This window comes from Petromyzon marinus, chromosome 59 (genome assembly GCF_048934315.1).
Source record: "Petromyzon marinus isolate PM22_M1 ecotype Great Lakes invasive population chromosome 59, UKy_Petmar_22M1.pri1.0, whole genome shotgun sequence".
Taxonomy (NCBI): Eukaryota; Metazoa; Chordata; class Hyperoartia; order Petromyzontiformes; family Petromyzontidae; genus Petromyzon; species Petromyzon marinus.
This window is the reverse complement of record NC_133725.1, coordinates 2,367,012-2,655,369: the sequence shown is the minus strand read 5'-3', so window position 1 is coordinate 2,655,369 and position 288,358 is coordinate 2,367,012. Positions and strand designations below refer to the sequence as shown.

At 52.2% G+C, this 288,358-nt stretch overlaps 6 protein-coding genes and 1 long non-coding RNA gene across 13 annotated transcripts in view; 3 read left to right on the top strand and 4 right to left on the bottom strand.

Moving 5' to 3' along the window:
• Nucleotides 1–15,528, bottom strand: part of LOC142905294 (ras-specific guanine nucleotide-releasing factor RalGPS2-like) — a 65,547-nt gene extending 50,019 nt beyond the window's left edge. The window contains exons 1-6 of one of the 2 annotated variants that reach the window (XM_076053008.1): nucleotides 15,202–15,528; nucleotides 4,302–4,408; nucleotides 3,118–3,231; nucleotides 1,901–1,951; nucleotides 1,294–1,377; nucleotides 181–270 (exon numbers count right to left, since the gene is read on the bottom strand). In XM_076053008.1, the coding sequence (XP_075909123.1) occupies nucleotides 181–270; nucleotides 1,294–1,377; nucleotides 1,901–1,951; nucleotides 3,118–3,231; nucleotides 4,302–4,361 (399 nt within the window). In that variant the 5' untranslated portion in view covers nucleotides 4,362–4,408; nucleotides 15,202–15,528. The remainder of the gene's footprint in view (nucleotides 1–180; nucleotides 271–1,293; nucleotides 1,378–1,900; nucleotides 1,952–3,117; nucleotides 3,232–4,301; nucleotides 4,409–15,201) is intronic. The other variant, XM_076053009.1, reaches the window with a different exon arrangement.
• A 22,993-nt stretch (nucleotides 15,529–38,521) lies between these two features.
• Nucleotides 38,522–57,885, bottom strand: LOC116955409 (uncharacterized). Its single transcript, XM_032976474.2, has 4 exons — nucleotides 57,245–57,885; nucleotides 55,459–55,605; nucleotides 46,831–47,039; nucleotides 38,522–45,496 (listed from the first exon to the last, which is right to left on the bottom strand). The coding sequence occupies exons 2-4, from the start codon at nucleotides 55,603–55,605 to the stop codon at nucleotides 43,951–43,953; spliced, it is 1,902 nt and encodes a 633-aa protein (XP_032832365.2). The 5' UTR covers nucleotides 57,245–57,885; the 3' UTR covers nucleotides 38,522–43,950.
• Nucleotides 57,886–61,350: 3,465 nt separating this feature from the next.
• PPP1R10 (protein phosphatase 1 regulatory subunit 10) lies at nucleotides 61,351–99,935 on the top strand. Of its 2 annotated transcripts, none has more exons than XM_032976476.2 (19): nucleotides 61,351–61,795; nucleotides 78,527–78,649; nucleotides 79,607–79,693; nucleotides 81,278–81,413; nucleotides 84,172–84,223; nucleotides 84,823–84,906; nucleotides 85,694–85,993; nucleotides 86,223–86,340; nucleotides 86,499–86,602; nucleotides 87,716–88,066; nucleotides 89,081–89,281; nucleotides 89,796–89,914; nucleotides 90,728–90,849; nucleotides 90,958–91,033; nucleotides 91,673–92,140; nucleotides 93,086–93,200; nucleotides 93,636–93,749; nucleotides 94,196–94,570; nucleotides 95,306–99,935. In XM_032976476.2, the coding sequence occupies exons 2-19, from the start codon at nucleotides 78,543–78,545 to the stop codon at nucleotides 95,413–95,415; spliced, it is 3,039 nt and encodes a 1,012-aa protein (XP_032832367.2). In that variant the 5' UTR covers nucleotides 61,351–61,795; nucleotides 78,527–78,542; the 3' UTR covers nucleotides 95,416–99,935. The 2 variants fall into 2 exon arrangements, with proteins under 2 accessions (XP_032832367.2, XP_075909117.1); XM_076053002.1 differs by having other exon boundaries at nucleotides 61,351–65,294.
• A 2,882-nt stretch (nucleotides 99,936–102,817) lies between these two features.
• PRR3 (proline rich 3) lies at nucleotides 102,818–122,034 on the top strand. 2 transcript variants are annotated; one of them, XM_032976276.2, is made up of 8 exons: nucleotides 102,818–103,133; nucleotides 105,041–105,183; nucleotides 106,276–106,597; nucleotides 108,877–108,992; nucleotides 110,170–110,236; nucleotides 110,465–110,608; nucleotides 113,540–113,629; nucleotides 120,116–122,034. In XM_032976276.2, exons 1-8 carry the CDS (start codon nucleotides 102,968–102,970, stop codon nucleotides 120,223–120,225), a joined length of 1,158 nt encoding a protein of 385 aa, XP_032832167.1. In that variant the 5' UTR covers nucleotides 102,818–102,967; the 3' UTR covers nucleotides 120,226–122,034. The 2 variants fall into 2 exon arrangements, with proteins under 2 accessions (XP_032832167.1, XP_032832168.1); XM_032976277.2 differs by lacking the exon at nucleotides 113,540–113,629.
• Nucleotides 122,035–123,603: 1,569 nt separating this feature from the next.
• On the bottom strand, nucleotides 123,604–128,295 carry LOC142905825 (uncharacterized). Its single transcript, XR_012929818.1, has 3 exons — nucleotides 127,518–128,295; nucleotides 124,136–124,184; nucleotides 123,604–124,017 (listed from the first exon to the last, which is right to left on the bottom strand). It is a non-coding gene; the product is annotated as an uncharacterized LOC142905825 (long non-coding RNA).
• A 1,371-nt stretch (nucleotides 128,296–129,666) lies between these two features.
• On the top strand, nucleotides 129,667–160,478 carry LOC116955294 (uncharacterized). 3 transcript variants are annotated; one of them, XM_032976281.2, is made up of 16 exons: nucleotides 129,670–129,774; nucleotides 129,991–130,125; nucleotides 140,500–140,723; nucleotides 141,187–141,366; nucleotides 141,862–142,030; nucleotides 143,588–143,723; nucleotides 144,476–144,620; nucleotides 146,487–146,654; nucleotides 147,551–147,597; nucleotides 148,268–148,449; nucleotides 149,543–149,643; nucleotides 154,960–155,155; nucleotides 155,760–155,875; nucleotides 157,450–157,543; nucleotides 158,687–158,888; nucleotides 159,686–160,478. In XM_032976281.2, exons 1-16 carry the CDS (start codon nucleotides 129,769–129,771, stop codon nucleotides 159,856–159,858), a joined length of 2,274 nt encoding a protein of 757 aa, XP_032832172.2. In that variant the 5' UTR covers nucleotides 129,670–129,768; the 3' UTR covers nucleotides 159,859–160,478. The 3 variants fall into 3 exon arrangements, with proteins under 3 accessions (XP_032832169.2, XP_032832171.2, XP_032832172.2); XM_032976278.2 differs by having other exon boundaries at nucleotides 129,667–130,125; XM_032976280.2 differs by having other exon boundaries at nucleotides 129,668–130,125; nucleotides 158,690–158,888.
• A 1,102-nt stretch (nucleotides 160,479–161,580) lies between these two features.
• Nucleotides 161,581–282,036, bottom strand: LOC116955417 (neurogenic locus notch homolog protein 1-like). 2 transcript variants are annotated; one of them, XM_032976485.2, is made up of 39 exons: nucleotides 281,182–282,036; nucleotides 263,247–263,331; nucleotides 222,181–222,443; nucleotides 221,742–221,936; nucleotides 221,341–221,484; nucleotides 219,347–219,469; nucleotides 217,801–218,034; nucleotides 215,736–215,891; nucleotides 213,662–213,847; nucleotides 212,113–212,226; nucleotides 205,818–205,931; nucleotides 205,204–205,437; nucleotides 204,489–204,599; nucleotides 203,077–203,269; nucleotides 194,452–194,597; nucleotides 193,594–193,707; nucleotides 192,431–192,550; nucleotides 191,750–191,902; nucleotides 190,808–191,036; nucleotides 190,248–190,449; nucleotides 188,150–188,303; nucleotides 187,688–187,872; nucleotides 187,070–187,202; nucleotides 186,146–186,403; nucleotides 185,294–185,406; nucleotides 184,313–184,482; nucleotides 183,802–183,979; nucleotides 182,768–183,006; nucleotides 182,049–182,462; nucleotides 181,208–181,356; nucleotides 180,358–180,586; nucleotides 179,053–179,143; nucleotides 178,608–178,782; nucleotides 177,173–177,363; nucleotides 176,426–176,611; nucleotides 175,704–175,851; nucleotides 173,743–173,840; nucleotides 172,461–172,938; nucleotides 161,581–171,608 (listed from the first exon to the last, which is right to left on the bottom strand). In XM_032976485.2, the coding sequence occupies exons 1-39, from the start codon at nucleotides 281,240–281,242 to the stop codon at nucleotides 170,299–170,301; spliced, it is 8,076 nt and encodes a 2,691-aa protein (XP_032832376.2). In that variant the 5' UTR covers nucleotides 281,243–282,036; the 3' UTR covers nucleotides 161,581–170,298. The 2 variants fall into 2 exon arrangements, with proteins under 2 accessions (XP_032832376.2, XP_032832377.2); XM_032976486.2 differs by having other exon boundaries at nucleotides 213,662–213,844.
• Nucleotides 282,037–288,358: the final 6,322 nt, after the last annotated feature.

The window sequence follows — 288,358 nt, the reverse complement described above, 5'->3', positions numbered from 1 at the left end:
CGTAGAAAGATTGTTTCGTTAGTCAGACCATTTCCTACAAATGTCCACACGATGGTAGGCCGCTTCGTTCACCTATCATTTGTGATGGCCGGGTCGACCCTGCAAAAAGAGCTATATATAGTGGCTAAGTGGGGCCTAACCTGGTAAAATAAAAAAATATATTTTAGTTAAACGTCCCACCTTGGCGATTTTGATGAAATGGCATAAGATTTCCGCCCGGATCTTGAGAGTGCGCGCCTTCAGAATTTCCCGCACCACCCAGAAGCTCACCTGCAAAATGCGCACAGAGACAAACCCATCCCCCGGATGGTTTGAGTGTGACCGACTGTGAGGACTCACAGGAGTCTCACTTGAGTGACCTGGGTGAATGCGTGGGTGAATGAGTGGGTGATTGAGTGAATGGATGAGTGGGTGAATGAGTGGGTGGTGTGAATGAATGCTTTTAGCGTGACCAGCCTTGAGAACTCGGAGACCGGGATAGGGGTCTCATTTGCAAGAGTGACCTGGGTGAATGACTAGGTGAATGAGTGAATGAATGAGTGGGTGAATAAGTGTGTGAATGAGGGAGTGGTGTGAATGAATGTTTTTTTTGTAACCAGCCGTGAGAACTCAGAGACCAGGATAGGAGTCTCACTTGAAAGAGAGATGAATGAGTGAGTGGGTGATTGAGCGAGTGAACGGGCAAATTCATGATTGGGTGAATGAGGGAGCGGGTGAAGGAATGAGTGATCGAGTGAGTGGATGGGTAAGTGAACAGGTGAGTGGGTAGGTGCTGGAGTGAGTGAGTGGGTCAATTCACATTCCGAGTTGCTGTTATGTGTGACAAGGTGAAAACTCAAAAGGGACCAGCAATAGGGAAGTCTCATTTTGCAAGCGTCACCTGGTCCACAAAAACGACTAAAAGTTAAACAAAATAGAATAAGTGCAGCGATGCGGAATATAAAAAAGAACCAAAACAACAGAATGGCCCAGCGAGGCAGAGTATCAGTGAGCGAGTGAGCAAGAGAGTGAGTGAGCGTGGGAATGACTGAGAGTGAGCAAGCGAGGTGTTGAGTGGATAAGCGAGTGAACGTATGCGTTGATAGGCGAGCGAGCACCCGATTGAATGACATGGCGAATCGGTACGACAGTGAGCAAAGCAAGCGCGCGGGCGATCGCGCGAGAGCGAGCGAGTGAGCGATGATCGCGCGAGTGATCGAGCGAGCGACGCGTTAGGCGGCTAAAACGAGCTAAGCGCGTGAGCGGGCGAGCGACCGCGATGGAACCCCGCTGATCCGGAAGGGAAGCGCGTACGTGGTTGAATCTGCGAGTGAAGGCGACGACGTTGGGCGCGAGGCTGTGCTTCTCTTTCCTGTTCCACCCGCAGCTCGACAGCTCCTGCCGGCGTCACACACGCAACACGGTTCACAATTATAACGTAACGACGACGACAACGTTAAGAACGCAACACGGTTCACAATTATAACGTGACGATGACGATGATAACAATAACATCAAGGACGCAACACCATTAACAATGATTACGTTGCGACAATGATAACGACAAGCAAGCAGCACGAGTCACAATTATAACGTAATGACACTGATGATTATAACGTCACGCACGCAGCAGGACTGGAGACAGAAAAAACATCGCCACTCGGGGAGACAAAGGCGGCCGGGCGTGGTGCTGGCCACCCACACCCTCGTGTGCCGTGCCGATCACAGGTGCTGCTACTCGCTAACAGCACTTGCCCCAGCAGTCTGTTAAGGCTATAGGGGCTATCTGTCTTTGTTTATGCGACCACATTTTTACTCTCAGTGTCCTATCCCCAAACAAAACAGAGGCTCCCTGTACTGCACAGGCTCGCTGGCTTGTTGTTCTCCAGATCCTTATCACTGCCATTGTGAAGGAGCTTACCTCTGGTTGAATGGCTTTGAAGACCGGGCAATCCATCAGCGTTATCTGGCTCTGTGTGCACGCGCAACGAAAAACAACCAAGATTAAACCCCCACCGAAGCATTTGGAGAACCATTGTTTCAGACAGGGGGCACACAATCGTGTTGGCTGCAGGGTGGCTCAATAGGTAACTGAATCTGGCGCCTCACGGCAAGAAGGACCTGGGTTCGATTCCCGACTCGGGCGATTTTCTGCTCGGAGAGTTTGTGTGGTTCCCCCCCCCCCACCTTCCCCCCGCAGTTCCGCACGGTGTGAGCGAGTGTGCGAGTTCGTGACCCCGGCGACCCGGGATCGATTCCTGTTCACGGCCAACGCCCGTGACGATTATCCGAAGCGGTCCAGGGCCTCCCCTAGGTCGACTCGGCCTCAAATTGGTACCTGGTGCGGTGTGTTAACATCGCCTCCGGGGAGACAAAGGCGGACACGGGCGTGGTTGCCGGCCACCCACCCCCTTCGTGTGCCGTGGCGGCTTTTAAAGGTGCTGCTCGCTAACAGCGCTTGCCCCAACAGCCTGTTACAGATTCTAGTTTCTTTCGGTAAAGTCACGTAAATGGAAATATACATATAATAAAATGTCACGTTTTAATAGGAAAAAGTGAAACACTTAAAACACTCAAAGCAAAGTCTGTTACAGGCCACACGGGAGGGGATGTTTGTCTTTGTTCGCGACGGTAAAGTCACGTGGCCGCGGGGCAACGCGAAATGTTTCGGTTCCGACGCTCGCTCGGTCACTCGGAGAGAGATCACGCGGATTTTCCTGCCCATTGCTTTCGGAGGCTGTTGGAAAATAAAAATCAATTAAAATAACCGGATAAAGGGGGCGTGCTCATGTAACGGTCTCGTCGGAAGCAATCGGCGCACGCTGGTTGCTCGCTTATCGGGAAAATATCGCTTTCATTCGCCGTTCCCGCTGTTGCAGTGTACGTAACGCGCGCGTACGTGTGGTCACAAGCTAGTTCGCTTGTGGGTAACGTCTGCTGTTCGGGTCGTGCAACGGTTAACGCCGCGCCTACGGACCCGGCGACCCGAGTACGATTCCCGATCACGGCACCTCCAAAGGGCACCGGTCCTCCGCACCGACGGACCCGGTTCCCTCGGCGGGGGAACGTGGAGTTTCCACGTTGACGAGAGCGAGGTTTGCGGGCGGGTGGGTGGGGTGGGGGGGGGGGGGTCCTCACCGCGAACTCCTCGGGCGTGACCTTGAGCACGTCGAACACCACCGCGTCGTAGCTCTTAGACATCTGCGAGGCCGCCGACGGCTTCTCCGACATCGACTCCGTGCTGCTGGTCGACTGGCAGGGGGCCGGGCGGGAGACAGAGAGAGGACGATGACGATGACAGCGACAACAAAAATATATAAACGAAAGCTGAGCGTTTTTTTTATTTTGTTATCCGGTAAGGCCCCCACCACCGAGCCCATGTGGCTCGTTTTCAGAAGCGACCCTGGCCACCACAAACGCGAGCTCAACGAAGTGTGGCTTCTCCTTTGGTTCTTTCGGTAAAGTCACGTAGAATGAGAATAAAATAATAAAATAACACAATCAAATTCTCACGACGTTTCGGCCACAACGCAAGCGGCCGTCTTCAGCTCTGTCGTCCCGACAGGTCTGTTCCTTTCACCTGAAGACGGCCCGCTTGCGTTGTGGCCGAAACGTCGTGAGAATTTTATGGTGTTATTTTATAATTTTATTCTCATTCTACGTGACTTTACCGAAAGAACCAAACAAGATGAATCCTTGCAGTCACGAAAACTTCAAATCTAAATTGAAGTGTGGCTTGTCACCATCAGGTGGAAGTTCATAGCAGCCCAAATACTCTCAACGCGTGACGTCGAATTCAGAAAAAACAGAGGACCCGGAGAAAAATACACGCGACCACGGGGGAGAGAGACATCGTCAGGGTTGGGATCGAACCCACGACCTTCTGCATACCAGGCGAGGTAGTTAACATCTCCTAGCCACCGTGATGATGATGAGAGAGAGACACGCAAACTCCAAATATACAGCAGCAGGCGTCAGGATTGAGATCGAACCCACGAACCTCCTGTACACCAGGCGAGGTAGTCAACATCTCCTAGCCACCGTGATGATAATGAGAGAGAGACACACAAACTCCAAATATACAACAGGTGTCAAGGGTCCGGGATCGAACCCACGAACTCCTGCATACCAGGCGAGGTAGTTCACATCTGATCATGATGTTGACGATGATCCCTAGCAGTGAGTGTAGCTACAAAGCTACCACCACCGCTACCGTCACCACCACTACCGTCTCCACCATTACATTACCACCACCAACACCGCCACCATGGCATCACCACCAACACCATCAGATCACCACAACCACGGCCATCATCGCCCACCTCAGGTGCCTGAGCACAGGAGGACGCATTGTGGCTTCTGTTCCCGACCGCCATGTCCATAGCTCAGGGCCGGGCCTCCGGCAGTCATGGGCTCACAGCGCCGGCACCTGACGCACGCAGCAGCAGCAGCAACAACAACAACAACAATCACGGACAACAACGACAAGAACACCAACGCGCATTCGGAGATCTCGCAGAGCGGAGAGCAGTTGCCGCGACCTTTCACGTTGCTAAGGCGGTGCTGTCAAGGCGACGGCCCGCGGAAGAGGATACCACAGAGCTAGCTCCGAGTGGTGTATTGTAGTATGTATGTGTGTCGAACTTCTTTCGCACGGTACGTAGCCAAGCGTGCTGATCGGAGGTGCAGTGTGAGTCTATGGGCGGTGTGGAGTCTATGGGCAGTGTTGAGTCTATGAGCGGTGTTGAGTCTATGGGCAGTGTTGAGTCTATGGGCAGTGTTGAGTCTATGGGCAGTGATGAGTCTATGGGTAGTGTTGAGTCTATGGGCGGTGTTGAGTCTATGGGCGGTGTTGAGTCTATGGGCGGTGTTGAGTCTATGGGCGGTGTTGAGTCTATGGGCAGTGTTGAGTCTATGGGCGGTGTTGAGTCTATGGGCAGTGTTGAGTCTATGGGCAGTGTTGAGTCTATGGGCAGTGTTGAGTCTATGGGCGGTGTTGAGTCTATGGGCAGTGTTGAGTCTATGGGCAGTGTTGAGTCTATGGGCAGTGTTGAGTCTATGGGCAGTGTAGAGTCTATGGGCAGTGTTGAGTCTATGGGCAGTGTTGAGTCTATGGGCAGTGTTGAGTCTATGAGCAGTTTTGATTTAAAGCTTTCGTGACTGCAGTAATTCATATTCTTAGTTTTTTCGGTAAAGTCACGTTGAAGAGAAACAACAAAATAACAAAATATATATAAAAAAACAATAAAAAATTCTCACGACGTTTCGACCATAACTCAAACGGTCATCACGGCATATTTATTTATATATATATATATAAATAAATATGCCGTTTTCAAAATAAATTTATGCAAACCGACACACCTGATGATGACCGTTTGAGTTATGGTCGAAACGTCGTGAGAATTTTTTATTGTTTTATATATATTTTGTTATTTTGTTGTTTCTATGAGCAGTGTTGAGTCTATGGGCAGTGTTGAGTCTATGGGCAGTGTTGAGTCTATGGGTAGTGTTGAGTCTATGAGCAGTGTTGAGTCTATGGGTAGTGTTAGTCTATGGGCAGTACGTATGTATTACTGAGCTTCTTTCGCACCGTACGTAGCCAAGCGTGCCCATCGGAGGTGAGGGGGAAGGACGACAAACCAACCACAAGAAGCCGTTTGTGCGTGGTCACTGAGTGACCCCCCCCTCAAGTGACATCGCTCCTCCCGCAATACAATTCAGGGCACCGAGCCACAGGTCCGCCCCACCAAGTGTGGTCACTAAGGGACCCCCCCCTCCCGAGTGACATCGCCCCCCCCACTCCCCCCATACGTCTCAGTACGCCAAACGCGGCAACGGCATCCACCGTGCTCCGACACGGCGGCTCCGCCCTGACCACGGGGTGCTTGAATCGTCTCTCTTTTTATTCTTTCAAAAAAGCCATTTCAAAAACTCCTGCCGGAGGACAGGACGAGACAAAACACGTGCAGGCAAAAGTGTCTCGCTCGCTCGCTCTCTCTCCCCTTGCAAGATCAAGATCTGGCTCAGAGCCTTTACCCCTTTAGAGAAGCCTAAAAACTCAAGTCACAAGTTAGCGAAGGGGGACGACGGCTCTTGAGATGGTTAAATATGGGGACCCCCTCCCCCGCCCCGCCGCAACAATCCTCCGCCACAACCCCCCACCCGCCGCTTCTACAGGGAGTCCCAAGAGTCTGGAATCATCGGAAAAGCACGGCTCCGTGTTCTCGGCTCGCGCTCCCGCATTCAGCCTGTTAAATTCAACAGCGAACCCGGTGAACCGAGTTTAATTCCTCTAAGCTCACGACCCACATCAGTCGCAATGATCTGAACCGGTCCTGGGCTTCCCCGAGGTCAGTGGTTGTTCAACAGCGACCTCCCTCTGACGCCGATTTCCTACGAGTAGCATGATTTGGACTCGCTCTTCAAGTACTCAGAGACACATTTGGGCCGGCAGAAACAAAACAAAAAAACGAATTCGATATTCCCCCCACCCCCATGATTCCAGACACATGGGGCCACCCCGTGTAGTTGGCCCGGCTCCGGCCTTCTCTCCAACGGATACCCCCGGGCGCCGCGGTGCCCTCGTTTCTCCCGCGGTGCTACCGAATAAAAGGACGCGACAACCGCTGTTTGTTTGACACACACATACACAAAGGGAGTCGAGAGGGGTTGTGGGCTCAATGGGAGGCCCGGGCAGATGTCGCTGTTGGGGGGGTGGGGGGTGGGCCCCTGGGGGCGACCCGCTGCCTAAGTGGGGTGGAGAAGCAGGCGGCTGTTGGTTAAAAACGGCAGCGTCGGTCATCGGGGGCATTAACGGGACGACGAAAACACGCAGGGGGTGGGGAACGCAGCGTGTCTAGACGTGACTACGAGACACTCACTACATGTCTAGACGTGACTAGGAGACACCCACTACGTGTCTAGACGTGACTAGGAGATACTCACTACGTGCCTAGATGTGACTAGAAGACACTCACTACGTGTCTAGACGTGACTAGGAGACACCCACTACGTGTCTAGACGTGACTAGGAGATACTCACTACGTGCCTAGATGTGACTAGAAGACACTCACTACGTGTCTAGACGTGACTAGGAGACACTCACTACATGTCTAGACGTGACTAGGAGACACCCACTACGTGTCTAGATGTGACTAGGAGACACTCACTACGTGTCTAGATGTGACTAGGAGGCACTCACTACGTGTCTAGACGTGACTAGGAGGCAATCACTACATGTCTAGACGTGACTAGGAGACACCCACTACGTGTCTAGATGTGAATAGGAGACACCCACTACGTGTCTAGATGTGACTAGGAGACACTCACTACATGTCTAGACGTGACTAGGAGACACTCACTACATGTCTAGACGTGACTAGGAGACACCCACTACGTGTCTAGATGTGACTAGGAGACACTCACTACGTGTCTAGATGTGACTAGGAGACACTCACTACATGTCTAGACGTGACTAGGAGACACTCACTACATGTCTAGACGTGACTAGGAGACACTCACTACGTGTCTAGATGTGACTACGAGACACTCACTACATGTCTAGACGTGACTAGGAGACACTCACTACATGTCTAGATGTGACTAGGAGACACTCACTACGTGTCTAGACGTGACTAGGAGACACTCACTACATGTCTAGATGTGACTAGGAGACACTCACTACGTGTCTAGATGTGACTAGGAGACACCCACTACATGTCTAGATGTGACTAGGAGACACTCACTACATGTCTAGATGTGACTAGGAGACACTCATTACGTGTCTAGATGTGACTAGGAGACACTCACTACGTGTCTAGATGTGACTAGGAGACACTCACTACATGTCTAGATGTGACCAGGAGACACCCACTACGTGTCTAGATGTGACTAGGAGACACTCGCTACGTGTCTAGATGTGACTAGGAGACACTCACTACGTGTCTAGATGTGACTAGGAGACACTCACTACGTGTCTAGACGTGACTAGGAGACACTCACTACATGTCTAGATGTGACTAGGAGACACTCATTACGTGTCTAGATGTGACTAGGAGACACTCACTACGTGTCTAGATGTGACTAGGAGACACTCACTACATGTCTAGATGTGACCAGGAGACACCCACTACGTGTCTAGATGTGACTAGGAGACACTCACTACGTGTCTAGATGTGACTAGGAGACACCCACTACGTGTCTAGATGTGACTAGGAGACACTCACTACGTGTCTAGATGTGACTAGGAGACACTCACTACGTGTCTAGACGTGACTAGGAGACACTCACTACATGTCTAGATGTGACTAGGAGACACTCACTACGTGTCCAGATGTGACTAGGAGACACTCACTACATGTCTAGATGTGACTAGGAGACACCCACTACATGTCTAGATGTGACTAGGAGACACCCACTACATGTCTAGATGTGACTACGAGACACTCACTACACGTCTAGATGTGACTAGGAGACACTCACTACATGTCTAGACGTGACTAGGAGACACTCATTACATGTCTAGACGTGACTAGGAGACACTCATTACATGTCTAGACGTGACTAGGAGACACCCACACATGTCTAGATGTGACTAGGAGACACCCACTACATGTCTAGATGTGACTAGGAGACACTCACTACGTGTCTAGACGTGACTACGAGACACCCACTACGTGTCTAGATGTGACTAGGAGACACTCACTACATGTCTAGATGTGACTACGAGACACTCACTACGTGTCTAGATGTGACTAGGAGATACTCACTACGTGTCTAGATGTGACTAGGAGACACTCACTACATGTCTAGACGTGACTAGGAGACACTCACTACGTGTCTAGATGTGACTAGGAGACATTCACTACATATCTAGACATGACTAAGAGACACCTACTGCATGTCTAGACGTGACTAGGAGACACTCACACATGTCTAGATGTAACTAGGAGACACCCATTACATGTCTAGATGTGACTAGGAGACACTCACTACATGTCTAGATGTGACTAGGAGACACCCACTACATGTCTAGATGTGACTAGGAGACACTCACTACGTGTGTAGATGTGACTAGGAGACACTCACTACGTGTCTAGATGTGACTAGGAGACACCCACTACGTGTCTAGATGTGACTAGGAGACACTCACTACATGTCTAGATGTGACTAGGAGACACCCACTACATGTCTAGATGTGACTAGGAGACACTCACTACGTGTCTAGATGTGACTAGGAGACACTCACTACATGTCTAGATGTGACTAGGAGACACTCACTACATGTCTAGATGTGACTAGGAGACACTCACTACGTGTCTAGATGTGACTAGGAGACACCCACTATGTGTCTAGATGTGACTAGGAGACACTCACTACGTGTCTAGATGTGACTAGGAGACACTCACTACATGTCTAGATGTGACTAAGAGACACTCACTACATGTCTAGATGTGACTAGGAGACACCACTACGTGTCTAGATGTGACTAGGAGACACTCACTACGTGTCTAGATGTGACTAGGAGACACTCACTACATGTCTAGATGTGACTAGGAGACACTCACTACATGTCTAGATGTGACTAGGAGACACTCACTACGTGTCTAGATGTGACTAGGAGACACTCACTACATGTCTAGATGTGACCAGGAGACACCCACTACGTGTCTAGATGTGACTAGGAGACACTCACTACGTGTCTAGATGTGACTAGGAGACACTCACTACGTGTCTAGACGTGACTAGGAGACACCCACTACATGTCTAGATGTGACTAGGAGACACCCACTACGTGTCTAGATGTGACTAGGAGACACCCACTACGTGTCTAGACGTGACTAGGAGACACCCACTACATGTCTAGATGTGACTAGGAGACACCCACTACATGTCTAGACGTGACTAGGAGACACCCACTACGTGTCTAGATGTGACTAGGAGACACTCACATTGTTGAGTCAATACAATATTCACGTTGCAGTCGAACTTCCTCTTTCCCGTAATGAAGTGGTGGCGAGCGGGGACGCAAGCCTTGCGTACCCCCCCCCCCCCATCTATCATCTACCCAGCATCCACGGTGCAGCTGCGCCTACTGCTGCACCCACACACAGAGTCTACAAGAACACAAACAGCTCGTATCGCAGACATCATTTTAAGGCCGTGTGTCAATGACGGAAAAACAAACGGTCTTACGTTGTAAAAGTCGCGTTCGGACTAGATGGTGCCAGGGGTCTCTCTGAGGTTAGAATCCAAAAGGGGTTCAACTGATCTGTGCTGAAACCTGTTTCTCAAGTGTAGTGTGGTTGATGGTCTCAGCCCGGAAATCAACGACCCATACAGGAGACCCATTAGACTTGCGCAGACTATCGCAACAACCACCACCACTAAGTGGTGGTGACGTCACCACGGTGCTTGTGCCATGCCAGGTGCGCTCTGAGGCCACGTGAAGTGCCAAAGGCCCGCTGGCAGGAGGTCAAGAAACAGACCCAGATGCCATGGGTTGACCGACTTGAGATGAACCAGCTGTACCCACCTACTGTGCCAACCTGCTGTGTTTTAGCCACCCGGCACTCTGCCCGTTGTTTTGAGCGCCGTTCCTCTGCCCTCTGATGTTGCCTCCACTCCCCAGCAGCATCCTTCACGGGCCTCCTCCTCAGAGGCCTAACTTAACACCGCTGGTACCGATAATCGGCAATTCCGATCAGCTCCACATCCTTCTGTACCACATCAGCCCATCTCTTCCCTAGCGCGTGCATAGAATATACAGACCCACAGACTCACATTGCAATTCAGACTCACATGGGATCACAGGCTCGTACAAATACAAAGATTCCCCGTGTAGCCTTAACAGACGGTTGGGGCAAGTGCTGTTAGCGAGCACCTATGAAGGCCGGCACGATGCCTGATCGCCTTTGTCTCCCCAGCGGTGATGTTCACTACACACCGCATCAGACATTCATTTGAGGCGCAGGACCGGTTCAGATATTTGTCCAAAGATCTTGGCCGTGAGCGGGAATCGAACTCGGGTCGCCGGGTTCGTCGCGCAGCGTAACGCTAACCGCTACATTACCGCCCCCCAGGCTCAGACAGACCACAGACAGACTCACGTGAAGACCTGCAGACGTACATTCACTTACGCAGAGGAGGCATACAGACTTACACACAGGGACCCGACAGAGTCACAGAGACTTGTTTTCAAAAAAAATTGGGCTCTCAAGTGTAACGAGGCGATGGTCTCGCCAGCCCGGCCACCAACTACCCACAAGGAGAAGCGCATACTTCACCACGCTGGTCAGCGCGGGTTGGCCAAATCGGTGAGCGATGACGTGGGAGCACACACAAGTACGGCACGATAATTAAATTTGCCACACCGTCGTATGAAGAACACCACGGACATTTCACAGCATATGTTCATCCACATTTCGCAACGAACGTGTAAAGTGCAAATAAGGCATCTCGTGATAATGTTTTTCCACTTTCCGCCGATGATGATGTTTTTCCATCTCGCTCCTGTTAGTGCAATGGGCAACCGCTGGGCCGATGCCATCACCGCTGGACTCGTTGCCTCTCTGGTCGTTGCGCAAACCGAACCGGATTTATCTGTAATAGGAGTCTTGGAGTGTTTGCGCAAGCCAGCACGAGCCCACGACTGCCTTCAACCCTTCCTCTTTCAACTGTGACTAACCCTCTATCTTGCGCATAGATATGGCCAAGACACACCCATACAATATTCATATTCTTAGCTCTTTCGGTAAAGTCACGTTGAAGGGACACAATAAAAATAATAAAATATATATAACAATAAAAAATTCTCACGACGTTTCCACCATAACGCAAACGGTCGTCATCAGGTGTGTTTGTGTTATGGTCGAAACGTCGTGAGTATTTTTATTGTTTTATATACATTTTATTATTTTTATTGTTTCCCTTCAACGTGACTTTACCGAAAGAGCTAAGAATATGAATTACTGCAGTCACGAAAGCTTTAAATCAAAATTTACACCCATACAATGTTTACATATGGCTAAGAGACACCCACACAATCTTCATATATGGCTAAGAGACACCCAGACAATGTTTAGATATGGCTAAGAGACATCCAGACAATCTTCATATATGGCAAAGAGAGACCCCATACAATGTTTAGACATGGCTAAGAGACATTCAGACAATGTTTAGATATGGCTAAGAGACACCCAGACAATCTTCATATATGGCTAAGAGACATCCAGACAATCTTCATATATGGCAAAGAGAGATCCCATACAATGTTTAGACATGGCTCAGAGACACCCAGACAATGTTTAGATATGGCTAAGAGACACCCAGACAATCTTCATATATGGCTAAGAGACACCCAGACAATGTTTAGATATGGCTAAGAGACACGCAGACAATCTTCATATATGGCAAAGAGAGACCCCATACAATGTTTAGATATGGCTAAAAGACACCAAGACAATGTTTAGATATGGCTAAGAGACACCCAGACAATCTCCATATATGGCTAAGAGAGACCCCATACAATGTTTAGATATGGCTAAGAGACACCCAGACAATCTCCATATGTGGCTAAGAGAGACTCCATACAATGTTTAGATATGGCTGCCTTAATGCCCCTATTTCCACAAGGCAGCTAAACTCAACCCAAAGAACTGTCATTACTTTCACCCTCAAATTTTCATTCCTTCCGATCTCTCACGAACAAATAATAATAGTAACTTCGTATCCGTAAGAGGTTTATAAATGTGTCGTTAAACCCGCCACCACCCGACACACCTATATTTTGCGTGCTCTAACACAAAACACCTCTTTCACAGATATTGGCCGCGAAACGCCTCCTACGTGTAAAAGGAACTTGGTACAATTCTAGATTTAAAGCTTTCGTGACTGCTAGGATCCATACTCTTTGGTTCTATTGGGTAAAGTCACGTAGGTGAAAGTAAAATAACAAAAAATCACGACGTTTCGGCCACAACACAAGCGGCCTTCATCAGGTGAAGTCTCGTCCCTTCACCTGATGAAGGCCGCTTGTGTTGTGGCCGAAACGTCGTGATTTTTTGTTATTTTATTTTCACCTACGTGACTTTACCCAATAGAACCAAAGAGGATGAACTTGGTACATTTCGTATCCGTGCCACTCTCGTGACGAGGCCTTCATCCAGCAGCGGAGTGGCAGAAGGGCTGCGCGCAACGACATCAACATCCGCCTACCGCCCCCCCCCCGCTCCCCCTCCAGATGTTCGGCGACCAAGCAACAATTTTGCGTTCGTTTGGCTAAAACAAACGAACAAAAAAAAATGTCCCGCACGCTTCTAAATGTGTTTATTAGCCGCTGAACAACAGATTCCCAATGCCTAAAAGAGAGGAGCGGGATTCTTCAAGCTTATCTCGGAGATAAGAGGCCGAACATCAAACAGCCAGCCTCTGGCCGTCCGCCTGATAATATCCCGTTGTGATCACCGGCGCAGCGTCGGGAATCGAATTGTAAATGTTGTTGTTGTTGGGTGAGTTTCACTCTCCGACGCACAATTCGGTGCGCGGCTGTACCGGTAAACGAATTGGCCACGTTTCGATTTAAAGCTTTCGCGACTGCAGGGATTCACCTTCTTGGCTGCTTTGTGTTGTGGCCGAAACGTCGTGAGAATTTAATTTTATCACGGTCGATTTTTATTATTTAATTATTTCCCTTCCACGTGACTTCACCGAAAGAACCAAGAAGATGAATTGGCCACGCTTCGTTTATACGTGACACAAGCTTGCTCGTTGACGGTGGTGTGGGGTGGTGGCGGGTTAACGCTCCAACACACAACCGGTTAAGTGCTGAACCAGTGACGAGTACGGCCACGTTCTGTTTACGTGACAAAACCCTCAGTGATCAGGCCGTGTCGGACGGTGGTGGTGGCGGCGGCGGCTTGAACGATTTAACCCAAAAACATCGAATCGGCACAAATAGCCTCCTGATGGTTGTTACCCTCTTAACGCGTTTCACGTCGACCCTTAACCGCCAACATCCTAACACTCAGCCAAGAGTGCTGTGGGGGATAAGTGGTGCGAAATGAGATCCTATTAAGGCTGGCTTCTCCACGTGAGAGTTTGCGTTGTGGTCAATAAATTCCACGCCCGGCCGCCTTTGTCTCCCTACTGCTGACGTTGCACACACAGTACCACACCAGGTACTCGCTTAAGGCTGAGTCGACTTAGGGAAGCACCCAGGCCCGGTTCAGATATTCGCTAGTTCCGTGTACACATGTACACAGCAATAGCTGTCATTCGCCACTCATCGGCAGCGACGTCACCACAGCGCTTGTGCCAGGCTAGGTGCACATATAAAAAACACATTGAGACACACACATAGAAAACACACAAGCTGGACATACACACACGCACACATATACGCTCCTCTGCACAACACATATAGAGTGTATATACTTTACAATTCAGCACGGCGTAATTCACGTACCTATATACATATAAACGTATATTGTATTTCAAAGTGATCTGTTCAAATGAGACACTGAGGCGTTTGGTCATCTGTTTTACAGCCCTGATCAAGTGGTGGAGATTCCACATTCCCAGGGCGGGCGCGAGTCTTATCCACAGGACACAGCCACCGTTGCCTTCCCCACAAAGCGGTACCTATTTTACTGCCCCCGAAGGGATGATGGGCTGTATGTACGTTGGGACTTCTTTAGCACCGCACGTAGCTAACCGTGCTAACCAGAGGGTGCGATTAGCACCATATACACGTCCAATACTTGTGCACACACGTTCACATTAAGCATTTCAAAGCAGTATATATCATAAACATTTCACGTACATTTGAAAGATTGCGAAATACCGCAGTGTGTACATACCAATACAACCGCCTACGTTCTAACAAGTGTTTACATTAAATTAAAACAAACGTTTCAAAATACCGAGGGAAATAAATACAGCGCGTGAATATATACGTACGTGTACAGATACACGTTCGTATATAGCTACAATTATTACATATTTAACACAATTAAATATGTAATAATTGTAATGCTGTTTGTAAAATACAAACAGCATTACCGGCAAACAGAACATAACTATAGATTTAACATTCATTGCATTATTTACAAACAAAACTCATACATAACAAGCACAGCGCACGGTTTTACACGGACACGAGTATTTAACAATGTAAACATTACATAATTAAACAAGAAAACATCTTAACTCCGATGCTACCTGTAACATTCACCGCCTCTCGACTAGTTCCTTCGCCGGGCAGGGTGCCTCTTCTCCCGCGGGTTGCACTAGGCCGCAAGTCCCTTCCCAGGGACAGTTTAAAAAAACGCCGGGTAAATCGACGGCAGCCGGCGACTCGAGGTGTAACGCGGGTCGCGTCCGGGAATAGCGGAATGCTCTCCCGTGCCGTTTCAATTAAACATTCTCACTTTTAACGAAACTCCTTTTTGTTAATTACGATTCCCTCAGCCAACCGTCCAGCCCCCGCTTAAACATGGCCGTTATAGCGGCTTCACATTCCCTACAACGCATGCGCGCGGCGGCACCGCTCCGCGGCCTCCCATTGGTCGAGCCGACGGAGAGCCCGAACGGCTCGGATCAATCGCGGCGGCCCGATTGGTCGAGCGCGGGGGGACGCCCTCGGCCAACGGGAGCGTGAGACTCGACCGGCCGCCGCTTGTCCGCGCTGCGAAATACAAACGCGGGGCGCGGCCGCGGATTTTGAGCGTCGCGATGCAAAAAACAAAATCGACGGAGTGGTCGATTAATCGATACCGGCGAGAAATCGGTTCGTCGAGTCAGAAATCGATACGTGCATTGTAACGGGAATCAACACAATCGATTTTTTTGGTTTGCTATCGATTTTTCGATCCGAAATCGATTGCTGTCGTCACAATGAGTTCGTATTGCGCGGTGGTTGACCTGTACGGCGAGCCTACTGGTCCCCGGCCATGGTAATGTGGAATTTCCATCACTGGCTGAGGGTCGGCACTAGATGCCACTCTTGCTGCAAACCTTTTAAATGTGCCGATTAACTTCATCGTTAAAACACGCATTCATAAATGTCACAAATATTGGATAAAAGTAGTTTTTTTTATTTTATTTAAAAGCCTACGTCTTTTAAACTAAATGGTAGACGTATTCTTGGGGTCTTTCGGTAAAAGTCATGTAGATAGGTTCAAAGAAAATAAATAAATAAATCTGCGCCGTTTCGAGCGCAACACACAAGCAATGACGTCATTGCTTGTGTGTCGTCTTCGAAACGGCGTAGTAAGAATATGAATTCCTGCAGTCACGACAGCTTTAAGTCAAGATTTAAATGGTAGAAGTTTATCTTTACTCCCAACCCTGTCTAAACTCGCCCCCCCCCCCACGCTCCTGCGTGCTAACGATCCACCCACCGAATCATTCCCTCCGTTCCATCTCCCAGGTATGAGTACTCATACGCATTCTTCTCCTCTAGAGATTGTTACGCGCAATGCATACGGGACACTGTGGCTGTCAAGACATGTGAGGCGACGTTTCGGAGCAATGGCCCTTCATAAAACACAAGGGACACCCGACTAATCTGTTAAATAATTATAAACCCGAATTATCCCGGAATCACTACAATCTTTAGACCGGAGGAATCCGATCGGCTTGTGAAGCTTTTTATTCACAGATGTTCAGCAGACACGATCTAGTGGACGCCTTGGGATGGGTTCATCCAGCAGTGGATAAGACCGTTGTTGATGATGATGGCGGTGGTGGTGCCGATGACTTGATACGCGTTGGCTTGTGAAGATGAGATAGGCGATGAAGCTTCAAAGCACGGGTTCACATCGCTTTCTCTCTCACTCACTCACGGTTTTGGGGGCCGTCCATAAATGACGTCACGCACCGAGGGGGGGGGGGCAGACATTTTTGACGATGTGTGACGAGAGGGGGGGGGGGGACAAATGTGACGTCACATCAAAATACGCAACTTTAAATAAATATAGACAACACGTTCTACTTAATTAAATATACTTTATAATAAATGTTTTCTCCTACAACATCAGAGTGTCAGCGCCACATTAAACACGCACTACAATGACAATAGTTTAAAGCGATTTGAAGCATGTTTTATTTGGGGGGGGGGGGGGCAGAGCTTTGTGACGTCATATTTGAGAGGGGTCTGACTTTGTGACGCTGTGTGACGAGTGGGGGGGGGTCAAAAATAGTCCAAAATCGCGTGACGTCATTTATGGACGGCCCTTTGACTGCGCGTGACTCGAGTCACTTATTAACAGAACACTCACAGACGCACGGACACACACGGAAGGCATTGGTTGGTGGTGGGACGTGTGTCTGTGTGTGTGGGACAAAGATCCCCCGTATAGCCTTTCACAGACTGCAGGGGCAAGTGCTGTTAGCGAGCAGCACCTATAAAGGCCGGCACGGCACACGAGGGGGTGGGTGGCCAGCACCACGCCCGGCCGCCTTTGTCTCTCCAGTGGCGATGTTAACGCATCGCACCAGGTACTCATTTGAGGCTGAGTCGACCTAGGGGAGGCCCAGAACCCAGTCCAGATAATCGTCACTGGGTGTTGGCCGTGAGCGGGAATCGAACCCCGATTTTGTTGGACTATCGTGTGCGTGTGTGCGCGCTTTTATAGTTTGTGGGTAGCGGTAGTGTAGCGGTCAGCGCTACGCTGCGCTACGAACCTGGCAACCCGGCTTCGATTCCCGCTCACGGCCAACACCGGTGACGATTACCTGAACCGGTCCTGGGCCTCCCCTAGGTCGACTCAGCCTCAAATGAGTACCTGGTGCGGTGTGTAAACATCGCCACTGGGGAGACAAAGGCGGCCGGGTGTGATGTTGGCCACCCACCCCATCGCGTGCCTTGCCGGCATTCATAGGTGCTACTCGCTAACAGCACTTGCCCCAACAGCCTGATCAGGCTATACGGGGGATCCTTGTCTTTGGTGTGGTTTATAACAACAGTAAATATACAAGCCGCCGAGTAGGAACATGGAGAACCACGGTGGCTAGGTGATGTTAACTACCTCGCCTGGTGTACAGGAGGTCGTGGGTTTGATCTCGACCCTGACGCCTGCTGCTGTATATTTGGAGTTTGCATGACTCTCTCTCTCATCGTCATCACAGTGGCTAGGAGATGTTAACTACCACGCCTGGTGTACAGGAGGTCGTGGGTTCGATCCCGACCCTGATACCTGCTGCTGCTGTATATTTGGAGTTTGCGTGTGTCTCTCTCTCTCATCATCATCACGGTGGCTAGGAGATATTGACTACCTCGCCTGGTGTACAGGAGGTCGTGGGTTTGATCCCGACCCTGACGCCTGCTGCTGTATATTTGGAGTTTGCGGTGTCTCTCTCTCTCTCATCATCATCACGCTGGCTAGGAGATGTTAACTACCTCGTCTGGCATACAGGAGGTCGTGGGTTCGATCCCAACCCTGACGCCTGCTGCTGTATATTTGGAGTTTGCGGTGTCTCTCTCATCATCATCACGGTGGCTAGGAGATGTTACCTACCTCGCCTGGTGTACAGGAGGTCGTGGGTTCGATCCCGACCCTGATACCTGCTGTATATATTTTGAGTTTGTGTGTCTCTCTTTCCACGTGGTCGCGTGGATTGTTTTCCCTCTAGATTTAGAATCAACGTGGGTTTAGAGCAGGGGTCCCCAACCCCCTGGCCGCGGACCGGTACCGGTCCGTGGCCTGCTCAGAACCTGGCCGCACAGCAGCAGGAGGTGAGAGCGGTGAGTCCGCACGTGGCCCGCCCCCATTATTTTATTATTCACCACTTCCGGCCGCGCCTCTTTCCCGCACTGCGCAGTCTCAGTGTTGGTAAGCCCCACAAGCTCTAACCCCTAGTAGCCACAATGAGTAAGCCCACAAGCTCTAACCCCTAGTAGCCACAATGAGTAAGCCCACAAGCTCTAACCCCAAGTAGCCACAATCAGTAAGCCCACAAGCTCTAACCCCTAGTGGCCACAATGAGTAAGCCCACAAGCTCTAACCCCTAGTAGCTACAATGAGTAAGCCCACAAGCTCTGACCCCTAGTAGCCACAATGAGTAAGCCCACAAGCTAACCCCTAGTAGCCACAATGAGTAAGCCCACAAGCTCTAACCCCTAGTAGCCACAATGAGTAAGCCCACAAGCTCTAACCCCTAGTAGCCACAATGAGTAAGCCCACAAGCTCTAACCCCTAGTAGCCACAATGAGTAAGCCCACAAGCTCTAACCCCTAGTGGCCACAATGAGTAAGCCCACAAGCTCTAACCCCTAGTAGCCACAATGAGTAAGCCCACAAGCTCTAACCCCCTCGTAGCCACAATGAGTAAGCCCACAAGCTCTAACCCCTAGTGGTCACAATGAGTAAGCCCACAAGCTCTAACCCCTAGTAGCCACAATGAGTAAGCCCACAAGCTCTAACCCCTAGTAGCCACAATGAGTAAGCCCACAAGTTCTAACCTCTAGTAGCCATAACGAGTAAACCCACAAGCTCTAACCCCTAGTAACCACAATGAGTAAGCCCACAAGCTCTAACCCCTAGTAGCCACAATGAGTAAGCCCACAAGCTCTAACCCCAAGTAGCCACAATCAGTAAGCCCACAAGCTCTAACCCCTAGTGGCCACAATGAGTAAGCCCACAAGCTCTAACCCCTAGTAGCCACAATGAGTAAGCCCACAAGCTCTAACCCCTAGTAGCCACAATGAGCAAGCCCACAAGTTCTAACCTCTAGTAGCCATAATGAGTAAACCCACAAGCTCTAACCCCTAGTAGCCACAATGAGTAAGCCAACACGCTCTAACCCCTAGTAGCCACAATGAGCAAGCCCACAAGTTCTAACCTCTAGTAGCCATAATGAGTAAGCCCACAAGCTCTAACCCCTAGTAGCCGCAATGAGTAAACCCACAAGCTAACCCCTAGTAGCCACAATGAGTAAGCCCACTAGCTCTAACCCCTAGTAGCCACAATGAGTAAGCCCACAAGCTCTAACCCCTAGTAGCCACAATGAGTTAGCCCACAAGCTCTAACCCCTAGTAGCCACAATGAGTAAGCCCACAAGCTCTAACCCCTAGTAGCCACAATGAGTAAGCCCACAAGCTCTAACCCCAAGTAGCCACAATGAGTAAGCCCACAAGCTCTAACCCCTAGTAGCCACAATGAGTTAGCCCACAAGCTCTAACCCCTAGTAGCCACAATGAGTAAGCCCACAAGCTCTAACCCCAAGTAGCCACAATGAGTAAGCCCACAAGCTCTAACCCCAAGTAGCCACAATGAGTAAGCCCACAAGCTCTAACCCCAAGTAGCCACAATGAGTAAGCCCACAAGCTCTAACCCCTAGTAGCCACAATGAGTAAGCCCACAAGCTCTAACCCCTAGTAGCCACAATGAGTAAGCCAACACGCTCTAACCCCTAGTAGCCACAATGAGCAAGCCCACAAGTTCTAACCTCTAGTAGCCATAATGAGTAAGCCCACAAGCTCTAACCCCTAGTAGCCGCAATGAGTAAACCCACAAGCTAACCCCTAGTAGCCACAATGAGTAAGCCCACTAGCTCTAACCCCTAGTAGCCACAATGAGTAAGCCCACAAGCTCTAACCCCTAGTAGCCACAATGAGTTAGCCCACAAGCTCTAACCCCTAGTAGCCACAATGAGTAAGCCCACAAGCTCTAACCCCTAGTAGCCACAATGAGTAAGCCCACAAGCTCTAACCCCAAGTAGCCACAATGAGTAAGCCCACAAGCTCTAACCCCTAGTAGCCACAATGAGTTAGCCCACAAGCTCTAACCCCTAGTAGCCACAATGAGTAAGCCCACAAGCTCTAACCCCAAGTAGCCACAATGAGTAAGCCCACAAGCTCTAACCCCAAGTAGCCACAATGAGTAAGCCCACAAGCTCTAACCCCAAGTAGCCACAATGAATAAGCCCACAAGCTCTAACCCCTAGTAGCCACAATGAGTAAGCCCACAAGCTCTAACCCCTAGTAGCCACAATGAGTAAGCCCACAAGCTCTAACCCCTAGTAGCCACAATGAGTAAGCCCACAAGCTCTTACCCCTAGTAGCCACAATGAGTAAGCCCACAAGCTCTAACCCCTAGTAGCCACAATGAGTAAGCCCACAAGCTCTAACCCCTAGTAGCCACAATGAGTAAGCCCACAAGCTCTAACCCCTAGTAGCCACAATGAGTAAGCCCACAAGCTCTAACCCTAGTAGCCACAATGAGTATGCCCACAAGCTCTAACCCCCTAGTAGCCACAATGAGTAAGCCCACAAGCTCTAACCCCTAGTAGCCACAATGAGTAAGCCCACAAGCTCTAACCCCTAGTAGCCACAATGAGTTAGCCCACAAGCTCTAACCCCTAGTAGCCACAATGAGTAAGCCCACAAGCTCTAACCCCTAGTAGCCACAATGAGTATGCCCACAAGCTCTAACCCCTAGTAGCCACAATGAGTAAGCCCACAAGCTCTAACCCCTGGTAGCCACAATGAGTAAGCCCACAAGCTCTAACCCCTAGTAGCCACAATGAGTAAGCCCACAAGCTAACCCCTAGTAGCCACAATGAGTAACAAACAAACGTCGCTGGAGAGCTTCTTTGAACAGAGGAAAAGACCCAATGATGAAACTCCCACCCCCACCCCCCCGGTCCGTGAAAAAATTGTCTTCCACGAAACCGGTCCCTGGTGCCAAAAAAGGTTGGGGACTTTTGGTTTAGAGTGTTTGGTTTGCTATGAATGCCGACATGACAGCAGTGCCGGGTTATCCTCGTAGCAAAAGTAGCGATATATGTAGCTACGGGCCCCGCACTTTCAAGAGCCCCGCGCTAAACGCTTTCAAGCTATCAATTGAGGTTCAGTGATTCTGCACTTGCTCTATTACTATAGTACTATACTGCCTTCAACTTTAATGAACGACTGGGTTCCTATTCTTGGTTCTTTCGGTAAAGTCACGTAGAAGGGAAACAATAAAATAAAATATTTGTATTATTTTATTGTTTCCCTTCTACGTGACTTTATTTTTATTATTTCATTGTTTCCCTTCTATGTGACTTTACCGAAAGAGCCAAGAATATGAATCCCTGCAGTCACGAAAGCTTTAAATCAGAACAACTGGTGTTTAAGGTTAGCGATTTGTCGTATTATCTGGGTGTATAGCAAATGCAAAAAATACAATTACCTAACTATGCAAGTAAAAAAAATTGTTTTTGTGTTTTTTTTTCTAGGGCCTCGTTAGAACACATGCTACAGGCCCCGCGCTTAGCTTAATCTGGCACTGCATGACACGTGGCCGGGTGGCTTCTAAAAGAGCTCAGTAAGCTCAGTGGGCCTTACCTGGTAAAATATATATATTTTTTAAATAGTTGAGTCGTTCAGTCGTCTCCCACGTTTCATCTTGAGCCCTGGGGTTAATTTCCACGCTTGCCCCAGCCTGCCCTGCCTCTTAACACCGATACGGAGTACACCGTGTACACACACACACAATGTTCACAGTTGTTATTGTAAATACAACAACAGCTCAACGATGTGGCTTATCACGTGGACATTTATATCAGTAGACAAATACTCGAAGTGCATGTTGATTCTAAATGTGGCAAGGATGGGGGTGGGGGGGAACCGGAGGACCCGGAGAAAAAGCCACGCCACCACGAGGAGAGAGAGACACTCAAACTCCAAATATACAGCAGCAGCAGGCGTCAGAGTGGGGATCAAGCCCACGACCTCCTGTATACCAGGCGAACATCTCCTAGCCACCACGAGGAGAGATAGACACTCAAACTCCAAATATACAGCAGCAGCAGGCGTCAGAGTGGGGATCAAACCCACGACCTCCTGTACACCAAGCGAGGTAGTTAACATCTCATAGCCACCACTCATAGCCACCGTGATGATGATGAGAGAGAGGGAGACACTGCAAACTCCAAATATACAGCAGCAGCAGGCGTCAGAGTGGGGTCGAGCCCACGATCTCCTGTACACCAGGCGAGATAGTTAACATCTCCTAGCCACCGTGATGATGATGATGAGAGAGAGAGACACTCAAACTCCAAATATACAGCACCAGGCGTCAGAGTGGGGATCGAGCCCACGACCTCCTGCACACCAGGCGAGATAGTTAACATCTCCTAGCCATCGTGATGATGATGAGAGACACTCAAACTCCAAATATACAGCACCAGGCGTCAGAGTGGGGATCGAACCCACGACCTCCTGTACACCAGGCGAGGTAGTTTACATCTCCTAGCCATCATGATGATGAGAGAGAGAGACACGCAAACTCCAAATATACAGCAGGCGTCAGGGTCAGGATCGAGCCCACGCCCTCCTGTATACCAGGCGAGGCAGTTAACATCTCCTAGCCACCGTGGTGCCCCAATAATGTAGAGGCTCGCTGTAGAATTCAAGGCAATGATAATTCAGTGCTGAACTGTAACACCGCCGCACCACCAGGCATTCATTTTAGGCTAAGTCGACCCAGGGGAAGGTCTGGCATCTGGTATTGGTCGGCAGCGCGGATTGAACTCCCCACAAATAATAAAGATAAAGATCCCCCGTATAGCCTTAACACAATGTTGGGGCAAGTGCTGTTAGCGAGTAGCACCTACGAAGGCCGGCACGGCACACGAGGGGGTGGGTGGCCAGCACCACACCCGACCGCCTTTGTCTCCCCTAGTGCGCGATGTTTACACACCGCACCAGGGACTCATTTGAGGCCGAGTCGACCTAGGGGAGGCCCAGGCCCGGTTCAGATTAATCGTCACTGTGGGTGTTGGCCGCGCGCGGGAATCGAACCCGGACTCGTCGGGATTCGTAGCGCAGCGTAGCGCTAACCGCTACACCTACCGCTCCCCACAAACGATGAAAGCGCGCACACGCACAAAGATAAAGATCCCCCATATAGCCTTAACAGACTGTAGGGGCAAGTGCTGTTAGCGAGCACCTATTAAGGCCGGAACGGTACACGAGGGGGTGGGTGGCCAGCACCACGCCCGACCGCCTTTGTCTCCCTAGTGGCAATGTTTACACACCGCACCAGGTACTCATTTGAGGCTGAGTCGACCTAGTGGAGGCCCAGGGACCGGTTCAGATAATCGTCACTGTGGTGTTGGCCGTGAGCGGGAATCGAACCCGGGTCGCCAGGTTCATAGCGCAGCGCGCTAACCGCTACACTATCGTCCCTTCATCTGATGAAGGCCGCTTGTGTTGTGGCCGAAATGTCGTGAGAATATTATTGTGTTATTTTATTTTATCAATGTATTATTTTATTCTCATTCTACGTGGTGACTTTACCGAAAGAACCAAAGAAAATGAATAATTGCAGTCACGAAAGCTTTAAATCGAAACATCAGCTTGTTTGGGAGTTCTGTGAAGAGCGAGTGGGTGTGCGGGTGGCGGCGGCGGCGGCGTATCGCAAGCGAATCGCTGTGGTCAGGAACGTTTCCTGTTGCCTCTCTTTTGTTGCGCTCATGCCAACACGTCCAGCCGGGTACACATTTAAGGCTGAGTCGACCTACGTGTGTGTGGGGGGGGGGAGCACACGACAGATTATAAACCGGTAGTCCGTAACATTCACGGTTCCCAATAGTTAAACAATTTAATACTCATCTTCTTGGTTCTTTCGGTAAAGTCACGTAGGTATAAATAAAATAAAACAAATCACGACGTTTCGATCGCAACACAAGCAATCATCAGTCACGAAAGCTTCAAAGCAATGTAACAATGTTAATTTTTAAAAAAAATACCTATAGCTTTGATGAAACAGAGTAAGTTGAACGTACGTGCCACGTGCTGAATTTGGCGTTTCGACCATTTGGCTTCTAAAAAGACAATTGAGTCTGGCCGTGTCTCGCGACTCTCCCCCACCCCAGAGAGGGCTTGGGACGCAGCGTTGGACCCAACGTGAAGACGAACCACACCGCTCTAAACCACTGCCTTGCCACTGGCGTTAGTCGTGGCCGGGAAACGAACTCGGGCGGCCAAAGTTCGTGTGGTATCGTCACTCCCAATACACGGGGCACACGGACACATGCGTACAGAATAACAGAGACCCCCCGTTGTAGCCTTTGACATACCGTTGGGGCAAGTGCTGTTAGCGAGCACACAAATACGATTAATAATAGGGGTTTTCCCCCTTTTTTTCTGGCAACAAAACTGAAACCTTTTTTTTTACAAAGATTCATGTTACTGCATTAACCACAATACCTGCAGTCAAAATGCAAACAAAAAACACACTATGATAATATATGTGGCATTGTCCTTGAAACTGATTGGTCCACACCAAGGGACGGCTTTCTTTTGAGCCTCGACCCCATTGGTGCTCGACCAGATGACGCCAAAAGGCGTCACACAGCTCAAAGACAATGCACTATCAAAGTAATGAGGGCTCGGGGTGAGCATCTACATCGTTAGACCTCCTTTACCAGTACCAAATTATAATAATAGGGTTTTTCCCCTTTTATCTGGCAACAAAACTGTAACTTTTTCAGTTTCAAGGACAATGCATATATTATCATAGTATGTTTTGTGTTTGCATTTTGACTGCAGGTATTGTGGTTAGTGCAGTAACATAAATCCTTGTTAAAAGGTTTCCGTTTTTTGCCAGAAAAAAATGGAAAAACCCTTTTATTATATTTTGGTTCTGGCAAAAGAGGTCTAATGACACAAATACGATCATTTGGTTCTTTCCGTAGATAGAAAAAATTTGTAATAAAAATAAAGTAAAAATAAAGTGTGAAAAAAAACGAAAGTTTTAAGTCACACAAATACTGCACACACAGACAAAATTACACAAAACAAACTGCACGTCACAAGAGTTTGTGTGATATTGAACCAAATCTCCATATATATAAAAGGCAAAGTTGTGAATATGTGTGTCTGTTCAAAATGTTTAGCGTACTTCCCGACATGCAACTAACTTGAAATTTGCCATGTGGGTATTTTGCAGACTGTACACCATGCAAAAAATATAAAAATACACTTTTTTAAGGGGGGGAGCTCAATAATGCATCTATTTTTTGCACGGAAAGTGAGCTGTGACGTCACATCTGTCACGTGACCCTCGCACGTGGAAGCGTAACGCATTGTAGTGTAGCGGTTAGCGCGCGGCGCTACGAACCCGGCAACCCGAGTTCGATTCCCGCTCACGGCCACCACCGGTGACGATTATTTTAACCTCCCCTAGGTCTACTCAGCCTCAAACGAGTAACTGCTGTGGTGTGAACATCGCCACTGGGGAGACAAAGGCGGCCGGGTGTGGTGAATCCAAGTCCCGGGCGAAGCCGGGTAGTACAGCGAGTAATGTATAAAAAAAACACAATCTTAAGCACAAATCAAGTAATTTGTAAAGCAAATTCGATATAATTTGCAACAGTATTGAACAAAAATATATAACAATGAAGTACATAACCAATGGCTTTTAGGTACAGGGTCCTTCAAAAAAATGTTAACACTTTTCACATGGGACTATCGTTTTAAATGGGAAAAGAACGGATAATACACTCTGAAATAAAAACAAATGTTTGTTAATAGCTTCAAGAAGTCAAAGAATGTCTCTCCCACTTGTTGGCCATCGATGTTAACGCGTGCCTGGAACCTTCTCCAAGGTAGTCTCCAGAGGGCGTGGAGGATGCACATTTCTCGTGCTTGTTGTTGCGAATTCTCAGCAGTGTTCACATGTGTTGTTGAAGCACCCTGTATATGAAGCCTCCTGCATTGAGCGATTTGTAAAAAAAAAAATGCAGTTCTTTGTTAAAGTTCAGGAAAGTGCAAACGGCGATTGCCAAAGTCACGATGGACAGTCCCAGGCGGAACACCGAGCGATCCATTTATAGATACCCCAGGGACCCCTTTTCATTCAAGTGACGAAACGAACGTGGCACCCCCCCCCCCCCCCCCAAGGTTCGTCTCTCCTCGAGCCCCCCCCCATCGGCCGCGCGGCCTCCTTGGAGATCATCTTATCAGCAGACAAACCCTGGAGACAGTGGCAACAATCCAGTGGCTCATCAGCAGCAGCAGAGTCAGGCTTCGCTTGAACAGACGCTGCCAGATGTTCATATAGGCAAGGGCCAGTTTTGCCATCCAGTGGCTCATCAGCAGCAGAGTCAGGCTTTGCCTGAACAGACGCTGCCAGATGTTCATATAGGCAAGGGCCAGTTTTGCCATCCAGTGGCTCATCATCAGCAGCAGAGGCAGGCTTCGCTTGAACAGACGCTGCCAGATGTTCATATAGGCAAGGGACAAACGCTCATGTCCTCGGCTTACGCGTCGCCGAATGTCGCGAGCATCTTCAGACGGACAGGTCTACCAAAGGGAGTGTAGCTCGCGTTGGGTGGGCTGGTAGGACAAGTCTCTGCGCTGTCTATTGCTGATTTTACACCCAACAGCACGAGATTTCACTTCGTTAAAGTATTGAAAGGGGACGGACGGACGGACACATTAATCTATTGCAGGCTGGTACACTCAGTTTACAACTTCGTTCCTACCAGTATTAGTTTGATTATTACTACTGCTACACGCTTTTTTTTTATATTTAACTTACTCTGTTGTCGTTGTTGTTGTATCCTCAAATGTTGTAACTCAATTTTAACCCACTTCCCAACGTGGTATCGACTGCAAACTTAGTATACTTATGTCAAACTGATGACTATACTATAATCTATCATAAAAAATAAACATTTTAAAACATTATTTTTTGATGTTATGTTTCGGCTTTGGTCTAATTGTCCACGGTCAACACTGACGTTGGCTGTAAATGACCACGGTCCCCTTACGTTGTGGCAAGAGTCGTGAAGTTCTTCCATTACAAATACGGTACATTTAATAAAAAAGCGTGTTTTAAAAAAAATATATTACTTATTTTATTATTATTCTCTGCAGCCAGGCGGCCGGGTCGCTGGGTGGAAATCCGCAAGCGACGGACCAGCACGGTTCCCTACGTACGGCACGAAAGAAGTTCAACGCACGCACGACTCAGCCCACCCCCACCCCATCACACTTCCATCAGGGGGTCGGTAAAATACGCACCACTTCGTGGGGGACAGTGGCCCACCATGGGGGGATGTGGAATTCCAAACGCTGGCTCCGTGCTGTGAAGATTGGGCGAGGTACCAACAGCTTCAGTGCTTATTTGAACATCGCTTTGACTTATTGGGGGGGGGGGGTATCTGTAAATGGACCACGCTGTAATTTCTTAACATTAGTCACCGTCTTTAATTTACTCTCAATACAAATCTGAATTCAACGCAATAATTCGGATTTGCCTTCGAATTATACTCAAGGAACATTCAACAATGGGATGGCCAAGTGGCGTTATCAGGGATATTCAGCTGGCACGGGTGAGGGCCTGGGTTCAAATCTGCCTGTGAGTCGAGTGATTTGATGGTCTCAGCCCGAGTCACCGATGATTCACATTGAGACTCATAGACTCACATAGAGACAGAGACTCACATAGAGACCCACAGATTCACATAGAGACTCACAGATTCACATAGAGACTCATAGACTCACATAGAGACCCATAGACTCACATAGAGACAGAGACTCACGTAGAGACCCACAGATTCACATAGAGACTCACAGACTCAAATAAAGACTCACAGATTCACATAGAGACCCATAGACTCACATAGAGACAGAGACTCACGTAGAGACCCACAGATTCAAATAGAGACCCACAGATTCACATAGAGACTCACAGACTCAAATAGAGACTCACGGATTCACACAGAGACCCATAGACTCACATAGAGACACAGGCTCACATAGAGACCCACAGATTCACAAAGAGACTCGCATAGAGACAGACTCACATAGAGACCCACAGATTCACATAGGGACCCACAGACTCAAATAGAGACTCACAGATTCACATAGAGACTCACAGACTCTAATAGAGACTCACAGATTCACATAGAGACACACAGATTCACATATAGACTCATATCCTCCCATAGAGACCCATAGACTCACATAGAGACACGGACTCACACAGAGACCCGCAGATTCACATTGAGATTCGCATTGAGACACATAAACTGAGCTGTGATTAAGGCAGGTTACTCGAGTGAAGCAGAGTTGATGATCTTAGCCTGGGACACGAATGACTGTACCAACAAAATAAACACCCCATCACATTCAATTTGGTTCCGCACTTAATTTGGCTAAATTCCAGTTCGAATATTTTTTATCAAAGGATATAGATTTGACTGTCACGGGGCATCGTGCGTGTAAAAACTGACCACGAATTACAATCAATACGCATCGCGAGCGCTGTGCATCGAGAGATGTATTCAAGGCACGAACATATCGGTAAAACCTCGCCGAGTCTCAAGGACCCTTGCTCAGGAGGGTGCTGCCGCAACACTGTGGATGCGTGGCCGTGAATTCCGTGAGAAACGAGAGCTTCGCTTCGTGCAGGACGTGGAACCCCGAGACCCCCGGAGACAACCCAGCACCGTGCTGCTGTACACGAGGGGGGAGACACTCAGAGACACAGAGACAACCCAGCACCATGCTGCTGCTGTACACGAGGGGGGAGACACTCAGACACACAGAGACACAGAGACAACCCAGCACCATGCTGCTGTACACGAGGGGGAGACACTCAGACACTCAGAGACACAGAGACAACCCAGCACCGTGCTGCTGCTGTACACGAGGGGGGAGACACTCAGACACACAGAGACACAGAGACAACCCAGCACCATGCTGCTGTACACGAGGGGGAGACACTCAGACACTCAGAGACACAGAGACAACCCAGCACCGTGCTGCTGCTGCTGTACACGAGGGGGGAGACACTCAGAGACACAGAGACACAGAGACAACCCAGCACCATGCTGCTGTACACGAGGGGGAGACACTCAGACACTCAGAGACACAGAGACAACCCAGCACCGTGCTCCTGCTGCTGTACACGAAGGGGGAGACACTCAGAGACACAGAGACAACCCAGCACCATGCTGCTGCTGTACACGAGGGGGGAGACACACAGAGACACAGAGACACAGAGACAACCCAGCACCATGCTGCTGCTGTACACGAGGGGGGAGACACACAGAGACACAGAGACACAGAGACACAGAGACAACCCAGCACCATGCTGCTGCTGCTGTACACGAGGGGGGAGACACTCAGAGACACAGAGACACAGAGACAACCCAGCACCATGCTGCTGTACACGAGGGGGGAGACACTCAGAGACACAGAGACAACCCAGGACTGTGCTGCTGCTGTACACGAGGGGGGAGACACAGAGACACTCAGAGACACAGAGACACGGAGACAACCCAGCACCATGCTGCTGCTGCTGCTGTACACGAGGGGGAGACACACAGAGACACAGAGACAACCCAGCACTGTGCTGCTGTACACGAGAGGGGAGACACTCAGAGACACAGAGACACAGAGACAACCCAGCACCATGCTGCTGCTGCTGTACACGAGGGGGAGACACTCAGAGACACAGAGACACAGAGACAACCCAGCACCATGCTGCTGTACACGAGGGGGAGACACTCAGAGACACAGAGACACAGAGACACAGAGACAACCCAGCACCATGGTGCTGCTGTACACGAGGGGGAGACACTCAGAGACACAGAGACAACCGGTGGGGAGACACACAGAGACACAGAGACACAGAGACAACACAGCACTGTGCTGCTGTACACGAGGGGGGAGACACACAGAGACACAGAGACACAGAGACAACCCAGCACTGTGCTGCTGTACACGAGGGGGGAGACACACAGAGACACAGAGACACAGAGACAACCCAGCATCATGCTGCTGTACACGAGGGGGGAGACACTCAGAGACACAGAGACACAGAGACAACCCAGCACTGTGCTGCTGTACACGAGGGGGAGACACTCAGAGACACAGAGACACAGAGACAACCCAGCACCATGATGCTGCTGTACACGAGGGGGAGACACACAGAGACACAGAGACAACCCAGCATCATGCTGCTGTACACGAGGGGGGAGACACTCAGAGACACAGAGACACAGAGACAACCCAGCACCATGCTGCTGCTGCTGTACACGAGGGGGGAGACACTCAGAGACACAGAGACACAGAGACAACCCAGCACCATGCTGCTGCTGTACACGAGGGGGGAGACACTCAGAGACACAGAGACACAGAGACAACCCAGCACCATGATGCTGCTGTACACGAGGGGGAGACACACAGAGACACAGAGACACAGAGACAACCCAGCATCATGCTGCTGTACACGAGGGGGGAGACACTCAGAGACACAGAGACACAGAGACAACCCAGCACCATGCTGCTGCTGCTGTACACGAGGGGGAGACACTCAGAGACACAGAGACACAGAGACAACCCAGCACCATGCTGCTGTACACGAGGGGGAGACACTCAGAGACACAGAGACACAGAGACAACCCAGCACCATGGTGCTGCTGTACACGAGGGGGAGACACTCAGAGACACAGAGACAACCGGTGGGGAGACACACAGAGACACAGAGACAACACAGCACTGTGCTGCTGTACACGAGGGGGGAGACACACAGAGACACAGAGACACAGAGACAACCCAGCACTGTGCTGCTGTACACGAGGGGGGAGACACACAGAGACACAGAGACACAGAGACAACCCAGCATCATGCTGCTGTACACGAGGGGGGAGACACTCAGAGACACAGAGACACAGAGACAACCCAGCACTGTGCTGCTGTACACGAGGGGGAGACACTCAGAGACACAGAGACACAGAGACACAGAGACAACCCAGCACCATGATGCTGCTGTACACGAGGGGGAGACACACAGAGACACAGAGACACAGAGACAACCCAGCATCATGCTGCTGTACACGAGGGGGGAGACACTCAGAGACACAGAGACACAGAGACAACCCAGCACCATGCTGCTGCTGCTGTACACGAGGGGGGAGACACTCAGAGACACAGAGACAACCCAGCACCATGCTGCTGCTGTACACGAGGGGGGAGACACTCAGAGACACAGAGACACAGAGACAACCCAGCACCATGATGCTGCTGTACACGAGGGGGAGACACACAGAGACACAGAGACACAGAGACAACCCAGCATCATGCTGCTGTACACGAGGGGGGAGACACTCAGAGACACAGAGACACAGAGACAACCCAGCACCATGCTGCTGTACACGAGGGGGAGACACTCAGACACTCAGAGACACAGAGACAACCCAGCACCGTGCTGCTGCTGTACACGAGGGGAGACACTCAGAGACACAGAGACACAGAGACAACCCAGCACCATGCTGCTGTACACGAGGGGGGAGACACTCAGAGACACAGAGACACAGAGACAACCGGTGGGGAGACACACAGAGACACAGAGACAACCCAGCACCATGCTGCTGATGTACACGAGGGGGGAGACACACAGAGACACAGAGACACAGAGACAACCGGTGGGGGAGACACTCAGAGACACAGAGACACAGAGACAACCCAGCACTGTGCTGCTGTACACGAGGGGGAGACACTCAGAGACACAGAGACACAGAGACAACCGGTGGGGGAGACACTCAGAGACACAGAGACACAGAGACAACCCAGCACCGTGCTGCTGTACACGAGGGGGAGACACTCAGAGACACAGAGACACAGAGACAACCCAGCACCATGCTGCTGCTGTACACGAGGGGGAGACACTCAGACACACAGAGACACAGAGACAACCCAGCACCATGCTGCTGTACACGAGGGGGGAGACACTCAGAGACACAGAGACACAGAGACAACCCAGCACCATGCTGCTGTACACGAGGGGGAGACACTCAGAGACACAGAGACACAGAGACACAGAGACAACCCAGCACCATGGTGCTGCTGTACACGAGGGGGAGACACTCAGAGACACAGAGACAACCGGTGGGGAGACACACAGAGACACAGAGACACAGAGACAACACAGCACTGTGCTGCTGTACACGAGGGGGGAGACACACAGAGACACAGAGACACAGAGACAACCCAGCACTGTGCTGCTGTACACGAGGGGGGAGACACACAGAGACACAGAGACACAGAGACAACCCAGCATCATGCTGCTGTACACGAGGGGGGAGACACTCAGAGACACAGAGACACAGAGACAACCCAGCACTGTGCTGCTGTACACGAGGGGGAGACACTCAGAGACACAGAGACACAGAGACAACCGGTGGGGGAGACACTCAGAGACACAGAGACACAGAGACAACCCAGCACCGTGCTGCTGCTGTACACGAGGGGGGAGACACTCAGAGACACAGAGACAACCGGTGGGGAGACACACAGAGACACAGAGACACAGAGACAACCCAGCACCGTGCTGCTGTACACGAGGGGGGAGACACTCAGAGACACAGAGACAACCCACTAACAGCTATGAGATGACACTCATCTTTGCAGACCTATGGATTATGCAATGTTGTACTGCCTAGGCTGTGTTGTGTGCTGTCAAAAGCTACATCGATATATTTTAAAGCTCAGTGTACATGATAAACAGATCATTGCCTTCGAGGTTTGAGTCTGCCTTTGAAGTACCTGCATGCCAAGGGCGGTGTTAATTTCTTTAGTCGTGGGCTGAAATGGTTTGTTTTTTCTTTAACGTCATCGCTGGCGTTTCAGATGAATAATGCTCCGATTCGATCAGAAATTACATCATAGCTGCCACGGGGCAAGCCGACACTGATGAGCGGAGTGCCACGTGCGCATTTCGGCAGAGCCACTGCGGCTAGACTCTGATCTCGCCACTGGCTTCCAATCCTATCTCGGATCAATTACAGAACCTCGTGCCGTCTGCCAAGATCGGCCACATACTCGGTCCTGCCTGCCTCTCAGCTTCTCATCTCACTCGACTCCCCTCCACACAGTCTCCTGTCTCTCCCCTATCATCTCACTCCACTCCTCTCACTCCCCTCCACGCAGTCTCCTGCCTCTCCCCTATCATCTCACTCCACTCCTATCACCTCTCACTCCCCTCCACGCAGTCTCCTGCCTCTCCCCTATCATCTCACTCCACTCCTCTCACCTCTCACTCCCCTCCAAGCAGTCTCCTGCCTCTCCCCTATCATCTCACTCCACTCCTCTCACCTCTCACTCCCCTCCACGCAGTCTCCTGCCTCTCCCCTATCATCTCACTCCACTCCTCTCCCATCTCACTCCCCTCCAGTCTCCTGCCTCTCCCCTATCATCTCACTCCACTCCTCTCACCTCTCACTCCCCTCCACGCAGTCTCCTGCCTCTCCCCTATCATCTCACTCCACTCCTCTCCCATCTCACTCCCCTCCACACAGTCTCCTGCCTCTCCCCTATCATCTCACTCCACTCCTCTCACCTCTCACTCCCCTCCACGCAGTCCCCTGCCTCTCCCCTATCATCTCACTCCACTCCGCTCACCTCTCACTCCCCTCCACGCAGTCCCCTGCCTCTCCCCTATCATCTCACTCCACTCCTCTCACCTCTCACTCCCCTCCAAGCAGTCTCCTGCCTCTCCCCTATCATCTCACTCCACTCCTCTCCCATCTCACTCCCCTTCACACAGTCGCCTGCCTCTCCCCTATCATCTCACTCCACTCCTCTCACCTCTCACTCCCCTCCACACAGTCTCCTGCCTCTCCCCTATCATCTCACTCCACTCCTCTCCCATCTCACTCCCCTTCACGCACTCTCCTACTTATCTTTCATCTCAATCCATTCCCCTCATCTCACTCCACTCCCCTTCTCTCCCCTCTCTCATCTCACTCCACTCCCATCCATGCACTCTCTTCTCCAGCAACCAAGGCTCTCTGTGGAGGCCCCTTCGGGTTCAAACCTTCGCTCAGTGGGAGGTCGCTCCTTCTCCTCTGCTGCCTCCAGTCTGGAACTCTATTCCACCAGAAGTCGACGCTGTCGATTCCTCCCCTCCCCTCAAGTCCAGGCTCACGTCCAGGCTCAAGTCCCGCTGTTACTGTACAGCATCTTGAGATTCCAAAACAACCCAGATTGCATTTTACATTTCTGTTTCACCGTAAATTATCCGATGTTTTGAGTCGATTTAGCCTGCACAGCTGCGCCAGGCTGCATGAAAGTGTTAAATTAATTATTCACAATGGATTTTTTTGTTTGTTGGAACGGTCATTTGGTGAGCCGGGATGAGATCCATCAACTTTACTGGACGTGAAAATCCGATTTAATGACGAAAGGGGTGGAACTGTAAACGAACCCTGGCCTTTGACTGCGATGGCTCAGTTCCAATTTCATGTTCAAAGCCAAAACAACCGTCATCGTTATTACATGATATTTTTTGGTAAAAAAAACAAACGTGTTGAAAATTTCGGATAGTTACATCGATACTTACGGTGTATGTGACGCGTTCACCGGGCGCGCTGGCTGGTGATGTCGTCACCTTCCGAGCCGCACCACGACGGGGCGTGGCGTCGTCTCGCGACGTCGCAATTAATAACGCGATCACCTTGGCTCAAGTGGCACCACGGTGGCTATGAGATGTTAACCGCCTCGCCTGGTATGCAGGAGGTCGTGGGTTCAACCTCAACGCTGACGCCCGCTGCATATCTGGAGTTTGCGGTGTCTCTCTCTTTCTCATCATCACCACGGTGGCTAGAAGATGTTAACTACCTCGACTGGTCTACAGGAGGTCGTGGGTTCAACCTCAACGCTGACGCCCGCTGCATATCTGGAGTTTGCGGTGTCTCTCTCTTTCTCATCATCACCACGGTGGCTAAAAGATGTTAACTACCTCGACTGGTCTACAGGAGGTCGTGGGTTCAACCTCAAAGCTGACACCTGCTGCATATCTGGAATTTGCGGTGTCTCTCTCTTTCTCATCATCACCACGGTGGCTAAAAGATGTTAACTACCTCGACTGGTCTACAGGAGGTCGTGGGTTCAACCTCAACGCTGACGCCCGCTGCATATCTGGAGTTTGCGGTGTCTCTCTCTTTCTCATCATCACCACGGTGGCTAAAAGATGTTAACTACCTCGACTGGTCTGCAGGAGGTCGTGGGTTCAACCTCAACGCTGACGCCTGCTGCATATCTGGAGTTTGCGGTGTCTCTCTCTTTCTCATCATCACCACGGTGGCTAAAAGATGTTAACTACCTCGACTGGTCTACAGGAGGTCGTGGGTTCAACCTCAAAGCTGACACCTGCTGCATATCTGGAATTTGCGGTGTCTCTCTCTTTCTCATCATCACCACGGTGGCTAAAAGATGTTAACTACCTCGACTGGTCTACAGGAGGTCGTGGGTTCAATCCAGACCCTTGACACCTGCTGCATATCTGGAATTTGCGGTGTCTCTCTCTTTCTCATCATCACCGCGGTGGCTAGAAGATGTTAACTACCTCGACTGGTCTACAGGAGGTCGTGGGTTCAACCTCAACGCTGACGCCCGCTGCATATCTGGAGTTTGCGGTGTCTCTCTCTTTCTCATCATCACCGCGGTGGCTAGAAGATGTTAACTACCTCGACTGGTCTACAGGAGGTCGTGGGTTCAACCTCAACGCTGACGCCTGCTGCTGCATATCTGGAATTTGCGGTGTCTTGCTCCCCGTGGTCACGTGCGTTTTTCGTCGTTTTTTTTCCCTCCACATTTATAATCGACATCACACGTTTAAGAGTAATTGGCTGCTCTAAATGTCCACACGATGATGATACGCCACTTCGTTGAGCAATCATGTGTGACAGCCTGGCCACTTCTCAAAAAGAGCTATATAGCTCAGTGGGCCTTACCTAGCGAAACATAAATAGTTTCAGCCTTTGGTTCTTTCGGTAAAGTCACGTAGGTATAAAATAAAATAAAATATTCTTTGGTTCTTTCGGTAAAGTCACGTAGAATGAGAATAAAATAATAAATTGATAAAATAAAATCAATTTATTTGATCAATTTTTTATTTTTTTTATTTTATCAATTTATTATTTTATTCTCATTCTACGTGACTTTACCGAAAGAACCAAAGAAGATGAATCCTTGCAGTCACGAAAACTTCAAATCTAAATTGAATATTTACATAAAATATTTTATATAAAATTTTTATATAAAATATAGTATTTTATATAAAAAATTATGCAAAATTTCATATTTTATATCAAATATTTCATATAAATAATTTCTATTAAATAAAATATCTCCCTTATATACATTTTTTTATGTTAAATAATTTATATGAAATATTTAATTTTCCTACCCACGTGACTTTACCAAAAGAACCAAAGAGTATGGATTACTGCAGTCACGAAAGCTTCAAATCAAGAAAGAAGTAGTTTTGTTAGTTTTAGTACCGGTTAACGGTAATGCGCGGCGATAAAACGTGCGGCACAACCGGTGGTGGACGAACACCCCAATGCAGGATCCTAGATAATAACTCTTTGGCCTTAGTGTGGCTTTCCTGGACAAACACATCAATATTATTATCACAATTATTACCACACCCCCTGGGGCCCTTCGAGGCCCCGAAGCAGATTCAGTCGTCTTCTTTGTGCATGCCAGTACAAAGCACGGTTTTGGTTTTGGTTCTGCCTCGTCCCGGCAAATAAATCGGTGGACAAACCCGCACCCCACCACCGCGAAGGGTTCCCCTCAAACCGGCTCGGACACGATAATAGCGCGGTTGGCTACGTACGGCCGCGAAAGAAGTTCGGCGTACATGCGCGCGTACGAACATGGAATTAAAGAAAAGAAAACAACCACCGCCCGTAAACCGTGAGCGCTCAGCACTGGCTCGGCTCGGGAGTGATGTGCCTCACGACGACGATTAGAAAGATTTCGTTTTTCTCGAGCGACCATGGTGCGAAACGAATTTTTGTTGTTGTTTTTGTTTAGCAAGGCAACCGGGGGGGGGGGGGGGATCGGCAAAACGGCAAGGGAAACATCACGGCGGCCGGCTCCACTTCGAGCCAACGAGGCACGGCAAACTCGCTTACGGCCGAGCCGACCGAGGGGGGCGGGAGGCCCCACAGCCTCACCTCCCGAGCCGCGGCCTCGTGGCTCGACGCGGAGGCTCGCGGTTCAAATCCAGGGGCCGCTCCCCGGGGCCAGCACCGCGGTGGGCAAAACAGCCAGAATAATAATAATAGTACAGCACTCGGCGCTCGAGGTCCCCTCAATCCTTACGCAGGAGGAGGCGTTTGGGTCCAGCGAAAGCGCTCTCCGGCAAAAACGAACCGCGCAAAAACGCCGCTGCCGATCTCGTCAGCCCGCAAAATGAAACCACCGCCACGCGTCACGCCGGTTCAATCCTCGCAGCGGCAGCGGCTTTTGGCTCCGCCATCGAGCCAAAGATCGTCGCCGCAGCGCGCGGTGCTTTCAGATGCGCTTCTGCGGCCGTCTGGAATGCTCTCCCTTTCCGATATTAGGAGGCCGCTTGTAGCCGCGCACTTTTAAATCGTCGTCTGTAATTGACAAAACTCGCTTGGTTTAGATCGGCTTTGTGCGTTTCGTTTGTTGTCCTAACCCCAACGCCTCCGATGAGCGCGGAGACGGCAACGTACGGCGCGAAAGAAGTCCAACGTACGAGCGCACGCGCACACACAACTTTGGCAAAAGTGTACCCGCAAATTTATTCGATTGGAAAAACTCCACAAAGCAATCATCCCCCCCTACCGGCAGCAGACTCATACCACCCCCCTCCTCCTCCTCCCAGGCCGCTATTGCGAGTGAGACTCTCGTCCCCGATGTCTCTCTGTGGAGATCGGAGCCGGCTCGGCGGCACGAACTACGCAAACGTTGCACCCCCCGTGGACGACCGCAACGCTCGCCGCGATGGGGGCCACCTTTGGAAAAACGGGGGTGGGGGGGGTTGGCGGATCGCGCAAGGACGGGGTTAAGGTGCGGCAAAGAGGGCGACGCTCGTGCGAGGCGGTACGGCGAGCAGACCGGCTCACCGCCACGGGTGGGAGTGCTCGGTGCACAATCGGAAGGTCGCGGAATCTAATCCCGTGCACGGTCATTCGTTCGGGAGGACGATTAAACAAGGAATAAGTGCAATGAGCGACCGACGCATATCTACGACGGCCAACAATCCACGCACGCACGCTGAACCTTTTTTGCACCGTACGTGGCCATCCACGCTAATCGGAGGAGCTAAATTAACCGCCCACGTGCGACGGTAATGTTCTGTAGACGTTCACGTACGCCCGGCTCAGGTGCGACGTTGTCCAGCAAGACCCTCTCTTAACGAGCACCCCTGTTAACGACTAATCGCCGAACGACGGGACTCCGTAGAACCCCGTGTGTTCGCTTACCGACCATTCCCCCGTTAACGACCGGCTGTAGTAAGTAAAGTAAATATTAATTGATGAACCGCTTAACCAGGTTTCTTCTTAATATTATGTGTTTATAATGTTGTTCGTATCTTTACGTATTCACATCCACTGTTTAAATATCATGAAGCACGTTTTTTCGGGTGAAAAAGGGGGGTAACACCACCTTTCGATGCCATGGGAACGAATCAAGCCTTGAACGTGCATTTCCTAGACTCGCTTAACGACGTGGTTTTGTAGAATCGATTACCATCGTGAAGTAGGGTTCTGCTCTACTCCCGTAAACGGCGGTCACGATGGGGATAGACTGGCCCCCACCTCGGTAACGTGGAACTTCCACTACGGGCTAAAGGCAGACATGCTGACTGCCCATAGACTCAACACTGCCCATAGACTCAACACTGCCCATAGACTCAACACTGCCCATAGACTCAACACTGCCCATAGACTCAACACCGCCCATAGACTCAACACCGCACCTCCGATTAGCACGGTTGGCTACGTACGGTGCGAAAGAAGTTCAACATAAACATGCAGTGAGGGAAAAAAGTATTTGATCCCCTGCTGATTTTGTACGTTTGTCCACTGACAAAGAAATGATCGGTCTATAATTTTAATGGTAGGTTTTTATTTGAACAGTGAGAGACAGAATACAAACAACAAAATCCAGAAAAACGCATGTCAAAAATGTTATAAATTGATTTGCATTTTAATGAGGGAAATAAGTATTTGACCCCTCTGCAAAACATGACTTAGTACTTGGTGGCAAAACCCTTGTTGGCAATCACAGAGGTCAGACGTTTCTTGTAGTTGGCCACCAGGTTTGCACACATCTCAGGAGGGATTTTGTCCCACTCTTCTTTGCAGATCTTCTCCAAGTCACCAAGAAAATAATTGGTAACACACTACACCGTGAAGGACTGAAATCCTGCAGCGCCCGCAAGGTCCCCCTGCTCCAGAAAGCACATATACATGCCCGTCTGAAGTTTGCCAATGAACATCTGAATGTTGATAGTGTTGTGGTCAGATGAAACCAAAATGGAGCTCTTTGGCACCAACTCAACTCGCCATGTTTGGAGGAGGAGGAATACTGCCTATGACCCCAAGAACACCATCTCCACCATCAAACATGGAGGTGGAAACATTATCCTTTGGGGGTGTTTTTCTGCTAATGGGACAGGACAACGTCACCGCATCAAAGGGACGATGGACGGGGCCATACACCGTCAAATCTTGGGTGAGAACCTCCTTCCCTCAGCCAGGGCATTGAAAATGGGTCGTGGATGGGTATTCCAGCATGACAATGACCCAAAACACACGGCCACGGGAACAAAGGAGTGGCTCAAGAAGAAGCACATTAAGCTCCTGGAGTGGCCTAGCCAGTCTCCAGACCTTAATCCCATAAAACATCTGTGGAGGGAGCTGAAGGTTCGAGTTGCCAAACGTCAGCCTCGAAACCTTAATGACTTGGAGAAGGGACAAAATCCCTCCTGAGATGTGTGCAAACCTGGTGGCCAACTACAAGAAACGTCTGACCTCTGTGATTGCCAACAAGGGTTTTGCCACCAAGTACTAAGTCATGTTTTGCAGAGGGGTCAAATACTTATTTCCCTCATTAAAATGCAAATCAATTTATAACATTTTTGACATGCGTTTTTCTGGATTTTGTTGTTGTTATTCTGTTTCTCACTGTTCAAATAAACCTACCATTAAAATTATAGACTGATCATTTCTTTGTCAGTGGGCAAACGTACAAAATCAGCAGGGGATCAAATACTTTTTTCCCTCACTGTACGTACAACACGCGGCAGGTCACCGTCACCACTTTAGCCCGGTCTATTGGGTTTGCTCGATCTCCCGGTTGAATAATGAATTACCGACTGACTTGATCGCTCCATCTCATTGGTTGGACGTCCTCTCAGAATTTAAGTTTGGAGACGCGGACTGGCTTTGCTTCCCTCCCCCTCCGTCCCCCCCACCGCCCTGTAGCTTTTAGAGTTCATAGTGCACAAGCTACGAGCCCGGCTGAGTTTAACGCTCAAATTAATAATAATACGCGGCGATTAAAAATACATATTGCTTGGAATATCGGAGTAACGATCGGTAAAGCAAACATACAACTTACAGAGAAGCAGATAATATCGACACATTTTTTTTGTCGTTTTATAAATTTTGTACACGTGTGCAATAGTTTGTTTTTCAGTTGCCCGTACGTCCTTTGGCTTTGTCGGTCCCTTCCTCCCTCCTCCCTCCAGCCAGCGAAACTTTTTTTCTTTCAAATACTGCACAGCATCTGATGTGAGAGTATGATAGCGTATCGGCCGGGATGGACGGGGGGGGTGGTGAGGGGAGAGGCTGCCACTCCTCTGTCGGGAGCTGGACCGGTACTGCCTGGATCTCTGTGGTATTCAGGAGGTCAGGTGGACCGACTCTGGCTCCTGCCACCATGAGGGGTGGACAGTTCTCTACTTGGGGCAGGAGACTCCCAAACAACAGGGAGTGGCTCTTCTTCTGAACAAAAGAATGAAGGGGGCGTGGGAGCGTGGCGGTGAGGTGTGGGAAGCTGTAAGCCCCAGGCTACTTAGGGCTCACCTTCCCATCAACCAGAGGCGAGGAGTGGTGGTTACTTATGCCCCCACCGAAGACGAACATCCGTGGAGGGATGCAGGCAAAGCCGATGAGTCAGATGCCTTCTATGACCTCCTGTCACAGGTGCTGGCTAAAGTGGCTCCTCGGGATAGTTATCTTGTTGGGTGACTTCAATGCCTGAGTTGGTCACGATGCTTTCATCTGATACAGATACAATGGGGAGGCTGATCGATGCCCGGGTGCGGTCAAGGGATGGCTCCCTATTGCTCAACCATGTTACGTATGCCGACCATCTGGTAATTGCAGCTCACTCAGAGGAGGAGTTGGAGGCGCTGCTGCTGAACCTGGAGCTTGCCACTTAGAGGTGGGGCCTTACCAACAGCCCTACCAAAACTAAGCACCTGCCTGGGTATTTTGTACCATCGGACACTCCACCCCCACAACTCCCAATCGGTGATTTGGCTGTTGTGGTGAAAGTAGAGAGTTTCCCATACCTGGGCAGTGTGCTCATGACCGGCTCCGGTTTGACAACAGAGGTCTCACTCCGAATCAGTCGGGCGGCAATATCTTTTCATCGGTTGCGTAACGCTGTGTGGAAGCTACCTGGTCTGTCGCTCCGCACGAAGCTTCTGGTCTTCTCGGCCACAGTCATTCCCTCCCTTCTCTATGCTTGTGAAACGTGGACCCCCCTAATGGAACATCTTCGCCGGTTAGAAATATTTAGGCTGGCCTGCCTACGATCCATCCTGGGTTTAACCAAGCTGGATTGTGTGAGCTCACAAATCCTTGAAAGATCTGGACAAAGTCCCATCGGTGAGCTCCTCCGGCAGGCAAGGCTGCGTTGGCTGGGTCATGTAGCCCGCATGCCCAGCCACCGCATGCCGAAACAGCTTTTGTTTGGCCGGATCGAGGGGGCTAAGCGGGCGCGGCACGGGCTAGAGAAGAGATGGTGTGATGTGGTACAGGAGGACGTGGAGCTGAGTGGACTTGCCGATGACTGGTACCAGCGGTGTCAATATCGGCCTCTGTGGAGGAGGCTCGTGAAGGACGCTGCTGGGCAGTTGGAGGCAGTCGCCCTCCAACAACAACGGAGGGCGGAGGAGCGACGCTCACAACAATGAGCGGAGCGCGTTGTTGTTGTTGTTGGGGGGGGGGGGATGGCGTGATGTCAGCGGTGACGCTGCTCAACGCCGGGGGGATGTGGATGACATCACCATCGCGAACGTCCGCGCGATGACGTCACCATCGCGAACGTCCGCGCGATGGTGACATCATCGTGCGGACGTCTGAGCGAAGGCAACATCACCCTGTGCCCCACACCATCGCGATTAGGAACAGAGAGACAGGAGCAGACAAAGCAAGACATCTAGATGAGAAGGCAAGAGGAAGGTGGAGAGAGACAAGGCTCCGTAAAGGATCAAAAGTTTTGCTGGCTGGCTGGGAGCGACGGACGGTCACGTCCAAATAGGATTCGTACAATAAAAAAAAGCGACCGCGTTTCACACTCCGTACGGGCCCCGCTCCATAGGTTCCGATCTCCGTACGTACCCACACTCCGTACGTTATCGCGGTTGTTCCGCCGGGGGGCGCTCAGAGCGAGTTTTCTGCTCGCTGCCGCGTGTCAGTTTGGCATGGAGTTTGACGTTTCGCCCCACGCATGGATAAATAAAAAAGAAAGCATTAAAAAAAGTAAGTGGCGTTGCTTTGCTGTAGAACTCCCAACAGAATGCGCGGAGGGAAACGAATAACACAGCGGCACAACCTCCCAGCAATACGTCGGAGAGCCGGGCTGCACAGCCGCGAAAACCCACGCCGGCAGGAGCATCCCCACCCCGCTCCCCCCCCCCCCCGTTCCCGATGTAAGCTGCCAGGACGCGGAGCGAAACGTCGGACGTCGCGCCGAACGACACCAACGCGGCACGACGCCGATGCCCCGAGAGCCGGCGAGTCGCCCAGAGCTCCGCAAATTCGGCTTGCGGTGGGGCGGGCGGGGGTGGAGGGAGAGAAAGCTGCTCCCGGCACGCGGAAGCGAAGCCACCGAACAACGCCGCGACGTGGCCGGCGACGAACCGGGGACGCACCGGCGTCGGGAGCGCCGCACTTTCAAAGCCCGTCACGAGTTCGCGCTCCGATCCACATCGTTCTCCAGCGCAACCTCCACCCGCGCCTCCTCCACCTCCTCCCCACCGCCGCCATCGGCCCTCCCGGCCGAGCCGCCGCCGCCGCCGCCGCCATCGTCGTCGCCGCGCAGGGCCCTGCCGCCCTCGCCGCGCCCGTGGTTCTTCCGCACGTGCTGGTTGAGCGTCGCTTGGAAGGGGAAACACTTGCCGCAGAGCGTGCACGGGAAGGGCTTGTTGCCCGTGTGCGTGCGGATGTGGTACTCCAGCTGGTCCTTGCGCGTGTAGCGCTTGCCGCAGTGCCGGCAGGCGAACGGCGTGATGCCCATGTGCAGCCGCATGTGGCGGTCCAGGCTGCCCTTCTGGTTGAACGACTTGCCGCAGTAGAGGCACGTCAGCCGCGGGTTGTAGCGCATCCACCGCTCCTGGCCGGACGGCGGCGGCGTTGCCGCCGCCGCCGCCGCCGCCGCCGATGACGACGTCGCGCCGCCGCCGGCGACCGACGCGGCGCCGCAGTCGTCGCCGATGCCTCCGCCGCCGGCCGCGCTCTGCAAGTAGTCGGCGTAGGCGGCGGCCGACGGGAGAGCTCCGTCCGAATGCGGCGAGAGATCGGCCGACGCCGGGTGCTGCTGCGGGGAGGTGCTGCGTGCGCGGATGACGCCGGCGGCGGCGGCGGCGGCGGCGGCGGCCAGCGAAGCCGGGGCCAGCGAGAACGCCCGCGGCACCAAGAGCCCCCGGCGGGCGAGGTCGGCGTGCTGAATAACCCGCGGCTGGCGCCGCCTGCGCGCCGCCGGCTTCTCGTCGCGGTCGCCGGCGTCGTCGTCCTCGCCTCCTCCTTCGCCGCCGCCGCCGCCGTCACCAACCCACGCCGCCATCACCACCTCGTCCTCCTCCTCCTCCTCGTTGTGCTCCTCCTCCTCCGCCGCACTGTTGTTGTAGTTCCCCTCCTCGTCGTCGTCGTCGTCGTCGTTGTCGACGTCGTCGTCGTCGAGGTCGTTGCGGCGCATCTGCTCGTCCGGCGGCTCCGTCTTGATTTGGAGACGGACGCTCGTGGCCGACTTCCTGGGGCGGCGGCTTGGCAACAGCACCAGCTGCTGCTGCTGCTGCTGCTGGTGATGCTGCTGCTGCTGCTGCTGCTGGTGATGATGGTACCGATGGCGTTGCTGCTGCTGCTGCTGATGCTGATGGCGCGAAACCGCCGGAGGGAAAGTGACGTCCTCCGGCGACGACCCCTGCACGAACCCGTCGGTCCAGCCCAGCTCGGTCCAACTGGAAGCCTCGCTCCCTCCGCAGCTTGCGCCGCCACCGCCGGCCGCCGGCTCGTCCTCGCGATTGCCGTACGAGCCGGGGACGTGGGCCGGCGGCGTGGAGGGGAGGAGAGGCCGATCGCACGATGACGACCGCGGAGGAGGGGGAGGCGGGGGGGGAGGAGGAGCAGGAGCAGGAGCAGGAGGCGAAGGCTCGCGGAGGCCCGGAGAGTCGTGGGAGGAGTCGGTGAGGTGGGACGTGGGACTGAGCATCCCGGCCAGCAGCTGCACGCAGCTGGGGTGACGGAACACACGAACGCAAACAAAGGTAAAACAAATTTTCCCCCAATATAGCCTTAACAGAACCTGTATACCAGGCGAGGCAGTTAACATCTCCTAGCCACCGTGGCGCCCCAATAATGTAGAGGATCGCTGTAGAATTCAAGGCAATGATAATTCAGTGCTGAACTGTAACACCGCCGCACCACCAGGCATTTATTTTAGGCTAAATCGACCTAGGGGAAGGTCTGGCATCTGGTATTGGTCGGCAGCGCGGATTGAACTCCCCACAAATAATAAAGATAAAGATCCCCCGTATAGCCTTAACACAATGTTGGGGCAAGTGCTGTTAGCGAGTAGCAGCGCCTATGAAGGCCGGCACGACACACAAAGGGGTGGGTGGCCAGCAACCACGCCCGGCCCCGTGTCTCCCTAGCGGCGATGTTTACACACCACACCAGGTACTCATTTGAGGCCGAGTCGACCTAGGGGAGGCCCAGGACCGGTTCAGATAATTGTCACCGGTGTTGGCCGTGAGCAGGAATTGAACTCGGGTCCGCCGGGTTTGTAGCACAGACCACGACACTACCGCTCCCCCATACGTACACACAGGCACATAACCAGACAGTACACTTGCACAACCGCCAGTCGCCACTAAGTGGCGGTGGCGTCACCAGGGCGCCTGTGCCAGGCTACGTGCACTTTAAGGCCACTTGAAGTGTTGAAGGCTCTAGCTGCTGGCAGAAGGTAAATGGACAGACCCAGCAGGTGCCATGGGTTGACCGACTGAGATCACTGGCAGATGCACCACCTGCACCCACTCGCTGTGTTTTGGCGACCTTGCCATAAACGATAGCTCAACAAAGAGGCTTATCACGCGAAAATGTACTGCAACCAAATACTCTGAACGCGTGATGTTGATTCTAACACGTGGAGGGAAAAAATGGAGGACTTTGTGGAAAAATCCACGCGACCACGGGGCGAGAGAGAGAGTAAGCACGCAAATTCCAAATATACAGCAGGTGTCAGGGTTGGGATTGAACCCACGACCTTCTGTATACCAGACGAGGCAGTTCACATCTCCTAGCCACCATGATGATCAGAGAAACTCCAAATAAACAGCAGGCGTCAGGGTCAGGATTGAACCGACAACCTCCTGTACACCAGGCGAGGGCGTTAACATCTCCTCGCGACTGCGGCGCCCCCGCTCTCTCTCTCCCTCATTCCTCCCTCTCCTCTCTCCCACGCCCTCCCTCTCTTCCATCCCTCCCAATCGCCGTTTCTCTCCTTTACTCTCACTCCCATCTCCCATCTCACCCCCCCCCCCGCACCTTCCGCCCCCCATCTCACCGGTCGATGACGGGCTGCAGCTGGAGGAAGCTGGCCGCGGTGAGGAAGGCGAGGATCTCCCTGCGCGTCAGCACCAGCCTGCCCGTGTAGCAGAACGCCAGCAGTTGGGCGAACACCCGCGGGCTGCGAACGACGCCGACGTGCAGCGCGCTCAGCCCCTGCAGCCCGGCGTGGTCGCGGAAATAGGGGCAGCTTGCGGCCAGCACGGCCTGGGAGGGGGGGCAGGGCGGGTTTGGGGCGGCGGTGGAGAGTTGTGGGGGGTGGTGGAGGGGGATAGGGCGTTAGGGGATTGATGGGGATCGAGTCAGGGGTAGGGTTAGGAGGTAGGGGATAAGAGTTAGGGGTGTGTGAGAGCCAGGGATATGGTTAAGGTTGGGGTTAACCACACTCGGATGCATACCTGTACACCCGTACGGTGCATCCCGTATTCTTGTACAGGGAACTTGAGTGTTCAGGTCCATACGGCGTACAGCCCAAACTGGGTGGTGGTGGTCGCAACCCGCGACCACCATCCAGTTTGGGGTTAGAGTGAGGTTTAGGGGTAGAGTGAGGTTTAGGGGTAGATTGAGGTTTAGGGGTAGAGTGAGGTTTAGGGGTAGAGTGAGGTTTAGGGGTAGAGTGAGGTTTAGGGTTAGAGTAAAGTTTAGGGGTAGAGTGAGGTTTAGGGGTAGAGTGAGGTTTATGGTAGAGTGAGGTTTAGGGGTAGAGTGAGGTTTAGGGGTAGAGTGAGGTTTAGGGGTAGAGTGAGGTTTAGGGGTAGAGTGAGGTTTAGGGTTAGAGTAATGTTTAGGGGTAGAGTGAGGTTTAGGGGTAGAGTGAGGTTTAGGGGTAGAGTGAGGTTTAGGGTTAGAGTGAGGTTTAGGGGTAGAGTGAGGTTTAGGGGTAGAGTGAGGTTTAGGGTTACAGTGAGGTTTAGGGGTAGAGTGAGGTTTAGGATAGAGTGAGGTTTAGGGTTACAGTGAGGTTTATGGGTAGAGTGAGGTTTAGGGGTAGAGTAAGGTTTAGGGTTAGAGTGAGGTTTAGGGGTAGAGTGAGGTTTAGGGGTAGAGTGAGGTTTAGGGGTAGAGTGAGGTTTAGGGTTAGAGTGAGGTTTAGGGTTAGAGTGAGGTTTAGGGGTAGAGTGAGGTTTAGGGGTAGAGTGAGGTTTAGGGTTAGAGTGAGGTTTAGGGTAGAGTGAGGTTTAGGGATAGAGTGAGGTTTATGGTTAGTGTGAGGTTTAGGGTTAGAGTAAAGTTTAGGGATAGAGTGAGGTTTAGGGGTAGAGTGAGGTTTAGGGTTAGAGTGAGGTTTAGGGTAGAGTGAGGTTTAGGGTTAGAGTGATGTTTAGGGTTAAAGTGAGGTTTAGGGGTAGAGTGAGGTTTAGGGTAGAGTGAGGTTTAGGGGTAGAGTGAGGTTTAGGGATAGAGTGAGGTTTATGGTTAGTGTGAGGTTTAGGGTTAGAGTAAAGTTTAGGGATAGAGTGAGGTTTAGGGTTAGAGTGAGGTTTAGGGTTAGAGTGAGGTTTAGGGGTAGAGTGAGGTTTAGGGGTAGAGTGAGGTTTAGGGGTAGAGTGAGGTTTAGGGGTAGAGTGAGGTTTAGGGTTAGAGTAATGTTTAGAGGTAGAGTGAGGTTTAGGGGTAGAATGAGGTTTAGGGGTAGAGTGAGGTTTAGGGGTAGAGTGAGGTTTAGGGGTAGAGTGAGGTTTAGGGTTACAGTGAGGTTTAGGGGTAGAGTGATGTTTAGGGGTAGAGTTAGGTTTAGGGGTAGAGTGAGGTTTAGGGGTAGAGTGATGGTCATGGTTAAAGTGAGGTTTAGGGTTAGAGTGAGGTTTAGAGATAGAGTGAGGTTTAGGGGTAGAGTGAGGTTTAGGGGTAGAGTAATGTTTAGGGGTAGAGTAACGTTTAGGGGTAGAGTGAGGTTTAGGAGTAGAGTAATGTTTAGGGTTAGAGTGAGGTTTAGGGGTAGAGTGAGGTTTAGGGGTAGAGTGAGGTTTAGGGGTAGAGTGAGGTTTAGGGTTAGAGTGAGGTTTAGGGTTAGAGTGAGGTTTAGGGTTAGAGTGAGGTTTAGGGGTAGAGTGAGGTTTAGGGGTAGAGTGAGGTTTAGGGTTAGAGGGAGGTTTAGGGGTAGAGTGAGGTTTAGGGTTACAGTGAGGTTTAGGGGTAGAGTGAGGTTTAAGGTAGAGTGAGGTTTAGGGTTACAGTGAGGTTTAGGGGTAGAGTGAGGTTTAGGGTAGAGTGAGGTTTAGGGGTAGAGTGAGGTTTAGGGTTAGAGTGAGGTTTAGGGTTACAGTGAGGTTTAGGGGTAGAGTGAGGTTTAGGGTTAGAGTGAGGTTTAGGGTTAGAGTGAGGTTTAGGGGTAGAGTGAGGTTTAGGGGTAGAGTGAGGTTTAGGGTTAGAATGAGGTTTAGGGGTAGAGTGAGGTTTAGGGGTAGAGTGAGGTTTAGGGTTACAGTGAGGTTTAGGGGTAAAGTGAGGTTTAGGGTAGAGTGAGGTTTAGGGTTACAGTGAGGTTTAGGGGTACAGTGAGGTTTAGGGGTAGAGTGAGGTTTAGGGGTAGAGTGAGGTTTAGGGTTAGAGTGAGGTTTAGGGTTACAGTGAGGTTTAGGGTTAGAGTGAGGTTTAGGGGTAGAGTGAGGTTTAGGGTTACAGTGAGGTTTAGGGTTAGAGTGAGGTTTAGGGTTAGAGTGAGGTTTAGGGTTACAGTGAGGTTTAGGGGTAGAGTGAGGTTTAAGGTAGAGTGAGGTTTAGGGTTACAGTGAGGTTTAGGGGTAGAGTGAGGTTTAGGGTAGAGTGAGGTTTAGGGGTAGAGTGAGGTTTAGGGTTAGAGTGAGGTTTAGGGTTACAGTGAGGTTTAGGGGTAGAGTGAGGTTTAGGGTTAGAGTGAGGTTTAGGGTTAGAGTGAGGTTTAGGGGTAGAGTGAGGTTTAGGGGTAGAGTGAGGTTTAGGGTTAGAATGAGGTTTAGGGGTAGAGTGAGGTTTAGGGGTAGAGTGAGGTTTAGGGGTAGAGTGAGGTTTAGGGGAAGAGTGAGGTTTAGGGGTAGAGTGAGGTTTAGGGGTAGAGTGAGGTTTAGGGGTAGAGTGAGGTTTAGGGGTAGAGTGAGGTTTAGGGGTAGAGTGAGGTTTAGGGTTAGAGTAATGTTTAGAGGTAGAGTGAGGTTTAGGGGTAGAATGAGGTTTAGGGGTAGAGTGAGGTTTAGGGGTAGAGTGAGGTTTAGGGGTAGAGTGAGGTTTAGGGTTACAGTGAGGTTTAGGGGTAGAGTGATGTTTAGGGGTAGAGTTAGGTTTAGGGGTAGAGTGAGGTTTAGGGGTAGAGTGATGGTCATGGTTAAAGTGAGGTTTAGGGTTAGAGTGAGGTTTAGAGATAGAGTGAGGTTTAGGGGTAGAGTGAGGTTTAGGGGTAGAGTAATGTTTAGGGGTAGAGTAACGTTTAGGGGTAGAGTGAGGTTTAGGAGTAGAGTAATGTTTAGGGTTAGAGTGAGGTTTAGGGGTAGAGTGAGGTTTAGGGGTAGAGTGAGGTTTAGGGGTAGAGTGAGGTTTAGGGTTAGAGTGAGGTTTAGGGTTAGAGTGAGGTTTAGGGTTAGAGTGAGGTTTAGGGGTAGAGTGAGGTTTAGGGGTAGAGTGAGGTTTAGGGTTAGAGGGAGGTTTAGGGGTAGAGTGAGGTTTAGGGTTACAGTGAGGTTTAGGGGTAGAGTGAGGTTTAAGGTAGAGTGAGGTTTAGGGTTACAGTGAGGTTTAGGGGTAGAGTGAGGTTTAGGGTAGAGTGAGGTTTAGGGGTAGAGTGAGGTTTAGGGTTAGAGTGAGGTTTAGGGTTACAGTGAGGTTTAGGGGTAGAGTGAGGTTTAGGGTTAGAGTGAGGTTTAGGGTTAGAGTGAGGTTTAGGGGTAGAGTGAGGTTTAGGGGTAGAGTGAGGTTTAGGGTTAGAATGAGGTTTAGGGGTAGAGTGAGGTTTAGGGGTAGAGTGAGGTTTAGGGTTACAGTGAGGTTTAGGGGTAAAGTGAGGTTTAGGGTAGAGTGAGGTTTAGGGTTACAGTGAGGTTTAGGGGTACAGTGAGGTTTAGGGGTAGAGTGAGGTTTAGGGGTAGAGTGAGGTTTAGGGTTAGAGTGAGGTTTAGGGTTACAGTGAGGTTTAGGGTTAGAGTGAGGTTTAGGGGTAGAGTGAGGTTTAGGGTTACAGTGAGGTTTAGGGTTAGAGTGAGGTTTAGGGTTAGAGTGAGGTTTAGGGTTACAGTGAGGTTTAGGGGTAGAGTGAGGTTTAAGGTAGAGTGAGGTTTAGGGTTACAGTGAGGTTTAGGGGTAGAGTGAGGTTTAGGGTAGAGTGAGGTTTAGGGGTAGAGTGAGGTTTAGGGTTAGAGTGAGGTTTAGGGTTACAGTGAGGTTTAGGGGTAGAGTGAGGTTTAGGGTTAGAGTGAGGTTTAGGGTTAGAGTGAGGTTTAGGGGTAGAGTGAGGTTTAGGGGTAGAGTGAGGTTTAGGGTTAGAATGAGGTTTAGGGGTAGAGTGAGGTTTAGGGGTAGAGTGAGGTTTAGGGGTAGAGTGAGGTTTAGGGGAAGAGTGAGGTTTAGGGGTAGAGTGAGGTTTAGGGGTAGAGTGAGGTTTAGGGGTAGAGTGAGGTTTAGGGGTAGAGTGAGGTTTAGGGGTAGAGTGAGGTTTAGGGGTAGAGTGAGGTTTAGGGGTAGAGTGAGGTTTAGGGTTAGAGTGAGGTTTAGGGTTAGAGTGAGGTTTAGGGGTAGAGTGAGGCTTAGGGTTAGAGTGAGGTTTAGGGTTACAGTGAGGTTTAGGGGTAAAGTGAGGTTTAGGGTAGAGTGAGGTTTAGGGTTACAGTGAGGTTTAGGGGTACAGTGAGGTTTAGGGGTAGAGTGAGGTTTAGGGGTAGAGTGAGGTTTAGGGTTAGAGTGAGGTTTAGGGTTACAGTGAGGTTTAGGGGTAGAGTGAGGTTTAGGGGTAGAGTGAGGTTTAGGGGTAGAGTGAGGTTTAGGGGTAGAGTGAGGTTTAGGGTTAGAGTGAGGTTAAGGGTTAGAGTGAGGCTTAGGGGTAGAGTAAGGTTTAGGGGTAGAGTGAGGTTTATGGTTACAGTGAGGTTTAGAGTGAGGTTTAGGGGTAGAGTGAGGTTTAGGGGTAGAGTGAGGTTTAGGGTTACAGTGAGGTTTAGGGTTACAGTGAGGTTTAGGGTTACTTGGGTAGAGTGAGGTTTAGGGGTAGTGTGAGGTTTAGGGGTGAGTGAGGTTTAGGGTGTGGGTTAGGGGAGTGTTAGTAGTGGGTGGGTAAGTGTGAGGTTAGGGTGTGTGAGGTTAGGGGTGAGTGTGGTTTAGGGGGGAGTGGGTGGTGTGGGTTAGAGTGAAGTTTAGGGTTACAGTGAGGTTTAGGGGTAGAGTGAGGTTTAGGGTTAGAGTGAGGTTTAGGGGTAGAGTGAGGTTTAGGGGTAGAGTGAGGTTTAGGGGTAGAGTGAGGTTTAGGGTAGAGTGAGGTTTAGGGTTACAGTGAGGTTTAGGGGTAGAGTGAGGTTTAGGGTTACAGTGAGGTTTAGGGGTAGAGTGAGGTTTAGGGTTAGAGTGAGGTTTAGGGTTACAGTGAGGTTTAGGGGTAGAGTGAGGTTTATGGGTAGAGTGAGGTTTAAGGGTAGAGTGAGGTTTAGGGTTAGAGTGAGGTTTAGGGGTAGAGTGAGGTTTAGGGGTAGAGTGAGGTTTAGGATAGAGTGAGGTTTAGGGTTACAGTGAGGTTTATGGGTAGAGTGAGGTTTAGGGGTAGAGTGAGGTTTAGGGGTAGAGTGAGGTTTAGGGTTAGAGTGAGGTTTAGGGGTAGAGTGAGGTTTAGGGGTAGAGTGAGGTTTAGGGGTAGAGTGAGGTTTAGGGGTAGAGTGAGGTTTAGGGGTAGAGTGAGGTTTAGGGGTAGAGTGAGGTTTAGGGTTAGAGTGATGTTTAGGGTTACAGTGAGGTTTAGGGGTAGAGTGAGGTTTAGGGTTAGAGTGAGGTTTAGGGGTAGAATGAGGTTTAGGGGTAGAGTGAGGTTTAGGGGTAGAGTGGAGGTTTAGGGGTAGAGTGAAGTTTAGGGGTTAGAGTGAGGTTTAGGGGTAGAGTGAGGTTTAGGGGTAGAGTGAGGTTTAGGGTTAGAGTGAGGTTTAGGGTTACAGTGAGGTTTAGGGGTAGAGTGAGGTTTAGGGGTAGAGTGAGGTTTAGGGGTAGAGTGAGGTTTAGGGTTAGAGTGAGGTTTAGGGTTACAGTGAGGTTTAGGGGTAGAGTGAGGTTTAGGGGTAGAGTGAGGTTTAGGGGTAGAGTGAGGTTTAGGGGTAGAGTGTGGTTTAGGGTTAGAGTGAGGTTTAGGGTTAGAGTGATGTTTAGGGTTAGAGTGATGTTTAGGGGTAGAGTGAGGTTTAGGGGTAGAGTGAAGTTTAGGGGTTACAGTGAGGTTTAGTGGTAGAGTGAGGTTTAGGGGTAGAGTGAGGTTTAGGGTTAGAGTGAGGTTTAGGGGTAGAGTGAGGTTTAGGGGTAGAGTGAGGTTTAGGGTTACAGTGAGGTTTAGGGGTAGAGTGAGGTTTAGGGTTAGAGTGAGGTTTAGGGTTACAGTGAGGTTTAGGGGTAGAGTGAGGTTTATGGGTAGAGTGAGGTTTAAGGGTAGAGTGAGGTTTAGGGTTAGAGTGAGGTTTAGGGGTAGAGTGAGGTTTAGGGGTAGAGTGAGGTTTAGGGTTAGAGTGAGGTTTAGGGGTAGAGTGATGTTTAGGGGTAGAGTGAGGTTTAGGGTTACAGTGAGGTTTAGGGGTAGAGTGAGGTTTAGGGTTAGAGTGAGGTTTAGGGTTACAGTGAGGTTTAGGGGTAGAGTGAGGTTTATGGGTAGAGTGAGGTTTAAGGGTAGAGTGAGGTTTAGGGTTAGAGTGAGGTTTAGGGGTAGAGTGAGGTTTAGGGGTAGAGTGAGGTTTAGGATAGAGTGAGGTTTAGGGTTACAGTGAGGTTTATGGGTAGAGTGAGGTTTAGGGGTAGAGTGAGGTTTAGGGGTAGAGTGAGGTTTAGGGTTAGAGTGAGGTTTAGGGGTAGAGTGAGGTTTAGGGGTAGAGTGAGGTTTAGGGGTAGAGTGAGGTTTAGGGGTAGAGTGAGGTTTAGGGGTAGAGTGAGGTTTAGGGGTAGAGTGAGGTTTAGGGTTAGAGTGATGTTTAGGGTTACAGTGAGGTTTAGGGGTAGAGTGAGGTTTAGGGTTAGAGTGAGGTTTAGGGTAGAATGAGGTTTAGGGGTAGAGTGAGGTTTAGGGGTAGAGTGGAGGTTTAGGGGTAGAGTGAAGTTTAGGGGTTAGAGTGAGGTTTAGGGGTAGAGTGAGGTTTAGGGGTAGAGTGAGGTTTAGGGTTAGAGTGAGGTTTAGGGTTACAGTGAGGTTTAGGGGTAGAGTGAGGTTTAGGGGTAGAGTGAGGTTTAGGGGTAGAGTGAGGTTTAGGGTTAGAGTGAGGTTTAGGGTTACAGTGAGGTTTAGGGGTAGAGTGAGGTTTAGGGGTAGAGTGAGGTTTAGGGGTAGAGTGAGGTTTAGGGGTAGAGTGTGGTTTAGGGTTAGAGTGAGGTTTAGGGTTAGAGTGATGTTTAGGGTTAGAGTGATGTTTAGGGGTAGAGTGAGGTTTAGGGGTAGAGTGAAGTTTAGGGGTTACAGTGAGGTTTAGTGGTAGAGTGAGGTTTAGGGGTAGAGTGAGGTTTAGGGTTAGAGTGAGGTTTAGGGGTAGAGTGAGGTTTAGGGGTTACAGTGAGGTTTAGGGGTAGAGTGAGGTTTAGGGGTAGAGTGAGGTTTAGGGGTAGAGTGAGGTTTAGGGGTTAAAGTGAGGTTTAGGGGTAGAGTGAGGTTTAGGGGTAGAGTGAGGTTTAGGGGTAGAGTGAGGTTTAGGGTTACAGTGAGGTTTAGGGGTAGAGTGAGGTTTAGGGGTAGAGTGAGGTTTAGGGTAGAGTGAGGTTTAGGGGTAGAGTGAGGTTTAGAGGTAGAGTGAGGTTTAGGGGTAGAGTGAGATTTAGGGTTAGAGTGAGGTTTAGGGGTAGAGTGAGGTTTAGGGTTAGAGTGAGGTTTAGGGGTAGAGTGACGTTTAGGTGTAGAGTGAGGTTTAGGGGTAGAGTGAGGTTTAGGGTTAGAGTGAGGTTTAGGGGTAGAGTGAGGTTTAGGGGTAGAGTGAGGTTTAGGGTTACAGTGAGGTTTAGGGGTAGAGTGAGGTTTAGGGTTAGAGTGAGGTTTAGGGGTAGAGTGAAGTTTAGGTGTAGAGTGAGGTTTAGGGGTAGAGTGAGGTTTAGGGTTAGAGTGAGGTTTAGGGGTAGAGTGAGGTTTAGGGGTAGAGTGAGGTTTAGGGTTACAGTGAGGTTTAGGGGTAGAGTGAGGTTAAGGGGTAGAGTGAGGTTTAGGGTTAGAGTGAGGTTTAGGGTTAGAGTGAGTTTAGGATAGAGTGAGGTTTAGGGGTAGAGTGAGGTTTAGGGGTAGAGTGAGGTTTAGGATTAGAGTGAGGTTTAGGGTTCGAGTGAGGTTTAGGGTTAGAGTGAGGTTTAGGGTTCGAGTGAGGTTTAGGGTTAGAGTGAGGTTTAGGCTCAGGGACAGGTTTTGCTAGTTGTGGAGGCGGTGATGGGTCTCAGAAGCACAACGTGGCAAGACAGGCAGGAGGGGTTACGGTTAAGAGTCCGGCTCGAGGATTAATAGCCGGCTCACCTTGTGGGCGCCGAACGCGTGGCCGGCCACATGCAGCGTGATGTCACAAAGCTGCCCGTCGAGGCGCAGGCGGTTGAGCTCCGCCAGGATGGTGGGGCCGTGGCACGCGGCCATGAAGGGGATGGCCTCGCTCACGTCCGTCGTCATCTGCACCGCACGGCCACAACCACCAATGCAGTACCGTTTGTGAATGTCCTGTAATGTACGTACGTTGAACTTCTTTCGCAGTCGTACGCAGCCAACCGTGCTAATCGGAGGTGCGGGGTTGAGTCTATGGGCGGTGTGGAGTCTATGGGCGGTGTGGAGTCAATGGGCGGTGTTGAGTCTATGGGCAGTGTTTGTCTATGGGCAGTGTTGAGTCTATGGGCAGTGTTGAGTCTATGGGCAGTGTTGAGTCAATGGGCAGTGTTGAGTCTATGGGCAGTGTTGAGTCTATGGGCAGTGTTGAGTCTATGGGCAGTGTTGAGTGAATGGGCAGTGTTGAGTCTATGGGCAGTGTTGGGTCTATGGGAAGTGTTAGTCTATGGGCAGTATTGAGTCTATGGGCAGTGTTGAGTCTATGGGCAGTGTTAGTCTATGTGCAGTGTTGAGTCTATGGGCAGTGTTGAGTCTATGGTCAGTGTGTATCTATGGGCAGTGTTGAGTCTATGGGCAGTGTTGAGTCTATGGGCAGTGTTCAGTCTATGGGTAGTGTTGAGTCTATGGGCAGTGTTGAGTGAATGGGCAGTGTTGAGTCTATTGGGCAGTGTTGAGTCTATGGGCAGTGTTGAGTCTATGGGCAGTGTTGAGTCTATTGGGCAGTGTTGAGTCTATGGGCAGTGTTGAGTCAATGGGCAGTGTTGAGTCTATTGGGCAGTGTTGAGTCTATGGGCAGTGTTGAGTCAATGGGTAGTGTTGAGTCTATGGGCAGTGTTGAGTCTATGGGCAGTGTTGAGTCTATGGGCAGTGTTGAGTCTATGGGCAGTGTTGAGTCTATGGGCAGTGTTGAGTCTATGGGCAGTGTTGAGTCTATGGGCAGTGTTGAGTCTATTGGGCAGTGTTGAGTCTATGGGCAGTGTTGAGTCTATGGGCAGTGTTGAGTCTATGGGCAGTGTTGAGTCTATGGGCAGTGTTGAGTCTATGGACAGTGTTGAGTCTATGGGCAGTGTTGAGTCTATGGGCAGTGTTAGACTATGGGCAGTGTTGAGTCGCGACCAATTCCACGACCTCCTGTACACCAGGCGAGGTAGTTAACATCTGCTAGCCACACCATGATGATGAGAGAGAGAGAGACACCGCAAACTCCAAATATACATCAGGTGTCAAGGGTCTGGTTTGAACCGACGACCTCCCGTGCACCAGGAGAGGCAGTCAACATCTCCGAGATGAGAGAACGCGCGGCGGCTTAAGCGACATCGCGCCGACTGCTGAGAAAGTGAGAAGGGCGCTTGGGAAAGGGGGACCGCCGATGATGGGGTTTGAGACACGGCAACAGGAGGAGGAGAGATTCAGGAGGAGAGTTATCCAAGGCGCGTCAAATTGCTAGCGAACGGTGCCAACAACCACCACCACCATCACCGCCGCCGCTGCAGGAGGAGCGATGGGACTCGTTGGAGCGATGGACTCTCGTTCCATGTCGGCGCCGTGAAAGGTGGCAGGCGGCTTGGGTGAGAAAGGGCTCCACCACCCCTCCACCTTTAACATCCAGCGGTGGATTGAACACGGCCGCAGCTCGTGTTGTTGACACGGTGCAAGAGGGCCCAGTGAGTTCGGAGCGCGCAGCCTTTCGCCAAGTGGCGAAGCTCACCTTTAAGTCCCTGGCTCCTCGTCCTCCTTCCTGTTACCGACGCGGTTGTTTTAACACGGCAAAGTCTCGTGTATTTAAAGCATATTTTAAAGTTTAATTACGATTTAGTCAAAAACATAATTTCTCCAGCGATTCCTGTAGCGACCATCCGCGCGGAGGGAGAAACCATTGTCAACCACGGGGGTGTTTCGGATGCCATTATTTCACAATTTTTACAAATAAAACGTAACCATATTGCGTTTAGTTATATTGCGGTTTGTTCATTATTGTGGGATAAAATTTGTCGTGATTTTTTTGCTGCGCTTTGTTTTTTTGTTATGTTTTGAAGTACAAGTCAATTCGAAACAAATTTACGTCGTTCCCCCCAGTGCGTGAGTGGTACATTCTAAACAGCCCAAAAACTACGGTGAGCAATGTGGATCAAAGCAGATGGCGGTAACGCGATTTGTTATAACTGATGTTCATTTGGCACCATTGCCAAATTAATCAGAATATTTATTTATACTGCAGGAATCCGATGAGCTAAAAAGCTCTTTTCCGCAGATGTCCAGAATGGGCGGTTAAGAACGTTACAACAACGAACAGTGCAAAAGCATGATAATAGTACAAATAACAAGTCAATTTAGCATATTTTGGTGATAGAAAATGTAGCGTTTCTTACTTAACGAGTCTATCTATTATTGTTCTATAGTTAATCCAATCAGAGAGGTTATTTTATGGGTTTTTTTCTTTATCCCAGGCTATATCTCTCGTTTTCATGAACGTCACTCGCAGTGGCAGAGCACGTGGCAAATTGCTGCCCTCCAATTCTAGATTTGAAGCTTTCGTGACTGCAAGGATTCATACTCTTTGTTTTTTTCGGTAAAGTCACGTAGGTAAAAAAAACTAAATAAAATCATTGTGATTTCATTAAATCATTGTGATTTAATTTAGTACTGGTAGGAACCTCCTAGTTACACCAGCCCACAGGGAATTATTGTGTCCGTCCGTCGTGCATCCAAAAATTGGAGGGATGGGGCGGGGCTGGGTGGGGAGGGGCTGGGTGGGGAGGGTGGGGAGGTTGGGGAGGGGCTGGGTGGGGAGGGTGGGACTGGGTGGGGAGGGTGGGGCTGGGTGGGGAGGGTGGGGCTGGGTGGGGAGGGTGGGGCTGGGTGGGGAGGGTGGGGAGGGGCTGGGTGGGGAGGGTGGGGCTGAGTGGGGAGGGTGGGGAGGGGCTGGGTGGGGAGGGGCTGGGTGGGGAGGGGCTGGGTGGGGAGGGTGGGGAGGGGCTGGGTGGGGAGGGGCTGGGTGGGGAGGGTGGGGAGGGGCTGGGTGGGGAGGGGCTGGGTGGGGAGGGTGGGGCTGGGTGGGGAGGGGCTGGGTGGGGAGGGTGGGGAGGGGCTGAGTGGGCTAGGTGGGGAGGGTGGGGAGGGACTGGATGGGGTGGGGCTGGGTGGGGAGGGGCTGGGTGGGGGGTGGGATGGGCAGGGCCACCTTGTCCCTGCCCTCACAGTCGGGCAACTGAAGCAATTGGCGGGACCCCGGGGTCCCATCACTGCCCCGGGGTGGGAAAACCCGCGTAGCGACACGAGTCTTGTCGCCTTACCGACAACAAAACTAGTGGTCAATCGATTGGCCTCGTCGAGAGCTACTCGGGGACACTAAGTTTCGTAAAAAGTTGAAAAATTACATGAACACGTTAAATTAATTGCCTGGGGGGGCGGTAGGGCTCGCATTGGCAAAGAAGCTGAGGATCGACGGCTGACCGGAGGGCGGACGCCCCCCGGGGCTTGCGTTTGGCCGGTGGGGGTGGCGCCCATCGTGTTGATCGCCGCCGCCTGCTGCTGCTGCTGGCGCTTGTTGTTGGCGCGGTAGTCTTGGCCGGGCGGCGCGTTGCTGTCGGGATCACGTAGTGGGGGCGGTCTCAAGAAAAATAATAATTATTATTGACCTGATTGTTGCGGGACCCAGGGGTCCCGCCAAATGATTTATATTTGCGGAATACACACCACGTGGTGCCGCCGTTGACCCTGGCCATTGACCGAGCAATCCAACGTTTCCTACCAGCTCCCTCCGCAGGAGAATGCGTTTTAGTTTTCATTTATTTTACTGATTTTTTTACTTACGTGACTTCACCGAAAAACACCAAGGAGTATGCTGCCCTCTACTGTCGCTTGAAGGGATCTGAGTGGTAGTTCCTTGACAGCCACTTTGACACAAACCTTACTAATTGGCTCTGTCGGGTGGTGCTGGTGGTGGAGGGTTTAACGACACAGGAATGTATATTTACGCGATCGAACCACCCAAAGAACACAGCTCTAGCGTGGTTAACATTGGTCGCAAAAGCCATACTACTTACTGCTACTTACTACTCTTGACTAAAACTTACTACTACTTACTACTACTTACTAACACTTACTATTACAACTTACTTACTACCAATGACTTACAACTTACTACTGACTTACTACTACTGACTATTACAACTTACTACTACTTACTACTACAACTTACTACTACTGACTATTACAACTTATTACTACTACTACTTACTACTACTGACTTACTACTACTAACTACTACTTACTACTACTTACTGCTACTTACTACCATTTACTACTACAACTTACCACTACTGAGTATTACTACTTACTACTACTTACTACTACAACTTACTACTACAACTTACTACAACTTACTACAACTTAGTACAACTTTCTACAACCTACTACTACTTACTGCTACTTACTACTACTTACTACCACTTACTATTACAACTTACTACTCCTCACTACAACTTACTACTACTACCGACTTACTACTACAACTTATTGCTACTTACTAATACTTACTGCTACGTATTACAACTTACTACTACTGACTTACTACAACTTACTACTACTGACTATTACAACTTACTATTACTGACTACTACTGACTATTACAACTTACTACTGCTGATTTACTATTACAACTTACTACTACTGACTACTACTTACTACAACTTACTAATACTGACTACAACTTACTACTATAACTTACTACTACTTACTACTGACTTACTACCGACTTACTATTACAACTTACTACTTACTACAACTTACTACTTACTACTACAACTTACTACTACTGACCTACTACTTACTATTGCTTATTACAACTTACTACTGCTTACTACTAACTTACTGATTATGACAACTTGCTGCTACTTACTAATAACTTGCTACTACTTACTACTGCTTACTACTACTGACTTACTACTACAACTTACTACTACTGACTATTACAACTTACTACTACTGACTGCCTACTACAACTTACTACTACTTACTACTACTGACTACTACTTATTACAACTTACTACTACTACTTACTATTACTTGCTACTACTGACTACTAACTTACTACTGCTTACTACTATCTTACTACTACGTGTTAAACTTGTACAACCATTGGTAGCGGGCACAGCTTCGGAGTTGCGTCTTATAATCCGGTTGAGGAATCGATTATTACGCATCGATTACTATGTCTAGGGTCGTGGTCTTTTCGATTCCACTAAGGAGGGGAGGACCGGTGGGGAATCGATGCCATCTTATTCTTCGGTGCGTCTTATAATCCGGTTGAGGAATCGATTACTACGCCTCGATTTATAGACTTTTCGATTCCACAAGAGGGTTGTGTGGGGAGAATCTTCCAGAAGGGGAAGTTGCGTTTCATTTTATCAATTTAGGGCGGCTGTTCTACCTCTTCCAGATGACGCGCTGAAGTTTCGTTGTTTTATTCTCATGTCGGAAGAATCTTCCGGAAGCGGTAGAATTCGCCTGCCACGGACACGCACCCACGCGCGTGATCGCTTTGGCGCCCGTGGCTTCACTCGATTGGTTAGCGCGGCTACCACGTGATCACATCCCCCACGCTTTGGCGACGCGTTAAAAACAAAAAAATTACTTCGCGTTTAAAAAAAATATATCTGGCGAGGATAATTTTACTTACGCTCCCTTTTCACGCCTCTGCGCTCACATTTCCATGAGAAAAAAATATATATTACAAAAAAAAGTGTTTTTACGTTTTAGACAATGTGTTAATAATATGCTAATGAGGGCACGTGACTTCCTGGCAATATAAGGGGTAGGCGTTACGCGATCGCGTCAGTTGGAGAGCGGGCGCAGGTACGTGAGGAAGCAAGACGTCGTCTCCGCGTTTAAAGATTTTTGGTTTAAACAAAAAAATGTAACAAAGAACGCAAGTAATGTTTCGTAAAAACGTTTATTTTTTTTCCCCGCAAGTGTATTTATTTTGGGCTCCTTCTCTTCCAGGTTACGCTGTTCTGCCGCTCAGTGGACTCGAGGAACATTTAATGCCGAGAAGAAGACTCTATTGCATCGGCCATTGACCTTAAAGCGGGCCTCTCCAACAAACACCGATGAAGAAACCTAGATATTCGAACTATTTCGTTTAAAACAAATGTTTACACAGGCAGCTTCAAAAACAACCTACTTCCAACGAAAAGATTTTCTGTAACATTAACGAGCTCTTTAAAGCTTTTTGGGGTGTCCGGATCAAAAACTAATAGTAAGTGCGAAGAGCCGATTTTATTTTTGTTGAGATGAGCTCACAGCACACCGCGTTGGGGCAATAAAACGCGACGTGTGCCTGTGAGACGGGGTTAAAAAATTAGGCTGCGATTTTTTTAAGTCGAAAGATTTTGAGAGAGGAGGGAAAAAACTCGAGGCAGTTTTTTTAAAAATTTAGAACAAAATTTTTTAATCAACGCTGCGTTGAAGAAAATGGCGGCGGCCTTCGTTGGGTGGTGGCTGCAGGGGCCGCGGGAAACCCCGCAGCTCGGGCGGTGACGTCACCAAGCCTGGCTCTTGCGTCAGTGGCCTGAGTGGAGTTGGCAATTTTTGGATTATTAATGAGCTTTATTTAAATTTCGATAAATTTAAACATTTTAAAAAATTGAATCCCGTATCTAGTGATTTTGTAGAAGCGGGGGAGGGGGGGTCTCCCCACCCCCCCGCACCCCAATAATAGCCGTGGGATATTTCCAGCTTTTAAGATTTTTTTGTTAGGTGGCATTTTCTCCACAATTTGCGTGGTGGTTGGTGGCAAGTTGGACATTAAACCACCGTTTCAATTTATACGGCGCGTTAAAAGTGAACTATGGTAGCATCGTTAAGCCATTTGGTGGGGGAGAAATGTGGCAGTAAGTTGGACAGTGCTTTATTAACATAAGTTCCTTTAGCGATATGAGGGTGCCCCACAGCCCTTGCCATGGAGTTTCCAAGGCTTTCGTGCGCAGTGTTGCGTTCAATGTTTGGCTGTACTGCGTGTTTTAGATAAACGTATGCCGGGCATATGCCACCTATATTGTTTGTACTGTATTGTCATCTAGCAGTGGAGTGTTAGCTTGGCCTAAAAAAAATTAAAGATTGTACGTAACTTGGGAATTTGTAAAACCGGGGGAAGCGTTTTTTAGCTACATTTGCGCGTGGGAAGAGACTCCAACCCCCACCCAAACCGATCTTTGTCGAGGAACTTGGAAGAGTGGCGGAGGCCGTGCCTGCCACAACAGGTTCCCGTCCATGAGATGGCGAAGGTCATCCGTTGTGGCAAGCCATCGCCAAAGTAATTTTAGCGACCGGTAGGGGGTGATGGGGACGGGGGGGGGGTTTGGTGAGTTCGTAAACACGACGTGGATTGACATTGATTTGTGAAGGGAGAACGGATAATTTTACCCTCGGAAAAGGCTCACCTGGGTGAAGATTTAGAAAAGAAATTATTCTGGATGAGTCTTGGCGCAATCGGCGGTGCGTTTGGCCACGAATTCTCCCCGAGTAGTAGGCGCCGTTAGTGGTTCGCAGGCAAGCGAATCCACGTTAGGGTGACTGCGTGTGTGTGCTATTGTGTTGCGATTTCTTTAATAAATATTCTCATTTTTACGCTCAAAATGAGCGCCCTTAGGCGTACAAAGCTTTAAGCCTCTCTCTTCCCCCCCCAGAGAGATCTGCGTGTTGGAGGTAAGAGAGATTGGGTCATGAACAACAACGTTTTATATAGCCTATGACAGCGACACGACTTTGTGATTCATCTGGACCACCTAGCGGTCTCGGCAGTGTAGTTTTCGTTATGATGGGGGTGGGGGCGTCTTAAAGCTTGAGTATTGAGTTCGTGTCGACAACATTCCAGCTTCCAACAAACTCAATCCCAGGCAAGGATGGATGTTTAAGACAGTACTGTAAGAGTATAGTGGACCCAGCCGAGAGTCTTGGAACTTAACGACTTATAGTTGTCCACACTCCAGCTTATAAAGACGCCCTGTATTTCACAAGTGGTTCTCTTAAGTGGGTTTATTTTGCACAAGGCACCACATTTACAGTATAGACCCAGCTTAAGTTATAATTGCCAGTCCAGCTCGTATAGGAGTCGACCCAGTTTGTCTTAAAGTATGACCTTTCTGTGTAGATACTGGGTTTATTCATGGCCAACCCTCCAAGCTACACACTAGGCCCAACTTTAGTATTATGCTTACCGATTGAAGCTTGGGCTATGTGTCGACTCGTTTACAATGTCAAACTTTTCGGACAATGGGTTAGACCCAGGCCATTTTGTGGCATTTGGTTGTTTTTAGGAAACTTAAAATCCCTTAAGAGTATCAACCAAGTGTTAAGTATTTAACACTTGTTCTATATGCACACCGGTTTATAATACTTGGCACTCGGTGACGATATACACCGGTTCATCATCACCGACACTTAAGCCGAAAGTAGACCGGGCCTTAATAGGTCTTAAGCATGGCCTTCGGGGTCGATAGACTGGTTTATAATAGCCACTAACCCCAGTTAGACCCATTCTCGTGTTAGAGGCAGTCTCGTGTTAAGAGTTGTGTTGTAACTAGCCAAGGTGTTTACTCGCGCAATCATTTTGTCAATTGGCCAACTTTCAGACATTTCAAACCACCGTTTTGAGAAGCCAGCTTTGTGTTGTCCTCGTGGGCTTGAGTTGTGTTTTAAAGCTCCATCCTAGGATGTGTACGCCTTTGATAAGGGGACCGTGTTCCGAGTCGTAGGTCGAGACATCAAAACTATAGTTTGACCCGGGTATGGCTTCCCACTGAGCTGTATGGCTCGTTTTCAGTAGTGGCCTGGCCAAAAATGATGGCCAAGTGGCGTTATGTGGGAATGTATAGGCAGCAGCAGCGTATACGAACCGGTCTTAACCTGCGTTGGGGGACACGATTGCATGTTCACTTTCACCATACCCCGATCATATATATACGTTACTTAACATTTAATTATTGCACAGCGCTTTATAAAAGCTCCAGGAGATTCGGCGAGATGAGTCGTGTATTATAAGCTGGATGTTGAAAGTGTGTGTGTGTATTAGGGGCTTGTATTTGTTTCTGGCTTGGCATAGTAACACTGCTGCGTTGTGGTTGCATGACTATCGTTTACGTATGTACCTGTTTGTGTCATCCTGTTGTATTGTAAATGCTTGTGTTTGTATCAACAATCAGACTGTAGTTGTTTGGTATCGGTATTTTATATGACTACGGAGTTACCTGTTTTAGCTGTGTCACTCCACTGCTGGATTGATCGTGGGGCATATAAGCGCAGTCCAACAACGCAATTGCTGAAATTGCCCTCTCGCTGTACACCAACGTGTAGCCCTTAGTAAGTACAGCGGCGGTGACGTTGAATCGAACGCGCATTTTTGGGATGCGTTTACAAATGATCGATATTTAATGGGTCGGTATTATTGACTCGTGCGTTTGATACGTCTTCGACGCGCTTTTTTTTTCGTATTTTTGTTTCCGAGATTAATCTTGCCTCGACAGGATTTAGGTATGAAAAGTTGTGCGCATTGGATGGAAGACCACCAAAAGCCATGCATAACCAGGTGCTGAAGGCTGCTTCGGAAAGGGTGGAACAGCAGAGAGCCCAGAAGTGCAGCACTAGCCCGTTGTACCGTACCGCGCTATGCTCCCGCCCGCCTTCAACGACCCCCTCGGAGGCACCACACCCCCCCCGTGTCTTCTGCATCCAGCAGTGGATTGGCAAGGCTTGTTCATGTATGTTACATCATTATTGTTGTTGGTTTAAAGTGCTGTAAATTAACGTAGGTTAAATGTTTGTAGCGTAACGCTAAACGCGCAGAGTGGCGCGTTGGCGCGCGTTAAACCAAAAACACATCGACTTTAAATCACACCGCGCTTATTTAAACGTAATGTGTGTACACCACGGCGTTTTAGACGTTTGCTCAATCACCGTGTACTAAGTATACTACGGACGCATATATATCTTATTTTTTAAATTGAAATTCGGTTGGCCGTGCAGTTGACGAGTCGCTGGTATTGCCATCGGAGGCAACAATGATTGCTGTTGCCGCTCCCCGCAATGCAGCAAAGCCCACGTTGACGGGAGTGAAGTATGGTCATTTTGCCTTCCCGCCACGGTTGGGTCTCGGTGCGGGTTGGTGCCAAAGGAGCATAGAAGTGCAGTGCAATAATTTGATTTCGCTACTTCTGCCCTCTGCTGCGATCAGCAGCTGCTGGTCCCTGCGTGTTGTGGCGAGAACCCGTTCGATTTGATTGTAGGTTCTGAATGTCATTACACACGTGTGTGTGCGTGTTTACTGTGGGGAGCGGTGGTGCAGCGGTTAGCGCTACGCTGCGTTACGAACCCCGACGGCCCGAGTTCGATTCCCGCTCACGGCCACCAGCGCCGGTGACGATTATCTGAACCGGTCCCTGGGCCTCCCCCTAGGTCGACTCGGCCTCAAACGAGTACCCTGTGCGGTGTGTAAACATCGCCACTAGGGGGGGGGGGGTGGTGGGCAGGGAGACAAAGGCGGCCGGGCGTGATGCTGGTCACCCACCACCTCGTGTGCCTTCGTAGGTGCTGCTCGCTAACAGCACTTGCCCCAACAGTCTGTTAAGGCTACACGGGGGATCTTAGTCGTGCTCGCTAACAGCACTTGCCCCAACAGTCTGTTAGGGCTACACGGGGGATCTTTGTTTTTGTTGACTAGCTTTGGTCTGTGCGCTGTGGGTGAATGTGGTGGACGGGGTCATAGATTACGTTGATGGCCAAACCACGGTTACTGTTCACCAAGAGTTGTACTTCACTGCCCTCTGGCGATTGCTCAGAGAATTGATACGAAATTTGGAATGTTGCAACTTCCGGTAACCGTCCTATTGAATCGAGGTTTCATCACGTACATTATTATCGGTACGTTTATAATCGGCTCCATCTGACGATTGTAGTATAATGTAGGTTACGTTTGAATTAGAACGTGCATAATATTAAACCGGAGTACTTTACAGTACTTGGGTTTGCACGTTAATTAGAACAGCGTATTCTTAAATCATACCGTGCCAAGCCATCACGGTTTACCCCGTATTCTTGCAAAGGGACATTGAGATTTCTGGTCCATACGGCGTACAGCCGTTTCAATACGGGCAAAACACTTTTCTCCTGCAGTATCACACGCAAATATGTGTAATATTAGTATGTTTGACACGTAGCAGGGCTTTAGCGACCAGTATTATTCATATAGGGTTTTTGGGGGGGGTTGTACATAGCGTAAATATGACTGCCCATATTCTTGGTTCTTTCGGTAAAGTCACTTAAATAGAAAACAAAAAATCTAATTTTGTAAAAATTTTAAGTTTTGTAATTTTAATTTTTGTATGATATTTTATTTCAAAACTGTTTAAGATTTTTTTTGTTTTCTATTTACGTGACTTCATCGAAAGAACCAGGAATATGAATTCCTGCAGTCACGAAAGTTTTAAGTCAATTTATGAATGTGTCGTGAAACCCGCCACCACCCGCCACAGGCAATTATAGTAAGGTTTGTGTCGCGTAAACACAACGTGCCAATTCGTTACTCGTACAGCACAATCGGTGTGTAAAGTAAACATTTTTGTTAAATAGTTTCCTGGCTATCCCGACACTCACGACGGCCCTTGTTCATCCACTAGTGGATGAAGAATATCGCCGTGTCTCTCGCGGCGGGGGGGGGGGGGGCTGTTGTGACCATACTTCACCACGCGTGTCCGCGGCAAGTACGGCGCAACACTGGATTTATCGTTGTTGCCGCACCGCCGAACGTGACCCACGCCACGTTGTTGTACGAGCAGGGGGCAGCGTCTTCGGTCGTGGTCGGTTCCACTGCTGGATGAAGGAACCTCGTCCAAGGCTTCCGCCGGCCTCACCGATCGGCGCGACATTAACGAGCCCGGCCCATAGCGAGCGCTGCTTTGCCTGCACGCAAGTCCCGAGTTCATCGCCGCTTCTCCTCGGTGCACGTCCCTAGCTGTTGTTCAAGTGGTCAATGGGGGGCGCGAGCGTGGGCGGTGACTGATAACCAACGGGTGGAAATTCCACATTCACATGGCCGGGGTGAAGATAATTGGCGTACATATGCCCACCTCGGAATGGAAGACGACTCGTGGATGATGATGATGATGACGACGACGATGATGACATGGTGGGGGCGAGTCGACCGCGTAGGAGCGACCACTGTTGCCTCCCCACAAAGTGGTACCAGTTTTACCAAGCCTGACGGTTGCGATTGTGGGTTGGGTTGAAACCCAGACCGGGATTTTAATTGGTGGCCTTGGGATTCGCGCTCTTACCACAGCTAACCCGAATGGACAGGGTACAAGTACAGAGTTTACGGTGTACTACGCTGCGCATAGGATTACAGTACGACAGTTGGTGCTTATGACACCGTATGTTAATGAAACTATGCATCCAGAATGTTTAATGTACGTTGGTCCGTAAATACACGAATTGTATTATAATGTGGGATTTGGCAGAAGGAAAGGAAGCCATGTCGATGTATAGTTTCAGTCGCATTGATCGTGACCAAATGTAGGATCGTGTTTAGTGTAATACATTACCGTGTAAATTTTTAATATGTACATAAATTGGCGTTTATATAAGTTTATTCTGCGGTGTATATACCGCGTTACGTAATGTTACGTGTTCGGGCTTGAGCAGTACAATACATAATGTACTGCGTTCAATGCGCCTATGCGTGATGAGCCCCATGTGGAGTTCCGAGCGCATGCCATAGAAACGTGGACATTTTGAGAGTGCCGCATTCTGTCCAACCCCTAATTTGCGTCTTTTTCTCTCCTTAACTCGTCACTCCGCTCCAGTAAATTGTGATCGCACAGAGACTCGGGTACTGGAACGATTTATTTGATAGAACACTGTGCGCTGGGGTGGCCAGGAGATGTTGACTACCTCGCGTGGTGCACAGGAGGTCGTGGGTTCGATCCCGACCCTGCCGCCTGCTGCTATATATTTGGAGTTTGCGGTGTCTCTCATCATCATCACGGTGGCTAGGAGATGTTAACTACCTCGCCTGGTGCACAGGAGGTCGTGGGTTTGATCCCGACCCTGACGCCTGCTGCTGCTGTATATTGGGAGTTTGCGGTGTCTCTCACCACGTGGTCGCGTGAAATTTTGTCCGGGTCCTCTGGTTTGTTCCCCTCCACGTTTAGAATCAACATCACGTGTTTGCCAGCAGCTATTAATTTACACGTGATGACGATGAGCCACTTGGTTGAGTGAGCTATCATTTGTGTCCACGTCGCTTTTTATATACGTGTAAGAAAAAATTATTGCTCGGTAGGGCTCTTACCTGGTCAAATGAAACAAAAGATGTAGTTTAAAACCGAGTGGTTCATGATGACCTTTGAGGACATGAGGTCAACAACTCCTGTGAGAGGAAATTGTTTAAGTGTGTTTCGCTGCGTGGCGGTAGGAATGTGGTGTTGCATGCACAGGCCGGCGACTTGCCATTGTTTTTAAGTGAAAACTAAACGAATTGTTTGGCTTGTTTTTACCCAGGAAAAGCATCACCGAGCCGCGACTCGTTAAGTAGACTTCAGGTCACTCGTGTGCTGCATACCGTGAGAGACGTTTGAATGCGATTGTGTGATTATCCCCGGCCATGTGTATGATGATATCGGGATATATACTATTATCGTACAGTTAGGTTAATGCTACACGAATGTCAAAACACAACAAAAGTAATTTTTAGAAACGCGTCAAGTCACTGCCAGATGTAAGGGCTTCATTCAATGAAAAAGAGAATAGGTAATCGGATTCCACCAATATAAATAAATATTCCGATTCTGATATCGATATTACAGTGAATGTAGTGGGGTGAAAGTCCACGCCTTTGGACAGGCTCGGGCTGGTACTGTCATCTGCGAGTTGGCCAGTAGATGGCAGTACAGCAAACGGGTTTAACGTGCGCTGCTGTGCGTGTGGGTGGCATTTCTCCCCGAACTGATTTTTTTCTTAAAACGCGCAAATTTTGCTCAAATTAATGTTAGCAAACGGCCACAATGTGGCATTTGTGGCCGCCGCGGTGGCTAGGAGATGTTACCTCCCTCGCCCGGTGTACAGGAGGTCGTGGCTTCGAGCCCAGACCCTGACGCCTGCTGCTGTATATTTGGAGTTTGCGTGTCTCCCTCTATCCCTGTGGCCGCGTGGATTTTCTCCGGGTCCCTCCGGTCTTTCCACCCTCCACATTTTTGCCCTCTGCATTTTGCAACACGCGCTTTCAGAGTATTTGGCTGCTAGACATTTCCACGTGATGATGTCTACTTCGTTGAGCTATCATTTGTGAGAGCCAGGTCGCGTCTGAAAGAAGAGATTTACCGCACAGCTCAGCAGACCTTACCAGATAACAAAAAAAATCAAGTTTGGCAGGACCCTCCTGGAAAGCAGTGTTGAGACGTGGCGAGGGCTTTCCTGGATGAAGAAACGACATTGAAAGTTGGATAGATGTTCAATAATAACCACAACATACAGGTGAAATTGATTAGCGTGGGGGGAGGGAGGACCCACTGACTGTAGTGGGCTATTTCATGTAGGTTGTCCCTCAATGGCGGTACAGAAAGCAGGTGGGGGGTTGAGACTGCTGCATTTAAGACTACAGGTTTAAATCGCGGAATTCCGACTCGGAATCGAACTGTGGTATTGTCAGACGTTTAAAGCCGTCTCTCAATATGTAATGTTAATCGTTTAGCCCCGCTGGAAGAACACTTTAGCCACGCGAGTCTTTTAATCGCTCGGTTTGTTCGCGGTTGTGTTGTGTAGCTACGCCTACCTGTCAACCCATACGGTTTAACCATATTTTTGTCCAGGGAAATTGAGTTTTCAGGTCCATACGGCGTACAGACGTTTACATACGGGCAAAAAAACATTGTATTTGTGTTTCTTCCTTGTGGTGGGACTTTGTAAGATGAACGTTGAGATTTACAAGGGGCATGGGGTGATCAATAAGGTCTGAATTGGTGTGTAATAAGGTAGGGCACTGACAATGGGTTAACAGGTATGCTAATTTTCCCGGTACATTGTACCGCAGCTTAACCGAGTGTATGTGCGTATGTAAGTTGAACTTATTTCGCGCCGTTCGTAGCCAACCGTGCTAATCGAAGGTGCAGTGTTGAGTCTATGGGCAGTGCTGGTCTATGGGCAGTGTTGAGTATGCGATGGGCAGTGTTGAGTATGCTATGGGCAGTGTTGAGTCTATGGCCAGTGTTTAGTCTATGGGCAGTGTTGAGTCTATGGGCAGTGTTAGTCTATGGGCAGTGTTGAGTCTATGGGCAGTGTTAGTCTATGGGTAGTGTTGAGTCTATGGGCAGTGTTAGTCTATGGGTAGTGTTGAGTCTATGGGCAGTGTTAGTCTATGGGTAGTGTTAGTCTATGGGCAGTGTTAGTCTATGGGCAGTGTTAGTCTATGGCCAGTGTTAGTCTATGGGCAGTGTTAGTCTATGGGTAGTGTTAGTCTATGGGCAGTGTTAGTCTATGGGCAGTGTTAGTCTATGGGTAGTGTTAGTCTATGGGCAGTGTTGAGTCTATGGGTAGTGTTGAGTCTATGGGCAGTGTTAGTCTATGGGCAGTGTTAGTCTATGGGCAGTGTTAGTCTATGGGCAGTGTTGAGTCTATGGGCAGTGTTGAGTCTATGGGTAGTGTTGAGTCTATGGGCAGTGTTAGTCTATGGGCAGTGTTAGTCTATGGGCAGTGTTAGTCTATGGGCAGTGTTAGTCTATGGGCAGTGTTGAGTCTCTGGGTAGTGTTAGTCTATGGGCAGTGTTAGTCTATGGGCAGTGTTGAGTCTATGGGCAGTGTTGAGTCTATGGGTAGTGTTGAGTCTATGGGTAGTGTTGAGTCTATGGGCAGTGTTAGTCTATGGGCAGTGTTAGTCTATGGGCAGTGTTGAGTCTCTGGGTAGTGTTAGTCTATGGGCAGTATGTCTGTTAAACCTCTTTCGCACCGTATGTAGCCAACCGTGCCAAATCGGAGGCGCTTAACGATGCGTGTCGGTGGCTGTCTGAGGTTCGAGCCACTGATGGGAGCCGGGATTCCAATCCCGAGTTTTAGCCGCTCCAAAACTCTTCAATGAGCCTGGGCTTTGTCACCTGTGTACTGGCGGTGGTAAATTGTCACTTCTCTCATCGTGAGGACATCTGTGCAAGAGAGCTTCATCGGATTCCTCCAGTAAAAACACGGTGTTCCGATCGAGGGAGCGGCGGTGGTGTTTTTAGCGGTTAGTGCGCCGCGTCTGTGAACCCGGCCACACAAGTTGGATTCCTGCCCGCGGCCACCGCCAGCAACCGGTGATGGATATCCGATCCGCTGCTAGGGCCTTTCCCCTGGTCGACTCGGCCTCAAATGAGTTCCCGGTGCGCTCGGTGTGTCGTAAACATCGCCACTTGGTTGAGAGACGGACATCAATCTGCCGTGGTGCTGACCCCTTTGGTCTCACGAGGAGTGTAAAGGTCTGCCAAAGTTGGAACCTCAATGTGCACTCCAGTACACGGTGCGGGAGCTTAAGTGGCTTTGCGTGTGATCGGTGAATTTCTTACTGTCTTGCACCAAGCTACAGTCGCACTACAGCACGACTAGTGTGGTGTATGCGTGTGTAACACGTGGTGTTTAGTGCAGTGGTGTGAATAATGTATGGGTGAGAAATGCAGTGGTGTGTGTGTATGATACAATATGGTGTACATGGTGGCCCAGATGTCTTGTGACCCCCCCCCCCCCCCAATAATTGACCCCAAAAAAGAATATGCTTATTCGTCTCTGTTTAAAATAAACCTTAAATATTTTTAATAATAAGTTTTAGCGAATTAAATGGGGGTCACAGGGCACCTGGACCAGCCTGTGCAGTGGTGTATGATATGGTGGTGTGTCATGTATACAAGTTGGGGTAGCTGTGAATGGTACGAGTGCAGTGCTGTGTATAAATGCGTTAGTGATGTGGAGTGTATTGTGATGTATAGTGTGGTGTGTGTGTATAAGTGCATGGTTGATTTGTGTGCTCTAGCCACCGCTGTCTGCTTTCCTAATCATGGGTTAGTGGCCGACCCAATATCCAATTGATTCCTCATGGAATGGCTTGGCTAGGGCCTTCCAAACACTTTGTTTGCGTGTGTGCACGTGTGTACACGCTGTGAACCCGGCGACCGGAGTTCGATACCCGCTCACGGCCAACACCAGGTGACGGTTATCAGAACCGGTCCTTGGCCTCCCCTAGGTCGACTCGGCCTAAACACGAGTACCTGGTGCGGTGTGTAAACATCACCACCGGGGAGACAAAGGCGGTCGGGCGTGGTGCTGGCCACCCACCCCCTCGTGTGCAGTGCCGGCCGTCGGAGGTGCTCGCTTACAACACTTGCCCCGACAGTCTGTTAAGGCTATACGGGGGTGGGGGGGGTCTTTGTGTGTACACGTCTTGAGTGAATAATTGTGTATACGTGTGCGTGTCTACACGTTTTTACGAGAGCGCATATGTTTGCTTGTGTGTCTGTCTCGAGCACGAGCTTATTTTGGGAGTTGGAGGCAGTCGCCCTCCCAACAACAACTGACGGCAGAGGAGCAACGCTCACAACAACGAGCGGAGCGCCGGGCAGATAAAATGAAACAAGTTGGCACAGTAGGGTGGGGGGGGGGGTACAGCTGGTGCATCTACAGGTCATCTGTTAGCCAACCCCTTGGCGCCTGCTAGGTCTGTTCCGTGACCTGTCGGCGAGCCTTCGACACTTCACGGGGCCTTAAAGTGCACCTGGCCTGGCACAGGCACCGTGGTGAAGTCACCGACAGTGGAGAATGGCGCGGGTGTTGGTATAGGGGAGCGTCTGCTAGTGTATGTGTGCGCGTGCGTGTCTGTGTGTGTGTAGGTGCGTGTCTGTGTGTAACAAGTGGGGAGCGGCAGTGTAGCGGTTTGCGCACTGCGCTACAAACCCAGCACAGACCCGAGTTGGATTCCCGCTCACGGCCAACACCGGTGACGATTATCTGAATCGGTCCTGAGCCTCCCCCAGGTCTACTCGGCCTCAATTGAGTACCTGTTACGGTGTGTAAACATCGCCACTGGCGAGACAAAGGCGTTCGGGCGTGGTGCTGGCCACCCTTCCCCTCGTTTGCCGTGCCGGCCTTCATAGATGCTACTCGCTAACAGCACTTGCCCCAACAGTTTGTTGAAGGCTATACGGGAGGTTTTTGTGGACGTGTGTACACGTCTTGAGTGTATAACCGTGTATACATGTGTGCTTGTGTACACGTTTTTATGAAAGTGCATATGTTTGTGGGTGTGTGTGCGCGTGTGTCTGTGTGTAACGCATAGGTTACACACAAACACGCCTTGTGGTGAAGAAAATCTCGACCCGTCCCGTGACCTCCCAGCATGTCATGTAACACGTACAAATTCCCTCGGATTGCGTCTGGCGTGTGACGCAAGCGCTGTTGTAGTGACATCGCTTGTGACAGAGTTCATTGTAACATGGCGTGAAAAACACCGCTTGGGAGACAAAGGTGGCTGGACTATGTGGTGCTGCCCACTCCATCGGCCCCTTTGCGTAAATGAGTGTTGAACTTCCCCCCACGCCCGCACCCTGTACTTTATTCCATCCTTAATAGGTGCTCGCTAACGGTTCTGGGAGCCAAATGCTCGGACAAAACGTTGATAAGTGCGTGGGAGAGGTGTGTGCTAAAATCCACTTCAATCCGTACAGCTGTTGGGGGCGGAGGATCTCTCTGTGTGGGAGAGTAGTGGCACACCATGCTAGGACTTAGGCAAATCTTAGCTTGATTCTGACTAAAAGCCAACATCGGCGACGAACATCTGAACCGCTCCTGGGCCTCCTAGGTCGGCTTAGCCTTAAATAAATACCCCGAGCGTTCCATAAACGCCAGCACTGGGGGAGACAAAAGGCCGCCTGAAGCACTCCATCCACTCCCACCGCCTTGTGCCCCAACTTTAATAGGTGCTCGCTAACAGCACTTGTCCTAACAGTGTTATCTGGTCTCGCCTCTGTGGTCGTAACTAAACTTTGAAGATAACGAGTGTCAACACAATTGGTACGGACGGATGCTTCTACCTCACAACGCAGGAGTTTTGGCTGGCTCTGTGAGTAACACACGGACGAATTCAACCCAGTCCGAAGGCTTTTTTCTTTCCAGGGGGTTACTCCACTGGGGGCTATTTGGCCGTCACCAATTGCACGGTGGCTAGGGGATGTTAACTACCTCAATATACAGGAGGTCGTCGGTTCGATCCTGACCCTGACGCCTGCTGTTTGGAGTTTGAGTGTCTCTCCCTGTGGTCACGTGGATATTTCTCTGGGTCCTCCGGATTTTCTCTCCACATTTGGAAACATGCATTTAGAGTTTAACACGTAGACTGAAGCGACCAATACCCATAATAAAGGTTATTTGGGTTAGATCGTGTAAATATAGATGACAGGCAATGACTAATTTGCTGTGTTGGGTGGTGGCAGGTTTAGCGACACATTTCTATTTATGCGATCTAACCTTAAATGTGTGCATTTAGAGTATTTGGCTGCTTTAAATTTCCACATGATAAGCCACTTCGTTGAGCTATCAAATTGTGGCCAGGTCGCTTCTGAAAAAGAGCTGTGTATAGCTCAGTGGGCCTTACCTGGTAAAATAAAAAAAACAGTTTAGTTTTTACTCCACTGCACATCTACCCACAAGTGTTGTGATGCATCTGCTGTAGCAGAAGGCAGCATAGTAAGTTTTACCCACCACTGTTCAGTAGAGATTTGCGAGTTCTGTTCCTTGTTGGCATGGGTTTCTCCAGGCTCTCTGGTATCCTCCCGTACGTTAGTTACTCAAAAATGGGAATTCGGAACCGAGTGTGCGTGAGAACCCTGCAACCCAAGTTCAGTTCCCCAACACGGCTAACATCGGTGTGTGATACCTGAACCGGTCCTGGCAACCTCTACCAATCATCGCTGACCGGCGTGAAGTATGGTTAAACGATCCCCATTACCCGTACAACTTTGGGAGGTCCTCACCCGGTCGTGGATTGACAAAGGGCCGTACGTACTTGGAGGGCCAAAGCGCCAACAAAAAAAAGCCAGAAATATAAAATAATATACATTTGTGCCACCGCAAAAATTACCGGTGCACTTGCGTATTACGGCGTTTGCTTTCCACCATTTATAACACTTGAGATAGCCCCCCTCCCCTGAATTTAAAGTAAAGCCAACAAAATGTGACATTTAAAAAAATATAGTGGCTCTTGCTCCTCCCGTGGGTAATAAATCGTAGGGGTTACCCGAGTGGTGGCTGGGGCTAAGAGGAGTGGGCAGGGCCTACTCGAATACGCCACTCCCACTAGCCAGGTCTAGCGGTTGAATGGGCGTGGCTACGTAAGAGTGGGCGTGGCCGAGGGAGGAAGGAGCTCTTGACTCGGGCGTGCAGTCCCAGTTTTAGCCTCCCTGGCGTCTGGTAGCCGTAATATAGTAATACAATAATATAATCAGGCGTTTTTTTTTGTGCCACGCTTTGCCCGGCTTAATTGCCAGGTCCCTCCGGTATCTTTCCCTCCACAATTAGAAACACGTTTCAGAATAATTGGCTGCTGCTATAAATTTTCACATGACAGTAAGCCACTTCGTTGAGCTACCGTTTGCGATAGCCAGGTCGCTTCTGAAAAAGAGCTACACACCTCGGTGTGGGGGGGGGGGGCCTTACCTGGTAAATAACTAAATAGTTTGTTAAAGGAACTGCGGCTTTCGCTGGTGGCCGGGCTCACAGAGCCCTTCCTGCATGGCCCACTTTGGGTAGCGAGTGACTCCAGAAGCCTGTCCCTGATATCTGAACCCATAATTACAAAACATATACCATTACTGTCCTAGCAAAATGTTTACATTGGAACTGCTGTGGCACGGTGAATAAAATGACCACAACTCAGGACTCCCATGACTTTAAAACACGTGAAACGTTTTACCCTTATTGCATATTTATTAAAGTTGCGGGCTCTTGTGTGCGCCATTTAAAGCCGAGATCACTCCGATCAAATGTACAGATACATTAAAATACACAATCGCCCTCTATACGTTAGCGCTACCTTGCAACGCAAGTGTGGCATCGTAGGCTGGTGTTTCGGGCAAAGACCCCTTTTTTTAAGAGCCGAGAGATTTGCTTTGCAGTTGGAGGTTTACACTGGTGGCCCTGAGACAATTCCTTTGCATTTTAAGAATATTAACCCAAATTAGTTTAGAATTTGCGTTAACGCTTTTCCATTGGTGGGCACCAAATAGCAGATGAACCATTAAATATTGAACTTTAATGCGTTCTGCAATGGAAGGCGGGGGAGGGTGGGCACAATAACCCTTGTGAATGAACTGATATATAAACTATCGTGTCAGGTTGAGTTGCCGTTAGGAACTTGGCCCGAGAGAAAAACCAGCCAGCCAGATTGACCCAAGGATTGCCCGATACGTGCCGATTTACAACAACAAAAACCCAGCCCTAAAATGTTTCAGCCTTGCCAGCCTAGGCCACGATGTCCCTGCGGTTGGCATCGCAAGATGGCATCTCAGCATCATCCCGTTGCGGAGCTGAAAACGTAACGTCTTCGGGCTCGGTCACTCTGCCTAGTAGTTGTTACTTGTCGGCAACGGGGGGAGCTCCGTGTTTACACAGGACTATTAGGTTGGGAACCCAGTGAGGCCGCACCTCCGGTTTAGTGCGTTTTGGCTACGTGCGGCGTGAAAGAAGTTTCAACATTTACGTTCCATATTTTTTGGAGGAGTATGCCATTGCGAACTCAAAAAGCTATTTTAGTGCAGCCCCCCTGTGCAGAATGTGAAAGTTGAATCGCCTGTGACCGTACCGTGAGATTTCGCAGCCCTTGCCAGCCGTTCTCCCCGCGTCGTATCGGGCACGGCAGGTGTTTGACGATACTTGAGCACGTGCCAAGTCACTGCTGGGTTGGTGATGTTTGGGGGGAGGGGGCACGGGACAGATTTTAATTTGAACCCGCCGCTGTTTTGTTAGCAATGGTCGGGAATCGAACTCGAGTCGACGGGTTTGTAGTTTGTGTCCGCTAACCGCTGCTCCACCGCTCCGCGATGTTGCCTTGCGTTGAACAAACTGCAGCTGAACTCTTAGAAAGTACATCGTTCCGGCGTTACCCACAAGAGATACGTTCCGGAGATGCCTCGTGAATAGCAAATGTAGCGGGTAGTGGTATTGGCCTACGAAGACCTATATTTTTAATGAATTACCTTAAATGAATACGTAAATAAGCTATTAAATACACGCATCTTATCGCTTCATCTCCCCATCGCTTTACCATCACTTTCTCCATCGATGCAGTCGTGTAGAGTTCCTGATGCGATTCGCGGATGGCCAATATCGCGGATAGCGGTTTCGTGAACAGCGAGGCGATACTGTAAAGATTTTTTTACTGTTGGTGCAGCAGAGCACAAAAAACGATGCTATAGTAAAGTACAATTACCAAGCAATAGGAAACTGATATTACAATAATCCTTTATACCGTGCCTCCTGTGCAGTGTATCTCAGGGTGCCAAATCAAAAGAAGTCGAGATAAATAATTTGGACCAAATGTGACATCCAAAAAAATGTGGCTCATCAACGATATGTAACAGCGGGGAGAGAATAAACAACATTGGCAAATCTATAATCCAAGTTTAAGATTACTGTTGGCTTAATTTGCACGCATCACGCCCTACCTGAAAACATGCCTTTAAAAAAAAACAAGTATTAAATCGAGTAACAGCCGGCGGCGTTAATATCGCATCAGCGTCAAGTGCGCTACCGAATTGCGTTGTGAAAAACGACGTCGCGGTTTTTGGTGGCAGCGGTATTGGGTTTTGGTGGGGTTGGTGATGGCGGTGGTGTTGGGGTTAGTGGGGTTGGTGGTAGGGTTGGGGTTGGTGGCGGTGGTGTTGGTGGTGCTCTCTGACGTCGATGTCTTCCTCCTCGCGTGTCCCAGGCACAGGTCCACAGCCATGGGTCCTGGTCCCATCGACCCAAAGGAACTCCTGAAGGGCCTCGACTGCTTCCTGGGCAAGGGCGGGGACATTAAGGGCGTCGAAGATGCGGCCAGGATATACACGTGAGTAAAAAAAAAATGAGGACCCCCCCCCCCCCCCTTCCCGTAGCCGTTTTGGGGTTCGTTTGTCCAAAGGTGCCTCGGATGTAGCCCTGTGATGTCTGCTTCCCGTGGGTTCCCCCCCCCGTTCTCCAACGTGAAGGGTTCGCGGAGCTGCTCTGCGAGATTTTGCGAGTGGATTCGTGTCGTGGCGTGAGGCCCGGACACAATTTTGGATAACTAAATAACGAAAAGGCGGTGTTAACTGCCTCGCCTGTTGTACAGGAGGTCGTGGGTTCGATCACGACCCTGACACCTGCTGCTGTTTATTTGGAGTTTGCGTGTCTCTCCCCATGGTCACATCGGTTTAGCTCCGGGTCTTTTGTTTTTTCTCGCCGCATTTAGAATCAACACGCGTTTTGAGTATTTGGCTGCTATAAATTTCCACGTGATAAACGACTTCATTGAGCTATCATTTGTGGCCAGGTCGCTTCTGAAGAAGAGCTACATAGTTCAGTGGGCCTTACGTGGTAAAATAAAAAGAAGTTGATTCTATAGAAATGAGTTTTCAATTTAGATTTAAAAGTGCATAGCTCCAGTGGCTTCTTAATATCGGAAGGAAGAGCGTTCCAGACGGCCGCGGAAGCGCAGTCTGAAATGTGGCGACCGCGATGCCCGTGACCGCTGTATTCGTTAGACGGTTAGCCAAAAGCCGCTGCTGCTGCGCGGACGACCGGAGTTTGGCGTGGCGATAGTTTATGCTCCGTGACGAGGTCAAGCGAGGCGTTGTGTGGTTCTTTTGTGGCGAGCGCATTTGTGTGTGATGAGTGAAGCAGGGCAGTTACTGAGACCCACGTGGTTTCTGTGCAGCTCGGATTTTGATGTCCAGCTACCTGTGGTGACCACCTCCGTGATCTCCGTTGCTAAGTTTTGCGCGTTTGTTATTGTGTGCGTGCGTGCGTCCGTGCGTGCGTGTTTTAGTCTGATGAAAGATGCGAAAAAATTGGTGAGCAGATGCACCTACTTGAACATCATCCTGCAGACGAAAACACCGGACGTGCTATCAAGGTGAGGCTGCAAGTCCGTAGCTTGGCCACGTCCAGCAGTACCCACCAAGAGACAGAGTAGTAGCTTTTACAGCCAGGCCCAGACTGGCCCAATAGGGCAGCAGGTCCGTAGGTCAAATTGCCTGGTGAGGCCGTTACATTGCGAGGGCCAGTGTGGGGCCTGCGTAGGGAGAATGTAAATGTGATCATTGTTAGATTATTTTTTTAAAATATTTTATTACCCCTAACGTGTACGCTTCATAGCTCAAGTTGGGCATTAAGCCCCCCCCCCCCCGTATATTCGGCAGCAACCCCACGATTATCCCTCGTCATTGCCCCCATTCGTGTCATCGGGCGCATCCCGCAAATGGGCCTGAAGAGAGATCGCACGGCAAAGTCACGCTAACACGTCGTCATCACATCGCAACGTCTAGCTACGGGTACTACGCAGTTTGCCGCACAGCAACCATTTATATATATGTTACGAAACATTTTTTGCCCATACCGGGGAATTTGGGGCCGGTGTTTAACTCGTAGGCTTTCGCGATGCTGTCCAACGCACCGGTGTAGTGCTGCACTAGTAACGAATTGGCACGTTCTGTTTACGTGACAAACGTTACTAATTTGCTGTGTCGGGTGACGGCGGGTTTACCGACATTTATATTAACGCGATCTAACCCAAAAAAATGAATGATTATGCTTGGGGTGGCCGGTGTGTTTACAAATGCCCGGGTCGATCTGTAGCCCCGGTCTCTTGTCACTGCACACAGCCGGGCCCTTCCGTGTGCGTGTTCGCCACGTTTAGACGGTCACGCTCGCAGAGCTCTTCCCGCATGGCCACGCTTATGGCCCACTTTGGGTAGCGAGTGACTCCAGAAGCCTGTCCCTGATATCTGAACCTGTCCTGGGCACCCCCGCGGTTCGCTCGGCCTGATATTGCCACCTGTTGTTGTGTGCGTGAAATATCGACACTGCGCTACAAACCCGGCGAGCCGAGTTCGATACCCGCTCGCGGCCAACACCGGCAACGATTGTCTGAACCGGTTCTGGGCCTCCCCTAGGTGGACTCAGCCTCAAATGAGTACCTGGTGCGGTTTATAGCAAACATGACCTCTGGGGAGACAGGATGCCGGGCGTGGTGTTGGCCACCCATCCCCTCGTGCGCCGAGCCGGCCTTCATAGTTTTCACATGTAAGCTTTCGCGACCAATATCATCCATAAGAGGTTTTTTGCGTTGGATTGCGTAAATATATCAATGTGTCGTTAAAACCCGCCACCACCCGACACAGCCAACTAGGAAGGCTTGTCACGTAATTGGCACGTTCTGATTATGTGACAACCCTTACTTGTTGGCTGTGTCGGATGGTGGCGGGTTTTAACGACATTTATATATTTACGCGATCCCAAAAAAACCTCTTATGGACGGCCTTTGTAAGTTTTCGCTAAACGTGGGATCTTTGTCTCTGGTGCTGACCTCGCCATCCTTGCATTCGCCATACTGGCCTTCATAGGTGCTCGCCAAAACAGCACTTGCCCCAACAGTCTGTTAAGGTTATATGGGGGATCTTTATCTTCGTGTCCTTGGCCACCGCCACCACCCGCGCAGGTTCATCAACATGGGCGGCTACAAGCTGCTCAACTCTTGGCTGGGACAGGCCAAGAACTCCAACAACATTGCGCTCATGCTGCAAATCCTTGTAACGCTCAAGAGGCTGCCGCTGTCCGTTCACCACCTCAAGCAGGTAAACCTCGCTCGCTCGCTCGCTCGCTCCCCCCCCCCCAATCTCCGTGCCACCGCCGCGTTATCGCGGCAGCGCGGAGCTCTCCGAGTTGCCGTCGGCTCGTCACGTCTCTCGTCACGTCTCTCGTCACGTCTCTCGTCACGTCTCTCGTCACGTCTCTCGTCACGCCTCTCGTCACGTCTCTCGTCACGTCTCTCGTCACGTCTCTCGTCTCTCGTCACGTCTCTCGTCACGTCTCTCGTCACGTCTCTCGTCACGTCTCTCGTCGCGTCTCTCGTCACGTCTCTCGTCACGTCTCTCGTCACGTCTCTCGTCACGTCTCTCGTCACGTCTCTCGTCACGTCTCTCGTCACGTCTCTCGTCACGCCTCTCGTCACGTCTCTCGTCACGTCTCTCGTCACGTCTCTCGTCACGTCTCTCGTCTCTCGTCACGTCTCTCGTCACGTCTCTCGTCACGTCTCTCGTCACGTCTCTCGTCACGCCTCTCGTCACGTCTCTCGTCACGTCTCTCGTCACGTCTCTCGTCACGTCTCTCGTCTCTCGTCACGTCTCTCGTCACGTCTCTCGTCACGTCCCTCGTCACGTCTCTCGTCACGTCTCTCGTCACGTCTCTCGTCACGTCTCTCGTCACGTCCCTCGTCACGTCTCTCGTCACGTCTCTCGTCACGTCTCTCGTCACGTCTCTCGTCACGTCTCTCGTCACGTCTCTCGTCGCGTCTCTCGTCACGTCTCTCGTCACGTCTCTCGTCACGTCTCTCGTCACGTCTCTCGTCGCGTCTCTCGTCACGTCTCTCGTCACGTCTCTCGTCACGTCTCTCGTCACGTCTCTCGTCACGTCTCTCGTCTCTCGTCACGTCTCTCGTCACGTCTCTCGTCACGTCTCTCGTCACGTCTCTCGTCACGTCTCTCGTCACGTCTCTCGTCACGTCTCTCGTCACGTCTCTCGTCACGTCTCTCGTCACGTCTCTCGTCACGTCTCTCGTCTCTCGTCACGTCTCTCGTCACGTCTCTCGTCACGTCTCTCGTCACGTCTCTCGTCTCTCGTCACGTCTCTCGTCACGTCTCTCGTCACGTCTCTCGTCACGTCTCTCGTCTCGTCTCTCGTCACGTCTCTCGTCACGTCTCTCGTCTCTCGTCACGTCTCTCGTCACGTCTCTCGTCACGTCCCTCGTCACGTCTCTCGTCGCGTCTCTCGTCACGTCTCTCGTCACGCCGTCACGTCTCTCGTCACGTCTCTCGTCACGTCTCTCGCCACGTCTCTCGTCACGTCTCTCGTCACATCTCTCGTCACGTCTCTCGTCACGTCTCTCGTCTCTCGTCACGTCTCTCGTCACGTCTCTCGTCACGTCTCTCGTCACGTCTCTCGTCACGCCTCTCTCGTCACGTCTCTCGTCACGTCTCTCGTCACGTCTCTCGTCACGTCTCTCGTCACATCTCTCGTCACGTCTCTCGTCACGTCTCTCGTCTCTCGTCACGTCTCTCGTCACGTCTCTCGTCACGTCTCTCGTCACGTCTCTCGTCACGTCTCTCGTCACGTCTCTCGTCACGTCTCTCGTCTCTCGTCACGTCTCTCGTCACGTCTCTCGTCACGTCTCTCGTCACGTCTCTCGTCACGTCTCTCGTCTCTCGTCACGTCTCTCGTCTCTCGTCACGTCTCTCGTCACGTCTCTCGTCACGTCTCTCGTCACGTCTCTCGTCACGTCTCTCGTCACGTCTCTCGTCACGTCTCTCGTCGCGTCTCTCGTCGCGTCTCTCGTCACGTCTCTCGTCTCTCGTCACGTCTCTCGTCACGTCTCTCGTCACGTCTCTCGTCGCGTCTCTCGTCACGTCTCTCGTCACGTCTCTCGTCACGTCTCTCGTCGCGTCTCTCGTCACGTCTCTCGTCGCGTCTCTCGTCACGTCTCTCGTCACGTCTCTCGTCTCGTCTCTCGTCACGTCTCTCGTCACGTCTCTCGTCACGTCTCTCGTCACGTCTCTCGTCACGCCGTCACGTCTCTCGTCACGTCTCTCGTCACGTCTCTCGTCACGTCTCTCGTCACGTCTCTCGTCACGTCTCTCGTCACGTCTCTCGTCACGTCTCTCGTCACGTCTCTCGTCACGTCTCTCGTCACGTCTCTCGTCGCGTCTCTCGTCACGTCTCTCGTCACGTCTCTCGTCACGTCTCTCGTCACATCTCTCGTCACGTCTCACGTCTCTCGTCACGTCTCTCGTCACGTCTCTCGTCACGTCTCTCGTCACGTCTCTCGTCACGTCTCTCGTCCTCCGGTTTTTCCTGCTCGGTGCCGTTTGCGGGGCAGGAGCCGGGGAATTCTCCGTGCGGATTTCACATCAGCATCGGAATCTTTTGTTTATATCTGGAGGAATCCGATGAGCTGTGTGAAGCTCTCTTCCACAGATGGTGCAGTAGTTAATTCCGCAGATGTCCAGTAGTTCTTCCACAAATGTATGTTAATAGCTTCACAGAGTCGAATAGTTCTACAACTTGTTCACCATCATTGTCAACGCATGCATGCAGTCTTCTCCATCCGGTCTCCAGGAGTCCGGAGGCAGGCTCATTTCTCGCGGTGTTGTTGCAAATTTTTAGGAAGCGTAAACATTTTTTTTGAAGCACCCTGAAAATAATGCGACGTCGCGGTCGGCGGTGCTACGCTCCCGAGCACAAACGCGCGTCGGAAGAATCTACGTTGCGTACGTATGATGATTATTGCTTCTCGTCGTATTTTATTATTTATTTTCCCCCCCTCGCCCCCACCTGCAGAACAACACGGCCAAGATGGTGAAACAGCTGAGCAAGTTTGCGGACAGTGAAGGTGAGCAGAGTCGTGCGGGAGTCCACGCATCGGTAGGGGCCCGCAAGTGCCCCCGGGGAAGCCTCTCCCGTGGTCTTAACGAGAGGAGGGATGGTGCCCTGGCGCCCTACCTTGTCGGTGGTGCGTTATTAGGGCAGCGGGCCGGCGCCTCTGAAAGCCCGGGTTCGATTCGAGGATTAAGCCACGCGTGATTATACCCGGCTGTCCTGCCGCTCGTTATTGTGACGTTTTCTGCACCGCCGCCAATGAAGACCGCGCGAAGAAATTCGGTTTGATTTTTTTTTATTTTGGTCCAGCCCAGCTCCCTCGGGGTTTAAACAAATATTAAGGGACAGAACTCAATGAATGTGTCTGTAACTGAAGTATACGAGTGGTTAATGCGTACATGATTACTTGCAAAAGGTTTTCTGTTTGGTGTTTTGAATATCTTAACACAGCTCCAGAAAGGGTAAAAGCTATTCTTATATTTTGATACCTGGCAAGGGAGGTCCCATGATGAGAAAGCAACTCCCTGCGGAGAGCGAGCGTGTCCCCCCCTCCCCCACCAGCGCGTGCGATGGCTGCGTTGTAACACGTCGTCCGTGCGTGTGCGTTCTTAGAGCTCAGAGAGGTGGCGACGTCGCTGGTGAACGGCTGGATGACGGTCATCCGCTCGCAGAGCGCGGCCAACGCTCCCGTGCCAGGTAAGAACACGCACGGCTCGTGCCTGGGGTTGCCGTGCGGATACCGAATCTATAAACTATTTTTTACTATTTTACCAGGTAAGAACACGCGCACACGCGGAATGTAACGGGGGACAGCTGTGCGGGTTCTAAATCTATAGACTACTTTTAACAATTATTTTACCAGGTAAGGCCCTTTTGTGAATCGAAATATTTTATTTATACTAGAGGAGTCCGATGGTCTATGAAGCTCTATTTCACAGACGTCCTCTGGGTGGCGGGGTACACTGGGGGGAGGTGTACACCGGGCCAGACTTTGTGAAATCACTTGGGGTGGGGGGGACTGTCTCGGCTAAACCGGGAGATTGGCGACTTTTTGGTGGCCTTGTGTTTTGGTGTAGAAGTAAAAAAAAGTGGCACATAAAAGAAGAGCTGATGATGATAATGCAGGCAGTGATAAGAAAGGAAACTGGCACTCTTTGGACACACGTAGTAGTAGGATGGACAACAGCGGGGGAATGAAAAGTGTGGCGTTCGGAGGAAGAATGGAAGGAACCGGAAAGAGAGGAAGACTCTTTAACAGAGTCATGGCTTGACAACGACGACCATCATGAGAGATTGGTGTGTGCCAGGAAGATGTTGGCCAGCCACTTGGACGCATATTGGCACTACTAGACAGAGAGGAAAGTGGAAGCAAATGGCGCAATGTGCAGTGCACACCTGCGACTACTTGCGCCCTATCTCCACCCGTGGACCGTGATGACAGCGATGTGTTTTGGCGCTGCCGTGCGCGCTGTGCCGTGAGCAGAAAGGCCGGAGAAGAAGAGGAGGAAAGAAGACGGCGTTGCCGCGACGGTGCCAACCGGCGGCGCTGCCATTGCCGCCAGCAATGCCGTCAGCAGCGCCGGCAGCAGCGCCGGCAGCGCCGTCAGCAGTGCCGGCAGCACCACCAGCAACGCCAGCAGTAGCGGCAGTGGCGGCAGTAGCGGCAGTCCCGCGGTGGAGAAGAAGACGGCGGAGCCGCGCGCCATCGTGCAGCTGGAACGGCGAGAGAAGCCGAAATCGGCGCGCACGGTCGCACCGTCACACGCTCGCTTCCGTTCCACCGGTAACGCACGCGCGGTACACGTACGCACGCATGTACACACACACGCACGCACGTACACACACGCACGCACGTACACACACACGTACACACACACACGTACACAGAAGCACTCGCACACTTTCAGACACGCGCATCCTCAGCCCGCACCACGAGTGCGTGCGCGCGCGCTCGCACCAGACCGGCAGTGCTAACGTGGCGGACGCTGCCTCCGCGGGTTGTCGTGCTCCAGGCCTCGAGGAGGAGGCTCCACTCCCGTCCCAGATCAAGAAGACGGCGACGGTGGCCGTCGCGGAGAAGCAGCCGAGCACCACCAAGGTCCCGCCGAGCATAACGATCAAGCGGCAGAGGTGAGGGCCGGAGGGAAGGGAGCGTGGGTGGGGTGGGTGTTTGGGTGAAGGAGTGGGCGGCTGAGTGAAGGGGTTCAAGAGTTAAGTGAGTGAGTGACGTTGAATGTTTTGGGGGCTGTATTAATCTCGCCTTTACGCGCGTGTGTGTGTGTGTGTAGCCCCGTGAGCATGGGCTCGGCACCCCCAGAGAAGAAATACAAACCCCTGAACATGAACCCCAACAGCAACAAGGAGATCAAAGTGAAGATAATCCCCGCACAACGTGAGTCTCCACACCGCTGTCATGCATACGGACACACGACGGGAGATCAACTGGGGGGTCTGCAGACAAAGACACGAGGGCGCGGACGCTGAGACACAGACGGACAGATGGAGACACTAAGACACGGGCTTTGAGTTGGCTGGGTGTATATTGAACTTCTTTCGCACCATCTATGTAGCCAACCGCACTAATTGGATGTGTGGGGGGATGGACAACATACTAAAACACAAAAGCAGTTCTAAAGAAATTAGTTCTCAATCTAGATGATTTAAAATCATCATCATCATCATGCACAGCTCCGAGTGGCTTCCGAATATCGGAAGGAAGAGCGTTCCAGACGGCCGCAGAAGCGCTCCTTGACGAGATCGGCGAGGTATCGTCGCGGTCCATTTGTAGCAAGGACTTTGTGTGTGTGTAACGAGCGGCTTGGAGGTCCGAGACCATTGGCTCGCTGCACTTGAGGACCCCCCCCCCCCGGTGTCATCGCTGTGGTTGGGCGGCTGAACCCGGATTGGAACCCAGGGATCTCGGCTGTGCCGGCTCAGCCATCTGACCTCTGACCCACGTGCCCCCAACCCCGCTAACCCTATGGTCCCTTCAGCAGTCATAAAAATTATAGCAATCATTTACTGTGCAGGCTGCCAGGTTGCGTAGTGGTAACAGTTGTGCCTCGCAGCAAGAAGGGCCTGGGTTCGAATCTCACCCGAGGCATTTCTGTGTGGATCATCGTATGTTCTTCCCCCTGTTCTGTGCGGGTTTCCTCCAATTGCAAACCAAAAAAAAACTTCAACACAAATGTAAGCGGTGTTGGCCCCAAAACATCATCCCCACTGCTGAAAAATGTCCCTGCAAAATGACTTAGTTGTGATTACACAGCACCAGCAGCATCACCCACCACCCCCCCCCCCCTCGCCACTACTATTAACACTTGGCAGGACCCTCCTAAGAGTCTTGAGACTTTGAGGCTCTCCTGGGTAAACTTTTGGCTACGTACGGTAGTGCGAAAGAAGTTCAGCATGCATACATACGTACATACACGCATGCATACTAGCGCAACGATAACAACAACGACAACAACAACAAGCGTGACCGGTGACATTTGTGAATCGGCAGCCATCGAGAGCCTGGGCTTCATGGAGGCCCTGAACTCGGCTCCGGTGCTCGGCGTGAAGATCAAGAAGAAGCGGAAGAGCTCCTCGCCCACCAGCGCCAAGTCCAACCCGCTGGACGCCTGCGGCAAGTCCGACGTGCCCTCCAACCCGGCCTCGCCTACTTCGGGGGCGTCCGGCACCACCGCCGGAGCCGCCGCTGCGGGGTCGGAGGGGGAACCGGGAGCCACCGGCGGCGCCGCAGCCGCCGAGGCTAACGGCGTCGTCCCCGCGCCGGCGGCTCCGGCGGCTCCGGCTGCCGCTGCTGCGGTGGCGCCCGCGCAAGGAGAGCCGGACGGGGAGCCGATGGACTTTGGTAAGGGCGAGCGGTCGGGTCGACGGCGTTAACGCGCGAGGAGGGCGGGGGCCCTGTTCCGTCCGTCCGCCTGTCTTGTCGCGGCCGGGGGTGCGGGGAGGCGAGGGAGGCAGAGGGGGGGTCGCGATAATTCTCGTGACGGCCGCTCGTGCCTCACGGCGAGAAGGATTGTGGGTTCATTACCCGGCTGGGGCGACGCCTTCCCCGAGTTTCCTCTCCCCCCCCCACGATCATCTTCTTCTTGCGTGGGGTTCCTCCTGGACGCAATGCAACCGTCGGTATTGGCCAAACACCCTGCCAGAGCGGACAACAGAAACACTTACCTCGATTTTACCCCTTTGGGATCGCGTCGCCTCCGACTGTGTGAAACCTGGCAGGACCCTCCCGAACAAAGAGTCTTGAGACTCGGCGAGGCATTTCTGGATAGACGGTGATGATAGTAATAATAATCTCTTAATAAAAGACAATCCCCATTCGAGAGTGCAGCGGTTAGCCTATCTATATTTGAGACGTTCCTCGGTTGTTGCTGACAAAACGTGATAAATAACGGCAATAATAACACCGGCAATAAAATGTTGGAGACTGTAGTGTGTGTATGTTGAAATGCCTTGGAATCGTACGTAGCCAACCGCGCTAATCGCAGGTGTGCGGGGGGGGGGGGGTGGACAACAAACTAAACACAGAAAGCAGTTCTAAAGAAATGAGTTTGTCAATCTAGACGATGATGATTTAAAAGTGCATAGCTCCCAGTCGATTCCTAATATCGGAAGGGAAGAGCGTTCCAGACGGCCGCAGAAGCGCATCTGAAAGCGCGCGACGCGGTGATCACCGTCTTTGTTCGATGGTTATCCAAACGCCGCCCGCTGCTGCCGCGGGGATGGTCCGGAGATCGGCGAGGTCACTGTGCCGTCCATTTGTGGCGAGCGCATTGTTGAGCGTTTTCGAAAAAATATAATTCGGTCACGCGATAATTGTTTTCCCTCTCCCTCCTCCTCCTCTTCTCCACCGCCGCAGAGCCGCAGCTCGAAGGCACGGAGCCGGCGCCGGAGGCTCCGGCGGCCGATCCGGCGGTGGCGGCGGCGGCTGCGGCGGCGGCGGCGGCGGCGGCGCCCGTCGACCGGACGAAAAAGGGCAAGAAGCGCAAGACGGTGTGGTGGCCCGAAGACGCGAGGCTGCGGGACGTCTTCTACTTTGAGCTGGACGAGATGGAGAGAGGTACAACGCGGGCACACGCACGCACACGCACACACACGCACACGCACGCACGCACGCGCACACACACGCACACACACGCACGCGCACGCGCACACACACACACGCACACATACACACGCACACACACGCACGCACACGCACACACACACACGCACGCGCACGCACGCGCACACGCACACAGATTCCCCCCCCCCCCCCAACAGTGTAGACTGTTGGGGGCAACGTTGACGATGCCAGCGATGGCGAGGACGACTGTTTATTACGCAGACGTCTGGCGACTGAGACGATGGTTCTTCCACCAACCACGATGGCAGTGATGAAGATGTCGATTACGACAACGTTGACACCGATGACGTGGATGTTGTTGACTGATGATGGTGACGACGACGATGGCGGTGACGACGACGGTGATGATTACGGCGACAGTGATGACGGTGACAATGACGAGGATGAGGACGATGACGACGACGATAACCCCCCGCGCGTTGCGTGTCGGCCCCGTGGTGGCTTGCAGTGAACGTGAACAAGGTGAAGGACTTTGGGGAGGCGGCCAAGCGGGAGATGATGATGGACAGGAGAGCATTTGAGACGTCGCGAAAACTCAGCCACGACTCCATGGAGGAGAAGACTCTGGTGAGCAATGGGGAAGGGCACGCGGGAGTCACATGCACGCGCAATGGCACGCACCTCTGATTAGCACGGTTGGCTACGTACGGTGCGAAAGAAGTTCAACGTACATACGGTCTGCCCATAGACTCAACACTGCCCATAGAATCAACACTGCCCATAGACTCAACACTGCCCATAGAATCAACACTGCCCATAGAATCAACACTGCCCATAGACTCAACACTGCCCATAGAATCAACACTGCCCATAGACTCAACACTGCCCATAGAATCAACACTGCCCATAGAATCAACACTGCCCATAGACTCAACACTGCCCATAGAATCAACACTGCCCATAGAATCAACACTGCCCATAGACTCAACAATACCCATAGACTCAACACTACCCATAGATTTTGATTTAAAGCTTTCATGACTGCAGGGATTCATATTGTTGGTTCTTATTATTTTATTGTTTCCCTTCTACGTGACTTTACTGAGAGAACCAAGAATATACTGTCCATAGACTTAACACTGCCCATAGACTCAACACTACCCATAGACTCAACACTGCCCATAGACTCAACACTGCCCATAGACTCAACACTGCCCATAGACTCAACACTGCCCATAGACTCAACACTGCCCATAGACTCAACACTGCCCATAGACTCAACACTGCCCATAGACTCAACACTGCCCATAGACTCAACACTGCCCATAGACTCAACACTGCCCATAGACTGGGTTAGTGGTTGAGCGTGGTTGTTGGCGGTTGTTGTTGTTGTTGGCTGTTGTTGGTGGTTATTGACGAGCGTGGACGCTGTGGTCACAGTGGGTGCGTCCGCGTCTGCTGGACGTGGTCTTGCCGGAGTTTGGCACGGGCAGCCTGGAGAAGCGTGTCCAGCAGGAGCGCGAGATGAGCGTCCTGCAAGAGCTCTTCCTCACCAAGGACAGGTGAGTTTACCTCGCCACCCTCGCCACCCTCGCCACCACCACCACGACCACCCTGGAACTTTGACTCAAAGGACCGGTGTATTAATCGTCGTGTGTGCGTGTGTACAGCGTGCCGGACAACCCTCACGAGCCGGACCCCGAGCCGTACGAAGGCCGACAGCCCAAGCTCATCCCTCTGGAGGACGTGAGTGCAGTGACGAGCGGCGTTGCCCGGCGCCCGACAGAGACCGCTCGACGATAACGACGGGCCCTCCGGGGGAGACATGATGCCAAACTGGACGGAGGAGACGGTGCAAACGTAACATTGTGACCACCGTGCGCCCCTTACTGGACATCGGTGGAAAATAGCTTAGTGGCCTCATCGCATTCTTCCTCCAGTCTAGATTAGGATTCTGATTCTGGATACAGACGACACCAAAAAAAAAACCTATAATTGACACGTGACTTGTGACCCCTCCCCCCTCCCCCTTATACTGCACACGGAATCTTGACAAGTCACTCCCCCCACTCTTTCTCGGCCCCCCCCCCCCCCCCCCACATGTGGTGGCCTTTAGTGCGGTCCCTGACGTGCGGCACCCCCGATCAAATTCAAATACACCCCCCCCCCCCCCCCCCCGTCATCATCATCATCATGGTGCTGCTGTCAAACCCCCAATGGCTTCAAATGGCGCGGGCGGTCGTCACACTGATGATGATGATGATGTCTTCGCAGCGAAAGTGCTCCCCCCCCACCCCCACACCCCCCCCCCCCCCCCCCATCTGAAAATGAGTGAAGAACGCTGCCATAGATGCTCCTTCCATCCCCTCCCCCCTTCCTCCGAAGGCATCGGCGCTTGAGAGCTCCACCACGCCCGACGGGCAGCTTCCCGCCAGCGCCACTCCCGCGCTGCTGCAGCAGCAGCAGCAGCAGCATCCGGCGATCGCCGCGCAGCTTCCGCTCGACGGCTCCGTCTCCAGCCTGCCCCCCATCCTCGCCAACCTCATGGGCCTGGACGGCGGCATCGTCGCCCTCGGAGGGGGGTCTCCCGGCGGTCTCGGCGTCGGGGGGGCGCCCCCCAAACTGCCGCCCGTCCTCGCCAACCTGGTCAGCGGCATGGCGGCGAAGGCGGGGGGTCCGGCGGGGCCGGCCATGTTGCCGCCCCCCATGGCGCCGCCGCCGCCCCCGATGGTGCCGCCCCCACCGATGATGCCGCCCGGGATGGCGATGCCGCCGCCCATGGGGGTGCCGCCGCCGGGGATGTCGGCCGACGTGGCGCTGAAGGGCGTGCAGGAGCTGCTGTCGTCTCTCATGGTGAGCGGGGCGGGGGGGGCGAGGGGGCGAGGGGGGGGTGGGGGCGAGGGGGGGGTGGGGGCGAGGGGGGGGTATGCCCGCGGGCGTGCGCGAGCACACGGGTAGACGCGGAGATGAAACGAGGAAACCGGTGAGGAGAGAAGCCCTCTTAACAACGGTGATTGGTTCCACGAAACCGGTCGTTAAGCGATTTGGTCGTTAAGCGAGTATAGGAGAAGTGCATGTTGAAGGCCTAATTTGTTCCGATGGCATCGAAAGTTACCCACTTTTTCACCCAGTAAAACTGTACTTTATCATATTTAAACAATGGATATTAACATATAAAGATATTACTAACATAAACACAATGTAACAAAAACACTGTTAATAAATGCTTTAAAATTGACTATACCTACAATAGCCCGCCGTTAACAGAGGGAATGATCAGTAAGCGACCACACTGGGCTGTACAGAGGCCCGTTGTTTAGCCGTTAATAGGGGTGCTCGTTAAGAATATATCTACTGGATGCGAAGCTTTTTTTCACACGCTCCCTATATGGGAAAACTCCATAGGAGTGCAGTTTGGGAACGTGAAGCAAAACTTTGTGTTTTACCAGGAAAGGCCTCGCTGAGCAATGTAGCTCTTTTTCAGAAGCAACCTGCCCACAAATAATAGCTCAGCGAAGTGGCTTATCATCATCATCATCATCACCACGTGGAAATGTATAGCAGCCAAATACTCTTAAACACGTGACGTTGATTCTAAATGTGGGAGGGGAAAAACCGGAACACCCGGGGAAAAATCCACGCGGCCGCGTGTGGGTCAAACCCACAACCTCGTTTATATACCGGTCGAGGGAGTCAACATCTCCTAGCCACCGCGGCGCCACCTGGAGTGGCGGCGCTCGCGACGCGCGCCGATTACCGACGGGTGACGCCGCGGGACGCCGTTCCGTCTCCTCGCAGGGGAACCAGCAGCAGCACCAGCAGCTGTCCGAGGAGCTCCTGAAGCAGCCCGAGTTCACCGAGAAAATCAAGCAAATGCTGGCACCGCTGCAGAACCAGCTGCCGCCACCCCCCGGTGAGCATCGTCTCCCGAGTCGCCACTGCCTCCTCCCCCCACCCCCACCCCGCCCGCGTTCACGACGATACCGTCTCTCCCGCTAAATTACTTAAAATGATTTTGTATTTTACCACGTAAAGGGCCCCACTGAGCTACGTAGCTCTTTTTCACTGGATATCACAAATAAACTTGATTGCTTTAGGACTGCTTTTTGTGTTTTAATTTGTGTTGTCCTTCCCACGCACCTCCGATTAGCGCGGTTGGCCACGTACGGTGCGAAAGAATTTCAATATACGTACATGCAAATGAAGGTTCAACGAAGTGGCTTATCACGTGGGCATTTATGGCAGCAAAATACTCTAAACACACGTTGATATATTTTCTACGGAAGCACACCACTGCTCGATCCTGCAGATTCTCACCTGTCTTACCCACGATGCTGTGCGTGTGCAGGCCCGGTGCCGATGCAGGGCGGCCCTCCCATGATGCACCACAACGGGATGCAGTTCCCCATGGGGATGGCCAACGGGATGGGATTCCAGCCCGGAGTGCGACCGCCATTCCCAGGTGAGTGAGAACATCATCATCATCATCATCATCGCCACCATCACCATCATCTTGTTATCTTATCTCATATAATATTTATAGAGCGCCTTCACTCGCACCTCCGATTAACACAATTGTCTACGTACGGTATGAAAGAAATGCAACATACATACTGCCCATACACTCAACACTGCCCATACACTCAACACTGCCCATAGACTCAACACTGCCCATACACTCAACACTGCCCATACACTCAACACTGCCCATAGACTCAACACTGCCTGCCCATAGACTCAACACTGCCTGCCCATAGACTCAGCACCGCACCTCCGATTAGCACGATTCGCCACGTACAGAAGTTCAACATACGTACGTACATATTCAAGGCCATTAATGACTCGCGTTTAATACTCCCACTGTCCTTTGCACTCCTCCTCCCCTCTCTCTCTGCCTCTCTTCCGCAGTGGGGGTCCCTCCGCCAGGCACACACATGATGGGCCCCCCACCTCCCATCAACATCCCCCCTCCGCCAACCCAGACGCAGCAGCAGCAACAGCAGCAGCAGCAACAACAGCAGCAGCAGCAGCAACAGCAGCAGCATAACAACAACAGCGGCGGTGGTGGCGGAAACGGTGGAGGGGGCAATGAGGAGTACTGGGATTCTGGGAATGAGGGGATGAGAGGCGGCGGTGGCCGTCCGCCCTTCATGCAGTCTGGGGGCGGCGGCGGGGGGAGGATGGGACGGGGAGGATCGGGGGGAGGGGGCGGAGGAGGGCGGTCGGGAGGAGGTGGCGGGTACAGGACGGGTCGCGGTGGACGTGGGCACAACAACGGTGGAGGTGAGCGGCGGATCGGCACGCGGCTGGGCCGATGGGGGGTAAAAAAATATAATACGTACGGTGGAGGCCTTTCTTAACGACGGCGATTGCTTCCACGAAACCCGTCGTTAAGCGATTTGGTCGTTGAGCAAAATATGAATACATAACGATACTAACAACAATGCATTTTATTAAAAGAAACGTGGTTAATCAACGCATTAATGAATATTTACTGTACCCACAAACAGCCCGTCGTTCACAGGGGAATGTTTGGTCAGCGAACACATTGGGCTCTATGGAGGCCCGTCGTTAAGCGATTAGTCGTAAACAGGGGTGGTCATTAAAAGGGATTCTACTCTATACATTCAGTGGACAGCATACCGGAGTGTAATGTATGGACTGTAGATGCAAATTGGCCCATTATAACCGTGTTCTGAGTAATTTAGATGCCAATCACATGTTTGTAATTGGCATTTAAAGACGCATCACATCTTCCAAGTCGGGGCTACCGCACCTCCGATGAGCGCGGTTGGCTGCGTACGGTGCGAAAGAAGCTCGACACGCATAACGCTATTATGGAACAACGTCGGTCGCCAAAGCCTACTGGTACCACGTGGTAGACAAACTGCCGCTCCTACCAACTGTGTACGGCACGACCCCCAGCCGGCACGCGCGCCGCCGTCGGACTCGTCCTAATCTGGCACGCACTTCCGCCTCGCCCCTCTCTCTTCTTTGCTCCCCCGCCCACCCCCGCAGACATGTCCAAGAGGCCGATGTGCAGGCACTTCATGATGAAGGGCGGCTGCCGCTACGAGAACATGTGCGGGTTTTACCATCCGGGCGTCAACGGACCTCCGCTGCCCTGACCGATGCGAAACCATCCCGGGGTGCCCTACTCGTACTCAACCCCCCCCCGCCCGCGACCCCCCCACGCGCCAACGTAACTGTGGGGGAAGGGGAGGGGGTGGCGATGGATCTCACTTTGAAGTCAAAAACTATTAAAAAAAAAAAACCTCCCAGCATCATCACTGGGTTGGTGAAAGTGGGGTGGTGGGGGGGGAATTTTGACAGCGATCGACCTCGACAGAACGGAGAGACGCGCGCACGTGCGACCGGATGTCCCGGCACGGCTGAGAGGGTGGCCGCTCCACGTGCATCCGCCCGTCGCCTCGCGCGGTTGCAAAGACAAGAATCCGTCGTCGTAACCGCGCGGCCCCTGCCACGGTTGTTCGAGAGGGGATCGCCACGCGCAAGCGGCAGACGCACGCTCTCCGCGAAGAGATGCTGCTCACCCCCGTGACCAATGGTAGAGCCGACCAAGGGTTGTTGCACTCGACCGCGCCGCGTCCGACGACGCGTTTCGCTTGGAGAGAGCGCCGACGTGTCTTGCGTGCGACACGCGCCAGGACACGCCGCCCGAGCGGGGACAGGATTCCTGTCCTGCAGCGGGTTTGGGGGGAGTCGACGCCGCGGCCGGCTTGAGGCCGGGAACGGTCTTTTGCGAAAACTGAAAGGAGGAGATTGGATTCCCGCGCGAACGAACACGGCAGCAAAACGAACTCCACGTTCATTCATTTTCAGCGTGAGATACGCCGAGCGGGGTTGGCAAAAACGGCGTTTGGACGATGGTCTCGTTGCCCACTTTGTTTTGTAAGATAAAAAATGTCACCGTTTTTGTTTGAAGACTTAGAGCACGTGGTAATTATTCTTATTTTCTGAGAATTTTCGTTTTTCTGGGGGTGTGGCGGTGGCAGTTGTGGGAGTTGAACAACGTGCAACAGTTACTTTCGTCCACATTTTCAGTGCGAGTTGGGCGTCACGGTAGTTTGCCGCGAGCGGATTTGTGTTTTATTTAAATGTATTATATATTATTTTTTTACTTGTATAAACAGTGTATCACTTAAACGGTATGCCAGGCGTACCATCCCAGTCGTGCCACGAGGACACGAAACCGTTACTTTGATACGACGCCGAAATATCAAGATGATAAGAACAGGATATGTCCACTGTGTCTCAAAAGATTTACGTTTTTTCAGGAGGGCCTTGCCACATTGGGATGTTTGGCCATAGATCCCATGAGTTAAGAGTTTGGGCTTCTCGTTGGGGGGGGGAGGGGGAAGGCACCGGATAAAACCCAACACTGCGTTTGTATAAGAGGGGGATGACGCGCTGAGAGGTACGCACGGATACGTTCACGAACCCCCACTTGATGTATTGCAATCTGGCCGCCTCACAGCACCCCCCCCCCCCCCCTCACTCAAGTGAGCGGGGATCAGTAGTTGTGTCGGAGGGATTTGTATTTGTTTAACCAGACGGGAACTCAGGAGAAACCAGCTGGTGCTAGGTGGTTACAAGCGGGGTGAGAATTCAAGAGGACTGGCGACTTGGAGCTGGGCCGATGAATCGTGTACGAAGTCACTTTCGTGAGACTCCTGTGCAGGACAGAGAGAGGGTTTTGTAATCGGTTCGCCACCGATGATCCCATTTTGTAGGAGAGCGAGAGAGGGAGGTGATGATGTCATGAGCAGGCAAGGATGCGATGTCATCACGGCGGGTTTTCTCCGGGCACTCCGGCTTTCCTTTCACCTGTAGAAGTGCGTGTCGAGGTTTTAGCCCTCCGGGTGTGATTCCGGATTGTGCCGCGTCGTTCACACGCGGCCCCCCCGGGAGCTTACGTGCCCGGGAGCAGAGATATTTGGATGTTGTGCCGAACAATTAATACGCAGGCGGCACGACTCGCAAAAAAACGCGTCCATGGGTTTACACGGCAACGGAGCTGTCTGAAAAAGAGGCTTTGAAATCGTTTGAGGATATTGCGAGGGTAAAAAAAAACAACCAACAACTGTGAAACGTGCTGCCAGCGTTGTCGCGGCCAGGGTTCGTCGTTGACGGCGTTGTGCGTCGTGAAAGCCGCGAGACGCGCGGCGATTTTTTTGTACTTTTCTAATATGGTGAAACCACGGAAAGCGTCTCTTTAGTTGTTGGCATCCGCCCGAAATACGCCGTGGTTCTTGTCTCCGACGGTTAACGGCTGACGGTGGGGGGGGGGGGAAGGCATTTCGCTCTCCGCCGCACGTAACCAGCCTCGAGTCCGTCTTTTGGATGCCGTCGGCTCGCCAACGGATCCTCACCCGTTAATTAAAAGGAGAAGAAATGATCGATTGTAGCAAGCAACAAAAAATGTGTACGTGCGCAGGTCAAACCGAATGACACCGTATTCTCTGGATTTCGACGGCCGTTTCTTTTACACCCCCCCCCCCCTTTATTTAAAAAAGAGAACTGGGTGGGGGGGGGGGATGTGTGCATCCAATATCTTATGTGACTGTAGTTGTATCTTCATCGGTAGAACTTTGTTGGGTGGTGCCTTCAGGGAGGCTCTTATAATGCAGAGAATACGGCGATGCATTCCACGAGAAGATATTTAAGAGTTCACTACATGAATACAGGGGCGAGGGGGTGGTGAAGCCTAGACATCGGTAGCAGCCGATTGGACAGTTGAATTGTAACCACGCGGCCGTATGAGTGGACTGCGTTTTGATTTCATCTTTATTCGGACATCATCGGCGTCGTAAACATGGCAAGGTTGTTGGTAGAACTGGTATCACATGACAGCTGCCCCCCTCCCCCCTACAAACTGATGATCTCTAACGAAGGTAAAGCCCACGTTGGCACGAGCTGAGATTCCAATTGGCCTCGTTGCTCGAAATGAACACTGTCGATTTGTCTAAAGATTTGAGAACTTGGTTGTACGGATAAAATGTAAAATATGTCCTTAGACTTTATCCAACTGTAGACCAGCACAAATATTGACAGGACAATTGTTTACACAGGATATAAATATGATGCTGTATATTATATTTTTTTGTACAAATGGACTTAAGGTGCGGTGTGTGGTGATATTCGTGCAAGTAGATTCGGAAATCCAGGAACAGCCGTTGTGGTTGCAGAGAATTTAGTCACTGATGATTCCAAGTAAAGATGAACCCAGCAGTTATCCAGTTTTTTTCGTGGCACAGATTATTGGGGCTCGTCGCCTGTTCATCCTGTGCAGTTGACAATGCTGTACCTGGTTCCTGTGGTGAAACATCAACGTACACACCGTTATGACTCACGGAGCACACAATAGTTTCTACGCTTGCTCATACCACTGCTGGGCAGAAGGGCCCCCACCTGCCCGAGCTCCCGAGACCATCCTCTGGAAGAGGATATTTTGGCCTCCTCTTCTACGCCGGCAAGAAGTTTTGTAAACGGTGGGATTACCCCATGCCTTGCCCCACCGCACGCTACCTGCCAATCAATTGAATGGCGTGGCCACGCACGCTTCCGTGTCGACCAAGGCAGTGAGATTTAAGAAACTTTCCAAGGTGTGCAATGGTTCCGTTGGTGGCATTCGACTCGGTTGGTCACGTTACATGCGCGCATGAGAATCGGTCGCGCGCATTTAACGTGACGTTTGTAATTGCTACGTGGCATCAAATGGAGTCGATTCAACCTTTTCGAAGTAATGTACAATTTCAACAAAAGACACTTGTCAGGATCAATTGTTACACAACCCGTTTTGTCTTCCCGGAATAGAGGTATTTAAATCGGACTTGGTGGCGTATTGACAACACGTGAGTGAAACAAACATATGGGGGTTTCCCCGCCTTGTGATGCGGTGTATGCACCTGTAAATTTGGGAATTCAACTTTTTCACAGAATATGCCAACGGAGCTTCCACAGACTTCCCAGTGTCGGTGGCAATAAGTGCCGCAAATTAGCGGCACTGAACCTTTCTGCTGCTATTCGGTGTCGCCCACGGCTTTGGGCCACGGTGACATCTTGATCCAAGTTCAAACTTTCAAGGGCCTTGTTCTCTCTTATTCATGGCTCGGCCTCGAAACGCGCTCGGTCACTTCCAAAGACGCACGTGGGGCTCAGCCGTGGCCTGGCTCAGGCTTGGCTCAGGTCTGGCTCGTGCAAATCCAGGAGCCGGCTCAAGTTGAGCGTCGCTTTCAGCCGGCTTGTTCGCCACGCCGAAGCCGAGCCAGAGAATGAGGGGGGGGGGGAGGCCCGAGTGTTATTTCAAAACGACATTGCCAAATTAGCTGCAAATCGTGTAAAATATTATTGAATGTTGGTAAGTCTAAAAAGTATAAAGGGGGGGGGGGGGGGGGGGTGGTGGTGGAATTTTGCCTTTGTAAAAATGCAACGGGCCGTGAAATTCTTTGGGCACTGACTTTTGTGACTGAGGGTGAAAGATGTTTTCATTGTCGTTTTATTGTAAGATATCGCTATTACTACTGCTACAGTGCTACCATGTGAATGTTTCATACCGGTATGACAAGCTTTACCAAGCGAGAGAGAGTTTGTGTAAAATAAAAATAAAAATTTCTACAAGACCGTTTCCTTCCACGTGGCGCAAGTACCATCATTATTACGCTCTCATCCAGGGGATCACACAAGTCTCCGTGACTCTTCCGGGAGGGCCTTGGCTTTGTGAACCCAAAAGAGTAAATTGGGGCAGTGTCATTTTTCTAGGTTTGGACCATGACGCCAGCATGCAATGGCCTACGGTCGCTGTTCACTAAGTGAAGCAGACGGTGCGTCACGATTAATAACATTTATTTGTACTGCAGGAGGAATCAAACGAGCTACAAAGCTCTTCTTCCACACGGGGTCAGAACGTTGCAACAAGCACAGTACAAAAACACCACGGGAGTGCAAAGTATAGCTAAGTTTAAGCCAATCGCTAACAAAAATAAAACGTTTTGTTCCACCAGGTAAAGGCCACCGAGCTACATAGCTTATTTTTTCTGAAGCGAACAAATGATGGCTCAACGAAGTGGTTTATCGCGTGTGAAATTTATAGCAACCAAATACTCTTAAACGCGTGCCGTTGGTTCTAAATGTAGGAGGGAAAAAAATCGGAGAACCGGGAGAAAAATCCACGCGACCACGTGGAGAGATACGCGCAAACTCCAAATATACAACAGGCATCAAGTGTCGGGATCGAAACCACGACCTCCTGCATACCAGGCGAGGGAGTTAACGTCTTCCCCGCAGCTCTCCACGTCTCTGCTGCAGATCTGAATCGACCTGGCCATCACAAATTATATCTCAACGAAGTGGCTCACATCATCACCGTGTGGGAATGTCTCACAGCAGCAGCAGCAGCACCCGACAAATAAATCTACACGCGCGTTGAATGCGCATCACGGTGGCGGGTTTTCGATGATTTGGACAACTTTACAGTGAGGGGACAAGCACGAGTGTTGTTGCACATTTGTAACGGCGATACTTTTATCTCCATATATATAAAAAAGGCAAAGTTGTGATTGTGTGTCTGTTAAAAATGTTTAGCGTGCTTCCCGACATGCAACAAACTTGAAATTTGCCATGTGGGTACTTTCCAGACTGTACACCATGCAAAAAAATAAACTTTTTTTTGGGGGGTGGGGGGGTGGAAGGTGAGCTCAATAATGCATTTATTTTTTGCACGGAAAGTGAGCTGTGACGTTACATCTGTCATGTGACCCTCGCACGTGGAAGCGTAACGCATTGTAGTGTAGCGGTTAGCGCTACGAACCCGAGTTCGATTCCCGCTCACGGCCACCACCGGTGACGATTATTTCAACCGCTCCTGGGCCTCCCCTAGGTCGACTCGGCCTCAAACGAGTAACTGCTGTTGTGGTGTGTGAAGATCGCCACTGGGGGAGAAAAAAAGGCGGCCGGGCGTGGTGGATCCAAGTCCCGGGCGAAGCCGGGTAGTTACAAGCTCGTTAAATATATATAAACAAAGAAAAATACACTTCTGGGTGGCACTCCGTATCTCTTCGAACAACACCGACCCAAGAGTCACCCACGCCACAAAAACCACCACAAACAATCCCCCCCCTTACTGCTCACCCAGAGCTATAAACGCTCTGACATGTGTGGCATTGCCCTTGTCCTGTTCGCCCCTTGGCGTTTCATCTCTGGCCTGACACCTTTGGTGAGACTGGGCAGTGAAGAATGTTGCTGTCTCTGGTGTTGGTCAATCGGTTTCAAAAACAATCCGTATATTATCGGAGGCATGTGTGTTTGCGTTGTTCACAACAAGTACGTGTGGTTCAATCTTGATTTCAAGCTTTCGTGACTGCAGGAATTCATACTCATTGGTTCTTTCGGTAAAGTCACGTCCAAAATCACGACGTTTCGATGGCAACACGAGAAATCTTCAGCATTTTCTTGCCGTGGTTGTTCCACCTGATGAAGATTGCTCGTGTTGCGATCAAAACGTCGTGATTTGTTTGATTTTATTTCTACCCACGTGACTTTACCGAAAGAACCAAATAGTTAATGCGGACTTAATTCCTTTGAAAATGTTTCTGTTTGGTGTTTGAACATCTTAACACCCTCTTGTTTTATTGCCAGTAAGGGTAAACACCTATTCTTATTTTTAAATACACCACTGTTGGATGGGAGTTGAACCAAAGTGGTTTATTCCACTATCGAAATTCCAACTTAACATTAAATTTAACAATGCGCCTCCCATGCAATATCGGAAGTGACGTTGCGCGGCGTCCTTCAGCCATTCACGTAATTAAGCAAAAAACATTTAGAATTGTATACACACAATTATATTAAATTCAATGTAATTAATATCTTTGAGTCATACACTTTTGTAAACGTATCAATAATTGTAAAATATACAGGTACGTATAAAATGCAAACACTAGCCGGAAATGACGTTAGGTAAGTAGCCCATTATTTTAACGAAAACATAAATTTTTAAAAAATATATGTAAAGGAATACATTAACTTATGATAATAACACGAAAATCGTAGTCCGTGCAATTATACAGCAATATAACGAAAATATTCGTACATTTACAAAAAATAAAATAACGCACAGTGACGTCACGACAGTCGCCGTCCAAGCGTGCCATTAACACGTTTGTACAAAATTATTATCGCTTTAAATTAAGACACAATCTTTAGCGATAAACTGTTTCAAAGTAAATACAACTATTTGTCGCTAGGTAAAACCTATATTTATATATAAAAAAAAATGGCATAAACCTAGCGGAAACGGCGCGCGTGAGGGCAGTCGCCAACCGGCAATTCCATTTACACCGTAACATATACATTTTTTTTACTATCGCGGAAGCTTCGAATTAAGGTACAAATCGAGGCGTGCAATAACACCTCTGTGTGTATTTTAAACAAATAATCAACATTAATCGCTGTTATAATTTTAAAATCGATTGAATAACGGAAGTGACGTCGGCACCCCATCGTTCTCCCGCCATTTTGTCGCCCCCCCCTTCCTCTCCCCCGTTCACTCTTCAGCGGCGCGGCCCGCGAAGCCTTCAACCCCCTCCTCACGCAACAACAACAACCAAAAACGATTAAAAACAAACACAACAACAACAAACAACCAGCCGACGCCGAACGATGTTCGCGTACGTCCGCTTCGTGGAAGACAAGGACTGTCAGATCGTGGCCGCCTCCAGCATCGTAGGTTTCGCGCCCTGCTCCGAGGAGGACTTCGATGCTACGCGCGTGTACGCCGTGGACTCGCATGGCGTGAAGCAGCAGGTCAACATCGTCGCGATGGCCGGTGAGGGATGAGGAGATGCGACGTGGCGGCGGTGGCGGCGGCCCAGAGGTAGACACGGGTCTCGCCGTCGTCACCGAGACGTTACTCGAGTTGTGGTGTTCAGCAACTGTGAGGCCTGAGGTTGTTGACTTGCACCTCGCCTGGCACGCGGGAGGGCCGTGGGTTCGAGCCCAGACTCTAACGGTAACGTTGCTAAACCAGCGTGGTGAATGTGAGGTATGGTTGTGTAAGCACGGTGAGGCCTGAGGTTGTTGACTTGCACCTCGCCTGGCACGCGGCAGGGCCATGGGTTCGAGCCCTGCCTCGTCGTTAACGTTACAAAACCAGCGTGGTGAATGTGAAGTTTGGTTGTAAACATGGTTTGGGCCTAGGTTGGTAACTACCTCGCCTGGTGTACAGGAGTTCGTGGGTTCGATCCCGACCCTGATGCCTGCTGCTGTATATTTGGAGTTTGCGGTGTCTCATCATCATCACGGTGGCTATGAGATGTTAACTACCTCGCCTGGTGTACAGGAGGTCGTGGGTTCCGATCCCGACCCTGACGACTGCTGCTGTGTATTTGGAGTTTGCGTGTCTCTCTCACTCATCATCATCACGGTGGCTAGGAGATGTTAACTACCTCGCCTGGTGTGCAGGAGGTCGTGGGTTCGATCCTGACCCTGACGACTGCTGCTGTATATTTGGAGTTTGCGTGTCTCTCTCTCATCATCATCACGGTGGCTATGAGATATTAACTACCTCGCCTGGTGTACAGGAGTTCGTGGGTTCGATCCCGACCCTGACGCCTGCTGCTGTATATTTGGAGTTTGCGTGTCTCTCATCATCATCACGGTGGCTAGGAGATGTTAACTACCTCGCCTGGTGTGCAGGAGTTTGTGGGTTCGATCCTGACCCTGACGCCTGCTGCTGTATATTTTCTCTCTCTCCCCGTGGTCGCGTGGATTTTTCTCCGGGTGGTCCGGTTTTCTCCCCCCCCCACACACACATTTATAATCAACGTCTAAAGAGCTACATAGTTCAGTGAGGCTTTACCTAGTAGAATATAAATAAATTAGTTTATAGTTTTAAGCATCCGCCTTCCACCGCCCCTCCCCCATAAGTCATGGCGTCACGCACATCATTACAGTTACATGTGCAGTGGAGTAACACGCGCATACAGAGAGAGAGTACGGAGGGAAGCGGAGACACAGGGAAACGTAGAGAGACAGACGGCGAGTGAGACAGAGAGAGACAGGGAGAGATAACCAGAGTGAGACGTAGAGAGACGGAGGGAGACAGGGGAGGAAGCGGAGCGAGCGAGACGGGCAGAGCGCGGCGAGCGAGCCGTGGCAATCGGAGGAACTGTGGAGTTATCGACGGAATGCGGAGAGTTGTAAGTAAAGTGGTGTCGGAGAAAAGAACAAAGTTGTCCGAGTGAAGTCGACCACTACACATGTGTGTTACAGTATTAGCTATCGATAACGTTGTCAGTGTCGTGAGCAATATCACTGACCAGAGTGGTGGAGTATGGTCAGTGGTACCCGTTGTCGTTGTGGTCACTGTGTGAGCTGGATGCACATTTGCCGTTATGCCCGGTGAGATTAATGATTATTTTAGTTTCCAAAGTGTATGGATGACATACACGTGTCTGATGACATATACGTGTATGTCATGAAAACGGAACCGGAAGGAAAAACCGATGACGTACACGTACTTCAAGCCGGTGACGTATGCGTACTTAATCGTTTTTTCTTCACGTACGTCATCGGAAAGGGTTAGGTTCCTCGCCACTCGCTCACCGTTTCCCTCTCGTAGACACGGAACGAGACGCAGCTGGATGAGACAAGTTAATTAAGTTCCTTGCCACACACCCACCCTCTCACCACCAGCACCTCTCACCGCTCCCCCGACCTCGTGTTTTGTCACAGAGAGCGAGACGCAGCTGGAGGAGGTGGTGAAGCGGATGCAGATCCCAGGGATCCTGGACGGGAGCCCGACCCCCGCCTCGGCCGAAGAGCTCGGCTCCCTGGAGGACGATGAGGACAGCGACGAGATCCTCCTCCAGACGCACGTGAGCCCGGGTTCAATACCCGCCGCTGCCTCTCTCACTCTCTAGGGTCCCGCAATGGCCACGTTAAACACTGAGCTGACGGGATTCCTCCAGCGGAAATAAAGATTTGGATTCTGTTTGACTCTCTATCTCAAGGGATTTCTAATTATGCCTAGATCGCTCCACTAAAGCTGTACTCCTCTCTATCTCAGTCTTACTGATGAGAGCGTCATGATGGCCGTGTTAAACACTGAGGTGGGAGTTTTGCCGTTGGATGGAGCCCAACACTGCCTCGGTTCTCCGTCTCAAGGGATTCATAATGGCCCCTAGAGCGTTCATGGTAAATGTTTTTGAGTCAGAGCGCGTAAATATAAACGTGTAGTTAACCCGCTAACCCGCCACCACCCGACACAGCCAATTAGTAAGGTTTGTCATGTGAACAAAACGTGTCAATTAGCTACTAATTCGGCACACTGGTGTGATGGTAAACCCAAACAATTTACAATTGAGTACGACGTTGGTGGATAGTCATAGTCGCGCTTGATGAATTTCCTTCGGGCGATTTCAGATGCGCTTCTGCGGCCGTCTGGAATGCTCTTCCGATAATAGGAAGCCGCTGGAGCTATGCACTTTAAAATAATCGAGAATGAAAACTAATTTCCTTGGAACTGCTTTCTGTATTGAGTTTGTTGTCCTTCCCCCGCCACCTCCGATTAGCACGGTTGGCTACGTATGGTGCGAAAAAGTTCTACATACATACTACGATATACTACACTGCTATATACTACGCTACTGTACAGTACTTTATACACTATACACCACACACTATACACTACTGCACTATGCTAAATTGAAAGCTACTTTCTTTAAAACTGCTTTTTGTGTTTAGTTTGTTGTCCTTCCCCTGCCACCTCTGATCAGCACGGTTGGCGACGTGCGGTGCGAAAGAAGCTCAACGTAGTACACACATACGTGCATTGTCATCGGCGGCGACTAAAGTGTGGAAGAACTGCCCGTCGAATATATTTCTCTCGCAGCCGAATTTATTTAACGGTACTCACACCGGTCGCGGCTCCCTGGTGGACACGCGCGTGTGTGCACGCGCGCGCGCAGAGAGAAGGCAAGCGCAAGCGTCACGAGGAAGGCGCGGAGCGAGGCGTCGGCGAGAAGGTCCGCAAGAGCCGCAGCGACAAGCGCCTGCAGCTGCTCTACCCCGTCGGCATGGAGACGACGGCCGCGAGCGACGACGCAGACGAGGACGTCGGCGGCACGGTGCCGCAGCTGCTGTACAGGGAGTCGGTGCAGAACTACCGGAACACCAAGGTGTCGCTGCAGAAGTCCCTTCTGGAGCTCGAAATGCTCAAGAAGGAAAACGAGGAGCTGCGCCGCATGAACAAGAACCTGCAGGAGGCGCTGGTGCGCAAGATCTTTACAGGTACGCCTGCTCGCGTGGCGTGCCGGCCCCGCCGCGGGCGAGCGGCACAAGCGCCCGAGCGACGTCTCCGGCACATGAGTGGCGGGCGGCGGTTGTTGTCGTGTCCACGTGTGGAGAGTCGGTCGACCAATGGCACCTGGGTCTGTTCTGTGACCTCCTGCCAGCGGGCCTTCGATACTTGACGTGGCCTCAAAGTGCGCCTAGCGTGGCACAAGCGCCGTGGTGACGTCACCTTTACCTAGCAGGGAACGGCAGTTGTCACGGTAATTTAGCGTGGTTAGTGCACTGCGCTATGAATCCGGCGACCCGAATTCGATTCCCGCTCACGGCCAATATCAGTGACGAATATATGATCCGGTCCTGGGTCTCCCCCGATGTCGACTGAGCCTTAAATGAGGAGCTGGTGCGGTTTTTAAGTGGCACTCTGGAGGCAAAAGCTGCCGGGCGTGCTGCTGGCAACCCCCACCTCCTCGCGTGCCATGCTGGCATTCATAGGTGCAACTCGCTAGCAGCACTTGCCCCAACAGTCTGTCACAGGCTATACGGGGGATACTCTTTGGTTCTATTGGGTAAAGTCACGTAGGTAAAAAATAAAATAACAAAAATCACGCCGTTTCGGCCACAACACAAGCGGCCTTCATCAGGTGAAGGGACGAGACTGTCTGGAGGACAGCGCTGGAGTGAAAAAAGCCATGCTCAGATCACGACCTTTAAGCTGTGTGAGAAGAAACAAAGCGCCTTGACAAAGGAATTAGCATATAATTTAGCATTGGAATGGCTGAGTCTTTATCACCGCGTATATCAGCTGCATAAAGCCGTGTGGATGGTATCTTGCCTGTCACGCCATGCAAAGCCTCCGGGTCTCCTCTTATCACAATTATGCTCTGTCTCCTCTCAAAGGCCAGCAGGGGGTGGTGTGGTTAAAAGCACGTCAGGCTGCCTTCGTGTCTCCCCCAGTGCTGTTGTCTACATACTGCACCAACGTACTCGTTTAAGGGAAGAGGTGACCTAGGGAGACATCCTGAACTGTTTCAGATACTCGCCACGGACGTTGGCCACGAGCTGTCACCGAGCCTGTCTCCCCGTGGTCGCGTGGATTTTTCTCCAGATTCTCCGGTTGTTCCCCCTCCACGTTTAGAATCGATGTCCCGCGTTGAGAGTATTTGGGGGTCTCTGACCAAAATACCTGGCACACGCTACCAGCTCATGCTCGGGATCCATCCCTGAGTCTTCGAGTCAGTTCCGCAACAGACTCAAAACCGTGTTGTTTCAGTAGTGCCTACTTCAACATTCGTGATGGACTCGTAAGAGTGTGCAAAATCAAATGTCCTTACTCGCTTACGTTGAGCTGTCATTCGTGATGGCCCGGTCGCTTCCGAAAAAGGAGCTGCATAGCTAAGCCGGAGCCTTACCTGGTAAAATACAAAACAAGTTTCAGTTTAAATTTCGATTTAAAGCTTTCGTCACAGCAAGGAATCATCTTCTTGGTGATTTCGGTAAAGTCACCACGTAGAATGGGAATAAAATTAAAAAAAACAAGACGAAAAAATTCTTATTTTATTATTTTATTCCCATTCTACGTGACTTTACCGAAATAACCAAGAAGAAGTTTTCTTCTAGATTTAAAGCTTTCATGACTGCTAGGATCCATACTCTTTGGTTCTATTGGGTAAAGTCACGTAGGTGAAAATAAAATAACAAAAAATCACGACGTTTCGGCCACAACACAAGCGGCCTTCATCAGGTGAAGGGACGAGCCTGCCTGGAGGACAGCGCTGGAGTGGAAGAAGCCACGCTTAGGTCACGACCTTTAAGCTGTGTGAGAAGATAAAGAAGACCAAGCGCCTTGACAAAGGAATTAGCATATAATTTAGCATTGAAATGGCTCATTGAAATAGCTAAGTTAAAGTATACACATCCCCAAAGGTGCCCCTTGACAAAGGAATTAGCATCGAATTTAGCATTGAAATAGCTGAGTGATTAGCTAGTAACTGGTCACAGAAATAGCTATGTTAAAGTTAGAGTATATACATTCTTCCACTCCAGCGCTGTCCACTTCAGCGCTGTCCTCCAGACAGGCTCGTCCCTTCACCTGATGAAGGCCGCTTGTGTTGTGGCCGAAACGTCGTGATTTTTTGTTATTTTATTTTCACCTACGTGACTTTACCCAATAGAACCAAAGAGTAAGAAGTTTTCTGTTTAGTTGCAGCTCGGCGCCCCAAACCACAGGTAGCAAAGTAATGCGGTGGAATTGCGGCCTCTCTTGCCGCCGTGTGCAGCCCCAGGAATTGACTCGACGCGAGTTTACGGCGACAAGGGGAGCTCCGCCAACGCCTCCTCGTCAGGAAACGGTGCCGACGAGGCTGCTCTGCAGGCTGCGGACAACGGCCAGCAGGTGGGCGGCGCCATGCTTGAGAACATTCCCGCAAGCGCCCGCGACCTCCTGTACACCTCGGTTTAACACGTAGCAAGGCTTTCGCGAACCAATATCGTACGTAATGCAGGGTTTTTTTTTTTTTTTACGGGTTGGATCGCGTAAATATATAAATCTGCCGTTAAACCTGCCACAACCCAACAGCCAGTCGGTAAGGTTTGTCACGTAAGCGGAACATGCCGATTAGTTACGAGCACCGCACACCGGTGTGTTGGAGAGCAAAGCTACAGCATGTAACGAATTGGCATGTTCTGTTGACGTGACAAACCTTGCTGATTGGCTGTGTCGGGTGGTGGCGGGTTTAGCGACACATTTATATATTTACGCGATCTAACTCAAAAACCTGTATCCTGTATGCCTCGCCGGGTATACAGGAGGTCGTGGGTTTGATCCCGACGCCTTACGCTGGTTCATTTGAAGTTTTAGTGCCTATCTCTCTCTCTCTCCCCCTGGTCGTATGGATTTTTCTCCGGATCCTCCGCTTTTTCCCTCCACATTTAGAATCAACGTCACGCGTTCAGAGTATTTGGCTGCTGCTATACATTTGTACGTGATAAGCCGCTTTTTTGAGCTGTCCTTTGTTGCCAGCTTGCTTCTGAAAAACAGCCGTATCGCTCAGTGGGCCTTAACTGGTTAAAAACAAAAAAAATAAGCTAAATAGTTATATTGATGCGAGGTGTGCTCGTGACTCGATCTCAGTTCACTGGTATCGTATGGCAGTGTGTAAAAAATATCAGCTCTCGTAAATACTTTCAAAGCTAGCATTGAAATCTATGTTTGTCTCTAAATCTGTATGTGTGTGTGTGTAGCAGTAGTATAGCGGTTAGTGCGCTGCACGACAAACCCAGCGACCCGGGTTCAAATTCCGCTCGCGGCCAACACCAGTGACGATTATCTGAACCGGTCCTGGGCCTTTCCTATGTCGACCCAGCCTCAAATGAGTACCTGGTGCGGTGTGTAGTAAACATCGCCACTCGGGAGACAAAGGCGGCCTGGCGTGGTGTTGGCCACCCACCCCCTCGTGTGCCACAGTGCCGGCTTTGATAGGTGCTCGCTAACAGCACTTGCTATACAGGGATGGTTTTTTGTCTTGTGTGTGTGTTAATCTTTGTGTGCGTGCGTGCATTTATATGAGCAGTTGTCTGAAGAAACGATGAAGCAGTGCAGCGCCGTTCTAAGCAAACAGAACTCGCAGCAGTCAACAGGTATACGCCGTTTGTTGGCCTGTGGAAATATATATTTTTGGTACATTGATACGTCAGATTGTCTGGGGCGATTATGCCTGTAATCCAACACTGGAGCAGGAGGAGTTTTGCTGGATCGCAAATGTTTAGCGCGAGGATAAATATAAATGTTAAGTGGCGATGGTGATGATAATTGCGAACAATAATCGCAAGCAACCCCTGGGCGACGGCCTTGTCGCGTTGTCACAGGAACGAGCGGTATGCAGGGGAGCGGGAATCCCATGATGCAAAACGACATGCAGTTCCTCATGGGCATGAACAACGCCATGCAGATCCTCATGGCAATGAACAACGGAATGCCCTTCCCGCCTGGCACTCAGCCCGCTTTTCCAGGTGAGAGCCCCCTCCCGCCCCCCCCCCTCACGCCCCCCCCCCTCGCGCCTTGCCCCCAAGGCAGGCAAACCAACGGCCCGTGGGCCCAGAGAGGGCCCGCGATTTCACTTGGCATGGGCCTCGTTTTCACAAAACGTTTGATTTCACACGGCCCACATTTCCCTTTGCTCCACGTCGTCAGTTGGCACGGCCCCGCGGCTTTAATACCGAACGATTCGACTGCCAAACGACGCCTGTCGCTTGGAAAGGAAACTCAAAATGTCGTTCGGGGGAAAATTGTTCCACGCACCTCTCTTACGGTATGGCCGTGCCGTGTGCGAGTTCTTCTGCGAGCAGGGATTTAATCTTCTTTTGTTTCGTCCACGCCGCAGTGAAGGCCAGTGTGGGAACCCCTTCCACTGTCCTCCGGTCTTTTAATTGGTCTCGTCGCTTCCGATAGCTCCAGACGTCGTTTGACAGGAGCGCCATTCGACGCATGTTGCGGAGGTTCACATTCACATCTGATGGGCCGCCCTAGTTATTATTGCAGACGAATTAACCCTTATCTCGTTCCGAGATGTCTGCAAGTTGCAGGGCGGGGGTCCCGTTCGACGCCGAATGTCGTAACGTTCAAGTGGTTCGCCGTTTGTTTTGGGGAGGCGTTGCAGTGGTATTTTTAAAGATGCCGTTACTCACCGCAGAGAACCGTAGCGACACAACCACCGCACCCTACTATAGCAGGCACGAAAACTGTGCCGCACGCGCCCTCCACACGTGTCCTTGTGGCAGCCGCGGCACTACGTCTACCGATAAAGAAAGGGTTAATTAACCGTGCAACAAGCCCCGTCTGGTTCAGGGTGGACGTTAAAACATCCCGTGACGTTTGTGTGCTGGCGACATGGTCCAAATGTGTACATGTCACCGTACTCAATGGGCCTTAACGCAACATCGCCCTCCCTACTTGGTACACGAATGCCAACTTGTAGGCCAGGTGCTGAGTCACCTTGCACGGCACAGAGACAGCTGCCACGGGGCGGGGGGGTCCCTAGGCTAGACCACAGATCAGTCATGGCCACCCCCACCTGGCAAACCTAATGCCTGTTTGGATGCGAGCACTGGGACAATTTGCCAATGAGGGTGTCCTTTCAAATAATTAAACTTTACATTTTACCAGGTAATGCCCACTGAGCTATGTAGCTCTTTTTACACGCTTTTATTTAACTCACTCTGTCTGTTGTGTCCTCAACTCTGTCTGTTGTCGTATCCTCAACTCGGTGAAGGCCGCACTGCAAACTTGGTATACACATGTTATGCTGATGACAATACTATATTCTATCATTAAAATATATTTTTAAACAATCTTTTTTTATATCTTATGTTTCGACTTGGGTCTAATTGTCCACGCTCAACTCAACGTTGGCTGTAAATCACCACGGTCCCCTTACGTTATGGCAAGCTTCGGGGCCACTTCCTGGAGTCGTGGAGTTCTGCAATTACTAGTACGGTACATTTCATTAATGAGTGGTTTTTAAAAAAAGTATTTTAAAATATTATTCAGAAGGAACCTGGCTATCAAAAAATAATAGCTCAGCAAAGTGGCTTATCACGTGGAAATTTATAGCAGGAGCCAAATACTCTGAACATGTGACGTTGATCCTAAATGTGGATGGAAAAAGCGGAGGACCCGGAGAAAAATCCACGCGACCATGGGGAGAACACGCAAACTCCACATACACAGGCGTCAGGATCAGGATCGAACCCACAACCTCCTGTATACCAGGCAAGGTAGTTAACATCTAGAGATGAGATGAAAGTTGCTCTATATATATAAAAAACATCATTATTATCTCGAATTTGAGATGATTACCCGTAACCTTTGAGTGTCTGAAATAGAACTACCAAATATATAATTTAATTCTCCTGCCCGGTTTGTGTGTGTGTACCTGTGTAGAGAGCGTGTGTGCTTGTTCATGTACTGTACACATGTTATGCATGTACGCGCTACCTGTGTATGGATGTGGGGAGCGGTGGGGCTGTGATTGGCGGCACTCCACTAATCTCCCGTTAGGCTTTGAGTTCGATTGCCAGCCACGGCTAACATCAGTGGCAGATGTCTGAAACCTCTGCATGTATGTTATATACATTAATTCTTGTTTTTGGATTTGGGAGTGGACGGTGCAGTGATTTGAATTTAATTCGTGAGTGCGGCAGCTACCATCGGTGGCACGCGATGTCTCGGAACCTTGTCCTCTTCGTGGTCTCCTTTAGGGTCGACAGAATTTAAACGAGGACCTGGTGCAATGTGTAGACGTCTGCGCCGGGGAGACAGGTGGCTAGGCGTGGTGTTGGCCCCACCGTTCCGTGCTCCTGGTCACACCGTTCTGTGCTCGTCAGAATCTGAATGAGAAACTTTATATTGGAGGGGGAATCCGATCAGCTACGCAGCTTCTTATTTCCACAGAGGTCCAGTAAGGGGCACGGGGTCACAAAGGTTACGACAACAAACAATGCAAAAGTATAGGAGAGGTAAGCACATCATACAGGGAGATTTTTGTTTTCATGCGTGTGCATGTATGTGTGTATGGATGTGTAGGGTGAGTGGAGCGTTTGTGTAGCTGTTAGCGCGCTGCACTACGAATCCGGCCACCCGAGTTCGATTCCCGCTCACGCCCAACACCGGTGACGATTATTTGAACCGGTCCTGGGCCTCCCCCCTAGGTCGAATCGGCCTCAAATGAGTACCTGGTGCGTTGTGTAAACGTCGCCACTGGGGTGACAAAGGTGGCCGGGTGTGGTGCTGGCCACTGACCTCCTCGTGCGCCGTGCCGGCCTTCACAGGTGCTGCCCGCTTAACAGCACTTGCCTGAACAGTGTGTAACGGTTACATGGGGGATCTTTGCCTTTGTCTTGTGACGTGTTTCTCTCCCCCGTATACGCCCACTCCACCCCAAGGTGCAACTGGCGGTTGCCCCACCATGGCCATCGGGGGGCGGGGAGTGGGCAGTTTTCGCGGGGAGCGCGGGCGAGGAGGCTACGTCATAGGTGAGTCGAATATCGGGTCGATCCGAACATTCGGCCAAATTTCCTGTTGCGACGAGCAGAATACATTGGGTTGAAAAACTGTTCGGTCGGAGCAGAGTAGTGCGAGGGGAAGTGGCGGGGGTGGGTGGGGTGACTCGGAGGTCAGACCTCTGGGCTGGCAGCTGCTGTGATACTGGTGCTATCAGATGTCACCGCGGTGGCTAGGAGATGTTAACTACCTCGCCTGGTGTACAGGAGGTTCGTGGGTTCGATCCCCACCCTGACGCCTGCTGCTGTATATTTGGAGTTTGCGAGTCTGCCTCTCCCCCGTGGTGGCGTGGATTTTTCTCTGGCTCCTACGGTTTTTCCCCTCCACATTTATAATCGACGTGCGTTTCGAGCATTTTGTTGCAATAAATTTCCACGATGATGATGAGCCACATCCGTTGGGCTATGCTTTGTGACCAGGTCGCTTCCGAAAAAAAGCTATATAGCTCAGGGGCTGGGGGGAGGCTTAACTGTTAAAATAAAGTTTAATTTTTTTTATCTGAGCGTACCATCGATGTGAACGTGTCCGGATGGGTGAGTGCACCGAGTGAGGGAAGGAAGTGGATTAATGTGGTTATCGAGAAACAGAGAAGAGGTGGCTGGATGTATGTGTGTGGCTGTGTATGATCTGTGATCTTTGTGATGGCTTGCGGGGTGTGGTGGTGGGGCAGTTTAGCGCGCGCCACGCCACGAATCCGGCGACCCGAGTTCGATTACCGCCCACAGCGATTATCTGAGCCGGTCCCTGGGCCTCCTCTAGATCTACTCAGCCTCAAATGAGAAGGCGGCTGGGCATATTGCTGGCCCACCCGCCCCCCTCCTGTACCGTGCTGGCCTTCTCATAGCGGCTCGCTAACAGCACTTGTCCTAACAGTCTGTCAAGGCTACACTGGGTGGTCTTCGTCTTGTGGCTGTGTTTGTATGATGACTTGTGTATGGGTATTCGTGTGTGTATGTTGGTACGTGTACGTGATTGTACACCTGCGCGTGTGTTGTTTATCCTGGCATGTTGTACTGGTGTCAATAGGTGCTTCGCGAACAGCACTTTCCCCAACGGACTTTTAAACGCCACACGTCTTGTGTGTACTGTGGGGTAACGGTGGAGTTAGTGTTAGCACCTCCGTTTAGCACGGTGGGCTACGTACGGTGTGAAAGACGTTCAACACGCAACGATGTTGTATGTGTGTTGAACTTCTTTCGCACTGAACTGCGAACCTTTGCTCAATACCCAGCCAAGGCCTACGCCAGTGGCGAATGGTTTCAGAACTGGTTCTGCGCGCCCCTGTAGATCGACTCGGCTTTAAATGACCACCTGGCACAGTGTAAATTGATTCTTAAATCTGTTTACACCCCCCCCCCAACCCATGACGATTCGTCAAATTTCCGTGTGGTGAATCGATCGCTCATTGCCTCAACAAAAAACACCTTCATATACAAAGACAAAGATGCCCCGTATAGCCTGAACAGACTTGTTGGGGCAAGTGCTGCTAGCGAGCACCTATGAAGGCCGCCATGGTGGCCAACACCACGCCCGGCCGCCTTTGTCTCCCTAGGTTAACACGTAGGCTTTCGCGACCAATATCCATAATAGAGGTTTTTGGGTTGGATCGCGAAAATAATAAAGAGTGCCGTGTTCACCACAAGTGTACGTGGTGAATGGAGACAGGATTCCTTGCAAAAGGTTACAGTTGGTGTTTTAACATCTTAACACAAACTGTTTTATTGCCAGAAAGGGTCAAACCAATGATTCTGTTTTGATACTGGCAAGGAATGTCCCATGGTGGAGTTTTCCTGCAGTCTGCCAGCAGGGTGACAATGCTCCGATATATGGTTTTGACGAGTGAGGCAGAGCTTTTTGGAGGGTTGAGTCATACTCTTTGGTTGTATTCGGTAAAGTCACGTAGGTAAAAAAATAAAATAAAACAATAAAAAATAAAATCACGACGTTTCGGCCACAACACAAGTGGCCTTCATCAGGTGAAGGGACCGCACTGTCCAGAAGACAGCGTTGGAGTGAAATCAGCTTAAAGGACGCGACCTGGGCTTGGCTGATTTCACTCCAACGCTGTCTTCTGGACAGTCCGGTCCCTTCACCTGATGAAGGCCACTTGTGTTGTGGCCGAAACGTCGTGATTTTATTTTTATTGTTTTTTTTTACCTACGTGACTTTACCGAATAGAACCAAAGAGTATTGATCCTTGCAGTCACGAAAGCTTCAAATCTAGAAAGGGTTGAGTCAATTTTCGGGTCAAATCAATGAAAGGTTGGAATCAGGTAAGGCCACAGTACTGAGCTATATACAGTAAAACCTTGGATTGCGAGCATAATTCGTTCCAGAAACGTGCTTGTAATCCAAAGCACTCGTATATCAAAGCGAATTTCCCCATTAGAAATAATGGAAACTCATGATTCGTTCCACAACCCAAAAATGTTCATGTAAAAATGATTAATAAAAAATACCTTTTTATATTTTTATTATTTAGATTTAATATAAAGTAATCAAATTTATTAATTACATTTAACCGTGGCTGGTGTGAGGGAGACGAGAGAGAGGAGAGGAGAGGAGGCCATTGTTGCAGTGCAGTTACAGTACTAAAGAACAGTCACTGCACTCGGACACAAAATCAAAAAATGCTTTACGCACACACACGTGGTCACAACACTATAGTACTGTAGTAAACAGTATACACGTGGTCACTATACTGTAGTAAACAGTATACACGTGCTTACAACACTATACTGTAGTAAACAGTAAATATGTGGTCACAACACTATTGTACTAAACAGTATACACGTGGTCACAACACTATAGTACTGTAGCAAACAGTATACACGTGGTCACAACACTATAGTACTGTAGTAAACAGTATACACGTGGTCACAGCACTATATATTTTATTATTTTATTGTTTCCCTTCAACGTGACTTTACCCAAAGAGCTAAGAATAAGTATACACGTGGTCACAACACTATAGTAAAACAGTATACACGTGATTAAATTCTACTCACCTGGTATCAACAATCAAGGGTATTTCCCTGTCCCCAGACGACCTGCTTGTCAGTTTTGATGTAGTTTCCTTATTCACCAAGGTTCCTGTACCTGACACCATTGCCATCATTGAAGACTTGGTTCATCCAGGACTAAACACTGAGGTACCCCCCCTGGTGAGACACTGTTTAACCAATACATACTTCACTTGGAATGGAACTTTCTACAAACAAACTGAGGGCACCCCAATGGGCTCCCCCCTTTCTCCAGTTATAGCTAACATTTTCATGGAGAAATTTGAGACTGACGCCATCCAGACTGCCACACTGCGCCCAACCTTATGGAAGAGGTACGTGGATGACACTTTTGTCATCTGGCCACATGGCCGGCCTGCTCTAGACCAATTCTTCGACCACATCAATTCCATACACCCAGCCATCAGATTTACCATGGAAGTCGAAATAGATGGCAAGATACCTTTTTTGGATGTCCTAATTAAAAAGAGACCTGATGGTTCAATGAGCCACTCTGTCTACAGGAAAGCTACCCATACGGATGCTTATCTGAAACCGGATTCCCACCACCATCCATCACAGAAGAATTCTCTCATCAAGACTCTGTATCATAGAGCCCAATGCATATCCGACCAGGAACACATAAGCAGTGAACTCAAACACGTACACCAAGCTCTTAGGGCTAATGGTTACTCCGACTATACAATCCGCAAAGCTATCACTAAAACCATGAAGAAGAACCCTCTTGAGGAGCCTTTCAAAACCATCACTTTACCCTACATTGCGGGGATCACAAAAAAGATCTCCAAAATCTTGAATAAACACAAGATCCAGGTCCGTTTCAACACATTACATAAAATCCGTGATCTGGTTCCGTCTGTAAAAGATGTGATTCCGGACATACAATACCCTGGTGTCTACAAACTAAGTTGCCTCTGTGGTAGTAGTTACATTGGAGAAACCAAACGCCATGTCTCGGACCGCATTCGTGAACACAAAGCAGACCTTAAACACGGTAGGACCAACACCTTGGCCGTGGCAGATCATTGTTCTAATTCAGTAGGCTCACATGCCATTGACTTTTCCAAGACAGAGGTTCTTTGTAAGCCATCTGGCTTCCATGAGAGATTCGTTCATGAGGCTATCCACATATACAAGCACAGAGACAATTTCAACCGAGAAGATGGATTCTATCTAAGCAATCATTGGAAAGATTTGATAAACCATTTCAGGTCTTAATTGATTGTTCACGCTTACAGTGGCTTTCAGACAGCATACATTATAAAAAATTTCGTCTCCCCCCTCCTCTTTTCAGAATATAGATGGACTAGTCCTAAATAAACTGCCAAATCGTTGCGCGTGGCGCTAACGTTTTTTATAAATAAATAAATGCGCTGTTTAAAAATAAATTTATGCAAACCAACACACCTGAAGACGACCGTTTTAGTTATGGTCGAAACGTCGTGAGAATTTTTTTTATTGATTTATATATATTTTATTATTTTGTTGTTTCCCTTCAACGTGACTTTACCGAAAAAACTAAGAATAAGTATACACGTGGTCACAACACTATAGAACTATAGTAATAAGGGATACGCTCGCACGGATGTTGACTGTTTGAGTGAGGCACGCCGACTGAGACCGAGCATGGGAGACGATTACCCACAATCCAGCAGCGAGAGAGAGAGAGAAGAACCATCGGCTCAGTTGTGATCACGTGACGCTCTGCAGACAAAGCGTATACTGTATGTACTGCTCGTATTGCAAGACATCGCTCGTTTACCAAATTAATATTTATTTTAAATTTCTGCTCATCTTGCAAAACACTCGCAGACCAAATTACTTGCAATCCAGGGTTTTACTGTAGTCGCTTTTTTCAGATTAGCTCGTTTTCAGAAGCCATCTGGCCATCACAAATGATAACTCAACGAAGTGTGGTTCATCATCGCGTGGAAATTTATAGCAGCAGCCAAATAATAGATAAACACGTGATGTCGATTCTAAATGTGGATGGGAAAAAGCGGAGGACCCAGGAAAAAAATCCACGTGACCACGGGGAAGGAGAGAGAGATGCAAACTCCAAATATATAACAGGCGTCAGGGTCTGAATCGGACCCATGATCTCCTGTACACCAGGCGAGGTAGTTAACATCTCCTAGCCACTGTGGCGTTCGGGTCTGGGATTGAATCCACGACCTCCTGTATACCAAGCGAGGTAGTCAACATCTAGCCACTGCGGCATTAAGGTCCGGGATTGAATCCACGACCTGTATACCATATGCTTAGCTCTTTCGGTAAAATCACGTTGAAGGGAAACAATAAAATAATAAAATATATATAAAACAATAAAAATTCTCACGAAGTTTCGACCGTAACGCAAACGGTCATCATGTATACCAGGCGAGGTAGTCAACATCTAGCCACTGCGCCAACACCCCCCTGGTACCCGTATAAGCCACGCATCACGAATCACAGGGCTGGGTCATGCCACAATGGCATCACTGAGCTCCCGCACATCACCTGTCCTGTGGTACATGTGTGGCACATGTGTGGCACATGTGTGGCACCCCCACACACACACACACGCGCGTGAGCGAAGGTAATGTTTTTTTGTTTTACTTTGTCATCGAACTAGCAAGCCCCCCGCTCGTTCTTTGGACGTCGTGACCCTCCACCCCCCTACTCACCGTGCCAGCCGACAGCGGACGTTTGCGTTCCCCCCTTCCCTCCCCTTCGTAAACCCACCGTCAACGTGTGGTTGCGTGTGTCGTGCGTTGGGAGGGGGTCTTGCTACGGTAAGGTGGCCAGGCCATCACTGCGTGGGCCTTGGCCGCGAGTCTTGGAACGAATGCCGGGCGGCGGTGGCCGTGGTCCCCGCCTGCAAATCCGGCGCTGCGGAGGCGAGCGTTGCCTTGGAAACTGATTGGGCCTACACCAGAGGACGACCTGCGTGGCCCTGTTAGACCAGAGAACGCCAAAAGGCGAACGGTGCAAAGACAATGCAAGTATTATAATACATAAAAGTTCGGGTCGAGCAGTTATATTGCCATCATCATTTTGGACACTGGCAAAAAGGTCCCATGGATTCGAGAGTAATTTGCGAGGAATTTGTTTAAATTTAGACCACAATGCCAAAGGCAAACACGCGTGTTAGAGTATTAATCGAAAACGCGTACATTATCGGAGCGTGTTTGCAATGTTTTGCCACAAGTATGTGTGGTTAATGCAGACTTGATACCTTCCAATAGGTATCTATCTGGTGTTTGAACATCTTTAAAACCTGGGAAAACGGTCAAGCCTATCATATATATTTTTGGTGTGTATTTAGTCACTTGGCTACGTACGGTGCGAAAGAATTTCAACGTCCAAGGCGCGCGTGCTGTGCCTCCCCTCTGCCCTTTGTTTTGATCGCTGCGTGCGTTCTCTCTCCGTCTCTCTCTCGCTCTCGCCCCGCAGACATGTCCAAGAAGCCCATCTGCAGGCATTTTGCCCAGAAGGGCGGCTGCCGCTACGGAAACACGTGCGCCTTCTACCACCCCGGCATGAATGGACCCCCCCTGCCCTGAAGATGATGAAGATGAAGAGAGTGGTGGGGGGGGGTGGAGCGGGTGGTGGCGGCAGATATTCCATCGGTCCGTCTGTCCGTGTATTCCTCTGGTTACTGTCTCATTCAGTGAGGAGCGGCGTCTAACGATACTATGATAATAATTTTTTTTAAAATCTCTTAATCAGGGACCACACCCGATTAAGTCGATCACGCAGCTGTAGTTGCGTGAAACTAAATTTTGTTCATGCGGATGTACCCCCAACTGCTGTTGCGTGGCGGTTGTGCAACCGGTGGACGCAAAAACGTTGATCTTCTCGGTGACGGTCCATCACTTGCACAAATTTGCGGACGCGTAAGGGGCCGGCTGTCGCAATCCTGACGTGGCGGGCAGGGGCGGGTAGAGGGGGGGGGGGTTTAGGACGAACCACGGTCCAACGGGACGCGGCGTCCGCGTTGGGGGGGGGGGGGGGCAGCCGCTCGCTCGCTCGATCGGGATTCGGACAGTGGTTGGACGCAACGGTTGAGAGAGAGAGCGATCCAGCTGATCGCATCGTGGGGGTGGTAGAGCCATCCCCTTCAGTCGCTCTCAAGCCCACTTGCCCACTAACTCGCCCGCCCACTCGCAAAACCTTGACTCTCTCCGGATTGCCCCGCCCGTTTTCGTCCCAGCCCGCGCGACGCCCGCCGCTCCGATGATTGTAGAAGCGACGGTGACGAGTTAACGATTCGTAGTTTGTTTTTTTTATTTTGTGTGGGAAAGCCCCCCGCACACACCCCGCCTCCCCCTCCCTCCCCGGCGATTCCTCGTTCAGCTTGGCAGATGTGTCCGCGAAAGAGCGCCGAGCGTCTCGAAGCGGGGAAAATGTTTTCTCCGCAGAGAAACATCCCAGCCCGGTGAAGTTTGGCGCCATGCGACCGAAATATCGTCACGGTGAAGTTTGGCGAGATTCGACCGCCCGGCGTTTCCGCGAAAAGCGTTTTCCGCTCGCGCCGACGAGGACGCGCCGACGAGGACGCGCCGCGTGAACCGCCCCGCCCGCCCTCCAAGCGAGCACTTGCCGCCCGTACGTTCGCTCTCGGGTCGCGTTGTGCCGAAGGTGCAGTGGAGCTCGCGACCCGCGCCCCTCCGCCCCCGCACACCTCGTCGACGTAACGTCGGCGATCCGCGCGTTCGCCGATTGCCGGGGAAGCGTGCTGAACGTTCGGCTCCAGCTGCGCTGACGTTTCGGCTCTTTAAGTTGACTTGGGTTGAAGTGACGTGCCGGTTCACTTCCACGGAGGTGTTTGGAACACGCTTTCGTTTTGTGGGTCTCTGCGGGTCGCGACCAAGCTCGCCGCTGGGCTCCTGTCAAGAAGAGCTTCAGCAGCTCACAGGGTCCGTTGAAGCCGCTGGTTGTAACTTTTAACCTTTACCCACGAGCTCCCCCCTTTTTTTGTCAATCCTCTGCTGGATGACAGTCTCTCTCCACACCTATCACCACGCTTGTCGCCTCCCCTCTCTCTCTGGACCGGATATCCTGCCACCCACAGCTTCTCGGCACGCACTCTTTGACACTTCGTTAGTGCCTGGTGTGGTGCCAGATCCATCCAAGCACTGACGAGGCTCAACCCCTTCGCTTAAGCCTCCTGAGATGCGATGAGAACCCGAGGGGCGGGCGGGGGTGGGGGGGTGCATTCGCCTGGGTGATTATGTGCGTAGGCATCGTCACTGATATGCCTGCGAGATGGTGTGGAGTTGAAGTCGGCGTCCCGGCGAAATGGAGCTTCGTGCCTCTCCCGTCGGCTTGGTTTTCGGTCTGAATAAAAATGTTCTCATTTTAATAACGGATCCGTTTGTGTAAGAGAATGACTTTGTCGACGTTTCTGGCGTCTTGTCGCTGGGTTTATTTGGATGGGAGGTTTGAGAAAATAAAAAAAAATACCAACTGATCGAATTGATTGGGAGCAAAAAAAAATTGTGTACTTCCACGAAAAGAAAATCTACGATGGTAGTAAAATAAAAAATGTACAGCCTTTGTGGCAATCTACTGCTGGATGAGTGTGTCCCCCCCCCCACCCATCACCGTGCAGGGTGGCGGTGATGATCACACTTCACCGGTCAGTGTGGGTGGGTGTCAGTGTGAAGCGTATGTGCGACTTGACGCAGTACAGCAAACCGGATTTTTTTCGTTGCACTGCCCTTTTTGCTCGTAAATAAAAAAAAATATATAAGTGAAACCTTCGGGATACAATGAAGGATTTTTGTTATCGTAACGACTACTTTGTCGCTGGTGCCTAGTGGATTTGCGTCGTATGATGTCTTGCGTATGGCCGATGTAGCCGCAGAGCTAACAATTTGCAATTTCACATTCAGGTGGGTCAAGCCAGCAGACAGCCGCGTCAGGAGTAGTGGAGTGTATAATATAATTATCGTTGTGATGTCTCTTTGTGCATTTCTATGGGTCTCTATTCTGGATATCTACGAGTCTCTGTGCGTCTCTGAGTCTGTGGATCTCTATGGGGTCTCCGAGTCTCTGCGTCTCTTAGTCTAGATCTTTGGCTATCTATGAGTCTCATCTCTCTATGGGGTCTCCGAGTCTCTTAGTCTAGATCTTTGGCTATCTACGAGTCTCATCTCTATGGAGTCTCAAAGTCTCTGCGTCTCTTAGTCTAGATCTTTGGCAGTCTATGAGTCTCATCTCTCTATGGGGTCTCCGAGTCTCTTAGTCTAGATCTTTGGCTATCTAGGAGTCTCATATCTCTACGGGGTCTCCCGAGTCTCTGTGCGTCTCTATTAGTCTGGATCTCTGGGTATCTTCGAGTCTCCGTGTGTACGACTGCTGATATAGATGCAGAGCCAACAATTTACAATGTCACATTCATGTGGGTCAAGCCAGACAACCACGTCAAGGAGCCAGCGGAGTCGTATCATCATCACTGCCGTGATGTCTCCTTATTTGTGGATCGGCGGGCACTGCGTCGTCACACGTTGTACTCCGCTCTCTGTTCTTGATTACCACAGTCGCCCACCACGAACTACTACTACCGGAGAGTTTTATTTATGTTCAGTTTGTCCATCGGGTATCATCCGCCGCAACTTCCGCTGCCATGGTTTGCACAGTGGATGATGTCGGCGTTCAGGTGGACTCTTGAGCATCCTCGTGAAATATGAAACCCCCGGGGGGAGCTTCTGCTTTGGGTTATTCTCGGACGGCGAGGGATGACCGGTTTATTGATGAAGGCTGCTGCTGCTGGTGATGATGATGATGATGAAGCACATCTTCATTTGAAACCCCACCGGGGCCACTAACGGACATCTACGAAAGTGAATAACTTAAGTGACATCCCATTCAGCAGTTCTACACTCTTTTTTATTTAATACAAACACCGCGCGGAGGTTCAAGTTGTGGCTGTGTAGTTCTGTCTGCTGCGTTATCGGGTCGTGCCGTTCAGCACGATGTCCGACGTTTCGCCACGCATGCTGGGGACATGCCGCAGCCACGCGCAAGCTACAGCACGCCCGGAGAATACGCAAACGCAACAAGCGCGCCCTCTACAACTTTTTTTATTTAACCAAAAAATCTTGTACAGGCAACGACGCTTACGATGGTGATGGTGGCGGCGATGGTGGCGGAAGTTGCCCACCTCCCCCCACTGCGGAGAATGAGTCCGCGAGCCGAACTCGACGAGTCGATGAACTCGTGGACTCATTCTGCGGGGTGGACAGGGGCGGTGTGAGCGGTGGAGAAACTCAGCCGTCCGCCCCCCCCTCCCATTGTTTCTATTGCCGTGACGGGAGATGGAATCCAACCGGCGACCTCGAGGTGGTCGTCTGTGGAAGTAAAAAAAAGCTTCATAGCTCATCGGATTCCTCCGAGATGGTGACTGTGTACCAATTTAGCTGTTGTCATCTTACGCAGCTCCATGTATGTATCTCTGCTACCTTGTACCTCGTCTGTTCACGAGTCCTTGTCCTCTGTTTACGTTGGTGTGTTCAACCTGGAAGATGAACACAAGATTTAGCAGTCTTTTGAAGTACGTGGTGAACCAGGTTAGTGTGTAACTGTGCTGTTGGCCGACTGGGTTGCATCGCATTAAGTTTCTAAGGTTTGCCGAGTTCGCGTCTCCCATCTTCTTGCTGTATTTGCCTCCGTGCAGTTTGCCGTTCTCATTGTGCTCTGTGTGTGATGTCTCTCTGTGTGTGATGTCTCTCTCTGTGTGTGATGTCTCTCTGTGTGTTATGTCTCTCTGTGTGTGTGATGTCTCTGTGTGTGTGTGATGTCCCTCTGTGTGTGGTGTCTCTCTGTGTGTGATGTCTCTCTCTGTGTGTGATGGCCCTCTGTGTGTGATGTCTCTGTGTGTGTGATGTCTCTCTGTGTGTGATGTCTCTCTGTGTGGTGTGATGTCCCTCTGTGTGTGATGTCTCTCTGTGTGTGTGGTGTCCCTCTGTGTGTGATGTCCCTCTGTGTGTGATGTCTCTCTCTGTGTGTGATGTCTCTCTCTGTGTGTGATGTCTCTCTCTGTCTGATGTCTCTCTGTGTGTGATGTCTCTCTGTGTGATGTCTCTCTGTGTGTGATGTCTCTCTGTGTGTGATGTCTCTCTGTGTGTGATGTCTCTCTGTGTGTGATGTCTCTCTGTGTGTGATGTCTCTCTGTGTGTGATGTCTCTCTGTGTGTGATATCCCTCTGTGTGTGATGTCCCTCTGTGTGTGATGTCCCTCTGTGTGTGGTGTCCCTCTGTGTGTGATGTCCCTCTGTGTGTAATGTCTCTCTGTGTGTGATGTCTCTCTGTGTGATGTCCCTCTCTGTGTGATGTCCCTCTCTGTGTGATGTCCCTCTCTGTGTGAGGTCCCTCTCTGTGTGATGTCCCTCTCTGTGTGATGTCCCTCTCTGTGCGATGTCCCTCTGTGTGCGATGTCTCTCTGTGTGTGCGATGTCTCTCTGTGTATGCGATGTCTCTCTGTGTGTGATGTCTCTCTGTGTGTGATGTGTCTCTGTGTGTGTGATGTCCCTCTGTGTGTGATGTGATGTCTCTCTGTGTGTGATGTGTCTCTGTGTGTGTGATGTCTCTCTGTGTGTGTGATGACTCTGTGTGTGATGACTCTGTGTGTGATGACTCTGTGTGTGATGACTCTGTGTGTGATGTCTCTGTGTGTGTGATGTCTCTGTGTGTGTGATGTCCCTCTGTGTGTGATGTCTCTCTCTGTGTGTGACGTCTCTCTGTGTGTGACGTCTCTCTGTGTGTGACGTCTCTCTGTGTGTGATGTCCCTCTGTGTGTGATGTCCCTCTGTGTGTGATGTCTCTCTGTGTGTGATGTCTCTCTGTGTGTGATGTCTCTCTGTGTGTGGTGTCCCTCTGTGTGTGTGGTGTCCCTCTATGTGTGATGTCTCTCTGTGTGTGATGTCTCTCTGTGTGTGATGTCTCTCTGTGTGTGATGTCTCTCTGTGTGTGATGTCTCTCTGTGTGTGATGTCCCTCTGTGTGTGATGTCCCTCTGTGTGTGATGTCCCTCTGTGTGTGATGTCCCTCTGTGTGTGATGTCCCTCTGTGTGTGATGTCTCTCTGTGTGTGATGTCCCTCTGTGTGTGGTGTCCCTCTGTGTGTGATGTCCCTCTGTGTGTGATGTCCCTCTGTGTGTGATGTCTCTCTGTGTGTGATGTCTCTCTGTGTGATGTCCCTCTCTGTGTGATGTCCCTCTCTGTGTGAGGTCCCTCTCTGTGTGATGTCCCTCTCTGTGCGATGTGCCTCTCTGTGCGATGTGCCTCTCTGTGCGATGTCCCTCTGTGTGCGATGTCTCTCTGTGTGTGCGATGTCTCTCTGTGTGTGCGATGTCTCTCTGTGTGTGATGTCTCTCTGTGTGTGATGTGTCTCTGTGTGTGTGATGTCCCTCTGTGTGTGATGTCTGTGTGTGATGTGATGTCTCTCTGTGTGTGATGTGTCTCTCTGTGTGTGATGTGTCTCTGTGTGTGATGTCTCTCTGTGTGTGATGTCTCTCTGTGTGTGATGACTCTGTGTGTGATGACTCTGTGTGTGATGACTCTGTGTGTGATGACTCTGTGTGTGATGACTCTGTGTGTGATGACTCTGTGTGTGATGTCTCTCTGTGTGTGATGTCTCTGTGTGTGTGATGTCCCTCTGTGTGTGATGTCTATCTCTGTGTGTGATGTCTCTCTGTGTGTGACGTCTCTCTGTGTGTGACGTCTCTGTGTGTGTGACGTCTCTGTGTGTGATGTCCCTCTGTGTGTGATGTCCCTCTGTGTGTGATGTCTCTCTGTGTGTGATGTCTCTCTGTGTGTGATGTCTCTCTGTGTGTGGTGTCCCTCTGTGTGTGTGGTGTCCCTCTATGTGTGATGTCTCTGTGTGTGTGATGTCTCTCTGTGTGTGATGTCCCTCTGTGTGTGATGTCCCTCTGTGTGTGATGTCTCTCTGTGTGTGATGTCTCTCTGTGTGTGATGTCTCTCTGTGTGTGATGTCTCTCTGTGTGTGATGTCTCTCTGCGTGTGTGTGATGTCTCTGTGTGTGTGTGATGTCTCTGTGTGTGTGTGATGTCTCTGTGTGTGTGATGTCCCTCTGTGTGTGATGTCTCTCTGTGTGTGATGTCCCTCTGTGTGTGATGTCCCTCTGTGTGTGATGTCTCTCTGTGTGTGTGATGTCTCTGTGTGTGATGTCTCTGTGTGTGTGATGACTCTCTGTGTGTGATGTCTCTCGGTGTGTGATGTCCCTCTGTGTGTGATGTCCCTCTGTGTGTGTGATGTCTCTCTGTGTGTGTGATGTCTCTCTGTGTGATGTCCTTCTGTGTGTGATGTCTCTCTGTGTGTGATGTCTCTCTCTCTGTGTGTGATGTCTCTGTGTGTGTGATGTCTCTGTGTGTGATGTCTCTGTGTGTGTGATGTCTCTCTGTGTGTGATGTCTCTCTGTGTGTGATGTCTCTCTGTGTGTGATGTCTCTCTGTGTGTGATGTCTCTCTCTGTGTGTGTGTGATGTCTCTCTCTGTGTGTGTGTGATGTCTCTCTCTGTGTGTGATGTCTGTGTGTGATGTCTCTCTGTGTGTGATGTCTCTGTGTGTGTGTGATGACTCTCTCTGTGTGATGTCTCTCTGTGTGTGTGATGTCTCTCTGTGTGTGATGTCTCTCTGTGTGTGATGTCTGTCTCTCTCTGTGTGTGTGATGTCTCTGTGTGTGATGTCTCTCTGTGTGTGATGTCCCTCTGTGTGTGATGTCTCTCTCTCTGTGTGATGTCTCTCTGTGTGTGATGTCTCTGTGTGTGTGATGTCTCTGTGTGTGTGATGTCCCTCTGTGTGTTCCCTCGCTCTGTGGTTTGCGATATTTTCACCTGAGGACGAGCGCTTGTGTTGCGTTTGAAACGTCGTGAGTTATTTTATTGTATTTCTACATACTTGACTTTACCGAAAAAACCAATGAGTATAGTAATTCCTGCAGTCACGAAAGCTTCGATCCTAGAACATATACATATTTGTCACACAAAACAAAATAATTCCCCATTTAAACTGTTGACAGACCCAAGTTGCAGTTAATGATTTGCAATATTTCGTTTCCTCCACGTATGTCCTTTATTGACGAGTCTTTGTCTTTTCACGTAACAGACACGCAACAACTAACGAAGGATCTATGCAGCGTATGGACTGTACGCCGAACTTCTAATATTGCCTTTCGTCGCCTAACGCGCTTATCGGAGGTGCAGGTGAGTCCACGTGCATGGACTCAACAGCGCACCTCCGATTAGCACGGTTGGCTACGTACGGAGAGAAATAAGTTCACCACACACGCACACACGCTACGTACGTCCAAGCATCTAAAAAAACTCCACGCTGAGCTGCTAAGACGTGAGCGGAGCGGGCGCATTCCGGCAGCTGATTAAAAACCCCGCTCAACCACAACTTGCCTGGCACAGGTGAACAATAAACCGGTCCCTTGATTGGCCTAGCGAGATGAAATCGACGTCTCACTCGAAACTCCTGGACGCAATCGATCACAATCATCGCCGTCGAACTAAATTGGCAAGCACGGTTTAATATAAGCTGCGTACCAATTGGCTCTTACGATCAAAATCGCCTTGTCACGTGCTGTGTGACGTGGATATCGTTAAGTGGTGTCACGGGAGGTTGATTGTAAGCGTGCGCGTGTCTGTATGTTGAGTGGTGGGGAGCGGTGGTGCAGCGGTTAGCGCTACGAACCCGGCGGTCCGAGTTCAATTCCCGCTCACGGCCAACACCACCAGCGACGATTATCTGAACCGGTCCTGGGCCTCCCCTAGGTTGACCTCACCTCAAATGAGTACCTGGTGCTGCGTGTAGTAAACAACGCCACCGGGGAGACAAAGGCGGCCGGGCGTGGTTGCTGGCCACCCACTCCCTCGTGTGCCACAGTGCTGGTAGCATTCATAGGTGCTGCTCGCTAACAGCACTTGCCCCAACATCCTTTTAGAAAGTTATACGGGGAATCTTTGTCGTTGTGTCTCGCTCACATGCCGACAAAAGTGACGATCACGAGAACCGGTACCGGGCCTCGCATAGGTCGACTCAGCCCCACATGAGCACCTGGTGCGATGTGTAAAACATTGCCACTGGGGAGACAAAGGCGGCCGGGCGTTCAGAAGCGACCCTGACCATCACAAATGACATCTCAACCAAAGTGGGCTCATCGTCATCATCGTCGTCATCATCATAGTCATAATCGTCATATTCATCGTCATCATCATCGTCGTGTGGAAATGTACAGCAGCCGCCAAATACTCTCAACGCGTGTTTCTAAACGTCGAGGGAAGCTGGAGAAAAATCCACGTGACCACGGGGAGATAGAGAGAGAGACACCGCAAACTCCAAATATACAGCAGATCGAAGCCACGACCTCCTGCACACCAGGCGAGGTAGTTAACATCTCCTAGCCACCGTGATGATGAGAGAGAGACACGCAAACTCCAAATATACAGCAGCAGGCGTCAGGGTTGGGATCGAACCCACGACCTCCTGTACACCAGGCGAGGTAGTCAACATCTCCTAGCCACCGTGATGATGATGAGAGAGAGACACCACAAACTCCAAATATACAGCAGCAGCAGGCGTCAGGGTTGGGATCGAACCCACGACCTCCTGCACACCAGGCGAGGTGGTTAACATCTCCTAGCCACCGTGATGATGATGAGAGAGAGAGAGACACCGCAAACTCCAAATACACAGCAGCAGGCGTCAGGGTTGGGATCGAACTCACGACTTCCTGTACACTAGGCGAGGTAGTTAACATCTCCTAGCCACCGTGGCGCGCCTTGCTGACAGCACTTGCCCCCAACATTCTGTCAAAAGGCTACACGGGGGAGCTTTGTCTTGCCCGTCTGAAACATTGCGGGTCTTGATATAAATTAATGAGTGGGTAGGGGGGGGGGCGCGCTAATTATTTAATTGGTTAATCAGGGGTCTGGGGGAGGGGCGGGTGGTTTGGGAACATTTATTTATTAATTTAAAATGCGTGGCTCGCTGGCCCATCCGCGTGTTGGGCCCGTCCACCGAAGGAGCCGACGTCTAGCCGACACGCGCGCACACAGCATCAAGTTGTACACGTGATCAACTATGTGTGTGTGTAGTACGCGCGTTGTTGATAACGCGCACTACACGAAAGGCGTTTGATTTCCAACAGAATATCAACTTTTCTCGGGTTTTTTTTGCAAAAACGTTTTTTTCAAAATCAAGATTGCAACCTTAAACATTTTACACGATTCTATTCGGAGCCAACCTCTTTCCCCCCCCCCGCCTCCAACGACGAGCAGAATGATGATCCCCGGTGCTCTACAGGCGCTGCTGCTGCTGCTGCTCTGCTTCGGAGTGCCGTCGGCAATGGGCAACGTGCAGCTGATTGGAGGGACCGTGAGGATCGATGTGGTTACATTACCAGCAGCACCACCGTTACATCAGCAGCAACGACATCAGGTGAGGGCGGCGACTCGGATCCGTGCTGCTGCGCCAGGCCCCACGATTTTTTTTGGGGGGTGGGGGGGGGCGGGTGTGGGGATTTGGAGACAAAGGCGGCCGGGCACGGTGGTGCCCCCCCCCTCACCCACCTCGTGTGCCGTGCCGGCCTTCATAGGTGCAGCTCGCTAACAGCACTTGCCCCAACAGTCTGTTACAGGCTACACGGGGATCTTTGTCTTTGTGTGCTAGCTAACAGCACTTGCCCCAACAGTCTGTTGCAGGCTACACGGGGATCTTTATCTGTGTGTGCTAGCTAACAGCACTTGCCCCAACAGTCTTACAGGCTACACGTGGGGTCTTTATCTGTGTGTACTAGCTAACAGCACTTACCCCAACAGTCTGTTACAGGCTACACGGGGGATCTTTGTCTTTGTGTGCTAGCTAACAGCACTTGCCCCAACAGTCTATTACAGGCTACACGTGGGATCTTTATCTGTGTGTGCTAGCTAACAGCACTTGCCCCAGCAGTCTGTTACAGGCTCCACGTAGGATCTTTATCTGTATCTAGCTAACAACACTTGCCCCAACAGTCTATTACAGACTACACGTGGGATCTTTATCTGTGTGTGCTAGCTAACAGCACTTGCCCCAACAGTCTGTTACAGGCTACACGGGATCTTTGTCTTTGTGTGCTAGCTAACAGCACTTGTCCCAACAGTCTGTTACAGGCTACACGTGGGATCTTTATCTGTGCGTGCTAGCTAACAGCACTTGCCCCAACAGTCTTACAGGCTACACCGGGGATCTTTATCTGTGTGCTAGCTAACAGCACTTGCCCCAACAGTCTTACAGGCTACACGTGGGATCTTTGTCTTTGTGTGCTAGCTAACAGCACTTGCCCCAACAGTCTGTTACAGGCTACACGTGAGATCTTTAGCTGTGTGTGCTAGCTAACAGCACTTGCCACAACAGTCTGTTACAGGCTACACGTGGGATCTTTATCTGTGTGTGCTAGCTAACAGCACTTGCCCCAACAGTCTGTTACAGGCTACACGGGATCTTTGTCTGTGTGCTAGCTAACAGCACTTGCCCCAACAGTCTATTACAGACTACACGGGATCTTTATCTGTGTGCTAGCTAACAGCACTTGCCCCAACAGTTTTACAGGCTACACGTGGGATCTTTATCTGTGTGTGCTAGCTAGCAGCACTTGCCCCAACAGTCTGTTACAGGCTACACGGGGGATCTTTATCTGTGTGCTGGCTAACAGCACTTGCCCCAACAGTCTTACAGGCTACACGTGGGATCTTTGTCTTTGTGTGCTAGCTAACAGCACTTGCCCCAACAGTCTTTATCTGTGTGTGCTAGCTAACAGCACTTGCCCCAACAGTCTGTTACAGGCTACACGTGAGATCTTTAGCCGTGTGTGCTAGCTAACAGCACTTGCCCCAACAGTCTGTTACAGGCTACACATGGGATCTTTATCTGTGTGTGCTAGCTAACAGCACTTGCCCCAACAGTCTGTTGCAGGCTACACGGGGATCTTTATCTGTGTGTGCTAGCTAACAGCACTTGCCCCAACAGTCTTACAGGCTACACGTGGGGTCTTTATCTGTGTGTACTAGCTAACAGCACTTACCCCAACAGTCTGTTACAGGCTACACGGGGGATCTTTGTCTTTGTGTGCTAGCTAACAGCACTTGCCCCAACAGTCTATTACAGGCTACACGTGGGATCTTTATCTGTGTGTGCTAGCTAACAGCACTTGCCCCAACAGTGTTACAGGCTACACGGGGGATCTTTGTCTTTGTGTGCTAGCTAACAGCACTTGCCCCAACAGTCTATCACAGGCTACACGGGAGATCTTTATCTGTGTGTGCTAGTTAACAGCACTTGCCCCAGCAGTCTGTTACAGGCTCCACGTAGGATCTTTATCTGTATCTAGCTAACAACACTTGCCCCAACAGTCTATTACAGACTACACGTGGGATCTTTATCTGTGTGTGCTAGCTAACAGCACTTGCCCCAACAGTCTGTTACAGGCTACACGGGATCTTTGTCTTTGTGTGCTAGCTAACAGCACTTGTCCTAACAGTTTGTTACAGGCTACACGTGGGATCTTTATCTGTGCGTGCTAGCTAACAGCACTTGCCCCAACAGTCTTACAGGCTACACCGGGGATCTTTATCTGTGTGCTAGCTAACAGCACTTGCCCCAACAGTCTTACAGGCTACACGTGGGATCTTTGTCTTTGTGTGCTAGCTAACAGCACTTGCCCCAACAGTCTGTTACAGGCTACACGTGAGATCTTTAGCTGTGTGTGCTAGCTAACAGCACTTGCCACAACAGTCTGTTACAGGCTACACGTGGGATCTTTATCTGTGTGTGCTAGCTAACAGCACTTGCCCCAACAGTCTGTTACAGGCTACACGGGATCTTTGTCTGTGTGCTAGCTAACAGCACTTGCCCCAACAGTCTATTACAGACTACACGGGATCTTTATCTGTGTGCTAGCTAACAGCACTTGCCCCAACAGTTTTACAGGCTACACGTGGGATCTTTATCTGTGTGTGCTAGCTAGCAGCACTTGCCCCAACAGTCTGTTACAGGCTACACGGGGGATCTTTATCTGTGTGCTGGCTAACAGCACTTGCCCCAACAGTCTTACAGGCTACACGTGGGATCTTTGTCTTTGTGTGCTAGCTAACAGCACTTGCCCCAACAGTCTTTATCTGTGTGTGCTAGCTAACAGCACTTGCCCCAACAGTCTGTTACAGGCTACACGTGAGATCTTTAGCCGTGTGTGCTAGCTAACAGCACTTGCCCCAACAGTCTGTTACAGGCTACACATGGGATCTTTATCTGTGTGTGCTAGCTAACAGCACTTGCCCCAACAGTCTGTTGCAGGCTACACGGGGATCTTTATCTGTGTGTGCTAGCTAACAGCACTTGCCCCAACAGTCTTACAGGCTACACGTGGGGTCTTTATCTGTGTGTACTAGCTAACAGCACTTACCCCAACAGTCTGTTACAGGCTACACGGGGGATCTTTGTCTTTGTGTGCTAGCTAACAGCACTTGCCCCAACAGTCTATTACAGGCTACACGTGTGGGATCTTTATCTGTGTGTGCTAGCTAACAGCACTTGCCCCAACAGTGTTACAGGCTACACGGGGGATCTTTGTCTTTGTGTGCTAGCTAACAGCACTTGCCCCAACAGTCTATCACAGGCTACACGGGAGATCTTTATCTGTGTGTGCTAGTTAACAGCACTTGCCCCAGCAGTCTGTTACAGGCTCCACGTAGGATCTTTATCTGTATCTAGCTAACAACACTTGCCCCAACAGTCTATTACAGACTACACGTGGGATCTTTATCTGTGTGTGCTAGCTAACAGCACTTGCCCCAACAGTCTGTTACAGGCTACACGGGATCTTTGTCTTTGTGTGCTAGCTAACAGCACTTGTCCCAACAGTTTGTTACAGGCTACACGTGGGATCTTTATCTGTGCGTGCTAGCTAACAGCACTTGCCCCAACAGTCTTACAGGCTACACCGGGGATCTTTATCTGTGTGCTAGCTAACAGCACTTGCCCCAACAGTCTTACAGGCTACACGTGGGATCTTTGTCTTTGTGTGCTAGCTAACAGCACTTGCCCCAACAGTCTGTTACAGGCTACACGTGAGATCTTTAGCTGTGTGTGCTAGATAACAGCACTTGCCACAACAGTCTGTTACAGGCTACACGTGGGATCTTTATCTGTGTGTGCTAGCTAACAGCACTTGCCCCAACAGTCTGTTACAGGCTACACGGGATCTTTGTCTGTGTGCTAGCTAACAGCACTTGCCCCAACAGTCTATTACAGACTACACGGGATCTTTATCTGTGTGCTAGCTAACAGCACTTGCCCCAACAGTTTTACAGGCTACACGTGGGATCTTTATCTGTGTGTGCTAGCTAGCAGCACTTGCGCCAACAGTCTGTTACAGGCTACACGTGAGATCTTTAGCCGTGTGTGCTAGCTAACAGCACTTGCCCCAACAGTCTTTATCTGTGTGTGCTAGCTAACAGCACTTGCCCCAACAGTCTGTTACAGGCTACACGTGAGATCTTTAGCCGTGTGTGCTAGCTAACAGCACTTGCCCCAACAGTCTGTTACAGGCTACACATGGGATCTCTATCTGTGTGTGCTAGCTAACAGCACTTGCCCCAACAGTCTGTTACAGGCTACACGGGGATCTTTGTCTTTGTGTGCTAGCTAACAGCACTTGCCCCAACAGTCTGTTGCAGGCTACATGGGGATCTTTATCTGTGTGTGCTAGCTAACAGCACTTGCCCCAACAGTCTTACAGGCTACACGTGGGGTCTTTATCTGTGTGTACTAGCTAACAGCACTTACCCCAACAGTCTGCTACAGGCTACACGTGGGATCTTTGTCTTTGTGTGCTAGCTAACAGCACTTGCCCCAACAGTCTGTTACAGGCTACACGTGAGATCTTTAGCTGTGTGTGCTAGCTAACAGCACTTGCCACAACAGTCTGTTACAGGCTACACGTGGGATCTTTATCTGTGTGTGCTAGCTAACAGCACTTGCCCCAACAGTCTGTTACAGGCTACACGGGATCTTTGTCTGTGTGCTAGCTAACAGCACTTGCCCCAACAGTCTATTACAGACTACACGGGATCTTTATCTGTGTGCTAGCTAACAGCACTTGCCCCAACAGTTTTACAGGCTACACGTGGGATCTTTATCTGTGTGTGCTAGCTAGCAGCACTTGCCCCAACAGTCTGTTACAGGCTACACGGGGGATCTTTATCTGTGTGCTGGCTAACAGCACTTGCCCCAACAGTCTTACAGGCTACACGTGGGATCTTTGTCTTTGTGTGCTAGCTAACAGCACTTGCCCCAACAGTCTTTATCTGTGTGTGCTAGCTAACAGCACTTGCCCCAACAGTCTGTTACAGGCTACACGTGAGATCTTTAGCCGTGTGTGCTAGCTAACAGCACTTGCCCCAACAGTCTGTTACAGGCTACACATGGGATCTTTATCTGTGTGTGCTAGCTAACAGCACTTGCCCCAACAGTCTGTTGCAGGCTACACGGGGATCTTTATCTGTGTGTGCTAGCTAACAGCACTTGCCCCAACAGTCTTACAGGCTACACGTGGGGTCTTTATCTGTGTGTACTAGCTAACAGCACTTACCCCAACAGTCTGTTACAGGCTACACGGGGGATCTTTGTCTTTGTGTGCTAGCTAACAGCACTTGCCCCAACAGTCTATTACAGGCTACACGTGGGATCTTTATCTGTGTGTGCTAGCTAACAGCACTTGCCCCAACAGTGTTACAGGCTACACGGGGGATCTTTGTCTTTGTGTGCTAGCTAACAGCACTTGCCCCAACAGTCTATCACAGGCTACACGGGAGATCTTTATCTGTGTGTGCTAGTTAACAGCACTTGCCCCAGCAGTCTGTTACAGGCTCCACGTAGGATCTTTATCTGTATCTAGCTAACAACACTTGCCCCAACAGTCTATTACAGACTACACGTGGGATCTTTATCTGTGTGTGCTAGCTAACAGCACTTGCCCCAACAGTCTGTTACAGGCTACACGGGATCTTTGTCTTTGTGTGCTAGCTAACAGCACTTGTCCCAACAGTTTGTTACAGGCTACACGTGGGATCTTTATCTGTGCGTGCTAGCTAACAGCACTTGCCCCAACAGTCTTACAGGCTACACGTGGGATCTTTGTCTTTGTGTGCTAGCTAACAGCACTTGCCCCAACAGTCTGTTACAGGCTACACGTGGGATCTTTATCTGTGTGTGCTAGCTAGCAGCACTTGCGCCAACAGTCTGTTACAGGCTACACGTGAGATCTTTAGCCGTGTGTGCTAGCTAACAGCACTTGCCCCAACAGTCTTTATCTGTGTGTGCTAGCTAACAGCACTTGCCCCAACAGTCTGTTACAGGCTACACATGGGATCTCTATCTGTGTGTGCTAGCTAACAGCACTTGCCCCAACAGTCTGTTACAGGCTACACGGGGATCTTTGTCTTTGTGTGCTAGCTAACAGCACTTGCCCCAACAGTCTGTTGCAGGCTACATGGGGATCTTTATCTGTGTGTGCTAGCTAACAGCACTTGCCCCAACAGTCTTACAGGCTACACGTGGGGTCTTTATCTGTATCTAGCTAACAACACTTGCCCCAACAGTCTATTACAGACTACACGTGGGATCTTTATCTGTGTGTGCTAGCTAACAGCACTTGCCCCAACAGTCTGTTACAGGCTACACGGGATCTTTGTCTTTGTGTGCTAGCTAACAGCACTTGTCCCAACAGTCTGTTACAGGCTACACGTGGGATCTTTATCTGTGCGTGCCAGCTAACAGCACTTGCCCCAACAGTCTTACAGGCTACACCGGGGATCTTTATCTGTGTGCTAGCTAACAGCACTTGCCCCAACAGTCTTACAGGCTACATGTGGGATCTTTGTCTTTGTGTGCTAGCTAACAGCACTTGCCCCAACAGTCTGTTACAGGCTACACGTGAGATCTTTAGCTGTGTGTGCTAGCTAACAGCACTTGCCACAACAGTCTGTTACAGGCTACACGTGGGATCTTTATCTGTGTGTGCTAGCTAACAGCACTTGCCCCAACAGTCTGTTACAGGCTACACGGGATCTTTGTCTGTGTGCTAGCTAACAGCACTTGCCCCAACAGTCTATTACAGACTACACGGGATCTTTATCTGTGTGCTAGCTAACAGCACTTGCCCCAACAGTCTTACAGGCTACACGTGGGGTCTTTATCTGTGTGTACTAGCTAACAGCACTTACCCCAACAGTCTGTTACAGGCTACACGGGGGATCTTTGTCTTTGTGTGCTAGCTAACAGCACTTGCCCCAACAGTCTGTTACAGGCTACACGTGAGATCTTTATCTGTGTGTGCTAGCTAACAGCACTTGCCCCAACAGTCTGTTACAGGCTACACGGGATCTTTGTCTGTGTGCTAGCTAACAGCACTTGCCCCAACAGTCTATTACAGACTACACGGGATCTTTATCTGTGTGCTAGCTAACAGCACTTGCCCCAACAGTTTTACAGGCTACACGTGGGATCTTTATCTGTGTGTGCTAGCTAACAGCACTTGCCCCAACAGTCTTTATCTGTGTGTGCTAGCTAACAGCACTTGCCCCAACAGTCTGTTACAGGCTACACGTGAGATCTTTAGCCGTGTGTGCTAGCTAACAGCACTTGCCCCAACAGTCTGTTACAGGCTACACGTGGGATCTTTATCTGTGTGTGCTAGCTAACAGTACTTGCCCCAGCAGTCTGTTACAGGCTACACGGGGGATCTTTGTGTGTGCTAGCTAGCAGCACTTGCCCCAACCCTCTGTTACAAGCTACACGGGGGATCTGTGTGTGCTAGCTAGCAGCATTTGCCCCAACAGTCTATTACAGACTACACGGGATCTTTATCTGTGTGTGCTAGCTACAGCACTTGCCCCAACAGTCTGTTACAGGCTACACGGGATCTTTATTTTTGTGTGCTAGCTAACAGCACTTGTCCCAACAGTCTGTTACAGGCTACACGTGGGATCTTTATCTGTGCGTGCTAGCTAACAGCACTTGCCCCAACAGTCTGTTACAGGCTACACGGGATCTTTATCTTTGTGTGCTAGCTAACAGCACTTGTCCCAACAGTCTGTTACAGGCTACACGTGGGATCTTTATCTGTGCGTGCTAGCTAACAGCACTTGCCCCAACAGTCTGTTACAGGCTACACGGGATCTTTATCTTTGTGTGCTAGCTAACAGCACTTGTCCCAACAGTCTATTACAGACTACACGGGATCTTTATCTGTGTGTGCTAGCTACAGCACTTGCCCCAACAGTCTGTTACAGGCTACACGGGATCTTTATTTTTGTGTGCTAGCTAACAGCACTTGTCCCAACAGTCTGTTACAGGCTACACGTGGGATCTTTATCTGTGCGTGCTAGCTAACAGCACTTGCCCCAACAGTCTGTTACAGGCTACACGGGATCTTTATCTTTGTGTGCTAGCTAACAGCACTTGTCCCAACAGTCTGTTACAGGCTACACGTGGGATCTTTATCTGTGCGTGCTAGCTAACAGCACTTGCCCCAACAGTCTTACAGGCTACACCGGGGATCTTTATCTGTGTGCTAGCTAACAGCACTTGCCCCAACAGTCTTACAGGCTACACGTGGGATCTTTGTCTTTGTGTGCTAGCTAACAGCACTTGCCCCAACAGTCTGTTACAGGCTACACGTGAGATCTTTATCTGTGTGTGCTAGCTAACAGCACTTGCCCCAACAGTCTGTTACAGGCTACACGGGATCTTTGTCTGTGTGCTAGCTAACAGCACTTGCCCCAACAGTCTATTACAGACTACACGGGATCTTTATCTGTGTGCTAGCTAACAGCACTTGCCCCAACAGTTTTACAGGCTACACGTGGGATCTTTATCTGTGTGTGCTAGCTAACAGCACTTGCCCCAACAGTCTTTATCTGTGTGTGCTAGCTAACAGCACTTGCCCCAACAGTCTATTACAGACTACACGGGATCTTTATCTGTGTGCTAGCTAACAGCACTTGCCCCAACAGTCTTTATCTGTGTGTGCTAGCTAACAGCACTTGCCCCAACAGTCTATTACAGACAACACGGGATCTTTATCTGTGTGCTAGCTAACAGCACTTGCCCCAACAGTTTTACAGGCTACACGTGAGATCTTTAGCCGTGTGTGCTAGCTAACAGCACTTGCCCCAACAGTCTGTTACAGGCTACACGTGGGATCTTTATCTGTGTGTGCTAGCTAACAGTACTTGCCCCAGCAGTCTGTTACAGGCTACACGGGGGATCTTTGTGTGTGCTAGCTAGCAGCACTTGCCCCAACCCTCTGTTACAAGCTACACGGGGGATCTGTGTGTGCTAGCTAGCAGCATTTGCCCCAACAGTCTATTACAGACTACACGGGATCTTTATCTGTGTGTGCTAGCTACAGCACTTGCCCCAACAGTCTGTTACAGGCCACACGTGGGATCTTTATCTGTGTGTGCTAACTCACAGCACTTGCCCCAACAGTCTATTACAGGCTACAAGTGGGATCTTTATCTTTGTGTACTAGCCATCAGCACTTGCCCCAACAGTCTGTTACAGGCTACACGTGGGATCTTTATCTGTGTGTGCTAACTCACAGCACTTGCCCCAACAGTTTGTTACCAGCTTCACGGGGGACCTTTGTTTGATTTGTTGCGGCAGCTTCAGTTCATTTCAGTTAATTTATTTTAGTATAGCCCTGTGAGCCATTCGGCTCTTGAATCGGGTGCAACCGCCACAAACGAAAACGTGAACAAGAAATAAAAACATAATATAATAAAATTCTCAGAGTTACGTGGAAGTTTTTAAAATCGAAATTGAACCGCCTCTACCGGGAGGGATTTCACATAACTTTGAGAATTTTATTATATTACCATTATTATTTCCCTTCTACGTGACTTTACCGAAAGAACCAATAATATGAATCCCTGCAGTCACGAAAGCTTTAAATCGACAAATGAATAAGAAACCTCTTCAAGTTGACTACGCCCAACAGAGCGAGCCGGCTCGTGGTCGGAATGTTTGTTTTTGCGACGTTTCAACTTCGAGGTCTTTCAACACGGAAGCCCACCGGCGTGGCTGTGTAAGCCACTCGCCACCGCCACGACCACCACCCCCGCCACTCGCCCGCTATAGGGGAGTGTGGAGTTGCCACCGGTGGCTCTTGCAGGGAGCTGTGCACGACGCGAGGTGACGAGCAGCCCGTGCCGCGGTGCTCGCCTGAGCGGGGACATCGCACCGCGTTTGTGACCCGTGGATTTTGTGCTCCGGTGTTTCTAGTTTTACGACGCCAAGGTGGTTTTTTTTTAAATTATTGGGACACCGTGGGGGTGTTTTAACAATAAAAATTGGCACGCCACGTGTTGTGCTTTAAAAAAATTGAAATTCCACGTGGTTTTGTTTCTTATTTGGACACCACGTGTTTTGTTTGTTCTTTCTTATTTTGCCCAGACTCTGATTGTGGACAAAGCGATTGGCGGTGATTTTGTATTTGTGTTGTGACCAGTCGGAAGCACGACCTGCCCGAGCCGACTGTCGCTCCAGATAATTTATTTAACATTGATTCACCTTCGTAATGTTTTTTTTCATTTCTCCATACGGCTAAGGGCTCACTTTGTTGTTGCACCGATTTCTATTGGCCCATGTCGCCGTGGGTTATTTAGTTTTGTCATTTTTGGTGACCCTGGCCTCGCCCACCCGCTCTCTCGTGTGCCAACAAGACTCATCCTGGTCATCTTGTGCACTTGATTGCTCCCCCCTCTCCCCCCAAAGCTGCGCGTGGTATCCACGCTGGTGCTGGATGGCGCCGCTCCGTGCGCCCTCTTGGCCTCCTCCCCGTGGCTCTGCTGGCTCGGCTGCACCGCATCCTGGAACCAGTCGTACCACTGCGCCATCGAGGGGGGCGGAGGGAGCCACCACGCGACCGGGGGCGGCTGGCACCTGGCCCGGGCCACCTTCGAGGTGGACGTGGCCACGAGCGGCTGGGCCGCTCTGTGGTGAGGCGCCGCTCGGGACCCTGGTGGGGAAGGGGGTTCACCACCCCGGCGCGCGTGTGTGTGTACGTGTGTACGTGTGTACCGGGGGAGCGGTAGTGTAGCGGGTTGGCGCTACGCTGCGCTACGAAACCCCGAGTTGGATTCGCGGACAACGCCGGTGATGATTTATCTGAACCGGTCGTAGACCTCCCCTAGGTCGACTCGGCCTCAAATGAGTAGCCGGGTGCGGTGTGTAAACCTCACCACTGGGGAGACAAAGGCTGCCGGGCGTGGTGTTGGCCACCCACCCCCTGGTGTGCCGTTCTGGCCTTCATAGGTGCTTGCCTAACAGCACTTGCCCCTACAGTCTGTTGAGGCTGTACGGGGGGGGGGGGGGGATCTTTGTCTTTGTGCGCATGTTGAACTTCTTTCGCACGTGACCACCCCCCCCCCACCCCCCCCCCTCTTTGTCGACCGATTTTAGGAACCTTGGATGCTGCTGGGCGGAGGATGTGCTAATGCTGCAGGCCAACGGGACGCTGTCGTACGCGACGGCTGGCGACGCCGTGAGCTGGATGAACGCGGCCTTCGTGAGCCTGGACGTGCGCGGGGACACGGGAAGGCCCAACGCCTCTCCCCGCGCCGCCGTCATCCCGCTCGTTCGGTCAGTCTCCGTCTTTACGGGAAAAAAAAAATCGTCATCATCCACCTCGTCGTCGGCGTCGCCGCACCTCATCCGCGCATCTAAGCCAACGTGTTTTATTTTAAATATTACCGGGGCAAGGCGCACCCACGGAGGTGCGCCTTGCCCTTGTTGGGAAGAGTCCTGGCCCACGCTTAATGATAGCTCGACAATGGTGGCTTGTCACCAGCGCGTGGAAATGTATCGCGATGGTGATGCGCCGTCGATTCTAAAACGTGGGCAGGGGAATGTCCGGGGGACCCCCGAGAGAAAAATCGACGCGACCACAGAGAGGGACGCAGCAGGCGTCGGGGCCAGGATCGATCCCACGACCTCCTGTATATCGGGCGAGGTAGTTAACAACTCCCTACCACTCCTCCTCTCTTCCCCGCAGCTCTCTCCACTCCAGATTTTCTCACCTCTACCGCTCTCTCACCCCTCCACCCTCTCTGTCTGTCGCCTCTCCCCACCGTGCAGGCTGAACAACCGCTGCAACGCGACGCTGCGCGTGCGGGTCGTGGACCCCGACAGGGACCGCGTGCGCTGCGCCTTCGGGGACCCCTTTGGTGTCCCCCACGGAGGAGTCCCCCATGGGGTCCCCCACGGGGTCACGGAGGGGTCCATCGAGAATGCCGTCATGGACTCTGTACGCACGACTCCGCTTCTCCGCTGGCGTTTTTATATTTTTTACCCCTTTTATTTTTTTGGGGGTCTTGTGAAGAATGTTATTTGCTCTTTGTTTACCTTTTTTTGGGGCCTTTTTTTTAGACATTTTTCTTTGGCCCTGTACACGGAAACCCCGGGGGCAAATTTTTGTATTTCGAAGTCGCGATGCGTCTTTGGTGTCGCGAGCTCGTGTGCACGTTCAACTTTTTCGGCACCGTACGTCGCTTGAGCATGCTCATCGGAGGTGGCGCACAAAAAAATCCCGTTCCAAAGGAATGAGTTTGTCACTCCCTTTAATGACGAGTTTTTAAAAGTGCATCGAAGCTCCCCCCCCCCCCCCAGTGGCTTTGCTAACATCGGGTGGGAGAAGCGTTCCAGACGGCCGCAGAAGCGCGCCTGAAAGCTCCGGAGCGGTGCGGCGATCGCCGTTTTCGTTTGATGCTTGCGCCAAAAGCCGCCGCCGCTGCTGCTGTTGCTGCTGCGAGGATGACCGGCGCTCACGTGGTGCTGGTGGTGGTGGTTTTGTGTCGGTGCCTTTTTGCTGCCTGCTGTGACGCGAGGATCTGGGTGGCGTGGTGCGGGTGGGGGGGGAAACGTGACCGTCGACGAAAAGACACGGCACGAAAACCGAAAAAGACACGCGGGGAGAGACACGCGGGGAGAGACACGCGGGGAGAGACACGCGGGGAGAGACACGCGGGGAGAGACACGCGGGGAGAGACACGCGGGGAGAGACACGCGGGGAGAGACACGCGGGGAGAGACACGCGGGGAGAGACACGCGGGGAGAGACACGCGGGGAGAGACACGCGGGGAGAGACACGCGGGGAGAGACACGCGGGGAGAGACACGCGGGGAGAGACACGCGGGGAGAGACACGCGGGGAGAGACACGCGGGGAGAGACACGCGGGGAGAGACACGCGGGGAGAGACACGCGGGGAGAGACACGCGGGGAGAGACACGCGGGGAGAGACACGCGGGGAGAGACACGCGGGGAGAGACACGCGGGGAGAGACACGCGGGGAGAGACACGCGGGGAGAGACACGCGGGGAGAGACACGCGGGGAGAGACACGCGGGGAGAGACACGCGGGGAGAGACACGCGGGGAGAGACACGCGGGGAGAGACACGCGGGGAGAGACACGCGGGGAGAGACACGCGGGGAGAGACACGCGGGGAGAGACACGCGGGGAGAGACACGCGGGGAGAGACACGCGGGGAGAGACACTCGGGGAGAGACACTCGGGGAGAGACACTCGGGGAGAGACACTCGGGGAGAGACACTCGGGGAGAGACACTCGGGGAGAGACACTCGGGGAGAGACACTCGGGGAGAGACACTCGGGGAGAGACACTCGGGGAGAGACACGCGGGGAGAGACACGCGGGGAGAGACACGCGTGCAGCGTGGCTCGCGCGGGAACTTCCGCCGAGTGGGACCGGAGGGGTAGGGGCGGGGGGGAGAGATCTTTGTCCGGCGTTTTGCCTCTCGGCACGTGCTCGCTCCCCAAGTCCGTCTCCCCCCCGCGCTGCCGTCAGGACGCGTGCGAGATCCGGGTCGGCCGCCCGGTGCTGTACCCCACGGGGCGGTTCGCCGTCGTGATGACCGTCTCGGACTTCTCGTCGCCGGGGGGAGCCCCTTTGTCGCTGGTGCCGCTGCAGTTCCTGCTGGAATGTGAGGGCCCACTCGGGCTGGGACGCTGGGGGGGGGGGACGCTGGGGGGGGGGGGCCTGGGACGCTGGGGGGGGGGCTGTATTTAGGATCAATCTGGTTTCAGGGTTTAGTGGGTTTGGGATTCCGGGTTGAAAGCCAGGACTCAATTTCAGGTGCCTCCCCACCCCATATTTAGGTGGGTTTTTTTTTTCAGAAGCGACTTGGTCACATGACAGCTCAACGAAGTGGCTTATCGTCACGTGGATATTCATAGCAGCAGCCAAATACTCTAAACGTGGAGGGGATAAAGCCGAAGGGCCCGGGAGAGAAATCCACGAGCCCCACAGGGAGGACACCCAAACCCACGACCTCCTGTATACCAGGCGAGGTGGCTGACATCTCGTTACGAACCCGACCACCCGACTTTCGATTCCCGCTCGGGGTCGACGCCACTGACGCTTAATCTGAACCGGTCCTGGGCCTCGCCCTAGGTGGACTCAGCCTCAAATGAGTACCGGGCGTGGTGCCGGCCATCCCCCCACCCCCCTCGTGTGCCGTGCCGGCCTTCACAGGTGCTGCCCGCTTAACGGCGCTTGCCCCCCTACGGCCTGTTACAGGCTGCACGTGGCTGTCGTCGTCCTTGGTCATTAAACCTTTAGCCTGGGCCACACTGGGCGCCGACCGCGAGGCGCAAGTAGACTGCCGCGCACAACGCCTACAGCAACAACCTCCTGCGCAGGGTGCCATTCCCGGTCCCCTTGTTGCGTTCCCAGTCGTGGAGTCGCCCCTGCCCTGCTCGTCGCAGCCGACGTTCGTCCCGGACTCCCCGCCCCACGGCGCCGAGCTCTCCGCCACCATCGCCCGCGCGTTCACGATGTCCGTCCATCTCTCGGTGTCGGCGGGGTCACCCAGACGCAGGTGAGGCTGACCCCCCCCCATCCCCCCCCCCCGCCGCCCCCTCCCTTAATTCACCGGGGGTCGTAAGGTCAAGGTCGCGCCCTACGATCGGCGAGAATAATTGTTGAACTCGAAGCGAAATTTGCTTTTTCTACTGCTGCGCTTGGACCGTTTTAGAAGGGCACCACCGCCACCGCCAGTTGCAGCTGCCCCTGTGCGGGAGAAGGCGACTGCAGCTCGCACTGCAACAAGCGGGCAGCAGTCTCCTAGGTGGGGGGGGGGGGATGATGTTTTGCGATATGAAACTTTTATATAAACTCTTTATTTTGATAATTGGTTTTTTACCCTTTTATCTGGCAACAAAACTGACACCTTTTTACAAGGAGTCATGTTTACATTGACCACAATACCAGCGGTCGGAACGCAAACAAAAAACAACAACTCTGATAATGTATGTGGCACTGTCCTTGAAATTGATTAGTCCACACCCGAGACAGCTTTCTTTAGAGTCTCGTCTCACATGGTGTTGTACCAGAAGACGCCAAAAGGCGCACAACTCAAAGACAATGCACCATCAGAGTATGAGAGCTCGGGGTAAGCATTTACACCATTGGAAACCTCATTTGCCAGTAACAAAATGGGTATTGTGGTCAATGTAAACATGACTCCTTGTAAAAAAGGTGCCAGTTTTGTTGCCAGATAAAAGGGTAAAAAACCAATTATCATATTTTGTTACTGGCAAATGAGGTTTCCAATGGTCTCTTTATTTTATTTATCTTGATTTGAAGCTTTTGTGACTGCAGGAATTCCCATACTCTTTGGTTCTTTCAAGTAAAGTCACGTGGGTCGAAAAAATAATCTATCCCGACGTTTCGATCGCCACACAAGCAATCGTCCTCAGGTGGGATAGAGAAACGGGCTGCCGAAACAAGTCCTCGTGTCTATATAGAGCCGAGAGGGGGGGGAGTCAGATTGGGCCTCGTCGCCTTTCTTCAGAAAGGCGACGAGGCCCAATCTGACCTGGCCGCAAGTGATGGCCCAAATGAGAAAGTGGCTCATCACGTGGACATTTATTTGCAGTGTCCAGATACTCTAAACGCGCGACGTCGACTCTCTAAATGCGGCTGGGGGAAAAAATTCACGCGACCGTGCGGAAGAGGGGCGACGTGGCAGGCTGCAACAATACCGGCGTCGGGATGGGGATCGAACCCACGACATCTCCTGGCCACCGTGGCGCCCGTCTGTAATCCCAGGGCGGAGTAAATTTGCGGTGCGACGCTTCACAAACGTGGCACGTTTGCCACCGGGAGCCCCCCCGCCGCCCCCCCCCCCGCCCCGCCCCTTTCGAACGACCGTCGCAGTACATCTGCGACGCGGAACGGCGCGCGTAGAAATTTTGTGCCGACCGCCGCGATAATCGCCGGGGTGGCCTGCGGGGTTCGAACCGCTGCACCAAGAGGTGGGCGAATGCTCGAGCGCCGGGGGCCGCATCGCCGTCGCGACGGCGACGGCGATGAAAGCGTTGACGACGACAACGGCGGTGAATGCTGACGGCTGCGGACGGCGACGAGGGTAATGACGACGAGGGTAATGACGACGAGGGTAATGACGACGAGGGTAATGACGACGAGGGTAATGACGACGAGGGTAATGACGACGAGGGTAATGACGACGAGGGTAATGACGACGAGGGTAATGACGACGAGGGTAATGACGACGAGGGTAATGACGACGAGGGTAATGACGACGAGGGTAATGACGACGAGGGTAATGACGACGAGGGTAATGACGACGAGGGTAATGACGACGAGGGTAATGACGACGAGGGTAATGACGACGAGGGTAATGACGACGAGGGTAATGACGACGAGGGTGGCCATGTTCCAGCGTGCACGTGGCCCTGCTCGCCGCGCTCACGCTGGACGGCGTGCGGACGTCCGCCCCCGCGAGCGACCCCTCGCGCCCGGGGGTCTTCCTCGCCACCGTCACGTGGACCCCGCGACCCCGTGACCTGGGATCCAACTGGCTGTGCCTCTACGCCGAGGACTCCGAGGGGTGAGAGCGGCGGTCCTCCAGATCGTTGCCCTGAGCCCCCCCTCCCCACTCACCCCCCTCCCCACTCACCCCCATGCGATGCGCCATCGGCTTCACGGGGCTCGAAAGTGGCGATGTTAACTACCTCGCCTGGTGTACAGGAGGTCATGGGTTCAATCCCGACCCTGACGCTTGCTGTATATTTGGAGTTTGCGTGTCTCTCTCTCTCATCATCACGGTGGCTATGAGATGTTAACTACCTCGCCTGTTGTACAGTAGGTCATGGGTTCAATCCGGATAATGACACCTGCTTCTGTATATGTGGAGTTTGCGTGTGTCTCATCATCATCACGGTAGCTAGGAGATGTTAACTACCTCGCCTGGTGTACAGGAGGTCGTGGGTTCGATCCCGACCCTGACGCTTGTTGTATATTTGGAGTTTGCGTGTGTCTCTCTCTCATCATCACGGTGGCTAGGAGATGTTAACTACCTCGCCTGGTGTACAGGAGGTCGTGGGTTCAATCCCGATAATGACACCTGCTGCTTCTGTATATTTGGAGTTTGCGTGTCTCTCTCTCTCTCCGTGGTCACGTGGATTTTTCCCCGGGTCCTCTGGTTTTTCTCTCCACATTTTATAATCAACATCACGCATTTTTTAAGGTATTTTTGCGACTGATGTACGTTTCCATGCGGCGGTGGTGGTGGTGGTGATGATGATGACGATGAGCCCACTGAGTTGAGCTATCATTCGTTGCCAAGTCTCTTCTGAACACGAGCTACATAGCACAGTGGGGGCCCTTGATCTGGTAACATTTAAAAAGTGTTTTTTAGTTAAGACCTGCGCCGACCCAGGCCGCCTCTGCGTTTGACGTTGTTGTTGTTGGTGTTGTTGTTGTGTTGTTGGTGGTGGTGGGCAGGCGACAGTCCGAGGTGCGCTGCGTTGACGTGGTCGTGAAGGCGGCAGGTGAGAGAGCTCCGCTCCACGTGCCCATCGAGGCTACAATCTATCGACCCAGAGCTATAAACGCTCTGATGCGTGAGGCCATTGCCCTTGTGCTGTTCGCCTTGCGGAGTCGTTCTCTGGTCTGACACTGGTGGTGAGGCTGGGCCATGAAGAGAAGGCCGCCGTCTCTGGCGTAGGCCAAATCAGTCTCAAAGACGATGCATCACGTACATTAGTATCGGAGCCATGTTTGTGTCTGCATGTTCACCACAATTACCGCTGTGTGTGTGTGTGGTGAATGCAGAAACTCGATTCCTTACAAAACGTTTATATTTGGTGTTTGAACATCTTAACACCCCCCCACCCCCCCCCCCCCCGTTGTATTGCACAAAGGGTAAAAACCTATTCTTATTTTTTCATATCAATCTCTCTTTTTCCCCACTGCCACACGCGAGCCGTGCCAGCCTGTGTGTGTGCGTGTTCTATGCAAGTCTACTGGGCCTCCAAATGAGTTACCCGGTTTGCGGTGCGCGGCCGAAACATCGCCACCGGGTGCGACGCGGGCGGGCGGAGGGGTGGCGCTGGCCACCCAAGCCCCCTCGTGTGCCACCGTGGCGACCTTTCGTGACGGGCTGTTCCAGGCTACACGGGGGGTGGCGGGTGGTGATCTTCGTCTCTCTGGCGTGCTCAGGTGACCTGGACGTGGTGTGCGCCGGGGAGCGGATGTCGGTGACGATGCGCCGCGAGGCCCTGCAGGGCTACGGCGCTGTGGACCTGGCGCTGGCCCAGTCGGGCCCGGGCTGCGCCCTCCACGAAGAGGGCCGCTTCGTCACCTTCGACATCGGCCTCCTGTCCTGCGGCACGGCCTTCGAGGTCCGAGCGGCGATGTTTGTTTGCGCTGGAGGAATCCGATGAGCTGCGGCGAAGCTCTCTTCGCAGGCGGTCCCGAGTTTTGCCGCGGGCGGTGGTGGCGCCGTGCGATTTTTTTTTTTTTTCTTCCTTCCGCAATCGATTTTTTTTTTAGTTTTTTGTTCTTCACGGATTTGGAAGATCCTTCGCGTCGAGCCGCGTAATGATCCGGCACGATTTGTGTCGTCAAGTCGGCGGCCCTCCACCGCCCGACCCACTGCCAAATAAATTGAGGCGTGGGAGGGGGGGGGGGCCGTGCTGGGCCTGGGGTGCTGTGAGAAGAGAGGCAGTGGCTTGGGGGGGGGGGGGGGAGCGTCCAGCAGTGGATGGACCATGGCTGAAGGTGATTGATCGTCGCACGCGTAACTCTAATGGAGGAGAGGGGACGAGAGTGTGTGTGTGTGTGTGCTTGCTGTGACAGCACTTGCTCCTACAGTCTGTTAAGGCTACACGGGGGATCTTTGATTGTAGTGGTTAGCGCTACGCTGCGCTTCTAATCCGGTGGCCCGAATTGGATTCCCGCTCGCAGCCAACACCGTTGACGATTATCTGAACCGGTCATAGACCTCCCCTAGGTCGACTCGGCCTCAAATGAGTACCTGGTGCGGCGTGTAGTAAACATCGCTACTCGGGAGACAAAGGCGGCCGGGCGTGGTGCTGGCCACCCACCCCGTCGTGTACCGTTCCGGCCTTCATAGGTGATGCTCGCTAACAGCACTTGTCCCTACAGTCTGTTAAGGCTACACGGGTGGTCTTCGTCTTGTGGCTGTGTGTGTGTGTGTGATGACTTGTGTGATGGGTATTCGGGTGCGTAGGGGATCCCCTCCCCGGTGTATTGCGTGATTGCACGCCTGTGTGTGTGTGTGTTTATCTAAGCGTATTATACTGGTGATCGCTAACAACACTTTTCCCAGCGGATTTTTATTTTTTATTTTAACGAAAACGTCGAAGTCCTTTTTGCCCAACCGCCACTTGGCGCGCGGTTTCTGTAGTCCTGGGTGGAGGGTTGACGCCGGCGGCTCTGTTCTGTGCGCGCTGTGCGACTCTCCCGCCGCAGGAGGACTCGAAGCGGTTCATCTTCACCCAGCGCTTGCGACTCCAACGGACCTCGGACTCGGTGATCACCTACCAGATACGCAAAGTCGACATCGTCTTCCAGTGAGTGCAATCTAAAATAAATCATAAATACAAACACCGTTTCCCGTCCCCTCCTCTACCTCTGCTCTCGCCCTGACCCCGATTTTTTTTTTTTTTGCCAGCATCAAAAAATTAATGAAAACGAAAAATAAGAATGGGTATTTTTTTACCCTTTCTGACAATAAAGCAGCAGTTGTGTTTTAAGATGCTCAAACACCAAATATGAACGTTTTAGCAAGGAATCAAGTTTCTGCATCAACCACAACACCGTGCTTGTGGTGAACACGCAAACACAAACGTGGCACTGATACTAACGTGTGTGTGATGCGTCGTCTTTGAGACTGATTGGCCTACAGCAGCGGGCTTCTTCATGGCCCAGTCTCAACACCAGTGTCAGACCAGAGAACAACGCCATAAGGCGAACAGGACAAGGGCAATGCCACACACGTGTCAGAGCGTTTACAGCCCGCGGTGAGCAGCAGCTACATCATGGTATACATTTTTTTCCAGTATCAAAGCATGGAAATTAAGAATAGGTTTTTGCCATTTCCGGCAATAAATAGATGCCCAATTGCAAGGCGTCACGTCTGCATTGACCACACGTGCTTTGCGGCAAGACATGCAAACAAATATGCTGTGATCGGGGGCGGAGCCAGGATTTTGACTTTGGGGGGGGGGGCTGACTTCAATATTCTGAGATCTCAGTGTTTGTTTTCCAATTGGCACCACAAATGTATAAAACAAATTTTATTGGATTTGAACGCGGAGTTTATTAATCGGTCGGAGCCGCTGATGTGGCTGATAAGTTCGAGAAGTTCGAAAGGCTGCCGCTCAAGCAGCCTGCAGGGCAGCAGCACAAGATGGCAGCCTGCAGGGCAGCAGCACAAGGTAGCAGCCTGCAGGGCAGCTGCAGGGCAGCAGCACAAGGTGGCAGCCTGCAGGGCAGCACAAGGTGGCAGCACAAGGTGGCAGCCTGCAGGGCAGCAGCACGAGCTGGCAGCCTGCAGGGCAGCACAAGGTGGCAGCCTGCAGGGCAGCAGCACGAGGTGGCAGCCTGCAGAGCAGCACAAGGTGGCAGCCTGCAGGGCAGCACACAAGGTGGCAGCCTGCAGGGCAGCACACAAGGTGGCAGCCTGCAGGGCAGCACACAAGGTGGCAGCCTGCAGGGCAGCACACAAGGTGGCAGCCTGCAGGGCAGCACACAAGGTGGCAGCCTGCAGGGCAGCACACAAGGTGGCAGCCTGCAGGGCAGCACACAAGGTGGCAGCCTGCAGGGCAGCACACAAGGTGGCAGCCTGCAGGGCAGCAACACAAGGTGGCAGCCTGCAGGGCAGCAGCACGAGGTGGCAGCCTGCAGAGCAGCACAAGGTGGCAGCCTGCAGGGCAGCACACAAGGTGGCAGCCTGCAGGGCAGCACACAAGGTGGCAGCCTGCAGGGCAGCACACAAGGTGGCAGCCTGCAGGGCAGCACACAAGGTGGCAGCCTGCAGGGCAGCACACAAGGTGGCAGCCTGCAGGGCAGCACACAAGGTGGCAGCCTGCAGGGCAGCACACAAGGTGGCAGCCTGCAGGGCAGCACACAAGGTGGCAGCCTGCAGGGCAGCACACAAGGTGGCAGCCTGCAGGGCAGCACACAAGGTGGCAGCCTGCAGGGCAGCACACAAGGTGGCAGCCTGCAGGGCAGCACACAAGGTGGCAGCCTGCAGGGCAGCACACAAGGTGGCAGCCTGCAGGGCAGCACACAAGGTGGCAGCCTGCAGGGCAGCACACAAGGTGGCAGCCTGCAGGGCAGCACACAAGGTGGCAGCCTGCAGGGCAGCACACAAGGTGGCAGCCTGCAGGGCAGCACACAAGGTGGCAGCCTGCAGGGCAGCACACAAGGTGGCAGCCTGCAGGGCAGCACACAAGGTGGCAGCCTGCAGGGCAGCACACAAGGTGGCAGCCTGCAGGGCAGCACACAAGGTGGCAGCCTGCAGGGCAGCACACAAGGTGGCAGCCTGCAGGGCAGCACACAAGGTGGCAGCCTGCAGGGCAGCACACAAGGTGGCAGCCTGCAGGGCAGCACACAAGGTGGCAGCCTGCAGGGCAGCACACAAGGTGGCAGCCTGCAGGGCAGCACACAAGGTGGCAGCCTGCAGGGCAGCACACAAGGTGGCAGCCTGCAGGGCAGCACACAAGGTGGCAGCCTGCAGGGCAGCACACAAGGTGGCAGCCTGCAGGGCAGCACACAAGGTGGCAGCCTGCAGGGCAGCACACAAGGTGGCAGCCTGCAGGGCAGCACACAAGGTGGCAGCCTGCAGGGCAGCACACAAGGTGGCAGCCTGCAGGGCAGCACACAAGGTGGCAGCCTGCAGGGCAGCACACAAGGTGGCAGCCTGCAGGGCAGCACACAAGGTGGCAGCCTGCAGGGCAGCACACAAGGTGGCAGCCTGCAGGGCAGCACACAAGGTGGCAGCCTGCAGGGCAGCACACAAGGTGGCAGCCTGCAGGGCAGCACACAAGGTGGCAGCCTGCAGGGCAGCACACAAGGTGGCAGCCTGCAGGGCAGCACACAAGGTGGCAGCCTGCAGGGCAGCACACAAGGTGGCAGCCTGCAGGGCAGCACACAAGGTGGCAGCCTGCAGGGCAGCACACAAGGTGGCAGCCTGCAGGGCAGCACACAAGGTGGCAGCCTGCAGGGCAGCACACAAGGTGGCAGCCTGCAGGGCAGCACACAAGGTGGCAGCCTGCAGGGCAGCACACAAGGTGGCAGCCTGCAGGGCAGCACACAAGGTGGCAGCCTGCAGGGCAGCACACAAGGTGGCAGCCTGCAGGGCAGCACACAAGGTGGCAGCCTGCAGGGCAGCACACAAGGTGGCAGCCTGCAGGGCAGCACACAAGGTGGCAGCCTGCAGGGCAGCACACAAGGTGGCAGCCTGCAGGGCAGCACACAAGGTGGCAGCCTGCAGGGCAGCACACAAGGTGGCAGCCTGCAGGGCAGCACACAAGGTGGCAGCCTGCAGGGCAGCACACAAGGTGGCAAGCCTGCAGCATTTTGCAACAGCCGGATATCCGGTTATCCCGATTACCGCCCCTGTCCTGATCATACATGTGTAAGGGATGAGGGGAAGGATTCCCACCAAGAGGAGGGGGGGGGGAGCAGATGAGGAGATGTAAGAGAGAGAGGACTGGCAGGAAAAACGAGGAGAGAGAGAGAGAAGGGCTGGGGACGAGTGGACTGGGGGAAGCGGTTAAAGACGAACCTTCCCTGCAACCTTGTGCCGGCTCTCCCTTTACACGTGCATTGGGGGGGCGTCCATAAATGACGTCACGCGATTTTGGACGATTTTTGGTCCCCCCTCAAATATGACGTCACAAAGATCTGCCCCCCCCAATTTTTTTTATAAAACATGCTTCTAATCGCTTTAAACTATTATCATTGTAGCGCATATTTAATGTGGCGCTGCACTCTGATGTTGTAGGAGTGTTGTTATAACAATTCTATATTTGTTTAAAGTTGCGCATTTTGATGTGACGTCACGTTTCTCAAACCCCACCCCCCCTCTCGTCACACATCGTCACAAATGTCTGACACCCCCCCCCCCACCCCCCCCATTGAAGCGCTATCGTCCCGATAGTTCTGTTCCTTTACCTGAAGAAGGCTACTTGTGTTGTGGCTGAAACGTCGTGAGAATTTTAATGTCTTTGTTTTATTTTCTTATTTTACATGACTTTACCGAAAGAACCAAGAAGACTTTATTACATCAACTCAACACATAACGTAACCTACACTCGGGTGTTGAATGCCCATCTAACCACGCTACGGCAGAACTAGACACGGTCCCACTATCCCGGTCCAGACCACGAGCTGGGTCCCGGACCACGAGCTGGGTCCTGGACCACGTGGCTCGAGGCTTCTTCAACCCGACGTGAATATTCACTCGCCAACAGTCAAGAGCCCCGAGACCCTCACGGGGTCCCTGTTATATCGGCCTGGGGCTGGCTCCGCCCCTCGCCCCGTTCACCTTCTAGATCTCTCGAGCTCTTTCCCGAAGGTTCCCGAGAGCTCCTTTGTACCAAGTGACCACCCAGCGGCCCCCGTCCACCGGTGGCCCCCCTCCTAATATAATCCGGTCACGTGTCGGCAGGTCAACCAGCGTATCGTGCCCCAACATAACCCTGGCTGGCCGACGCTTCCTCTCGCTCCCTCGCCGGGAGCCCGCACTGCACAACGTACGTGGTGCCTCTGCGCTAACCAGCGCTCGCCCAAGCCCCGCTAGGGCTGGTGGTACTACGCCCAGCAACCGGGCTGCACGTAATGACAACACGTTATTTGCCGTGGCCTCGCAAGTCCTACACTATTATTGTTTGATAATTTTGGGTGTCGCGTTGGCGAGCTGTTAACTACCTTGCCTGGTATGCAGGGGGTCGTGGGTTCAATCCTGACTCCAACGCCTGCTGTATATTTTGGAGTTTGCGTGGCTCTCGCTCCCTGTGGCCGAGTGGATTTTTCTCCCGGATCCTCCGGTTTTTCTCCCCCACATTTTTAGAATCGACGTCACGCGTTCAGAGTTTTCCCGCTGCTGTACATTTTCCCCGCGATGATAAAGCCGCTATTCGACAGCCAGGTCGCTTCTGACAAAAGAGCTACGTAGCTCGGTGGGGTAAAATATGAAAAAATAGTAAAGTAGAATTAGCGATGGAAGGGCGGTACGGCAAATGTGAACTCCGTCTCTTCTGTCTGCATGTGGCGGAGTTTTGTTTCCGTTCGTCCGGGTGCTCCGCTTCCACGTTCGTCTAGAGTCGACTCTCGATTATCTGCGCGCGGTTTATCTGATTTTTTTTTTGCTGAGATTTTGACGTACGCTAATAACTCGTGGATTTGGTATAAAAAAAATAGTTAAACGGTAGTAAAAAAAAAAAGTTGGTTTAACACGGACGTTTTCGTGACCCAATATCCATAATACTGTATCGGTTTTTTTTGCGCATTGGATTGTGACAATATAAATGCGTCGTTAAACCCGCCACCACCCGACCCAGCCAATCGGTAAGGTTTGTCACGTAAACAGAACGTTCCCAATTCGTCGCCTGGTACAGCACACCGGTTGTGTGGTGGAGAGCCGGGCCACAACACTTACAATCTGAGTGTACGACGTTTCGCCAGGAATTACAACCGACATCAGCAGGCGGACAGCGGCCAGATTTGTGGAGAAGTCCTCCACCCCCTTTTTAGTTCCTTAAAAAAAAATCGAGCTTTTTATTTTGGGGAGGGGGGGGGAAGTTGCCTCTGCTGTGTAATCTCCCGCGCGCCGTCTTGCCTCCTACTCCACCACCACCACCACCACCCACCAACCCCAGGTGCATCTTGAAGCGGGTGATGCTGCTGACGAGCAAGCGTCTGCGGCCCGGCGTGGAGCTCCTCTCGCTGAGCCACGCGGAGCGAGGGGAGCTGCACGCCGCCATGCGCTTCTACGACGCTGCCGACTTCTCGCGGGCGTACCGTGACGACGACTACCCCCTGCGCCCCTCCAACTTCCAGCGCCTCTACTTCGAGGTGCCCACGCCAACCCGGGCAGCAGGGCAGGGGGAGGGGGTGTGGGTAGGGGGGGGGGGCGTGGGTAGGGGGGGAGGGGGTGTGGGTAGGCGGGGAGGGGGTGTGGGTAGGCGGGGGGAGGGAGCTCGTGGTAGTGGTTTGGGCAGCACGAAAGCCTAGTTTGTACCCCCCCCCCCCCCACATACCTCCAAAGTAGCCTGGTTGGCTATGTACGGACGATGCAAAAGAGGTTCCATAGACCCAACATGGCCCATAGACTCGGCACTGCCCCATAGACTCGGCACTGCCCCATAGACTCGGCACTGCCCCATAGACTCGGCACTGCCCCATAGACTCGGCACTGCCCCATAGACTCGGCACTGCCCCATAGACTCGGCACTGCCCCATAGACTCGGCACTGCACCATAGACTCGGCATTGCATCATAGACTCGGCACCAGTCGCAATGTTTTTTTCTTATTGAAACTTTTCCCCGTTACCAAACGCACGCTGGGGGGAGGGGGGGGGCGGTGGAATCTGTGCCCGTGGTTGTTTTTTTTAGTCTTCCTCGTTTTTTCCATGCAGTGTTGGTTATGGCTTCCCCCCCCCCCCACCCCTAATTTCAGTGCTCGTTGGAAGGAACCAACTCCTCACTGGGCCTGGTGATCGTCACTCAGTACTGCTACGCCACGCCGTCCAGAGAGCCCGCCGACCCCGTGCGGTACTCGCTCGTCTCTCGCAGGCGAGGGAGCGTAGCGGAGCGCAGTACAACGGACACGCCCGGCGCTTAGGACTATTGGGGTCTTGGCCCCCTTTTTTTTTTTTAGCCCGTCGCTTGCTTGCGTTTTGCTGATTTTTCGACGGAGGATTTGATGGTTCAATCGCAGGAATTGTTACAGATGGCACTCGGCGCAGAAGCTTTGTTTTTAATGAGAGGCTGTCATTGTTGATGGTCGGGCGGGGGGCATTGTTGCGCGATCTTTTGTTTGCGGGAGCGTGGTTTTTGAAAGAGACGGTCTCCTCTGCATGCGTGCGGTGGTGGTGGTGGTGGTAGTGGTGGGGGGAATGTTGTCTATAGAATTGATCATCAATTATCAGGCTTCCAACATGATCCGGGCTGATCCGGCAAGGGCTGTAAACCAGTCCAGTGATCGTCAAACTCGATCGCGTTGTTAACACAAGAGCGTAGTCACCATGTACATCGCCCCACGTTGGGGAGTCTTAGAGATTTGGAGTGGTGAGGTACGGTAAACACAGTAACTTTTCAGTTTTATTTGTCTTTTATATGTTTATTAATAACAATTTCACACGGTAAACAAATTTAAAACGCTAATCCATAAATGTTGTGCAACAACGCCTAAAAACCATAAATGTTGTGCAAAAAATAATCTATTTTAAATAACAATTAGTGATTTATTCGGCGTTTTTTTTTAAAATCGGCGTCTCCTTCCCCCCCCAAACCCCCCTCCCCCCGAAGCTGCCGGATAATCGATGATCTTCTGTGTGTACAGATTTCGGGAGTGGTGGCATAGCGGTTAGCGCACTGTGCTTGCGGGACCCGATGACCCGGGATGGATTCCCACTTTTGCGGTCAACATCCAGCGACGATTAACTGAACTGTGCTTGGGCCTCTCCAAGGTCGACTCGGCATCAAAATGAGTACCTGCTGCGGTGTGTAGTAAACGTCGCTAGGTGGGGAGACAAAGGCGGCCGGGCGTGGGTGCTGGCCACCCACCACCCCCTCGTGTGCCGTGCCGGCCTTCATAGGTGCTGCTCGCTCACAGCACTTGCCCCTACAGTCTAAGGCTAGAAGTAAAACAAATTAAATAACGGAATGCGACGTTTCGATTGCAACACAGGCAATCATCATCAGGCAGAACTAAATTTGCGGGCGAGACAAAACACAGACACGGAGACGCACAAGCAGAGAGAGACAACGCGGAGACAGTGGTGTGTGTCTCTCTCTCTGTGCGTTTCTGTGTTGTCTCTCTCTGCTTGTGTCTGTCTGTCTGTGTGTCTATGTTGTGTGTCTATGTTGTGTGTCTCTGTGTTTGTGTGTCTATGTTGTGCGTCTCTTTCTGTGTGTGTCTATGTTGTGCGTCTTTCTGTGTGTGTGTGTCTGTGTTTTGTCTCTCTCTCAAATGTAGTTCTACCTGATGACGAATGCTTGTGTTGCAATCGAAACGTCGTATTCGATTATTTAATTTATTTTCTTTCTTCGTGACTTTCCCGAAAGAACCAAAGACTAATTCCTGCAGTCACGAAAGCTTTAAGTCTAAGGCTACACGGGGGGACCCTTTGTCTGTGTGTGTACAGGTGCATTGCGGAGAAGTGGGTGATGAACCACACGACGCAGTCGTGGGCCAACCGGTTCAGCTTCCTTGCCTTCGCCTTCCTTGACCACCCCAACGTGAGTGACCTGTGGGGGAGTTCCCACGCACACACACGTGGCCCACACACACACGTGGCCCACACACACACACGTGGCCCACACACACGTGGTCCACACACACACACATACACCCACGTGGCCCACACACACACACACACACGTGGCCCACACACATACACACACACACATACACACACACACACGTGGCCCACACATACACACACGCGGCCCACACACACATACACACACACACGCGACCTACACCATACGGCCCACACACACACGTGGCCCACACACACACACACACATACGTGGCACACACACACATACGTGGCCCACACACACACACGTGGCCCACACACACACATACATACACACACACGTGGCCCACACACACACGTGGCCCACACACACAAACACACACGTGGCACACACACGCACACACACGTGGCCCACACACACACACGCACACACACGTGGCCCACACACACACACGCACACACACGTGGCCCACACACACACACATACGTGGCCCACACACATACACACACACACACACACGTGGCCCACACACATACACACACACACACACGTGGCCCACACACACACACACACGTGGCCCACACACACACACACACGTGGCCCACACACACACACACGTGGCCCACACACACACACACACGTGGCCCACACACACACACACACGTGGCCCACACACACACACACACGTGGCCCACACACACACACACACGTGGCCCACACACACACGTGGCCCACACACACACGTGGCCCACACACACACACACGTGGCCCACACACACACACACGTGGCCCACACACACACACACGTGGCCCACACACACACACACGTGGCCCACACACACACACACACGTGGCCCACACATGCACACACACATGCGACCTACACCATACGGCCCACACACACACGCACGCACCTCTCCGCGCTTCTGTGCAATTTTCAGCATCGGTCCTCGTCGATGGCCGCGATTCCAAACGCACGGGGGGATGGGGTGGGGGGGGGAGGCTGCTCAACGCACACGGCTGGCGGGGATGGCGGGCGACGCGTAGACTTGACTGGCTGTGTCGTCGTCGTCGTAGTCGTAGTTGTTGTTGTTGTTGTTGTTTGTTCTCCCGCGCCAGCAGGAGGTTTACCTGCACTGCGGCGTGCTGGCGTGCCGCCGGGACTCCCTGGAGCCGGACTGCCTCGTGCGCTGCCCTCCGCCCGCGCCGGGGGCGGCCGGCGGCAGGGGGGAGCGGGGGTCGGAGGGCAGCGGCTTCGTGGTGCTCACGGGGGGCCCCATCGTCTTGCCGGGGGGGGGCGGCGGTGGGCGCGGCGTTTCGTGTACGTGCCCCCCCCCCCCCCCCCCCGTGTGTGGCCTGGAACAGACCGCAGCGGCGAGCGCTGTTGGCGATTAGCGGTGCCTACGAGAGGGGGGGGGCAGGTGGCCTTCGCCAAGGCCCCCCCCCCGGCCGCCTTTGTCTCCCAGGTGGTGACGTTGTACATTTTGAGGCCGAGTTGACCTAGGGGAGGCCCCAGGACCGGTTGAGGTATCCGTCACCGGTGCTGGCCGTGAGCGGGAACTCCGGGTCGCCGCGTTCGCTGCGCTGACCGCTGTGCCACCGCTCCGCCCACGGACGCGTGGGACGCGTGGAAGAGTAGGCCAAAATAACCCGTGGGTTGAGGGGCCCCCCCCATCCACCAGCAGTGACGCGAGCAAGCGATTTGCAGGGCCTGCGCCTTTCCCTCGTTGTTGTTGTTGACAAAAACGAACCGCGACACGTTTGTCAATAACACTGCATGATCCTTAAGTAATAAATAAATATAAAACGGGTGACATGTCGAACCAGGGTCCTTAATCATAGCACCTGAAAAGGAGCATGGCCCGTAACGTCCCCCCCCCCATCCTATTTGTTTGTCAACGTTAATTGTGCTTGGGTGCTGAATGCGATTTAATCACCGACCTACGGTTGAACGGAAGTTGTACATCAACAGTGCACCATGGGCCCCAACACCCATCACGGGCTCGGCACTGCACCTCCGATGAGCACGGCCGGCCACGTACGGTGCGAAAAAAAGTTGAACGCGCACCAACCAACAATCCGTGTCGTCGTCCCCCCTCCCCCGCCCTCCTCCTACAGCCACGACGAGTCGCCATCACCACACCACCTCCATGGCGCTGGCCACGTCGGCACTGGTGACCACCCTGCTGCTGCTGCTCCTGGTGGTGGCACGGAACGTCAGGAAGTCCCGCGGCGGCGCCACCCGCCAACCCCCCCGGGCGTGGAGTCCAACCGCAGGCGCGCGGGTGTGATGGACGTGGTTGGTGGTGGTGGTCGTGGCGCTTGACGCGCTTGGCCCCTACGCAGCAAGAACCACACCTGGGTTCGATTCGCCACTCTTTGGCCGTGGCGGGGGGGAGTCTGTGGAATTCTCTTGCCCCGTGTTCAGCGTGGGGTGTCTTCCCTTGGGGGTCTTTCCTCCCGGATTCCTCCCGTGTAAGATGGTAAGTGCTTATCGGCCAATAAACCCCTCCTGCCTCCCCCCCCCCCCCCCCCCCCCCCCAAATGTTGCGGTGGGGGGGGGAAAAATCGCACTGCAAATGAATTAATTTGGGGATTGCAGCTGCAGTAGCAGCATCGCTCCTCGTGGACACTTGGCTGGGCACTCCCTGGGGAAGTCTCGTGGTTAAATAAACTTGCTGGCGACACTAATGAGAGGGACAGGTGGTGTTGCTGGATGCCCGTGATGGGCCACTCACCTGTGATGTCGTCTGTCGTTTAATTCCGAGTTTATTTTTTCATGTAACTGGACGTCTGTGGAAAAAGGGGCTTCGTAGCTCATCGGATTCCTCCAGTGGAAACAAAAATTAAGATTTTGATATTGATTTGTCTTTGTGCTGGAATTAAGATTAAATAAAGTTTTGAGTTGGAATTTGCGGTTTTTGGTGACGTTGCTTGTGCGAAATTACGACGGCGCGGGGTTTCCCCAAGCATTGTGTTACTAAGTCTACGCCGCTTGTTCACCCGCTAAAGCCTTGCCGAGCCTCAAGGCTCGTTGTTCTGAGGGTCCTCCTGGCAAGCGTGCGTGAGTGTGTGACGCCAAATCGAGTAATTGAAAGATCACCGTCGTCGTTTCTTGCAGCACCTGGGGGATTAGGTTGGCCAACACCTGGCCGTTGCTGCTTTGTGTTGTTTGTTTTAAACCCTTGGGAGAATTGGAGAACCTGGAGAAAAACTCAAACAGAACAGGGGGGGGGGGGAGGGATGGACAGAAATGTAGAGAAGCTCCACAGAGAAAGAAACCAGAGTCGGGGTTGTGGGGGGGTGGAATCTAACCCAGGCCTCTTTGTCGCTGGTGAGGCTGCGCCGCTGCCCGGCTTGGCTTTTGCGCGCGAGAGGACGCGGCACCGAAGATTTGGAGCGGTCAAGTCGGCTTGCGTGCAGGGGGTTACTCGGGTGGGAGTTGTCGCGCCGTCGATCATGGCGTAGGGTGAACTGGGGGACACGAACTCCGATCGTCATCCTTCGCAGCAGCAGCGGCTTTTGGCTCGGCCATCGAACAAAGGCGGTGGTCGCGGCATCATCGCGCAGCGCTCCTGCGCCCGTCTGGAATGCTTCTTCCTCCCGATATTAGGACGCTACTGGAGCTGTGACGCTTTTAAAATCTTCATCCTAGATTGACAAACTCTCTTATTTTTAGAACTGCGTTTTGTGTTTTAGTTTATCTTCTCCCCGGCACCGCTGATTAGCACGGTTGGCTACGTACGGTGCAAAAAGAAGTTCAACTTGCGTACAGATAAAATGGGTAACACTTTGAAGCGGTAAAGTGGGTTTCCCATGGATAGTCTTTCCCCTGCCATAATAATGTGGCATTTTCACCAACACTGGCTTTGGCGCTGTGAACAGTAACGGAGCCCCCCCAATGCTGCTCATGGGGAGGAACTCGCTTCACCTTTTGACTACTCAGGAGGGCCTGTGTGATCCAGCAGTGGATGTTGGTGGGGTGAGGATGATAGACGGCGTGGGGGAGAGGCTCGTGTTAACTGATCACTTTATTAATAAAGCAAGCTCGTTGTACAGGAGGCAAGTTGCAAGCGTACACAGTCTAAGTGTTAGAAAACGATAACAAAACTAGCTCTAAATCTCAAACATCGTGGTAACAAAACAACAAACCCACCAAGGCAACTGGCATTAATTTTTTGCATTTTTTTCTCAAAAATAAAACTGGAAATTATTTGAAAAGTACATCGTAAAAAAATGCTTATTTTTTAACGTTTTTATATGCTTTGTATTATATATACACACTTTAAAAAAACATTTTATGCTTGGAGCTGATTTTGTTTTTAATGCAGCACGGATTGTGGTTTAATTGACCCGTCCCCCTTGTACAATTATTGCGAGCCCAAGGCAAATTCTTCAATTTAAAAAAGAACTTGTGCCTAACGTTGGTGTCTTTGCCCATCCAACCCCACACGATTACAGCGTGGGTGCCTACAAACCTCTCGTGCCCATAGATTAACACTGCTCATAAAGAGCACGACCCATACTCAACACTGCCCATACTGAACGCTGCCCATATTTCATTTGGTTCTTTTGGTAAAGCCACGTAGATTAAAAAAAGACGCTTGTCGCGGTTGAAACGTCGTGGTTTTTATTTGTATTCACTATTATTGTTCTACGTAACTTTACCGAAATAACCAAAAGAATAGGAATTCCTGCAGTCACGAAAGTTAAGTCAACTACCCAAATACTCACTGCCCCATAGACTCGCTACCCATAAACTCACTGCCCCACTCAACATTACCCAGACTCACTGCCCCACTCAACATTACCCATAGACTCACTGCCCCAGACTCTCACTGCACCTCCAATGTCACACAGTTAGCTACCTACGGTGGGTGCGAAATAAGTTCGACACACACGCGCATAAAAAAGCTCTGGCGAAATTGGTCCCCACCCCCCCCAACCACCATAGGAATGTGGAATTTCCATCGCTTTAAATCGCAGCTGCCAATGGAAATGAGTTGCAACGCTCCTTGCTCGCCGTTAACCCCCAGGACCTTTAAAGTCCCAAGTTGCACGCGATTGGTCCAAACTTATCACATGGCCAAAGCTGCTTTGGATCGGCCTACCCTGATGTAATTTAATTTGGGTGTAGCAGACCAGATTAACACTTCACTCTGCTGTCCTCTTTGCCGCCAGGGTATTTAAATGTTCAATGCAGGCTACCGGCGTTGCTGGTAAAATCCAAATTATTTACCCAGGAAGCCTTTGTTTTGCAGCGAGGGTGTGTTCTACGTTGATGTGTGCCCGTGAATTCTATGATTATTGGTAGTTTTGCTTCGTGTGGGAGACAACTCAGCACCGTGCTATTGCTGCTGTACACAAGAGGGGGGGGGGGGTGACACTCGGTGGTCCAGAGACCCCAGAGACAACCCAGCAACGCTCTGCTGTTCTACACGAGGGGGGTGACACTCAGCACGGCCACTTCTCTGGCCCACCACCTCGCTGCAGCCCTGTGCCCACAACGCCTGGCAAGCCCTGGGTTGGTGCGGCGAGCACCCCCATCTGAGAACTTGGCCAGGCCCCACCCTCTGAGTCCGCTTCAGCTCGACATCCAATGAGGATCAGGCACACTCGGTTATTTGGTTGCAGGTCAAAACCTATTGCTGGCAGTGGCTGTTAATCGAGCCATTTAAAAAAAAAACCCCCATCACCTCCACGGCATTAAAAGCAAACGAACAATCCCCAACGACGATTACAGCGGGTTGGCACACGGTCGATAAACATCATCGTAAGGCAAAATCGGATGTCTTGCGCCAATGGCACAAATCATTATAATCGTGTACCAATTCAGTTTGCGAGTTTTGCAATGTAGCGGAGGATGGTTTCGTGTGGTTGTTCCGCGTATGTATTTAAAAAAAAAGAAACCGTATTAACACCAACGCCACACTTGTTACAGAAGACACGAGCGAACGCCTTTTGTTTTGAGCGAACCATCACGATAACCAAGTCCATGAGCCGGAGGAGTGAGAAAAAAAACCCGGCATACACCGACCTAAGAGGGCAGAGCGTGCTTAGGTCGCACCCATGTACTTACAAAGCCAACAGGAACGTATTCCGTGATGAGAACCCCCTCCCCCCCCCCCACTCTCTCCCAAACTTGTATCGCAACAATGCACTGATATTGGCCACGAAATGAATTGGAACCAGGAGGAAGAGCGACACCACCACAACAACAACATACCTCCTCAACCCCTTAGACTCATTTGGTCACTCTGTGCCCCTAATAAATCTCAACGTTCATCCTACAAAGTCCCATCACAAGGGAGAAACACACACAGACGCATCGTTTTTTGCCCGTATTGAAAGCGGCTGTACGCCCTATGGAACTGAGAACTCAATTTCCCTGCACAAGACGACGGGGTTAAACCGGGTGGGTTGACGGCTGTGCCACCACCTCAGCTGGTTATCTACGCGAAGTGGGATTTTGTGGTCTGGCGTCGTGGACGAATCGAATCGAGGTGATAACAAGAGCCCCCCCCCCCCCCCGGTATTGTTTGCGAGCACCAACAAACGACGAGAGGGTGCACACCTTCGAAATAAAGGTTTTGTTTTTTTGGGGGGGGGGGGGGGGGTTTAGGTCGCGTAAGTGTGAATGTTGTAACCCTCCGCCAATTAGCAAGGTCTGTCGCGTAAGCAAAGCGTGCCAATTGGTTTACTACTTCAGCCCTCCGGTTGCGTTGGGAGAGTAAATCCACAACGTTGACAATGTGAGTAGCACGACGTTTGTCCACGTTTTTTCCAGCCCAGCATCATCGGGCTGGATGTTAATTACCAGCGGACCGCTAATGCTGGATGTAGTCACGTGACAAACCGGTACTGGCTGTGTTCGGGCGCCGGCGGGTTAAGACGCAATGCACACTCGGCGCGATCCGACCCAAAACACAACCTTGCTTCGAATGCCATCGGTCGCGAAAGCCTGCGGCGTGCCGACCGTACACTTTGCGAGATGTTCACATTTGAAATAAAAAAAATAATGGTCCCGGGGTAGGGGTGGGTGGTGGACCGCCAACCCAGGGGGTCATGGAATTCCAAACCCCGTGCAGGTTTTGACTTGAAGCAATAAGGCCGCATGATGACACTCCCACTCTCCCCCGAACGAACGACTGAAATGAACGGTGTCGCAGGCAAATGTTAAGCATTTGCATATTTTAGAATGGTGTGGCCAGAAGTTAATGCTGTATATATTAAACAGTTAAAGTTCATGACGTTCGTTCAATCGTTTCTCAGTTCGCTTGTCCTGGCGAGGGTCAAGTTAACCATTGCAAGTGTTATGCGGAATAGACGTGGCACCACACGAACCCTCGCATTAAATCAATAACACCGGGAGCCTGAATTATTTTTTTATAATTGGCGACGTTTCGGGCGGTTGTCCTTCGTCAGGGCACACAGAGAGGCCACAGAGCCAGTGTTTTATTTTTTTACCTACGTGACTTTACCGAATAGAACCAAAGAGTATGGATCCTTGCAGTCACGAAAGCTTCAAATCTAGAATCAGTGGAGAAGAGTTTGAGAGACGGCGCTTTGTGCCATGAGAAATTAAATTGGTCCCCCATCCCATGTGGCGGAAAGTGACGTCCTCCGACTCTTAGCCACTCCACCTCTGCGTGCGCTGTGAAGAGCAACAACAGCGCCTATTATATTTATTTTGTTATTTTATTTTCCAGGCCGCCGTTGATTGATGCGATTTTCTTTTTGTTAATTGTGCTTTTGCACCACCTGCCAAAGCAGCAGCACCGCCAATATAATTTGTTCCGTGTGGGCGCGCGCACACACACACACAGAGTGACCCAACTGCAATGTCACCAAACATTCGGGTTCACCGTCAAGCCTGGCATTGCCACGTTGCAGTGACAACCGCGTTGGGACTCTGCCATCGAAGTGTCCCAACAAACGACGAACCGTTTCGGGGCCCCCGGCCGCGAGCCAACGTCGAGCAGACCTCTCCGCACTTAGCGGCCCATTTGCCGAGGACAAACTTTCAAGTTCCGTGTTACGCATCTCCAAGTGTGCGACGATGACCGGCAACTTAAAAATGTCAAATAATAACAAAATTAATGATGATAACACGGAAGGGCGTCGCGCAAACGGCGTGGAGTGCCCCTTCCAACTCGCCTCGGCAATCACTTCTAGATTTCAAAGGCAAATCCTGTGAGATACGTGAGTTCATCATTAGGCGTACGCACGTGGTAACATGATCCCCCCCCTCCCAACCTCACGTCATTGTAAATAATGTCTTTAAACGTATTGTACACTCTAGCCGACCGTACTATCGTAAATATTAATCACATTTTGTCGCTACAAAGCTCGACTGCTAGACGAACCGACGGTATAAAAAAAACCCACACACACGCGGTATAAATTATTTATAAAAAACGAGGGCAGTGAACTAAAATCTACGACGCGGAACTTAAGGTGTTGTGTATTGTGTGTGTGGTATAACGTGAAACGAAAACAGCGTAATATAAACCTTAATACCAAGTCGGTTAAAACAAAAAGAACCCATCACTTTTTTAAATAGATTATAAATAATATAATTGAAGAGTGCCTGGTGAGCGTGATTTATATAAAAAAAAGCATTTTTTTTTATTAAACGAAAAAACTAAAATCCGGAATGAAGAAATTAAAAAACTAAAATTCCGGCTCTTGCCGATGTGAAAGACGGACGTAAAAAAATAAACCCGATCGGATAACCGCCCTCCCCCTGACGTCGGGGGGGGGGGGGGTTGACGGTGTCGATTCCTTGAGCCATGGACAAGGTACAACGCTCGAGACTTCGCCTCTGGTTTGTGTCTAGCGACGTGCTAAGTGGAACTGTTGTCTTTTAAGGCCGCACTGAGCGGCGTTAAAAGGAGTCACAATTGTTAACCGCGCTAATTGCTTGCGCTCAGGGGCAGCAGCAGCAACGTCACTGGATGACTTGTCCACTTTCCTAAATGTGTTCGTACATCCAACCGGGTTACACAGCCGCTTAGACAGGGACTCCTCCACCTACGAACATTCGACTCGTGAACTTTCGGAGACACGAACAAACCCGGTCCGTATGTCCAGTTGCCCCGTTTGGACCGAGGGTCGTAACTTCAACCGCCGTGCAATAGATGGCGGTGGTGGCATCTGCAGAACGTGAAGAACCAGTGGCATCTACATCTGCAGAACGTGAAGAACCAGTGGCATCTACATTTGCAGCACGTGAAGAACCAGTGGCATCTACATCTGCAGTACGTGAAGAACCAGTGGCATCTCCATTTCCAGAACGTGAAGAACCAGTGGCATCTCCATTTCCAGAACGTTAAGAACCAGTGGCATCTACATCTGCAGAACGTGAAGAACCAGTGGCATCTCCATTTCCAGAACGTGAAGAACTAGTGGCATCTACATCTGCAGAACATGAAGAACCAGTGGCATCTACATCTGCAGAACGTGAAGAACCAGTGGCATCTACATCTGCAGAACGTGAAGAACCAGTGGCATGTACATCTGCAGAACGTGAAGCACCAGTGACATCTACAGGAGATTTTACAACGTTTAGAGCCATCACTCCTGTGTTTAGTGTACATACCATACAACACGTTTGGAATCGACGAGAGTAAAGTTGGACTTATGAACAAATCGACTTAAGAACAGACCTCTGGAACCTAACACGTTCGTAAGTCGAGGTAGTCCCCGTCCCTCAAATCCCCAGCGAGGCGGATATGCAACATTGTACTGCGTCGCATTGAAAGAGATTAGATGTATAAACTTAATTCATTTAAAGATATGAGATGGGGAAAAGGTGTGCGTGGAGGTGTATACAGCGGGGTACATGGTAGCTTGTCTATAGGGCTCAGCCCAGCCACGCTTACTTTGAGTTATAAAAATAGATTTTTTTTTAAGCCTTGATTTTTCAATTATTTTTTTAAACCAAGGTAATTTATTAAATTCCAGTTAGCCTTTATGAGATTACGTTGCCCGTGTGAGCGTTTTAGAGTATGGGAGAAGCCCTCTGAACGAGAATCCCTGTGAACGAGAATCCCTGTGAATGACTAATCGTTTAACGACAGGCCTCCAGGGATCTGTGTGTTCGCTTACCAAACGTTTCTTTTAATATCATGCGTTTATAATGCTGTTAGTGTCTTTATGCATTATTATCCATCGTTTAAATGTTATAAAGTACGTTTTTTTTGGGTGTAAAAGGGGGTTGGGGGTAAACTTTCGATGCCATCCAAACGAATCGAGCCTTGAACGTGCATTTCCTAGACTCGCTTAACGAGCAATTCGCTTCACGGACGCTTTCGTGGAACCAATTGCCGTGGTTAAGAGGGCTTCTAAAGTACAACAAAACGCTCAAAATCCGTTCCCCAGTGACATCGCGCGGCCTCAAAGGAACAACGCTAACAGACGACGTTTCCGGCAATGGCTCTTCTTCAGTGATGAGCCTTTAAGAAACACCTGGTGCCTGAAACGTCGCCTACTCTTCAGTATACTTTATCTTGAAGGCGTTGGTATTGACGAATGCGAGTTGTTGTTGTTGTTTGTTTGTTTGGCGCTCCCCACTGCCAAGGCAGCTGCGTTAAAATGCCGTCGGCACAAACGATGCGTTGTTGGACCGTTCTACACGTCACGGCATCTATGCCTCCCCCTTAACCGGCTGACCACTCGGAGGTCAGCACTGAGAAACGAGGCAAAAGCGTGGTCAAATACCCCTTGAAAGAAAGAAATTAAACAAAAAGTGTGAAGTTTTCAATCGGGTCACTTTTTAGCAAATCTGCTTTCACCCCCCAAAAATCTTCGAAACAGTACAAAGATATCTCACGTCCGTGCATCGCATCATTCCTTTACTCTGTCAAGACGCTTGCACCCGATGTTGGAAAACGCACACGTACACCGTCCATGTTTTCGTGAGTTCATATAAGGAGGCATTAAGAGATTACACTGCACGTACTGCATACATTGGATAGCTAAGACGTCGGTAATTAGCGGTGCACGCGCGTATACTTAAAACAGGTTCGATTCCGTGGTCTGGGCCGGGCAGTTGAATGAACGGTGCCTAGTTTCTTAAATCCCCCACCCGCCAATGGCCACTGCCTCTGTCCACCCGGCTGTGTGCATGGGTTCACTGTGCCACGGTGGCTAGGAGATGTTAACTACCTCGCCTGGTGTACAGGAGGTCGTGGGTTCGATCCCGACCCTGACGACGCCTGCTGCTGTAATTTGGAGTTTGCGGTGTCTCTCTTTCTCATCAACATCACGGTGACCAGGAGATGTTAACTACCTCGCCTGGTGTACAGCGCAGGTCTCTCTCTCTCTCTCCCCGTAGTCGCGTCGATTTTTTTTTCTCCGGCTCCTTCGGTTTTCCCCCCCTCCACATTCAGAATCAACGTCGCGCGCGTTGAGAGTATTTGGCCGCTGCTACGATGACGATGACGGGCCACGATGGTTGAGCTACCCATTTGCGATGGCCAGGGTGGCTTCTCTGAAAAACAGCTACGGAGAGCTCAGTGGGGCCTTCTTTAGCTGGTAAAAATAAAAAAAATACATGTTTAAAGAATCGTTAAGATTTGGCAGGTCAACCGGGATGGTGTACGGGTAACCCCACCCCCCCCCCCCCCCCCCCCCCACAGAGGCAACCAAAACTCCCTCGATTCCCCCTTTAGAACTCCCTCATAACTGGCGGTGCTTTCCCCGCCAGCAGCGGCTCGAGGGCAAAGCACTTGCAGACCTGCGCCTTTGCCAATCTAATTCCTCAGCGCAGGGGGGCGACCACCAGCCGTGGACCAAACTGCCGCAAGGCAACATCGGGCTTAAGACCACAGCGGTGGGGCGCGCGTTAAGGACGGGCGTGCGTCAACGCGTTCGTTCGTTCGTTCGTTCGTACGTACGCGCGACACCCAGCCGCGGGTTATGGAACCATCTTGTTATTTAGCGCGCGTGCGGACCGAGAACGCCTCCGGAGGCCCCTTCATCCAGCAGTGGAGTGACCACGGTCGACCGACGTTGGTCGGGGGGGGGGGGGTAGGGGTGCCGTGACGGAGGTCCAGATGTCAGCCGACGTTTGCCGTGACGGACGGGGGGGGGGGGTAGGAGAAGTTGACGACCGCCCATCGGCAAGGAGTTGCGTTGCGGTTGGGGTCAAAGCGCGAGGAACTCTCCCGCCGCTTGCGAACCCATGTTGCGTCGCGTAGGTGATCACACGTTGCACGTGTTTGTTTAAAAAAAACAAAACAATGTCCTTTTATTCAGCCGGGGAGGAGAGCCTCGCAGAGTCTCAAAGGGGCCGCAAATTCCGCTGTGGAGGCGGGCGGGTGCGGCTTCGTGCGCGTAGGCAACCGTAGAGAGGCCCAAAATTATATTCGAGCACGCAGCCGAAATAATAATCCACCGCCTGTGTTCCGTAATGGCCATCTGTTTTGTTTAGGTGAAGACGATAAGATGGCCGCCATCAGGGAGGAAACCCACCGCACAGATGCGTGCGTGGAGAAAATAAAAAAAACCCCAACCTACTTTCCGTACTGCCCACAGCCTGTTAGAGCAGAGCACTTCCCCCCGGCTAGCAGCAAGTCATGATGGCAGGTGGCCCTTCCCACCACCCCTGTCACCATCCCAGCCGGGCCCAACAACCCCCCCCCCACTTCCACACAACAACAACAACAACCTACTTCCCGTACCGCCCCCTCCACCTACAGGTGCCGGGCGTCGGGGCCTTTGCCCCGCTAGGTCATGATGGCGGCGGCCGCCCCCCCGACCATGCCCATCGGCTCGGTGGGCGGGCTCTGGATCCCCTCCGACCAATCGGACGCCGAGCGGGGTGAAGAACTCGACCACGCCTCCGGCGAGTCCGGCGACGGCGTGAGGTAGGCGAGATCGGCGAAGCCGAGCGCCGACGCCAAGCCGCCTCCTCCTCCTCCGCCGCCGCCGCCCGCGTTGCCGCCGCCGCCGCCGCCGGTCGCGCCGGAGCCACCTCCGATGCCAGCGTCGTGCGGAGATCCCCCGTAGCTGTGCTGCGACGGCGGAGTCGGGTACTTGTCCACCATCGAGCCGCCGCCACCGCCGCCGCCGCCGCCGGTGCCAACGCCGGCCGCCCCCGGCACCGCCGACAGGACCGCGTCGGGCCCCATATGCGGTTGCATGAGGCTGGGCTCCGTCTTGCAGAAGTTACCACCGGCGCCGACGTTGCCGCCGTTGCCGCCGCTGGTGCTCAGGCTGCTGTGCTGGCGCTGCAGCACCTGCAGGTGGTGCTGCTGCGCCACCATCTGCTGCTGCAGCTGCTGTTGCTGCTGCTGCATCGACTGCAGCTGCCGCTGGTGCATGTGCATCTGGTGCTGCAGCTGAATCTGGTGCTGCTGCTGCACCACCGGCTGGAGGTGCTGCTGCTGCTGTTGCTGTTGCTGCTGCTGTTGCAGCTGCTGCTGCTGTTGCTGCTGCTGCTGTTGCTGCTGCTGCTGCAGGCCAACCTGCTGGCAAGGCATCATGGCGATGCCGGTGCCGGGAATAGAACGCATGCGCTGCAGGCTCGGAGCGGATCGCGCAGCCATACCAGGAATGACCGTCGCCTGTGCGAACATGTGCTGCTGCTGCTGCTGCTGCTGCAGGTGGTGATGCTGCAGGTGCTGCTGCTGCTGCTGCATGGCGATCGACGGCACGGTGCTCAGCCAGTCGCCGCCACCCACGCCCGCCATGCCGTCGTACCCAGCGCCGGCGCCCTGAAGCAGCAGCTGCTGCTGCTGCTGCTGCTGCTGGTGCTGCAGGTGGAGGTGGTGGCCGAGCGGCGGGTGGGAGAGACGCGGGCCGTCGTAGAGCGACGCGCCGGATCCGGCGTCCGCCAGGAGGACGGCGCCGGCGCCGTGCAGCTGCTGCTGCTGCTGCTGCTGCGGCGAGGAGTGCAGCAGGGCGGGCGGCGTGAGCAGCGGGGGCGACATGTTGTCCGACGAGTAGGAGGCGGCGGGAGACTCCAGCGACTCGACGGGAGGGCTCAGCACGCCGTCCAGAGAGACCAGCGGGCGGGATTTGCCGTCCGGTTTCCCTGCCGGGCGGAGAGGGGCCGGGAAGGGGCGGGGTGGGGGGGGGGGCGGTGAGTGGAGGTGGAGTGGAGTGTTGTGGATGTGGCTCTGAGATGGGACCGACCCCTTTTTTGTGCCCAGTGTCAGAGAATGAAAATATAATAATAGGTGATTTACCATTTTTGGCAATGAAACAGCCGTTGAGATGTTCAAATGCCAAATAGAAACCTTTTATGAAGGAATCAAGTTTCTGCATTAACCCACACACACAATACTTGTGTTGAACATGCAAACACAAACATGGCTCTGATACTAATATGTGGTGCATCGTCTTTGGAACTGATTGACATCAGCAGCCTTCTTCGAGGCCTAGCCTCAGGACCAGTGTCAGACCAGAGCACAACACTGTCACCATCACCACCACCACCACCACAACCGCCATCACTACCACACCTACCACTACAACTGGTCACCATAGACAACAACCGTCATTCCCCACTAAGGGGCGGTTGGACGTCACCACGGCGCTTGTGCCGGGCTATGCGCACTTTGAGGCCACGTGAATTGTCGAATGCCCGCTGGCAGGTCACGAGACAGACCCAGGCGCCATAGGTTGATCGACTGAGACGACCGGCCGATGCGCCACCTGTGCTCCCCCCAATGTGCCAACTTGCTGTGTTTTAGCCGCCCCGGCGACACTGCTCGTTGTTGTGAGCACTGTCCCTCTGCTCCACCACCAAAACCACCACCACCACCACCACGATCACTAAACCCCACCACCACCATCACCACGACCACCAATCACCACCCGCCGTCACGATCGCTAAACCCCGCCACCACCACCACCACCGCCATCACCACCACCGCCGTTATACCTTTCAGCTTCTTGCCCTTGCCATCCTTGCCGCTGGGCGTCCCCCCCTTGCTGCTGCTCGGCCTCCGCGCCTTCTTCCCCTGTGGCGTCTGCTGCTGCTGCTGCTGCTGCATCTGCTGCTGCTTCATGGGCAGGAAGCCGAGGCCCATTCCCATGGCCATGCCCATGCCCCCCCCGCCCCCGCCGCACATCTGCGCCGCCGACGACGGCGAGCCGAGCGGGCCCTGGCCGGGACCGACCATGAGGCCCGGGCTGCGCATGTGGGCTGCCGCGGCGGCCGCGGCCGCGGCGGCCGCGGCCGCCGCGCCGGTGAAGTCGTCGAGCAGACGGACGATGTCGTGGTGGTGCCGCTCCTGGGCGATGTCGCGAGGCAGCCGGTCCAGGTGGTCGGTGATCTCGCGGTTGGCGTGGTGCTCCAGCAGGAGGCGCGCCGCCTCGAAGCTGCCCTCCCGCGCCGCCAGGAAGAGGGGCGTCTCCTCCTGCGGAGCGGTCGCCGAGATGTCAACTACCTCGCCTGGTATACAGGAGGTCGTGGGTTCGATCCCGACCCTGATGACGCCTGCTGCTGCTGTATATTTGGAGTTTGCGTGTCTCTCTCTCTCATCATCATCACGGTGGCTAGGAGATGTTAACTACCTCGCCTGGTATACAGGAGGTCGTGGGTTCGATCCCGACCCTGACACCTGCTGCTGTATATTTGGAGTTTGCGTGTCTCTCTCTCTCATCATCATTACGGTGGCTATGAGATGTTAACTACCTCGCCTGGTATACAGGAGGCCGTGGGTTCTTTCCCGACCCTGACACCTGCTGCTGCTGTATATTTGGAGTTTACGTGTCTCTCTCTCTCATCATCATCATGGTGGCTACGAGATGTTGACTACCTCGCCTGGTCTACAGGAGGTCGTGGGTTCTTTACCGACCCTGACGCCTGCTGCTGTATATTTGGAGTTTGCGTCTCTCTCTCTCTCATCATCATCACGGTGGCTACGAGATGTTGACTACCTCGCCTGGTCTACAGGAGGTCGTGGGTTCTTTCCCGACCCTGACGCCTGCTGCTGTATATTTGGAGTTTGCGTGTCTCTCTCTCTCTCTGCCCGTGGTCACGTGGATTTTTCTCCGGCTCCTCCGGTTTTTCACCTCCACATTTAGAATCAACGTCACGCATTCAGAGCGTCTGGCTGCTGGTATACATTTCCACGCGACGATGAGCCACTTTGTTGAGCTATCATTTGTGAGAGCCGGGGGGGGGGGGTGGGGGGGGGGGTGGTGGTGAGGTGACTCACCTTGCAGTCCTGCATGTCCTTGTTGGCGCCGTTCTTGAGTAGGATGAGCGTCGCTTCCACGTTGTTGACGGCGGCGGCCCAGTGCAGCGCCGACTTGCCTGCCGGCTCGCACGGTGGGGTGAGACACAAACACAAAGATATCCCCCCGTGTAGCCTTCACACACCGCTGGGGCAAGCGCCGCTAGCGAGCGGCATATGAAGGCCGGCACGGCGCACGAGGGGTTGGTGGGTGGCCAGCGCCGTGCCCGGTCGCCTTTGTCTCCCCAGTGGCGATGTTTTTACGCACCGCACCAGGTACTCATTTTAGGCTGGGTTGACCTAGGGGAGGCCCAGGACCGGTTCGGATAATCGCTGTCATTTGTGTTGGTCGTGAGCGAGAATCGAACTCGGGTCACCGAGGCCGTAGCACAGCGCGCTAACCGCTACACTACCGCTCCACCGCACGCACACACGCTCCACCACACGCACGCACACACACTCCACCACACGCACAAAGACACACGTGCACACACACGCTTCACCACAAGCACGCACATACACTCCACCACACACACAAAGACACGCACACGTGCACACATACACGCTTCACCACACGCACGCACACACACTCCACCACACGCACAAAGACACACGCGCGCACACACACACACGCTTCACCACACGCACAAAGACACACGTGCACACACACACGCTTCACCACACGCACGCACACACGCTCCACCACACGCACAAAGACACACGTGCACACACACGCTTCACCACACGCACGCACACATGCTCCACCACACACACAAAGACACACGCACACGTGCACACACACACACGCTTCACCACACGCACAAAGACACACGCACACGTGCACACACACACGCTCCACCACATGCACAAAGACACACGTGCACACACACGCTTCACCACAAGCACGCACACACACTCCACCACACGCACAAAGACACACGCACACGTGCACACACACACGCTCCACCACATGCACAAAGACACACGTGCACACACACGCTTCACCACAAGCACGCACATACACTCCACCACACACACAAAGACACACGCACACGTGCACACATACACGCTTCACCACACGCACGCACACACACTCCACCACACGCACAAAGACACACGCGCACACACACACACACGCTTCACCACACGCACAAAGACACACGTGCACACACACACGCTTCACCACACGCACGCACACACGCTCCACCACACGCACAAAGACACACGTGCACACACACGCTTCACCACACGCACGCACACACGCTCCACCACACACACAAAGACACACGCACACGTGCACACACACACGCTTCACCACAAGCACGCACACACACTCCACCACACGCACAAAGACACACGCGCGCACACACACACACGCTTCACCACACGCACGCACACACGCGCACACACACACACGCTTGACCACATGCACACATGCACACAGACATACAGCGAGCGACACCGCAAGACGATTGAGCGGGAGGGCGATCGATGGATCGAACGTACGTAAGTACACACCCTACGTAACCCGTCGGTGTGTACGTAGGTACGTGTGTGTATGTTGAACTCGGGACTTAAAGGTCTCGGTAATGGTGAGCAAGGAGTATGGCACTGATAGTGTATCCGATAGTGAATCTGATGGTGTATCTGATAGTGTATCTGATAGTGTATCTGATAGTGAATCTGATGGTGTATCTGATAGTGAATCTGATGGTGTATCTGATAGTGAATCTGATGGTGTATCTGATAATGTATCTGATAGTGTATCTGATAGTGTATCTGATAGTGAATCTGATGGTGTATCTGATAGTGTATCTGATAGTGAATCTGATAGTGTATCTGATAGTGAATCTGATGGTGTATCTGATAGTGTATCTGATAGTGTATCGGACACTGGAAAGGAGGTCCCACAGGAGTCAGAATGTCCGAGCGTGCGTTTGTACCGTGGTCATCAACGGCGTTGACGTCGGCGTGGCTGTTCACGAGCTCCTCCACCATGCCCTCGACGGCTAGACGCGCCGCCAACACCATGGCGGTCGTGCCGTCCTGCATGCGCGCGTCCAGGTCCGTCGCCCGGTTCCGGATCAGGATCTACCATGGGCGGGACGGAGGGGGTCACGGGGAAGGTCACGGGGGTGAGGTTGGAGCGCGTGATGCAGTGCAAGTCGTGTGACGCGGGGGAGGAGGACATTCTGGGGATGAAGCTGAGCTACATAGCTCTTTTTCGGAAGCGACCTCGCCATCACAAATTATAGCTCTACGAAGTGGCTTATCATCATCATCATCATCGTACAGCAGCCAATTACTTGAAACGCGTGATCTCGAGTAGCAGGCGACCTCCTGTACACCAGGCGAGGCAGTTAACATTTCCTAGCCACCGTGATGATGATGAGAGAGAGACACGCAAACTCCAAATATATAGCAGCAGGCGTCAGGTGGAGATCGAACCCACGACCTCCTGCACACCAGGCGAGGTAGTTAACATCTCCTAGCCACCGTGATGATGATGATGATGAGAGAGAGAGAGACACGCAAACTCCAAATATACAGCAGCAGGCGTCAGGGTCAGGATCGAACCCACGACCTCCTCCACACCCGGCGAGGTAGTTAACATCTCCTAGCCACCGCAGCCCACGGCAGGGTCTCGAACCCTTGCGCAGCTCACCTGGAACACGCCCTGCGCGTCGGCCGCGACGGCGGCGTGGAGCGGCGTGCGCCCCATGTTGTCCGGGATGTTGGCGTCGGCGCCGGCGTCGAGGAGACGCTTGGCGGCGTCGGCGCGGGCATAGCGAGCGGCCAGGTGCAGCGCCGTCTCGCCCGTGCGGTCCGTCTGGGCCTGCAGCGACGCGCCCTGTGCAGGAGGAAGGCGGCGAGGAGGTGAGGAGGAGCGAGGAGGAGCGAGGAGGGAGAGAAAAGGAGGAGAGAGGAGTTCGGGGAAAGAGAGAGAGGGGACAGCAGGGGAGGAGAGGATCGTGGAGCGAGAAGGGGAAACATTGGGAGGAAGACGTGGGAGAGGCTCCGAGTGGAGGAACGTGGAGTGGGGCGGAGTGGTTCAGGGTCCTGGTTTTGTTCTTGGCCGGTGGGTCTCTGTGACTACGCGTCTCTGGTGCGCTGGGTGACAGACTTGCGCCACGAGAAGGTGCCACGTGCTCACCAAAAACAAATTGACCTGTCTTAGTCTGACCGGGCTGAGACCATCAACTCGCTGCACTACAGAACCCCCACCACCACCACCACCGGTGTAATCCTCGTGGTTGGGGACTAAAACCCGGACTGGAATCCAGGATCTCGACGGGCGCCAGCGCCGCCTTCTCTCTCACCATCCGAGCTACCTCCAAGGGTCCCCCCCCCCCCACCTCGACGGGGCGAGCGATCCGATTGGTTGACCCCGACCGATTGAGCCGCTGCTTACCTGGAAGATGAGGTCGGTGATGACGCTGGCTGATGCGCCGCCCTCTTCCACCGGTTCGTCGTAGCGCTGCTGCTGCTGTTGCTGCTGCTGCTGCTGTTGCAGGAGCAGCAGGGACTGCTCGTCCTCGTCCGGGGCGCCAGAATCCAGGCCCCCGCCCCTGAATGACGCCAGCATTAGCGGCGTGAATCCGTCTGTTGCAGAGCGTGGGGGGGGGGGAAGAGGTGGGCGTGGTTAGGGACGTGACGTCAAGGTTGCCATTCGTCATGAGGGTTTTTGGGTGAGGTCGTTAACCCGCCACCACTCGACAATAGCCCATCAGTGAGGTTTGTACGGAAATTGTGGACTAACTCTCCAACACACCTGTGGGGCTGAAGGAGCAACTGTATGGCACGCTTTGTGTACGTGACAAATCTCACTGGTCGGCCGTGCCGGGTGGTGGCGGGTTAAATGACACATTCATACTTACCGGGATCTAACCCAAAAACCTTTATTATGAATAATATTGGTTGCGAAAGCCCCCGCGCGCGCGCGTCAAACGAAAGTTGCAATTTATTAAAATAAAATTATCGTCGTCGTGATCATGGACATAACTGCAACCACCGCTACAGCCAGCGCTACCAAAGACAAAGATCCCCCGCATAGTCTTTAACACTGTTGGGGCAAGTGCTGTTAGCGAGTAGCACCTACGAAGGCTGGCAAGGCAAACGAGGTGGGTGGGTGGCCAGCACCACGCCCGGCCGTCTTTGTCTCCCTAGTGGTGATGTTTACCACACACCGCACCAGGTACTCATTTGAGGCCGAGTCGACCTAGGGGAGGCCCAGGATTGGTTCAGATAATCGTCCCTGGGTTTGTAGCGGAGCCAGCACGACCGACCAACCAACCACCGTTAGCAACACCACCATCACCACAGCAGCAGCATTGTTACCACCGTACGTAGCCTAACGAATTGCACGGTTGGCTACGTACGGTGCGAAAGAAGCTCGCATTATATTCTTAGTTTTTTCGGTAAAGTCACGTTGAAGAGAAACAACAAACTAACAATATATATATAAAACAATAAAAAATTCTCACGACGTTTCGACCATAACTCAAACGGTCATCATCATCACACCTGATGATGACCGTTTGAGTCATTATCATCACACCTGATGATGACCGTTTGAGTTATGGTCGAAACGTCGTGAAAATTTTTTATTGTTTTATATATATTTTGTTATTTTGTTGTTTCTCTTCAACGTGACTTTACCGAAAAAACTAAGAATATGAATTACTGCAGTCACGAAAGCTTTAAATCAAAATTTAAGCTCGCATTAGTTTTCACCGCCACCCTCCATTACCACTCTCCATTACCACCCTCCATCATTACCCACCACCCACCACCACCCACCACCAGTCACGTGCCCCCCCGGTGCCCCCCGGCCAGTCCCCGCGTACCGGGCCCGCGCACGTTCACGTCCATGCAGTCCGAGTCGAGGTCGCCCTGCGGCGTGAGCGCAAGCGCGGGCGGCATGCGGATGTCGGCCGCCTCCAGGTGCTGCAGGGTCCAGGGCCTCGGGTCCACGGGGTCGGCCACGCGCGGCCCCCCGGCCAGCATGGCCTGCTCCTCGGCCTGCGGCAAACACAGAGAGGGAGGGAGATGATGATGATGATGATGACGAGCCACTTCGTTGAGCCATCATTCGTGATAGCCAGAGTCGCTTATAGCTCAGTGGGGGGCCTTTACCCTGCTAAAATAAAATGTTTAGTAAAAAAAAAAAGTTTTAGTTTAGAGGAGTGAATAGGTAGGGGGTGGTGGGGGGCAACGATTGTGTGGTTGAACCTGGGGGGGGGGGGCACCCCCAGCGGCAGCCGCCCCCGTGCGACGCGCTTCGCCACTCACGTGGAGGCGCTTGCTCGGCGGAATGCCGTCATCGCTCAGCCAGTGTTCGTTCTGATTGTCGTCCATCAGCCCCTCCGCGTGCTTCAGGTGTCTGTTGGTACAGGGCGGGGGGGTCGGCGGAGGTTAAGGAGAGGCGCTCACAAACAACAACAACAAGGCCCCGTCGCCGTGCCTGCGTGGAGGGACCCACCCCCCCCCACCGCTGCCACCCCCAGGAGTCTCCGGTCACAGTCGGCAGAGATTTCCCGCGACGTACCCGGGCGGGTAACATCTCACCACGGTGGCTAGGAGATGTTAACTACCTCGCCTGGTACACAGGAGGTCATTAGTTCCATCCTGGACCGGAATGCCACGTTGACTAAGAGATGTTATCTACCTCGCCTGGTACACAGGAGGTCATTAGTTCCATCCTGGACCCGAATGCCACGGTGGCTAGGAGATGTTAACTACCTCGCCTGGTACACAGGAGGTCATTAGTTCCATCCTGGACCCGAATGCCACGGTGGCTAGGAGATGTCATCTACCTCGCCTGGTACACAGGAGGTCGTGGGTTCAATCCCAGCCCCTAATGCCACAGTGGCTAGGAGATGTTAACTACCTCGCCTGACGTACAGGCTGTCGTGGGTTAGATTTCGACCGTAACGCCTGCTGTATATTTGGATTTGGCATGTTCTCTCTCTCTCTCTTTCCCCGTGGTGGCAGGAATTTTTCTCTGGGTCCTCCAGTTTTTCCCTCTGCATTTAGAATTGACGCGTGTTTAGGGTGTTTGGATGCTATACATTTCCACATGAGCCACTTCGTTGAGCTATCGTTTGTGGCCAGAGTTGCTTCTGAGAGAGCTACATAGGCTCCGGAGTTTGGCCTTACCTTAAAAATAAAAATGGAGACACACACACGGGGGACACGCAGGGACACGTTAGGGTGACCCGCAGCGACAAGGGGGAGACAGGCGGCGGAGAGACACGTGGGGGAGACACACGGGGGAGACATGAGGAACGTGTGGGGGACACCTTGGGGAGACACACGGGGGAGACACGCGGGGGAGACACGCGGGGGAGACACGCGGGGGAGACACGCGGGGGAGACACGCGGGGGAGACACGCGGGGGAGACACGCGGGGGAGACACGCGGGGGAGACACGCGGGGGAGACACGCGGGGGAGACACGCGGGGGAGACACGCGGGGGAGACACGCGGGGGAGACACGCGGGGGAGACACGCGGGGGAGACACGCAGGTAATCTGGAATCGGTAAACCCAATCCAAGGCCAAGAACCGGGAGCCGATGGACGAGGGGACCGACTTACTTGAGGCCCAGCGCGTCCTGCCCGACAGGCTCTCTCCGCTTCTTGCTGCCCGAGCCGCCCTCCTTGGAGGTGAGCACGAGCCCCTCGGGGAACCACAGCGTGCCGTGCTCCCGGCGCCGCTTGCCCTTGATGAGCACCCCCATGCCGATGACGAGCACGGCCAAAGCGGCCACGGCCATGCCCACTGCGTAGAGCGGGTTGAAGCCGGGGTCTGGGCGCTCGTTCATTACTGGGGGAGCAAGGGGGGGGGGGGGCGGCGGGACAGGCGGGAGAGGCGGAGACCGCTTGTGAGTGTTGGCGGTTCGAGCCCGGCGGCCGCCCTGGTTAATGGTGCTGATGAGATTTTTTTTTTAATTGGAGTCAAAAACACGACCTGAACTTAATTTGGAAATGGGAGTCGTTTTTAATAAAAAAAAAATTGTAGAGCGTTCCGCGTCCCGAAAAAGCGGGGTGTAAAATGTGAAGTTTACGAAATAACAGATGCAGGGAAAAAAAAGTGCTCCTTCTAATCTTGAAAATGCGGTAATGCTGGTGGAAGAGGTCAGCGCGGTGGCAATAAACCATTGGGGCGCCGCGATGGAAGAGATGTTAACTCCTTCGCCTGGCATGCAAGGGGTCGTGGGTTCGATCCCAACCCTGACGCCCGCTGTTGTATATTTGGAGTTGGCGTGTCCCTCACTACGATTTGCGATAGCCAGGTCACTTCTGAGAAAGAGCTACGCGAGCTCAGCGGGACCATTGCCTGGCAAAAATAAAAAATAGTAAAATCAAAACTAGTTTTCGCTTATTGCGTGTGTCCGGCCGACAAGGACCCCCCCTCTCCACCCCGAGAACCCCCGCCTCTCCGTACTTTCGACTGTCTGCAGGGGGTAGGGGAAGTCGAGCGAGTGGTGCACGGCCTGCGCCGCCAGGTACGCCGCCGCGTCCGCCGAGCTTGAGAAGCACTCCTCGTTGGGCTTCATGCAGAAGCGGTTGTCGATCTCCAGGTGCACGATGGACCTGCGGCAGGGAGGGAGGGAGGTCGGAGGGCGACACGGGGTGGGGGAAGGATTTCCCGCACCTTCGATTAGCGAAGTACGGTGCGAAATAATTTAACATATATACTGCTCTAGACTAACACTACCCATAGACTCAACACCGCCCGTAGACTCAACACTACCTATAGACTCAACACCGCCCGTAGACTCAACACTACAACACTGCACCTACGATTAGCACGGTTGGCTACGTACGGTGGCGAAAGAAGTTCAACGTGCCGATAGATGTAGGGTTGAGTTTGCTGGGTTAGTGCGGTCAGAGGTGGAATCCCTACGTGATGGCGACAGTGGTGGCGTGCGCGCGAGATCTCACTTCGATAAAGATTCCCCATATAGCATTTTAGACAAGTAGGGGCAAGTGCTGTTAACCAGTAGCACCTATGAAGGCCGGCACGGCGCACGAGGGGGTGGGTGGCCAGAACCACGCCCGACCGCCTTTGTCTCCCCAGTGGCGATGTTCACACACTGTACCAGGTACTCATTTAATGCCGAGTCGACCTAGGAGAGGCCCAGGACCGGTTCAAATCATGGTCACTTTGGTGTTGGTGCTGAGCGCGGATCGAAGTCGAGTCGCCGAGTTCGTAGCGCTGCGTGCTAACCGTTACACCACCGCTCCCCACACACGCACGCACGCACGCACGTGGGGGTACGTACCCCAACACTTCACGGTCGATCTCCCGGACAGACCTCGGCAGCACCACGAGCGACCTCACCGCCCTCCTCAGCGCCGCCGCCGCTCCTCCTCCTCCTCCGCCGGCGCCGCCGGCGCCGCCGCCGGCGCCGTCGTACTCGTCGTAGTAGGGGAAGATCATCTCGGCGCCGGTGGCATCGCGCTTGAAGCGCACGCCCGTGTGGAGGATGGAGCCGAGGCGGCGCAGGAAGTTGACCGAGTCGTTGAGGATGTGCTCGGGCGGCAGCAGCACGACGAGGACGAGGGAGTCGCGCGCCAGGCGCGGCGGAGTGGTGGTCACGCAGTCCCCGCCGTCCCAGCCACACTCCTCCGTGTTGCAGCCCTGGTCGCAGTGCTTGTCGGAGAAGTGGTCGCGGCAGTACTGGTCGTAGAGCGGGCTGCGGAGAGGTTGCGGCGGGGGGGGGGGGGGGGGGACACACGGTGAGACACACGGTGAGACAGGTGGGACGCGTGGGTAATCTGGAATCGGTAAAACCGATCCAAGGCTGCTTCACCAATAACCGGGAACCGATTTTTCTCAAGCCGCCCCCGAACCCCGAAACTCTGCCGTGCCACTCGCCCGCCCGCCCGCCCGCAATGTCGCCTGCAATGTCGCCCGCCCGCCCGCAGTGTCGCTTGCCCACCCGCAGTGTCGCCCGCAGTGTCGCCCGCCCATCGGCCCGCCCGCCCGCCCCGCACTCACTTGCACTGCTTGGCGGTCTTCTTCTCCTTGCAGTCGAAGTCGTCGTAGAGGCACTCGGCGCCCGCGCACTGCTCGTCGCACTTCCCGTCGCCGAAGTAGCGCCAGCACTGCAGCGAGCTCGTGCAGTTGCGCCACGGGTCGTCGAAGTTGAGCGAGCAGTCGCCGCCGTCCCAGCCGCACGCGTGGACGTTGCACTCGAGGTCGCAGTAGCGGTCGCCCGCCTTGCTGCGACACTCGGCCTGGGAAAGGGGATAAAGTGACGCGCGCGCACACACACACACGCGTACATACACACACGCACACACACGCGTACATACACACACGCACACACACGCGTACATACACACACGCACACATACACACACGCACACACACGCGTACATACACACACGCGTACATACACACACGCACACATACACACACGCGTACATACACACACGCACACACACGCGTACATACACACACGCACACACACGCGTACATACACACACGCACACACACGCGTACATACACACGCGTACATACACACACGCACACACACGCGTACATACACACACGCGTACATACACACACGCACACACACGCGTACATACGCACACGCACACACACACGCACGTACACACACGCACGCACACACACACACATGCAGGGGGTCAGTGGCAGAAGTGGGTTGGGCCTACGAGCAGCGGGAGGGGCCTGTCATCAGTGTGAGGGCTTAAGAGCAGTGGGAGTGGCTTACGACTAGCGGGAGGAGCCTACAGGCGGTGGGAGGGGCCTACAAGCAGTGGGAGGGACCTTTGTCAAAAAGAGGTTGCCCACTCTAAGTGAACAGGGCAGAGGGGCAGAGGGGAGGGATGGAGTTGTGGAGGGTTGCCCGGCTGCCAGCCGACCAGCAACGTGTCCCGGGCTGAGCACCTCCAGAGCCGGCCGCTCGCCCTAGGGCTTGAAGGAGTGGGGGGGTGGGTGGGGGGGGGGTGGGACGGGTGAATGTGTAATTGTGTAATTGGCGGAGGAGGGGAGGCGAGGGCTGTCACCTGGGTGCAGCTCTCTTCCAGCACGGAGGTGGGCGGCGGCGTCACGTCCTGCCCGACGCCCCCGGAGAAGCCCGGGTCCAGGAAGTGGCAGCGCAGGCCATTGAAGCGCTGCGGGCACCGGCAGCGGAAGAAGGGCTTGGCGTCGTGCGGCTCGCACGCCCCGCCGTTGTAGCACGGCCTGCGGGAAGGGGGGCACACGCAGGGTGGCGCAACGGTTACAATCATTTATTCGTAAGCGCTTATTTTTTTATTATTATTATTTTTTCATTTGACCTTTACCGGGTGCAAGGCCCCCGAGCTACGTCGCTCTTTATCCAGAAGCGCCCCCCCCCCCTGGCTATATCGCCAACGACAGCTCGACGGAGTGGGCTTACCGTCGTCTGAGCGGGCACTTTTTTTTTTAATGCAGTCGCCAATGAACCCTGAAAAAAAAAACGCGCGACGTCGTCTCGAAACGCCGGAGGGGGGAAAGACCGTCCGTGGGGGGGGGGGGGGGGGGGGGGGGGCTCACTTGTTGAGGCAGGGCGAGTCGGCGGGAAACTGGCACTCGGGCCCCGTGTGCTTGGCTGGGCAGAAGCAGTGGGCCCCCAGGACGGGGCCCTGGACGCAGAACCCCCCATTGAGGCAGGTGAGGTTCCCGCAGGTGTAGGAGCTGTTCTCGCACGTGTAGCCGTGGTAACCCTGCGGCAGAGGTGCGCGCGTGAGTCCGTGCGAGTCTACAGGTCTCTGCAAGTCCACGGGTCTCTGTGCAAGTCCACGGGTCTCTGTGCAAGTCCACGGGTCTCTGTGCAAGTCTACAGGTCTCTGTGCAAGTCCACGGGTCTCTGTGCAAGTCCACGGGTCTCTGTGCAAGTCCACGGGTCTCTGTGCAAGTCCACGGGTCTCTGTGCAAGTCCACGGGTCTCTGTGCAAGTCCACGGGTCTCTGTGCAAGTCCACGGGTCTCTGTGCAAGTCCACGGGTCTCTGTGCAAGTCCACGGGTCTCTGTGCAAGTCTACGGGTCTCTGTGCAAGTCCACGGGTCTCTGTGCAAGTCCACGGGTCTCTGTGCAAGTCCACGGGTCTCTGTGCAAGTCTACGGGTCTCTGTGCAAGTCTACGGGTCTCTGTGCAAGTCCACGGGTCTCTGTGCAAGTCTACGGGTCTCTGTGCAAGTCCACGGGTCTCTGTGCAAGTCTACGGCTCTCTGTGCAAGTCCACGGGTCTCTGTGCAAGTCTACGGGTCTCTGTGCAAGTCTATGCCTGAAACCATTGGTCTCCGTGTGAGATTACTGGTCTCCGTGCGAGTCTATACGTCTCGGTACGAGTCTACGGGTCTCCATGCGGGGGCCACTGGGTTCTCCGTTTGCCAATGGATCTCTACGCGAGCGAGTCCATGGGTCCCCGCGCAAGTCTGTGTAGCCTGTACGTGATCCTATACGCGACTATCTACGTGGGGGGTTTTTGTTATTTTCCCCCTCTGCGCATGTAAATATTTGTAGGGGCGTCTCTCACCTGCGGACACTTGCAGATGAAGCCGTGCGGCGTGTTGATGGTGACCATGCACGCGCCGCCGTTCTTGCACGGCTGGGACTGGCACGTGTCCACGATGTTCTCGCAGTGCCGCCCTGCACACACGCGGCACACGCGTGCGAGCGACATGCGGATTCAAGCGATGCCCCCCAGCGGAGCGGAGATCAACAAAGACCCCCCCCCCATCTCACCCACGCTCTCCTCCCACCGCGCGCAATCGGTGAAGCGACGCAATTTCAAAGGCGCATTCCCATTGGAAAATGAATTTAACTAAAGTATTTCGATTGAAAGCTTTCGTGACTGCAAGGATTCATCTTCTTTGGTTCTTTCGGTAAAGTCACCACGTAGAATGAGAATAAAATAATAAATTGATAAAATAAAATAACACAATAAAATTCTTACGACGTTTCGGCCACAACACAAGCGGCCTTCATCAGGTGAAGCCACAAAGCGTGGCTTTGTTCGCTCCAGCGCTGTCCTCCAGACAGTCTCGTCCCTTCACCTGATGAAGGCCGCTTGTGTTGTGGCCGAAACGTCGTGAGAATATTATTGTGTTATTTTATTTTATCAATTTATTTTATCAATTTATTATTTTATTCTCATTCTACGTGACTTTACCGAAAGAACCAAAGAAGATAACAAAAATATATTTCGACTTACCTGCACCAAAAAAAAACATTACAATTTCGCTGGCACGCATCCACGCGCGTAACCTACCTGAAAATACCCGGGGGCCCGGCAGTGGCACGAGCAAAATAATTTTCGAGCCGCAAATTTCAATAATTTATCGTTATATATTATTCCGGTTGTCGCATCCGCTCGCACGCGACTCACCGGAATACCCGGGCCGGCAGCGGCACTTGTAGTCGTTGACGAGCTGCACGCAGTCGAGGGTGCCTGGCGGCTGGCACGGGTTGGAGAGGCACTCGTTGACGTCCCCCTCGCAGCGCTCGCCCACGAAGCCCGGCGCGCACGAGCACGCGTAGCCCCCGACGCGGTCCTCGCACGAGCCGCCGTTGAAGCAGCGCGGCTCCAGCGTCACCGGGTCCACGCTCGGCAGGCAGTCGTTGCGGTTAATCTCGCAACGCACGCCTTGGGGGAGGTTGGCGACGGTGGGGGGGGGAGGGAGAGGGGACGGGCCGTTACGGGCGGCCGCGTGCGGTGACCGGTGCCGGCCGCGGCGTCCGGATCGGCCTCTGCGGAGGAGGCTCGCGAGGGACGCTGCTACCCGAGGGCAGTTGGAGGCAGTCGCCGCTCCAGGAACAACGAAAGGCAGAGTGTCGGCGACGCTCGCAACAACGAGAGGAGCGCCGGGCAGATAAAACGCAGTTACTAAACTCCTGGCTATCACAAACGATAGCTAAACCAAGTGGATTATCTTCATGTGGAAATTGTTAGCGGCCAAATACTTTGAACGCACGTTTATAAATGTGGAGGGAAAAACCGGAGGACCCCGAGAAAATCCACTCGGCCACGGGGAGATAGAGAGAGACACGTAAACTCCAAATACAGCAGGCGTCAGGGTCGGGATCGAACCCACAACCTCCTGCATACCAGGCGAGGGAGTTAACATCTCCTAGCCACCACTGCACCTGCGTCTGTCCCGTGACCTCCTGCCAGCTAACCTTCGACACTTCATGTGGCCTCAAAGTTCACCTGGGCCAGGCACAAGGCACGCGGGGATGTCACCGACGCTTGCCGGTGAACGGCGGCTGTGGTGGTTGTTGTTGTTGTTGTTGTGGTCACGCTCGTCCTTACCCTCTGTGCCAGGGGGGCACGAGCAGATGTATCTGTTGACCAGGTCAATGCACGTTCCTCCATTCTCGCAGGGCTGCGACTGGCACTCGTTAATCTCCTTTTCGCAGTTCACGCCGTGATACCCTGGCACGCACTGCACAAAGACAAAGACCCCACGCGCAGCGTACAGAATTAACAGCCCGTCGGGGCAGGCGCCGTCGGCGAGTAGCGGCGCGCCTACGAAAGGCCGGCACCGCGCCCGGCCGCCTTTGTCTCCCGAGTGACGACGTTTGCCCACGGCACCCACCGGGCGCTCGTGCGAGTTGACCGAGCGGAGGTCCAGGGCCGGGTTCACGTAACCGTCACCCACAGGCAGAGGACAAACATCCCCCCCCCCCCGCCCGCCCCCGGTTCGATTTGTATACTCGAAAGGGGTCGAGTGGTGGCGTTAGCGAGCGCCCCTATCAATGTTCCGGAGACCGCAAGAACGGCGGTGGCGTGCGGACCGCCGTGCCACCAGCACCGCCGAACTACTCCTGGGTTCGAGTCCAGGTTGGCGGGGGGGAGGGGGCACAACGGGGGCGAACGAGCGAGCGAACGAGCGGGCGAGCGAACGAGCGGGCGCACGACGATCGGCACCTCGCACGAGAAGCCGCCCAGGTAGTCGTTGCAGGTCGCCCCATTCTGGCAGGGGTTGGACTCGCACTCGTCCACCTCCTCCTCGCAGTAGCTGCCCGTGAAGCCGGCCTGGCAGTGGCACGTGTGGCTGTTGCCCACGTTCATGCAGCTGCCGCTGTGCTGGCAGAGCCGCGCCACCGACACGCCTGTGACACGCGCGCCCGCACGCACACAAAAGACAAAGGTTCACCCCCACCCCCGTTATAACCTTAACACACTGTTTGGGGCAAGTGCCGTTAGCGAGTGGCACCTATGAAGGCCACGACGGCACACGAGGGGGTGGATGACTGGCGATAACGACAACGACAACCACTATGGCGATGACGTCGCCGACGACGATAACGACGACGACGATGACGCTGGTGCCGACGACAAATGACGACAAATGACGACGACGGCGATGATAGCGACGACGACGCTGACCGAATCGGAGGGCGGCCACTTCGCAGGAGACGTTGGGCACGTCGCAGTAGAGGCCCGTCCAGCCGCTGGGGCACTCGCAGCGGAAGGCGGTGGCCGACTGCGAGCACGTGCCGCCGTTCTTGCACGGCGCTGCCACGCACCAGTCCACCAGGCTCTGCACGCACGCACGCACGCACGCACGCGAGAGACAGAGAGACGGCGCGCAGAGTCGTGAGCATCGTCAGTTTCATCGTCATCCGTCATCGGAAGCATCGTCGTAATCGTTTGCATTAGCATCATCGTCACTGTCGTCATCGTCGTCATCATCACCAGCGTCATCGTCGTCATCGTCATCAGCGTGGTCGTTGTCGTCAGCGTCAGCGTCGTCAGCGTCATCGTCGTCAGCGTCATCGTCGTCAGCGTCAGCGTCGTCAGCGTCATCGTCGTCAGCGTCATCGTCGTCATCGTCAGTGTCGTCGTCAGCGTCATTGTCGTCGTCAGCGTCGTCATCACCAGCGTAATCATCATCGTTGTCATTGTCGTCAGCGTCATCATCAGCATCATCATCATCAGCGTCGTCATCATCACTGTCATTGTCGTTAGTGTCACTATCGCTACACGACCACTTTTAATAACCCCGCTCTTTATTTTAAGCACTATCATCTGATGTACAATTATATAATTATTGTAAAGCGCCTTGGAGACCAAGGCGCTGCTATATAAATCTATGTAAGATCGTCACGGTCATTGTCTGCGTCGTCGCCATCATCAGCGTCACCATCACCGCCATCAGTATCGTCAATCATCATCGCCGGCGTCATCATCATCGCCGCCAACGTCATGATGAGCGTAAGCAACGGAGACCCCAGGGGAGGGCGGGGGGGTACAGTCATCTTCTGGCCAAACCCCACTTGGCGGGGAGGGGAGACGGTACCCCTGGACTACCCCTAGGGGTTCCTACAATAACAGGAAACAGGAAGGCCACACAAAGACAAAGATCCCCGTCCTCCCCCCCCCCCCCGTGTAGCCTTAACACAGTTGGGGCAAGTGCTGTTAGCGAGCACCTACGAAGGCCGACATGGCGTACGAGGGGGTGGGTGGCCAACACCACACCCGGCTGCCTTTGTCTCCCAAGTGGTGGTGTTTACACACGACACCAGCTACTCCTTCGTATGTCTGTACGTTGAACTTCTTTCGCACCGTACGTAGCCAACCGTGCTAATCTGAGGTGCGGGGGAAGGACAACAAACTAAGCATTTGAGGCTTAGGGGAGGCCCACGACCGGTTCAGATAATCGTCACTGGTGGTGGTGGTGGCGGCCATGAGCGGCAATCGAACTCGGCAAAAGTGCATATATAGCCTGCACAGACCGTTGAGGCGAGCACTTCTGAAGGCCGGCATGGTGCACAAGCGGGGTGGGTGGCCAAGCACCACGCCTGGCCACCTTTGTCACACAAAAACAACAAAGATCCCCCGTATAGTTAACAGACTCTGTTATGGCAAGTGCTGTCAGCCAGCACCTGTGAAGGCTGGCACGGCACACGAGGAGGTGGGTTTGACAGCAACCAAGCTGGCCGCCTTTGTCTCCCTAGTGGCGGTGTTTATACACCGCACAAGGTAGTTATTTGAGGCCGAGTCGACCTAGGGGAGGCCCAGGACCGGTTCAGATAATCGTCACCGGCCAATGGTGGTGGCCGTGAGCGGGAATCGAACTCGGGTCGGCGGGTTCAGTGAAGCGTAGCGCTAACCGCTAACACCTCCGCTCCCCGCAACAAAGATCCCCCATATAGCCTTAAGAGACTGTAGGGGCAAGTGCTGTTAGCGAGCACCTATGAAGGCCGGAACGGTACACGAGGGGGTGGGTGGCCAGCACCACGCCCGACCGCCTTTGTCTCCCTAGTGGCAATGTTTACACACCGCACCAGGTACTCATTTGAGGCTGAGTCGACCTAGGAGAGGCCCGGGACCGGTTCAGATAATCGTCACTGGTGTTGGCCGTGAGCGGGAATCGAACCCGGGTCGCCAGGTTCATAGCGCAGCACGCTAACCGCTACACTATCGCTCCCCACAACACACACACACACAGGCGCACGCACGCACACACACACACGCGCCCGACCTGGCAGTTGTTGCCCGTGTATCCGTGCGGGCACGTGCACTTGTACGAGCCCAGCCCGTCGAGGCACGTGGCACCGTTGATGCATGGCTGCGAGTCGCACTCGTTGATGTCGTACTGGCAGTTGGCGCCACTGTAGCCGACGCGGCACGTGCAGCTGTAGCTGCTGATGCCGTCCACGCACGAGCCGCCGTTGAAACAGGAGCTGTGCGGGAGAGAGGGAGAGACGGAGAAAAATATTACGTAGAAAACAGGGGGAACATAGACATAGAGGAGGGAGAGAGGGGGTAGAGAGAGAGAGGGAAGGGGTAAGAAGAAGGAGCAGAGCTTGAAATCTTTCGTGAAATCTTTCATTTAAACAGGGGGGGAGGGGCACATAAAGCAAAGCATTGAAAAAAAAATCGAAACAATGAACGAAGCAAAGTGCCGACTACACCGAGCATCTTCTTGTTTCCTCTGATCGTAAAAAAAAAGAGAGGGAGAGATGGAGAGACGTTCACCAACACACACACACACACGCACGTTCACCAACACACACACACACACACGGCGCGTGCACCCACCTCTCGGTGCAGTCGGGCACGTCGTTCTCGCAGTGAATGCCGTTGAAGCCGGGCCGGCACTTGCAGGTGTAGCTGTTGACGTAGTCGGTGCAGTTGCCCCCGTTGAGGCAGGGCGCGCTGGCGCACTCGTCCACCTCGTGCTGGCACTGGCGCCCCGCGAATCCCGCGCGGCACACGCACGAGAACGCGTTGACGCCGTCCCAGCACGTGCCGCCGTTCTGACACGGGGCTGCGGTGGAGACGCGGGGGGGGGGGGGGGGGGAGGAGGAGGAGGAGGGGGGGTGGGACGACACAGGGAGACGCGGGGAGACGCGGGGAGACACATGGAGACAAAGGGAGACGCGGGGGGACACGGGGAGACGCAGGGAGACGCGGAGGTTAGAGAGGCGTCAGGGTCGGGATCGAACCCACGGCCTCCTGTATACCAGGCGAGGGAGATAACATCTCGCACCACCTGCACGCAGGTCAGGCAGATAGGAATCCAGGCAGGCAGCAAGCCAGAAGACGTTTTTGCCGAATACAGTAGAGATTGGGGGGACACGTGGGGAGCAGACACACGAATTACTCCCGTCACGGCACACTTGGGAGCAAACGGGGAGACGCGGATATCGGGGGACGGGGAGGTTAGAGACACGGATATTGGGGGACGGGGAGGACCAGAACACGCGGAGACGCACGGGGAGACACGGATATTGGGGGAGGTTAGAGACGCGGATATTGGGGGACGGAGAGGACCAGAACACGCGGAGACGCACGCGAAAACCACGATTAGCCCCCGTCATAACACGCACCACCGTTCTGACACGGGGGACTGACCCGACCCAAAGCAAAAATCCAATTACGAATCATAATAAATTACAATTCTTATAACAACAACAATAAACAACAACAACAACCAACCAACCAACACCGGCCACTCGCACCAAATGACGAACCACTCACCGGGCAAGCAGTCGTCCACATCCACCTGACAACTGTGGCCGGTGTAGCCGGGCTGGCACTCGCACGAGAAGCCGCCCAGCGTGTTGCGGCAAACTCCGCCGTTGCGACAGCGGTCGGACACGCACTCGTCCACGTCCACGTCGCACGACCGGCCTGCGACGGCGAGGGGATGGGGGGAGAGACGTTAACCCTCTCGCCTGGTACGCAGGAGGGGGTGGGCTTTCGCGGGTTAGATCGCTTAAAATATGTGTCGTAACCCTCCACCACCCGACACAGCCAATTAGTAAGGGATTTGTTACGTAAACAAAAGGCCAATTAGTTACTAGTAAAGTGTAGTGCATGGCGTAGTGTACTGTATAGTGTACTGTATAATGTACTGTATAGTGTACTGTATAGTGTAGTGTATAGTGTAGTTACTACTTCAGCCTACCGGTGTGTTGGAGAGTAAATCCACAACATTAACAATTTTGAGCAGTACGATGTTTCGCTGGCAATTTACATCCAGTATCATATTATAAAAAAAATTGTTTAGTTGCGTTTAGCACGGACACAACAGGAAGGGATTATTTTGGTGCGACGCACGAACTCTGGCCCGGGTAGGCGGGTGTTGTGGGTGTGGTGAGTGGGGTGTGGGTGGGTGGGTGGGTGGTGGGTGGTTGGTAAGTTCCGGTTGAGCCGTACCCTGCCACCCGCTGGGGCAAGAGCAGGCGAAATCGGAGAAATCTGGCAATTCCCGGCAGCTGCCACCATTCCGGCACGGAGTCCCGGAGCAAGGGGCCAGCACCGTCTCGCAGTTCCGCCCTGCGCAGAGAGACGCGCGCACGTGTATACTTATACAAGGTAAGACAAAGATTACCCGTACAGCCTTAACAAACTGTGGAGGCAAGTGCTGTTAAGTGAGTACTTTTGAAGGCCGGCACGGTACACAAGGAGGTGGGTGGCCAGCACCACGCCCGACCGCCTTTGTCTTCCCAGTGGTAATGTTTTTACACACAGCACCAGGTTACGCATTTGAGGCCGAGTCGACCTAGGGGAGGCCCATGACCGGTTCAGATAATCGCCACCGGCGTTGGCCGTGAGCGGGAATCAAACTCGGGTCGCCAGGTTCGTAGCGCGGCGTAGCGCTAACCGCTACACCACCGCTCCCCACGATATATCAACAACAACCGCCATTCGCCACTAAGTGGCGATGACATCACCACGGTCCTTGTGCCAAGCTATGTGCACGTTGAGGCCACGTGAAGTGTCGAACGCCCGCTAACAGGAGGTCACGGGGCAGGCCCAGGTGCCACGGGTCGACTGACTGAGATGACTGGCCGATGCACAACCTGTACCCCCCTACTACTGTGCCAACTACACACAGACACACAGACGTAGACCTATGTGTATTACACGCACGCGCGTATATGTACGCATACACGCACCCGTACTGAGAAGCAAACACATGCACGGAGAACAGATGGACCTCTGTGTAGTCCAAGACATGACAATGGCAATCGCAGGGATTTAGACTGTAACAGCGAAGGCGCTAACGACGGCGACAGAGGCGATGAAGACGATTAGGGTTACGGCGACGACGATGAAGACGACGATGCGGATGATGATGACGATGACGACGATTTGTTTACCGTTCCAATATTTTGCACTGCGCACCGTGTGTGCTGTACTGTGTTTGTCGTCGTAACGTTCTGACCCCGTGCACCTACTGAACATCTGCGAAAAAAGAGCTTCATAGCCCATCGGATTCCTCCACGATGACAATGAATACGACGTAGGAAGGCAAAGATGATGACGATGAAGCAGGATTTCAATGACATTTTTTGTATCATTCCTTCCCCGCGTACCGGTGTAGGGCAAGTTGCACTGGCACGTGTAGCTCGAGATGCCGTCGTGGCAGATCCCGCGGTTGAGGCAGGGGTTGGACTGGCACTCGTTGACGTTGATCTGGCAGTTGTTGCCTGCCGAGGGAGAGAGAGCGGGGTTAGAGTTCGCGTCGACTACGAGGACGGCGACAACGCTGGCAAATCGGCCAATCGACAACACCGCCATCCGGCCAATCAACGCAAACACGACACCGCCATCCGGCCAACTGACGCAAGTACAACGCAACTTAGAAATATGCGCAAGCGCATGCGCATGTAGGGATGCACGCGAGCCTAACCTCACAGTTTAAAAACACACACAGATGCTTTTATATATATGTGTGTGTGTGTGCACGTGTGTACTTACAAGTACGTAAATGCATGTGCGCGGAGCGGCAGCGTAGCGGTTAGCGCTACAAACCCGGCGACCAGATTGTCTGAACCGCTCCTGGGCCTCCCCTAGGTCGACTCAGCCTCAAATGAGTACCTGGTGCGGTGTGTAAACATCGCCGCTGGGGAGACAAAGGCGGCCGGGCGTGGTGCTGGCCACCCACCCCGTCGTGTGCCGTGCCGGCCTTCATAGGCGCTACTCGCCAACAGCGCTTGCCCCCAAGGCTATACGGGGGATCACCGTCAGTATATACGGGCAGCAGTGTAGCGTCTGTCCCGCGATGGCCAAGCCTTTCACGCTTAGCACGGAGGCCTCAGCGGTTCACCGAGCCTGGCACGAGCGCCACGGTGACGTCACCGCCGCCTACCGGCGAGCGTGGCTGCTGTTGTTATTGCACTGTACCGCTAGATCACGCGTGTGCATAGCGTGCGTGCGTGCGTCAGCGTTACCGCGGAAACCCGCGCGACAGATGCAGGTGTAGGCGTTGAGCTGGTCGTAGCACGTGGCCCCGTTGAGACACGGCCCGGACGCACACTCATCCCTCTCCACGTCACAGTTCCTCCCGATCCAGCCCGGGTCGCACACGCACCGATACCTACAGCACCAGCAGCAGCACGAGAAGCAATAGTAGTAGTAGCAGCAGCAGAAACAGCAGCAGTAGCAGCAGTAGTAACAGTTGTTGCAGCAGCAGTAGGAGCAGCAGCAGCAGTGGGATAACAGCAGCAGCAGGAAGACAACCCCCAGTATCAGTATCAACACACACACACTACTAACACTAACACACACTAACACACTACTAACACACTACTAACACACACACACTACTAACACACTACTAACACACACACACACTACTAACACACTACTAACACACTACTAACACACACACACTACTAACACACACACTCACACACTACTAACACACACACACTACTAACACACTACTAACACACACACACTACTAACACACACACACTACTAACACACACACACTACTAACACACACACACTACTAACACACACACACTACTAACACACACACACTACTAACACACACACACTACTAACACACACACACTACTAACACTAACACACTACTAACACACACACTACTAACACACACACACACTACTAACACACTACTAACACACACACACACACTACTAACACACTACTAACACACACACACTACTAACACACACTACTAACACTAACACACTACTAACACACACTACTAACACTAACACACTACTAACACACACACACACACACTACTAACACACACACACACTACTAACACACACACACTACTAACACACTACTAACACACACACACTACTAACACACACACACACACACTACTAACACACACACACTACTAACACTAACACACTACTAACACACACACTACTAACACACACACTACTAACACACACACACTACTAACACACTACTAACACACACACACTACTAACACACACACTAACACACACACTACTAACACACTACTAACACTAACACACTACTAACACACACACTACTAACACACTACTAACACTAACACACTACTAACACACACACTACTAACACACTACTAACACACTACTAACACTAACACACACTACTAACACACTACTAACACACACTACTAACACACACTACTAACACACACTACTAACACACACACTACTAACACACACACTAACACACTACTAACACACTACTAACACACACTACTAACACACACTACTAACACACACACTACTAACACACTACTAACACACTACTAACACACACTACTAACACACACACTACTAACACACTACTAACACACTACTAACACACTACTAACACACTACTAACACACACTACTAACACACACTACTAACACACACTACTAACACACACTACTAACACACACTACTAACACACACTACTAACACACACTACTAACACACACTACTAACACACACTACTAACACACACACTACTAACACACTACTAACACACTACTAACACACTACTAACACACACACACTACTAACACACTACTAACACACACACACACTACTAACACACACACACACTACTAACACACACACACACACACACTACTAACACACTACTAACACACACACACTACTAACACACACACTACTAACACACACACTACTAACACACACACACACTACTAACACACTACTAACACTAACACACTACTAACACTAACACACTACTAACACTAACACACTACTAACACACTACTAACACACACACACTACTAACACACTACTAACACACACACACTACTAACACACTACTAACACACTACTAACACACACTACTAACACACACTACTAACACACACTACTAACACACACTACTAACACACACTACTAACACACTACTAACACACTACTAACACACTACTAACACACACTACTAACACACACACTACTAACACACTACTAACACACTACTAACACACACTACTAACACACACACTACTAACACACTACTAACACACTACTAACACACTACTAACACACTACTAACACACTACTAACACACACACTACTAACACACTACTAACACACACTACTAACACACACACTACTAACACACTACTAACACACTAATAACACACTACTAACACACACTACTAACACACACTACTAACACACACTACTAACACACACACTACTAACACACTACTAACACACTAATAACACACACTACTAACACACACACTACTAACACACACACTACTAACACACACCTAACACACTACTAACACACACACACACACACTACTAACACACACACTACTAACACACTACTAACACACACACTACTAACACACACACACTACTAACACACTACTAACACACTACTAACACACACACACTACTAACACACACACACACTACTAACACACACACACACACTACTAACACACTAATAACACACACACACTACTAAGACACACACACTACTAACACACACACTACTAACACACACACACACACACTACTAACACACTACTAACACTAACACACTACTAACACTAACACACTACTAACACTAACACACTACTAACACACTACTAACACACTACTAACACACACACTACTAACACACTACTAACACACTACTAACACACACACACTACTAACACACTACTAACACACTACTAACACACACTACTAACACACACTACTAACACACACTACTAACACACACACTACTAACACACTACTAACACACACACACTACTAACACACACACACTACTAACACACACTACTAACACACTACTAACACACACTACTAACACACTACTAACACACTACTAACACACTACTAACACACTACTAACACACACACACTACTAACACACTACTAACACACACACACTACTAACACACACTACTAACACACTACTAACACACTACTAACACACACACTACTAACACACTACTAACACACTACTAACACACTACTAACACACTACTAACACACACTACTAACACACACTACTAACACACACACTACTAACACACACACTACTAACACACACACTACTAACACACACACTACTAACACACACACACTACTAACACACTACTAACACACACTACTAACACACTACTAACACACACACTACTAACACACTACTAACACACTAATAACACACTACTAACACACACTACTAACACACACTACTAACACACACTACTAACACACACTACTAACACACTACTAACACACACACTACTAACACACTACTAACACACTACTAACATACACACACACACACTACTAACACACACACTACTAACACACTACTAACACACACACACACACTACTAACACACACACACACACTACTAACACACACACACACACTACTAACACACACACACACTACTAACACACACACACACTACTAACACACTACTAACACACACACACTACTAAGACACACACACTACTAACACACACACTACTAACACACTACTAACACTAACACACTACTAACACTAACACACTACTAACACACTACTAACACACACACTACTAACACACTACTAACACACACACACACACACTACTAACACACACACACACACACTACTACACACTACTAACACACTACTAACACACTACTAACACACACACACACTACTAACACACACACACACACTACTAACACACTACTAACACACTACTAACACACTACTAACACACTACTAACACACACACACTACTAACACACTACTAACACACTACTAACACACACTACTAACACACACACTACTAACACACTACTAACACACTACTAACACACACTACTAACACACACTACTAACACACACTACTAACACACACTACTAACACACACTACTAACACACACACTACTAACACACTACTAACACACTACTAACACACACACACTACTAACACACTACTAACACACACTACTAACACACTACTAACACACACACTACTAACACACTACTAACACACTAATAACACACTACTAACACACACTACTAACACACACTACTAACACACACTACTAACACACACACTACTAACACACACTACTAACACACACTACTAACACACACTACTAACACACACACTACTAACACACACACTACTAACACACACTACTAACACACACACTACTAACACACACACTACTAACACACACACTACTAACACACTACTAACACACACACTGCTAACACACTACTAACACACTACTAACACACACACACACACTACTAACACACACACACACTACTAACACACACACACACTACTAACACACACACACACTACTAACACACTACTAAGACACACACACTACTAACACACTACTAACACACACACACTACTAAGACACACACACTACTAACACACACACTACTAACACACACACACACACTACTAACACACTACTAACACTAACACACTACTAACACTAACACACTACTAACACTAACACACTACTAACACACTACTAACACACACACTACTAACACACACACACACACTACTAACACACACACACTACTAACACACTACTAACACACTACTAACACACTACTAACACACTACTAACACACACACACACACTACTAACACACACACACACACTACTAACACACTACTAACACACTACTAACACACTACTAACACACTACTAACACACACACTACTAACACACTACTAACACACTACTAACACACTACTAACACACACACACTATTAACACACTACTAACACACACTACTAACACACTACTAACACACACACTACTAACACACTACTAACACACTACTAACACACTAATAACACACACTACTAACACACACACTACTAACACACACTACTAACACACTACTAACACACTACTAACACACTACTAACACACATACACACACACACTACTAACACACACACTACTAACACACTACTAACACACTACTAACACACACACACTACTAACACACACACACACACTACTAACACACTACTAACACACTAATAACACACTAATAACACACACACACTACTAAGACACACACACTACTAACACACACACTACTAACACACACACTACTAACACACACACACACACTACTAACACACTACTAACACTAACACACTACTAACACTAACACACTACTAACACTAACACACTACTAACACACTACTAACACACTACTAACACACTACTAACACACACACTACTAACACACTACTAACACACTACTAACACACACACACTACTAACACACTACTAACACACTACTAACACACTACTAACACACACTACTAACACACACTACTAACACACACTACTAACACACACTACTAACACACACTACTAACACACACACTACTAACACTACTAACACACACACACTACTAACACACTACTAACACACACACACTACTAACACACACACTACTAACACACTACTAACACACACACACTACTAACACACACACACTACTAACACACACTACTAACACACACTACTAACACACACTACTAACACACTACTAACACACTACTAACACACACACACTACTAACACACTACTAACACACTACTAACACACTACTAACACACTAATAACACACTAATAACACACACTACTAACACACACTACTAACACACACACTACTAACACACACACTACTAACACACACACTACTAACACACACACTACTAACACACACACTACTAACACACACACACTACTAACACACACTACTAACACACACACTACTAACACACTACTAACACACACACTACTAACACACTACTAACACACACTACTAACACACACTACTAACACACACACTACTAACACACACTACTAACACACTACTAACACACACACTACTAACACACTACTAACACACACACTACTAACACACTACTAACACACACACACACACTACTAACACACACACACACACTACTAACACACACACACACTACTAACACACTACTAACACACACACACTACTAAGACACACACACTACTAACACACACACTACTAACACACTACTAACACTAACACACTACTAACACTAACACACTACTAACACTAACACACTACTAACACTAACACACTACTAACACTAACACACTACTAACACACTACTAACACACACACTACTAACACACTACTAACACACTACTAACACACACACACACACACTACTAACACACACACACACTACTAACACACTACTAACACACTACTAACACACACACACACTACTAACACACACACACACACTACTAACACACTACTAACACACTACTAACACACTACTAACACACACACACTACTAACACACTACTAACACACTACTAACACACACTACTAACACACACACTACTAACACACTACTAACACACTACTAACACACTACTAACACACACTACTAACACACACTACTAACACACACTACTAACACACACACTACTAACACACTACTAACACACTACTAACACACTACTAACACACACACACTACTAACACACTACTAACACACACTACTAACACACTACTAACACACACACTACTAACACACTAATAACACACTACTAACACACACTACTAACACACACTACTAACACACACACTACTAACACACTACTAACACACACTACTAACACACACTACTAACACACACACACTACTAACACACACACTACTAACACACTACTAACACACACACACACTACTAACACACACACTACTAACACACTACTAACACACTACTAACACACTACTAACACTACTAACACACACACACACTACTAACACACTACTAACACACACACACTACTAAGACACACACACTACTAACACACACACTACTAACACACACACTACTAACACACACACACACACTACTAACACACTACTAACACTAACACACTACTAACACTAACACACTACTAACACTAACACACTACTAACACACTACTAACACACACACTACTAACACACTACTAACACACTACTAACACACACACACACACTACTAACACACACACACACACTACTAACACACTACTAACACACTACTAACACACTACTAACACACTACTAACACACTACTAACACACACACACACACACTACTAACACACACACACACTACTAACACACTACTAACACACTACTAACACACTACTAACACACTACTAACACACACACACACTACTAACACACTAGTAACACACTACTAACACACTAGTAACACACTACTAACACACTACTAACACACTACTAACACACTACTAACACACTACTAACACACTACTAACACACACACACACTACTAACACACTACTAACACACTACTAACACACTACTAACACACTACTAACACACACACTACTAACACACTACTAACACACTACTAACACACTACTAACACACACACACACACACTACTAACACACACACACACACTACTAACACACTACTAACACACTACTAACACACTACTAACACACTACTAACACACACTAATACACTACTAACACACTACTAACACACTACTAACACACACACACTACTAACACACTACTAACACACTAGTAACACACTACTAACACACTACTAACACACTACTAACACACACACACACTACTAACACACTACTAACACACTACTAACACACTTCTAACACACTACTAACACACTACTAACACACTACTAACACTAACACACTACTAACACACTACTAACACACTACTAACACACTACTAACACACTACTAACACTAACACACTACTAACACACTACTAACACACACACACACTACTAACACACTACTAACACACTACTAACACACTACTAACACACTACTAACACACTACTAACACACTACTAACACACTACTAACACACTACTAACACACTACTAACACACTACTAACACTAACACACTACTAACACACTACTAACACACTACTAACACACACACTACTAACACACTACTAACACACTACTAATACACACACACACACACTACTAACACACTACTAACACACTACTAACACACTACTAACACACTACTAACACACACTACTAACACACTACTAACACACTACTAACACACTACTAACACACACACACACACTACTAACACACACACACTACTAACACACTACTAACACACTACTAACACACTACTAACACACTACTAACACACTACTAACACACACTAATACACTACTAACACACTACTAACACACTACTAACACACTACTAACACACACTAATACACTACTAACACACTACTAACACACTACTAACACACTACTAACACACACACACACTACTAACACACTAGTAACACACTACTAACACACTACTAACACACTACTAACACACTACTAACACACTACTAACACACTACTAACACACTACTAACACACACACTACTAACACACTACTAACACACTACTAACACACTACCAACACACACACACACAGACTGCCCCGGCTCGCTGGCGTCCCTCACCCGTTGCGATCGTCGAGGCAGCCGCCGTGCGTGCAGGGGCTGCTGGCGCACTCGTCCAGCTCCTCGATGCACGCCGGCTCCTGGAAGCCGTCGGGGCAGGCGCAGGTGAAGCCGTCGACGCCGTCGCGGCACGTGCCCCCGTTGTGGCACGGCGAGGACGCACACTCGTCCACGTCGATGGTGCACGCCGGGCCTGCGGGCGGTCACCACGCGGTGGGGGGAGGGGACATGGGGCGACAGAGGCGGTGAGACACGGGGACACGAGAGGCACGGGGAGACACGGGGAGACACGAAGACGAGAGACACGGGGAGACACGAAGATGAGAGACACGGGGAGACGGGAGCGGTGAGACACGGGGACACGAGAGGCACGAGAGACACGGGGAGACACGAAGACGAGAGACACGGGGAGACACGAAGATGAGAGACACGGGGAGATGGGAGCGGTGAGACACGGGGACACGAGGAGACACGAGAGACACGGGGATACACGAGAGACACGAGAGACACGGGGAGACACGAAGATGAGAGACACGGGAAGACGCGGGGAGAGGGGAGCGGTGAGACACAGGGACACGAGACACGGGGACACGAGAGACACGAGAGACACGAGAGACACGGGGATACACGAAGATGAGAGACACGGGGAGACGGGAGCGGTGAGACACGGGGACACGAGAGACACGGGGATACACGAAGATGAGAGACACGGGGAGACGGGAGCGGTGAGACACGGGGACACGAGGAGACACGAGAGACACAGGGATACACGAAGACGAGAGACACGGGGAGACACGGGAAGACGCGGGGAGACGGGAGCGGTGAGACACGGGGACACGTGAGACACGAGAGACACGGGGATACACGAAGACGAGAGACACGGGGAGACACGAAGATGAGAGACACGGGGAGACGGGAGCGGTGAGACACGGGGACACGAGGAGACACGAGAGACACGGGGATACACGAAGATGAGAGACATGGGGAGACACGGGAAGACGCGGGGAGAGGGGACCGGTGAGACACGGGGACACAAGACACGGGGAGACGAGAGCGGTGGGACACGGGGACACGAGACACAGGGATACGGGAGCGGTGAGACACGGGGACACGAGACACGGGACACGAGACATGGGGAGACACGAGGAGACGGGAGCAGTGAGACACGGGGAGACGAGGAGACACGGGGACACACGGGGACACGGGAGCGGTGAGACATGGACACACGAGACACAGGGATACGGGAGCGGTGAGACACGGGGACACGAGACACGGGGAGACGGGAGCGGTGAGACATGGGGAGACGAGGAGACACGGGGAGACACGTGAGACGACACGCACTCGTCCACGTCGAAGGAGGGTATGCGAGTGCCGGCACGCGTGTACGGCATGCGTCTGCCCGTGCGCGTTACCTGTGTACCCGGGCTGGCACACACACTCGTAGCTGTTGATGCCATCCTTGCACACGCCGTAATCGCACGAGCTGCTCGCACAGTCGTCATAGTTCGTCTCGCAGTTGGTCCCTGAGCGACGGGGGGGGAAGGGGGGCGGGCGGGCACGGGGTCAAGCCGGGGTCATCATTCATTGGGCGTCTGAGAAAAAAGAGCTTCGTAGGTCATTGGATTGCGTGGGCGGTGAGTGGTGTGGGCAGTGTGGGCGGTGGGTGGTGAGCGGTGTGTGGGCTGGGAGTGGTGAGCGGTGTGGGTTGTGAGTGGTGAGCGGTGTGGGTTGTGGGTGGTGAGCAGTGTGGGCTGGGAGTGGTGAGCGGTGTGGGGTTTGTGAGTGGTGAGCGGTGTGAGTGGTGAGCAGTGTGTGGGCTGGGAGTGGTGAGCGGTGTGGGTTGTGGGTGGTGAGCGGTGTGGGCTGTGAGTGGTGAGCGGTGTGGGGGCTGTGGGTGGTGAGCGGTGTGGGGGCTGGGAGTGGGGAGCGGTGTGGGGTTTGTGAGTGGGGAGCGGTGTGGGTTATGGGTGGTGAGCGGTGTGGGGGCTGGGAGTGGTGAGCGGTGTGTGGGTTGAGAATGGTGTGGGTAGTGTGGGCTGGGAGTGGTGAGCGGTGTGGGTTGTGGGTGGTGAACGGTGTGGGGGCTGGGAGTGGTGAGCGGTGCCGGGCTGTGCGAGCGAAACCCACCTCCCGTGCCGGGCTGGCACGTGCACTGATAGCCGTTGACAAGGTCCACGCACTTGCCCTCGTGCTGGCAGGGGTTGCTCAGGCACTCGTTGACCTGCTTCTCGCACCGGGGCCCCATGTAGCCCGGCAGGCAGGCGCACGTGAAGCCGGCGACGGCGTCCTGGCAGCGCCCGTGGTGGCACGGGTCCGGGTCGCAGTCGTTGACGTTCACTTCGCACAGCTCGCCCTCGAAGCCTGCGCGGGACACGCGGGCAAAGAAAGTTACCACCGCAGCGGCGTAGCCTTCACGGGATGTCGGGGCAAGTGGCGCGTGCCTATGTAGGGGGGGGGGGGGGAGGAATTGCTATGGCCGGAGAGCCGCGCACTGCCCGGCCGTCTTTGTCTCCACCGCCCCCCCTCCCTCCCCCCAGTGCTGATGTTTACTCCGCACCGCGCCAGTTGCACGTTTAAGGCTGAGTCAACTTACGGGGGGGGGGGGATCATAAGGGGCCCACAAGGGGGACCCCGGGTTCAGAAGTTCGATCGAAATTATCGTTGTTATTTTTTTTCTCATCGAAATAATTATAATAAATAATTTTTTTTTTTTATCGAAATGGTTTCTAAGGAGTCCGAACCTTCGGGGCAGTCGCAGTCGAACATGTTGGGCAGGTCGATGCACTTAGCCCCGTTGAGGCAGGGCGTGCTGGCACACTCGTCGATGTCCATCTGGCACATGCTGCCCGTGAAGCCTGCGGCACAGGGGACGTGCCAGCAGCAGGGACGATGACGGGGCGCGAGGCGGGGAGGGAGCGGAGGGAGCGGAGGGAGCGGAGGGAGGAGCGGGGAGAGGAGGGGACACGCGAACTGTTAACACGCAGTTCACAGAAGCTGTCACAGTGGGTCCAATGGTCCGCACAGGGCACTCACAAATGCAGAGGCCTCCGGGTTCGATTCCATCTACCGGAAGATGAAACAACGGTGCAAGTTGATTAAAATCCCTCCCCCCCCCCCCCCCCCAGCCCACCACCTCCATCCACCCAGCAGTGTCACGGGTACAGCACAGATTAGTCGATGGGCAGGCCGTGTGTGTGGTGGGGTAAAATGTGTGCAGGAGCCACGGTGGCTAGGAGATGTTGACTACCTCGCCTGGTGTACAGAAGGTCGTGGGTTCGATCCCAACCCTGACGCCTGCTGCTGTATATTTGGAGTTTGCGTGTCTCTCTCATCATCCTCATCATCACGGTGGCTAGGAGATGTTGACTACCTCGCCTGGTGTACAGGAGGTCGTGGATTCGATCCCAACCCTGACGCCTGCTGCTGTATATTTGGAGTTTGCGGTGTCTCTCTCATCATCCTCATCATCACGGTGGCTAGGAGATGTTAACTACCTCGCCTGGTGTACAGGAGGTCGTGGGTTCGATCGCAACCCTGACGCCTGCTGCTGCTGTATATTTGGCGTTTTCATGAAAACTCGATAAGCGCGGTTGGCTACGTATGGTGCGAAAGAAGTTCAACATACATACGTACTGCCCACAGACTAACACTGCCCAAAGACTAACACTGCCCACAGGCTAACACTGCCCACAGATTCTAGATTTGAAGCTTTCGTGACTGCAAGGATCCATACTCTTTGGTTCTATTCGGTAAAGTCACGTAGGTAAAAAATAAAACAACAAAAATCACGACGTTTCGGCCACAACACAAGCGGCCTTCATCAGGTGAAGGGACCAGACTGTCTCCAGTGCAGTCTTCGAGACAGCCTGGTCCATTCACCTGATGAAGGCCGCTTGTGTTGTGGCCGAAACGTCGTGATTTTGTTGTTTTATTTTTTACCTACGTGACTTTACCGAATAGAACCAAAGAATATACTGCCCACAGACTAACACTCCCCACAGACTAACACTCCCCACAGACTAACACTGCCCACAGACTAACACTGCCCACAGACTAACACTGCCCACAGACTAACACTGCCCACAGACTAACACTGCCCACAGACTAACACTACCCACAGACTAACACTACCCACAGACTAACACTCCCCACAGACTAACACTCCCCACAGACTAACACTGCCCACAGACTAACACTGCCCACAGATTAACACTACCCACAGACTAACACTACCCACAGACTAACACTGCCCACAGACTAACACTGCCCACAGACTAACACTGCCCACAGATTAACACTACCCACAGACTAACACTGCCCACAGACTAACACTGCCCACAGACTAACACTGCCCACAGACTAACACTACCCACAGACTAACACTACCCACAGACTAACACTACCCACAGACTAACACTACCCACAGACTAACACTACCCACAGACTAACACTGCCCACAGACTAACACTGCCCACAGACTAACACTGCCCACAGACTAACACTGCCCACAGACTAACACTACCCACAGACTAACACTACCCACAGACTAACACTGCCCACAGACTAACACTGCCCACAGACTAACACTGCCCACAGACTAACACTGCCCACAGACTAACACTACCCACAGACTAACACTACCCACAGACTAACACTCCCCACAGACTAACACTCCCCACAGACTAACACTACCCACAGACTAACACTACCCACAGACTAACACTACCCACAGACTAACACTGCCCACAGACTAACACTGCCCACAGACTAACACTACCCACAGACTAACACTGCCCACAGACTAACACTACCCACAGACTAACACTGCCCACAGACTAACACTACCCACAGACTAACAATACCCACAGACTAACACTACCCACAGACTAACACTACCCACAGACTAACACCTAATTTGCAAACAAGCTGCTGACCCTCCCAGAGTGCCACCGCTCATGGTCAGGACCCAGCCACAAACAATGGGCGCATTGAGCAGCCGGGGCCGTGCAGACAGCGGGGGTGCAGCGTGGTGCAGCGTGGTGACGTCACCGCCTCTTAGCGAACGGCGGTTGTTGTTTGTCCTGCAGCGTGAGTGCATCAACGTGCAGTGCGAGTGCAGCAAGGTGCAGCGTGTGTGCAGCACTGTGCAGTGTGCAGCATGGGACAGAATTCGTCACTGTGCAGGCAGCAGCATCGTGTAAGCGTTAGTGCAGTGTTGTGAAGTGTGCAATGCCTGCGCAGGATCGTGCAGCGAGGGTGCTGCGTGTGCACGGCACGGCACGTGCATGCAGCGCCAGTAAAGCATGGTGCGTGCGGGGTTGCGACGTGCAGCGCCGTGCTGATTGTGACCGAGCTCCCGGTCCAGCGGCGCAAGCCGTGGGCTTCCCCGCCGCACCGTCATGGGACAGAACTAACACCGGAGCGACGGTGCACTTTGAAGTGTCGATTGAGCACTCGTTTCTTTAGAATTGCTTCTTGCGTTTTAGCTTGTCGTCCCTACTCCCGTACCGCCGATTGGCACGGTTGGCTACGTACGGTGCGAAAGACGTTCAATATACACACTGCCCCATAGACTCAACACTACCCATAGACTAACACTACCCAGAGATTAACACTACCCATAGACTTAACACGAACCATAGACTCAACACTGCCCATAGACTCAACACTGCACCTCTGATTAGCATGGTTGGCTACGTTCGGTGCGAAAGAAGCCAAACTACCCCCTCTAAGGGGACTCACTTGAGGACCCTGTAGCAGAGGCCCATCACTGCCAGCAGTGTGCGTGAGCAAGCAATTGCAGGGCTGAACCTTTGCCTGTTGGGAGCAAGACTGGATCCTACCTCGATGATCATCAATGGCAGAGCCAGAAAGCACGTGGCCTTCCTGCACCTCTCTCTCTGTCTGTCCCTCTCCAGATCTCGCTCTGTCTCTGCACGTGTCTCTCTCTCGACCACGATTCTGGCTAAAAAAATAATCGACCCGACGAAGCTGGTGGTTGTTGTTGTTGTCGTAATTACCGGCGAAACGTCACGGCTACTCTAATTGTAAATGTTGCGGTGGGTTTAACGCTCCAACACACGACCAGTTAGTGCTGAACAAGTCATGAATTGGCACGTTTTGTTTCAAGTGACACAACCGTACCGATTGGCTGTCTTGGGTTAACGACGCATTTATATTCAGTGGCCTAAAATAAAATGAAATGTTTCGCTCTGGATGACCGCTGCAAAGTATCTGTATTTTGATTTAGTGTGCTGATCATAAAGGTGCATTGAAAAATGTGATACTCCGACTGATGCTCCGGTTGTTTGTGGAGTGACTCATGCAGCCAGCTGTGGCTCTAGGGTTTGGTGTTACATGTTATGTAGTTTATTGTAAAAAATTCGGTCACAGTTCCTATGATCACTGTTACATTGCATTTATGGCTTTATTTTGTTGATTTCTAAAGGTTTTTTGGTTTGGTCATGTTTTTGTTTATTGTAGTACGAAGTTAGACTGATGGCCTTAATCTAAGTTTTCTTGTTGTTGTTGTTGTTTGACTTGCATCCCACTGGGAGTTTTGCACACAGCGTTGGTGTACGGTGCTATTTCAGGAATATTTTGATGTTTTTTTTCCTGGATTTTCTGTTTGCACATGCACAAAGTCACTTTAAGATGTTTTCTTGTTCGTGTTTTTGTTTTTTTGTTTGTTGCGGTTGCACCCGATTCAAGAGCCGAATGGCTCACAGGGCTATACCAAATAAATAAAACTATGAAACTAAACTATGGTTCTTTCTAAACTATGGTTCTTTCGGTAAAGTCACGTGACTTTACCCTGAAGAACCAAGAATATGAATCCCTGCAGTCACGAAAGCTTTAAATCAAAAGACATTTATATCTTACAGGATCTAACCGAAATGAAAAAGACTTTATTATAATATTGGTCGGGAAAGCCAAACTATTACTACTGCTTGTTAAACTCTCTCTTCCATCACCGGGCGTGCCTCTGCATCCCTCAATCTCTCCACCACACCCACCGCTGTAACCTCCAGTCTCTCTTCATCTCTCTCACCAACACCAGCACCACCACCACCCCCCCTCCCACCCAACCAAAATATTCAAACAAATAAATAACCCCGGAGTTTGACAAAGCAGCGGCGGGCAGGCAGGCAGAGAAACCACTCCGGGTATCGTGATTCGTTTTTTTTTGTTGTTGAGAGCGGAGAGTGCGGAGTGAGCGAGCGAGCGATGTCACGTGCCACCCCCCCTCCACCCCGGGACACACAAAGGCTTCCACTGTGCGTCGCGGTTTTTCATCGGCCGACCGCGGTGGAGGAGGAGGAGGAGGCCGCCGTCGCGGCCGAACGTTCGGTTTTGTTGTTGTCGTCCCGTCCACCGCCGAGCCATCTGCCGCTTCACCTCCCCCACCACCACCACCACCACCACCGCCAAGCCACGGCCGCGTCACCGCGCGGAGACGGCATTGTTCGGCGAGAACCAGGATTACGCGGCCCTCCCCTCCGGCCCTCCTCCCCCCCCCTCCTCCTCCTCCTCCCGCCACCGCCTACCGGCATGGCCGATGGCGTCGCTCAGTCACTCGCTCCGTCGCCCTGTCGGAGCGTCTTCATTGTCCTCGCCGCTGTGCCCCCCAACCCCCAACCACGCCACGCCGCGACCTCCGTGACCCCAAGCGGTGGTCAACTTCGACCCATAATTAAACGTGTCTTTGTCTCGCCGGTCAAAAAGAGGAGTCGTAGTGACGGGGCGTTTAAGAAACAAAAAGCAGGATCTTTATTTAGACTGCGGGGAGGAATCCGATGAGCTATGAAGCTATTTTTTTGATCTGGTCCCAGACTGTCCAGGGGATATTAACGCTGGCGAAATGAGGTTGAAAGCGTGTTCGCTGTGGCTCCCATCTCGGTCTTGTGTGTAAAAAGCGGGGTAATTCCCGTAGAGTTGATCCGATACGAGCGAGCCTCTAGGGTAAAATCGTGCGGCTGTTAGGGACTCGCTCCCGGAGAAAAACCGGACACTTTGACCAAAGCCTTTTTTGCTCCAAAAACTTTTTTTGGGAGACGCAAAACGACGCTAAAAAGGGAAAAGTTTACAAAATACGCAACCGCGTTTTCCCTCCCCCCTCCCCCCCCCTGACGGCCGCTACGCCCCATCGGCTTTCGGTGCCGCGAATTACAAAAAGCCACAGAGGCAAAGCGCACCAAGCAGCCGCCGTGGCGGTCGTAGCCGCGGCAAACAAAAATCAACAAATCAATGGCGCAGAGCCATCGGCTTACAGCCCCCGCCCCCTAAGTGACGTGGCAACGCAACTGGCCCTACACGAAAAAAAAAAAAATCGATAAACAAATATATAATAAATAAACACGCCTTCGCCGTCGTCGTTATCGTCGTCGTCATAATTGTGCGCGTAGGTACGTGTGTTGGAACTTCTTTCGCACCGTACGTAGCCAACCGTGGTAACCGGTGGTGCTTCGGGAAGGACAACTAACTAAAACGCAAACTACCGTATTCATCATCGTCATCATCATCATTATTATCATCGATGTCATTATCATCATCATGATCATCATCACCTTCATCGTCGTTATCATCATGATCATCATCGTCACCATCGTCATTACCATCATCATGATCACCGTCACAATCGTCGTTATCATCATCATGATCACCGTCACAATCGTCGTTATCATCAAGATGATCATCGTCACCATCGTCGTTATCATCATCATGATCACCGTCACAATCGTCGTTATCATCAAGATGATCATCGTCACCATCGTCGTTACCATCATGATCACCGTCACAATCGTCGTTATCATCATGATGATCATCGTCACCATCGTCGTCGTCGTCATCGTCTTCAGGATCACCATCGTCGTCGTCATCATCTTCAGGATCACCATCGTCGTCGTCGTCGTCATCGTCTTCAGGACCACCGTCGTCGTCGTCATCGTCTTCAGGATCACCATCGTCGTTGTCGTCATCGTCTTCAGGATCACCATCGTCGTCGTCGTCGTCACGGCGTGTCGTTGGTCCTCTCACCTGAGCGACAGTCGCAGTGGTACCCGTTGGGCTTGTCCGTGCACACCCCCTTGTTCAAGCACGGATTGCTCTGGCACTCATCGATGTTGATCTGGCAGAAGGCTCCCATGAAGCCTGGGACATGCGCACACATGGACACACACACACCGAGACCAACACACACACACACACGGACACACACACACCGACACACACAGACACACACACATGGACACACACACACCGACACCAACACACACACACACACCGAGACCGACACACACACACACACCGAGACCGACACACACAGACACACACACACGGACACACACACACACATGGACACACCGACACCGACACACACAGACACACACACACACACGGACACACACAGACACACACACACGGACACACACACACCGAGACCGACACACACAGACACACACACACACGGACACACACACACCGAGACCGACACACACACACGGACACACATACACCGAGACCGACACACACACACATGGACACATACACACCGAGACCGACACACATACACATGGACACACACACACAGACACACACACAGACACACACACAGACACCGACACACGGGCACAGATCCGCCGTTTAGTATTTAACAATCTGTAGGCCAGGTACTGTTGTTGTCAAGCGAGCACATTTGTCTCCCGAGCACTGCGGTGGCTAGGAGATGTTAACTATCTCGCCCGGTATGCGGGAGGTCGTGGGTTTGATCCCAAACCTAACGCCTGCTGTATATTTGCAGTTTGCGGTGTCTCTCTCTCTCTCTCCCCGTGGTCGCGTGGATTTTTCTCCGGGTCCTCCGGTTTTCACCCCTCCACGTTTAGAATCGACGTCACTACGCGTTTCAGAGCATTTGGGCTGCTGCAAATGTCCACGCGATGAGCCAATTCGCCGAGCTCTCATTTGTGATAGCCAGGGTCACTTCCGGAACAGGGCTACGCAGCTCAGTGGGGGGCGCCTTACCTGGTAAAATAAAAACGGGCTCAAGGCCGAGTCGACCTTAATGAGGCCCAGAAGTGCGTGCGTTATAACAACATGCCCCCCCAACCCCCCCCCCCCCCCCCGCGTCTCTCTCTCCCCCCATCACCAGGGGCCTCTCGCCCACATCTGCAAGTCTCGTGGCTCCCTCTGCGTGCCGTCTCCCACGCCACGCGCGTCAACTTGCCACGCACGACTCAACATGCAGGCAGATTGCAGGTGAACCCCCCCCCCCACCACTCCAACCCTCCCCCCCCACTCCAACCCCCCCACCGCCCCCCGGATCTGATCAAGGGCAGGTGGGCATCGTTCCGGCAGGACGAGCTTGCGTCCCCTCACCCCCCCACGTGTTCCCCGCACATCTCCACCGCATCCCTCCGCATGTACCCCACCGTGTCCCCACCGTGTCACCACCATGTCCCCACCGTGTCACCACCGTGTCCCCACCGTGTCCCCACCATGTCCCCACCGTGTCCCCACCGTGTCACCACCGCGTGGCGTCCCCAGGCACGTGCCTCTCCCCAGCATGCCGCCACACGCCGCGCCTCACCGGGCATGCAGATGCAGGTGAACTCTCCGATCTGGTCGAGGCAGGTGGCGTCGTTCTGGCAGGGCATCGACTGGCACTCGTTGACGTCGATCTCGCAGCGGGCGCCCGTGTAGCCGCCCAGGCAGTGGCAGCGGAAGGAGCCCATCGTGTTGATGCAGCGCCCGCCGTGCTCACACGGATTCCCTCCTGGGCGTGCGCGGCGGGGACGCGGGGGAGGCGCACGCGCGGAGAGAAGGGGGGGCGGACACGCGGAGAGAAGGTCGGACAGGCAGATAGAAGGGTGGACGTGCGGAGAGAAGGTTGGACAGATGGAGAGAAGGTCGGACAGATGGAGAGAAGGTCGGACAGATGGAGAGAAGGGTGGACACGCGGAGAGAAGGTTGGACAGGCGGAGAGAAGGGTGGACACGCGGAGAGAAGGGCGGACAGGCAGATAGAAGGGTGGACGTGCGGAGAGAAGGTTGGACAGACGGAGAGATGGGAGGGCGGATGGAGAGAAGGGTGGACGTGCGGAGAGAAGGGCGGACAGGCAGGTAGAAGGGTGGACACGCGGAGAGATGGTGAGATGGATGGACAGACGGGCACGTGGACAAACGGACGGATGGACAGATTAGGAAATGGGCAAATTGACATACGGATGGACGGATGGAGAGGCAGATGAAGAGACGAATAGATGCAGACCGACAAAAGGACAGAGCAACGGACGGACGGACAGATGGACGGATCGTACCAATGGACAGACAGACCGACACAGAGAGATGCACACACAGGGACAGACAAACTGTTAGTCAGGTCCCCTTAAAATAGCGACCGCAGCAATCATCCTCCTGCTTCACCGAAGGCAGGAAACCCCCCCTACAGAGCCACGCCCAGCGTGACGCGGCAATGGCCGGTGCCGTAGGCATCCTGTATCCCCGCCGGGCACCTCCCGTCCAGCGGCACACGCCAAGGACAGAGGTGAGACGTTTTTTTTCCCCGCCCACAAAACCGTGCCCCCTCGCAACGTCTCCGTCAAATATCCGTTTCCCCACCACGGCATTGCTTACAAAGCATCGCGCGGCGCGTCCGGATGCTCTTCCGCGGCCGTCTGGAACGCTCTTCCTTACGATATTAGAAAGCCACTGGGAGCTGTGTGGCCACGTTTAAATAATCATCGTCTAAATTGACAAACTAATTTCTTCAGCACTGCCTTCAGTGTTTAGTTGTCATCCTTCCCCCCCCCCCCGCACCTCCGATTAGCGCGGTCGGCTACGTACGGTGCGAAAGAAGTTCAACTTACTTACACACTGCCCATAGACTCAACACTGCCCATAGACTCAACACTGCCCATAGACTCAACACTGCCCATAGACTCAACACTGCCCATAGACTCAACACTGCCCATAGTCTAACACTGCCCATAGTCTAACACTGCCCAGAGTTTAACACTGCCCATAGTCTCAACATTGCCCATAGACTCAACACTGCCCAGAGACTCAACACTGCCCAGAGACTCAACACTGCCCATAGACTCAACACTGTCCATAGACTCAACACTGCCCATAGACTCAACACTGCCCATAGACTCAACACTGCCCATAGACTCAACACTGCCCATAGACTCAACACTGCCCATAGACTCAACACTGCCCATAGACTCAACACTGCCCATAGTCTAACACTGCCCATAGTCTAACACTGCCCAGAGTTTAACACTGCCCATAGTCTCAACACTGCCCATAGACTCAACACTGCCCAGAGACTCAACACTGCCCAGAGACTCAACACTGCCCATAGACTCAACACTGCCCACAGACTCAACACTGTCCATAGACTCAACACTGTCCATAGACTCAACACTGCCCATAGACTCAACACTGCCCATAGACTCAACACTGCCCATAGACTCAACACTGCCCATAGACTCAACACTGCCCATAGACTCAACACTGCCCACAGACTCGCACAAAACTCCCAATTCCTGGCTCAATGCGCTTTTGCTCTACGCGACGCTTCCCAGGAGAGCATCGACCGCGGCCGCGTCGCGACGACGGACCGCCCACGCCGACCAGCGCCGCCGTCTGCCCTCGCCGTACCGATGGAGCACTCGTCGATGTCCTGCTTGCAGGCCCCGCCGGAGAAGCCGGGCGGGCACGTGCAGATGGCCTTGCCCGTGATGGGGTTGGTGTCGCACAGAGCCCCCTCGTGGCACGGGTTGCTCACGCACGCGTCGTCCAGGTGGCACAGGAGGCCTGGTTGGGTGGGGGAGGGGGAGAAGAGGGCGAGGGTGGCACCGTGCGGACGGACGGACACACAGACACACGGACGATGTGACACAGACAATGTAACACAAAGACACACGGACGATGTGACACACACGCGGACGATGTGACACACGGACGGACACACAGACGATGTGACAGACACACGGACGATGTGACAGACACACGGACGATGTGACAGACACACGGACGATGTGACAGACACACGGACGATGTGACAGACACACGGACGATGTGACAGACACATGGACGATGTGACACACGGACGATGTGACACACGGACGATGTGACACACGGACGATGTGACACACGGACGGACACACGGACGATGTGACACACGGACGATGTGACACACGGACGGACGGACACACAGACACACGGACGATGTGACACACGGACGGACACACGGACGTTGTGACACACGGACGATGTGACACACAGACACACGGACAATGTGACACACGGACGATGTGACACACGGACGGACACACAGACACACGGACGGACGGACACACAGACACACGGACGATGTGACACACGGACGATGTGACACACGGACGATGTGACACACGGACGATGTGACACACGGACGGACGGACACACAGAGAGACGTGACACATGGACGGACGGACACACGGACACAGATGGTGAGCACCAACAATAGGGGCGACACTCCGTAAGTAAGCACCGTCCGGTTGGAATGACCGGTGCCTGCCATGACAATGTGGAATTTCCACCCCCACCCCCCCACCGGAGTGCAGCTCCCTGCTCATTTTTGTTGCGTCGTCATTGGCGAGGGGGCAGAGAACCCCAGCGGAGAACCCAGCTTCATCGCAACTCCGTCTATGCGAGTCTACGAGTCTCTGTGGGTCTCTATACGAGTCTCTATACGAGTCTCTATACAAGTCTCTGTGGGTCTCTATACGAGTCTCTGTGGGTCTCTATACGAGTCTCTGTGGGTCTCTATACGAGTCTTTGTGGATTTCTATACGAGCCTACGGGTCTCTGTAGGAGCTTACGGGTCTCTATATGAGTCTGTAGGGGTCTCTATACAAGTCTCTGTGGGTCTCTATACAAGTCTCTGTGGGTCTCTATACGAGTCTCTGTGGGTCTCTATATGAGTCTACGGGTCTCTGTAGGAGCCTACGGGTCTCTGTAGGAGCCTACGGGTCTCTATACGAGTCTGTAGGGGTCTCTATACAAGTCTCTGTGGGTCTCTATACAAGTCTCTGTGGGTCTCTATACGAGTCTCTGTGGGTCTCTATATGAGTCTCTGTGGGTCTCTATATGAGTCTACGGGTCTCTGTAGGAGCCTACGGGTCTCTGTAGGAGCCTACGGGTCTCTATACGAGTCTGTAGGGGTCTCTATACAAGTCTCTGTGGGTCTCTATACCAGTCTCTGTGGGTCTCTATATGAGTCTACGGGTCTCTGTAGGAGCCTACGGGTCTCTGTAGGAGCCTACGGGTCTCTGTAGGAGCCTACGGGTCTCTGTAGGAGCCTACGGGTCTCTATACGAGTCTCTGTGGGTCTCTATACGAGTCTCTGTGGGTCTCTATACGAGTCTACGGGTCCCTGTAGGAGCCTACGGGTCTCTGTAGGAGCCTACGGGTCTCTGTAGGAGCCTACGGGTCTCTATACGAGTCTACGGGTCTCTGTAGGAGCCTACGGGTCTCTATACGAGTCTACGGGTCTCTGTAGGAGCCTACGGGTCTCTGTAGGAGCCTACGGGTCTCTATACGAGTCTGTGGGGGTCTCTATACAAGTCTCTGTGGGTCTCTACGCGAGTCGCTGGTGACCATCGACTCGAGAGCGCCGTTCTCCCACCCCCCCTCCCGACCTCCCCACCCCTCCTCCCCCTGCCGACTACCGGCCACCCACCGGTCTTGCCGATGGGACACTCGCAGAAGAAGTTGGCGACGCGGTCGTGGCACGTGGCGCCGTTGTAGCACGCGGCGTTGGCGCAGTCGTCGATGTTCTCGCTGCAGTCGTCGCCGCTCCAGCCGTTGACGCACACGCAGTTGTAGCCGCCGTGCGTGTTGTGGCACGTGCCCCCGTTGAGGCACGCGTTGGGCTGCAGGTGGCACTCGTCCACGTCCTCCGTGCAGTACTGGCCTGCGCCGCCGCCGCCGCCGCCGTTAGCAAAGACGTCGCAAGGAGCATCGTCATCAGTATTGCCATCATCGTCATCATTGTCGTCGTCAGTGTGCCCAACCGGTGCGGTGTTGTGGTGTGGGTACACCACACGGTGTGCTGTGCCCAACCGGTGTGCTGTGCCCAACCGGTGTGCTGTGCCCAACCGGTGTGCTGTGCCCAACCGGTGTGCTGTGCCCAACCGGTGTGCTGTGCCCAACCGGTGTGCTGTGCCCAACCGGTGTGCTGTGCCCAACCGGTGTGCTGTGCCCAACCGGTGTGCTGTACCCAACCGGTGTGCTGTACCAAACGTGAATTTTTTTTTCTATAAAAAACGAAATTCGAGTGGACAAGGTCCCTGTAACGTCGTTCGCAAAAGAGCAGGCCGGTGCGTGCCGGGTGTCAGGGTCCACCCCAAACATGGAAACAAAAATCACACCGCTAAATTCCTCGAATGGGGGGGGGGGGGTGATGACAAGAGGGTTATTTTTTTCTTGGGGGGGTCAGTTCGCGTTGACACCAGGAGCGCGTCGTTCGACCCCGCCACCACCCGACGCAGCCGGTTGGTGAGGTTTGTCTGACGAGGCCGGTTGCGATTGCCAGCGAAAGGTCGCACGGCACTCGAATCGGTAAACGTCACGGGTTTACACTCTCCGACGCGCAACCGGCGCGTGGCTCAAACGGTAACGAATTGGCCACGTTTTGATTCACGCGACGCAACCTTCACTAATTGCCCGCGTCCGGAGGCGGTGGGTGGGTGGTGGCGGTTTCAACGACGTAACGTTTGTATTTACGCCATCTAAACCATAAATAAATGTAATAAACTTCGATCGTGGACAATGTTGGTCGCGAAAGTCTCCGAGAGCTCCTACGTCTTTATACTCCATTGGGGTTACACAGCGGCGACCATCGCACCTCCCTACTGGCGGCAGACTGATGCCCATTTGCTTGGCCCGGGTGCTTGCTGGGTCCCCTTCTGACGACGCAACAGGGGGGACAGCTGCCACTGTGGTGTCAAAATCGCTCCGAGACTAAATATTATTATTATTATCGTCGTCGTCGTCACACCCTAGGCACGTACCGTCCGCACGTAACTGGCACGTGCGGCGACGGTGGCCACTAGAGGGTGCTACCGTGCACCGGAATGAATCGCGATGATAATGAATTCATGGCATTGCCAAGGGAAGTTGGCGACATTGGTGGCGGGTGGAGGGGCGGTGATGACTGTGTAGCAATCATCAGGCAAGTGCAGCAGGTAAGAGGAGCGCTATAGGAACTGCCCCGCATCACTCACCGGTCCACTCCTCGGGGCAGTGACAGTTGTAGGTGTTGACGCCATCGACGCAGGTGGCGCCGTTCTGGCAGTTGTTGGACTGGCAGTCGTCCACGTTGACGTCACAGTGCAAGCCCAGGAAGCCTGCGCGGACAGGGAGAGGACGACTCAGGACAGCGAGAGGACGACTCGTAGAGAGAGGGCGACTGGGAGAGAGGGCGACTGGGAGAGAGAGAGGATGACTCGTAGAGAGAGGGCGACTGGGAGAGAGGGCGACTCGTAGAGAGGATGACTCGTAGAGAGAGGGCGACTGGCAGAGAGGGCGACTCGTAGAGAGAGAGGATGACTCGTAGAGAGAGGGCGACTGGGAGAGAGGGCGACTAGGAGAGAGGATGACTCGTACAGAGAGGGTGACTGGGTGAAAGAGAACTGAGAGAGGGGACGACTCAGGATGCGCCAGGAGGAGGAGCCACAGACACAGGCGAGATGGCAGCAACAGCCACGTGGGCGAGCTGGCGCCAACAATTTCCCAAGCTCTGTGGCCCTCTCCATATATTGTCAACGTGTTATCGGCCAATGAACGTGTGCATACACGTGGGAAGGAAACCGGAGCGCCCGGCATACGTCAAAATAAAAGTCAACCTTAACAATTATTATTACTACTACTACTACTTATGGCTACCATGCACAGAGGTCGCCTGCGCAAATTTATCACGGCCGTGTAAAAAAAAAAAAAGGTAGTTACGGCACCACGTTTAACAATGGTAGAACAACTCTCAAAATGCGCGACGACCACGTTACACAACAACCGCACGCACGCGCTTGGTCTGCCCCAGCTCGGCGACAAATCCCCCCCCCCCCCAAAGCATCACGCCGCCATGTATACGGGAGGAGCGCGTGCCAGCGAGCGCCCGGGGCACCGTGGAACTACGGTCGGAGAGACGCCGCTGGCGTGTTTTAACAAACAGAGAAAAAAAATCAAATCATCATCATCAACCCCACAACAATCGCAGGAAATGTTGGCGGAAAGCAAAATGGGCTAAAATTACAATGCAGCCGGTCCCTCTTTCTCCAGCCGGAAAATTTCACGCCCCTGATAATGCCACTTTGAGCCAAGCGGGGCGGAAGGATATGACAAAATGGCCGCGCCATTCAACATCCTTTAACCAGAAAAAAAAACAACCCACCACTCCATTCACGTTTGTGCCGTGCACTGTATGCAACAAAACAAAGTGCACCTTAAAAAGCTGCCGTTACGATCGGACTTTATCAACGGCTCATTGTACCGCACCGCCGACGGTTGACGTGTTGATGTTGTTGTTGCTGCTGCTGCTGCTGTTGCGTGAGAGTGCGTGTGGAGTGCGAGCGTGTATGAACGTGGTTGACGTCACCCTCGCTTCGTTGGCGAACGGCGGCTATCGGTGCGTGGCGGGGGAGCGGTGGGCGCAGCCGGTAGCGCCGCGCCGCGTGACTAAACGCGGCGTAGCCGAGTACGATTTCCGCTCGCGGCCACCAACACCAGGTGACGATCAACCGAATCGGTCCTGGGTCAACCCCTAGGTGAAGCTCAGTAAATGGGCCTTAAAATAAACAATAGTTTAGTTGACATACGTCTGTAATGGAATTGATAACGTGCCAAATTTCATCTCCCTAGGCCTTCGACAACTTCCACGAGATGGGCAAAGCTCCTTTGGATTCGAGATGCCTCTGAAGCCAGCAGAGCACAGACGACCCACAACCGAGTGGGAGGAATCCCAGCACGCATAACGAGACGACACTCAAGAGCGCCGCACAGACGGATTCGGGACTCCCCTTTTGAAGTAGAGTTCCAACGGCACCCAGCACGAGAGGTTACGGGTTATGGCCGAGGTGTTAGTGGTTAGGGGGGGTTATGGGTTTGTGGCGTTGAGTTATGGTTTAGGGATTCAAAATTCCCATCTTGAATCCTTGGGGAGCGGCCTTCACATCCAGCGGGCGGACCGCTCGCTCGCTCGCTCGTTCGCTCGCGCACTCACCTGGCAGGCAGGTGCAGTCGTAGGTCTCGTCCGTGGGCTGACGGCAGGTGCCCCCATTGAGGCACGGCGAGGGCGAGCAGGGCACGTGGGCGCTGTCGCAGGCGCGCCCACCGTAGCCGGCGCGGCACTGGCACACGTAGGAACCTGGCGGGGGGTGGAGCGCGAGCGTACGGGCGAGAGAGAGAGAGAGAGGAGTCGGTTAATTACGGGGGCGGTGACGCGGACCAGCAGTGGCGGATGGAATCCAGCGGCTGCCCTGGTTGATCTCTCCATCTCCGTCCCTCCCTCCCTCTCCATTTCCATCCCTCCGTCTCCCTCCCTCCCTCTCTCCATCCCTCCCTCCATCCCCCCCACCCCCCACCACCCCCCCCCCCCCACTCCACCGACGGTGCGGCGTTCACCGATGGTGTTGACGCAAGTCCCGCCGTTGCGGCACGGCTTGCCGGGCCCGGAGCACTCGTCGACGTCGGCGCGGCAGTCGGCGCCTCGGTAGCCGGGCGCGCACGAGCAGCGGTACTGAGACGCCAGCGCCGTGCACGATCCGCCGTGGGCGCAGGGGGCGGAGGCGCACGGCTCGGGCCGCTGGCACAGCTCCCCTGCGGGAGCGACAAAACGGTCAAAGATCCATGAGCTGACAGTTAAGTGAAAACAAAACAATTCACGTTCAACCAGGTAGCAAGGCCCGATACGGAGCTGCTACGTAGCTCTAAGTTTCAGAAGCGACCCCGGCCATCACAGACGAGAGCTCGACCGAGTGGCTCGTCGTCGTCGTCGTCGTGTGGACATTTATAGCGGCCGGTGTCATGGTCCACCGTCACCGCCGTCGGCGCCACCGCTCACCGGCCCAGCCGACGGGGCACTGGCAGTCGAAGGTGGCGAGCGTCAGCAGCTGGCAGCGCCCGCCGTTGAGGCACGGCGAGCTGGAGCAGGCGCTCTCGATGGGCGAGGCGCAGCGGGGCCCCGCGAAGCCCAGCGGGCACGTGCACAGGTAGGAGACGGCGCGCGACATCAGCACGGGGCGGCACGAGCCGCCGCTGAGGCACGGCGAGCTGCGGCACGGGTCCTCGTGCTGGCAGCGCTCGCCCACGAAGCCCGAGCGGCACCTGGGGGGGGGGCGGCGGGAGACACGGCGGCAACGTCGTCGTCAGCGGAGCAAATCGTCGCCTGTGCCGAGGGGGGTGTCGTCCGCGGGAGGTCGCGGGGGTTCAATCCCGGACCCTGGTGATGCCTGTTAGAGTTTGGGTTTTCTCCCTGTAGTCTATGCATCTCTGGGCGCCTCTTTGTAGATCTCTGTAGATCTCTGTAGATCTCTGTAGGTCTCTGTATGTCTCTCTGTAGGTTTATGCGAGTCTCTGTGAGTCTCTGTGAGTCTCTGTGAGTCTCTGTGTGTCTCTGTGTGTCTCTGTGTGTCTCTGTGTGTCTCTGTGTGTCTCTGTGTGTCTCTGTGTGTCTCTGTGCATTGCTATGCGTCTCTATGTATCTCTATTGGTATCTATGTGTCTCTGTATCTTGAGGGGTCTCTTTGTATCTCTATTGGTAACTATGTGTCTTTGCATTTCGACGGGCCTCTGTATCTCTATTGGTTATCTACGTATCTCTGTGCGTCTCTGTGCATCTCAATTGGTATATATGTGTCTCTATATATCTCTATGTATCTCTGTGTGTCTCCATGTATCTCGAGGGGCCTCTATCTCCTGCCGGAGGCTGTGACAGGAAGTCCGGTTCGGTGGAGACGCTCCGAGCCCCCCGCCCAAAATAAACGTCGACTCTCTCCGAGGGAGCATTTCCCCTCTTAAAAACTCGGCCACTTCTTACCAATCGCCCTCCACCATCCACCCACCGACCACGCCGTTGTCACCGATGTAAAGCGCCTTGAGATCGTACGATGGAAGCTACGGTAACTGTAATAATTACTGTTATTATTATTCTAAGCGGAGTCCCACGAGGTTAAGCAACCCAAAAAGCATTCCAGATATTTTGTCTTAACAGCTCACTTCTCAAATCCACCCCAGGGGCTGTTGCGCTAATTTCCCCGCGCGCTCTCTCGCACTCTGTGTGGAAGTTCACATGCTCTGTGTGTGTGTAAGTTCACATGCTCTGTGTGTGTGTAAGTTCACATGCTCTGTGTGTGTGTAAGTTCACATGCTCTGTGTGTGTGTAAGTTCACATGCTCTGTGTGTGTGTAAGTTCACATGCTCTGTGTGTGTAAGTTCACATGCTCTGTGTGTGTGTAAGTTCACATGCTCTGTGTGTGTGTAAGTTCACATGGTCTGTGTGTGTGTAAGTTCACATGCTCAGCTCCTCTGTGTCTCTCCATCTCGCTCTCTCTGTCCCTCGCTCTCTCTGTCCCTCTCTCTGTCTCTCTCTCTCTGTCTCTCTCTGTCTCTCTCTCCATCTCTCTCTCTGTCTCTCCCTCTGTCTCTCTCTCATTACGTATGCGCGTGTGTACGTACTCACGTGCGTGTAGAACTTATTTCTCACTGCACGTAGCCAACTGTGCTAAACGCAGTTCTACAGAAGTGAGTCATCTTAAAAGGCAATGCAAACGGCGTTCGGCCATTGGGGCACTGTGGATCGCAGCCAACGGCGGGGTGAACGTTCACGTCGTTTGCGATCGGTCATCCTCTCGTGCAAATGAAGATGTGGGAAAAAAAATTCGAACCTTTATTGTTTTGTTCCCACAGCTATTTTTTTTTTATCGTCAGCCGCGCGCCAAAAAAACGCGATGTCAGCTCAAAATCTGGCGCGAGACCCTTGCACAGGGAGAGGCCGGCGGCGATAACGGCTGTGCCGTCAGGAGGCGGGCGGGGGGTGGGAGGGGGGGAGTACTGGCAAAAAAGAAAACTCTGGCAAACACGGCCGCGAGAAAGCAAACGGAGCGCGGCCCGATACCCGACTGACCCCGGGTGGTTATCGCCCAGGACCCGTCGGCGGAATGTCACGGCAAAACGAACTTATAAGCCGAGCGCGGGACCAAACATTTTTTTAAATAAAACCAAGCGGACAATACGCCAGCGCACCTCCCCCCCCTCGCTCCCCTCCATGCCGCTCGCCTCCGCGTGGAATTATTTGGGGCAATAAACCAGGTTTCGTCTTCGTCTTCTTCAGCTAGGAGAGGAAAGCGGAGAATCCAGAGGAAACCCTCGCAGGATGAGGATGAAGGCCGCTTGTGTTGCGATCGAAACGCCGTGGGTTTTTGGCTTTTATTATTTTCAATTTTTATATTTTTTATTTAATTGAATTATCTGCAATTTTTATTTCATTTTCTATCTACGTGACTTTGCCGAAAGAACCAAGAATATGAATTCCTGCAGTCACGAAAGTTTTAAGTCAAAATTTCGGGGGGTGGGGGGGGGGAAACTTACAAAATCCACACAAGCAAGGCGCCGCCCCGAGTCGCGAGTCGAACCCAGGCCATTCTTGCCGTGAGGCAACAGGTGTGGTGGATTTAGCAATGCCCCGGCTGTCACCCAAACCCGGATTTCACGCGGGACTGAAACCAACATTTTAAATCGGTTAATTCTCAGGGCCGGATTCTCTGGTATTTGCACCAAATTGGGTCACAGACCACATTTTTGTCCTTGCAGCCATTGCTCATTGAGCCGAGACCATCGATTCGCCACGCTCGAGAACTTGTATTAACCGCAACGCAAGTCCGTGCGAGTCTCTGGGGTCTGCATGAGTCTCCATGAGTCACCATGGGATCTCCATGGGATCTCCATGGGATCTCCATGGGGTCTCCATGGGGTCTCCATGGGGTCTCCATGGGGTCTCCATGGATCTCCATGGGCCACCGTGGGTCTCCATGGATCTCCGTGGGTCTCCGTGGGTCTCCATGGGTCTCCGTGGGTCTCCATGGGATCTCCATGGGTCTTGGATTCCCATTGGATCTCCATGGGATCTGCATGGGATCTCCATGGGATCTCCATGGGGTCTCCATGGGGTCTCCATGGGCCACCGTGGGTCTCCGTGGGTCTCCATGGGATCTCCATGGGTCTCGGATTCCCATGGGATCTCCATGGGATCTCCATTGGATCTCCATGGGATCTGCATGGGGTCTCCATGGGGTCTCCATGGGGTCTCCATGGGGTCTCCATGGGCCACCGTGGGCCACCGTGGGTCTCCGTGGGTCTCCGTGGGTCTCCATGGGATCTCCATGGGTCTTGGATTCCCATGGGATCTCCATGGGATCTCCATGGGATCTGCATGGGATCTGCATGGGATCTGCATGGGATCTCCATGGATCTCTTTTCACACTGTGGTTGGGCGACTGCAACCCGGATTTGAACCCAGGGGCGTCACATCGCCGTCAGGTGACAAAAATGCCACGGGCTTTCTTTTGTGCACGCTACATCGGTCAATATTGGTTCGCGGTTCCCCCCCCCCCCCCCCCCCGATAAATTTGCAGCCCGACCACAGAAATTTACCATCAAGGCAACGTCGTACGTACGTACGTGCGGCAGAATTCCCCATGTCCGAGTTGGCACGTGAAGGAACGATGATCCTATTATCCGAGCGAACAATGATCCGATTATCCGAGGGAACGATGATCCGATTATCATATTCCTCCAAGATAAATAGAGATTACGATTCTCGAGTTCACTGTTACTTGGCCGATGACAATTGCATAGGGGAAGCGCGGGGGCTAGGAGACGTTAACTACCTCGTCTGGTGTACAGGAGGTCGTGGGTTCTATCCCGACGCCTGCTGCTGCTGTATATTTGGAGTTTGCGTGCCTCTCTCTCTCTCATCATCATCACGGTGGCTCGGAGATGTTGACTACCTCGCCTGGTGTACAGGAGGTCGTGGGTTCGATCCCGACCCTGATGCCTGCTGCTGCTGTATATTTGGAGTTTGCGTGTCTCTCTCTCTCTCATCATCATCACGGTGGCTCGGTGATGTTGACTACCTCGCCTAGTGTACATGAGGTCGTGGGTTCGATCCCGACCCTGACGCCTGCTGTACATTTGGAGTTTGCGTGCCTCTCTCTCCCCGTGGGGTCCCGTGGATTATTCTCCGGGTCCTCGGGTTTTTCCCCTCCACATTCAGAAACAACGACACGAGTTTGGCTGCTAAATTTCCACGTAACGATGATGATGAGTCCACTTCGTTGAGCTATCACTTGTGGCCAGGTCTCTTCTGAAAAAGAGCTAAATAGCTGAGTGGGCCTTACCTGATAACAATAAAAATGTTTTTAGTTTAGTATAGTTGAATCAGATAAATTAGGTGATTCTGGTAGACTAACCACTCTCTGGATCATTTCCTTTTATCTGCTCCGGCATATAATTATTCACAAGATCAATTTTGTTTTGCTTGCACGATCTAACCCCCCCAAAAAAACACCCTCTATTATGGATGCTATTGGTCGCGAAAGCCTACGTGTTAAACATATCTAAATTTTTTTTTTACCAAATTATATCACACTGATAACCCCGTGAGAAATGCGTGTCAAGCGACGCAACGCAAGGGGCATCTCAACAACGTGGGCCGACACCGCGGCTTCGGCAACAACCACCGCTTTTGTCATTCATTCACTCAACAGGTCCAAACGACTGCGGCGACAAACTGAAACTTTGAGAACAAAAAAAACGAGGACAGGTTGCGGCTAACGGGAGAACGGACCAACGGGAATTTCCGTCACCGCCACGTTCCGCAAACCTCGTGGGCTCGCACGCGCCCACGTGGTCGCCACTGCCCCTCGTGGTTTCCAAGTTGGAACACGCGACGACCCAAAACTTCTCGCTCCTGTTCAGCTCTCCGATTGGGGGGGGGGGGGGGGAGGGTGTCCCGACCCCCGACCCCCCCCCAATCCCTACCCCCTCGCCGCCCTATGGGCAGAGGGGGGCCCATGGCCAGAAGCCTAGAGGAGGCCGTATTTCGCCTTTTGAATGGGGGTGGTGGGGGTGTACTCCATGGCAAATGTGCAGGCATTTCCATTCGGCCGTGAAAGGGAGGCCGGGTGGGTGGGTGGGGGTGCAGGGGTGCGAGGGAGCGTGAACAAAAGCCAGGCTCGCTCCCCTCCCTCTCCCCTCCCGTGCCGCACAAAGGCTGCTTAGGGCACAGGGCAGGTGTGCATAGCAATCAGCTCTGCGTGTGCGTGTCTCTCCCCCTCCCGCTTGGCTCTAACGTCTCTGTCTAGTCGCTTTGTTTGCCTCCGCGCTTTCCATGGTGTCTCTGTGCTGCGCGTGCGTGTCTCTTGGTCTACCATCGTGTCTCTGCCTCTCACCCCCCCCCACCCCACCGTGTCTCTGCCCCCCGCCCGTCTCTGCCTCTCCCCCCCCCCATGTCTCTCCCCCCCCCCGTGTCTCCCCCCCCCCATATCTCTGCCTCCCCCCCCGTGTCTCTGCCTCTCCCCCCCCCCGTGTCTCTCCCCCCCCCCCGTGTCTCCCCCCATGTCTCTGCCTCTCCCCCGTGTCTCTGCCTCTCCCCCCCCCCCCGTGTCTCTGCCTCTCCCCCCCCCACGTGTCTCTGCCTCTCCCCCCCCCCCGTGTCTCTCGCTCCCCCCCCCCGTGTCTCTGCCTCTCCTCCCCCGTATCTCTGCCTCTCCCCCCCCATGTCTCTGCCTCTCCCCCCCCCATGTCTCTGCCTCTCCCCCCCCGTGTCTCTGCCTCTCCCCCCCCCGTGTCTCTGCCTCTCCCCCCCCCCGTCTCTGCCTCTCTCCCCCCCCCATGTCTCTGCCTCTCCTCCCCCGTGTCTCTGCCTCTCCCCCCCCCATGTCTCTGCCTCTCCCCCCCCGTATCTCTGCCTCTCCCCCCCATGTCTCTGCCTCTCCCCCCCCCCTCGTGTCTCTGCCTCTCCCCCCCCCCTCGTGTCTCTGCCTCTCTCCCCCCCCCATGTCTCTGCCTCTCCCCCCCCATGTCTCTGCCTCTCCCCCCCCCATGTCTCTGCCTCTCCCCCCCCGTATCTCTGCCTCTCCCCCCCCATGTCTCTGCCTCTCCCCCCTCGTGTCTCTGCCTCTCCTTGTCCTCCACTCCTCCAGCTCTCTCCATGTGACCTCGGGTCTCCATGTGCTTTCTGTGTCATTCCCGTCCCTCCACGTCTGTCTCCTTGCTCGGTCTTTCCTCGTCCCTCTGGGTCTATCTCCGTTTTCATTCTCTCCGTGTCCTCTCCCCCCAATGACTCCCTCCCTCCCTCCCTCCATCTCTCAACCCGACTCTCTCACATCGTCGTGTCGTTTGGCACGGTGACCGACGCTTCGCTCCACTTGCCGAGCGGGAACCTCCGAGTTACCCTAAGAAGCTCAGGGCACGTGGAGGCAAACGGCGGTATTAACCAGGGCGGATGCGCGTCTCGAACTGCCCTGCTATCGCGACAGCTCGGCCGCGATGTCACCGCCCTATGACCGCTGCGCCACAACGCTTCCCACCAACGCACACGCGTCCGCACACACACACACGACGGGCAGACACGAGAAAAATAATTACATTTAAATTCCCTCGCCCTCCACCCCCCACCATCGCCTCTCGTAAGGGTTAACGCAACAGATGGGAAGGCTGCGCGATTCGCTGGTGGGGCCCTTTCAACAAAGCCGAGTGTGGGCTGGCCTGCCTGCTGGTTAGAGGCGGACACAGAGGAGGAGGAGCAGCGTGTGAGCGTGTGCGTCTTTATTGCAGCCGGGCGGTTGGTGGTGGATGGTTACGACACTGTGGCTCGAGTAGCCAGCGGCAAGACTCGGATTGATGTACGGATACGTGACATTTCACAGCATCGGGAGGTGGGGGGGGGCCCGCTTGGGGCCACAGAGGTCGGCGAGTGGTTCCCTTGGTCACGCCGCTTGATGGCGGCGGCGGCGACGGCGACTACGACGAATAATTTTTACGAAAATAGTTTGAGTGGGGTTTGGCACTCGGCTAATTGCCGTGTCTCGCGGCAATTAGCCGAGTTTTCGCGAGGTTCGCCGCGTGCGTGTGGGGGTCCTACAGAACTCGGCGGCCCGAGTTCGATTCCCGCTCACGGCCACCAACACCGGTGATGAAATTCGCCGCGACTGGCAGGCCGCCACCCCCGCTAAAAAGTCTCCTCGAGGCTCTGCGAGACTCTCCCGGGGTAAAGCAAGCGGAGTGGCGGACAGCAATTAAGAGCAACGCAACGTTGCCGTTGCAGCGCGGTGCACAGGAGAAGCCCCTCCTCTTCACCACGGTAATTGGTTCCAACGAAACCGGCCGTGAAGCAATTTGGTCGTTAAGCGAGTCTAGAAAATGCACGTTCAAGGCTCAATTCGTTCCGATGGCATTGAAAGTCACCCCCCTTTTTTCACCCCCCAAAAAAAACCTACTTCATAATATTTAAACAATAGATAACACGTGGTTAATTCATGCACTAATTCATATTTACTGTAGCTACATCAGCCCATCAGGGGAATGGTCGGTAAGCAATCACACTGGGCTCTATGGAGGCATTACACTACTATACACTACAATACACTATAAAATACAATACACTACCCTATACTACACACTAGGCTCTCTGAAGGCCCGTTATTAAGCGATGAGTCGTTAACAGTGGTGCCCGTTAAGACGGCTTCTACTGCACACACACACATACACACACACACACGTATGTGTTCTGGTATCAGAAAGCCCGGGCGATTGTCCAGACCGTAACGGTGAAGGTTGCGGCGCCCGCGTACAATATACCACATTGTTCACTTCCTTCCGCCACACGTTCTGGCATTTAAAACAAAAGACAAGGAATGACCGAAGCCGTAAACCGCTGCCGGTTCGTCGTCCACGCCGCCTCTCAGCGGCGCTGCACGTGGGAACGACCCACCGGTGCAACGCCGGTGGGTCGCTCTCGGCTGCCGCGCCGGCTACGTCGCGGGCAGAAAGAGGGCGGCGGTCTTTAAATCAACCAGCGTTGACCCATTTCGGTGAAGTGCGGTTGAATAATCCCCAAAAGGGTGAGCGCGGAAGGCCCCCACATCCAGCAGTGGATTGACAAACGGCGTCGTCGCCTTGTGAGAATATGACCCGAGTGGCGGCTGTACATCGGTGCCTGGGGTCGTGAATTCGTTTGGCGCGATTGGCTACGTAGTGGGAAAGTTCCAACATACATGCGGATACTCACGCGGAGACCCACAGACTCGCACCGAGACCCACAGACTCGCACCGAGACCCACAGACTCGCACCGAGACCCATAGACTCACACTGAGACCCATAGACTCACACCTAGACCCACAGACTCACACTGAGACCCAGACTCACACCGAGACACACAGACTCACGCCGAGACCCACAGACTCACACCGAGACCCACAGACTCACACTGAGACGCATAGACTTACACTGGGACCCACAGACTCATGCGGAGACCCCCAGACTCACATAGGAGACCAGCAGACGCGCACAGAGACCCGTCGACTTACAGTGTACACGAGTTCACGTTGTGTCCAACTCTGCGGTGCGCCACAGTCACATTTGAGTGAACCTATATTCCTTTATTATTTTCCCTCCGTGGAAATAGCGACGCCACCTGCCGTGGCTGGGCCAGATGCGACGCGAGGTCACCCCCACTGCTTGCGGGGCAGCGAGCTTCCCTATGCATGCTGAGGTGGTGGTGGGGTCGGTGTGGCACGCGCGTGGTACACGTACCGCACGCGCGTGGTACACGTACCGCACGCGCGTGGTACACGTACCGCACGCGCGTGGTACACGTACCACGCACGTGTGTGGTACACGTACCACGCACGTGTGTGGTACACGTACCACGCACGTGTGTGGTACACGTACCACGCACGTGTGTGGTACACGTACCACGCACGTGTGTGGTACACGTACCACACACGTGTGTGGTACACGTACTGCACGTGTGTGTTACACGTACTGCACGTGTGTGTTACACGTACTGCACGTGTGTGGTACGTGTGTGGTACATGTACCGACATGTACGTGTGTGGTACATGTACCAACATGTACGTGTATGGTACATGTACCAATATGTACGTGTGTGGTACATGTACCACACATGTACGTGTGTGGTACATGTACCACACGTACCACACACGTACGTGTGGTACATGTACCACACGCACGTGTGTGGTACATGCACCACGCACGTACGTGTGTGGTACATGCACCAAGGTCAGTCACCTACTTTGCTGCACTGCCTTACACAATCGCTGCCCACGCTACGCGTGCACACAAGGAGTCTTTCGATTCTTTACACGCCTGCCCTCCCAATATGCCGGATTTGGGGAGCATGCGCTCCCAGGACCGATACAGCCATGGACGGCCACGGTCTTTCCACTGCTGGATGAAGCACCGAGGTGCAGCGCAACGCACGGCGTCGCGATGCCGAACCAGTAATGCCGAAAGCAGTCGCGGCTTTCAAGAGGACGCGAAAGAAACTTCGACAAAGTTGCCCGAGACGTCGCTTTAAAGCTCTTTTTAGACTTCAAACAAGTACAGTGCAGCACTATTCCTCCCTCCTTCCTCCCACCGCTCTCTCCATCCTCCATCCTCCCTCCTCCTCCTGAATCCGTGGTAATGTTTACATCCCATGCGTTCCAGGCTTTTGGCAAGAACAAATGCTGGATGTTAAAAAGCCCTTCCTGTCCCGCCACTGTGACGGAACGGACCGGCAGTCGCGCGACGTACGAGCGACCCCCCCCCCCCCCCGCGCTATGGGTCCGGTCCATTAAAAAAGTGCTCCGATCACAGGGCGCGCACACACGTGCACACATGCACGCACACATGCACGCGCACACGCACGCACCCAGTTAGAACGACGACAACGCTTTAAGACGTTTGCAAATAAATAAAAAATTGGCTCGGACCTCGAGTGAATCAACTCTCCGTCGACTCGGTAACTCTGCAGAGTTTCCAGGTTCGAATCCACCGGTCGCGCCCCCCTCCCCCGCCGCCCCCCCTGCGAAACTAAAAATAACAAACCAAAAATCCCCCGTACAGCCCGAGCAGACTGTCGGGGTGAGTACTGTTAGCAAGTAGCAGCACCTATCAAGGCTACCAGCACTGTGGCACGCAAGGGGCATGGGTGGCCAGCAACCACGCCCGGCCGCCTTCGTCTCCCCAGTGGCGATGTTTACTACACACAGCACCAGGTACTCATTTGAGGCTGAGTCGACCTAGGGGAGGCCCAGGGCCGGTTCAGATAATCGCCACCGGTGTTGGCCATGAGCGGAAATCGAACCTCGCGTCGCCACCGTTCCCCGGTGCAGACAGCCCTTGACGTTAAACGATCCCGTGTTAGTCATTTGGCATTTACGTCCCGGTCATTGCACACCCCCCCCCCGCCCCCCCAAAATGGTCGTCACGATGAGACTCAGGGGCTTCCTGGGCGAACAACGGGGGAGGGTTCCAGGTCTTTGGGCTGGAGGTCCCCCCTCCTCCACCTTCCCCCCCCCCCACCCCCCGATGGAACTGCACTGGCAGTATCACCACACTAGATTTGTTGCAGAAGCTAGGATCGTAGCAGCAGCAGGAGGATCTGCAGGAGCAGGAGGATAACAGAAGCAGCAGCAGCAGGAGGATCTGCAGGAGGAGCAGGATCAGCGTGGGCTGTGTTCGCATCGTCAGCCACGTCAATGGGGGGGGGGGGGGGGGTGTCGGTTCAAGGCGGTTTGAGCCGCTCGGCCAGGTAGGGGTGGAGGCGGTGGGGGTGATGGGTCGCTACCTCCAACACAAAAGATCCCCTCCACCCCCCCCCGTGTCGCCCATAACAGGGGCAAGTGCTGTTAGAGAGTCGGAGCAGCGCCTATGAAGGCCGACACCGCCACACGAGGAAGGGGCGATGTAGCCAGCAGCACTGCACCCGACCGCCTTTGTCTCCCCGGCGGCGATGTTTACTGCACACCGCACCAGGCATATTCATTTGAGGCCGAGTCGACCTAGGGGTGGCCCAGGACCGGTTGAGATAATCGTCGCCGGTGTTGGCCATGAGCGGGAATCGAACCCGGGTCGCCGGGGGTTCGTAGCGGAGCGCGCCAACCGCTACGCCACCGCTCCCCACGCCACAGCCACCATCAAAGAATTCCCAATCTTTAAAAACAGGTTCCACCAGATCTGGACACGATATGGGGGGCGGGGGGGTGAGGGCCGTGCAAGTAGAAAAACAAAAGCTGGCCACAAAAATGTCTCCAGGTTTTAGCAAAAAAAAAAAACCGTGGCCCAGAAAGTTTGTGGTAACAACCCCCCCCCGCCACCCAGAAAAGTACAAACCCAGGGTTTTAAAAACGTAACTGGCCCCATTACTATTGTTTCTCTAGACTGAACAACCGTAACGACTCCGGCCTGGAACGGTCGGTCGGTCGCCGTGATGTGATAAACGGCGACCGATGTTTGGGTAGCGATTCAAGAATTACGTTGTGAGAAGAGAAATATTAAAAAAATGTCAAACTTTATTTTACCAGAAGCCACCATGGCCATCGCAAATTGATAGCTCGACAAATTGGGCTTATTTTCATCATCATCGCCGTCGTGTGGAAATTCATAGCAGCAGCCAAATATTCTTAACGGATGGTGATGTCGATTCTAAATGTGAAGCGAGAAATCAGAGGACCAGAAGAAAAATCCACACGACCACGGGGAGAGAGAAACAGATATACAGCAGGCGTCAGTGTTTGGATCAAACCCACTACCTCCTGTACACCAGGCGAGGTAGTTAATATCTCCTAGCCACCATGGGCATCCACAAATGAGCCGACAAGACCAGACCCCCTTCCCATACAGTGAGGAAAAAAAGTATTTGATCCCCTGCTGATTTTGTACGTTTGCCCACTGACAAAGAAATGATCAGTCTATAATTTTAATGGTAGGTTTGTTTGAACAGAGACAGAATAACAATAACAAAATCCAGAAAAACGCATGTCAAAAATATTATAAATTGATTTGCATTTTAATGAGGGAAATAAGTATTTGACCCCCTCTCAATCAGAAAGATTTCTGGCTCCCAGGTGTCTTTTATACAGGTAACGAGCTGAGATTAGGAGCACACTCTTAAAGGGAGTGCTCCTAATGTCAGCTTTTACCTGTATAAAAGACACCTGTCCACAAAAGCAATCAATCAATCAGATTCCAAACTCTCCACCATGGCCAAAACCAACGAGCTCTCCAAGGATGTCAGGGACAAGATTGTAGACCTACACAAGGCTGGAATGGGCTACAAGACCATTGCCAAGCAGCTTGGTGAGAAGGTGACAACAGTTGGTGCGATTATTCGCAAATGGAAGAAACACAAAAGAACTGTCAATCTCCCTCGGCCTGGGGCTCCATGAGAGATCTCACCTCGTGGAGTTGCAATGATCATGAGAACGGTGAGGAATCAGCCCAGAAATACACGGGAGGATCTTGTCAATGATCTCAAGGCAGCTAGGATCATAGTCACCAAGAAAACAATTGGTAACACACTGCCGTGAAGGACTGAAATCCTGCAGCGCCCGCAAGGTCCCCCTGCTCAAGAAAGCACATATACATGCCCGTCTGAAGTTTGCCAATGAACTTCTGAATGATTCAGAGGACAACTAGATGAAAGTGTTGTGGTCAGATGAGACCAAAATGGAGCTCTTTGGCATCAACTCAACTCGCCGTGTTTGGAGGAGGAGGAATGCTGCCTATGACCCCAAGAACACCATCCCTACCGTCAAACATGGAAAGAAACATTATGCTTTGGGGGTGTTTTTCTGCTAAGGGGACAGGACAACTTCACCACATCAAAGGGACGATGGACGGGGCCATGTACCGTCAAATCTTGGGTGAGAACCTCCTTCCCTCAGCCAGGGCATTGAAAATGGGTCGTGGATGGGTATTCCAGCATGACAATGACCCAAAACACACGGCCAAGGCAACAAAGGAGTGGCTCAAGAAGAAGCACATTAAGGTCCTGGAGTGGCCTAGCCAGTCTCCAGACCTTAATCCCATAGAAAATCTGTAGAGGGAGCTGAAGGTTCGAGTTGCCAAACGTCAGCCTCGAAACCTGAATGACTTGGAGAATATCTGCAAAGAGGAGTGGGACAAAATCCATCCTGAGATGTGTGCAAACCTGGTGGCCAACTACAAGAAACGTCTGACCTCTGTGATTGCCAACAAGGGTTTTGCCTCCAAGTACTAAGTCATGTTTTGCAGAGGGGTCAAATACTTATTTGCCTCATTAAAATACAAATCAATTTATAACATTTTTGACATGCGTTTATCTGGATTTTGTTGTTGTTATTCTGTCTCTCACTATTCAAATAAACCTACCATTAAAATTATAGACTAATCATTTCTTTGTCAGTGGGCAAACGTACAAAATCAGCAGGGGATCAAATACTTTTTTTCCCTCACTGTATGTGTCCCTCCATTTTCTTATTTGTTTTACACATTCCATCAGCCATAAGGCCTTCTGGGAGTGCCTAATTGGGGGGAGGCCTTGATGATGATGATGATAGTAATAAAGTGCTGGAGCAGTGGACGCCTTTAGGAGCTACCAACGTGGGACCCCTTCCTACCCAAACCGAGGGCCTCCCTCCCATTGTGTTTTGGAACGCAACCCCCCAAAAGAGGAAGGGAGGGAGCAGATAAAGGCGACGGGTAGGGAGGGAGGGGGTGGGAGGGAGGGAGGGGCAAGTAGGGAGGAGATGATGGCAATAGTAGGGGGGAGATGGGAGGGGAGACGGATGGGGGGGGGGGTGAAACGGGGGGTGGGAGGAGGGAGGCATGACAAAGGCGTGGGAGGAAGAGATGGGAGGGTGAGAGGCAGAGCAGCAGGGAGGCAGCGAGTGGAAGGCGTGGGGATGGAGAGAGGGAGGAAGGGAGGGAGGGAAGTAAAGTCTCGTCCCACGTGTGGCCTAAGGGGTCGAACGTCGCGAGACGGCCGCTGGCCTCCACAGAAACTCACGGCGGGGGCGAGCACGTGGCCCGTGGGCGAGCACGTGGCCGGACGCCCACGCGCACATTCATCCGTGCGCACGGGCCGGTTAACATCGCGCACGCGCACACACCGATTCGCACGTACTAACGCAACCCGCATGCACCCTCTACAAAGACAAAGATCCCCCGTGTAGCCTGTAACAGACTGTAGGGGGCAAGTGCTGTTAGCGAGTAGCAGCACCCGTGAAGGCTGGCACTGCACACGAGGCGGTGGGTGGCCAGCACCACGCCCGGCCGAAACTTTGTCTCCCCCAATGGCGATGTTTATTACACACCGCACCAGGTACGGATTTGAGGCCGAGTCGACCTAGAAGAGGCCCAGGACCAGTTCAGACATTCGTCACTCACACACGCATCAGACCACTGAGACACCCAGACCCAGGGCTCGAACCCAGGCTCACGAGGAGACACTGGCACAATGCACACGCACAGAATGAGAATCAGAATAAGCATTTCTTACTGGAGGAATCCGATGAGCTATAAAGCAATTTCTTCACAGATGTACAGTGGTTTTCACAGATGTCCAAGTATCGGCCCACTGAGACACCCAGGTCACCGGTGTTGGCCGTGAGTGGGAATTGAACTCGGGAACGCCAGGTTCGTAGCGCAGCAGCGAGCTAACCGCTACACCACCGCTCCCCATTATACACTCCGCACACACACCAACCCACACACAACACGTCCACCAAACACACGCGATAACTTACCGCACACCGACTGCCCCAAACACTAAATAGGAACAAAATGTTGTCCTAGATTTTTGGGTGAGCCCCCTCCGATTGGCTATGTACGGTGCGATAGGTCAACGTACACACAGCGTGGACTACCTCGCCCGGTTTACAGGAGGTCGGGCGTTCGATCCAGACCCCGACGCCTTCTGTATATTTGGAGTTCGTGTGTCTCTCTCTCTATGGGGTGCTTTACCTGGCTAACAAGCGCCATGACCTCGCCAATGGTGTACAGAACGAGGAAAAAGACGCTGCAAGGTGACACTGAAGGCTGCTCTGTGGTGCTTCCAGTGTTCAGAGGCCTGCTTAAGGCACGGCTCCGGCTGGAGCACGGCTCCGGCTGGAGCACGCCACGTACCACACACACGTGTCGGTGATGTGCAGCGCGTCTTCTTCGAACGCTGGGGAGCCGGACAAGCCCCTCTCTGTACCAGCGTGGACAGCACCCCACGTGTTCACGTTCTGAAGCGCTCGCTCGTCACCGTGGCGTGCGCGATGACCACCACAACCACCACCACGTGACTTTTCTTTCGTGTTGTGCGCGGTGCATTTAGCGCCACAGCGCGTGGATTTATAACGATTATTTGTGTTGCTGGTGACTTTGTGTATTTCATATCGGAATCGCCTCCAGTGCTGTTGCCGCTGGCGGCAATAAAAGTTGTTTAAAAGTCAAAGTCTCTCTCCCTGTGGTCGAGTGGATTTTTCTCCGGGTCCTCCGTTTTTTCCCTCCACATTTAGAATCGACGTCACTACGCGTTTAGAGTATTGGGCTGCTGCTAGAGATGTCCACGCGATGATGATGATAAGCCAGAAAAGAGCTACACAGCTCGGTAGGGGGGGGACCTTAACTGGTATATTGAAAATAGTTTAGTTTACATTCGTCTATAATAGAATTGATTTAAGAGTCCAAATTTCAGCTCTCTTGCCCTCCTACAACTTCCATGAGATGGGAAAACTCTTTTGGAATCGGGGTGAATTCACAGCACAGACGACCCACAACTGAGTGGGAGGAATCCCAGCACGCATAACGAAACGACACTAAGGAGCGCCGCACAGACGGATTCGGAATTCCCCGTTTGAAGTGGGACGCTTGACGGCAACAGCTCCAACGGCACCCAGCATGAGAGGTTGCGGGTTATAGCCGAGGTGTTAGTGGTTTCGGGGTTATGGGTTGATGGTGTTGAGTTATGGTTTAGGGTTTGTCCATGTTTAGGGGTTTCACGGTTGTAGGGGGATAGGATTAGCACTGCGGCTTTTATGGTTAGGATTCAAGAGTTAAGAGTCCAGAGTTGTACGCATGTACAGTATGTGGAGCTTCTTTCGCATTTGCACAAATTTACCTCAAAACTCCTCGTTGGCAAGTATGTACTTGATGTTGAACTTCTTTCGCATCGTACGCGGTCAAACCGCGTGCTCATCGGAGGTGCGGGCGAGGAAGGAAAACAAACTCAAACTAGGATTTAAGAGTTAGGGTTCAGAGTTGTACCTATGTACAGTAAATATAACTTCTTTCGCACTGGACATCGCCACACCGGGCCAATCGGAGTTACCGTTTAGGGCTCGTGTTAGGATCGTGGTTGAGGCATTAGGTCGGGAAGTAAAGTGTACCGTTAGGGTTATACATTCGGTATTTAGGGGTTGGAATTACGGTCGGGGCTTAGGGTCAGAGGTCAGCGGGAGGTGGGGGGGGGGCGAGGATTTCGGTTAGGATTTAAGGTTCGGAGGCTGGAGCTTAGTGTTGCATTCGAGACATTCATTTCGCCCCCAGATGATCGCTCTCCACCGCAAGAAAACCGCGGGCCACTCGCACCGATGGGAACGTTCTTACCGGCGAAAGTGGCACGTCAACTCTGAACATTCTGAGCGAAGAACCACTGCCCTAGGACGACGGGATTCAGCTGCGTCCAAGGTGGCATCGCAGCTGAACAGGCCGCTTCCCGCCACGTGCAGCGAAACGGAACAGTGGGTGCGAGGGGTTCAAGGGGGAGATGTCAGGGGGCGAGAGCGAGGGCCGAGCCACACTACACACCTGGGCTAGGCCTGCCCTCTCCTAGTCCCGTCACTTGCAGGGGATACAGGGGTAGAAGTCAGGGGGTGCGGGGGGCGGAGTTTATTGGGGGGGTGGGGGGGGAGTCCATGGGGGGGGGGGGGGTGTTCGCTTTGAAGTTCTGGGCCACGTGCGTACAGTGTGGCCACCACCCACCCCACCACCACCATCGCCACCACCACCGCCCCTCCGTCTCCCTCTCGCCTCTCGGCGAAACACAAACCGCGCGGAATTTGACACCGGGCGACAATGAATGAAACGAATGAAGAGCCGGAGGAGAAAACGGTGAAAGGGCCCATTTTGTACCTCCCCCAGCCACGGCGGGGTGAGCGCCAAACCCCACCACGATCACCGCCACCACGATCACCCCCACCACCCCCACCACCACCGCCACCCCCACCACCCCCCACCACCCCCCACCGCCACAGCCACCACCGCTGCTTTAAACTTGATTCCTTTGTGACGGCTTGCGGGCAAAAAGAGAAACAGCCAGTGGCTACGGTACGGGCAACAGAGAGAGTGGAGGGGAGAGAGTGGAGGGATGATCGAGAGAGAAGATAGTGGGGGAGAGTGGAGGGGAGAGTGCAGAGAGTGGAATGAGAGATTAGATAGTGGGGGAGAGTGGAGGGGAGAGCGCGGAAAGAGAAGATAGTGGGGGAGAGTCAGGGGGGGGGGGGGGAGAGAGAGAGAGAGAGAGGAGCGTGGGAAGAGAAAAGAGAGCAAGGAAAGAGAGAGGCGAGAGAGTGGGGAGAGAGTGGGAGGGGGGAGATGGGCAGTGGGCGAGAGACGGGAGAGGGTCTGTGGTGCACCAGGGAACGGTGAGCGAGACCACTGGGAAAACATTTCACAAAATCCCCCACCGATCATTTCAAATTCACTGCCACCATCACCCCCCCACCACCACTGCTTTATGGGATAAAAATAAAGTTTTTTTGTTCAAAGGTGCAATCGCACAACTTTGGGGAGTGTCTCTCCGTCACACTTTGTGGGGGGAGTCTCTCGGTAAAACTTAATCGCCGTGCCGTATCCTCCGAGGGGGGCGGGGGAGGTTATAAGATGCTCCGCCAAGTTAAAGACGCAACACCCTTAATTTTGCGGCCCCCGGCACATCGGTAAAGTCACGTGGACGTGGGCACACACAGAAACGCGCGGTTTAGCAGATTCATGAGACGCGCTCCAAACTTTTGCTTTCCGAAAAGACGAGGGGGGTGGGGGTGGGTGGAAACGGTTCTTATAATCTGGAAAATACGACAGGTCATCGATTACAACAGCGGTTCTTCTTCCTCTTAACTTGGGGTGTGAACACCACCCACCTCCCCCCCCCGGGGGGTGCGAGATGCCCTTTCTTCGAAGGCAAATCATCGGAAACACAAATTACGCACGGGGCGATGTTAAGTTGCAACTTGCTCCGTTTCATCTCACCTAAAACGTGTGCACTGACATCGTACGCTTTAGTTTAACGATTGGAAACCAAAGGGGGGTGCAAGGTGGAGCTGTTTGTTGCTGGCCACGCCGAGTTCCTGGCTATGTTCAGAGGGGCGGCTGTGCTCGGCTACTGCCATTGGGGAAGGAAAATAAAGAAATAAATTCGGGAAATGCTGGCAAGTAAACTTGACGTGAATTATTATTTGAAACTTCGTTGTGTAAAGGGATTTCAGAAAAAAACTCACCCGCCCATCGATGAAATGGATAAAGTGGCACGCAAAAAACGCGTGTATTCTTGGGTCTATCGGTAAGGTCACGTAGAGATGGGTCTTCAGACGACCGCTTGCGTTGTTGCGATTGATACGTCGTAGTTTTCTGTTATTTCATTATTATCTTCTTTGAACCTCTCTACGTGACTTTACCGAAAGACCCAAGAATATGAATTCCTTGAAGTCACGAAAGCATTAAGTCAACAAAAAAACGTGTGCCTTTGTCGAAAAACAACGTTTCCTTAACAGTAAACAATATATATACACACATGTAACGGGCGTCGTTTCCGGCATTTGACCTTCTTCAGTGCATCACTGAAGTAGAGCCATCGCCCGGAACGTTGCCGGGTGCTGCTCTCTTTTCGAGGCCGCACGCACGTCGCTAACCGACACGGCAGGGTGCCAGAGTTGCTCTCTGTCGACGTGCCGATCGTGCCGCCAACAAAAAAAAACACACGGTAGCAGAATCGCCAAATATGCTTTGGTTACTCCACGACACTTTGTTGCAACGTCCTTGTTAAATAAACTCCTTAATTTTTTTTTTAAAACAACGGTTTTATTCACAACTTAGTTCAACTCGCGGTGGAGAAGTACGCCGATGATGCGACGCCTGCTCCCGCATCAACGCTTGCTTGAATGTATCGATTACTTTATAAATTAACCTTCAATGTACAACTTTTATTTGCGTGGAGTGAGGGTGCCCATAACTCGTTCACACAGAGCAGGCACACCTGAGACACGCGGCGCCCGAGACACGCGGCGCCTGCTTCTTGGGCGAGGCGATTGGAGAGCTTAGGGACAGCGGCGTCTTTGACCCACACAAATTTATATATAAATAATAAGGCGTCCATACGAAATGTAAATTGCTTTAAAGTAGCCAATTAATTGATGCCGATTTTGATACAGGCATGCATTGTCACGGGATCTGAGTACGTGTGCACAATTTGGAATGGATTGGACAACAGGAAGTAGACTAACTTTTGATTACAAGATTTGACCACGACTTCGTGACTGCAGGAATCCACACTCTTTGGTTCTTTCGGTAAAAGTCACGTAGTTAGAAAAATAATGGATCACGACGCTTCGATCACAACACAAACAATCGTCATCAGTTGGGACAACCACAGCAAGAACAAACTGCTGAAGTAGGAATCAAGTTAAGTAAAACCGTTGAAGAAAGAATTGGAAACGGATTGAAAACAAAATAAAAATGAGAGCCCAGGTGCCCGAGAAGTGGAGGCCATCGTCGTCACGCCAAATCTGACCGGCGGCGGCAGCGGCGGCATATGTGGCTCGGCCGCCGGAAACAAAGACGGTGGTCATCACCGCGTCGTCGCCGCGCGGGGCGCTTTCAGGTACGCTTCCGCGGTCCGTCTGGAACGCTTCAAGCCTCCCGATGTTAGGAAGCCCACTGGGGGAGCCGTGGTGTGCACTTTTACATCAGCTACGTAACCTCTGAGTAGGCCTCTACTCTCTGTGGATCTCTGTGGATCTCTGTGGATCTGTGTGGATCTGTGTAACGATACGGGTCTCTGTGGATCTCTGTGGATCTCTGTGGATCTCTGTGGATCTCTGTGGATCTCTGTGGATCTCTGTGGATCTCTGTGGATCTCTGTGGATCTCTGTGTAACGATACGGGTCTCTGTGGATTTCTAACTCTTTATAAGTGCAATGTCCTGTTGCTGATCTCGTCAAGGAGCGTAAACCATCATCACGCGGCACTCTACTCATCCTCGCAGCAGCAGCAGCGGAGCTTTCAGATTCGCTGCTGCGGCCCGTCTGGAACGCTTCGTCCTTCCAACGTTAGGAAGAAGCCACTGGAGCTAGGCACTTTTAAATCATCGTCTACATTGACACAAACACATTTCTTTCGAACTGCTTTTTGTGTATAGCTTCTGGTCCAACCCCCCCCCCCCCCCTCGGCCCGTACCTCCGATGAGCACGTGGTTGGACCACGTCCGGTGCGAAAGAAGTTCAACATCAAGCGCGCGCACATGCCCACGAGGAGCTTCAAGGTTAATTTGACTTGCTCCACGGACGACACGGACGATTCCGTTGAACCAGTTACCCGGCTATTTTTTTATTTAGGGGGGGAGGGGGGCCAAGGGAGATCCGGGAGAAAACAAAAAAACAAAACAAAAACTGCGGAGAACGAGCAGAGCACAAAGTTCAGAAAAGCTCGCCAAGCAAGCTAATAGTTTTGGCTTAGTGTACAGTGCACTCGGCAATTTCCTCTTGATCCTCAGGAATGCAGAGCTCCCTATTATAATAATAAGAGTCCTTGTAAGTGCGATGGGCTTGGCGCAGCCTGAACTTGTAACCAAACACGGTGCGTGTCTTTGCCAATCGACGGAGCCATTTCCGTGGGTTATTTTCAATGAGAGACATGCCCTCCGCCAAGAAGGCAGACACACGTGCACACACACACACAAAAAACACCCATAAAGTTTTGATTCCGTTACTGCCCCATTTCACGTTGTGCGAGGAAGGGCGGACTAACGATGCCGTTACTCTACCCCATTTCACGTTGTGTGAGGAAGGGCAGACTGCCAAAAATTTAAATGTTATTAAATGTCTCCCTTTCAAGGCCACTGTGTTACCAAATAATAGATTGGGTTGTTGTTAACCACGACTGTATGTAGTTTGGAGGTATGTGCGGTTGTGCTGTAAGGACTGCTTCCTATCGGTGCGAATTTTCAGGATGTGCCGCGCGTTGCTCTGCACGATGTCCGACGTTTCGTGACAGGTGCCGGGAACCTTCCGAAACGGAAACGAGCGTCTGCCCTTTTTTTGCTGTCGTCCCTCGACAGTTTAATTTCGGCAGTCTCAGTTCATCGCGCATTTTGAGGCCTACATTCATTTTACAATTAATTGCAGCCTGAGGTTTAGTTTAACAAACTACTTTTTTGTTTTTAACGTTTAAGTTAATTCCAAATGTTAAGGCCTAGTCATTAGGCAAGTGAACTCCAGCCTGCAGTTCACTTGCAACAATGATTAACTTTTTGTTCCATTATTATTATTAAAGAAGCGTGTCCAACGCCATTTCAGAGCAATCGCCAGATATATTTCTGTGACAAAATCAACTATCATGGTTACTTTGTGGTTCGGGTTTAAGTTACAATAACTCCACATTTTTTGAGGCCCTGTGGTACATAAATGTATCTGCAGCCTGAAAAACAAACTTAAGAGAACTCAATAACAACACCGATAACACCCCCCACTCCCTTCCCCATACCTATCTCTTCATACGTAGAAAGTAAAAGTATAAACAAAGTATTTACACAACCCATCATTCACACAGCTGTCAACCCACGTGGTTTACACGCATTCCTGCACAGGGCAACTCAGTTTTCAGGTCCATACGGCGGCGTACAGCCGTTTTCGATAGGGCAAAAGTAAGTAATCGTCTATTGTTTGTGTTTCCCCGTTGTGATGGGACTTTGTAGGATGAACATTGAGCTTTATAAGGGGGCACGTGGTCACCAAGAAGTTTTGAACTGGTCTGTAATAAGGGAGGGCACTAACTTAATTTGGCGGTTTTGTGACTGCAGGAATTACGCTTTGGTTCTTTCGGTAAAGTCCACGTAGAAAGAGAAAATAATAAATTAAATAATAGCATACGACGTTTCGACTGCAACACAAGCAATCTTCATCAGATACTTGGCATAACTGCAGGAAATAAGGCAAAAAACCGAGGGGACAGAGAGAGAGAGAGAGAAAACACACTAAATCCAACAATCTTGGTAAAAGTTTGGAAATGTAATGCAATGCAACACAGAGTCGCTCAACACACAATTAAACGCATGGCCTGGTTGATTACGTTCTTCCAAAGATTGCTACGTTTATTGGATTCAGTGTGTTGTTTCTCTCTCTCTCTCTCATCCCCTCGGTTTGCTGCTCTTATTTCCTGCAGTTACACCAAGTACCTGATGAAGATTGCTTGTGTTGCAGTTGAAACGTCGTATGCTGTTATTTAATTTATTATTTTCTCTTTCCACGTGGACTTTACCGAAAGAGCCAAAGAGTAAGGTAGGGCACTGATAAGGAGTTGACAGGTGTGTGCATTCGGCAAGTTAGTTAGGTCACTTCACAACAATAATTAACCGATTGTTGCCACCTCTTTCCCTCTTCTAAATTCATAAGGAGTGAGGAGGGCAGCCACCCCCACCCCACCCCCCAGACGCCATTGTGAGAGAGAGAAGAATGAGCCCAGGGTTTGTGTAGAGACGACGGTGGTGGTGGAGTGGTGGTGGTGGGGGCTGTTTGTGGTGTTTGCATGATGACGACGGTGGTGGTGGAGTGGTGGTGGTGGCTGTTTGTGGTGTTTGCATGATGACGACGGTGTTGGTGGTGGGTTTCATTTCTTGAGGTGACCTTCGGCTCAGAGTTGAGAGGAGGAGGAAGGTGGGTGGGGGAAGGGGTCATTCTACAGCGCCTGTGCCCGCGTCCGATTCTCTCTCTCAAGTCCCGTTAAGGCCTTGCTCGAGGGCAGCCTTGCGTTTAATAAATCGCCATGACAACCTGCCCTCATCCCCAAGGCCCCTGGCGACAACCCCCCACCAATCTCGCCCCTGCATTCTCCAACCACCAAATCCCATCACCCACCGCCACCACCAACCAACCACCCCCCTTCCCCACCCCTTCACAAAGTACAACAACAACAAAAAAAACCCGCCTGGGCAGATGGTTCTTTGTTTGAGAAAGTTTGGCTGAAGAGAGTGGGGTGCGTTGGGTGGGTTGGTTGGTGGGTTGGTTGATGGGTGGGTTGGCTGATGGGTGGGTTGGTTAATGGGTGGGTTAGTTGGTGGGTGCGTTGGTGGGTGGGTTGGGTTGGTTGGTGAGTGGGTTGGTGGGTTGGTTGGTTGGTGGGTGGGTTGGTTGGTGGGTGGGTTAGTTGGTGGGTGCGTTGGTGGGTGGGTTGGGGTTGGTTGGTGAGTGGGTTGGTGCGTTGGTGGTGAGTGGGTTGGTGCGTTGGTGGGTGGGTTGGTGCGTTGGTGGGTGGGTTTGTGCGTTTGTGCGTTGGTGCGTTGGTGGTGGGTGTGTTCGTGGGGGATGGTGGAAGAAGGCGGGAGAGGGAAGGTGGGTTGGTGTGGTGGGGAGCGGTGGTGCAGTGGTTTGCGCGCTGAGCTGTGCTAGCACGATGAGCTTCTTTCGCACCGTACGTAGCCAACCGTGCTAATCGGAGGTGCAGCGTTAATCTATCGGCAGTGTTGAGCCTATGGGTATTGTCTACGTTGAACTTCTTTCGCACCGTACAAACACCAGTGACGAATGAACCGGTCCTGGGCCTCCCCTAGGTCGACTCGGTCTCAAACGAGCACCCGGTGCGCGGTGTGTAGCAAACATCGCCGCTGGGGAGACAAAGGCGGCCGGGCGTGGTTGCTGGCCACCCCACCCCCGCTCGCCGACAGCGCTTGCCCCAACAGTCTGTTACAGGCTACGCGGGGTTAGGGGACCTTTGCGTGCGGTTGTCAATTAAAGCCTGTGTCGGGGGGTGGGTGGCGTGATCTTGGCAGGAAGAGAAGAGGCGGCGGTGGGTGGAAAGGGAGGATACGCGGAGCGGTGACCCCAAGTACCGACGACGCAGTGCCACAAGATCCCATCGCGGCCCCGTCCGGGGCTCGCCGAGCTGCCGGTAGCTTCCCGGTTCCCGAGCGAATGCGTCGCGGGGTCACGCTCGTCACAGAGACAAAGATTCCCCGTGTAGCCTTAACAGACTGTAGGGGCAAGTGCTGTTAGCGAGCACCTATGAAGGCCGGAACGGTACACGAGGGGGTGGGGGGGTGGTCAGCATCACGCCCGGCCGCCTTTGTCTGCCCAGTGGCGATGTTTTTACACACCGCACCGGGTACTTATTTGAGGCCGAGTCGATCTGGGGGAGGCCCAGGGACCGGTTAAGATAATCGCCACTGTGGGTGTAGGCCGTGAGCAGGAATCGAACCCGGGTCGCCGGGCTCATCGTGCAGCGCGCTAACCGCTACACCACCGCTCGTCACACACCACGCGCACACACACACACGCACACCACTGATCTTGTCGACGGGCTACGACACATGCCAGTGTCACAATATGAGAATAGGATTTACCCTTTCTGGCAACAAAGAAAACATGCTCTGGTAGTGTGTGCGATGGGCATCGTCTTTGAAAGCGATTGGTCCACACACCAGAGGCAGCTTTCTTTAGAGCCGCGTCTCAAACAGCGATAGACCAGAGGACGCCAAAAGGCGAACAGCGCAAAGACAATGCCACTATCAGGGCAAATGTAGATCGGGTTGAGCAGCTACAATCATGGGACCTCCCTTGGCAGGATCAAAATATGAGAAGAGGTTTCACCCTTGCTGGCAATAAAATAGGATTTGTCTTAAGATGTTAAAACACCAAACAGAAAACTTTTTTTATATTCTTGGTTCTTTTGGTATTTCCCTTCTACGTGACCTTACCGAAAGAACCAAGAATATGAATCCCTGCAGTCACGAAAGCTTTCAATCGAAAAAGAAAACCTTTTGCAAGGAATCATGTCCGCATGAACCACGTATACTTGCGGGGAACATGCAAACAAAAAGCATGCTCTGTCTTATACTACCAGAGCATGTTCACCACAAGTATGTGTGTGGTTAATGCAGAACATGATTCCTTCCCTTGCAAAAGGATGTCTGTTTGGTGTTTTGACATCTTAACACAACTCCTGTTTTTTTATTGCCAGAAATGGGTAAAGCCTCTTCTAATATTGAGCTACGAGGGGGTGGGTGGCCAGTACCATGCCTGGCCGCCTTCAGTTAATTGTTTGAGGCTGAGTCGACCTAGGGGAGGCCCAGGATCGGTTCAAATAATCGTCACCGGTGGTGGCCGTGAGCAGGAATCGAACTCAGGTCGCCGGGTTCGTAGTGCGGCGCGCTAACCACTACATGACAATGCGTTACGCTTCCACACGCGCGGGTCACATGACAGATTTGACGTCACAGCTCACTTGCCGTGCAAAAAATATGCATTGAGCTCCCCCCCCCCAAAAAAAGTGTATTTTTATCATTTTTGCATGGTGTACAATCTGAAAAGTACCCACATGGCAACATTTTAAGTTTGTTGCATGTCGGGAAGTAGGCTAAACATTTTAAACAGACACACATATTCACAACTTTGCCTTGTATATATGGAGATAAACCTTCACAGCACTTTAACATGAGCTACCTAACTCTGTGGGTCTCCTTGTGACTGTGCATCTCTGTGTAACGCTACGGGTCTCTGTGTAACTCTATGGATGTCAAACTCTTTGTAACCGCAATGTCCTGTGGCTGAACTCGTCAAGGAGCAATAAACCATCGTCACGTGACACTCCAATCAACCTCGCAGCAGCAGCGGCGGCTTCTGGCTCAGCCATCGGACAAAGACGGTGGTCACCGCATCATCATCATCATCGCGCGGCGCCTTCAGATGCGCCTTCTGTGGCCGTCTGGAAAGCTCTTCCTCCCGATATTTGGAAGCCACTGGAGCGAGGTGCTTTTAACATCTAAATGAGAACCCGCTTCTTGTGTTTAGTTTGTTGTGCGTCCGCCTCGCCTCCGATTGGCTCGGCTGGCTACGTACGGTGCGCGAAAGACGTTCAACATACGTACAATCAACATACACTCAAACAAAGAAGTTCACCACACACGCACACACTCAAAGTTCACCACACAGACACGCACTTGCTCAAAGAAGTTGACCACACACTCACTCAATACACACATACCCACACACTCGAAGAAGTTGACCACACACACTCACTTAGTCAACACACACTCACTCAATACACACATACCCACACACTCTTAGAAGCTTACCACACACACACTCACTCAACACACAACACACACACACTAATACTTGTAGGCTAATTGTTAATAGTATTAGTATTGTTGTTCATTCGCCAGCTACGCCCCTCCCCCTTCAGTCGGCGTTTCCCTGGGGAGCTTTAAAGAGTTCCCCCAAGGAGCTCCCGGCACGTGGAGCGGAACGTCGGACAGCGTGCCGAGCAACCACCAACAACAACACCACCGCAGGACGGCAACAACCCGGGAGGGTCGGGGGGGAGGGGCGGTGGAATTCAGCAACTTCTGAAGGGCGAAGTGGAGAAACTCTCTGTCAATGATTACATATCAGGCCAGAGAGAGTCGACTCCACGACAAGTTGGCTCACGATACGGACAGCCTGAGGGTAAAGGCGCGGCCCCTGCAATTGCCCATGCGCGGTGGACCCGCGGTGCAAAACCACGGTGGGGTCCGATGCCCCCCCAAGTGTCCATCCAGCAGTAGATAATAAAAAGACAAAGCTGTCCTTCCTTACCGCCTCCTCCTACCCGCCCCCCCACCAAACAACCTTTCCTCCCCACGGCCCCTCTCCAAACAACCTTCCCTCCCCACGGCCCCCCCCAACGCACGCCAATAGTGGCCACGTCTTCCCCAATGATGCAAGTCCACCAGTGGCAGGGGGGACGAGATTCCCACAGCCTCATGCCGCACCCACACACACACACCCACACACACGCACCCACACACGCACACATACATACACGCACGCACCCACACGCGCGCGTGCGTGCGTGTGAACGCACATGCTTCGCGTTAAAACGTCGCGGCGCAAAATCCCGTCCCCGTTCGGTCAGAGCGTTCCCACGAAGCGGAAGAGAAGCAGCGCTCGCATCCGAGCCAGAGAGATTCCAACAAAACGGGGACGGCGCCTTCTGACCCCCCCCCACTACCCACTACCCACACACCCGACCGCATCCACTCCTTGAGCGGCGCCACTGCTGGCAGTGGCGGTGTAACCGCTGGACTTGCAATCCAGAAGAGGTCGCCGGCTCCGAATCCCACCACAGCCGCAGTCGCCGCCACCAAAGAAAAGGCAAAGATCCCCCCCTGTATAGCCTTGACAGACCATCGGGGCAAGTGCTGTTAGCGAGCACCTGTGAAGAAGGTCGCACGGCACGCGAGGGGGCGGTGTGGCCAGCACACCGCGCCCGGCCGCCTTTGTCTCCCCAGTGGCGATGTTTACTACACACCGCACCAGGTACTCATTTGAGGCCGAGTCGACCTAGGTCCCTTCGCCCGATGGAGGCCACTTGTGTTGTGGCCGAAACGTCGTGTTTTTTGTTTATTTTTTACCTACGTGACTTTACCGAATAGAACCAAAGAGTATGTTGTTGTTGTAATTACCGGTGAAACGTCACAGCACTCGAATCGTAAATGTTGTGGGTTTGCTCTCCAAACACACCGGTGTGCTGAACTAGTAACTAATTGGCACGTTTTGTTTACGTGACAACCCTACTAATTGGCTGTGTCGGGTGGTGGCCGGTTAATAATTATGCAATCTAACGCCCTAAAAAAATTACCTCTCACGTATATTTGGAGTTTGCGCGTTTCTCCGTCTCTCTCCCCGTGGTCGCGTGGATTTTTCTCCGGTTCCTCCGGTTTTTCCCTGCACACTTAGAATCAACGTCGAGCGTTTTACAGAGTATTGGCTGCTGGAAATGTCCACTGGATGATGATAAGCCACTCCGTCGAGGCGATAATTTGTGGCCAGGTAGCCTTCTGATAAAAAAAACAGACCTACAGAGCAGCTCATTTGGCTTTTATTGGTAAAGTAAAAAACAAATTACTTACAAAAAAAAAGTTCAGTTTTGGTTTACACGAATTTTGTTTAGCTTTGCTGCTTTTTTGTTAAATTTTGACCGTGGGACATTTTCAAGAACGGACGGGCTAACACGAAACACGTGTTCGGCTTAGCTGGGGAAGAAGTTTGTGTTTTTTTTCTGATTTTAATAACTTCGGCTTGTGCCCCCACCCCCCCCCCCCTTTGGGCTCTTTCTGGCTGCGAAGGAAAACCTGCGTGGAATCCTCATCCCTCCCTCCCTCCTCAATAAAAAATATTCCCCCCCACCAAAAAACCGCTCCGATGGAGGGGGAGTGTGAATCTATCTGCGATGGCTCGTTTAGCGAGAGGGGCACGTCGTGGAGAAGATGTGAAGATGTGTAGAAGATGTGAAGATGTGTATAAGATGTGAAGATGTGTAGAAGATGTGAAGATGTGTAGAAGATGTGAAGATGTGTAGAAGATGTGAAGATGTGTATAAGATGTGAAGATGTGTAGAAGATGTGAAGAAGATGTGTAGAAGATGTGAAGATGTGTATAAGATGTGAAGATGTGTAGATGTGAAGATGTGTAGAAGATGTGAAGATGTGTAGAAGATGTGAAGATGTGGAGATGTGGGGACCCCCCCCCGCCCCTGCCCCCCCCCACCCCGCTCCCCCCTGCAGCAACGACAGCTTTTGCGGGTAGCCGTCGGAGAAAGACAGTGGTCACCGCAACGTCGCGCGGGGCTTTCAAGATGCCTTTCTGCGGCCGTCTGGCACGCTTCTTTCTCTTCCGATATTAGGAAGCCACTGGGAGCCACGGTGCACTTTTACATCACCACCATCGTCTCGATTGACAAACTCGTCGTTTCTTTTAGAACCGCTTTTTGTGCTTAGCTTGTCGTCCTTCCCCCACACCTCCGATTAACGCGGTTGGCTACGTACGGCACGAAAGAAACTCAACGTCCGTACGCATACATCCCTCGTATCTCGAGAGGGCATCGCGGAGAACATGTGGCCCCTTCGCTACAAAGCGGTTGTGGTGGGAAGCCGAGAAGGCAAGACGAGGGGGGGGGGGGGGGGGGAACGCTGGTTTATTCATTTTTAGCTTTCCCATCATTGATTGAACGGACGGACGACGGCCGGATGATCTGTCACCCCGGTTGGCCCTTCGCTTGCATCAGGTGTTTTGGTTTTACAAAAAAAGACTCGACGCATCCGGCCATCACGCTGTGTGGCCTTCAAATAACAAATCATAATAATAAAATGAGGACGATCGCTTGTGTTGCGATCGAAACGTCATGATAGATGATTTTTTTTCTTCGGCCAACGTGACTTCACCGAAAGAACCAAAGAGCATGGATTCCTGCAGTCACGAAAGCTTCAAATCAAGAATTAAAAAAACGATGCATCGGCCGATATTTTTCCATTCAAGGAATACGTTACAGACAAACGCGCGGAGTTCTTTTGCTATTTTTGCGCTTGCGCACCCCGCTGGCAAGGCCGGAGACTGTAGAGTGGCAGCACAGTGATTAGCGCACCATGATACGAGCCGCCCCCCCCCCCCGCTACTGGGACAATCTGTGAAAAAGGAATTTCACAGCTAATCTGATTCCTCCAGTCCAAATAAACATTCCGAGTTTCACTCCCAGACACCACCTGAACTCGTTCGTTCGTTCGCTCAGCCTCCCTCCGCCCTTCACCAAACCCCGCACTGACCGGCGTGGCGGTGAAGTATGGTCACACACCCCCCCCTCCCCCATGACCGACGAGGCCTTCATCCAGCAGCGGACTGACAGAGCGCTGTAACTCGACGCTATGCCGTTGCCGCTGTGCAGCGGATACCGGTCCACGGGCGAGTTGAGGAGTGAACAGGCGAGTGGGCGATCGCACGAATGTTTAAGCGAATGGACGGACGGGCGAGCGAGTGAGCGAGCGAATGGACGAGTGGCTGCAGAGAGGTGCGGCTGCTGGCTCCATCGGCGAAAACAAAAACCCCACCGATGTTTTGTTTCTGTTGTCACGGGGGGGGGGGGGGGGGGCACGTGTGGTTTTTACGAGAATTTGGGAAGCTTCCGCTTATCCGGGTTGACTTGCTGGGGTGGAGTTTTATTATTGATTTTTACACCGAATTCGATTTTTTGTTATCTTCTCGTTACTTTGATTTCCCCTGGCAGAGAGGCCCCGGGATGAAGGCTCGTCTGCGTTGTTCGACCATACTTCACCGTACCGGTCAATGTGGGTCGGTAAAGTGAGCAGTTGTGGAGGGGGGGGGGGTATAGACAGGGCCGGTTCTGAAATCTCTCGCCACCGATGCGAGCCGTGGATGGGAATCGAACTCGGGTCGTCGGGTTCACGGCGTGGTGTGTAGCACGCACTTCAACATCGCTCCCCACTGCTAAAGGTCCCCTGTGTAGCCCCATAAAGTAATGGGGGCAAGTGCTGTTCTAGTGAGCACCTATTGCCACACAAGACACCCCCCCCCCCCCACGCCATGCAACCTTTAACAGGCGACCGGGGGCAAGTGCTGTTCGTGAGCACGTGTCAAGGCCAAAGATAAAGATCCCCCATATAGCCTTAACATACTGTTGGGGCAAGTGCTGATAACGAGTAGAACCTGTGAAGGCTGACACGGCACGCAAGGCGGTGGGTGGGTGTCCAGCACCGCGCTTGGCCGCCTTTGTCTTCCCAGTGCTGACGTTCAGACACTCCACCAGGTACTCATTCAAGGCCGAGTCGACCTAGGGGAGACCCAGGACTGGCTCAGGCACCCGTCACCTGGTGTTGGTCCGTGAGCGGGAATCGAACGCGGGTCGCCGGGTTCGTAGCGCTAACCGCCGCTACACCACCGCTCCACGCACAACAACAACAACCGCCATTCGCCACTAAGTGGCGGTGACGTCACCACGACGCTTGTGCCAGGCCATGTGCCCTTTAAGGCCACGTGAAGTGTCGAACGCCCGCTGGCAGGAGGTCACGGGACAGACCCAGGAGGTGCCACGGATCGACCAACTGAGGTGACCGGCCGATGCACCGCCTGTGACCCCTACTGTGCCAACTTGCTGTGCTTTAGCCACCCGCCGATGCGCGCACACACACACACACACGTACGTAGAGAGAGAGAGACACACGTACGTAGAGAGAGAGACACACGTCCGTAGAGAGAGACACACACACGTACTTAGAGAGAGACACACACACGTACGTAGAGAGAGAGACACACACGTACGTAGAGAGAGACACACACGCGTACGTAGAGAGACACACACACGTACGTAGAGAGACACACACACGTACGTAGAGAGACACACACGTACGTACAGAGAGACACACACGTACGTAGAGAGACACACACACGTACGTAGAGAGAGACACACACGTGCGCACCGACACACACATTTCGGTGCAGGGTTTTTGTTTTTTATCACCTACGAGAGACGAGAGGGCGACCCTAATAAAGCGACGCCGAGTGAACTTCTGTTCCCTGTTTATTGGACGACTACGCTTTGCGAGTGAGCGTTCGCTCGCTTGACGGGCCTGGGAACTGCCGAGATTAAAGCCTTGAGAATGGCGCGTGGGAGGGAGAGGCATGGGGGGGGGGAGGGCGAGCGCAATAACGCCGCTCGATTCGCGGGTCACCACACACACCTTCATACCTCGCAACGCGCAAGTGTCCGCGCGATCCCCTACACCCGGTGGTTCGTCGCCAATTTTCAGAGGAGGCGGGCGCCCGCTCTCGTCGATAAGACATCATCATCATCAGAGGAGGGCTCGCCACGCCATTCAAAACCGCTGTTGGGTTTGACAGCGGCACGTTGACGATGATAATGACGATGATGGGGGGGGGGGGGCTGGGGGGCCGCATTCATAACGATGATGATGATGGTGAGGACAGTTGCAACGCGCCACATTTTGCGGGCAAGTCAACAACTCGGGAGGTGCGCAGCCCAAGCTCGGGGCTGCTCGTAAAGGCCCCGGCCCAAACGCAGAGATGGAGGAGGCCTTTTTTGAAGCCTTTTTCTTCAAAGTCGGATTGCCGTCGATGTTGCGGATGTGCCAAGGGACATAGAGAGCGAGCTCCACACCGAGCGGGACAACGGCAGGGAACCAATGTGACGCTGTAACAGTGAAGTGTATAGTTGTTTATAGTAGCTAAGTGTATAGTAGTGTACAGTGTAGTGTTTAGTGTGGTGTACAATGTAGTGTAAAGTGGTGTTTAGTGTGGCGGACAATGGTGTAGTGAAGTGTATAGTGTATCGTAGTGTAGTGTATAGTAGTGTAGTGTAGAGTAGTGTACAGTGTAGTGTATAGCGTAGTGTACACGGACGCGAGGCTGTAACAGTTCGACCCCATCGGTGTCCGAAGCGGATTTGGAGCGATGCTGCTGTGGAGCAATGGCCGCGAGTGGAGCATGGGGCCTTGCAACAGCGAACAACGCTCTCCGCACAGTGCGCTGTGAGCATTGAGCACTACCGTTGTTATTCTTCTTCTTACTACTACAAACATTGTGACATCCAGGAAAAGCTCTGCTAAGTTTTCGCAGCGATGACAAAGGGGGGCGGGGGGGAGGAGACGATGTTTTGCCACGATGCGCGATCCCAATTGGGTGGAGACTTGTCCATTTTTACCGCGGGGTTCTTTTCTGGGGCCCAGAGGCACCGATTTTTGTCGCCGCCGTGAGATGTTAAGTTCAGCGGCAGGAAAGGAAAACGGCGTCAACATCGGAGTTAAAACCACCCCCTACCAGCCGCCCCCTACCACGCAGAACCGGGTCAGAGTGGAGCTAATCTAACCAATGGCGGAGTCAGGATTATCAGGTGGGGGGGGGGGGCAACCCCTCCAGCAATGAAAAATTACAGGAGTTGTTAGTAAAGACTTGTCCCTTGCTTTTTATTCGACACGTGTGCGGCAATGGCGCAGCCATCGATCGAGGGTCGAATTGGAACCGTTTGTGATCGGCATCACGGTTCGCTGAAGGCGTTTGCCTTCAGGGAAGTCGTGGACTGTAGACGCAACTGCTCACAATTCTCTGAGTCACTTATAACTGCTTTTTGCCGTTACTTATTGCCAATTATGGACTCGGTCATCTCATAGAGTCCCTGGCACGTAATAATGATACACAGTGGCATTGGGGGGGGGGGGGGGGTAGCAAAATGCCGATTTATTACTAATAAACCCCAAAGATCCGATCGAAATTAGGGATTTCGATCGGATCATTGGGGGGGGCACGTGCCACCCCACCCCCACTGGCTCCATCAGTGAATCTAACCCAGGCCCTGCTCGCAAGTAATGAGAGAGAATGCGCTGAGAGCTAAAGTGACGAGAGCGGAAGCGTATTGATTTCAGTTTTACGTCAGCCAATATCATTATCCGCGAAGTTTGCTATTCACGAGCATCTCCGGAGCGTATCAGCCGCAGCGAGTAACGAGGGGATACCACCCTTACAATCGGGGGGGGGGGGTCATTAATCCATTCACACAATAGCCTGTGTGGACACTTGGTGGCATGACATTGGTAGGCTCAGACATTATTCAGTTTTATTGAAGTTCACTGCAGAGCAACCGAACCAGAGGGAGCTGCTTTACCACATGACTGGTCAATCGCGGCACAGAAGCTGCGCTGAGAAAACAGCGTTTGGGCGAGCGCGCAGCCACATGGCAGGATCCGAGCGTGCGATCGTTATTAAACTAATTATCGGTTGGCAGATTTAGGTAGGCTAGCAGATGTTAACTACCTTGCCCGGTGTACAGGTCGTGGGTTCGATCTCGACCCCGACGCCTGCTGTATATTTGGAGTTTGAGTGTCTCTCTTTCATCATCATCATCACGGTGGCTAGGAGATGTTAACTACCTCGCCCGGTGTACAGGAGGTCGTGGGTTCGATCCCGACCCCAACGCCTGCTGCTGTATATTTGGAGTTTGAGTGTCTCTCTTTCATCATCATCATCATCATCACGGTGGCTAGGAGATGTTAACTACCTCGCCCGGTGTACAGGAGGTCGTGGGTTCGATCCCGACCCCAACGCCTGCTGCTATATATTTGGAGTTTGCGAGTCTGTCTCCCCGTGGTCACGTGGATTTTTTCCTCCGGTTTTTCCCCTCCGCGTTTAGAATCAACATCGCGCGTTTAGAGTATTCGGCTACTGCAAGAAATGTCCACCTGATTAGCCGCTTTGTTGGGCTATCATTCGTGGCCAGGTTGGCTTCTGAAAAAGTGCTACATGGCTCGGTAGGGCCTTCTTACTTAGTAAAATAAAATTTGTTAAACCACCACAGCCTTGGCGATTTTTATGAAGTGGCATAAGTTTTGCTGTGAATTTCCACACGAAATGCCGCCTCTTGTTGGGCTATCCTCATTCGTGGCCAGGTTCGCTCCCGAAAAAGAAAACAAGAGCTACGGGCAGGCAGCTCAGCGGTGGGCCTAAATCGCCCGGGCGAAACAACAGAGAAACTGCTCTGCGGTTTTAGTTTCAGAAAGTGCGGGAACGACGACACCCCCGCTTGCAAACGCCCCGGTAAAGTTTCACGGCAACCGTTCGATTTGCGTTCGAACGGTCGCAAGACACGCAGTCGCACCATCCCGCACTCGGACCAACCCCGGGTCTCTGGGTCAAGTCGTTGGCGAAACCATCCACTCTCGCTCCCCTCGAGAGCGCCGGCCGTCACCGACGCGGAGCCCCGGATTGGCGCACCGAGGAATCCGGCAGCGGCGGTGCCGGTCGCCTCGGCGCTCCGGCGACCTCTCCGGGCCGCCCGGCCGACGCGGAGCTCCCGCAGGATTTCGAAACAAAGGCGGTGGAGAGGAGACGAAAACAAAGGGGGGGGGGGGGCTGCTGGCAAAGTTGTGGCGCGAAGTTCAGCGCACACGACCGGTCAATCAAATTCCTCCACCCGATATTCACCACACCCCACCTCCCCCACTGCCTCCTCAAAATAATCGAAGTGCTTCCGAGCAGGGGCCCTCCACTTAAAATTCTGGAAATAACCTCGGGGCCCTTCTAACGCTCGCGGCTTCGGCACGCCGAGCCGACGTCGGCGGAAGGGGGGGGGGGGAGGGGGATGCCGCGATCGAAAAACGCCGCAGGCGGATAAGAGGGCCGACGGCGACGGGGCGACGATGGGAGCGTAGAAGCGCGCGACGATGCGGCCGTCTGGAACGCTTCTGCCCCACTGGGAGCCGTGCAACTTTAAAATCATCGTCTCGGTTCACGAACTTTACAGCGGATTTTTGCACGTTTGGTTGTTGTCCTTAACCCGCGCACCTCCGATTAGCGCGGTTGGCTACGTACGGTGCGAAAGAAGTTCAACATGCATACATAAAGACCCATAAACTCATACAGAAACCCATAGACGTCACACAGAGGCCCATGAACTCACACATTGCATTGTGCGCTTTCAGATGCGCTTCTGCAGCTGTCTGGAACGCGTCTGCCTTACCATGTTAGGAAAGCCACTGGGAGCTATGATGCACTTTTAAATCATCTAGATTGATAAACTACGTACGGTGGGAAAGAAATTCAACATACACACTGTACGTTTACTCTCCGACACACCAGTGCTGCGCCAGTAACTAATTGCCTGATGGCGACCGCTTGTGTTGCGATCGAAACGTCGCGATTTGTTTTATTTTATTCTATTTTTCTACCCACGTGACTTTACCGAAAGAACCAAAGAGTATGGATTCCTGCAGTCACGAAAGCTTCAAATCAAGATTGGCACGTTCTGTTTACGTGACAAACCTCACTAGTTGCCTTTGTCGGGTGGTGGCGGGTTTAACGACACAACATTTATATTGACGCGATCTGAACCAAACTAAAAAAAAACCTCTCATCATGGATGACATTGGTCGCGAACGGCCCTACTAACTACTAACTACTACTGCTACGTTTTAAATGACGTAGATGCACGTTGCGTCCCGTCTAGCCGTGACGCGCGTCCGCCCGCGCGCCCCGATCACCTTCCCGAACAGCTTGGATGACGTCTCTAGCCCTGCGGAGGTGCGCCCTCTCAGCCACGTCCCCCTACGTCTCTCTCCGTCTCAGTATCATCGCAAGCACCGCCTCTCTCCGTGCCGATGTGCGCGCACTTCTTCAACTTTTGATAGGTTCGCTTATTTCGAGGTGGGGGGGGGGGGGTGGGTTGGCAAGCGAGCTAACGAGAAGAGCCAATGTTGTTTTGTTTAAACTCCGTAAAAAATAATAATAACAAAAAATAACCCAATATTTCAAACGCCGCGCTATGCAACGTGGGCGGTGGTGAACGCGAGAGGCCGTGGCGGGTGCTCGACAAACAACGGTCCCTCAAAAAGCCACTGCACGCGGCTTCGGAGACACAGGTTGCAGACCCCTGCCCATGGTAAACTGGACTCCCACGGGGAACTGGACTCCCATAGTAAACTGGACTTTCATAGTAAACTGGACTCCCACAGGGAACTGGTCTCCCACGGTAAACTGGACTTCCATGGTCAACTGGACTTCCACGGTGAACTGGACTTCCACGGTTAACTGGACTTCCACGGTTAACTGGACTTCCACGGTTAACTGGACTTCCACGGTAAACTGGACTTCCATGGTAAACTGGACTTCCACGGTAAACTGGACTTCCACAGTAAACTGGACTTCCTTAGTAAACTGGTCTCCCACGGTAAACTGGACTTCCATGGTAAACTGGACTTCCACGGTAAACTGGACTTCCTTAGTAAACTGGTCTCCCACGATAAACTGGACTTCCACGGTAAACTGGACTTCCACGGTAAACTGGACTTCCTTAGTAAACTGGTCTCCCACGGTTAACTGGACTTCCACAGTAAACTGGACTTCCATGGTAAACTGGACTTCCACGGTGAACTGGACTTCCACGGTAAACTGGACTTCCATGGTAAACTGGACTTCCACGGTAAACTGGACTTCCACGGTTAACTGGACTTCCACGGTAAACTGGACTTCCACGGTAAACTGGACTTCCATGGTAAACTGGACTTCCACGGTAAACTGGACTTCCATGGTAAACTGGACTTCCACGGTAAACTGGACTTCCACGGTAAACTGGACTTCCACGGTAAACTGGACTTCCATGGTAAACTGGACTTCCACGGTAAACTGGACTTCCACGGTAAACTGGACTTCCACGGTAAACTGGACTTCCACGGTAAACTGGACTTCCACGGTAAACTGGACTTCCATGGTAAACTGGACTTCCACGGTAAACTGGACTTCCATGGTAAACTGGACTTCCATGGTAAACTGGACTTCCACGGTAAACTGGACTTCCATGGTAAACTGGACTTCCATGGTAAACTGGACTTCCATGGTAAACTGGACTTCCACGGTAAACTGGAACCCCCCCCCCCCCCCCGCTCTTGCCGTGCTACTCGTCGTACGCAGGCCGTAAAATCCGGCAGGACGGTGACCTGCCCACGCGTCGGCGGCAACGAACACGCAGGTGGCCCCCCCCACCACCCCCACCCCCGACTCCGCCCTCACCCATTTAAAAAGCACAGCCCAGTGTGTAAATAATTAAAAAAATGTCCCAACGTTTGGCTGGAGAGAGAGAAAACGTTAAGAAAGATTCCGTGAACCCTTCACAATGTCTTTAATCCTGAGAGCCCCCCCCCCAAACCCCCCCCCTCACCTTGAGCTCCTCTGGGGGTGGGGGGGTGGTGCTATGCTTTTTGCTTATTTGAGGACAGCCCTGGGCAGTATCAAAGTGCTTCCCCCCCCCAACCCCCGCCTCCGCTCTAAAGAAAGCAGGAAAGGAGGCAGGGAGAGGTTGCCCGCACTTCTCCGCTCCGGCCAAGCCTCGCAGATAAACACGCAGGATCGGGGAATGGGGGGTGGAAAACGTAGGGCCGACGAACCAAGCCTACGGAACGCAGGCTACGGGGAGAGATGGAGCGAGAGAGAGAGAGACACGCCTATTCCCCGAGGTCGTGTTCAGCGCTGCTCGCTGACGGACGGACGGCAGAAAGTCCGATACGATAATAAGATGTCGGGGCAGACGCAGAGACCAGGCCGATGGAATACACACCGCGGAGAGGGAGAGAGAGAGAGACGGGGAGATACGGCTCGCTAACGCACGGACGGACGTACGCACGGACGTACGGACGGCGGGCAGAATCCCCGAGGTAATGAATATGGACGAGTGGGCAAAGCCGAGAGCCTCGGGGGTCCCCGGGCAGAGCGAGAGACAGGAGGTGCGCCGTTTGGGACAAACGGCGTTTCCGACAACTCCCACACCGAGATCACAGAATACGGTTGAAGATGTAAACAAGTTGGAGGCCTAAACTCCCAAGGTGCTGCTGTATATTTGGAGTTTGCGTGTCTCTCTCTCCCCTTGATCGAGTGGATTTTTCTCCAGGTCCTCCGGTTTCCCCCCCCCCCTCCTCCACGTTTAGAATCAACGTCACCCATTTAAGGGCATCTGGCTGCTCGAAATTTCTAACGTGATGATGACAAGCCACTTCGTTGAGCTATCGTTTGTTTGTGATGGCCAAGAAGGGCTACGCAGACACGTCCAACATTATAAACATACTATTAAAACAAGCACGGTTAAGCGATGCGTCAATGAATATTTATTGTAGCAACTGCAGTGCGTTTTTTTACGGGTTTATCGCCGGTAACTACACTACTCTATACACTACTAAACACTACACTACTCTATACACTACACTATACACTACCCTACTACACTATACACTACACATTTGGCTCTATGGACGCACTACACTATTCTATACACTACTAAAAACTATACTACTCTATACACTACACTACTATATATACTACCCTACTACACTATACATGACACATTGCGTTCTATGGAGGCACTACACTACTACCCTACTAAACACTACACTACTCTATACACTACCCTACTATCCACTACACTACACACTACGCTACTACACTATATACTACACATTGGTATCTATGGAGGCACTACACTACTCTATCCACTACACTATACACTACCCTACTAAACTATACACGACACATTGGGCTCTATCAAGGCACTACACTACTCTATACACTACCCTACTACACTACACACTACACATTGGGCTCTATGGAGGCCCGTCGTTAAGCGATTAGTCGTTAACAGCGTAGCTCGTTAAGTGGGGGGGTCTAGTGTATACATATATACACACTTGGCTCTTTGCAGAACGCATGGTGTACTTGTTGGCCTGTGGGTCTCTTACAGGTTGTCCACTCCTGCTACAGTCCATGGGACGGAGCATAATCTGACACCACCCCTCGGGTCACATGACCAAATGTGCCGTGGGACACCTGCGGGCAATCTGCCTGCCCATGGATTGTGATGACGACGATGGTGACCTGAGGTGACGGGATCTGTCTCGTCCACTGAGAGCGAAGTGTGTGCGGGGGAAGCGTGCATCATCGTCATCGTCATCATCGTCATCATCGTCGGCATCATTATTATTGTTTTGGTTAAAACCGCGCCACCGCGGTTATGAACCAGGCCGTCCCGCGGGCCGTCAAAACCGCGAACGTTCGGCGATGATCAGCGGGCGGCGAAACTCACCTGCGTGTGCACCAGCCCCCTTTAAAAGGAGGGGGCAAGGTGGGGGGCAAAGTGGGGCCGGCAGGCGCTGCCCCCCCCACCCCCCCCCCCCCCCACCAAAAAGCAATGCGGGCGGCTCATAATGGGCGGCTCACAATGGCTCGGGGGTCTTAAGAGGGACACAATGGGTGGTGGCGATCGCCGGGGTGTGCCAAAATGCCGAACATCGCACCCGCGAAACCATCCGGAGCCGCTTGGAAATCCGACACAGCACGGCCCACAAGGACTTCACGCACGCCTGCCAGCCGTGCGGGCTGCTTCGCCGTCGGGACGCAGCCCGCACGTGAAATGGGAACAGAGAATCGAGCCCCGTCCCTGGGAGTGGGGCGCGTGCGCTACGTGGCTTTGTTTCGTTTATCCGTGCGTTGTTGCGGGCGTGCCCGTGCGTGCGTGCCCGTGCGTGCGTGCCCATGTGTGCGTGCCCGTGCGTGCGTGCGTGCCCATGTGCCCGTGCGTTGTTGCGTGCGTGCCCGTGCGTGCCCGTGCGTGCGTGCCCGTGTGCCCGTGCGTGCGTTGTTGCGTGCGTGCGGCCCTTCATCGGGTTCACCGCCCGGATGAAGGCCTGAGCCGGGCCCGCGTCTCCTTTTCGACCGTAGGGGTTTGTCTGACCGTACTTCGCCACGCCGGTCAGCGCGGGTGTTGGGGGAGGTGCGGCGCGAGGGGCAACCCAGGACCGGTTTTGGAGGTCACTCGCCACGGCCCGGGAATCCAACTCGGGTGGCCGGGTTCGGAGCGCAATGGCGTGCCAACCGCTGCACCCCACCGCACGGCTCTTTGACCTTTCTGATTAGATTTCTGATTAGAAAGGTCAAAGAGGAAAGGCAGCCTCTGCAATTCCCTGCCCACGCCACCGCCGGTGGAAGGGTCGCCACTGGAGGGAACGCTCTCTCTCTCTCTCCCTCGAGAGAGTCTCTCTACAGGGTATTTGGCCTACTCTTCCACGCTATCCAACTACCATTATACCGTAAACATGAAAGCACGGATGACACCTTTGGGGACAGCCGTCGTTTATGAAACAGGTGCTAGTTTTTTTTTTCTTTCTGTGGAAGCGGTCCGACGGTCCACGTTTTTCAAGTTGGACAAACGACACCGCAAATTAGCCAAACCGGAGACCACACACACAGCAGCAATCATCGCCCCCCCCCCACCTCTCCCACCGCCGCCCCTACTGGCAGACTCATGCCCCGCTCGCAGGCCAGGCGTTGGGTTATCCTGCGCCGCACAGGGACAGCTGCTACCGGGGGGTACCCCCCCCCCCAAGGTTACACCACACAGCGATCATCGCCCCCTGCCCCTAACGGCAGACTCATGTCCCGCTCGCAGGCCGGGCGTTGGGTTTACCCCTCGCGGCGCACACAACTTCGTCGCCGGCGATTCTGAACACTCACACGCAGGCTCCGGTGGCGTTGGTCTGCCTCGTGACGCAGCGGCCTCCGTTCATGCACGCCAGTTGAGGGTCCAAGCAGTTCAGCCCTGAGTCGCGAGCGAGAGAGAGGCACGCACAAAAAAAACAAATGCAGCAACGGTCAACATCGCGGCACAAACAAAAACAAAACAACGCAGCAGAGCTATAATCGTGACAATAACAAAAATTAACCGCTGCAGCGTCATAATCATCACGGCCCCTGCTGGATACGGAGCGATTTGTCCGGGTGCAATCGCCAGTGGGCTTGCCGCAATGTGACGATACCGCGCTCCGTATCGTGCGATACATGGTGGACGGTAATTTTTGCTCGCCCGTTTTTCACCAATGCAGTCGTCGCGATTATGGTTCATCTCGCATACATTTTTTTTGTTCAAAACATTTTTACTTCCCGAACAAACTTTCGCGCATTCCAAAGCGTCAAGAGATCGCAACGTCGTTGCGACGATTAAGACCCCGTCGAAATCGGCAGGCACTTTCGCCAACGTTCGTTCCAGCAAGCCCCCGACAGCAAACGTCAAAACAGGCTCCGGGGTTCTGCTCGCATTGAACCGAACCGACGCTCGCTGACAAGATGCATCTTTCGCCAAGAAGGCCGTTCTGGCCAAACGAGTTGCATCAAATGCATTTTTTCCTACATTTATTATGGAGGAAGGAGGCGGCGGGGGGGGCATCACTATAAAACAGGGGTGGGGAATATCCGCCCCGCGGGCCGTATAAGGCCCGCGAAATGATTTGATCTGGCCCTGCCAAGGCAACCGCAGGCGGGACTCGAAATTCAATAAATCTAGGAGCAAACCTGGAAAAGAAGTTGCGAGTAGCAACTCCGTCAATACCGGCTAACATCACACGCTTCGCCCAGCCATCGCATTAGGGGTGAGTTAATAAAATGTTTGACCAAATATAAACGGGCTAATTTTTAAGTTGATAATTTTGTATGGCCCGCGAATGATGTTATAAATATCCAAATGGCCCTTGACAGAAAAAAGGTTTCCCACCCCTGCCATAAAACTATAAACAATTTTTTTTTATTCTATCGGGCGAGGCCCCACTGAGCTAACTTAAGCTCTTCTTTTAGAAGCGACCTGGCCAACGCCAACGATGGCTCATCGAAGCGACTTTTCATCGTCGTCGTGAAAATTGACTTGCAGCCAGGTACCCTCAACACAAATAGCTTCGAACGAACGCGGCAGCAAACCTTCGCCAGGCGACGCCGATGGAATCACTCGGGGCCACCCCCACCGCAGCCAAACCCACAAACCAAAAAACTTCTCCGGAGGAGAGAGAGAGAGGGAGAAAAGTGAACAACGGCCCGCCGTGCCTTGGAACGAGCGAGCGGCCGTCAATTGTGCCCAAATCTACTACCAACGTCATCTTCGCTGCATTGGTGGGGGGGGGGGGTGAGCAAGGGGGGGGGGGTTACGCGGCCACAATGATCCGCGCTGACAATATCCCTTTGTTGCGCTGTGTGGTTGGTTGGGTGGTGGTGGTGGCGGCGAACGGGGCGGTTTTAATTCATTTATTTTGTTTGTGCTGCCTTCTGTTGGCATTGTGATTGGGGGGGGGGGGGACTGCTTTATTGCACGAAGAATTTGAAGGTTGAGGTCGTGTTAAGAGGTGGTCGGGGCCGTGGTGGGGGGGTTAGAGGGCAGGCGAGATGTGTGGGTGGGTGGTTTGTGCGGACTGCAGTGCAGCGGCCAGCGATACGCGACCCGAGCGCCAATCCCGCTCGTGGCCAGCACCGATGACGATTATCTGAACCGGTCCTGGGCCTTCCCCTTGGTCGACTCGGCCTCAAATGAGTAGCCGGTGCGGTGTGTAGTAAACATCGCCACCGGGGAGACAAAGGCGGCCGGGCGTGGTGCTGGCCACCCACCCCCTCGTGTGCCGTACCGGCCTTCGTATGTGCTACTCGCTAACAGCACTTGCCTCCGATGGTCTGTGAAGGCTACACGGGGCATCTTTGTCTTTGTCTCGTTGGTGGGAGTGGTGGATGGTTTGAGGGTGTACAGCTGTGTGTGCGGGGAAGAAGGGTGGGTGAGTGGGCGGGCAATTGAGTCGGTCTGTCGGTGGGTGGGTGTACGTATGGGGTGGGTGTGTGTACCGCTTGTGCGAGTTCGCGCGCGTTATGGGTGGATGGCCGTGTGGGATGGGTGATTGAGTCGGTGGTGTGGGGGTGGGGGTATGTCTGCAGTGTGCGTGGTGGGAGGGTGGGTGGTTGTGAAGATGGATGGGTGTATGTATGGGTGGGTGTGTGTATGGGTGGGTGGGTGTGTGTATGGGTGGGTGGGTGTGTGTATGGGTGGGTGTGTGTATGGATGGGTGGGTGTGTGTATGGATGGGTGGGTGGGTGTATGTGTGTGTGTGTATGGGTGGGTGTGTGTGTATGGGTGAGTGGGTGTGTGTATATGGGTGTGTGTGTATGGGTGTGTGTGTGTGTATGGGTGTGTGTGTGTGTATGGGTGAGTGTGTATGGGTGAGTGGGTGTGTGTATGGGTGAGTGGGTGTGTGTATGGGGTGGGTAGGTGTGTGTTTGGGTGAGTGTGTGTATGCGTGGGTGAGTGTGTGTGTGTGTATGGGTGGGTGAGTGTGTGTGTGTATGGGTGAGTGGGTGTGTGTGTGTATGGGTGAGTGGGTGTGCGTATGGGGTGGGGGTGATTGAGTCAGTTTGAGAACGGGTGCGGTGGTGGGGGTTTGGGTTCTGGGACACGCATTCCAAAGCGTGGGAAAACTTGCGACATCTGCTCAGTGTGCAAACACACCCCGACGCAGAACCACACAGATCACGGCACAACCCCCAGCACCCCCCCTCCCCCTCCTCCTCCTCTATTCAAACCCCATTGTGCATCCTGCACCAACACACGACAAAGATCCCCCTCCACACTCCCCCCCCCGCCCCCGTATAGCCTCGACAGACTGTTAGGATGCAAGTTGCTGTTAGTAGCGAGTAAGAGCCACCCTAAGACGCTGGGCAAGGGCACACGTGGTCAGTACCATGCCCGGCTGCCTTTGTCTCCCCAGTCGGTGATGTTTTTACACCCGGCTGCGACGGCTAAGTCATTCGAGGCCGAGTCGACCCGGGGGAGGTCCCAGGATCGGTTCGGTTTAATAGTCACTCGTGGTGGTGGTGTTGGTGCCGGCACACACACGCGCAGGGAAAATCCTGGACAGCAGAACACGCGCGCGCGTACACACGCACACAAAGACAAAGATCCCCCGTATAGCCTTAACAGACTGTAGGGGCAAGTGCTGTTAGCGAGCACCTATGAAGGCCGGAATGGTACACGAGGGGGTGGGTGGCCAGCACCACGCCCGACCGCCTTGCCCAGTGGCAATGTTTTTATCCACCGCACCAGGTACTAATTTGAGGCTGAGTCGATCTAGGGGAGGCCCGGGACCGGTTCAGATAATCGTCACTGGTGTTGGCCGTGAGCGGGTGAGCGCAGCATGCTAACCACTACACTATCGCTCCCCACACGCACACACGCGTGCTCGTATACACACACACACGCGCGCACAACTGCCAAGCTATCAAATTGCCAAGAAAGTTAAGCTAACAATTGGCATCACGACCACCATTAAAAATACGCGAACTCTCCACCCCATAATTTCAGAACAAAAAGAAATAAATTACGGAGACGCTATCGCAAACTCAACAATGTCCCCCAATTGTAAAAAAAAAACATTATATGGAATACTAGCACCGCCCCCCCCAACTGCACGCCCGCCCCCTTAATTCGTCACAGCGACATATTTTCAAGTTGGTGTGGCTGCAGAATCAACATCGTTGGGCGCAAGCTGGAAGTTTCTGCGTTTTTTTTTGTTGTTGCTCAACCCGAGGAATTTGAAGAAATTCAAAAAGGAGACTCCTCCGATGAGGCCCTCACTTTTGCTAATCGAGACTCACCACCCCCCCTCCCCCCTTTCCGCAACCCCCACGGGGGGTTGAGGAAATTAACAAAGAGAAAAACGAACTGGCAACGATAATGACATTTATGAACGCGCCAGATTGTGCAGAGCGATCAGCTTCTTTCTCAGAAGAGACCTGGGCCACAAATAAGCTTAACGAGGTGGCGTGTCAAACATCATCATCATCACGTGGAAATTCATAGCAGTTACTGTCGCCAAATACGTACAATTTTTTTACACGTTTGCCATTGCAGTATTAACTTCAAACATATGTAATAACAGCAAGGCAAAACGCACCAATGAACGTACAAAACGTTGTTAAGGAGTTGCCCGGCTATTTTGAAAAGTAAGGATGATGGGGCTCAAATATCCATGAAACGAAACTGTTTATTTTGCCAGCTAAGGCCCACTATGTGACTATTTTTCAGAAGCGACCAAAAATGCCAACACATCCAAGTGGCTCATTATTATCACCATCACCAATCATCACGTGGAAAATTATAGCAGGAGCCAAATACTCTTTGAACGCATGGCCCTGTTGATTCTAAATGTTGAGGGGGGGAAAAAAACCTGGAGGAACCGGGAGGAAAATCCACGCGACCACGGGGGGGGGGGGGGGGGGAGAGAGAGAGAGACACCACAAACAAAATAATCTAAATCGCACGTTAAAAAAAGAAATGTCCAAACTCTCAATCCTAAATCACCGGATTCCTCCAGATTTCGAGAAATCAACGTGAAACAATGACAGTCCCCCCCTCCCCCCCCATACGGCGCAAGTCGAAGTTCATTTTTAGCTCACGCGGTCCTAAGACAGTGGCAATGCCGATACGTTCAGAAGCACGCGGGGGGGGCTAAAGGTACGCAGACAGCCCTGCAAATGGCAAAACGTGCCAAGCGCTGGCGGAAAGTGTTGTGCCCGCACACAGCCTCCGAGCTTTATACCATCAATTCAAAAAGGCAGGGTACACAAACAAACGTTCCGGCGAATGAAATAGCTATTCAACCGGCGGTTATAAACGCCGGCCCCAAATTCGACCAGCCCCAGCCATGGCCAATCCCGCCGCTGGATGAAGGGCCTCCGGGTCATCCCCGCCGTGGAACAAATGCGCCGGGCGCCCCAAGGAAGGCACGGGTCGGTTCCGTCTCCTCCGAGGACGTTCCTTTCTCTCGACCCGTCTGGCCTGGCCGGCGCCGCGTCCTGGTTAACGCCCCCAGCCCCCGCACAAAGAACGCGGATTCAGGATAACGTTCTGACCCCCCCACACCCCACCGCTGTGCCTCAACTGGACATAGCTCGGTGGGGGCTTTACCTGGTCTGATCAAAAAAAGAAAGTTTCGTTTAAGACCCAGAAGCAGGTGGATTGCTACACTATTCTGGAAAATCGCCCAATGATGCTGGATGTGATTGCCAGCGAAACGTGGTACTACTCAGATTGTAAATGTCGTGGATTTACTCTCCAACACACCGGTGGGCTGAAGGAGTTGTAACTACACTATACACTACACGACATTTTACTACACACTACACTACTATACGCTACACTACTATACAATAGGCTTACTTTACTATACACTATACTATACTGGTAACTAACTGGCGCGTTGTTTACACGGACAAACGTTGCTGGCTGTGTCGTGTGGTGGAGGGTTACGACGCATTTACACTTACGCGATCTAACCCAACGAAACTTTCTTATGATATTCTTGGTTCTTTCGGTAAAGTCACGTAGAAGGGAAACAATATATTTTTTATTTTATTGTTTCCCTTCTACGTGACTTTACCGAAAGAACCAAGAATATGAATCCCTGCAGTCACAAAAGCTTTAAATCAAAACTTTCTTATGAGTTTAGTTTAATTGGTGGATATTTTTTTTCCCCGCCCCAAGTGATTTGTTTACGCTTCCTATACTTTGCCACTCCTCTCCGTGTTTTTGTTGTAACGCTCTGACCACCGTGCCCCTACTGGACATCTGTGGAAAGAAAACAACTCCATAGCTCATCGGATTCCTCCCTGCCATCAACACCGGCGTATTCTCTCAATCCGTGTGCTCCTCGCTCCGTCTCTCTCCGTTCCACCAAGCGCATTTCCCCTCCACGCTCCTCCTTTGCAACCCTTCCTCCCCTTGTTTGTTCGTTCCCACTATTATACCACGAGTGTGAGCGGTTTTGCGAGCCGAGGTCAGGGAAGCAAGCCGCTCGATCGTGTTCTCGAACAAGGCAAGCGGAGCGTAAACGTCGGACATCGTCGCAAACGACACGCGGTTACGACTTGACGCGAAAAAACGAAGACAAAGATACTCCACCGTGTAGCCCGAACAGACTGTTGGGGCAAGTGCTGTTAGCGAGCACCTATGAAGGCCGGCACGGCACACTAGGGGGTGGGTGGCCAACACCACGCCCGGCCGCCTTTGTCTCCCCAGTGACGATGTTTACACACCGCACCAGATACTCATTTGAGGTCGAGTCGACCTAATGGGAGGCCCACGACAGGTACAGATAATCGCCACCGGTGTTGGCCGTGAGCGGGAATCGAACTCGGGTCGCCGGGGTCCATAGCACAGCGTAGCGCTAACCGCTACATGGCCGCTCCGCCACGGACAGACACACATCGGAGGAGAACCGTGAGGTTAAAATCCTCGGCTGAACATCCATGAGACAGCGAGAGAGTTGGAGATGAACAAACGGGCCTGCTGAACAAAAAGCGGCTGAGGTTTTTGTTGTTGTTGTTGTTGTGTGTGTGTTTCCTGTGTCAACATCACCCCAGGAGCCATTCAATCACTCAACCACCAACACCACCACCACCTCCTCCACCCTTTCATTGCGAGCCAGGTGAAACCGGCATCTGAGATGCCATCTTCTCTCTCTTCAACAGTGGGGGAGGGGTAGGGGGCATAGAGGCGGGGGGGGGGTGATAAAAAAATGCGCCCCAGGATCCTTGCGGCCGATTCTCTCACGCCGCCACCGCCCGAGGCAAAAGAAGCCTCAAAATTGGCAGGGGGATATTCTAGAAAAAGGGGGGGCCCGGCCCCCCCCCCCCACACCGCCCTACCCCATCTCTCGAGGGTGTTTTTGGCCTACTCTTCCACCGTTGGCCTAAACCCTCCCACACGTTGGCCAGAGTGTCTCGAGAGGAGCGGGGTGGAGCGAGGTGTTACCCCCACAGCTTTACCCCCCCCCCCCACCACGCGACCTGCCGGATCGGGTTAACCGTGGGTTACCTGGGTGGAGGGGGCGGGGGGAGGGGTGGGGGCTGGTGGGGGGGGGGATCAGGGCCATGTAACTTTGGTCAAAGATGATCCAATAACCCCCCCCACCCCACCCCGCTCTCTACACTTAAGAACCCGGTTTAATCGCAGACCGCCGGCTCAGACTGAAAACCGCTTAGATTTCGCCGCGTCCCGGTGCTCGGGACGATTAAAAGTCGCAGCATTCCCAGCCATCGAAAGCCGCCCAAAACTTATCCGCACGGCAGCGCGGGGGCACGGCAATTAAACGCGCTGCAATTTGGTCGTGGGTCGTTTGCAAAATTTCCGCGATTAAGACCGTGACCTGAATTGTCACACTGCGGCGGTCACAATCATAACAATTAAAGAGAAGGCAAACGGCCGCTCCCCATGTAATTGCAGTTGACAGTGGGGCTCGACCCACCACGCAACGCAACAACAACAACATCGACAACAGAAAGAGAAACCGAAAGATGAAACACCACGCACCCGAGTGGATTGTGCGAAACGCTCGCCCGCTTTTGCGACGCGACGTTTGTCCTCTGGAGTGATGAATGAGCGGCGACGACAACGATGATGATGATGATGATCTCGACCCTGACGCCTGCTGCTGTATATTTGGAGTTTGCGTGTCTCTCTCTCTCTCTTATCATCATCATCATGGTGGCTAGGAGATGTTGACTACCTCACTTGGCATGCAGGAGGTCGTGGGTTTGATCCCGACACTGACGACGCCTGCTGTATATCTGGAATTTGCGTGTCTCTCTCTCTCTCTCATCATCATCACGGTGGCTAGGCGATGTTAACTACCTCACTTGGTATGCAGGAGGTCGTGGGTTTGATCCCGACACTGACGACGCCTGCTGTATATGTGGAGTTTGCGGTGTCTCTCTCTCTCTCATCATCATCACGGTGGCTAGGCGATGTTAACTACCTCACTTGGTATGCAGGAGGTCGTGGGTTTGATCCCGACACTGACGACGCCTGCTGTATATGTGGAGTTTGCGGTGTCTCTCTCTCTCATCATCATCACGGTGGCGAACAGCGCCGGGACGTGCAGGAGTCTGCGGCGTCCCGCAGGCCGCGCTGGGGCTCGGATAGCGCCACCGGCGGAGAGGGGGCAGGAAACCACTAGGGGGTCAACGTCTCCGGTTTTAAACTCAATAATAAAACTATTTTTTATTGTTTTACCCCGCTGAGCTACACGGCTATTCTCTTTGCGAGAAACGAACCCCCCCCCCCCGGCCATCACAAATGATCGCTTCAACGGAGTGGCTTATCGTCGTCGTCGTGTGTGTAATCTATAGCGATAGCCAAAAAACTCGGAACGTGTGACGTTGGTTCTAAAATGTGGGAGGGAAACACTGGAGGAGAGAGACGCAAACTCCAAATATACAGCTGGCGTCAGGGTCGGGATCTAACCCACGATCTCCTGTATAACAGGCGAGGTAGTTAACATCTCATAGCCACCGTGATGATGATGATGATGCTGAGAGAGAGACACGCAAACTCCAAATATACAGCAGGCGTCAGGGTCTGAATTGAACCCACGACCTCCTGTATACCAGGCGAGGTGGTTAACATCTCATAGCCACCGTAGTGCACTCGCCCTCCACGCACGCCGGAGGAGGAGATGGAACGATGCGAGTGCCTCGTGTGCAAGGCGGGCTTTGCTATTTCGAAAAGATTCCTTAAGTGGTGGCCGTCAGGAGGGTTTCATCCAGCAGTGTATGACAGTTGCCGAGTGCAGGGCCCACAGAGCATCAAGTGACCAGCACCAAAAAGCAATCACAAAGGTATAACGGATAACAGCGTAACGAGTGTCTACAGTGTACCGCGTGCCTCCAGCGAGTGTGCAAGTGAGTGTGTCGTGTGTGACCTGCACTGTGGTGAGCGAGCAGGTGAGTTGGCAAGTGAGTGGATGAACGAGTGGGTGAGTGAGTGAGTGGGTGAGTGAGTGGGCGTGTGACTTAGCAAGTGTGTGGGTGAACGAGTGGGTGAGTGAGTGGGCGAGTGCAAGCGAGTGGATGGGTGAGTGTGCAAGTGAATTGTGTTGTATGTGGCGAGTGACTGAGTGGGTGAGTGAGTTGGGAAGTGAGTGGGTGAACGAGTGGGCGAGTGAGTGGGCGAGTGAGCGGACGGGTGAGTGTGGAAGCGAATTGTGTTGTGTGTGACCTGCAGTGTGGCGAGTGAGTGAGTGGGTGGGTGAGTAAGTTGGTGAGTGAGTTGGTGAGTGAGTGGGTGAGTGAGTGGGCGAGTGAGTGGACGGGTGAGTGTGGAAGCGAGTGTGTTGTGTGTGACCTGCAGTGTGGCGAGTGAGTGAGTGGGTGGGTGAGTAAGTTGGTGAGTGAGTTGGGAAGTGAGTGGGTGAGTGAGTGGGCGAGTGAGTGGACGGGTGAGTGTGGAAGCGAGTGTGTTGTGTGTGACCTGCAGTGTTTGGTGGTGGCTGAACCGGAGCGTGGATGAGACGAAACAGACTTGCCATGCCTTATGATGATGATGTGATTTGTGATCTGATAATTGATGCACAACCTATTTCAATTTTCCCATGACCCCCCCCCCCAAATCCCCACTTTAGATACTTGGGGGGGGGGGGGGGATAAAATCTCTCTTAATCTTGCTCACGCTGCTAGCACCACTGGCCGACAATTCCTTCATACAACAAAGCACGTTCCACGGCTGACGCAGAGACACCTGCAGAGAGTGGCCCACGAAGTCAAAGTATTTAATGGACCTCTCTTAAGGTGTGGCGCGCACACACACGCACACACACATAACTCTGGAAGAAACCATTTCCATCAGGGTCTATAGACATTTGTAAACTGCCCCGCGGGCCAAACCACTCAACCCACCCACCCCCCCCCTTTGAACATGCTGGGTTTACCCAGGTGCACGACAATTACTTTGGGGCAAACCACTTTGTTGGTTTGTTTAGGGGGTGGGGGGCGATGGAGAAATCGAACTTCTTCAAACAGAGCGCGGATTAAATACGCAGACAACGCGGCCACTTTCCGTGTCTGCCCCTTCACGTCGCAAACGTGTTTACACATTCCATCATGCCCCCTTGGGAGTACTGCAACATCACTTCAGGAGACTTTTAACTCGGCGGCCCCGCACCAAGGTCCTGGGTCTGGTTTCGACAAAGACAAAGACCCCCCCCCCCACCACCGTGTAGCCTCAACAGACTGTTGGGGGCAAGGGCTGTTAGCGAGCACCAGCACCTTCGAAGGCCGGCACGGCACACGAAGCGGGGGGCGTGGGGGCGGCCGGTACCACCACGCCCGACCGCCTTTGTCTCCCCAGCGGCGATATTTAACAACACCGCCGCACAGGCTACCCACGTTTGAGGGATTGGTTTCGACACACGGGGTGTCATCAGCAGTGTCTCTCGCAGCTGCCGCCACCGCAAACCGTCGACCGCATCGGGCACATCAGCAGGCCGACGATGCGCAAGCCTCCTCCGATGAATGGGATTTTAAGGGCCAGCCACAATCCGCGAGTAGCGGCAGTAGCAGCGGAGCGACTGTGGCAACGCAACCCAAAAAACTCATGGACACCAAACGGTAAAGCCACTTCTGGTGTGGGCGCTCCATCGACGGAGGAGGAAAGGCGAAACGACGCAAACTCTCTCGCTCTGTCTGTCTCTCTCCTGGCCACGACGTTGCCACTGGGGCACCTTGAAACATATTTCCAGAGTTGGAATCTATATTTATACCGCAGGAGGAAATCCGATGAGCTATAAAGCTTTTTTCGTGTCACAGATGTCCAGTAGGGCGACGGGGGTCCGAACGTTACAACAACATACACGATAGAAGTGCAAAGTATAGGAATGCTAAGCAAATCACTAAAAAATACTAATAAAACTAAGCTATATTTTAATTTACCAGCTACATCATGGGACCTCCCTTGGCAGTATCACAATATAATAATATGTTTTACCCTTTCTGGCAATAAAACTGTTGTGTTAAGATGTTAAAACAAATGTAAACCTTTTTCAAGGAATTATGTCTGCATCAACCACACAAACTTGTGGTGAACATGCTAACAAAACACATGCTCTGGTAGTATATGATGTCGCATGGTCTTTGAAACGGATTGGTCCATACCAGAGACAACTTTCCTTAGAGGCGGCTAGTCTCAGACAACATTAGACCAGAGGACACCAACAAGCGAACAGCACAAAGACAATGCCACTATCAGGACATTTATACCTCGAGGTGAGCAGCTTACATCATGGGACCTAGCTTGCCAGTATCACAATATAAGAATAAGTTTAACCCTTTCTGGCAATGAAACTGTTGTGTTAAGATGTTAAAATAAAACATGCGTTAAGATGTTTTGTTTGCATGTTCACTACAAGTATGTGCGGTCGATGCAGACATGATTCCTTACAAAAAAAAAGGTTTCAGTTTGGTGTTTGCACATCTGAACCGTTTCATTGCCAGAGATGGTAAAACCTATTCTTACCAGGTAAAGCCCACTTTACCTATCTATGAGCATCTTTTTTTTGTGACCACCCCCCCCCCCCCAAAGCGACCTGGCTATCTCAATAACCGCAGGGCATTGTTGACGACGACCCCAAATGCCGCCTTCACACTCGGGCAAGAGAAGCCGGCAGAGCCTGACTCGATGCAAAACAATGCCGGCGACCTGACAGACATTTAAAGAACACAAACAAATACTGGCGGCGAGAAAAGCGCGGTCGGCGATAACGCGCGCGAGATGCGGGTTGGCTGGCATCCAGCAGTATCCCAATGCCTTGTGCGATGATGATGATGATGATGACGCTACTGCTACGCCGCTCATACCTACTCGCGCTGCTAAGCAGTTGCGTTCGCTCGATCGCGTTATATTCATCGTTCGCGCTGTGAAGCGCGCGCACGCACGCGCGCTGTTGCGCAAGTTACTGAGAAAGGCTCCCCCACACGTGTGGAGCGAAACGTCGGTGCAGCCGATCAGCACGGCCCCGGCAAGAAGGCGATTTGCTGCCGCGCTCCGCTTTGAGGTTGAATTTCGACGCGAACAAGTCAAAATACTTAAGAAAGATATTCTTTGGGTCTTTCGGTAAAGTCACGTAGATAGGTTGAAAGCTTTAAGTTGAGGTTTACTTGAGATAGAAATAAAAAAATACTGGCTTATCACGTGGAAAATGTAGAGCGGGGGGCCAACTACTCTCAACGCGCGCGTGTCGACTCTAAAACGCGAAGGGAATCGATGGAACCCACGGCTACCTGTGTTCGAGGCGAGGTAGCTAACATCTGGCTGCAATAAATTTCCCCCTCCTGCCTCCCCGCACAGGATAAGCCACTTCCGTGAGAGCTGCATCGTCGTTTGCGATGGGCCAGGTCGCTTCTGAAAACCATCTACAACAGCGTAGCAGCAGCTCCTGCTCAGTTGGTGGAGGGGAGGAACCGTACGTGCCTTGACAAATAAAATATTTAAAATCCACTCGCACCCCCCTTAATTCTTCTTCTCTCTCTCTCTGTGCCTGGCTACAACATTCTAAACAAGTACCAACACATTTCGCCGACATACGTGGAGGAGTTCCCCTGCAGGGCACCAACTGTACAGGTGACACGCACGGCTCCCAGCCAAGACGAGGAGAGACCGGTTCAAGTCTCTGACAACGCCTCGCGTACTGGGATGGGGTGGTGGGGGGGGGAAGTTTGGGGAGTGTCATCCCACCACCATCACCACCACCACCACAAACATTACACAATAACAGAGGACAAATTCGTTCCACTGCTGGATGAGGTCCACCACCCAATAGCCTCGGGCGTAATTCGAGGCGAGGGTACTTGTTTATAAATCTTGTTTATAAATCTTGCACGTAGGGGGGGGGGGGCGAGGTGGCTGTTTGGCAGTGGTCCATGGGCCAGGTCAGTAAACGCTGGTATGGCACCTAACACTTGAACGCCACACCGAGTTCTTCACACAAACTCTTCCACGGATTAATTCGCTTGATAAACCCACTCGCTTCAACCCGAGGAATCCGATGAGCTATGAAGCTCGTTTCCACAGATGTAACAACTTCTTTCGCACCGTACGTAGCCCAACCGCGGCTGATGGGAGGTGCGGCGTGCGAGGGGGAAGGACAACGAACTCCACACGCCAACAACGAGCAGAAGTTGTGTAAGACGTGAGTTCAGAATAACTCAAACCACCATGAGTTTGGACTCGCGAGCGTGATGCCGACTAGGGCTTAACGATTTGGGGAAAATATCTAATTGCAATTTTTCTGACAAGATATTGTGATTTAATTTGCGATAAATATGTTTTAAGTCAAGCTTCACTGTGCAATAGATGTAAAACATGTGATGGAGCATTATTTCCACATGGTCCCATCAACATGAACTGCTCTATATATTCTAATGCAAGGATGAGAACTTAAAATATATTAATTGCTTCCAACGTGTATTTATTCAAATGTTTTCATTGAAATATAACACTCAAACATAGAACAATTGTTAAGATAAATAAAAAAAGTCGTAATAATAAAAAAAACAATTCCAGTAAGAAAGTAATAGGACTTTTCAAATCGCAGCCTTTGCGATTTGCTAATCGCATTGTTTCAAATTGCGATTAATCGATTTGAAATCGATTAATCGTTCAGCCCGAATGCCAACTCCTCGGGCGGTGACCAGGGCCGCATCAAGGCGTGGGGGCTTGAGGGGCTTCAGCCCAGGGGGGCCTTCGCCAGCTGGAGGGCCTCCAGAGATTAAGTGAAGAGTTATTTCATTCGTGAACGCTGAATTGTATTTGTTGTTAGGCTTGTAAAAGTAAATGAGACTTTTCTTTAACTTTGTTTTCCTTTTGAAAATATTACTGGGGGGCTCACAGTACCTGTAGCCCAGGGGGCCTACACAACCTTAATCCTGCCCTAGCGGTGACCCGACACACCGCACGTGGATCTGGGTTCATGACCGGATTTAATTCAGCCATCAGCCACGGTCAATCCACTGCTGGATGAAGGCCTCCCCCCCCCCCCATCACCTAACACCACCTTGCATCCAGCGATGCGAATCGAATCTCAGCCAGCGCCAAATGCAGCGCTCCGTCTCCAAGGTTCCATGCCGCGCGTGTACGAATCTCAATGTGTGTGTGCGCATTGGGGAGGCTATATCGTCCAGCAGTGGATAATACATGGCGGGTGGTGGTGATGTTACATATTGTGTGATTGTACCCTTTGTACGTTGTTCCGAAACAACAATTCACCAGAAAACTCCAGCGAAGTGTGTGTATGTGTGTATATACTTGCGTTGAATGTTACACATTTGCCATTGCGGTATTAACTTGAATTTTTTAAATAATAACGTGATGAAAACATACCAATGAACATACAAAACGTCGTTTAAGAGTTGGCGAACTATTATAAAAGCAAGGAATATGGAGCCCGTAAATCCATGAAACTAAAACTAAACTTTTTATTTTGCCAGCTAAGGCCCACTGAGCTGCTTTGGCGCTTTTTTTTCAGTAGCGACTTGGCCACAAATGCATACACAACGAAGTCGCCGATTATTATCATCATCACGTGGAAATGCAGAGCAGTAATCAAATATTCTCGAACGCGTGATGCTGCTTCTAAACGTGGGAAGGAAAAACTCGAAAATCCATAGACAAATCCATGCGGCCACGGGGAGAGAGAGAGAAAGACACGCAAACTGAAAATATACAGCAGCAGCGTCAGGGTCGGGATCGAACCCACGACCCTCCTGTACACCAGGCGAGGTAGTTAACATCTCCTAGACACCGTGATGATGATGAGAGAGACACACAAACTCCAAATACATAGCAGGCGTCAGGGTCGGGATCGAACCCACGACCTACTGTGCACCAGGCGAGGTAGTTAACATCTCCGAGCCACCGAGATGACGATGAGAGAGACACACACAAACTTAAAATATACAGCAGTAGGCGTCAGGGTCGGGATTGAACCCACGACCTCCTGTACACCAGGCGAGGTAGTTAACATCTCCTAGCCACCGTGATGATGATGAGAGAGAGACACACAAACTCCAAATACAGAGCAGGCGTCATGGTCGGGATCGAACCCACGACCTCCTGTACACCAGGCGAGGTAGTTAACATCTCCTAGCCACCGTGATGATGATGAGAGAGAGACACACAAACTCCAAATACAGAGCAGGCGTCATGGTCGGGATCGAACCCACGACCTCCTGTACACCAGGCGAGGTAGTTAACATCTCCTAGCCACCGTGATGATGATGAGAGAGAGACACGCAAACTCCATATATACAGCAGTAGGCGTCAGGGTCGGGATCGAACCCACGACCTCCTGTACACTAGGCGAGGTAGTTAACATCTCCTAGCCACCGTGATTATGATGAGACACAAACTCCAAATATACAGCAGTAGGCGTCAGGGTCGGGATCGAACCCACGACCTCCTGTACACCAGGCGATGTAGTTAACATCTCCTAGACACCGCCGCGCCCCTGAACATGGCGGGGATGGTGAAAGATGTAAAAAGGGCTTCTTCGTGGGGGGGGGGCCTTCATCCAGCAGTAGGGTCGATCGCGGCTGCCACTGGTGAAATAAATCAACTCCACTGCTGGATGATGAAAATCTCTCGAAAAACCGTCGAGAATATCCTCCCGGGGTCGCGAGTTCGGAACGAACGGTGGTCAGCATCAGCGGCGATCGACGTTTCACGCCCGACACCTTACGAGCGTGGAAGGGGGGGGGGGGCTGAGAAAAGTTATGGTCCAACGTCATTCTTCAGGGCCTCCATCCAGCAGCGGATTGAGCAAGGGCCGCCGTTATATCGTACTGCGCAGTAACATTGCCATTTGTTATGCGTCTTGAAGGTGCCTTTGTGTGGTGCTGGCCACCCACACACTTCCCGGCCTTCATAGGTGCTGCTACTCGTTAACAGCACTTGCCCCCCAAGTTTCTTAAGGCTATACTGTTGGGGGGTGTGGGTCTTTGTCTTTGTTTTGTGCGTACCGGGGGGAGCGGTGGTGCAGCGGTTAGCGCGCTACGCTGCGAAACCCGGCGACCCGAGTTCGATTCCCGCTCACCACGGCCAACACCGGTGACGATTATCCGAACCGGTCCCGGGACTCTCCCCTAGGTCGACTCGGCCTCAAATTAGCGACCCGGTGTAGCGGTGTGTAGTTAAATGTAACCCACTAAGGGAGACAAAGGCGGCCGGGCGTGGTGCTGGCCACCTCCTCGTGGCTGCTAACTCGCTACAAACAGCACCCGGCCACAACAATCTCTTTATAGGCTACAGAGAGGGGAGTCTTACTTTGTAGAGTACACACAGCGCGTGTACAACACATAACACGAAAACAGATCCACTGCTGGATGAACGCCGTGGGAAATACCCCGTCAGTTCGCTCCATCTCCTCCCTCCACCACCACCTCCTCCTCTGGCTTTTCTCGCCAAACCCCAACACAACCACGTAGGTATAAAAATGTTTTAATATTGTATTTTCCACCTACGTGACTTAATCAAAGAGTGATGGATTTCTGCAATCACGAAAGCTTCAAATCAAGACCCAACACACAACCTTTGACCCAACCGGCTCCACACCTCTCATCCCTTGCGGTAACTTTATTGCGTTTCAGTTCGACTCTCATCGAGCAGTGGATAGAGACATTGGCGAACGAAGGTGGTGGTGGTGATGTTGATGGTGTTGATGGTGGCGGTGTTTACCCTGTGGGGAGCGGTGGTGCAGCGGTTAGCGCCACGAAACGTAGCTGAACCGCATGGTTCGATTCCCGCTCAGGTCCTGAGCCTCCCCTAGGTCGACTGGGCCTCGAATAAGTAGCTGATCTTTACGTGGTGCTGGCCACCCTTCTTTGTGTGCTGTGATGGCCTTTAGAGGCGATTAATTTACAGCACTTCCCAAAAGTATGTTAAGGCTATAGGGGAGATCTTTGTCTTTGTGTGCAGTAAACTTCGTCAAATCTCGACTTGAAAGCTTTGGTGACTGCTAGGAATTTAATATTCTTTGGGGGTGGGGTAAAGTAAAATTATAATAAAAAAATAATCAGCGAAAAACTACTTTCGATCGAAACGCCGTAAGTTTTTTGTTTATTTTATTTTTCATTAATTTGAAACCTATCTCCGTGACTTTATCGAAAGACCCAAAAGTTCATCTTTGTTTATTGTCACTTCCCGTAGTAGATGTAAAACATTCATGGTTGTGTGTTGTTGTGTGTTGTTGTTCTGTGTTGTGTTGTTGTGGTGTTGTTGTGTTGTGTGTGTTGTTGTTGTGTGTTGTTGTGGTGTTGTGTTGTTGGGTTGTGTTGTTGGGTTGTGTTGTTGGGTTGTGTGTTGTTGTTCTGTGTTTTTGTTGTTCTGTGTTGTTGTTCTGTGTTGTTGTTCTGTGTTGTTGTGTGTTGTTGTTGTGTGTTGTTGTTGTGTTGTTGGGTTGTGTTGTTGGGTTGTGTTGTTGTTGTTCTGTGTTTTTGTTGTTCTGTGTTGTTGTTGTTCTGTGTTGTTGTTGTTCTGTGTTGTTGTTGTGTGTTGTTGTTGTGTGTTGTTGTGTGTTGTTGTTGTGTGTTGTTGTTGTGTTGTTGGGTTGTGTTGTTGGGTTGTGTGTTGTTGTTCTGTGTTGTTGTTCTGTGTTGTTGTTGTTGGGTTGTTGTGGTGTTGGGTTGTGTGTTGTTATTCTGTGTTGTTGTGTGTGTTGTTGTGTGTTGTTGTGGTGTTGGGTTGTGTGTTGTTGTTCTGTGTTGTTGTTGTTCTGTGTTGTTGTGTGGTGTTGTTGTTGTGTGGTGTTGTTGTTGTTCGTACCTTTGCCAGAAGATCCCACGACGATCACCAGGAGGGCGAACAGGGACAGAAGCTGCTCCATTTGTGGAGGGAGGGGTTTTGTTGTTGTTGTTGTTGTGTTAAACAAAATAAAGCGTTGATCAACTCAACAACAAAAGACTTTCCGAGACTTTCTTTCTTATTCTAGTTCTCTCTCTGTCTCAAGTCTTGAAGAAAAGTCCGCGCTAACGATTACGTGTAAAGTTACAAACGCACTCCCCCGAGTGTAATAAACTATAATACACCAATCCCCTCCTCACGTCTTCTATGCCGTTTAAGCCTACTTTTACACACACACACAAACAAATTAAAATGTTGTATTCCTCTTCATAAAATTGTATCTTCTTACATTTGTGTCGATTTCCCCGCGCGCCTCCCCCCCCACCCCTCAGATTATTGTAACATTTTAGTTAAGCGCCGGAAGAATTAAAAATGATTTTTTTTATTAAAAAAAGGTTAACATTAAAAAAAAGTCCAGTGGACCGGACTCTCTTCCCCTGTTCCCCCCCCCTCCCCGCCCCAAGTTATTGTCACCAAACAAACCCTCAAAAATAAATAAAACACCACCACCACCACCGCCGCCGCCACCTCCCCCGTCAACTTCTGAGACGATTTCTTTGCAAAGTCTTCTCCAAATAGAAAACAAAAACCCGTTGAAGAAACGCCCTCGCCCTCACGAAGTTTGCCGATGAGATTAACGTCGACGAAACATTTGTTAAATATAAAACAACTTAGCAACGAGAGAGAGAGAGGAGAGAGGAGAGAGCGCGCGAAACTCTCCTCACGTTGCGCTCCAACCTCCCTTGCGACTAACACTGAGGAGGGGAGCGGCGGACTAAATCAGTTTTATCAACCCACAGCCGCCACCCGATTGGTCGAACGCCCTCATGAATATTCATACGCTGCTTCGGAATTCATTAGAAACGGGGTGGGTTGCTGAGATTTTGAGCGCCCGCCGATTGGTCGACACTCCTTGCGGTGGGGGTGGCGGAGGGGGGGGGGAGAAGGGTGGCTCATGAATATTCATCAGCAACGGTGAGTTTTTTGTTCATCGTGGTTGGCCTCACGAGGCTCGTCACTATTCATGTTTAAGGGATTTTCATTGGTTAAACGTCCTCATGAATATGCTTAATAATTAATGACCAGAGGTGGGGGTGGGGGGGGTTGCTGAGATTTTGAACGCCCGCTGATTGGTCGACACTCCTCGCGGGGGGGGGGGGAGATGGTTGGCTCATGAATATTAATCAGGCACGGTGAGTGTTTCATCGTCGATGGCCTCACGAGGCTCGTAACGATTAATGTTTAAAGGCCTTTCATTGGTCAAACACCCTCATGAATATGAATATCTGCTTAATCATTCATGAAAAAGGGAGTGGGGATAGGGGGGGGGGTGCTGAGATTTTGACCGCCGCTGATTGGTCGGACGCTCCTCGGCGGTGGGGGTTGTGGGAGGGGCGAGATCTGTGGCTCATGAATATTAATCATCTGCAGTGATTTTTTTTGTGATTGTATCACGACCGCTGTTGCTATTGTTGTGGTAATTCGTGAACATTCATTTGAGAAGTTGATTTGAGGGCGTTCCTATTGGTCAATTGTCCTCATTAATAATAATATTATTATTATCGGTAATAATAAGAAAAAAAAGTGATGAAAAATATCACGTTTCGATCGCAAAACAAACCATAGAATATGAATTCCTGCAGTCCTTGTAGTCACGAAAGTTTTAAGTTAAAAAAATAATAATAAAAATATTTTTTTTGCTCCGTGTGAGTTGACTGGGGAGCGGTGGTGCAGCGGTTAGCGCGCTGCGCTGCGCTACGAACCCGGCAGACCCGGGTTCGATTCCCGCTCACGGCCACCAACACCCACAGTGACGCTTATCTGAACTGGTCCTGGTGCCTCCCCTAGGTTGACTCAGCCTCAAATGAGTACCTGATGCGGCGTGTAGAAAACATCGCCACCGGGGAGACAAAGGCGGCCGGGCGTGGTGCTGGCCACCCACCCCCTCGTGTACAGTTCCGGCCTTCAAAGGTGCCACTCGCTAACAGCACTTGCCCTTACAGTCTGTTAAGGCTATACGGGGGATCTTTGCGTTTCTCAAAAGTGCACCTAGTCTGGCGCAAGCGCTCTTTAGTCCCACCATCATGATCAAGCCAGAGGCCCAGCGGCCACAAAACGCCAAACGGCCAGCAACTTCCAGCACTAATGAAAGTTGAGTTAATACGTTCCTTTGAAGTGAGCAAGCTTACTGTTCTAGATTTGAAGCTTTCGTGACTGCAAGGATCCATACTCTTTGGTTCTTTCGGTAAAGTCACGTAGGTGAAAAAATAAATATATTTTTTTAGAAATAATTAAATCACTGATTTATTAATTTCAATTTTTTATTTTATTTTTTTCTATATTTTTTTTCACCTACGTGACTTTACCGAAAGACCCAAAGGGTGAAGCTTATTGTTCTTCATAATAAAGGTTTTTGGGTTAGATCGCGTTTATTTATAAATGTGTCGTAACCCTCCACCACCCGACACGGCCAATCAGCAAAAAAAGTGTCACGTTGACAAAAGACAAATAATTCACTACTTCAGCCCACCGGTGTGTTGAAGAGTTAATCCCCATTTACAGTTTGAGTACGACGTTTCGCTGGTAAATAGATCCAGCATCATCAAGCAATTCGCCAGAATGGTAAAGCCCTCGCTTGCTCCCGGTTTTTATATAGAGCAGCAGGGTGACGTCATCACTTAACTCATATCAGGTGCATTGATTAGAGGCGGAGGGGGGGTATTGTAATTATATAATCGATTAGTAATCAGTCATTGGTTATGATTAGTAATGAGTTGTAGATTAGTAATTCTTTAAATGTAATGTGTATTATTTAATAATACGCTTCCAGGCCGCACTAAGCCGGTAGCTGTCAGAGCGATTAAAGTTATTTTTGTTCCTCTCAATTTCAATGGATTCTCTAATTAGTCTTTGCCAGTAATAATTCGTTTTACACACCACTGCAACATTGTCAAAATCAATTGAGTGTCCTTGTTGACAAGCATGTTCTGCCACTGCCGACAGTTGTGTTTGAGATAATTTAATATTTCTCTGATGTTCTTTTAGTCTTACACTGATGTTACGTCCCGTCTGCCCAATGTAGCAGCTGCCACATGAACAATTAATCCGATATACACCTTCTGTTGATAGTTCAGGTAATGCATCTTTAGTGCAAGATACTAGTTTTTGAATTTTGTGTACTGTACCAAATCTTACTGTAATGTTTTGCTTTTGCAGAACACGGGCTAATTTGTCAGTTACTCCTGAGATATATGGAATTTTTATTGTTTTAACAATCCGGTCGCTTTCAGTAGTATTGCTTTGCGATCGTGATTTGGCATTCAGTGCTCTGTTAATTTGAGCATTATTGTAGCCATTCTGTCGTAGTGCGTCTTTAACGTGTTTAATCTCTCTCACTAGACTCTCACCATCTGACACTGTTTTCGCCCGATGTACGAGCGTCTTGATAAGAGAGGGTGGTGGAGGGTTACGACACATTTATAAATAAATGCGATCTAACCCAAAAACCTTTATTATGAATAATATTGGTCGCGAAAGCCTACGTGTTAAACTTATTGTTCTTGCCAAAGGTGAACTTGTCCAACGGTACGACACGGGAGGGAATCCCAGAGTCAATCAGTGCTGGAGAAGACGCTGTAAGACTTGCCACGATACACGGTTACATGTGGGCGCCGAGGTGGCTAGCAGATGTTAACTACCTCGCGAGGTGTGCAGGAGGTCGTAGGTTCCATCCATACCCTGACGCCTGCTGTATATTTGGAGTTTGCGGTGTATCTCTCTCATCATCATCATCACGGTGGCTAGGAGATGTTAACTACTTCGCCAGGTATGCAGGAGGTAGTGGGTTCCATCCATACCCTGACGCCTGCTGTATATTTTGAGTTTGCGGGGTATCTCTCTCATCATCATCACAGTGGCTAGGAGATGTTATCTACCTCGCCAGGTATGCAGGAGGTTGTGGGTTCCATTCCTACCCTGACGTCTGCTGCTGTATATTTGGAGTTTGCGGTGTATATCTCTCATTATCATCATCATCATCACGGTGGCTAGGAGATGTTAACTACCTCGCCAGGTATGCAGAAGGTCGTGGGTTCCATCCATACCCTGACGCCTGCTGCTATATATTTGGAGTTTGCGGTGTATATCTCTCATCATCATCATCACGGTAGCTCGGAGATGTTAACTACCTCGCTAGGTATGCAGGAGGTCGTGGGTTGCATCCATACCCTGACGCCTACTGTATATTTGGAGTTTGCGGTGTATCTCTCTCATCATCATCATCATCACGGTGGCTAGGAGATGTTAACTACCTCGCCAGGTATGCAGGAGGTCGTGGGTTCCATCCATACCCTGACGCCTGCTGTATATTTGGAGTTTGCGGTGTATCTCTCTCATCATCATCATCACGGTGGCTATGAGATGTTGACAACCTCGCCTGGTGTACAGGAGGTCGTGGGTTCCATCCGTACCCTGACGCCTGCTGTTGTATATTTTGAGTTTGCGTGTCTCTCTCTCATCATCATCACGGTGGATAGGAGATGTTAACTACCTCGCGTGGTATACAGGAGGTCATAGGTTCGATCCCGACCCTGACGCCTGCTGCTGAATATTTGGAGTTTGCGTCTCTCTCTCTCATCATCATCACGGTGGCTAGGAGATGTTAACTACCTCGCCTGGTGTACAGGAGGTCGTGGGTTCCATCCCTACCCTGACGCCTGTTGTATATTTGGAGTTTGCGTGTCTCTCTCTCTCATCATCATCACGGTGGCTGGGAGATGTTAGCTACCTCGCCAGGTATGCAGGAGGTCGTGGGTTCCATGCCTACCCCTGACACCTGCTGTATATGTGGAGTTTGCGTGTCTCTCTCTCTCTCTCTCATCATCATCACGGTGGCTAGGAGATGTTAACTACCTCGCCAGGTATGCAGAAGGTCCTGGGTTCGATCCCTACCCTGACGCCTGCTGTATATTTGGAGTTTGCGTGTCTCTCTCTCATCATCATCACGGTGGCTGGGAGATGTTAACTACCTCGCCCGGTATACAGGAGGTTGTGGGTTCGATCCCGACCCTGACGCCTGCTGCATATTTGGAGTTGGCGTGTCTCTCTCTCATCATCATCATCACGGTGGCTAGGAGATGTTAACTACCTCGCATGGTATACAGGAGGTCGTGGGTTCAATCCCTTCCCTGACGCCTGCTGTATATTTGGAGTTTACGTGTCTCTCTCTCCCCGTGGTCGCGTATATTTTTCTCCGGGTCCTCCCGTTTTTTCCCCTGCACATTTAGAATCAACGTCACTACGCGTTTAGAGACATTTAGCTGCTACGAGAGATTTCCACATGACGATGACGATATCAGCGACCTCGTTGAGACTATAATTTGTTGATAGCCAGGTCCGCTTCTGAAAAAAATAGCTACCGAGCTCAGTGGGCCTTACCTGGTAAAATAGAAAATAGCTTTAAATAGTCGTTAGTTTCATTCCACATTTAGAATAAACAGCACGCGTTCAGAGCATGTTGCTGCTGCTATACATTTACACGGTGATGATGATGAGCTGTCATTTGTGTGGCCAGCTCGCTTCTGAAAAAGAGCTTACATAGTTGGGGCCTTACCTGGTAAACATGAAAAAAAATACTTTTTTTCTCTTAGTGTTTTTTTGCACAAATAAAATTAACAATCGCCACGTAAACCTACAAAAGATTAAAAAAAAACTTACAACGGTTGTTGATGACCCCCCCCCCCCCCACTTAAGTGGAGTAAGACGTTTTTTTTTTTGTCATTCAGGAAACCAGGCAAGGGGAGGCGCAGTGCTGTTAAGTTGGCGACGGTGCTGCTGATGATGCTGCTGCTGCTTTAAAAGATCAAAGCGAGGATCCTCAAAAGAGCCGCGGGCTAGGGGGGGAGTCGTAAAAGCGACACGTCCCGAGAAGTCGACAGCTCCCCAACTGCCCAGTTTTTGCCCTCCTGATGTCGAAGCAAATCAGAATCGGAAAACTCGATTTAAGACCGCGGTCGGCCATTGGTTTCGACGCACGGGGGGGTCTCATCAGCAGTGTCTCTTTGGAACACACGGAGGCCCGGTACGGCACACGAATGGGGGTGGCGGCGGGGGGGGGGGGGTGTGGCCAGCACCATCACGCCCGACCGCCTTTGTCTCCCCAGTGGCGATGTTTATAACACCACCCCACCAGGTGCCAACGTTTGAGGGATTGGTTTCGACGCACGGGGGGGTCTCATCAGCAGTGTCTCTTTGGAACACACGGAGGCCCGGTACGGCACACGAATGGGGGTGGCGGCGGGGGGTTGGCCAGCACCATCACGCCCGACCGCCTTTGTCTCCCCAGTGCCGATGTTTATACACCACCCCACCACGTGCCCACGTTTGAGGGATTGGTTTCGACGCACGGGGGGTCTCATTAGCAGTGTCTCTTTGGAACACACGAAGGCCCGGTACGGCACACGAATGGGGGTGGCGGCGGGGGGGGGGGGTGTGGCCAGCACCATCACGCCCGACCGCCTTTGTCTCCCCAGTGCCGATGTTTATAACACCACCCCACCAGGTGCCAACGTTTGAGGGATTGGTTTCGACGCACTGGGGGGTCTCATCAGCAGTGTCTCTTTGGCACTCCCCGAAGACGCCGCCGCTCGCATCGGACACATCAGCAGGCCGACGATGCGCAAGCCTCCTCCGATGAATGGGATTTTAAGGGCCAGCCACAATCAGCGAGTCGCGGCAGTAGCAGCGGTGCGACTGTGACAACGCAACCCAAAAAACTCATGGACACCAAACGGTAAAGCCACTTCTGGTGTGGGCGCTCCATCGACGGAGGAGGAAAGGCGAAACGACGCGAACTCTCTCGCTCTGTCTGTCTCTCTTTCCAGAATCGGAATCTGTACTTATACCGCTGGAGGGAATCCGATGAGCTGTGAAGCGCTTTCTTGTTTTATTGTCTCACACACACACACGCTTGTCCTAGTATGGGCCACGGGGTCAGCGAGTTACAACAACAACAGCAGCAAACAACACCAATACCCGCGCCATTCGCCACTAAGTAACGGTGACGTCTCCACGGCGCCTGTGCCAGGCTGGGTGCACTTTG

Coding starts and splice junctions, on each gene's coding strand:
- PRR3 (XM_032976276.2), top strand. CDS start 102,968: ATGTTCGCGTACGTCCGCTTCGTGGAAGACAAGGACTGTCAGATCGTG. Junction 110,237..110,464: donor GAACTCGCAGCAGTCAACAG/GTATACGCCGTT, acceptor GCGTTGTCACAG/GAACGAGCGGTATGCAGGGG. Junction 113,630..120,115: donor GCGAGGAGGCTACGTCATAG/GTGAGTCGAATA, acceptor CTCGCCCCGCAG/ACATGTCCAAGAAGCCCATC.
- LOC116955417 (XM_032976485.2), bottom strand. CDS start 281,242: ATGGAGCAGCTTCTGTCCCTGTTCGCCCTCCTGGTGATCGTCGTGGGA. Junction 176,612..177,172: donor TCACCGACCTCATCTTCCAG/GTAAGCAGCGGC, acceptor CCTCCTGCACAG/GGCGCGTCGCTGCAGGCCCA. Junction 175,852..176,425: donor ACGCGCAGGGCGTGTTCCAG/GTGAGCTGCGCA, acceptor CGCCCATGGTAG/ATCCTGATCCGGAACCGGGC.
- LOC116955409 (XM_032976474.2), bottom strand. CDS start 55,605: ATGACGACGGACGTGAGCGAGGCCATCCCCTTCATGGCCGCGTGCCAC. Junction 47,040..55,458: donor ACGCGTTCGGCGCCCACAAG/GTGAGCCGGCTA, acceptor CCCCCCTCCCAG/GCCGTGCTGGCCGCAAGCTG. Junction 45,497..46,830: donor CTGCAGCCCGTCATCGACCG/GTGAGATGGGGG, acceptor CCGTCACCCCAG/CTGCGTGCAGCTGCTGGCCG.
- LOC116955294 (XM_032976278.2), top strand. CDS start 129,967: ATGATGATCCCCGGTGCTCTACAGGCGCTGCTGCTGCTGCTGCTCTGC. Junction 140,724..141,186: donor AGCGGCTGGGCCGCTCTGTG/GTGAGGCGCCGC, acceptor GACCGATTTTAG/GAACCTTGGATGCTGCTGGG. Junction 146,655..147,550: donor TACGCCGAGGACTCCGAGGG/GTGAGAGCGGCG, acceptor GGTGGTGGGCAG/GCGACAGTCCGAGGTGCGCT.
- PPP1R10 (XM_076053002.1), top strand. CDS start 65,203: ATGCTCCCGCCCGCCTTCAACGACCCCCTCGGAGGCACCACACCCCCC. Junction 65,295..78,526: donor GATTGGCAAGGCTTGTTCAT/GTATGTTACATC, acceptor CGCGTGTCCCAG/GCACAGGTCCACAGCCATGG. Junction 92,141..93,085: donor AGCTGCTGTCGTCTCTCATG/GTGAGCGGGGCG, acceptor GTCTCCTCGCAG/GGGAACCAGCAGCAGCACCA.